At 51.9% G+C, this 242,898-nt stretch overlaps 53 protein-coding genes and 9 pseudogenes across 53 annotated transcripts; 35 read left to right on the forward strand and 27 right to left on the reverse strand.

Annotated features, from left to right (window-relative positions):
* Window positions 1-2,568: 2,568 nt before the first annotated feature.
* SAPIO_CDS5875 (cAMP phosphodiesterase class-II) lies at window positions 2,569-4,290 on the forward strand (the record flags this gene model as incomplete). The annotated part of the gene is made up of 2 exons (XM_016788111.1): window positions 2,569-2,592; window positions 2,656-4,290. 2 exons carry the CDS (start codon window positions 2,569-2,571, stop codon window positions 4,288-4,290), a joined length of 1,659 nt encoding a protein of 552 aa, XP_016642427.1.
* Window positions 4,291-4,696: 406 nt separating this feature from the next.
* On the reverse strand, window positions 4,697-5,748 carry SAPIO_CDS5876 (Uncharacterized protein; the record flags this gene model as incomplete). The annotated part of the gene is made up of 2 exons (XM_016788112.1): window positions 4,697-4,852; window positions 4,930-5,748. The coding sequence occupies 2 exons, from the start codon at window positions 5,746-5,748 to the stop codon at window positions 4,697-4,699; spliced, it is 975 nt and encodes a 324-aa protein (XP_016642428.1).
* A 771-nt stretch (window positions 5,749-6,519) lies between these two features.
* On the forward strand, window positions 6,520-9,336 carry SAPIO_CDS5877 (annotated as a pseudogene; the record flags this gene model as incomplete).
* Window positions 9,337-10,060: 724 nt separating this feature from the next.
* Window positions 10,061-11,479, forward strand: SAPIO_CDS5878 (annotated as a pseudogene; the record flags this gene model as incomplete).
* A 1,711-nt stretch (window positions 11,480-13,190) lies between these two features.
* Window positions 13,191-13,661, forward strand: SAPIO_CDS5879 (annotated as a pseudogene; the record flags this gene model as incomplete).
* Window positions 13,662-15,659: 1,998 nt separating this feature from the next.
* Window positions 15,660-17,223, forward strand: SAPIO_CDS5880 (uncharacterized protein; the record flags this gene model as incomplete). The annotated part of the gene is made up of 2 exons (XM_016788113.1): window positions 15,660-16,047; window positions 16,148-17,223. The coding sequence occupies 2 exons, from the start codon at window positions 15,660-15,662 to the stop codon at window positions 17,221-17,223; spliced, it is 1,464 nt and encodes a 487-aa protein (XP_016642429.1).
* Window positions 17,224-17,680: 457 nt separating this feature from the next.
* SAPIO_CDS5881 lies at window positions 17,681-18,865 on the reverse strand (annotated as a pseudogene; the record flags this gene model as incomplete).
* A 3,144-nt stretch (window positions 18,866-22,009) lies between these two features.
* On the forward strand, window positions 22,010-22,387 carry SAPIO_CDS5882 (uncharacterized protein; the record flags this gene model as incomplete). Its single annotated transcript, XM_016788114.1, has 2 exons — window positions 22,010-22,054; window positions 22,142-22,387. 2 exons carry the CDS (start codon window positions 22,010-22,012, stop codon window positions 22,385-22,387), a joined length of 291 nt encoding a protein of 96 aa, XP_016642430.1.
* A 4,470-nt stretch (window positions 22,388-26,857) lies between these two features.
* On the forward strand, window positions 26,858-27,743 carry SAPIO_CDS5883 (uncharacterized protein; the record flags this gene model as incomplete). Its single annotated transcript, XM_016788115.1, has 2 exons — window positions 26,858-26,996; window positions 27,079-27,743. The coding sequence occupies 2 exons, from the start codon at window positions 26,858-26,860 to the stop codon at window positions 27,741-27,743; spliced, it is 804 nt and encodes a 267-aa protein (XP_016642431.1).
* Window positions 27,744-28,524: 781 nt separating this feature from the next.
* SAPIO_CDS5884 (uncharacterized protein) lies at window positions 28,525-29,966 on the reverse strand (the record flags this gene model as incomplete). Its single annotated transcript, XM_016788116.1, has 2 exons — window positions 28,525-29,369; window positions 29,522-29,966. 2 exons carry the CDS (start codon window positions 29,964-29,966, stop codon window positions 28,525-28,527), a joined length of 1,290 nt encoding a protein of 429 aa, XP_016642432.1.
* Window positions 29,967-31,107: 1,141 nt separating this feature from the next.
* Window positions 31,108-33,158, forward strand: SAPIO_CDS5885 (uncharacterized protein; the record flags this gene model as incomplete). The annotated part of the gene is made up of 7 exons (XM_016788117.1): window positions 31,108-31,179; window positions 31,263-31,466; window positions 31,539-31,870; window positions 31,929-31,969; window positions 32,029-32,103; window positions 32,162-32,404; window positions 32,461-33,158. 7 exons carry the CDS (start codon window positions 31,108-31,110, stop codon window positions 33,156-33,158), a joined length of 1,665 nt encoding a protein of 554 aa, XP_016642433.1.
* Window positions 33,159-33,713: 555 nt separating this feature from the next.
* Window positions 33,714-35,396, reverse strand: SAPIO_CDS5886 (uncharacterized protein; the record flags this gene model as incomplete). The annotated part of the gene is made up of 3 exons (XM_016788118.1): window positions 33,714-34,570; window positions 34,628-34,829; window positions 34,932-35,396. The coding sequence occupies 3 exons, from the start codon at window positions 35,394-35,396 to the stop codon at window positions 33,714-33,716; spliced, it is 1,524 nt and encodes a 507-aa protein (XP_016642434.1).
* A 598-nt stretch (window positions 35,397-35,994) lies between these two features.
* On the forward strand, window positions 35,995-37,823 carry SAPIO_CDS5887 (Peptidyl-prolyl cis-trans isomerase-like 2; the record flags this gene model as incomplete). Its single annotated transcript, XM_016788119.1, has 2 exons — window positions 35,995-36,004; window positions 36,091-37,823. The coding sequence occupies 2 exons, from the start codon at window positions 35,995-35,997 to the stop codon at window positions 37,821-37,823; spliced, it is 1,743 nt and encodes a 580-aa protein (XP_016642435.1).
* Window positions 37,824-38,247: 424 nt separating this feature from the next.
* Window positions 38,248-40,215, reverse strand: SAPIO_CDS5888 (annotated as a pseudogene; the record flags this gene model as incomplete).
* Window positions 40,216-44,574: 4,359 nt separating this feature from the next.
* Window positions 44,575-46,895, reverse strand: SAPIO_CDS5889 (uncharacterized protein; the record flags this gene model as incomplete). The annotated part of the gene is made up of 4 exons (XM_016788120.1): window positions 44,575-45,744; window positions 45,857-46,058; window positions 46,132-46,524; window positions 46,687-46,895. The coding sequence occupies 4 exons, from the start codon at window positions 46,893-46,895 to the stop codon at window positions 44,575-44,577; spliced, it is 1,974 nt and encodes a 657-aa protein (XP_016642436.1).
* A 1,154-nt stretch (window positions 46,896-48,049) lies between these two features.
* On the reverse strand, window positions 48,050-48,782 carry SAPIO_CDS5890 (uncharacterized protein; the record flags this gene model as incomplete). The annotated part of the gene is made up of 2 exons (XM_016788121.1): window positions 48,050-48,581; window positions 48,649-48,782. The coding sequence occupies 2 exons, from the start codon at window positions 48,780-48,782 to the stop codon at window positions 48,050-48,052; spliced, it is 666 nt and encodes a 221-aa protein (XP_016642437.1).
* Window positions 48,783-49,555: 773 nt separating this feature from the next.
* SAPIO_CDS5891 lies at window positions 49,556-50,902 on the reverse strand (annotated as a pseudogene; the record flags this gene model as incomplete).
* Window positions 50,903-52,578: 1,676 nt separating this feature from the next.
* SAPIO_CDS5892 (uncharacterized protein) lies at window positions 52,579-53,515 on the reverse strand (the record flags this gene model as incomplete). The annotated part of the gene is made up of 4 exons (XM_016788122.1): window positions 52,579-52,736; window positions 52,794-52,866; window positions 52,959-53,173; window positions 53,275-53,515. The coding sequence occupies 4 exons, from the start codon at window positions 53,513-53,515 to the stop codon at window positions 52,579-52,581; spliced, it is 687 nt and encodes a 228-aa protein (XP_016642438.1).
* A 1,589-nt stretch (window positions 53,516-55,104) lies between these two features.
* On the forward strand, window positions 55,105-56,935 carry SAPIO_CDS5893 (uncharacterized protein; the record flags this gene model as incomplete). The annotated part of the gene is made up of 3 exons (XM_016788123.1): window positions 55,105-55,177; window positions 55,420-56,502; window positions 56,664-56,935. 3 exons carry the CDS (start codon window positions 55,105-55,107, stop codon window positions 56,933-56,935), a joined length of 1,428 nt encoding a protein of 475 aa, XP_016642439.1.
* Window positions 56,936-61,153: 4,218 nt separating this feature from the next.
* Window positions 61,154-62,325, reverse strand: SAPIO_CDS5894 (uncharacterized protein; the record flags this gene model as incomplete). Its single annotated transcript, XM_016788124.1, has 3 exons — window positions 61,154-61,221; window positions 61,298-61,903; window positions 62,052-62,325. 3 exons carry the CDS (start codon window positions 62,323-62,325, stop codon window positions 61,154-61,156), a joined length of 948 nt encoding a protein of 315 aa, XP_016642440.1.
* Window positions 62,326-71,937: 9,612 nt separating this feature from the next.
* SAPIO_CDS5895 (uncharacterized protein) lies at window positions 71,938-73,216 on the reverse strand (the record flags this gene model as incomplete). Its single annotated transcript, XM_016788125.1, has 3 exons — window positions 71,938-72,046; window positions 72,188-73,053; window positions 73,181-73,216. The coding sequence occupies 3 exons, from the start codon at window positions 73,214-73,216 to the stop codon at window positions 71,938-71,940; spliced, it is 1,011 nt and encodes a 336-aa protein (XP_016642441.1).
* Window positions 73,217-74,104: 888 nt separating this feature from the next.
* SAPIO_CDS5896 (Stress activated MAP kinase interacting protein Sin1) lies at window positions 74,105-76,902 on the forward strand (the record flags this gene model as incomplete). The annotated part of the gene is made up of 3 exons (XM_016788126.1): window positions 74,105-74,127; window positions 74,208-76,584; window positions 76,783-76,902. The coding sequence occupies 3 exons, from the start codon at window positions 74,105-74,107 to the stop codon at window positions 76,900-76,902; spliced, it is 2,520 nt and encodes an 839-aa protein (XP_016642442.1).
* A 4,705-nt stretch (window positions 76,903-81,607) lies between these two features.
* On the forward strand, window positions 81,608-82,113 carry SAPIO_CDS5897 (uncharacterized protein; the record flags this gene model as incomplete). Its single annotated transcript, XM_016788127.1, has 2 exons — window positions 81,608-81,655; window positions 81,763-82,113. 2 exons carry the CDS (start codon window positions 81,608-81,610, stop codon window positions 82,111-82,113), a joined length of 399 nt encoding a protein of 132 aa, XP_016642443.1.
* A 426-nt stretch (window positions 82,114-82,539) lies between these two features.
* On the reverse strand, window positions 82,540-83,559 carry SAPIO_CDS5898 (annotated as a pseudogene; the record flags this gene model as incomplete).
* Window positions 83,560-84,482: 923 nt separating this feature from the next.
* SAPIO_CDS5899 (Zip metal ion) lies at window positions 84,483-85,903 on the forward strand (the record flags this gene model as incomplete). Its single annotated transcript, XM_016788128.1, has 4 exons — window positions 84,483-84,515; window positions 84,582-84,598; window positions 84,660-85,658; window positions 85,732-85,903. 4 exons carry the CDS (start codon window positions 84,483-84,485, stop codon window positions 85,901-85,903), a joined length of 1,221 nt encoding a protein of 406 aa, XP_016642444.1.
* Window positions 85,904-90,177: 4,274 nt separating this feature from the next.
* SAPIO_CDS5900 (Uncharacterized protein) lies at window positions 90,178-92,397 on the forward strand (the record flags this gene model as incomplete). Its single annotated transcript, XM_016788129.1, has 5 exons — window positions 90,178-90,486; window positions 90,596-91,230; window positions 91,313-91,675; window positions 91,741-92,089; window positions 92,161-92,397. The coding sequence occupies 5 exons, from the start codon at window positions 90,178-90,180 to the stop codon at window positions 92,395-92,397; spliced, it is 1,893 nt and encodes a 630-aa protein (XP_016642445.1).
* A 1,165-nt stretch (window positions 92,398-93,562) lies between these two features.
* SAPIO_CDS5901 (Pyruvate dehydrogenase (acetyl-transferring)) lies at window positions 93,563-95,119 on the forward strand (the record flags this gene model as incomplete). The annotated part of the gene is made up of 4 exons (XM_016788130.1): window positions 93,563-93,697; window positions 93,862-93,995; window positions 94,085-94,539; window positions 94,608-95,119. 4 exons carry the CDS (start codon window positions 93,563-93,565, stop codon window positions 95,117-95,119), a joined length of 1,236 nt encoding a protein of 411 aa, XP_016642446.1.
* A 1,429-nt stretch (window positions 95,120-96,548) lies between these two features.
* SAPIO_CDS5902 (DNA ligase) lies at window positions 96,549-99,592 on the forward strand (the record flags this gene model as incomplete). The annotated part of the gene is made up of 5 exons (XM_016788131.1): window positions 96,549-96,604; window positions 96,764-96,909; window positions 96,985-98,152; window positions 98,215-98,983; window positions 99,056-99,592. The coding sequence occupies 5 exons, from the start codon at window positions 96,549-96,551 to the stop codon at window positions 99,590-99,592; spliced, it is 2,676 nt and encodes an 891-aa protein (XP_016642447.1).
* Window positions 99,593-99,928: 336 nt separating this feature from the next.
* SAPIO_CDS5903 (Voltage gated chloride channel) lies at window positions 99,929-102,874 on the reverse strand (the record flags this gene model as incomplete). Its single annotated transcript, XM_016788132.1, has 5 exons — window positions 99,929-101,419; window positions 101,480-101,571; window positions 101,641-101,755; window positions 101,820-101,972; window positions 102,035-102,874. 5 exons carry the CDS (start codon window positions 102,872-102,874, stop codon window positions 99,929-99,931), a joined length of 2,691 nt encoding a protein of 896 aa, XP_016642448.1.
* Window positions 102,875-103,320: 446 nt separating this feature from the next.
* On the forward strand, window positions 103,321-105,367 carry SAPIO_CDS5904 (uncharacterized protein; the record flags this gene model as incomplete). The annotated part of the gene is made up of 4 exons (XM_016788133.1): window positions 103,321-103,715; window positions 103,781-104,087; window positions 104,153-104,175; window positions 104,470-105,367. 4 exons carry the CDS (start codon window positions 103,321-103,323, stop codon window positions 105,365-105,367), a joined length of 1,623 nt encoding a protein of 540 aa, XP_016642449.1.
* Window positions 105,368-106,211: 844 nt separating this feature from the next.
* Window positions 106,212-106,841, reverse strand: SAPIO_CDS5905 (annotated as a pseudogene; the record flags this gene model as incomplete).
* Window positions 106,842-110,992: 4,151 nt separating this feature from the next.
* On the forward strand, window positions 110,993-111,949 carry SAPIO_CDS5906 (uncharacterized protein; the record flags this gene model as incomplete). The annotated part of the gene is made up of 4 exons (XM_016788134.1): window positions 110,993-111,063; window positions 111,136-111,255; window positions 111,414-111,792; window positions 111,884-111,949. The coding sequence occupies 4 exons, from the start codon at window positions 110,993-110,995 to the stop codon at window positions 111,947-111,949; spliced, it is 636 nt and encodes a 211-aa protein (XP_016642450.1).
* Window positions 111,950-113,651: 1,702 nt separating this feature from the next.
* Window positions 113,652-115,513, forward strand: SAPIO_CDS5907 (Asparagine--tRNA ligase, cytoplasmic; the record flags this gene model as incomplete). Its single annotated transcript, XM_016788135.1, has 2 exons — window positions 113,652-115,282; window positions 115,387-115,513. The coding sequence occupies 2 exons, from the start codon at window positions 113,652-113,654 to the stop codon at window positions 115,511-115,513; spliced, it is 1,758 nt and encodes a 585-aa protein (XP_016642451.1).
* A 5,280-nt stretch (window positions 115,514-120,793) lies between these two features.
* SAPIO_CDS5908 lies at window positions 120,794-123,172 on the forward strand (annotated as a pseudogene; the record flags this gene model as incomplete).
* Window positions 123,173-124,654: 1,482 nt separating this feature from the next.
* On the reverse strand, window positions 124,655-126,221 carry SAPIO_CDS5909 (Histidine acid phosphatase; the record flags this gene model as incomplete). The annotated part of the gene is made up of 2 exons (XM_016788136.1): window positions 124,655-124,768; window positions 124,836-126,221. The coding sequence occupies 2 exons, from the start codon at window positions 126,219-126,221 to the stop codon at window positions 124,655-124,657; spliced, it is 1,500 nt and encodes a 499-aa protein (XP_016642452.1).
* A 2,259-nt stretch (window positions 126,222-128,480) lies between these two features.
* SAPIO_CDS5910 (uncharacterized protein) lies at window positions 128,481-129,303 on the reverse strand (the record flags this gene model as incomplete). The annotated part of the gene is made up of 2 exons (XM_016788137.1): window positions 128,481-129,200; window positions 129,262-129,303. 2 exons carry the CDS (start codon window positions 129,301-129,303, stop codon window positions 128,481-128,483), a joined length of 762 nt encoding a protein of 253 aa, XP_016642453.1.
* Window positions 129,304-135,482: 6,179 nt separating this feature from the next.
* SAPIO_CDS5911 (uncharacterized protein) lies at window positions 135,483-136,251 on the forward strand (the record flags this gene model as incomplete). The annotated part of the gene is made up of 2 exons (XM_016788138.1): window positions 135,483-135,809; window positions 135,907-136,251. The coding sequence occupies 2 exons, from the start codon at window positions 135,483-135,485 to the stop codon at window positions 136,249-136,251; spliced, it is 672 nt and encodes a 223-aa protein (XP_016642454.1).
* Window positions 136,252-138,803: 2,552 nt separating this feature from the next.
* Window positions 138,804-140,025, forward strand: SAPIO_CDS5912 (uncharacterized protein; the record flags this gene model as incomplete). Its single annotated transcript, XM_016788139.1, has 3 exons — window positions 138,804-138,823; window positions 138,978-139,079; window positions 139,167-140,025. 3 exons carry the CDS (start codon window positions 138,804-138,806, stop codon window positions 140,023-140,025), a joined length of 981 nt encoding a protein of 326 aa, XP_016642455.1.
* A 17-nt stretch (window positions 140,026-140,042) lies between these two features.
* Window positions 140,043-143,076, reverse strand: SAPIO_CDS5913 (uncharacterized protein; the record flags this gene model as incomplete). The annotated part of the gene is made up of 8 exons (XM_016788140.1): window positions 140,043-140,090; window positions 140,386-140,597; window positions 140,663-140,812; window positions 140,882-140,939; window positions 141,000-141,701; window positions 141,769-142,348; window positions 142,409-142,712; window positions 142,842-143,076. 8 exons carry the CDS (start codon window positions 143,074-143,076, stop codon window positions 140,043-140,045), a joined length of 2,289 nt encoding a protein of 762 aa, XP_016642456.1.
* A 572-nt stretch (window positions 143,077-143,648) lies between these two features.
* SAPIO_CDS5914 (putative Coatomer subunit delta) lies at window positions 143,649-145,421 on the reverse strand (the record flags this gene model as incomplete). The annotated part of the gene is made up of 5 exons (XM_016788141.1): window positions 143,649-143,738; window positions 143,800-144,604; window positions 144,653-144,849; window positions 144,911-145,354; window positions 145,419-145,421. The coding sequence occupies 5 exons, from the start codon at window positions 145,419-145,421 to the stop codon at window positions 143,649-143,651; spliced, it is 1,539 nt and encodes a 512-aa protein (XP_016642457.1).
* Window positions 145,422-146,111: 690 nt separating this feature from the next.
* Window positions 146,112-148,373, forward strand: SAPIO_CDS5915 (uncharacterized protein; the record flags this gene model as incomplete). The annotated part of the gene is made up of 4 exons (XM_016788142.1): window positions 146,112-147,056; window positions 147,123-147,750; window positions 147,907-148,293; window positions 148,351-148,373. 4 exons carry the CDS (start codon window positions 146,112-146,114, stop codon window positions 148,371-148,373), a joined length of 1,983 nt encoding a protein of 660 aa, XP_016642458.1.
* Window positions 148,374-151,559: 3,186 nt separating this feature from the next.
* SAPIO_CDS5916 (uncharacterized protein) lies at window positions 151,560-153,234 on the forward strand (the record flags this gene model as incomplete). Its single annotated transcript, XM_016788143.1, has 7 exons — window positions 151,560-151,576; window positions 151,680-151,723; window positions 151,779-151,804; window positions 151,900-151,990; window positions 152,064-152,315; window positions 152,395-152,686; window positions 152,748-153,234. The coding sequence occupies 7 exons, from the start codon at window positions 151,560-151,562 to the stop codon at window positions 153,232-153,234; spliced, it is 1,209 nt and encodes a 402-aa protein (XP_016642459.1).
* Window positions 153,235-154,972: 1,738 nt separating this feature from the next.
* SAPIO_CDS5917 (uncharacterized protein) lies at window positions 154,973-155,962 on the reverse strand (the record flags this gene model as incomplete). The annotated part of the gene is made up of 2 exons (XM_016788144.1): window positions 154,973-155,726; window positions 155,937-155,962. 2 exons carry the CDS (start codon window positions 155,960-155,962, stop codon window positions 154,973-154,975), a joined length of 780 nt encoding a protein of 259 aa, XP_016642460.1.
* Window positions 155,963-156,849: 887 nt separating this feature from the next.
* On the forward strand, window positions 156,850-159,488 carry SAPIO_CDS5918 (Phosphatidylinositol-3-phosphatase; the record flags this gene model as incomplete). Its single annotated transcript, XM_016788145.1, has 3 exons — window positions 156,850-156,864; window positions 156,945-159,235; window positions 159,305-159,488. The coding sequence occupies 3 exons, from the start codon at window positions 156,850-156,852 to the stop codon at window positions 159,486-159,488; spliced, it is 2,490 nt and encodes an 829-aa protein (XP_016642461.1).
* Window positions 159,489-160,041: 553 nt separating this feature from the next.
* Window positions 160,042-162,081, reverse strand: SAPIO_CDS5919 (Phenylalanine--tRNA ligase beta subunit; the record flags this gene model as incomplete). The annotated part of the gene is made up of 3 exons (XM_016788146.1): window positions 160,042-160,087; window positions 160,172-161,905; window positions 162,029-162,081. 3 exons carry the CDS (start codon window positions 162,079-162,081, stop codon window positions 160,042-160,044), a joined length of 1,833 nt encoding a protein of 610 aa, XP_016642462.1.
* Window positions 162,082-163,659: 1,578 nt separating this feature from the next.
* On the forward strand, window positions 163,660-166,283 carry SAPIO_CDS5920 (uncharacterized protein; the record flags this gene model as incomplete). The annotated part of the gene is made up of 8 exons (XM_016788147.1): window positions 163,660-163,725; window positions 163,914-164,019; window positions 164,135-164,286; window positions 164,396-164,887; window positions 164,997-165,256; window positions 165,321-165,421; window positions 165,485-165,822; window positions 165,930-166,283. The coding sequence occupies 8 exons, from the start codon at window positions 163,660-163,662 to the stop codon at window positions 166,281-166,283; spliced, it is 1,869 nt and encodes a 622-aa protein (XP_016642463.1).
* A 625-nt stretch (window positions 166,284-166,908) lies between these two features.
* SAPIO_CDS5921 (N-lysine methyltransferase SEE1) lies at window positions 166,909-167,739 on the reverse strand (the record flags this gene model as incomplete). The annotated part of the gene is made up of 2 exons (XM_016788148.1): window positions 166,909-167,584; window positions 167,675-167,739. 2 exons carry the CDS (start codon window positions 167,737-167,739, stop codon window positions 166,909-166,911), a joined length of 741 nt encoding a protein of 246 aa, XP_016642464.1.
* A 909-nt stretch (window positions 167,740-168,648) lies between these two features.
* SAPIO_CDS5922 (uncharacterized protein) lies at window positions 168,649-171,945 on the reverse strand (the record flags this gene model as incomplete). Its single annotated transcript, XM_016788149.1, has 3 exons — window positions 168,649-168,752; window positions 168,837-169,703; window positions 169,860-171,945. The coding sequence occupies 3 exons, from the start codon at window positions 171,943-171,945 to the stop codon at window positions 168,649-168,651; spliced, it is 3,057 nt and encodes a 1,018-aa protein (XP_016642465.1).
* Window positions 171,946-176,587: 4,642 nt separating this feature from the next.
* On the forward strand, window positions 176,588-178,103 carry SAPIO_CDS5923 (uncharacterized protein; the record flags this gene model as incomplete). Its single annotated transcript, XM_016788150.1, has 3 exons — window positions 176,588-177,052; window positions 177,144-177,783; window positions 177,850-178,103. 3 exons carry the CDS (start codon window positions 176,588-176,590, stop codon window positions 178,101-178,103), a joined length of 1,359 nt encoding a protein of 452 aa, XP_016642466.1.
* A 498-nt stretch (window positions 178,104-178,601) lies between these two features.
* SAPIO_CDS5924 (uncharacterized protein) lies at window positions 178,602-181,507 on the reverse strand (the record flags this gene model as incomplete). The annotated part of the gene is made up of 3 exons (XM_016788151.1): window positions 178,602-179,384; window positions 179,513-179,851; window positions 180,044-181,507. 3 exons carry the CDS (start codon window positions 181,505-181,507, stop codon window positions 178,602-178,604), a joined length of 2,586 nt encoding a protein of 861 aa, XP_016642467.1.
* Window positions 181,508-183,660: 2,153 nt separating this feature from the next.
* Window positions 183,661-186,002, forward strand: SAPIO_CDS5925 (uncharacterized protein; the record flags this gene model as incomplete). The annotated part of the gene is made up of 6 exons (XM_016788152.1): window positions 183,661-184,583; window positions 184,675-184,813; window positions 184,894-184,987; window positions 185,166-185,376; window positions 185,459-185,745; window positions 185,812-186,002. The coding sequence occupies 6 exons, from the start codon at window positions 183,661-183,663 to the stop codon at window positions 186,000-186,002; spliced, it is 1,845 nt and encodes a 614-aa protein (XP_016642468.1).
* A 1,629-nt stretch (window positions 186,003-187,631) lies between these two features.
* On the forward strand, window positions 187,632-193,636 carry SAPIO_CDS5926 (uncharacterized protein; the record flags this gene model as incomplete). The annotated part of the gene is made up of 10 exons (XM_016788153.1): window positions 187,632-187,943; window positions 188,067-188,873; window positions 188,951-189,566; window positions 189,645-190,811; window positions 190,889-190,975; window positions 191,047-191,207; window positions 191,274-191,377; window positions 191,530-192,515; window positions 192,737-192,805; window positions 193,311-193,636. 10 exons carry the CDS (start codon window positions 187,632-187,634, stop codon window positions 193,634-193,636), a joined length of 4,635 nt encoding a protein of 1,544 aa, XP_016642469.1.
* Window positions 193,637-208,494: 14,858 nt separating this feature from the next.
* SAPIO_CDS5927 (Uncharacterized protein) lies at window positions 208,495-210,698 on the forward strand (the record flags this gene model as incomplete). Its single annotated transcript, XM_016788154.1, has 5 exons — window positions 208,495-208,629; window positions 208,748-208,931; window positions 209,005-209,475; window positions 209,564-209,800; window positions 209,872-210,698. The coding sequence occupies 5 exons, from the start codon at window positions 208,495-208,497 to the stop codon at window positions 210,696-210,698; spliced, it is 1,854 nt and encodes a 617-aa protein (XP_016642470.1).
* Window positions 210,699-212,764: 2,066 nt separating this feature from the next.
* Window positions 212,765-214,574, forward strand: SAPIO_CDS5928 (Sporulation protein rmd1; the record flags this gene model as incomplete). Its single annotated transcript, XM_016788155.1, has 3 exons — window positions 212,765-214,009; window positions 214,091-214,442; window positions 214,501-214,574. The coding sequence occupies 3 exons, from the start codon at window positions 212,765-212,767 to the stop codon at window positions 214,572-214,574; spliced, it is 1,671 nt and encodes a 556-aa protein (XP_016642471.1).
* Window positions 214,575-215,039: 465 nt separating this feature from the next.
* Window positions 215,040-216,214, reverse strand: SAPIO_CDS5929 (uncharacterized protein; the record flags this gene model as incomplete). Its single annotated transcript, XM_016788156.1, has 2 exons — window positions 215,040-215,795; window positions 215,906-216,214. 2 exons carry the CDS (start codon window positions 216,212-216,214, stop codon window positions 215,040-215,042), a joined length of 1,065 nt encoding a protein of 354 aa, XP_016642472.1.
* A 1,849-nt stretch (window positions 216,215-218,063) lies between these two features.
* SAPIO_CDS5930 (Saccharopine dehydrogenase) lies at window positions 218,064-219,638 on the forward strand (the record flags this gene model as incomplete). The annotated part of the gene is made up of 5 exons (XM_016788157.1): window positions 218,064-218,118; window positions 218,208-218,351; window positions 218,452-218,794; window positions 218,850-219,415; window positions 219,484-219,638. The coding sequence occupies 5 exons, from the start codon at window positions 218,064-218,066 to the stop codon at window positions 219,636-219,638; spliced, it is 1,263 nt and encodes a 420-aa protein (XP_016642473.1).
* Window positions 219,639-220,024: 386 nt separating this feature from the next.
* SAPIO_CDS5931 (putative T-complex protein 1 subunit theta) lies at window positions 220,025-221,873 on the reverse strand (the record flags this gene model as incomplete). The annotated part of the gene is made up of 4 exons (XM_016788158.1): window positions 220,025-220,042; window positions 220,106-220,279; window positions 220,339-221,731; window positions 221,815-221,873. 4 exons carry the CDS (start codon window positions 221,871-221,873, stop codon window positions 220,025-220,027), a joined length of 1,644 nt encoding a protein of 547 aa, XP_016642474.1.
* Window positions 221,874-225,691: 3,818 nt separating this feature from the next.
* SAPIO_CDS5932 (Uncharacterized protein) lies at window positions 225,692-227,759 on the forward strand (the record flags this gene model as incomplete). Its single annotated transcript, XM_016788159.1, has 2 exons — window positions 225,692-225,995; window positions 226,120-227,759. 2 exons carry the CDS (start codon window positions 225,692-225,694, stop codon window positions 227,757-227,759), a joined length of 1,944 nt encoding a protein of 647 aa, XP_016642475.1.
* A 3,065-nt stretch (window positions 227,760-230,824) lies between these two features.
* SAPIO_CDS5933 (uncharacterized protein) lies at window positions 230,825-232,868 on the forward strand (the record flags this gene model as incomplete). The annotated part of the gene is made up of 3 exons (XM_016788160.1): window positions 230,825-231,378; window positions 231,447-231,903; window positions 231,975-232,868. 3 exons carry the CDS (start codon window positions 230,825-230,827, stop codon window positions 232,866-232,868), a joined length of 1,905 nt encoding a protein of 634 aa, XP_016642476.1.
* Window positions 232,869-233,293: 425 nt separating this feature from the next.
* SAPIO_CDS5934 (uncharacterized protein) lies at window positions 233,294-234,525 on the forward strand (the record flags this gene model as incomplete). Its single annotated transcript, XM_016788161.1, has 3 exons — window positions 233,294-233,342; window positions 233,414-234,126; window positions 234,232-234,525. 3 exons carry the CDS (start codon window positions 233,294-233,296, stop codon window positions 234,523-234,525), a joined length of 1,056 nt encoding a protein of 351 aa, XP_016642477.1.
* Window positions 234,526-234,818: 293 nt separating this feature from the next.
* SAPIO_CDS5935 (uncharacterized protein) lies at window positions 234,819-236,809 on the reverse strand (the record flags this gene model as incomplete). Its single annotated transcript, XM_016788162.1, has 7 exons — window positions 234,819-235,024; window positions 235,104-235,598; window positions 235,662-235,713; window positions 235,771-235,944; window positions 236,014-236,113; window positions 236,189-236,456; window positions 236,527-236,809. The coding sequence occupies 7 exons, from the start codon at window positions 236,807-236,809 to the stop codon at window positions 234,819-234,821; spliced, it is 1,578 nt and encodes a 525-aa protein (XP_016642478.1).
* An 838-nt stretch (window positions 236,810-237,647) lies between these two features.
* Window positions 237,648-241,452, reverse strand: SAPIO_CDS5936 (Chromosome segregation protein sudA; the record flags this gene model as incomplete). Its single annotated transcript, XM_016788163.1, has 4 exons — window positions 237,648-237,940; window positions 238,017-238,458; window positions 238,530-241,350; window positions 241,415-241,452. The coding sequence occupies 4 exons, from the start codon at window positions 241,450-241,452 to the stop codon at window positions 237,648-237,650; spliced, it is 3,594 nt and encodes a 1,197-aa protein (XP_016642479.1).
* Window positions 241,453-242,898: the final 1,446 nt, after the last annotated feature.

Raw genomic sequence — 242,898 nt, forward strand, 5'->3', positions numbered from 1 at the left:
TTCCCGTCCGTCATTTGATTAATTGCCTCGAGCCCTGGCCCAATCCACCCCACGGACCCTCTGACCCGGACTTTGGATACACATCAATCAGTGTACGAAGATACTCCGAGGACAATACCAATCTGAGGTTTGGCCCCCAGATGAGCAGGGGGATCAGTGATATACCGACCACAGCCAAAAATCGAAGATATCAATGCCCTATGAGCTCCTCCCTCAGTATAGGTGGAACATCGAAACAAATCAAGATTGATCTGGTCCTGTTGGCCGGCGCCATTGGCGGTTTGATCAAGAACTGGCGACATCACTTACGCTACCTCAAAGTATCAGCCAAGCCATTTGATCAACCATCATTATCGTCCCCCCCCATCCCTTGATCCCTTGATCCCTCCATCCCTTGATCCGCACCGATACGATACGATACCATCTAGAGTGGTTTTTGATAACCAGGAGACCGCCCGGAAGGCAGATGCGATACGACGGACAGTGGCTCGGCGGCGATCAACAGGGCGATCCATCAGACCATCATCTATCAACTCTCCGGCTCGTTGAGTTGCAGTTGAGCATCTGACTCTCAATACGAAGTATATGGAGGGAGGGGAGAGTGCGACCAACTCTAACCCTCCAATTTCGAATTCTCCAAGATTTTGGGGGCTCAACGATATTTCGCGTCATACCTCGGTACCTTATCGAAGCATTGGCTCTACTTGTAGGTTAGCCTAGAGTCCAGACCATACAACCGTTCGATCTACTCATCTCAGCCACTTCTTTCCATTGCCTAGTCTAGCTCTCCCTGCCTTCGTTGATCTAGGTCCACGGCAATATTCACACGGTCAAGCCCAACACCCAACTTTCTTCTCCGGGTTCTCATCCCCAAACATATCCAACCTGGAATAATCCAACCAACTCAGACTCTGTCCGCTTCCACTGACCGAAACACCCCCACCTCGGAATCTAGCTCCAGCCATTGCCGGGTTTCGATTCACCCACGCCGCCGCACTAGCAGCTGAAGGTCGGATTTGGAGCCCGGAGACGACAGTGGAAGCCACCAAGATCGAGGCAACGCGCAAGCAGGAACCCACACGGCCCAACACCCTGGGAACTCCTGGCGAGGTAATAGCCTATCAGGATCTGTTTGGATTGCGACTTTCGGAACCCATTTAGTGTATCGAGCGCACCCAGCAGCCTTGCAGTAGCCACACGAAACGAGCCGCTCAAGTTACATCAAGCCTTCTCCATCACCTTTATCACCTCCCTTTGGTCCTCCCCCAGTCCCAGCCCCAAGATATCCAATCCGGGACAGTGGCAATCGTTGCATGGATCGGGTGTTTACACAACCTTGCATATACATACACATTGCATACTCACGTACATGCTTCAGGGGTAAACTGCTTTCCTTCATCCTATCACACCGAACATTCGAGCCCCAGCCGCACTCATATTCATTCCCCGGACTCGCAATTCACATTACAAGTACTTGGTAGTGTCGCGCGATACGATTTTGATTTTAACCATTTTCTCTCTCTCTCTTTTTTTTTTTTTTTTTTTTTTTTTTTTTTGGTTCTCGAGACTCTTTACCGAAAGCAAAAATCCTCAAGTACATGCGAAATCTCTCGGTTCTAGCCTTGCTTGGGTGAAACTCAATTATCTACCGAGTATCACGCTAAGTAGCGTTTCGCCGTTAACTTCGCACTTGTCTCCAGCCCCGACGCCACGAGCCGACAACTACTTCGTACTTTGTCTTGCGTGGGCTATAGCTCCCGAGACTTATCGATCGCATCAATCCGTTTTTGACCCCGTCATCTCCGTCGGCGAAACAACAACTTCCCTTCTCGTCCTGTTACGTTACACGGAATCTAGAAGCCGCGACCAGCAGCGAAGAGGAAGCTTACTCTGTGTCTTCAATTGGTCATCTCTGCTGCATCCCGGAGAACTCAGTCCGCCTGGTGTAGCGCCAACCGTGTCATCCTGTTGATGATGGGGACAGACAAAGGCGGCACCGCCCCAGAAGGGGTAGCAGCGCCTGCGCTGCAGGTAATTGTATTGGTATGTTTTCCCCGTCGATTATTCTCCACAGCCATCGACGACATAGATGTATCACGCTTGGATTTCTCTTCTCCCTGCCCTTCTCAACCCTAACGGCCTGCCCTTGCTTTTTCGTTGCACTATCATTATTTATCTTAAGATAGATTCCTTCCATCATGCGCTATGCGCCTCCCTTGCTCCGTGTTCAATGATTCCCTCGGAGGCATCGGATAAGGCAGGATGCCGTAAGCATCAATTACACAAGCGTTAGAATGCGCCTGCTTCTCACAAAGCGGCTGCAACTTGCTGCTACCCTTGGGACTTCCTTAAACTTTAAGGGGCCTTTCTTGAACAATGCGAGATGGCGTCAATTCAATTGTTTCATTGTTGTGACTGCGCGAGTGCCAGCCCACGAGATGATTCATTTACTACTTCCGGCCCGACCATTTGCGCTCCCGGATCCCTCCCTGCCCGCCTAGTCAAGGCCCACTGAACTCCATATCGGACCCGCCGCGAGTCTTGCGATTCAGCGCGGCATGTTGCAAAATGCTTTCGTCCCTTTTGCGATCCGTCATTTCTCGTTATCGTTCAATCTCAAATCATTCCGAGTGCAGCGGCTAACCGGGATGGCAGGGATCGGGTGGCGGCCCCATCGAGCACAACACGACCGCTTTCCTCGTACGCTCTCTAGCATCCGGCTGGCATCGAGGCTCCATCATCGCTGTCGATGCCGGCGTCCATCTCGGAGCAATCGCGCGCATCCTCCAATCAACCCAACCGAAACGCTTAGGGACCGACGTACCCCTCCCTCACATCCTAACCACCGGGCCCTTCGCCGGCCTCGAAGTTCATAGCGCCTGTCCCAACACAAACGCTTCCCACATCGCTCAGTCTCTCATCGACACGTATCTCATCACCCATCCCCACCTAGACCATATCAGCGGCTTCGTTGTCAACACCGCCGGCTTCCCTGGCACGAGACCGAAACGATTAGCGGGGCTACCGAGCACGATATCCGCATTCAAGGCGCACATCTTCAACAATATTATCTGGCCCAACTTATCCGACGAAAACAATGGCGCCGGCTTGGTCACGTATATGCGTCTCGTCGAGGGTGGCAGCCCAGCATTGGGCGAGGGTGAGGAAAGGGGCTATCTCGAAATCAGCGACGGCCTCGCCGTGAAGACGTGGAGTGTCTCCCACGGCCACTGTATGGAGAAGCATAGCCATCGCGGGTCGCAAAGTAGTCAGGGAGGCGCCGCAGCACCTGCCTCTCGTTTCGGCAGCGCAGACGCCTCATCCGTTGCATCCCCTCGCCACCTCTCGTGGTCTCACTCCCTGGGTCCCAATTCCTTGTCGACGCTGCCCATGTCTCGCATAGGAAACCTTCTAAACCAACCTTCAGGTGCCGCTGCGGCCGCGCAAGGCGTCTCCGGCATCAGCAGCGACCCCAGCGCCAGGGTATGCGTCTACGACAGCAGCGCCTACTTCATCCGCGACGTCGTTACCGGCAAAGAAATCCTCATCTTCGGCGACGTCGAACCCGACTCCGTATCCCTCTCCCCCCGCAATCTCCGTGTCTGGCGCGAAGCCGCCCCCAAAGTCGCTGCCGGCACGCTTTCGGGCGTCTTCCTCGAGTGCAGCTACGACAACGGGCAGCCCTTAGATAGGCTTTTTGGGCACCTGAAGCCGGCTTTCATCATCGAGGAGCTGAAAGTTCTCGCCGCTGAGGTGGAGGAGGTCAAGCGCGCTACTATGCGGGAATCTAGGAAACGTAAACGGAGCGTTGCGTACCCACCCGCCGGTACCCACGAACGGGACTGCGAGGCGGATTCGGGCGATATCGCTGACGCCGGGCTAGCGGTGAGGAGGAGGATCGCCGAGGAGCCCATCAGTCCCAGGAGTATGAAACCCCTACAGGTCCCGGGTGCCGTGCCGTGCCATAACGACTTTAATCTCGATAATGGGAGCACCTCGACTGCGCCGGGGGCGCAGCGCATGGCGACTCCCAGCTCCGACGTGGATCACCGCGAAGCCTCCAGCCACACCAACAACAACGGTCATGCTGCGGCAGCCCCTGCTGCCGAGTCGTCGGGTTGCGCGCCGCTCACGGGCTTGCGCGTCGTTATCATCCATGTCAAGGACAAGCTTATTGACGGGTTTATCCCTGGTGAGCGGATATTGAGCGAGTTGCAGGAAGAGGAAGCGATTGAAAATCTTGGGTGCGAGTTTATCATGTCGAGCCCGGGACAGAGCCTCTTTTTCTGAATTGGGAGAGAGGTTCGGGACGAGGGACGAGCTACAGGGCGCCCACATTACATTTCTGTTCAGATACGAGAGGGGGACGATTTTGGTTGAAAAAAAATGGGTATTGGCCGGTGAAAGCTTGGTTTGTGTCTATGATGCAGCACGGCGTTCAGGGAGGCGGACATGTCGTGTTCGATGTTTTATTTTTTTTTTCATTATATCACGATATGTTCCTGCAGCGTTCAGGTTTTCTCTCTCGAAGTTGGGCGGGTTTTATGATGACCCTTTCTATTTCTAGTTATAGATACTAGTCTACTTGTATTACTAGGCGTCTATGGAGTTTCATAATCCATGCTTTCTATGAGTTGCTTTTTGTTTATAAAAATGAGTTTCTTGAGCGTCGGTTCGGTTTCGTCACTTCGTTCTCTCACGAGGAAGCATTTTTCACGTCAGCATCCCTCGCAAGCTTCTCATACCCCTCGCTACCCCCAATGTCCTTCTCAAAGTCAGGCCGCGTGATCTCAAAGGCCTCGTTTAACCTTCCGTACATGATGCCTCCGAGACGGCTGACGGGGCGAAGAACCTATTTTGGCGTTGTTAGCAAAGTGGTACTGTTTTCCCCCACCATTGGACCTAGCCCCCCCTTTTCGCGGAACTTACAGCTGGGTCGACAATACTCCTCTCCTCATTAATAGCATCCTCCCTAACCCAAAACCTCGTCCCCTCGATAATAGCCATAACGCTCGACGTCTGACCCGGTCTCGACTTGCTCTCAAACTCCCTCACACTCTCCAACCTTCCCTCAATGGAAAACACAGCCTCCTTGACTCTCGCGCAGCCCACATCCAAACCCTCATAAACGGGCGTCAACCCAGAAATAGCCCACTCGCTCGCCGACGGCGGCGCGTTCACAGAGCAAGCATTCGCAGCCTCTACGAACCCTTCCGAAATGATGTTGATGACGCACTCGCGCGACTCGACAAGGTTGCGAAGCGAGTCCTTAGCCGACTGGAGATCGCACACGAAGCTAACGGCGAAGAGCGGCGGGTCATGGTTGACGAGGCCGAAGTAGCTAAAGGGCGCGAGGTTCGTCTCGCCCGAGGGGGAGCGCGTGGATAGGAAGGCGATAGGGCGGGGGATGACGGAGCTGATGAGGAGCTTGTAGTTGAAGTTGGCGGGGCGGCCCGGTTCGTACGGGTCGATGGAGATGTGTTGGGGTTGTTTGGCTCCTTGCGTCTCGTTGGGGCCGGTGCCGAACTTCCAGGATGGGTCGACAGTTTTGGTTAGGTGGAACTTGGCCTTCGCGTCCCAGTCTTCGCGGGTGGCTTCGACTTTCTTGAAGTCGGGGTGGGGGTTGTGTTTCGTTACGGCGGCGGGGGCCATGGTGGGTTTTTTGCTGAGCGTGGTGAACCGGGAGGAGATGGTGAAGGGGTAGACGAGGGCGCGGATGAGGAAATCGGATCGACGCGACGGAGGCATAGGGGAATTTTTTGGAGAAATTCTGGAGGAATTACTTCCCTTTTTGAAGGTGCGGCCGTTCGGGAGGGTTCCGAATGGCGTCTTTTAGAGAGAGCTTTGGGAGCTCGGATATTCCGCGTTGGGTTTGTAAGTAATATATGACTAAACTGTTTGGGATTGGTCTACGATATAGCTCGGCAAGGCACCCGGGATGTTTTGGAGATAAGATCAACGATAGACTCGGGTAACACGCAAGGAGAGTTCGGAAAGATCAAGATGCAATTGAAAAGTGGATTGCGCGGAGGGGCACTTCCCTCGTTTGGTCCCACGTGTAAGTCACTATGGATCTGGATAAGAGGGGAAGTAGGGATCTGCAAGGGGGCCTAGTCGAATCCTTTTTTGCGCCGCCCAATTGTCCTCATGGGCACTTGGACTTGATCGCACAGTGACGACATTGCTCTCTTCAACGCTTGGAAGGACCTCCGGGTTCCGGGTTCCGACTTCCAGGTTGAATCTTGGAAGGGGCATGAGAAGGGACTGGGAAGGAGGGGCTATTCCGGTGGCGTCAAAGGGTGAAAATGATGCAACTTCAGCGTTGTATTTAATCCAGGTCCGAAGGAGAAGGTACCTACCAGGATGTCTTATCTTCACGTGCCTCCTTGCGATAAGCTAATTTTTTTGTGATGCAACAGCAGTCACCACAGAGACAACGATGAATTACTTCGGCCTCTTGACAAATTTTCGAGGCCATCCACTATGCATCTTTAGTGGAGAGGCCAAAACTCGGGGTCAATGTCCTTCCGGAATTTAACACAAAAGGCTCTCTCAAGGCGACTTCCCCTCACAAACCCGACGCCCAGCAAACCAGTCCGCAAACGACCACCACGCTTAGCGGTTAATGTTTCGAGCTATTCGCCGTCTCCGGTGAAGCTCGTCAAAGTAGACCCAAGCGCCTTCGGAAATAGACGTGTAACCGCCATTGAATTCGCGAAGCCGAGCGCCACATTTCCATATTTTCCCAGCAACACGGTCTTTGTCCTCGGTCTGCCGCGAAGCGAAGAAACCAAGTCTCCGAGAGTGTACGCGACGACCAAAAGTGCAATGACGAGCCACGTCGAGATCCTCACCACGCCCACGGCGGATACGCCCGGCGGCGCCCTATATATCCACTTTGACAAGCGTCGCTACCTCGTCGGTAGAGTCGCCGAAGGCGTCCAGAGGGCTTTCATCCAGCGCAAGCTCCACGCGTCATCCCTGGAGCAGATATTTGTCTCTGGAGAGATCAACTGGGAGACGGTCGGTGGCTTGCCAGGGTTGCTAATAACCGTGTCCGATGTCGTCGCCGCAGCCAAGCAGTCGGCGGCCGAACAGAACAAGGCGCGAAGGTCCAAGGGCTTAACGGAAAATGCGAGGGCTGCCACGGAGCGGTTGCATATTCACGGAGCGGAAAATTTGAGTTATACTTTGGCCACTGCGAGGAACTTTATCTTCCGAACTGGAATGCTGATCAAATCCTATGAAGTGTGCGAGGACCCAAGGTTAGAAGATGGCAACAGCACCGTGGATCCGGACTGGGAGGATGATTGTTTGAGGGTATGGAAGGTCCCGCTTTACAAGCAGTCGCCGACCAAGAGGAGAAGAAGAATGGTAACGAGCGAAGACGACGCTAGCTCCGAAGGTTCCACAGAGCTGCCCCTTCGCAGCAGGCGAAATTCTGAGGATTACCGAGCTCTGTCTGATCTCGTCGAGAGCATGTTTAACTCGACTTGGCGCATGGACGCCCTCGTGCCAGCGAAGCTTCATAGCGTCGTGCTTCCCGCCAAGATATTTGTCCGCGGGGAGCATGGAGATATCCACACATATGCCGGTCCTTTACCTGGGGAAACGAAGGACGTGCCCGATATCGATGTCCTCGTTAGGGAACCCTGGCCGGCCGCTAAAATCCACACTCTTCCGCCAACAAGTCACTCCTCCCAATCTATGTGCTATATCTTCAAGAACCATCCACGGCGTGGAAAGTTCAAGGCTAACGTGGCCAAGGAGCTCGGGGTGAAGCCCGTCGACAACAAGAAGCTCGTGAATGGAGAATCCGTTCCTGGCAAGGACGGAACGATAGTTACGCCCGACATGGTACTTGAGCCAACAGTAAAGGGAAATGGCTTCGTGGTCGTAGATATACCTGACATGGCCTACGTTCCGTCATTTTTGACCCGCCCAGAGTGGACCAATGCCGAACTCATGGATGGTGTTGGTGCCGTCTACTGGATACTGGGCCCGGGTATCATCTCAACACCCGAGGTACAAGAATTCATGAGGGAACGGCCAAATCTGAATCACGTTATTTTGTCCCCTGATACGTGCCCAGATATGATCGCTTTCGAGTCCCACGCCGCTCTATTAGCAAAACTCCAGCGAGTCGACGCAGACAGGTTCCCACCTCTTTGGTACAACAACTCGACCCCCAATCTCGGTACGAGCGTCGTGCCTTACCTCACTGGTCGGACTGGAAAGAGGGTTAAGACGATGCCGCAGCTTCAAGTTGAAGACGTGGGCATTGTCGACTTTTGCAACCTCGCCGAAGCCGCTACCAAAGTCAATGACGACGTCCTCAAACTAGCCACGAAGGCGCACGCCAAGGTTTCGGACTCAAAGTTCCAACTATGGGTGGCGGAGAACGAAAGGGACATTCCCAACAAAGATACGGAGATCACACCTCTCGGAACCGGCTCTGCTGCGCCTTCCAAGTACCGTAACGTGTCGTCCACCCTCATCAGGGTCCCGGGATACGGCAGCTATCTCCTCGACTGCGGGGAAAACACGCTGGGCCAGATGAGGAGAGCGTACGGATACGAGGAGACGGCACAAATCCTGTCCGACCTACGATGCATTTTCATCAGTCACATGCACGCCGACCACCACCTTGGCGTTGCCAGTGTCATCTCGGCCTGGCAGAAGGAGACGCAGGGGAGGTCCGTACTCTCCATCTCATGCACGGAGCAGATGCGTCGATTCATTCAAGAGTACGCCCAAGTTGAACCGATTAACCTCGGCAACCTCCGGTTTTACGGCGACGACCACTCGGACACCGACTACACGCGAGAGTTTGAACCCGGTGACCCGTCGGGCCTGGCTAAGCTTGAGCGCGTTACAGTTGTGCACTGCAAGTCATCCCACGCGGGTATCCTAACGTGGTCGTCCGGCCTCAAGATTGCCTACTCGGGTGACTGCCGCCCTAGCCACCGTTTCGCGCTCAGGGCTCAGGGCGCCACGCTCCTGATCCACGAGGCAACGTTTGAGGATGACAAGGCCGGTGATGCCAAGGCTAAGAAGCATAGTACGATGTCGGAGGCGTTGGGTGTCGCGGAGAAGATGCAGGCGAAGAGGGTCCTCTTGACACACTTCTCGCAGAGGTACGCGAAGCTTGCTACGAACGAGGATAAGGGTACGGTTAAGGAGGGCAGCAGTACTACGGCGGGGGTGGACGGGAAACCCGTCAATGATAGAGTGGTGTTACATGCGTTTGACCAGATGAGGGTCAAGTTGGGTGACTTTAGGAAGGCGGAGGCGTTTTTGCCGGCTCTTTTCAAGCTTTTGGAGGAGGAATCTTGAGACTTTTTTTTTTTTTTGATGTGCGTATCGGCACCTCTTGTACAGTACTACCTGGAACCTTTCTACTATTGTTGTATTAAGACAATCCCGAGAAAAGAATTTAGCCTTCCGTTCCGAGGGCTGGTTGGAATCGACTGAGGTTTCCTCTGATGGCCCTCTCACGTTCCGTGTAGCGTATGCTTCAGTGTGGTGTAAGTCAAGCTGCCCGTTCCTGCTCCTACGAGCTAGAGAGATTGAGGATATGAAACGAGCAAGCATGCAAGGACCCATCAATCCAAGGAGTCTAAATATTGAAGTATGACAAGTGTTCCCAGTCAACGAAGCCGTTGAGTTGGTGCTGCGTTTATGAGTACAACGAGGAGCACCGCTTCTTGAAGTACACTTGTATAACTGCAGTCAACTGCTTAGTCAGGCCAAAGTACGAAGTAGATGTGGTGGCTGTTGTGACTCGAGCTGGACTTTTTTGACTCTTAAAAAGTGCCCCGCACATTTGGCTTTTTATCAGGGCCTTATCATAAAAAATCCATGGAGGGGTAACTTTTTTTCTTTCCATATGCTATTTTCGGTTTCTCGCTTATCCTATCCTTCATTACACGAGAAACCAAGAAACAACGCCGCCCGACTTACAGCATACGAGAGAAACGATTTACGGAAAATATTTCTACGTTATTGTGGACTAGAGATAAAACCAACTGCGAATATCCGAAAACGAAGAGGGGACAAAATGGCCGACGTAGCAACACAGCCCACGCCGGAACCCACGCCGGCACCGGCTCAGGAACAACAGACGCAAGAGCAGCAACCCCAAGGCGGTAACCGTCCGAACGGCGATGACTTGGTACCAGATCTCGAAGGCTTCGCCATCTCGCGACGTGATCAAATCGACAGGTCCATGCAGACGTCAGAGCTCACGCAAAAGGACAAGGCGACGAGAGCCACTAGGCAACAGGTGCTAGACGACCGGACAGACGCCGTCCTGCGAGATCTTATCCGGCTAGAGTACGTTTCGGAGATTCACGGTGTAGTAAGCACGGGCAAGGAGGCAAACGTATACGGCACACTCCTACTGGACCGCCATGGCAGCTCGACCTACCGAGCGCTCAAGATTTACAAGACGAGGATCCTAGTCTTCAAGGATCGAGAGCGGTACATCGAGGGCGAGTTCAGGTTCCAAAAGGGAGGATCGTCGAAGGGCTACGCAATGGTGCAGCTGTGGGCCCAGAAGGAATTCAGAAACCTCTCGCGACTGCACCAGGCCAAGATACCCTGTCCCGAGCCAGTCGTGTTGCGCGGGCACACTATACTTATGGAGTTCCTGGGCCACCGAGGTATTTCGTATCCGAAGCTGAGCGATGCCGTGCTCGAGGGGGATGATGTGGATGAGCAGTGGAGCCGGTTGTACGTGCAGCTTCTCGGTTACATGAGGCGCATGTATCACATCTGCAGGCTAGTACACGCCGATCTCAGCGAGTACAATATTCTCTACAATGATGGCACCCTCTACGTCATTGACGTGTCGCAGAGCGTGGAACACGACCATCCAAAGGCGCTCGAATTCTTACGCATGGACATCAAGAATGTTGGGAACTTCTTCCGACGCCGCGGAGTTGCTACGCTGAGGGATCGGGCGGTGTTTGATTTTATTTTCGCAAAGGACGGTCCGCTTACGGAGCCCGAGCTGACTGAAGAGATTGAGAGGCTTTGCCGTGAGCAGCCCACGGCATCTAAGGAGGAGGGTGATTTTGGGAACGAGGATGTCGACACGGAGGTCTTCAGGAACCAGTATATCCCTAGGAATGTGCATGAGATTTCTGATCTAGGAGATACCATCGACCCCGACGACCCGCTGATCCAGCATCTTATTAAGACCAAGAATGATGGGGCGGAGGCCGACGGAGACGAAGCAGGCGCAAGTTCAGACGATGATTCCGAGGGTGGTGGTGTTTCTCTCGCTTCGGGAGAGGAGGATTCCGATGAGGATGACCGGGGCAAGATGAAGACGCCGAGGGGCCACAAGTTTGAGGACCGGGATGAGAAGAAGGCGAGGAAACAGGCGGTGAAGGAGGCGAATCGCGAGAAGAGGCTGAAGAAGATGCCGAAGCACGTCAAGAAGCAACTTATTTCTCGGTCGTCGAGGAAGTAGTTGTTCTTACAAGGGAAAAAAAAAAAAGGAAAAAAAAGTGACTCTTTGTGGATCAAATAGGTTCAGGCTCAGGGACAGGCCGGAGTTAGAGATGGTTCAGCATATCGTATGGTTTATGTTTCCATGTTTTTAACGAATTGACGTTTTGGTTTTCTAGAGATGGGAAATGGGAATGGAAAACGATTCAGCCTATGACCCCTTCCTCCTGCATCGCGAATTCGTCCGGCCAGCATCTTGGAATATCCTTAAGGGACATCAAAGAGGCCATACTGATGCCGACCCTTTCCCAAGTCCTAGTCAAGGTTCGACGCGGTCCACTAACCAACCCCATTTCGAATGCCCAAGTGAAACAAAGCATAGGCATCAACGGCGCAGAACGGGAAAGCAAGCCATCCGGGCCACCCGGCATCGCATGATTCAAAGTGGCAGAGCAATGGCGAAACACAGAGGCGATGTAGCACAACGAAGAAGACGACATGGGAAACGAACACGAGTCAAGCCCTAACTAACATGACCCGAAGCCAACGCATGCCTCGTTTCCAGCAAAGTGCAACATCGCTACTGCTAACATCTGGTGCAATCAGAAATGGAGCCGTTGTTGAAGTCAGATCCCACAAGGCACGACTTACTTTAACCAGGTCTTGGGAGCTTGCTGGCCCCAACATCGGGGACTGCTGTAGAGCCGCACTCTGGGCTGAATTTTCCTCCGCCGGATTTGTGGAAGAGGGAGAACTGATTGATCTTTCGTTGACCAGTATTATAAGGCTCTCTGGCCCTTCCACGAATCGGCTACTGGTCTGGAATACGTCGACACTCCCTGCGACATCCCGTTTGAAGCCAGGGAAGAGGCGGCAGGTCCGTAGATGGGCCGAGCCGAAGACGCTAATTAAAGGTGGAAGAATAGAAAAGACGCAATATCGGCCTAGCGCATCACGGGCCTGCCTGCTTGTTGATACTACGGAGGTGGCTACGTATGTAGTTGAAGGGAAGTTGCATCTTTCTTCCAGAAGGAAGCCCCGGACTAATCCTCCTTCGCCCGCCTTGCAGTCGGCTTTTCGCTTGTTTATGCTACCGCTTTCTATGCTGTGCGCATGTCCACCGTTTCAGCTCGCCAAGGCTTCGGAGGAAGTCGATATAGATGCCTAGGCAAAGAGGACGGCGATGGGGGAGCAGCGCAGTTGTCTCAACAAACTGCGATGTTGCGCGATGGCCTTCATTTTGTCAAGATGCTTGCATGTCTGTTTGCTCAACGCCGCAGCAACGTTGGATGGACAGACTTCAGGTTACTCATGTTCGCTTTTAAGTTGTGCAGGAAAAGTAGATTTTCTCAGGAAGAGATGGGCGGTTTGTCAATCACTTCTCGCCTTGAGTAGGATGTGTTGAAGTACAAAATGTCGCCGCCTCTCAGATCGATCTCCAAGATGGCCTCTCGACTCACTTTCGCCTTCAAATATCAAGCCCTCAGCTACCTCTGCCTTACCGATTCCACGTCTCCAGACTTCCATTTCCTTTTCCTTTTCTTTCTTCACTCGCTACGAGACTTGAGTACTACTCTCGTTGGTCGCCACGGCCCGAAATCCCCCCAACGCCCGCCTTCAGTATATCATCGAAACTTTTTGTTTCTCCAGTCACGATCCAGTCAAGTTGTTCCACCTGTCTCCTATGGACACGCCCGAGACTTGATCTGAGTTCACCATACATTCAAGAAGCCATGATTTCCCTCATTCTCCTTACCCTCTCGTTGGCCGGAGGCGTCTTCCCCCAGCCAGACGACTACGAAAATACCCCTCCGTTCTTCCAAGGCGAGAACTCCACGCCAACACCGTGGACAGCTCCCATAGCGACATACACGCTAGCCAGCTCACTCGGCTGCGAGCACCCAACGCCGGGCACCTGGCCGGTCGTCAGCACCTTGACATACACTGTCGGGGACGAGTATGGAAACCCCGGGGCCAGCTACAGCTACGCGACGACGGCGTCGTACTTCAACTCGGCTGGGTATCTTTCAGGCCCCGCCGGGTCCACGAGCGTTTCAGCTGCCAGCAACGCCAGCATCGCCAGCTCGACCACGACGACGGCGTCGGTGACTCAGACTGATTCCACTACGGGTGATGCGGCGCAACTTCGATCGGGCGTCTGTGTGGCTATGATTATAGCGGTGGGTGTTGCGGCCCTTTACTAGGCCCTCTGGGGTCTTTTCTGGAGTATCTCCTTTTGGGAGGGGGAGGACAACAGGCCTTCAGCATGGGTTACGACTACGAACGGAGGCGCTGTGTAATTTTGTTAGTGCTAATGCTTGGTGGCTTCTCGAACGGATGAGGTTCGATGTTGGTAGCGATCTGCGCTTGGGGTTGGAACGGACAAAATGACGACGGGGAGGGTAAGAAGAAGAGCAAAAAAAAGACAAGGAAGTTGGATCATTTTATCAATATTTGATCGTATAAGTTCAGCTCCACTTGCTTCACACGTGGATTTTGGCTGGACCAGAAGAGGACTTAGGAAAGAGTTAACAAAGCATTATTATTATTATTGTTATTATTATTATTCGATGCTGCATTGCCACATTTTGGCCAGTCCAAAGTCCACTTCCGGCTCCCCGCGACGTGGGCGGTGCGCGGCTTGCATTGATTGATGTTCACTCCGCAGACTAAGTTGAAAGTGGCGGTCGGTGATGTGAGGGAGCAGGCTTTCGGTGGCTGTGGATGCCTACGCTGGGTTCGCCCTCTTCCCTTTTCCCTTTTCCCTCTTCCCGCCTTTTACACTTGTTAGCGAAGCCGCATATACCCAAATCGGGCAAGGAAGTGCGGCAGGCCAGGCCAGGCCAGGCGAAGTCAAGCCAAAAACCCGGTGCGCAATAGTGCATCCGGTCCCGGCCAGGCAGTTTGCATTTCGGTGAGAGGCCCAGCAGCCTCTTCCGCTCATTGTTCATTGTTTGTCAGGACGCAGAAACCCCGACCGCTCTCTCAGAGTCGATCCACGAGAATCACAGTTCGGGCGCTTCCTCGGTTCATATGTCCTGATTCCCTCTGCGTCTCTCTCCCCCAATGAGTCCATGGAAACGGTGCGTGACTTGGACCGTCCAATACCAACGGATTTTCTGTCGTCATCATGGGTTCGAAATTCGTCGACATTCCATAGGCAGGAGACGCCTCGGCGAATCACGAGGACTCGCCACCCTCCCCGCCCACATTTCGCTGGCATCTTCCACACAGCTTGGACAAGAAAGCGGAGGGGTGGTGCCTGGTCGACCTATTCTTGTACGACAGCCTCGTTTCTAAGATCCTATCTGGCCAACGAGACGAAGGGGAAATGGACAAAGTGCTCCGAGGGGGTTTCATTTTAGGTCCCCCGCCACCACACACCCTCCTTCACATCCTGCTGTAGAAGCGCCCGTCTTGCGTCTTGCATCTGCTGGTTTGCCTCTTTTTTGCGTGCTTGGTTGGCCTGCTCTCAGGAGTGCGCGTCACTTCTGATGCACTGAGGGGCCACTAAGATGGACCGTTCCGGCGAAGCTCTTTCGACTAAGAGGTGTAATGCATAGACTTTGTCGTGTGTCAGGCGTCCTGCGCCAAATATAACCAAAAGAGACGTGGGGAGATTTCTTCCCATTCACGACCTGGATGGTCGGTCTTCGTGGCAATAGGTCCTTGGTCAGGCTCTGCCTTCTCATCTTGGACCTTGCTGAAACTGTTGCAGTTTTCTCTCGCTCCCCAAGAGTTAGAAATTCGCGACCCTTCCCTTTGAAAAGCGTTTGTCGGAGAGGGGAAAGAGGTGAGAAGGATGGCGGAGGAGATGTGTTGTGTTGGGAGTTTGGGGTCCTTTTTGGGACTCGGCCGGGCCTGGCTGTAAGCGCCACTCCGCCTTGCCTTCTTTTTCGGTTTGGGCTCTGGTTGGGCCTGTTGGCTCTAGTTACCGACTGCGGAACTACAAACGGAGTGATAGGTAGGCATCTTGTGATCTCATGGGCGCCTTTTGTCGTTTGAGAGAGAAGCGGCTAGGATACTTATATGCGGGAGGTTAAACGAACAAGGCGTCCCTTCACTTCCCCCTTTCCTTTCTCGACTTCATCTTGTAACATTGCCCGGTTTTCTTTGAATAGAGTATTTTGTCTATTTTTCGGATCTTCAAGTAAAAGTTCACCGAATACTATATATGCATCATATCTCTGCCTCACTCGACGATGTTAGTCCAAAGACCACAATCCGCCCTGGTGACCCGAGATCCTCGCCCCAGACCCCGGCCTCTCTGCTCCTCCCTCCTCAACGGTCTCGAGTGCTACGACGAAACCTGCCCCGCATCCCATGATCCCAAACTCATAAAGAGCAGGCGCTGCAGCTACGGCCACAGATGCTGGTATCTGGAGAGAGGAGAGTGTAGCAAGTTCCACACGGCGACAGAACGTTACCTAGCCGCGCGGAAGATGATGGAGATAGGGTTATCTGGCGGCTTTGTGCTGAACACGGCCCAGAAGGACGGCGTTACGGCCTTTGGCGATTGGTACGGTATCCGGAATACCGAAGTGATTGCGAGCTTCAACTGCTTGAGGGGAGGAGGACTAGCGGTGCCAGGTGAGATTGGCAATCCAACTCCATTTCTCCCCCTCCTCCCCAAGGCATAGACTCTCTTTTAAGAAGGCAACAAGCTAAATAAAACATCCTCGAACAAAAGGTCTACCACCGGCCTTTGTCCGCCCAACAACACCTGTTCGTTTCGACACAAGAGACATGCACCTCCGCAACATATCCCCCTGGCACGCACCAGAAGCCCCCAAATTCCAACCTCTCGCCCAGGCCCTCCGCGTCCGCCGCCCAGACATGAGCCTCCTATCGGGCTTCCACATCGTCACGACAGCCGGCTGCCTCCGCCGCCTCACCAACTTCCTCGACGGCGAAAACCACCGCGTCGGCGAGCGCACGCAGCGTCTCGACATCGAGGTGCGCGAGGACACCGTCTTCATAGGCCGGTGGGAGGACGACGCACGGAATCACATGCACACGGGGTACGGGAAGCAGTTTGAGGAGCTAGCCACGTCGTATGATGCGTTATTACCCGACCTGAGGGATACGTTGAGCAGCCACGTGGCCATGGCCTATGACATGGGCGATTTGAAGTTGGTCGTGCAGGCCGAGGTGGATGCTATTTGCTGCAAGTGCCATACGTCTTCGAAGGGGCCCTGGGGTGCTCCGGAGACGCCTTCGACGCTTCCGAAGCGGCGGTTGTCGAGTGGGCGGTTCGACGTGCTCTCCCTCGATACGGGGAACGGAGAAGGAGAAGAGGAGGAGCATTACGGGGCCGTGACGACCGCCAAGGAGGGCACAAGGATCCTGCACACGGGGAGACAGGTCGAACCATCCTGCTGCATCGAGATCAAGACCCGAACAGAAAAGGCCCTCCACAGACCCTCCTCACCAGATTTCATGGCCCAGCTCTACTTCCAGCGCACGTCCAAAGTCTTCCTCGCTCTCCACAGAAACGGCTGCTTCAGCCCCGAGGAGATGTGGCAGTGGGACGCTGCCAAGGCCGTGAGCAAGTGGGAGGCGGATAACCAAGTACTGCTGGCTAGGCTCGTGAAGCTATTGGAGGACGTGAGGTCAAGAGCTGTTGAGGTGGCCGAGAAGGCGGGGGGTCAGTGTAGGATGGCGCTTGTGCTGGGGCGTGACGCATCGCAGGAGGGGAGGAGGGATTGGAAGGCGACGTTGTATGAGAGGGAAGGGTCGGAATCGATGCTGCCCGAGGATCTGTGAGGGGATCCTGTCTAAACCCTTAAGATTTGGGTCTGTTGTTGTTTTTTGACTGGCTGGGGGTCTTTTGCTTTCTTTTCTGGGAACACGTTGATGTCGTTGTTTCCTACCATTTTCATTTGTTGGTATTGGCGGGTATGGTTTTGGGTTTCGGGCATCACACGAATTTGTATACATAGGCACACTGGTTGTGATCTTCTACACCGGGCGAGGTGATGATATACTGAGACCAAGCAGATAAATGAAATATCCTTTTTTTTTATTCTGAACTAGCCAGAACGAAACAATCCGGTCCAAATGCTTGCAAGAAGAGCGGCCCTGAATGTGGCCCCCGAGGTATCCTAAAGAAAGAAACTCCGTAATATACAGGCCATCAAAACGTATTCTTAGTAGAAAAGGAAATAAGAGAAAGGGAGAAAAGAGAAACTGTTTTAAACTCCAACCATGCATCGCCTCTCTATCATGCGGAGGCCGCAGGCACCTCAAGCACAAACTGGGGACCCAAATCACTTCCCGCCTCAGCAAAGGTCTCCAACCCAGCCACCGCCACCGGAACGGAAATGAGGAAACCAGATGCGTCTCGCTTGTAAGCTACTAGGCCGTTGGGGCCCTTCTGGTTGCCCACGAAGAGGATACTCTGGTCATCGCCACCACCGAGTGAAATCATGCGTGGGAGAACTCCGCCGGAGGGGACCTGCGACTTGAAGGTGAGGCAGCCCTTGCTGGAGGCGCGGAAGTGAGAGATGCTGTCAGTGTCGTTGCCGGTGAGCCGGTTCGACACATACAGGTCTCTCCCGTTGGCGGAGAGGACAACTTCGCCCGCGGCGGCGGTCGTGGCATTCTGGGGAGGGAATGCGTCACCAAAGGTCGAAATGGAGTGAAGATCGGAAAAGTCGATCGATTTCTCAGAGTAGGTGAGCTTGTAGGTTAGAAGCTTGTTGGTGCGTTCGCAAACGACGGTGTAGTGAGTGGCCGCACCGTCCTTGGAACCGCGGAAGACGCCATGGCGGGGACCACAACCGGACTCGACGACGAAATTATTAGCGATATCGAAGGCGTCGTCCTTGGAGTTGATGACGATGAGGCTATCCGTTCCGAGATCATTGACAACAAAGAACTGGCCAGTAGGATCGAGCACAGCCTGGTGTGGATGAGCACCAAGCTGACCAGGACCAAGTGCACCCTCGCTCTTAAGGGTCTTGATCAAGGTCGCGGACCCATCTGTCGCCGAAGTGTCCCAAATGTCAATGGTGCCGTTCCCGTACGCAGAGCCAACCATGCGCGTCTTCTCCTTGTTGAACTCGAGGTGGACGACACCAGAGGAACTAGCCACCTCGCTTAGCTGCTTCAGCTGGTTGGCCTGGGCATCGAAACTGAAGAGGCGCAGCTTGTCGGCGTTTTCGTTGACTGCGTAGAAGAGCTCGGGGCTCTTGAAGAGGAGCCAGCTTGGTCCGGTGCCGGGCTGCTCGTCTTTTCCGACCACGGAAAACTCGATGCCGTTGAATTGGGTTGCGAGGATCTGGCCGGGAGCACCGAGGAGGAGTGTCTTTGCGGAGGGAGTGTCTTGGCGGCGGTGGAGGCGGCTGGGGTGCGACGGCAGAGCCGAAGCAAGCCCAATAGAGAGGAGAATGGGAAGAACCTTCATATTTGCAATGCTGAAAGGACTGAATCTAGAATGTATGTGAATAGGAGAGTGAGAAGCGGAAGTGGAAGTGGATTTATATATGGAAATCAGTCAATTCTATTCAAAGGTTGGAATGTAAAATGCAGAACCGCCAACAATGGAGTGGATATGAAGCAGAAAAGCAATATCAAAAGCACAGCTTCTGATCAATTGATTTTTGAAGACGTTTGAAGACGTAAGAAATCTTGATGTCAGCATGAGGCAGAAGAAGGAAGGAGCGATGGATCAGATGTCTTGTGGTGACGAAGTATAAAGTTATTAGACAGATGAAGTGCAATTTATATAGTTGATGTCCACGTCTTGCCTCGAACAATTTAGGCTTCTCAACCCCAGATCCTACCTTGCCCCTGTGGCCACAGCTGGCCAACACCATTGGGGGACGGTTCCATGGGAATAAATCCAGCCTGGTCATCTCAAAGATGTCGGAATGGCACATTGAATGCCCCATTGGCGCAACCAAGTCGTGAGCTCGGGAGCCGATCTCACGCAGGGGTATTCTCAAGAAAGGTTGGATCAGCGCGAGCCCGACCAGGCTTGGGGGTCATCCACATCGGACCAGTCGCCGAGGCCAATGACGACCGTAAGGCCATTTTAGCTTGTCCGACGGTTTCAGACAAGGTGACCAACGGGTCTGTCGACCAACCGACCTGCTGAAAAGGGCTGGTCGTGCATTGCTCACCACAGGGCTATGCAAGCCGCAGGAGGGCTCGGGCAGCCCAGACCGTGGGGCGGGGAACGAAACTTGTTTGGCACAGCTCGTGGCGAGCGTCAACGATTGGATGAGACGGAGCGCAGCTTCAGCGTTCCGTGAGCAGTGCAGAAGCCTTGCCCGCTCAGCAATGGTACAGTGCCAGTGTTTTCACATTTTAAACCTGGCAGTGCAACAGTCGTGGAAGGACGCAGGGCTTGGCAGGAGCACGATGTGTCCTTCGGTGGAGGAATTGATCAAACAGCAGGATGGCATCTCTTCTCCCCCGTCTCATCTCATCGCTCAGGTATCTTACAGGCTTAGATGCAACCGATTCATTTGAATCCTATTCAAGCCATTCAATGAAACATAAAGAAACTGGCCTCTCGGAATTGGGCATTTTGCAACCGCAACGTTGCGCCGCCGTTGGGAGACCATCAATTCGACCCCACAACTCTATTTCAATATCCCAGGAACAACAGCGGCAACGTGATGTCAACTTAATCGAGGACACCTGGAGACACCTGGACGTCAATGGTCTTATTGCGGACCGGGCCGTGGGGAACATGAACAGTTCAATTGTTCGAGATCGGTTGAATTTCTCTAATTGTGTTGGAATCGTGCATAGTTCCCTCAACCCTGAAGAATCATGGCTACTACATAGGCACTCTCTTCTGGGCTGTAATTCATATTCTTCACCAAAGAAACGCCAGGATTGTCTTACGTTCGATTCCAGCGTTCAGACCTTGAGACTAGATAAGTAGCATTTGGCACCTCATTCATCCCCTATGCCCATCTACGAAGGAGAATATCCTGCCAATCAACATCAATAACACAGAGGTCTCGTTAGCCAATTCCACTCTAAGATGGATGTTCCGGGATATTTGAAGTTTCAAAGTCCCCTTTCTTATAACTAGCTACCTACATCCTTAGGGTTCGAGTGTAAGAAAGGTTAAGCTTGTGAGGTTGACATGATATCCAACCAACGACGGAAGGAGCCCACAAAGCTCCTTCCCTCCTCCCTAGTCGAACACAAGCGCTCTAGCTTTATAGGCAACGATCTAGCAGAAACTTCCAACCGAGTAGCTCAAGCAACATCGTCTGCGACCAATGGCCAAGTGGCCTTGGAGCGCTCAGAAGGCCAGAAAAAACTATTTTTCGTAGCAACGCGGGAAGCGAGGGTTCGAATCCTACGTGGTACCGCGGAGCGAGCTTTTTTGCCTCTCTCTCCCTCCCCCTTTCCTTCTTCTCCTTTTTCCCTTTCTCTGTATTTGTATTTATTTATTTCCGTTTTCCTCGTATTCCTAGCCGATAGTATCCTGAGAGTGTGGAATTAGACATTCTCCTCCCCGACTTTTAGAGAATCTGGGTTTATACTTGGAATGGTATACCAAACTGAAGTATTTAACAACAACCTCTGCTCTTGTTCCCATTTTATACATCCGAGAGAATCTTGAGACTGATCTTCCGTGGGTCTTAAAGCTGCTCCGCCCTCTTGCCTTCTGGAAGTACGAGAACAGAAAGCTCTGCCAGACCCTCCTTTAAAGTAGAGAAGGCTCAACGCATGTTGTCGCTGTCAATCTCCTGGACAACGTTATATCCTTAGCTTGCGGGTTATGAAAGATACCTCCCATATGCCTTTGGGTAAACAAGTCCCTTGGGTTCAGCACCCGAGCGGTCCTAGAATTGACACCATCGGAATATGGATGGGACCCAACCTGGGACTTTGAAGGAAAGTGCTCAACAGAGTATAGTTATGACACATGGCACTAAGTGCAGGATGGCATTATCTCGTAGCGTGGATGATTCGTCTTGGTGTTGCGGCTGTAATGCAGTCCGGACATGCTGCGTGCCAGGATGAGTGATGATTCAAGGCGAGGCTCCTTTGGTTGCCAAAGGTCCGCGGTGTGCTACAAGGTGTTGCAAGAGCGGCGAGTCGCGCCGGGGACATCTTTGTGAGGGAGTGGATGTGGGTATTTCGGGCTGAGCGGCCAACATTCCAGTGTGCCTTTGTCCAGTACCATCCTCCATAAATGGCAACACCGGAATTACATAATCAGCTATGTCTCAATCACCACCACAACACAACAGTGAACCTTCACCATAACTCTGTGACATCAAGCTTAGGAAGAGCTGCCATTCATAGTCAAATTTAGTCCGTTTCATCCATTTCAAACCTGCTCTGAGATCAATTTATCACTACTTCCGCAAAATGGATAGGTCACAGATGGCATATACAAGTCTCCTGGGTATTACATCCCCTTCTATAAATCATTGTCCCTCCGGGTCAACTAACTCGGAAAATTATAGACCAGCACAACAGACTGATCGCCGAGGTGCTCACTCGGTTCCGTGCACTCTGCCACTTCGCTACAGTTCAGGCAGATGCAGAAGGAAAGGATCCTGACCCGACAGCTATGGGTGTCTCTCGTCTGTCGATGCAACTCGAATTCGAAGGTCTAGTATGTCACGCTCGCTTCACCTCGCCCAGAGCCCAGGAGTTCGGAATGCCCCAATACTGGATTGATCGCTAACCCTGTGTATCAAAGAACACGGCCCTTAAAGATCTCTTGGCTCTGAGTCGTCGCATTAAGGAGCTCTGGATTTTTGGGCCTCTCGCCTCCGATCAAGACTCTACGCGTCAGCAGGCCGGTGACCTTGAGCGAGATGTGTTACAGGTTGCTAAGCTCGTCAACGGCTTGGAGGAGAGCACGATGAATGAATTGGCAAGAAAGTACGGCGGTACTTGGAAAGACAAGCCAAAGGAGGCTGGTCAGGGTCGTGGCCAGATCTGATGTTTGGACCAAGATCACCCTTATTTTTTTTTCGCCCCATCCCTCGCTCTGGGATGACGGGTTCTATCCACGTCCCAATTCTCGAAGGCGGCAAATTTGGATTTCCCCAAGTTTCCACGTCCTTCATACAAGCGAACCCTCTTCCGGTGGATAGCAGACTTGGTCGTCAGAACGAAACGCGGCGGTCTGTCTCCCACCCCCGAAAACCGCGAGGATTCCTTACCAACGGCATTATAAGAATGGACAAACGCCATCGGTGTCTGTGACACTGTTCACCCTAATTGACGAATCTTGAAATATCCCGCGGGTCTACAAAGGAGGCGAGCACTGCGCCCAAGGACTGTGTTTAGCAGGTATACCGAACAAACCTGAACCCCGAATACGGCACTCGTTACCTTGCTAGGCGTGGTTCTTGAAGGGGAACTGATCAAGGGGGCGTTTCCGAGTGCCCAGAGTAGGATTCCTGCATCATCGCCAGAGCCACACTGGCGCCCAGAATGCTTCTCGCTTCATATTAGCGGTTTGTTGTGGCGTTATCCGCCTCTTTCTTTGTACCATTCTGGATAACCACCTGGTCCAAGTTCAAATGGTCTTTGTGATGCATCCTAGACCCAGAGGCTCTACCCGTTGCATTCGATGCTGAGGCTTAGTCGGTGATCTAGCTTCGGCAAGGATCTTGCCATGCAACGTGGCAGAAATGCGGGAATATTAATAGCAGATATCTTGCTTCCAGATCCTGGTTGGTTGTGTGCAGCGTTGCATGGCCTCAAGTGGAATGTATTTTAGATACACAATTAACAACCGAAATCATGTATTGTTCATTCTAGTAACGCCACTGTTGGTATATCCAAGGCTTCCGGTTAGCATCTCTTCATGTGAGGTCCAGCCAGGTTGTCATGTGTATACCAGGCATAACTCCGAGTGTTGCATCTTAACGTCTTCACTTTGGGCTTAAAGCTCTCAACGAGGCCTTAATAGCATGTAGCATTCAGATATGGTTCTCGAGTGATTCTTCGAGGGGTGTGGTATGCGTCGTTTCGGGGGACAAGTCGACAGGTTCGTAGATCCGAGATGGGAGCTATTCTTGGGGACCAACCGGATCCATGGCCTGGCCTGGCTTCATTTTCCGTTTTCATTTTTGGGCTACTGCGGGAGTAGCCTCAACCCGTGGCCAAGGGTCTGGATCCCGCCGACTGTGGACACCCTGATGGCGGCATGAGTGAAGATACAACGTGGAGGTCGGCGTAGTGCAAACATGGCCTTTCGATCCCTCAAGAGCCTCACTTGCAGACATTATATACTAGAAACTATGGCTGTTTCCCCAGAATGGAGATAATAGGGGAAACGTTTCCGGTAGCGTCTATACCAGGCATTGGAGACGCCAAGCGATGTCCCACACATGGAGATTCATCCTTTTTTCATCTTGCTCTGGGCCTGGTCCTCCCAAAATATTGAAATCAAACGACGATGAATGGGTATGAGTCGAGTTCTAATGTCATCTCTTCCCAGGGTCGATTTTAAGGTTATGGGTGAAAATGCGCCTCAGAGGATGAGCCCTGCCTCGTTGGGCATCTCAGCTCGTTCTCGTCCCACTGGATTCAGGAATAAAGTAAGCGTTGCACTTTGTTGCGGCTGCGCACATTTTTTCATGTGCTGTCGGAGAATCCATTTGATGTCAGGCTCAGCTCGCAGGCCCCGTTGCAAGGTGCCCCACGTTGCTTCAATATGGTCGCGGACCTGCCGAGTTGGAAAAGAGGAAGACTAGCCCTAGTCCTCGACTTCGGAGCGGCGGGTGTTGATTTCTCGATGTTTTGAACTGACTGAGGGTCGTGGATATTTGAAGTTGTTTCATATTCAGGACTAATGCAGGAGCTGAGGTTCGGATGGACCTCCGAAAAACCCTCATGCTTTTTGATCGGGGGCCAGGAACTCGTTTACAGCGCAGAGGACATGGCGGACCGATTTGTAGATGGTTACAATTGTACTACAGGTACCGGACAGCAGGTGGACAGACTCGGGAATACAGACACCAATGAGACATTCGGGGGTAAACGATCCCGTGATGTATTCGACTCTGGGCGTGAATGTGAAGATGAAAATGGGGGAGGAGAAACGGCAGTTTGAGAGGATGCGGACACGAACCCGGTGGCCTGTGCTGTGAGAAGAAATGGTGCATATGGGCAAATGACCCTGCATCTGCAAGGTTGGCTTCAACAGAATTGACAGCTTTTTCTCGCGGAGAAGGGCATGGCATCTTGCGTAATATTTAGTTCCTGTTTGGCAGCGAGGGCAGAAATGGGAAAGAGCATCAGCATCAACCAGTTGGAGATCAATACAATGAGTTTCCTCCGTAAATTCCTGAAAACCATCCCAGAACGCAAGAATTGTGTTTCTGCCTCAAACCAAACATACGACGTAGCGCCTTCGGATGATTGCAGTATAAAACCCGGAACAAAGGAGATATCGTGCAAAGACCCAGGCGGGATGTCTGAGCATGTTCGGGACGCGGCGATCACGGGAGGGTTTCTCGAGGCTTCTCACGATACGGACCGCCGTTTGGCAACGTGAACCGTCGCGGAGTGGGCGTCTCACGTTTCTCGCGTAAATGCCGGCCGTGTTGACTGAGATGATGAGATTCCCCAAGGCCCCCTTCATCCTCAGCTCTGGTCTACATGACTTCGCACGCTAAACTCCTGCTGGAGCTAAATATTGTCTGGGCACTGTATTTATAGTGCATGTGGAACACGACCTTGGTGGTGCCGAATTGCGTCGTATTCAGAGCCTCTCATCAACGATACTTCGTCATCACTGGTGAACTTGGTGTCTTACGAAGTACCGAAGTGACAATCTTGTGGCCAATGACTTTCCCTAGTGACCAATACGAGGCCACCGGTATAAATACTTACGTAGTGAGTACTCAGTATAATCTCCATACTACGGAGTGGCTGTACGAAGTAAAATAGGTCAAAAGCCGCGATGTTGTGCCAGTCACTCCAATACTGAGTAGGAATGGGCGAGGGAAAAAAAATTGTGGGAGGCGGACGAAAATCCCTTCGTCACAATAATCTTGTGACGAAATAACCAACAGAGAATGAGTGCTTGGCTGGTCGGGCAACTTTCGTCTCAAGGATGCGAAGACAGATTGATCGAATGCAATGTGTGGAATGGGTAAATACGATATCCCCACACCCAATGATCACTGAAGTGACCAGGAATTTTGCCCAGAATCTGGTCGATCAGCCAGGCCATCTCGTGTTCTTTCGGCGGTCTCCAAGGGTGGCGGTAATTGGGTAATTGGGAGTTTATGCCATTCCATGCTGGGCGGCCAAAATAGTATTATTAACGGAAGAAAAACACCGTAAGGGACAAGTACTTCGTGCGTCTTAGCGGCGTGAGCCTCGCAGATGGCAACGGACTTCCCCTTTTCCTGACAGCGTCTAACAAGTCTAGCTCAGGGCCCTCATTAAGTCTAAAATGCTAACAGCATTGGTGGCAACGCCACAAACTTGGTGCTCCATTGTCCATGTCATGCGTTCGCTCTGCATACAAAGGACAAGACCCGTCGAAACTGGCGCTCGTGATAGGTTGCTTTCTTAGACAACATGCAGAAAACCATGGACAGAGACGGTGCGGAGGACCCGTTACGGCTGTCCGGAGTAGTATTTTCTCGTCTCTTACCTTCCATCGAGTGTCCAGATACTTGAGATGTGTTGTTTTCTTGTCTTGGCGCTTTGGTTTTGCAGGCATCTCTCTCTTTTTGCTGCCCTGTGCATGAGCGTGAGCTGGTCTAGGTTAATATTACGGAGTAGTGAGTGTACTTCGTCATGTACTTTTCGTCGTGGTTGCTCGGGAAGACAAGGTTCAATTTAAATGTTTATCGATCGTATCCCGGGTACGTACCAATGCACCAATGCCAACGGGCTGACCCCAGCCAGACCAGGCCGTCCCAGTCCGTCTCCGTTTGGCTTGTCCGTGTATCTCGATCCCTTTTTTTCTCTTTGGCTCAGCCCTGACCTGACTCCTCGCCAACTCGCCAATCCTTTCAACCAACTCTGTCCATCCAGACAATCGTTGCTTCATTGTTTACCTTCGTTTCGTCTCTTCCTTTCCCCTCGTTCACCACACTCGCTTATACACCGTAATCCTTCGGGCGATTTACCGCCTCCGCCATCTTTTTTGCACCTTCATCCGTCTTGGGCGCCCCCTGTCTTCACCGTCCGAGAAGAGAATTGCCCTTCGATCGATCCTACCACGCTCTCAAATACCGACAACGACTCTGACGATATCCTTAACCGTCTAATTTTTCCTCGACTCATATAACCTCAGGGTCGACGAACCATCTTTCCCTGGCATCGATCTTTTCGAACGCGGGAACCGAAATCTTCCCCTTTCAACTTCAGGCCGTATCCCAGGCCTTCACGCACACTCCCTCCCTCTCCTCAACCGACCTGTTACGAAACCGAAATCACAATGAGACCGACCAGGGCTCTCGCTCAGGTGGCTTTCTGCCTCTCCACCATGACCTCGTTGGCTGCGGCTTGGCCAACCTGGTTAGACACTGCCGCCCACGCTATTGTTGCTAGACAAGACGCGGCGGAGACATCTGATGGTAAGATACTTGTTCAAAGTTTGCAGGAGCCCCTTCACCGCATTCGAGCACTATGCTAACGAAACCACTTCGATCGAACTAGCCAAAACCACAAAAGCATCTAGGCCCACCGGCAACCTAAACACCGCTGCCACCCTCGACCCCGATGCGCCGCGAACGACCTCGGGAGCCAAGGGAGGCAGCAGCGGCGACGGGAAGAACAGCACCAAGACCCGCGAGGAGTTCGATGCCACGGCCCCTCCAGGAGGCGCCGTCATGGTTACACCCGACCCGAGGCTAGGCGCCCCCCTCATCAAGGCTGGTGATACCGTCACCTTCACGTGGAACTATACCAACGTCCTCGCCGACCCGACCGCCGTCGACGTGCTGCTCAGCTGCTCCCGTGTCTCCGCCACCTGGACCTTGACCGCGAACATGTCCTACCAGGACCCCGCCACGTATGTTTGGGATTCGAATGTTCAGGCCACCGACCCCTCCCAGCCGCTGCTCACCGAAGAGTTCACCATGATCATTAAGGATTCGGATGCTTCTATTTCGGACTCGGCCCAACCCGGATACCTCTCCAGGACCGACGTTAGGCTCGAAATTTACACTCCGAAGGACTACACCCCTTTGAGCGAATGGAACTGTGCTACCTGCAGTTTTGCCGCGTCCGATCTCGACCAGAAGGCCTTGATGTTTGCTACGTCCATGTGCCTGATAACCATCGCCAGCTTCACCTGGTTCGTGACAGGCCTTAACCTCTGATCATCCACTTTTTTATTTCACTCTTTTTTTTTTTTTTTTGCTGTTGCTTCTGCCACATCTTCACTGGCAATCATAACTTTCCCAACCCATGGATTATGTGGCTGCAACTCAAACCTCACAATCATCACGTTGCTTCGAGAATGATCGGTATCTTTTTTATTTATCCCTCTTAATCTTTCTGCCCTCCTGGGGAGCCGACGAGCTGCTAGTTTAGGAGTGAAACCTGGGAGGGCAGATTTCTCTTGTCTTATTTTCGCGCAATTTTGGAGAAACAAAAACAATCATCGTCTTTTGGAAATGTCGTGGGAACTCAGCACATGGGAGGCGTTCGTTATTAGACTGATTTACTCATTTTATTTATTTATTTTACGGCAAAGGGTATTTATTTTGGGGGGGAGGGGGGAAGGAGATATTCATCCTTTTTTTATTGAAGAACTTTATTTGTATGTAATTTCACTCTTGATGTCTTGACGAGAGGCGTAAGATATAGTTTCAATATACGCTGGCTTGGAAGGAGAACTGCTCTTGATTATGGGGTGTCTAAGTCTGTTTCGTGATGCATCAATGTGACGATGTTATGCAGTTTGCCTTGCTGCAAGGACTCCCTTTTGGCTCAATAGGCCTGCTGCTTCTCTTCTAACCGACCGGCCCCAAAGGCACTGGTAGTCCAGGTTCCATTGCTGGAAGCAAAGTTGCAAAATGCTGGGTATAGCAAACAGTGCTGCCGGGGGAGAGAAGCGTCCATCCCTGAAAATTCTTCAGTAAATTCCGCTGGTATTTCTCAGCCCATGCGTAGTCGGAAACCCGCTCCCTTTGCCTCACCCTCCCGCGAGGCAAAGAGATGCGAGACGTCGACCTCGCCGAGCTCAACCGCGGCTCCTCGGACTGGAGCATGCGGCTCCCTCCGAGGTCGCCTCTCTTGGTTCGCCTTGCTGGGGAACGTAGGAAACAGGACCTCGGCCTTGGGCTTAGGCTTTTCCTGAAAGTACGGATGCTCCAACATCTCGGCCGCCGTCGGCCTTGCATCGGGATTCAACGAGAGCAGGTCCCTCAGAAGCGCGCATCCGGCGCTCGTAAGATCGGGGAACCTTGGTCGGATACGGTCCTCGGTGGCGCTTTGCTTCTTCGTCTTTCGGGGAAGCTTGAGCGACTTGGCATTGGGTAGGCGTCTGAATCCGGGCCAGGTATCATCGGTGGGGACGCCCACGACCTCGAAGATCTTGGAAATCTGCTCGGCTTCGGTATAAGCGCGGAAGAGGGCCTCACGCTCGAGCAGCTCGGCGAAAATGCAGCCGACGCTCCACATGTCGATGGCGGCTGTGTAAGTCTTCGCGCCGAGGAGGAGCTCCGGGGCGCGGTACCAGAGGGTAACGACGAGGGTGGTGAGGTTTGCGGGAGGGGGGTCGCTGGTGCGGCGGGCCATGCCGAAGTCGGCGATCTTGAGCTGGCCCTTGTTGTTGAGGAGGAGGTTGGCAGTCTTGAGGTCGCGGTGGAGGATATAGTTTTCGTGGAGGTAGGAGAGGCCCGAGGTGAGTTGGAGAACGAGTTGTTTGATTTCGGAGGGGAGGAAGGGTTCGGTCATGTCTTCGAGGACGCTGCGGAGGTCATGTTCGACGAATTCGAGAACTAGAGAAACGCTGGGGCGGGAGCAGAGTTAGTAGTTGCTTGTGTATAGGTATCAATGGTGGATGGTAGGTGGGGTCTAGCAAACTTTGGAGGATCAGAGCTGTCAACAACAGTCTCAAGGAGCTTCACCACATTTCGGTGATCGCACATACGCAGGAGTTTGATCTCACGCAAGGCCGTAACGGGCATGCCGTTGCGATCGGCCTCGTCAAGCTTCAGGCGCTTGAGGGCCACGATTCGGCCCGTCGCGACGTCCTTCGCCCGCGAAACGTGCCCATACGTGCCCTCTTCAATATCGTTCAGCTTCTTGTAGTTCTTCGCCGATCGACACGGCGCCCATCCTCGTAGGCTCGCCTTCATCCGGTCTCGAGCGGTCCTATCGGGTGTGACCTTCCGCCGCTTGCTTGGCCGCTCATCATCGTCGTCGGCCTGGTGCGTCTCCTTGGTGGCTCCTGCCTCTTTTGCTTTGCGGTCTTCGAGTCGTCGAGCCTTTTCTGCTTTGAGGCGCTTCTTTTCCTCCTTTTGCCTTTTCTGCTTTGCTTCTAAGGCAGCATCCTCTTCAGTGTCTGCCCATCGAGACTTGGGTTTGCTAGGCATGGTTTTGGCTTGGGTTTGGCTGTGGTTGTGTGTTGATGAGGAAGAAGTGATTTTTGCGTGGAGAGGTCGATTGGTGTAGGAGAAGGGAGAACGAAGAAGAAGAAAAGAGGAATTGGCTTGTTGGTCTATGATAATTGTACGTGAGCCCCATAGGTAGGGCCTACCTGGTGCTGGCTTCTAGTTTGAGAGAGGGTGAAGCTTTGGTCGTAACTGCCGTTTGAGAAGGTCGGTGACTTCATCAGTCTGGTTGTTAGCAGAGCTTGGGGAGTAAAGAGCTGCTCCCACATTCAAGCAGCAGCCAGCATATGGTTCACAGTGCAGTCGGGTTCATTTTCACCTTAGGACTTAGACTTCCCTTACTTCTCAATCTACCACCATTCATGGATGATATTCCTTTTCGACTGTTAAGTGTTATAAAACTCACATCAGGGCCAAGGAGAAGCTTAATCAACTTTTTATTCCCCTTTCCTATATTTATAAATTGAAATGAGAAGGCTTATGCTGCTTCTTTATCTTCGTGGCCTAAGAAGGACAAGCTTAATTGTAGAGAGGCAAGCCTTAGCTAGAATGCTACGAGAGCAATCCAGAAAACAGGTGCAAGATCAGAACATCATAGATTATAAGAGATATCATCTTTTCCTTGGCCTTCTCTCTGAGCCTGGAAGGCACGATTGGTGAAAGAGCCATTTGGGCGATGTACAATCAATCTTGCACTCTGTACAAAGTAAAACTCCACCGATTTGGGAAGCTCCCACCACAGTGACAATATACAAAAAGCACAGTGCAAAGCATAAGGCTTGGGAAGGAAGGATACGTAACACACTCAGGAGATTCATGTGTAGAGTTGGTTTTAAACATCAACATCCCCAACTTCCAACTGCTCCACCCGACCGACTGACTGACGCCTGTGGTGGATAGTTATCTAGGCGCTCCTCGGATAGGGCCCACGTCTTGTTCGATTTTAGCTGATTATCATCGGTTTCCTGGAGTTTGCCTCACCCTTGACCCCTCGGCAGCACGGCGCATCGACGAGCCAAGCTATCCGCGGCCCTGACTTCACTTCCGAGCCGATTCCCACCCGCGCGATCATAGCATCTCGAAATTTCCTTGCTTCCAATATCATCCTCAGACAAGCTCCGAAATGCGATCGTTAATATGGACAGTGGTCTTGGGCATGGTCCTCTGGACCGTCCAGGCCTTCGAAGTTGTGATGGTAGGCTGCGCCCGACTTTTCCGGTCTGCCAAGCCCAAGCCTCGATCTCGATAGCTGACACCTTTGCGTTTCCGCCACGTTAGGACCAATCTGACGACAACAGTCGAAGATGTACTGGAATGTACAGCAAAAACTCCTGGGGCGGCCCGGTTGACCCATATATTCAAGTGGTTTTCGTGAATGATAGCAGTATCAACCCGGATACCGACCCGATTGTCAGCCTTCTCATATTCGAGTGGAAAGATATCGATCTTATTGGAGTCAAGGATCCTAATAGACCCGACGAGGTAATCCCTGCCCTATCTGCGATCGGTTAAACAACTCTTGCGCACCACTCTGGTCTAATACATCCATTTTAGAACATCCCCGAGCTTTGCGGCAACTCCCAGATTCAGGCCGGCCTTTGCCAGGAGAGCCAGAAGGGCGAATTTGTAGTTGCTCCCCCGAACGAACTCGCCGAAAAGTCGAAGAACCTCGTCATGACGCAAGCTGTACACCTGAAAGACCCACATGTCAAGGTCTACCCTATCAAGAAGACGGGATACTATTGCATCCTTACCGAGGCCTTCACAGGGGATGAGTACAAGGCTGTGGCTGTCTTCCGCAACGCCTACGGAGAGCTGCCTGCCACCCAGGTCCCCAAGCTTCCTTTCTATGGTGGAATGACTATCCTCTATGCCCTAATTACTGTGTAGGTCCCCTGAGAGTCAAGGCTGCTTGGGTCATACAGAGACTAACATGAATTCTAGCTTCTGGGCTTTCCTCTACTATCAGCATAGACATGATATCTGTTCGTTTTACCCTATCTAGCCTGATTTCTGTTACGTTCTGCTAACCCTCCCTTCCTAGTGGCGGTACAGAACTACATCACCGCGATTCTCGTCTTCCTTGTGGTCGAGATGCTCATGACCTGGGGCTTCTATGGTAAGCATTTCTAACATCACCTTCTCCGGGATGTTCTGAGAGCTAACTCGGCCGCTAGAATACATGAACAACAATGGTTCAAACCTTGGCGCAAAAGTCCTACTTGTTGTAGTGGCCGTCTTGAACGCGGCGAGAAACTCCTTCTCGTTCTTTCTGCTCCTCATTGTCTGTATGGGCTATGGTGTTGTCAAGCCGACTCTTGGTCGGACAATGATTTACGTGCGATGGCTTGCCGTTGCGCACTTCGTCTTTGGTATCATCTACGCCATCACGAGTTTGTATATTGCGCCTGACACTGCTGGTAAGACATCTCCCCTACCGACGCCTTCGATCTTAGCAGCTGACCTTCACACACAGGCCCCTTCGTTTTGCTCGTCGTACTGCCCCTGGCTGCTACCCTTACTGGCTTCTACGTTTGGACTCTCAACTCTCTCAAGTTCACTCTCAAGGATCTCCAGGACCGCAAGCAACATGCCAAGGCCTCCATGTACAAGAAGCTGTGGTGGTGCATCCTCCTCAGCATTCTCGTCATCTTCGGCTTCTTCTTCCTCAACTCCCTCTCCTTCGCCTCCGTTAACGATCCCGACTATGTCCCCTTCCACTGGAAGACCCGCTGGTTCGTCCTTGACGGCTGGCTCAACCTGGTCTACTTTGCCGACGTCGCCTTCATCGCATACGTCTGGCGACCGACGGCGAACAACCGACGCTTCGCCATGAGTGACGAGATTGCTCAGGACGACGACGGCAACTTTGAGATTGGCGACATTGGCGTCCCCGACGATTCTGATGACGAGGAGGAGAATATCGGCAAGCCTATCAACGGTCAGACGACCGTTCCTGCTACTACCCAGGGAGCCGCTGCCGGCGCATCGTCTACCCCGGCGCCCCAATCGTCTTCTTCTCAGGCGCAGCAACAGCAGAGCAGAGCTGCACCCAGAGACTCCCTTGATGGAGAGACTATCTTCGCTGTTGGTGACGAGGATAAATTCTCTGACGACGAGGATAGCGATGAGGAGAATGCCAAGCTTGTTAAGCCCAAGGACAAGACCCGGTAAACGAGATAACGGTTGTTTGAAGTGTTAGGGGGTGACTCTTCCTAGAATATTGGGACCACTGACGGGCTAGAGTTCTTGCTCGGGTATGGGACAGGGGCTTGAGAGAAGAAGGGCGGGTGATGGGGGGTTTAATCGCGTGTAAGAATAATGGGTATACCTACCAAACAGGCGACTCTGGAAACCTGTTCTGGCTTTTTGGAAGATTTGTTGTTTTGGTTCACTCTTTGGCCTGGACACCGACGGTTTGGAACGGAGTGGCTTTTCTTCTTTTTTATTTTTATGAAAGGATCATAACGAATTGGGGGTATTCCCGGTCTGAATAGAATATGCATTCATACATGTTAAAACTACAGTGGGTTCGAAGAAGACCAAACCGGGAAGGGGAAAAATAAACGATACCCCTATTACGTCCATGTGTCGCAAATACGTCACAATCGAGGGGAATCTGTTTCTTCCTCTCTTTCAGACATCGCTATTGAGTCTCCAAATAGTTCCCAAGTACCAAAACGGTCCCTCCTTTTTTTCCGCACCCTTTTCATTTTACCCATTCCATTTCTAAGCACCAGCAATATCCCCACCAAATCCAACGGGCGCCCTCCGACCACCGTTCTCCGGCAGGATGGCAAGAGCCTTATACAGCTTCCCCATTCCATTCGGTCCCCTATCCACGAGCCTCTTATACGACTTCTCGATATCACGAGCACGTTCAGGATCCGCAGCACGCATAAGCTGCTCAGCCCTCTCGCGAATAGCCATACGCGTCAAAAACTCGGCCTGGTCAACGGGGCCATGAACCTCGACGCCCTCACTCGCACGAATGGCCGAGTCAGCAACGGCGGTAAAGTCCACATCAACGCTAAGATCGACGAGCCCTGGTTCAGAGAAGGGGCTCACGTGGAGATGTTTCCGGATGCCGCGGAGGGAGTTAACGGGGATGGTGTCAGAGGGGCCGTAGTCGAGGATGAGGGCGGCGCCGGAGGGTTCGGGCTTAGGATGTTTGGGGGAGCCGCCTATGCGGGCGGCGAAATCGGCGGCGTAGAGGCCGGCGTCGGGGCAGATTTCTACCACCGCGTTGGGGATGGACTTGAGGTTGCGGAAGCGCGGGTACAGGTCTGGGAGGTGGCGGGAGTGGCGCGTGGCGTGTTTGGCGAGTGACATTTGGAATTCGGGTTCGGGGTTTTCTTGGTCGATTTTGGGTTGGCCGGGGACTGGGGAGACGACCATTTCTCGCCATTGGATGTTGGGTTTGCCGGCGGCGGTTGGTGGAGAGGCGGCAGTGGGAGAAGTGCGTGGAGGACCTGATGATGCATTGGAAGCATCCTGGTTGGGGGGTAGCTCGACGGCCTGGAAGGCGTGAATCGGTAAGGCATCAAAGAACTCATGAGCCACGATGAATGGCATCTTCTTTGGGTCTGGGACCTGTTCGTCAGTATCGCAAAGGTTCCAAATGTGACAGGAGAGAACCATACCTTTTGGGATAGACTCAATCGTCTGCGTCCAAACAATTGGTATCTCGGTATGCTTGCAGACGCTGTGATACCCAACCTTGGACTCAGATACTTGCGCATCAGGCCCACAAAGAAGGTTCTTCTGAACATTGCGTAGGTGGGCGCTAGCCTCGACCATGTAGATGGCATCTATAGCAGGGGCCATAGGATACTTCTTGATGGTCTAGTTCAAAATGGTTAGATAAAATCCGCGTACTCAAAAAAATCATCATAAAAAGCAGTATAAGCCAGCCGAAGAAGAGGTTTAAACAAATCTTCCACTCACTCGAAGGATATCATCCATCAAAGTTCCACGTCCAGGTCCAACCTCAATAAGCTCAACCCCCCGACTCGGCCTCCCCTGTGACAACCACTCCGCAACGAACCAAATCCCAATAAGCTCGCCGAAAATCTGCGATATCTCAGGCGACGTAACGAAGTCCCCCTTGAGCCCGAACTGATCATGGCCCTCCTTGAGATCACCTCTAGTGTAGTAGCCTCCCAAATCGGAAGTCAGACACATGCGCATATATCTCGCAAGAGGCATTGGCTCCGTCGCCTCAATGGCGGTCGCGATCTTCTCAGCGAGCGGCGTGGACCATTTCCGCTCACCTTCGGAGCGCCTCACCGCCGTGTGAGACAGCCACCGATGAGAAGAGTGTAACGGGAGGCTTGTTGTCTGTCTCAGAAGCGTCGGCGCGTCTCGTGCCCGGCGGGAAACCGCACGGAGCGCCAAAGGCGACAGCTTCATCTCAGGCTGGATTGTTGGGAACCCCAGAAAATATAGAGTGGAGTCAAGCTCTCATTTTCCCCAAAAGAGGAAGAAGGGATGGACTGGGAGGGATGCGACGGCTGCTCGGTGTGGGACAGAGAAACCGCTTGATGCCCGTGCTATAATCACTGGCTCTTCATTGGCTCCACCAGCTTGAATGACTGCAGATACTGCATAAAGTTTTCGACATATGCATATACCTTATATTGCATATTTGTCGTTCAGTTTCACCACTGTGAATATCTTCTTCAATTCAATCGTCGAAGTCGTTCCCAGCTTCACCTGCCTCGTGATATCTGTCGTATTGATCCTTTCATAGTATTACAGAGAATCTCGTATAGAGAGTTTTCAAATGATATCTTTCAGAAATGCGGAAAGAATCGTCGAGTCCTGTTTTCCAGCTATCCTGAAACACAGCTCCATTAATTTTGAGATATGCCCCCTACTTGCATAGTCCCTGTTCGCGTGCCCGTCTAAATCGGTGGCGTCGCTAACTTTCAACGACCTTAAACACTCTGCTCTGCTCGACAACACACATCACTCCCCAGGTCCAACCCAGCAGTTCCACATCATCAAGATGGGTAAAGGTACGTCGCAAACACTCCTACTCCTAAAGTATTGCTCCCAAACCTTCCAAAAGTTCCAATACTAACCTCTTTTCCACACACCCCAGGAACCGACAAACTCTACATCACCCACTCAGAATGGTCCTCCTCCGACGCCTACTCCGCCAGCACCGGCTCCTCAGCAGGCGCTAAATCCCGCTCCGGCACCTCCTCCTCCACCTTCCGCCGCCTCCCCTTCAACTTCTGCGCCGCGAGCCTCCAACCCTTCAAGAACCCCGTCTGCACCCCCGACGGCACCATCTTCGACGTCGAGGTCATCGGCGCGTGGCTCGAGAAACGCGGCACGAACCCCGTGACGGGCGAACCACTCAAGAAGAAGGACCTCATCAAGCTCAACTTTACGCGCAATGCCGACGTGGATTCGCGGGGTGCGGGGCTTAGTGACGGGTTGGGGGATTTGGTTGATCCGGTGACGTATAAGGTGTTTACGGATAATACGCACATTGTGGCGATCAGGCATGGGTCGTATGCGAATGTCTTTGCGTGGGATACGGTGGAGAGGATGAATATCAAGGCGAAGATGTGGAGGGATTTGTTGGATGATGAGCCGTTTACGAGGGCAGATATTATTACGTTGCAGGATCCGCAATTTACGCATAGCCGTGACTTGAGCAAGTTTAAACACCTTAGCGATGGCGGAGAGGCCATCTTGACCAAGGAGCAGGAGGAGGAGAGGAAAAGCGGAGGTGTGAACGTGGATGCGCTAGGGAGGATTGGGGACAAGGTGCTCAGGGCAAAGGCTGCGGTCGAGAAGGCGAGAAAGGAGCGCGAGGCGGGCAAGGACGTGAACAAGTCCACAGCCCTAACGAAATCCCCCGGCACTTCGCGACAGTCGACCACCACCGCCGCGTCCGGCGCGAAGGTGATACCCGCCAAAGCAGCCATATACACAACGGGGAAAGCGGCGGCGAGTTTTACCAGCACGGGCCTAACGCCCGAAACGAGCGGGGCACGCGCTATCCTGACTGACGAGGAGTTCATGCTCAAACCGCGCAGGGTCAAGATCAAGGGGTACGCGAGGATAGAGACGAACCTCGGCGACATCAACGTCGAGCTACACACCGACACGGCACCTAAGGCCGTGTGGAACTTTGTCCGCCTGGCACAAAAGGGCTACTACAACGGCGTCGCCTTCCACCGGAACATACCCAACTTTATGATCCAGGGAGGCGACCCGACGGGCACCGGCCGCGGGGGCTCTAGCATATGGGAGAAGAACTTCGACGACGAGTTCGATGGGCCCTACACCCATAGCGCGAGGGGCATCCTCAGCATGGCGAATAAGGGAAAGAATACCAATTCGAGCCAGTTCTTCATCACCTATAAGCCGACGCCGCACCTCGATAGGAAACATACCGTCTTCGGTCGCGTCGTCGATGGCATGGACGTCCTCTCCAAGATGGAAGACGTGCCTACCGATGGCTCTAATCGCCCGCTAAATAAGATTGTTATGAAGAACGTGGTCGTGTACCTCGATCCGTTCGAGGAGTTCCTAAAGCAACGGGGTGAGCAGGAGAAGCTTGAGCAGAAAAAGGAGGCCATCAGAAGGTCTGGTGGCACGGAAGACGACAGGACAACGTGGACGGGGAAGAGGCTACGAGGGGCCGGGTCCCAGGGCGCCGGAGACTCGGCGCCCGATGTGGGCAAGTATCTGAAAGCGTCAACTGGAGGTTCTGCGGCGCAGGATTCCTTAGAGGTCGAGGAAGAGATCGACGCATGGGATGCGCCGGCTAAGAAAAAGGTGAAAGCCGGAGGGTTTGGAAATTTTGATAACTGGTGAAGGCAATACCCGGACCATAAATAAATGCTCTCATGATATACAGATACAGAAGGCGTAACTCGGAGTGGGTTTTCTTTTCCAAAATAGAGACTATTTTGCTTTCATGACTCTCTATCCTCTCTCTAATAGCCAAAAATGTCGTCGATGCAGTAAACGTCATTTTCTGGCTTTCACATAACCAGACGTTTTTTTTCTTTTCCCTTAGAGATGACCTATATATACACACAACGCCTCTCTCAATCCCATATCCCTACGTTTAGGAAAGATACACAAGAATTCATAAACAAGAAAGTGAAGAGAAGAAGAAGAAGAAGAAGAGAGAAAGAGAAATGGAAAGAAAAGGAAAAGAAGAAAAAAAAAGAAAAAGAAAAAAGGAAGAAAAGAGGAAGAAGAAAAAGAAGAAGAAAACGAAAGACAATCCCGTTTACAGTCGTACGGGAGTCGGCTCGCCGGACACGTCGGGTATGCCGTCGATGGGTGCCGAGGAAAGTCGGTCGGGATACAATTCTCTCGCCGCCACGGCATCCGCCACGCTCTTCGCTTGCATGAGGCCGGTTTCCATGTAAACAGCCATAAGCCTCTCAATGACGTACTGCTTAACCTTGGGTGTGCAGGTGGAGGACACACCAACGAGATAGAGCGGCCAGACGATGGGGCTGCGGGATGAGGTGAGGGACATGAAGAGAGAATCGGTATCGGCTAGTTCATCAGAAGGGCCAAGAAGGTCGAGTATGGTGGGAGTGAAATGTCGCGAGCGGCTGGGGAAGGCATCGGGGGACGGAGAGAAGGGGGAGGGTGAAGGCGAAGGCCCCGCAGAAAATGCCGAGGGGGGCGATGAGACGACACGATACGGAGCGTCATTGGCGACGGTGATTGATATGGGCCCAAAATAGGTTGACTCCGGATCAGATCCAGACGATTTGACATCGCGGGAGCTGACTACTCCAAAGTGCTGAGGTATGCTGGCAAGAGTCGCATCTCGGAGTTGATGCAAAAGCCGGCGTGACCGGGCAAATTGGACCTTGTGCTCCATTGGCACCATGCTAAACTTCCGTCCTCCGAAGAATCTGGACAGTTCAGAGAGAATTGTCTCGTGCACGAGCATTCTCATCGAGCGCAAGCCGTTCCATGTCGTTGCGCTCTCAGTAGACGAGTAGACGTGGCAAACAGGGGTAAAGGCGATGGGGTTGGGTGTGGAGAGCTCCACAATGTTGTACTGAGAAGAATCCGGGAGGCAGGCCACCAGTGCAATGTATTCGTCGTCTAAAGCGAGAAGAGCTTGGATAATACTTTGGGTGCTACTCAGTCGGCCGCATTTTATATCGTGTCGTAATTGGAGCATGTTGTACATGGGAGATGCCATCGCAAACTTTGAATTCAAAGGCACCAGGGCGGCCTCGAGCTCGTCCCTAAGCTCGATCAAGCTATCGGGTATAGGTACATCTCGATGCAGGCAACTGAGGGTGATGGATCGGCAGAGCATTAGAAACATGCGAATGCCTACCTTGGTCTTGAACTGATCTGGGCCGCGAAGCTTAGCTAGAGCGGCAGCTCCTTGCATGTGGCCTTGCCATGCGTGCATAGTCTCGGATGCGGAACCCGTAAGCATCTCATAGGTCCCAAGAATGAGTACAGCGAGAAGCGTGCTATCCTTCGTGGCTTCTTCGGGATCTTCGAGTGCGTCGCTAATGAGTCGCAGCGCAGCAACGTAGCTCTGCCGGGCCCAATCCAGTCGTTCGGGAGACCTCGTCAGTGACGACATGGCCGCTAAGCCAACTGCCGTCATGCTCGCGAGGACTGCGTCAACCCGCCGATCCTGCACGCCACGCGACGGCTGCCATACTTCGTAGATGAAATCGTAATTATGGTAGTCCGTAGTCTCCTCAGTGGTGACATATCTGGAGAAGAAGAAGGCGACGCCTTGCTCCTGGAACGACGGAGACAGTGTGTAATCGAGAGCGGACGGCGGCGGTGAAGGCCAAGTATCTTCTTCTGGTGAGGGAAGGAAGAGATCCTCATCGTCACTTGACTCGGCTTCAGTACGGCGATTAAAGTAATCAGCAGGGCCGGCAGTCGAGGGGGTTAATATCGACAACGTTTTGAAGGAGGGCTCCAGCGTCGCATCCGTGGGAGACAACCTGTCCCGGCGCTGTTGAATGAAGCCGATGCTGGGACTCGCAACACTAGGTGAGTCGGTCCTGGGAGAGTCTGAGACGGCACTGGCAAGGCTAGGGGAGACCGAACCTCTGGCGGACCGAGCCCGGCGCTCCTGTCGTTGTGCAGCCTTCTTCTTCTTGGTACCACTAGTCGGAGAGGTAGACTTTGGCCTGGGAGCTCGCGACTTCGATTTGGTGGCCTTCCATATAACATGCTCGCTTTCATCGCGGAACATTAGGTCGACGATGTTCCTGTAGCCAGGACACACCCGGTTGTGCTTTTCGCACATGCGGCATCCTGGCATTCGTTGGTCGCACTGCCATCGAGTAAAGGCGTTAGAGGCGGCCACTGGCAGATACTACGGCGTCACCTAGACAAAGGAAGAAAGAGAAATGTGCGGAGGTGGTCGTATTGTCATTTCTGAAAACATGGATGCACATAAGCAAGAAAAGGGAACGCAAGAAGAGACGAAATAAAAGCTTGATAGAAGAACCAAAAGACGACGCGTTCGGGTCGCGATGCGAGCGATACGAGGGAGCAACGACAATATACGAGGGCGCGATAGGAAAAAAAGAAAGAGATTATTTTTTTAAATAAAAAAAAAAAAAAAAAAAAAAAAAAAAAAAAGAAAGAAAGAAAAAAGAAAAAGAAAAGTAGAACGAGAAGAAAGCTCTTCAGGTAAATTGAAGGGCGGAGACGGCATGAGAGCGTCTGCTCAGAGCCAGAAGATGAAATAACTCGAGACTTACTGCTATCTTCCTCTCGCGACAGTTCTGGCAACCCTTGGAAGGCTTGCCACAATACACCATTTTCTGTATTTGGGCACAGCACCAGGTAATACGGGGACCCTCCGAGCGGGCAGGGACTGGGGATTCGGGAGAGTCGATCTGGAAGTGGACAGAGCGGTGGGGTGAGAGGGAAAGCTTGTTAAAAGAGGAAAGCTGGAGAAGGAAATATATCCGTTTATGGACAAGGCTCGAGGGGGCGAAAAGAGTGTTCGGATCCGAGTGGCCTGCCCGGAATAGGGTCAGGTACTAATGACAATATGGGCTCCAGTCTGATCGAGTCGAATTGGTCTCGGAGCTGGGAAAAAAAGAATTGGGGGTTCCCAGTCAGGGAGAAGAAGCATGCATGCCTGAAGAGAATCGATGGGACTGACTGGGAGACTGAGGAACAGGCGGAAAGGTTAGGACTCCAAGTACTAATATTATTGCGGCGGGTAGAAGGGACGTGATGAGAATGGCGTTGTGTCGTGTCAAGCCTGCGGTGATGGATGGCGGCAGTGAACTATTTCGACATCAAATCAATAAATGTGAGCCGAAGTACTCCCAGACCATCGCAGGTGTGCAAAGGTAGCGTGCATAGGTAGCGGGTAGCAGACGGTAGGGAATGGGGAGTACTTCGCAGGCAATGGGCGGGCAGTGGACAAGGGGGGCTATGTTAAAGAATTGCCGCTTGATACGAAGTAGGCATCATTAACAATCAAACGAGCGTCCAGCATGAGCGTGGGGAAAGACGGGCTGCGGCCATGAGGAAAAAGGAGACACCACCAAGGATCAATGTGGCAGGTGGTGAGTCGGTCGTGCGACATGAGAAGCCGAAGCCAAATGGCGGAAACCAGCCACAGGAGGAGCACGATTTGGAGCAGGAGATGAGGTTGATGTGGATGGGCATGGGGCAAGATCCAATAGGGCAAACATGCTGGGGGTGTCTTGGGGGTCTGGGAGTGGTCGTTATTCAGGGGTGCATACTTTGTGGAGCCCGAGGAGCCAAGAGAGACAGCAGAAGATGTGCAGGCTCGCGTTTTGACCAATAGAAGAGGCGGAAAGCGGGGGATCTCGCCGTTCAAGTCGTGAGGATTGCTGGGCTTGGCGGATAGGATAGGGGGATGGGGGATCGAGACACGGGCAGCGAGTGAATGATGGGAGGGCGGTTCGCGACCTCGACGCGAATCCCTAGAGATGACAGGAAAAGCAGTCGAGACGAAACGATACCGATGAGTCCAGGACCGTGGTTATTGGGTTGTCGCCGCGACTAATCGAGATGATTGGTGCTGGACTAGATATGCTTAATCCAAGCGAGGATTCTTCGTTTCCTTCGCGGGATATGCGGCAGGCATCAGGCGATGAGATCGTTCCGAGGTTTAGTGTGGTCCTTGTTCGCGATTTCCGAAGCGAGAGCCTTGGACTTGCTCGATGCTAGCAAAGTGAGGCAAGCACAACCCATCATATGCTTGTGCGAAGTCTTGTGCTCCAACGCCTCGAGTAACAGAGTGGAAGGAACAAACGGGAGGCAACCAAGATGCTCGAGCTTGGGCCGCACTTTCCCAAGCCCACGAAAATGCACCTTACTTCTCCTGGCGAAGGAAGGAGCATTCAAAGCCCGCTTCAGGGTTTCAATCTCCAAGCGGTAATTAGCGGACGCAACACTAAAGGACGAAAAAGAGACAAAAATAGAACAGACGCGGAATTAACAACGGCTCCCATTTCGGGTTCTCCACCTCGGTCGAGTGCACCATCGGGTTGCTCTTGAAACTCATTACCCCCACGACAGGAGAGGTCCAGTTGTCTTCCGAAGTATTAACCTCTTAATTAGTGCTGGACCCCTATAGGGCTGAGGGCTGAAGCACAGCCATCGTCATGTCCATCACGGTCGCCGATTAGGTCAAGTTTGGATCTTGGATCTGAGTTCTGAAGTGGGGACAGCAGCAGCACAGAGATCTCCAGCTCGTTCATCGAGACAAAAAGGACTGGAGTCTTGCAAGCCACATGTAAGGAGATGCGTCGACTAGAACATTACATGCCAGATTTCTCTTAGTCGGGACAGCCCTACTGCCGGGGATTCCTAATCCGGCCGATAGGGAAGTGAAATGATCAATATTGAGAGCACGCTTCGGACGAGCGTGACGAGCGTGACTACCATCAATCTACACCTTTGTACTAGTCCGAAGTAAGTGCTCGCGAGTTCAAAATTGGCCATTGATTGATATTGGTCAAGACCAAACATGGTTGTCTTGATCCGTTGGAATATTGAACCCAAGTACTTCATAATGTGTGGCAATGCTACCACCACTGCATCAGAGCTGCATGTACGACCATGCAGTCAGACCTTGGATACTGAACCCTCTGCACAAGTGAATGATCAGCAACGGGGATTGGCGGAGATTGGGCTGGGACTGACCAGCCACGCCCAAGCCTTGAGGCCGTTCTGCGCAGTTTTTGATCCAGATTGCTGGCAACGCAACGGAACCTCGGTTGCAAACCCAACCCGACTCACCCCGTGAACTTGGTTGGTCTTATGCACTACTTCATACTGCTGCTTCTCCATGGCCCGATGATAAGATCCTAGAGTAGTCTTAGCAATGCGTTTGTTACATGCAGGCAGTTGCTGGGCACGAGATCCTCTTTCGTAGGCGAGCAGCTCTTGCTGACCACAATCCCCAATGTTGCCCAGTGCAGCCGGGCATGGACCAAGCCCCCCTTCTAGAAGCTCATCCCATGCATCGCCAACGTCTTCCCGAGCCTGCCCAGGCCAAAAAATAGCTCAGCCACCCGCCATCCCAAGATGGGAAAACCATTGATTCAAACAGCAAAACAGCGGCCAAGCCTCAATTTCACATATTGATCCGCCTCGGATCAAATGCATCCACAAAGCAAAAGAAACGAAAAAGGGAAAAGAAGTGGCTGATGAAGGCCGTGTCGCAAGGCGCGAAAACCTCACCCATGTGTCACCGTGACCACGACTTTGTCTCATCTATTTGTTCTCTTCTTGAAAGTAGTGACACATCAAATGACGGGCTTCGTTGCTTCTTCCCCCCACCTCCTCAAGCTGCCAAAAGAAGGAATCGGCCCGGCCCTCACATCCCCGCGTCGATAGTGCAGAGTGTCATCCCCATTCTGCCATCACCTCATAGCTCTTTCGCCGTCCTTTCAGTTTATCTCGAATCGAGTCAAAAGAGGAGAGGTCGATACTTTGTTGTTCGAAGTTCATCCACCAAATGAACAAGAGAACCTAAACAGAACTTAGAGAGACTGCCCGCCCAGTGCCTACAACTGAGCCATGTTGCACGCGAGATCGACAACTCCCTGGCGTGATAATGCCCTGTATTCAGAGTTTACTTCGTAGTTTTCAAGACAGCTACCTATAGGGTCCAAAAACCGCGCAATCGTGATAGACACACCGACTATTGTCTCCTTGGCTCCTTGAGCTGAGTTCGTTCCGTCGGTGTAAATCTCACCCCCGGCCGGCGGGCTCTCACCTTCTCTCGGGCCCGACTTGCAGAGAGAAGCTAGGATGATACACCAAGTTCCAGCTCACTGAGGCGCAGCAGCTAGCTGAGCTACGCCCGAGCACTAGATCGTCGGATATCGGAGGCGCCCGTCTATTTCTTGCTTTTCTAGAAATTCCGTCGCCTATTCTTCATTTCATGGTGAGACAAAGGAAAAGATGGCTAGCAAAATAGAGTCGATCAATTACGAACTAGGTATATCTGAATGTAAGAAAAGATTGCCAACCGCCCAGGCTAGCATCGGAGATATCCAAATCCATCATTGCATGACAATCACAAGCCCAACTTCAATACCGAAAAAAGGGTTCAGAAAAGGTGAAAGATAGCCAAACAAGCAATCAATCCGCCCATCGCAGTTCCGACCCTTCCAGCACCAGCAATCGCCGGTCCGGAGGGCTTCGCAACAGTTCCGATAACGCCGCTTCCCGTGGGACTCACACCACCTATGCGACTGACCGTTGATACCGTCCCATTACCCTTGCCGGAGCCCAAAGAAGCACCCCCAACCGCGGCATCGACGATGACCAAGTCGCTGGCGCCAACAACAACGGGCGTGTTTCCAAGAGCCACAGTAGGCCAGGGCTCCTCAACCTCAACCGTATGCTGCGTCGGCGGCTTCCTCGTCGTAGGCTCAACAAACGAGTTGACAATCGGCGTCTCGCAAGCCGAAAGAACAACTAGGTCCGTAATAACATGTACGTAAGCGACGGGGTTAGACGCGCCTGGCCTGGGAGAAGCCACCTTGGCGGAGGGGGCAGCAGACGGTGGCTCGGCGGGTAAGGTGACCTTTGCGCCGGCGGGGCATACGGTCGTGAAGGCGCTGATGGTGCGGGTGACGATGATTTGCTGTTCCCAGCTGGCGGGGCAGTTGATGACTCCAGCGGCGCAGCTGGTGATGGTGTAGACGGTTGTAGAGTAGACGGTCGAGGTGACGAGACTGGAGTTGTTCGCGCTCGTGATGATCTCGGGGGAGTCGGATTCGACGACGCTGGAAGGCTGAAGGTCGATTATCGAGGCAACCGCGGTGGTGAAGCCAGTAGCTCCAGAAAGTGTCGCCGTGAAGTTCGAGCCGCCAGGGATTTTAACGACGCTAGAAGGTTGATGATCGATGATCGCCTCGACCGCGGTAGTGAGGCCAGTAGAACCAGAAATTGTCGCCGCAAAGGAAGAGCCGCCACAAGAGATTGTGTGGATAAAGGCAGTGCTGAAGGATGATGGCAATGCCTGCGAAGGAGTGGGAAAGATGTCCGATTCCAGACCAGAAGCCGGCAGCGGTAGGAGGACGTCGAGGTTCTTTTCGTCGGGGATGGCGTCGCTCGTCTGGGCTGGGGCACCGCCGAGGAGACATTGCGTCCAAGTGGGCGAGTTGACGAGGGTCGTGGACACGGTGGGGACGGCGCCGATGCGGGTGAAGTCGACGACGACGTCGAAACGGGCGAAGGCACCGACGTTAAGATCGAACCATTCTCGGGCTTGCTATAGTTTTGCGTACAAATGACATGTTAGAGGGATTTTTATTTATTTATTTATTTTATTTTTTTTGATTTCTTGGGGTGAGAGAAGAGAACAAAGCAGAAGGCAAACATACGAGAGCGCAGTTGGGGGTGGAGTCAAGAACGGTGACGAATTCAACAATGTTGGCGTAGATGCCAACGACGGCACCGGCGCCGAGTCCGATCAGGTCGATATCGGCTTCGATTCCGCACTGCACGCGGAGACGGAGACTAGCCTTGAAAGTGCCCGAGCCGGTCTTTACCTCAACCGGGATAGACTTGGTACCGATTCCATCACTATGGAGTAGGGGTTTCTCATAAGCAACAGTAGTCATAGCGAATTTTCACATAAATCTGGGAGATCACTTACAAGACATGATCGACAATGTCCCCGGAGAAGACATCCGTCTCCAAAAACGATCCTGGCGCAACCTTGACGTAGAAACCGCCGGTCAAGTCAACCTCAGCCGCAAGGCTAAACACCAAGTCGAGGTGGAAGACAAGTCCGATATCGAGGCCGGGCAGACTAAGACCAACGGGGGTGCTCGAGCTGAAGAGATCAATGGCATAGGTAGCAGCAGCGCTTGACTTGATGCCGAGGTCGACGTAAGCCTCGACCTCGTCAAACTCGAGGCGCACAACAGGGTCGAAAATATTTTCAGTTGTAAGCCTCGCGGTGACGCTACCTTTGGTCCAGCACTCCTGGCAGATAACCTCGAGGTTGACGTGCTTCGGTTCCAGCTCGTCGACCTCGGTCCACGAGCTGTTTTCGGCCGTTAAATGTCAGTCTGTGTGTGGTGTAGCGGGGTTCGCATCATGTATATTGAATCTGGGGAAATATCCACAAGGCGCTGATCCTCATCTTAGGAGAAGGAAATAGAGGAAGAAGAAGAAATAATCACGTAATAGAAGAATAACAACCTACCCGCCGAACAAGACCTCATTGTTCCACTGCCTATCAAGAGAAAAGTCCGCGGATAATCTCTTCTCAAGATGTCCGTTGCGCAATGCCTCCATGGGATCCCGTGGGGCGAGCTCGTTGAGGACCCTTACGTCGATCGCCGTAGGGCTGGCCGCGCACAGCGAGCCGGCCACGAGGGCCGTGGCGAGGGCCCGAAAAGCATTGATAAACATTATGAATGAGCGACGGCGTTTTCTTTACGAAAACAATCAATCAAAAACGAGAGTGGATCAAGGAGTGGATGCAGCGAAAAGACACGCTGCCGATTATGGTCGCGACCACTTGAATACAAAAAGAACGACTGAAGTGAGTTGTCGAGACGGTTGCCAGACAAGAAGGGATCGCGTCTACAGCATCAGAGCCGGATGGAGCATCCTCTCTATAAATCATATCCCTTCTCCAAGCCCTACGGTTTGCCTTCTTGAGCAATGAACTAATCTGGAGTGTTCGTTGATTCCATTTGCTACGTTCGCATTGAAGCGCAATGTAAAGATCGCGACAAATCAGAACGCAATGCGCGAAGGTTACACTCCTGCTACCCAGCCGGTCCGCTCGGCCGTTTAGAACCTTCACCGGACACGAGAAGCCCACATCGCGCGAGGCTCGAGTGGGTTTGCGCAGTTGGGGGTCTTTTTGTATACACATTGAGCGCCTAGAGACTAAGATCTGATCACATGCGCTTTCCTCAGCTTCCTTCTTGGGTGTGCCTTAATCTGAAACTCCGTCGATCCCCAATCCTCAGCAGGTCCACGAAGAAGGACGGACGAACCTTTGTGGTGGGACGGGGATGGGATGGGAACGAGGCCAAGAAATATTATGGTTGGCCGTCGATGCTGGGGGACAAGGGGCCACGGAGATGTTTCTTGAAGTGGTGATTGGTTTTTCCGGTGATGCTATCAGGGGCTCATCTGCCGAGGCGACGAACCAATCGATGCGCAGAATGTCCACTTTCATCTTGTGAAAGGTTGAAATTGACTAGTGATCTGGGATTCGAAGGAGGTTTTCTCGGACAAGAAATGGAAAAACGGCATTGATTGGCATAAATGGTTGCGAAGTAAATTTAAAAAGAGTGCTTGAGTATTATCAAGTATTATATCTGAGGTAAAAATGGGGGCATCGCAACTGTCTTTTGAGCCATCGCGCCAGCAAATGGCGCTACTTCGTAGACTTTGGGATATTATACAAAGAACAACCTTAGAGAAAGAAAGATAAAGAAAATACGAGAAATGGGGGGAAAGGAGCGAGAGTTCGGAGATGGAAATTACCACGAGTGGTCTATAATGCAAACTAAGAGACGGGCCGGTCGTGGTGGTATGGGCAGGTTAGCCTAAAGGGGGCATAACGCCTCGAGCGCAGCGATTGCCCTAACTTTTTCATCAAAGCCATGCGTCCAAAAGAGTCCAAACAGCCGCGCGACTTCGATTGAGCGCCGGTCCTCTTCCGAAATGTCTCCGATCTCACCGTAAAAAGTCTCCCAGAAACGCTGCCGGATGCTGTAATGACTAGCATGGAGGTGCCAACTAGTCAGGGTCTGAACGCCAAGCACAGTCTCGAGGCCGGCGATAGAAACCCCAAATGGCGCAATGATGGCATCAGCCCAATCGACGATTCCTGTGACCCGGCCTGTGGCCTCATCCACATGGATGTTGTTCTCCAAGAGGTCGTCATGTTGGACAACCACGGGGTAGCCGGGCCTGAAGAGAAGCGGGAGTCCCTGCCGGACCTCGTCTACCTTAGCAAGCAACCGTTCAGACAGAGGCAAACGCTGAGAAACTTGGTCAAGAAACTCGTAATACTCTTCGAGCAAGCCGGGAGGCTGCTCAACGGCTGGCCTATTGTTCCACGCCGAAGCAAAGAACCTAGAGTCTCTAGTTAACGAGAAGCCTCAAGTAGGGGGTTCGTTCAGATGTTCATCCGTAGACGGACCTTGCAAAGTCCTCCACAATGCGATACAAACGCTGCTCCATCCCGACACCAGGGGCGAGGAACTGACGACGGACTCGGCAATACGCGGGCCCTGGTGCCAGACCCAGGACGTAGACATGGACATCCCCTGGCATGGTGCCATGGTGCTTGCAATCAGGGACGAAATCCCCGTAAGACTTTCTTGCAAGCTCAACACGTTCCATATCTAACGGCCTAGACCGAAATTGGATCACTTTAGACGCTTGCTTGGGGTCTCTTGGCGCAGCGGTAGAGCTGCCCCCACCCTGTACGGGGGTTGGGGAGACGGGACATTTTAGAATATCGGCTGCGAGCTGATCACAGCCGTTTTTTGTTGTAGGTCCATGCTTCTCGAAAAACTGGGATATCTGGAAAGCGGACAGTTTGTCAAAGCTGTCTGGCCCTGCTGCGTGCTTGGAGATATCAATATCCATAACGAGGGGTTATGAGTACTTGGATGATAACAATGTTGCTTGTCTGGAACCTGGACATGATTGATGCTTCCTTCAGGGGCAGCCGGAGAACATTGAAACTGGTCCCTCATGGCCCTGAAGATATCAATTCCCCAAATCGGTTCTGCCAATGAGCCTCTATTGCAAACCGGATCTTCTCACGCAAGCGCGAGAATTGCTCTCCTTCGAAAGACATAATCTCCGGGCTATACTTGGTCTGTTTCGTCGTTCGCATCAAACACCTTGGGGAGAGAAGTCATCGTTCATCCATTTCAATCATGCTAGTACAAATGACAGAAGAAGGAAATACAACGCCAGAACATCTCCCAAAGCCGTTGGCAGATCCACCACGAAACCAACTGAAGAAATACATGAATCAAGCGATGAACCTAACATTCCAACCGAGATAGACCAACCAAATATATGAAAACCAACCATCAGAAACCGCCGCCAATCCCCAGAGTAAGCAATTTCGGCTGCGAATGGAACAACGACCCAGACTGATCAATCCCACCCGACGGCCCAACATCATCATATGGAAAAGCATATCCCCTCCCCGCAATGCTCGTCTCATGGCAAATCCTCGAATAATGGTTCGTCACAACCTCCCTATAATACCCATCGACTTTCTCCCCCTCCGGCTGCCTATCGTTTGCCAGGAGCGTCGACCGGTTAAAAGCAGCAGCCAACCTAGCGCCCACATTCCCGCGAAGCTCCGTCCACTCGGGCCCGCGCGCAAACGGACCGCCATCGCAGTTGAAAATATCCGCCGCCGTCGGTTTCACGAACCCGGCGCCAACCCCGCCGTCAAAAGTAAGCAGTCCGTCGTCCGTCACGCGACCGTGGACGTCGCCCCAGTTGCCGTTTTGTGTGTTCACCGTCAGAGTAGCATTCGCGCGGCGGTACTTCTCCCACACGGCGTCGACGTGGGCCGCGTAATAGTCCTTGAAGAGGGAACCGCCCGATGAGATGGTGCCGGAGTTGGGGCTGAGCGCGCGGAGGTTCGAGACGCCGTCGGGCTTGCGCACGACGAGCTTAGACCAGCCAGCGTGATCGCGGGCATCTTGGTCGAGGAGCTTGGCGCAGACGGTGTCGAGGGCGTTCGGGGGCATGCCTTCGACGACCATTTTCTCTCCAGTCTTGGTTTCGAGGGTGAGCGAGACGGGGATGCTGACGAAGTCGACGTAGGAAACGTTGACGTAGAGCTGGAAGTCGTTGTAAGTGAACTCGGCGAAACCCCAGCTCAGATTATAGTTGGGGTCCGTGGGGTTGTGGACAGACGGCTCGACGATGGCCGGGCCTGGGTTGATGAGGAAGGTGAGTGGGCCGTCTTCGCAGTACCAGATGCGCGCGCTTGCGAGGCGCGGAACGGTGACGGTCCTTATGCTGCCCGGCGCGCCGAGCGAGATGGCGCAGTTGATGGGTAAGGGGCTCAGGATCTTGCCGGGAGACTCTGGGTAGTAGGGAGCCACCCCGTCGGACTGGAGGAAGAAGGGCGCATTCCCCTTGTCGAAGGCAAACCCCGTAATGTGAGCATAGAGGTTGGACGAGTGGGTGTTGTTTTTGAGAACGATGTTGATCGTCGGGTCCGTGCCGGATGGAGCCATGCTTTTGAAGACCTGCGGCGCAGGGGACGCCGAAGGACTAGCTGCGAGAAGGGTCCTTTGTTCTTGCAATGGCTGTTTTGCCTGAGGCGTCTGGGTTGGAGCACTTTTGGAGGTGTCCCGGGCAAGAGCTTTGCTCACTTTGCCACGAAGGCGGCTGATGACACTCTTGAACTTCATTGAAATGAGAAGGAGCCTTTATATCTTCTCTAAACTTCGGGTTTGGGGCTGTGGGAATCGGCCGGAGCTTGCTGAGCAAGGGTGTAAGTGCTAGTGAGGATTGAAGATATAACTACATATGGGGAAGCCGAAGAGGATGAAAGTAAATGAGAGTTCTTGGGAGTTACATCATATACTTAATAGATTTCGAGAGCTGTAGAAACCTATTTCATTTTTTTTCTCCATCAACGATGGTGGTCTTCGCGTCTCAAACTGCGACATCCTGCCCGGGTGACCTCTGGTGACCCTGCTGCAACCCTTATGTCTCGAAAAACAAAGTCTAGCGTTTGGAGATGGGAGAGAGGTATTACCCCGCTGGAGTGGGAAACGAACAAGGCAATGGTGGTTGCATGGCCAATTGTACATGGTGGATGAAGGAGAGGTAAAAGAGTCTAACTTTGGGGAAAGATCATGTTCTCTGGACGCTAACCAAAGGGCTCCAATAATAGACGACGCCTCTGCCTGATGGTGGATTCAATAGTCCAACGGACCATTGAGACATCTGTATTAATATGGACAGGGCTGCATCATTTCAGCTCGCCCGATCGGATCCAGGAATCTCGACATTGATCTAAACTGGAATCCCCATGTCGCTTTCAAAGGAAACTACGTGGAGTTTAAAGATAACCTTCTTCATGATGGCACTGGCGCTAACCCTGATCAAGACTGACATGAACATTCCTAGCCAGGCTCTATCGTCGAGTAAAAGAGCCCAGCTGTCAATGTGCTATCAATCGTTTGCTATTATAGCACGACCACCCTCCCAGGAGACAACTCCATCAGGCCATGCCACGCTGGTGGGCAAAATCGTGGTTCACCGCTCCTATTTCTTGATTGGTGTATTGCCAGCTTCTCTGTACCTGTTATTTTTGGGCTTATGCAATATCGTCTCACCTATACCTATTTATCCTACAAGGAGGGCAGTCTTTTTACTACGTATTTATCTATTCGAACAGCGCAGTCTCGTGCCGTTGTGCAGGTTGCTCTTCAACATCTCGGCTCAATTCTGCCGCGAAGGTGCATGGTGACGTCTGAGTCGATGATATGAACAGCCACGAGACCTTGGGTAGCTTCAGGATGTTTTGAAACATCAAGCTCTGATCCACTTGATATGGAAAAAGATTGCCAAGAATAAGGTGCTGCCACGTAAAGGTAAACTGGTTGGTCCAGACAGGGGAATCACTACGGAGTACATTGGGCTCATCGCCCAATGTGAAGTCTACGCATATCTCGCCGCAGTCTGCCGCCGTATGCCTTGACACTTCCTGGAAGAGCTTATTATTACAATGCCATGAACAATATCATATGCTTAGGTATACTTCATGTCGATGGTATTAGCGGAAGAAATAAAAAAAAAAAAAAGACAACAGATTAGTTGAATACCCCGAAATGTAACTCCCATGCCTGGTGTCCGCCCTTGCAACAATCCCGGAATATGAGTCTCCTAAACGCATAACAAAAGCCAGCCTAACCTAGCCCATCATGATTCTGTCGTAATAGCCTATGAATAGTATCGTTACCCACCGAGCGTATTCGTCCCTCGCTTCGGATGGTCCGTCGTGTCCCTTTGTCAAGTTCGCCTCAAGCGCCGATTCCCCAAGTCTCCTTGTCCCATATACCATATAGCGCAAGCTGTCTTACTCTTGCGGAACCCGCCTCCGGCCGAAGAGTCTCCTGAATATGCCGCCGATCCACTCGACAAAGAATGTTCGGATAATCGTCGCAAACCAACTCTTCTTGTTGTCGCCCTTAAGCGGGGGAAGCCCGTCGCTGGTCGGTAGAGTATCCGCCGCTCCTACACGCCGCCTTAGCAACATTCCTGAACTTAGACCTGCAGAAGTTGAAGACGCACGCGCATTTGTGTTATTCTCGGGACCGTCTTGCTCGGCGGTACCAGCAGAAGCAGCAGCGTCGGTAGCCGGAGCCTAAATTGGGCCGTTAGGCTTTGGTTAGTATCTTTCATCCTTGACATACACATCGATCGCCCTAAAAATAAGGTTTACAGGGTCCAACCTACCCCCGGAGCGCTATTCTTGAGGAGGTCGTCTGTAGAACCGTGGTTCGCATGTATATATTCACCGTCGGATACTGGCTCGTGTTCTGTCGGCTCTGTCGTAGCCGTGCCATTTTGATGCCCGTTCGCGATGACATCACTCCTGTCCGTCAACTTTTTCACCTCGACCAAACTGGGAGCTTTCAATACATTGTTCTGGTTCCCAGCCGAGTCGGTAACTGAGTGATTTCGGAGGCTGTGAGTTAGTATTTGGTCAAATCAACAATCCGGCCCAAGAAGAGGCACGGCGACAGCTGTTGAAGGTGTAATAATGGCGTACCGGTCGGAGCATCCTCGTTTAGCGCCCACCAGTTCCCGGTGCCCACGCGAAACTTGTACTGAATCTCGGAACCGGGCTCAACCTTGCACGTGTGGGAAAAAGCGTGCTCGCCGTCCGAACCGATCGTGTACGACATTTCCTGGGCCGTCCATGGTGGTTCTGTAAAAGTGCCCGCAACGAAGAGGGGTGGTTGCGTGCCGGGTTTCCTGTAGCTGAGCGTGATGGGGACCTTGCCCGTCATCTCCAGATTACTGCCGAATTTCGGTTACTCTTCAAAGCACTCCCCGAAGAAAGAAGAAGGCGAGGAATTAGAAAGTTGGGCAGGAAAAAGGGAGAAAATAAACAGAAGAAAAAGGTTCGAGATGGCCAGGCCGAAAAGGGTTTCGCTGGTTCGACAAATCAATGTACAGAGTGGGAGTGGATCAGATGATGTATCGACGACAATTGGAGGCGATGGAACAATGAGAGACAATGGAACTTGGAGCCTGAACCAGGACAATGCACTTTGCACTTTGCACTTGGCGAAATCAGAATGGATCAATGGATACAATGGATAGATTGACTTGGAACGTATCACTGATAAGGGCGGGGTGGGACAATGACGGGATAATATGCTTGGATGAGAGAAACAGCACAGATTTGATGATGGAGAGTAATGAGCAGATGGCACTGTCAACGCAAGGAGATGTCAGGAACAACCTGCAGACCGAGTAGCTAAAAGGCGACAATGGAAGGGTCGAATGCATTGTATAAGACGAGACCAGGAAGAACATGCGGAACATGCAGGACGTTGAACAATAGCTTTAAGAGCTTTGTCTCGGCACGATACGTACTCTTGGAAGTACTGTCCAGAGAAGCAGTGCTGTCCTAAAACCCGAAGGATAGGACCCTGAGAGGGTTTAAGTCGGACGATATTGGATATTGAGGATTAGCTCCATCGCTAGGGCTCGAGTGGTACAAACTTGAAGAAGTCCCTTGCGACAAGGAGCAAGCAAAGGCAAAATCAAGAACGGCGTCAGCGATGAGGAGTAGCGATGAGATGACGCGGAGATCAAGCGTTAGAGGAAGGGTAGCTAGTAGTGTCCAGGTGGCGCTGGACCTAGTCTGGCAATTGCTCGTCATGAAGCTAGCCATCCCCAAGCTCCAAGGACACTAATTTAGATTGATGTAAAACATTGCGGTTCATTCCCTCAACGTGGTTTTAGATCTTAGTTGAGATGGGCCATCAGGCAAACCTGGTCTAGTTGATGGATTTGGCGAGCCAAGGTCGAGGAACTTCAAGCTCTCGAAGTACACGAAAGAACAAGCGGGAATCGGCCGGCTGGGTCCAACTGGCAATTCGTTGCACACCGAGGGGCACTGAAACTATGGATATAAGGATGCAGCAACATTTGTTGCATACCGAGGAAGCACACCGAAAATCATGATTATGTAATAAACAGACCCCACCCTTTACTTCTATCGCCTTCCTGGCTCCACAAAGACTAACATGGCAGGAGTGAATGAGGCATTCTGGGCTTTCTGGGTTAAGAATTCATTTTGGGAGAGGCAAAAAGGTGAATCATTGAACATGATAATCGAGTAATATCAACCCACAACACTGTCATTTTTATCTTCTTCTTTCTTCCTCAACAACCACCAAATCCAAAATTTCCTCCTGGGAGTTTGGACGATTCCCAACCTGACTGTGCCCCGCACACACAACATCAGCATACATTTGCCCTACGCATTTCCCATCTTTGTCCTAAGTTTCTAGACCCAACAACAGTAAGGTCAAGTTCATCTCAATCTAGAATCAGAGCTCCGCGCCTGATCTTGTCTAGAGTAGCCATGTCGGTACCTCCCGAGATCATCCGCGTCAAGCGGAAAAGGGACGATGATAGTATCCCTGTCGCCTTCCTCCGTACGTATCTTCTCATTTCCTTCCACTGTCCCATTTGGCACCCATCTGCATTGCCAACAGCCACGATATTGTCTATTCTTTGCTCTGCAGGTGCCACGAGGCCAACCCCTCGTGCCCAGGCTTGGCCCTCCATCTCTTCACATTGGCATTTATCAGGAAGGGCCGCTTAAATAGGCATTGCCTTTATGTATATTTATATATAGAATATTATTGCGACAAATACTAACTTTAACATACTCTAGAGCTTGATGAGGCAACCAAGAGGCACTGTAGTGGCAATTGGGTCTACCAGAGACGGGTCGTACAGGCAACTTACGACATCCGGCCAGTAATCCATTCCACTAAGCCTGAGGATGTTACTGGAATCGAGAAACAGGATTCCTCTATGGAAGGGGTTCCTGAGGGAGCTGCAGAGCAACGCCAGTTTTTCATGTCCAAGTCGTCGTTCCTTTCAGTCCAAGCAGTGGGGCAGATTTCTGCCAGGAAGAGACGCCAGGGAACAGCGGTGTTTGTTGAACGAGAACCAAAGAAAACCCGCCCAACTTCACTACCAAGCGGTGATGCCCTCATTGGCACAGGTACTACTAGTGGTTCACTACAGCAACCCCTTCCCACAAAGGCAACTGCCTCAATCCTCCCCCAAGAAACTCAACATGTGTTTGCATCAATTCAGCCACAGGCCAGCCAGGAGGAAATGGGTCCAGCCAAGGGAGGCCTCGAGTCTGCCGCAGCCGAGGAGCCAAGGAAATTCAAGCGAGCGGGAAGAATGGTCCGGGATCACCCTCGACCTGCAGGAGGAAGTATAGCCGCTGCGGCACCACTTCCAGAGTACCATGACAATATGGAAAAACTTGCGTCTGAGATGGGGGCATGGACCATGGATGAGATTCAGAGGAACCTCGACAAGTTGGAGGGTAAGAGCAGCCGCGCTCAGCCATCTACCCCCTTGCAGGAGCAGCGTCAAGGGCTGGTCGAAAAGAAAGCTGTTTCGCGCTCAACCCTGAGCTTGAGACCTAAGGTGCCTGCTCAGCGGTACGCGGAGCGCCATCCGGAAGCGATGGCTCCAGTAGGCCCCCCAACCGCTTCCGATGGTGCTGCTGTTGGCAAGAAGATCGACGCCTCCTTGGATACGGAGATGGACGTGGATGGTGATTGGATAGAAGAAATTTACCAACGCGTCCCCGCCTCCAAATTGGACGCCACTGTACCCCGTAGCAATGTTGGCGTCATTGTCTTCGAGGATGAGAAGGAGCAGCAGTTCTTCTACGGATCGGGCGAGGGAGACTCGGACGCCGAGATGTGGCAGGACGAAGAGGATGAGAACGGTACGTTAGCGCTTAAGGGGGGGGGGAAGGAAGAGGGGGAGGGGGGGGAGATACCCACCCACCATCCCTGTCAAGAGCAAACGGGATCCCAACAGACGAGCAAATCAAACAACATGGGGTATAATATTGCACACACATTTACTGACATTCCGTCTCTATAGCTGAGGATTACTATGGTGCCGATTACCCCGAGGACGAAGTCGATCCCGATGATGAGTTCGATCGAAATCCGTACAGGTTCCGAACCGGAAACGCCTCTGACGACGAGGAGTTCGACCTTCACGACTACAACGAGGAAGACGACGAATTTAATGAGTTCGCCGATGATGAGAACGATACTGACGCGCACATCATGGCAGGCGAGGATCCCGCGGTTGCGGCTCGCAAGATTCGGCATTTTTTGAAAAGGCACGGGGACGGTCACCTCTACTGACCTCCTCCCCTCCAGCCTGCATCCCAATCCCTACCTGGGTTTTTCTGGAGGATGGAAGGAGGGGGGTGTGCTAGAAGAACGGGTCTTATGAAGAAGGGGAAAACAAAACCGAGGAATCAAGCTGATTGGGGCCTCGTATTGGGAGGGAAGCAACTCGCATTGGGGTGGTAGACTCTTCTAGACTACTGGAAAGATGATTTGACGGGAGACGCGGGTTACTCGTTATAGATCAAGACAGACACAAAACTGACAGTCCATGGAAGCAAAGGCTCCGCCAGGATCCGACAGTCTGGTTCGGCCGTGTCTTTGTTGCCTATGAATTCATGCAGTGTCTACAGAGAAAGAACCAACACAGATATGGGTTTGCCCGAATCAAAAGCCCGTATTCGATGTGCACGGCCAAGCGCCCGTATCCCCCCGCCCCGGATGAGAGGATGAGTGGATCGCTTTGAGCGGTTGTTATTTCCCGTCGAAAGGCGCAAGCGGTTTTTTTTTGTTTTCCCGCCCTTCCTTCGCTGCGTCCCTCCCTCTCGTCTCTCTGACTCGTTCCCCCCGAGTCGTGTTCCCCAGCCATCCCACACCCCCTTCCTCTTCCTTCTCTCTCTCCCTGAATTAGAAAAAATGACGATCACTCCACATTGTAATAAATCACTTCTCGCATTCCTTCTTATCCCTCGCACACCATTCTATGCAGCCCGTGCAGCTTTGGCGGATATGAGTGGATAAAAACAGGTTCAGTCTCGAGTACATGAAGATGAAATGTACTTGTATGTGTACATTTTTTTTTCTCTCACGCGGAAGATTCAGGAGGTTGGACGAGGAAAATGGATTATTATAGCCAAGCGCGGTCTTGGGTGCGGTCTTGGGTGAGCGAGTCACAACGACGTTCCTGGCTCGAATCACAATGGCCTTGTTGAAGGAAATGTGCACACGCAAGTCAAGAGATGTAATCTGGGGCAAAAAAAATCATTTATTATTAACTGTGATTTGATATTGACATCCATCCCATTTGAGTCGATAACCTTAATCTCATCGAGCGAGTCTCAGGCTGACCTCCAGACACTGGCCGCATACATCTGCAGGTAGGGAACGTCAAATACAATGTCATGCTCCCCTGGTCCTGGATGCCGTAGGAAAAGAAGTCTAAACGGCAATATCAATGGGCCATTTGCGGCATGAAACAATGCTGGGTTTGTGTCGTCTCGAGTGATCCTGATCTCTTGCCGCTTCTCAAGCTGCAGTGATACAGAAGAAGCTCCTGGTGTCGTCATCGCTCCCGGTCGAAGGCTCGGTGGACCTTCTTCCCACGTTTGCACAATGATCTCGTGTCGCCTCTGATCGAATTTCGCTACAATCGCGATTTTGACCTCATGGTTTGAGGCCGAAAACCACCACTTCATGTCAGCCTCCAGCAGCCTTAATGATGCCGTGTGTCCAGGTTCGATGACGAGTGTCGGCCAGGCATCAGGCCTGGAACGAGCCGGGTTCGGCCCTCCAGTGGAATCGCCTTCTCCGCAATCCCCACCAAGATGGCCTTCTGTTCGATATGTCGTTCTCCCTATCGTTTCCCAAGCGTCGTGTAAATCCATGTGGTCCATTTGATGAGAGGCTTCGTAATAAAGCTCAAGATGTAACTTTTCATGGACACGGGCCGCGGGCGAGACGGTGAGGATGTGGCGGCCGGCGTAATAACGTCGAAAGCGGAACCGTCGCCTGCGTCTCTCGCGTGCTTCTAGTAGATCTTCAAAATCCCGAGGAGTAACATCTGAATCCCTTAGTATCAAAAGTTAAGTTGTACTCTATGTATAGGTCAACGTACTCGTGAAAATAAGAACGTCACCAGAAGCACTGTTGATTCGTTGGAAGACATCTTGGACATTCTTGAATCGCACTGAAGTCGTCTCATCCTGTACTGACTGCGATGGTGACCATACTGAAGTAGGCATGGTTGACATCGACCGTGATCTCCGTCATGTAGATGCTGAACATCATGGGCAACGATGGCATCGTGAGAGTTGGTTAGAAATGAGGGAGAGAAAGGGGGAGCATAGAAGAATAGATTGGAGAGGGAGAAGTGAAAGGGCTTGGGCTGGGAGGGAAACCTTGGCGTTTATATATCTTCAATCTGATGAAGCTCGCTGACTCAAATCGTAGAGTTGGCAATGAATAGAGAATGCTAGAATAGAGCCGCTGAATAGAGCAAGTCCAAGTCAGAATGGAGCCAGTGAGTCAGTCGGAATAGAGCAAGAAGATTGGAACACTTGGACAGAGCACTGAGGAAGTCATGGTGGAGTGGGTAGATGAAGTAGATTAGAGCCAGATTGGGTTGAGAGTAGATAGAGCAAGCAACTCGGGATGGACCATTGAGGAAGTTGTGAAGTTATCACGGACTTGGGAGCGGGCACCCTTGATGTCAGATGTCAGATGTCAGAACAGTCTGGAGAGGATCGGGAAGGTGAGGTTCAAGCGTTGGAGTCTGAATGTTAGAATATATCAAGCAAGTCAAAATATATACGAAGCAAGTGAAGCAAGAACTGCAAGCACGAATTGCGTGTTGCATCATTGACTGGTTCATTTAAGTTTGACAGATCTAACAAGTGCTCCCCGTACGAAGTATAATGAGAAACCTCAGCTGAGCAGTGACTGCTTGGGGACATTACGGACGCGGACGCGGACGGAGACTATGACTTTTATTTCCCGATCGACGGAATAGATGAAGGTGTGAATAGGTTAGAGAGGAAGGGGGCACATCTATTGACAGTGTTGGTGCATCTTCCCCCCTCAAAACATGAAAAAGGCTGTTAGTTCGAAGGCACCTCTGGGCACAGGTTGCCGGGCATAGAGAACGTTTCATTTCGTTCTCTTCTATTTATTTATATTTATATTCGTTTATATTAGTTTCTCGCTTCTTGTTCATTTTCAGATATTATAAACCACATGTTAGCCGTAGCATTTCCAATATATAGTTGAGTTCTGTGTCGAGGTGTTCCTGAAATCTTTCAGACAGCAAGAGAGAGAAGCAAAGAGGGAGAAGAGGGAAGGAAACATCCTTTCCTCTATTGATTTCTATTGTAAGCCCGCATTTAGTTATTGTGCTGACCGTAGTCCATATCCGCTCCCATTTTCTTCGGCTTTCGTCGAGAAGAAGAAAGGGAGAAAAAGCAACCAACGTTTCTACGACCAGGGGAATACGCCATGGATAAATCCGCCGAAAATACCAAGGAAGAAAAAAGCAAACTGCAAAAAAAGGAAAGAAGGAAAAGCAGAGAAAGGGGAGAAAACGCGAAGAAATGCAACGAAATGCGGATTCAGTAGTAGTTCCCATCAAGTTCTTGTCTTGTCCGTCCTGAGTGTTTCCCCCCTTTCAGCATCCAAGACAACATTGAAACTAGAAACAAGAAACTATCAATTCATGTCAGAAAAGACCAATTAGGCTAGCAAAGCCTAACATGTCTCTGGCTGCGTCCCGTTAAAACAAAACTCCGATTTGCTTTCTCCACCCCTCAGTCCCTGCTTTCATGCCCTTTCCGTATTACTCGGAGCACAAGAACCCCCATGTTGACAAGTGAGATAATTAGAATGACTAGAAGATTTGTTCGCTGTTTCACAGCAGAAAACAATGGAGAAAACAAGCAAGTACAAGGACCATGTGATATATCGAGAAGGCAACCTTCAGGAGAGAATAAGTCTTGATTTGAATTATCATGTCTTTGACTAAGACATATTTCCCGTTTTGATATGGCAGCGCCCCTTTCCGTGTTCCAGCTGTCCCACTCTCGGTCAGTCTCAGTCAGAGGCACCCGTCCTTCTTGGTATTGTGTGAAGGAGAAAAAAAGAAACGAAGAAGAAAAAGACAAAATTGAGAGAAGGAAGAAACCAAAAAAAAAAAAAGCAGAACATATGGTGATACGCCGATCGTTTCCCTTTGAACCCTTATCCACGCGCCTGTTACTAGCCTGGCCGACCCAAAAGCAGAACTGAGCCCGCCCCAACCAAACAAAGGAAAGAAACGAAAAAAGAGGGAAACGCAGAAACAAGGAGGTCTGTCGTAGAAGACGTCGTAGTCGGTAAATGTTTTCGTGTAGTGTTTCTGGAACAGAAGAATCTATAGAAATCTGGGTTGGACAAGAAGACAGATTCGGTCCTCTGCGATCCTACGTGACCTCGAAGGGCAATCTTCGAGCGACGAGTGAAGTTCGTAGGGTAGAAAGTGCTTGCTCAGGTGAAAGCTTGCCGCCTTTGTTGCCGTAACTTCGCCGCCGCGAGTTGCTGTTGATATCGCTTGCCTAGACTCGAGAATTAGTTACATTTTCATATTTATAAACTCAAAATGAGAAGAAGACGAAGGGGTTGCCAACTTACCCCTGTTCCAAACGCGGGTTTTGTCCTTGTAGTCCACCCAAGGATAATCTATCGCTCGCTCAGGATACCGGTCCAGAAGCCCAATCTTCTTCGGCTGCTCCCTGACCTTCGAGACCTGCACGACCTGCTCGCCGTTCTCATCGAAGACCAGATCCCCATTAACATCGATGACGGGCATGGCCAGGTTCTCTCGGTAAAAGCTGCCCTGCAGACCAGGCGTGGTCCGTCCAGCCTCCTGAGGGAACTGGCGAATGTACGCCGGGGTGACATCCTGCCAGTTCATCTTTCGGTCGACACGAAGGTAGAGAACGAAATCGATCTGCTCCTGCGTGTACTTGCGGTTTGTGCGAGGCAGACCCGTCGGGTTCGTTGGCGGCTTCCGCGTCTTCTTGTGCCCGTGGATGGGATCTGTGAGGGGAGGCATATGCCTGTGTGGCGCTACGGGAATGGTAGGAGGGGGCGGGAGCTGGGGCCGTTGGTGATGACCCTGATGGGTGGGAGGCCAGTTCCAAGATGCTGAGGAGGGTGCTGGGGCTGAAGTAGAGTGTGAGGGGATACCGCCGGCAAACCGGACGATATCATTAAAGCACGGTAACCTCACGACTTCTGGATAGGATTCCGTTAGCAAAAATCATGTTGAGATCTTCCCTCTTTCTTTTATTTCTCGGGGAATCTGCACCAGAGGCTGCTAAACAGGCTCTCCAACCTCTGCTAATCTACGACTTTGGATGGAAATCAAGCCGTGTAAACGTACCTGGACGTGTTTCGGTGCCATTGTCCGAGGGTGTCGATAGACGACTGTGGCGAGGAGAAGACAAAGCCCCGGCGGAGCCCGCCCATGATTCTACGTCTGATTCTCCCCCATCGTTGATCAAGAAAGGGACGTGTGGCAGCTTTTCCTTCGCCTGCGGCGAGAGGGAGACGATGGACGAGAGGGGCGAGCAGGAAGGGGATGGAGTTCCCGTAGAAGAAACTCGGCCCGCCCAACCTACGGTCGTCGACTGAGCGTCGGGCCTTAGCATTGACATTGCCAATGTCCCAACGAGGAACCCGCGCTTTTTAAGATGTCTGCTGAAAAGACGTCGATGGAGACGGTGTCGGCGGTGATGCTACTGACAACGCCTGGAGATTGCGAGTCCCAGTTAGGTTTGGGACCTCTTTTAATTTGGTTGTCTCTCTGGCGAATGGCTCGAGTCCCCTGTCTTAAGGTAGAAAGGGGAGATGGTGATACTTGATCTCAGATTTCCCCTGGGGGTATTAAGGTTAAACAAAGGGCTGACTTGATGTTTGGGTGATGTCCCATAAAGCGTGTGTAGCCAGATGGGGAGGAGTGTAGATTTATACAAGACAGGGTAGGCGGTCGGTCTCTTGAGAGGTGGGAATCTGCGCGGGTGTATACTTCATATATGTCGTTTGACGAGCGGCTAACTTGGCTCTAGCGTCTGTTGGATGCGACGATCTAAAGATCAGATTGCTCCATTGATATGCGCCGGGGCTAAACCAAGGACAGTGGAAGAAGAAGAAAAGAAGGGGAAGGGGAGAATAAGCAACGGGAAAATAGATAGTATGCAACAGACTGTGAGTGTGCGAGCGCGAGTGTGTGTGTACGGGTGTGTCTGTGGTGTGTGTATGTGCGCGAGAGGAGTGTGTATGAGTGTCTGTGGCGTGTAGTTATGGTACTGTACAGCACGGGAGTCGGATAATAGCTGAAGTACTTCACAGTCAGGAATCGGGGGGGCGTGGAAGTTGAGCCAACATGGGGGGGAGGGGATTGTAGGCGCACCCCCAGGACCAGGAGGAGTCTCTCCTCTGGAGTGTACTCCCAGGACGATAGCCGGGCCTGTTGGTCCACACGGGGAAGAAGTGGAGGGCCTAATAATAAGGCTGTATGTTTTAGATGATGTCTAGGTCCTTCTCAGACTGACAACCTTTACAGTTAGTGAGCATCACACTCCGGTCCGCGGCAGGGTCCTTCAGAGGGTTCGAGGGTCCCTATCGCCCAGAAACAGAGTGGAGAAGCCGAAAAAGACCACGGCAGAGCGACAGGAGAGTATCTTTATCGGCGCTGGACAAGCTGGAGAGTACTTTTTCGTGCGTCAAGGGGTGGGGGAGTGACAGCAGAGACAGCCGAATGCGAGAGTCTGATCAGAGACATCGAGAAACAAGTTCTCCAGGCAAGACATGGAAAGTGAGCAGAGCAGGAGAGAGAGCGAGAGGAGGGGAAAGCGACTTGATTAAGGCATCATGGGGGGGAGTAGCATCAATGGCAGAAACAAGGACGGGGCCGAGGAAGGGAAAAGAAAATTTACGGCAAGTACTACAACAACCAACATCCTTCACCCGGAAATCGACTGCGATACGATGTACTGTACAGTCCCCTCAGCGGGCTGGGAAGGCGTGTCAACAAAAAAAAAAAAAAAAAAAAAACTGCAGCTGCGGTATAATATTATCCTTGCTATGGGTCCTGTGAAGAAAAAAGAACGAATCTGGCTCGCTCACACGATTCCTGCCTGTAGCTGAGCGCCATATCCGCTTCATCGGGGCCGAAGGGTACATTGAAAGTCGATTGGGGAAGAAAATAGGAGGATTCCGGTCAGGAAAATAACACAAGTACATGGGGGGCTGCTTCGTAAGTAGACAAGAATGGAACGGATGGCATGGCTGTTGGTTCTTCTGCAATATCTCGTCAAGCATGGTCGGTCTGATTCGATCCGTTTTAGGACAGTTGCAGCACTCTCGCATCTCGTTACCATCCCCTCGGGTCAATATTCATACTGTGAATAAAAAGGATGAGAGAGGGGAAACCGTGAGGGAAAAGTGGAAGAAATGAGGGCGCGGATAGGAGGAAAGCCGAAGCTGGGAGTTGGCATCCAGGCCGTTCGTACGGCGGGCGAGTGGCGTCGATGAGGCGCCACGGCCGATGAGAACGGTCTCGAAGAGCACGAAGAGCACGGGCAGGAAATATGAGGTAGAAAGAGAAGGAGAAGAAGGAGAAGGAGAAGGAGAAGAGGCAGAGCAAGTGGCCTGGCCGCGGCGTGGAACTGTCTTGTCTGCCAGGCCAGGATCGGATGGCCAGCCAGGCTATTCTCTCTCTCCTTTGATGCAAGGGAGACGATATCCACTCCCAGTTGGTTGCTTTTCCACAGTGATGCGCGAGGATGGGGCGCAGAGAGATGATGAGACTCCAGTGGGGATGGCATTAGTGCTGTAGGATCATTTGTAGCGTCCAGTAGTGTCGGGGATTGGGATTTGGTACTACTGTACCTCCAGCGCAGCCTTTTCTGCGCATTCCCCATTGATTTCCTCGTCGTGGAATGAAGCGTCACCTCTCTGCTTTTTTCCGGTGACTCTTCGCATTCGACTCCAATCTTACCTCGCAGCCCACGCTCCACCCCTGTTGGCCGGCCAAGCTCAGTCGAAGAAAAAGACCGAGCCCTTGGCGTGGATCAGATACGATCGATCCATCGTTGGCCTTGATTAGTGTCATGATATTGTCTTGCATTGTATTGGATTGGATGTAGGAGGCATTTCGCGTGAGCAAGCTGGCGAAGAACAGGGCTACTGCAGTTACACAGAAGAGCAAGGATATCGAGGCTGATCAAGCACAACAAGCCAGCCTGCCTGCCTGCTCGCATAGGAGTATCAATACTTCATCGAGTGAAGGTCCGAGATGAACGCAACACAGAAATCCCAGAAAAGCCACCCCCTCAAAACGACGCGCAGACGAATATCAGAAATGAGAATGGAGGAAAAGACCAAGGGAGGAGGCAACATGCAACACGCAACACACAACACGCAATAGAACGAGATGGCAACACAGGAAGGAGCGAGGAGCGTTGCGGGTTGGGTAGGACAGCAGAACACAGTGCTGTGAACACTGTCCAAGCAATGAGGTGGGGAGCGACTTCTATGGGGATCGATGTGACTCGAGCTCCTCTTTGCAACGCAAAGCAAACGTGCACCTTCTTTCACCACGCGGTACGTACCGTTGTCGTATGGACACAGGTACCCACAAGTATACGAGGTACATAGGGACCCATGTATCCACTGGCCGTGGGCATTGTACAAATGTACCTCTGCCTCTCCCACCACACACAATGCTTCGTTACTTCGTACATATCCTCCCTCCGCTGCGTCCAACATCGTAGCACGACAGTACGACGCCATCATCAACGACCAAGGGTTGCGAAGCCACGACGGACAAACATGGCTCACAGGCCAGATTTTTTTGGTTCCGCAGGCGTCAGGAAGAATGCCTTGGTGTTTTTCTTATTGGGTGGGACGCAGCACGAGAAATCAGGGCTCGACTGCATCTCCCGAGGCCAGTCACACTCCGACCCGACAGTCTGGTTCAGGATAATATGAAGCTGATTTAGTTTAATAACGGCCAGAGAGGGCGGCACGAGGATGGATGCTGTTGGTCAAGCGCTCGATCCACCACCGCAAAGCAGGAGTAGAGACTGGGAAGGGTATTGGGGCGTTCCCCCCTTCTCCCTCGAGCGCTTCCGGTCTTCCGCTTCTCCTCTTCTTGCTCGTCTATTTCTAGAGTCAAGGCAAGGGCGATTATGCGCGGCTTCCCATTCTTCCATTCTTCTTCGAGTTTACCCACAACCTACGTGGCCAGGCATGCGGCCGTTGAGAGAAGAGTCGAATCAAGTGATTAATCGCCAGGCGCCGGGCTCCCTTTACCGCCCCCTTGTCTTCACAGCGGTGGTGGTGAGCGTGGCTGGCCTGGCCAAGCTGGCAGAGTCCAGGAAGCACGAGAACAAGTGGTAGTAGTACTTGTGGCCTAGACTGTTGGGTTGATGCCTGTAGCCATTCGGCAATATGGCAGATATTGTTAGATTGTCTCGAGTCTGGGGCCATGTCGGGCCTGATCGGTTGACTGATTTCCATATTTTCGAACCCAACTCGTCTCGTCTTGTCTCATTTCGAGGTTTGACCGAGTCCCGCCGCTGTACCTCAAGAGGAAGCCGTCATACGCCACGAAATAGTGCAATAGTGCAAACACACTACGCTATTATAATGGCTTGATAGCTTAGGTTCCGCTGCGGGGCAGAGACACAGAGACACAACCTGAGAATGACAACCCGAGCTGTGCCTTAGGGCATGGTTATGATGTAAGTGTAGCTAACGGCTGCTGGACATCCGGTCATCGCTGAGATGAATCAAGGGCTCTCGGTGGATGTCGGTGACAATTTTACCGTAGTTATGATTGACGGCACCGGCTCGGCTGGACAATAACGGACAAAACCCCCCCCCCCCCCCCCCCCCCCCCCCCCCCCGGGCGTAAAGTGCTCATCATCGGGCCTGGGGCTTCCCGTACCATATTCGTACTTCCCAGAACCAACAACTGGTCCATGCTTCAGGAGAAAGCCTAGACAATGTATTGGTCAATTGATACCTTCGGACCTTATTGATAGTAATAATAGCAGTCAGCCTACCCGAAACTAGGTGCCCACTCTGGATTTCCTAGTGGATAATAGTACCTGTATACGCACTCAAGTGATGCATCGTGGTCTACTTGTATACTGTGCAGGCGACCTACTTTCAGGCCGTCCATCTATTCATTCCAGACGTGCCCAATCTCCTTCCGCATATTCGTCCAATTTACTATGGGGGTGGTGCTGTACCTTAAAATAAGCCGAAGCTCTCTCGTCGCAGCAGAGCTGCTTAGCCGCCGCCGCTTTCACCCTCTAGCTTGCATCGTCGAGTTGCACAAATAAATTAGTATTGTATAGTGCCCCCCGTTATTCTGGAGAAGATCAATGGTCGATGAAAAGACGGGTCCTGGAGAGAATCCCCGCTCCTCCATTTCAACCATGCACCCAGTCCCCCAGTCCTAATCTCCGCAATTCAATAGTATTCAAGGTAATACTTAGCACATTCCAGTTGAATTTACGGAGTAAGACTGAGAAAAAGAAGGAAACTAAATCGCTGAACCCTGTCCGCATTTAATGCTGCGTGCGGCTGGTTGAGCTCTGGCCTCTTTGTGCTACCACAAGTCCTCGATCTGTTAAGGGAGCAAAGTACTTCGTCGGTGAGAGTTCGAGGGAACATGTCAACCCTGCGAAGGATACAATTTGATGGGGTCCGAGGTAATAATACAGGTTGGGGATGAGGATTGGCAGGTCGGCGTATGGAGTGTATTTCTTGCACCCGTATGGCCTGGCCTGGCCTGGACATGCATCATTATTACCTTTAAAGTACACTACTTCATACGAAGTACAGCTCAACGCTCTGCCTCTTCTAGTAATTCGTACTCCACGATCCTGCTTTTCACCACCGAGTCTCGAACCACGCCACCATTGATGATGTATCTAAGTACCTTTCCTCTCCTTGCTCTGGAGCTACTGGAAGCATCATTGATTTGATGTACGATGTACGAAGTACACCACTGACGAAGTATCAAGCGCGCTTCTTCCGACTGCAGGTTGCAGGGCCAAAACAAGATGCTGACTCGATTCTTGCAAAGGCCGGAAGTGTCGCGAGTCGACGGACTACCCACCGTTTTTGTCATGGAAGCCCTCGATTTGTTCCCTCCACCCTGTCAAAAAGAGGCGCCGTCATGCGGCACAGCTGAGCAGCTTGATAGGTTGGGGACTTGGGGTGCGTGTCGTACCGGGTTCTTCAGGGTCGAGGCCGGGGTTTGGAGAAGACCGGGTTGGGTACTCACATCAATCATCGATCCAATCTCGACCAAGTAAGTAAGGTGCGAATCCGCTAGTCCAAGTTGTGCTCACTCTCATGCAGTAGTTCAGTCGGGGGATTCAGGAAGGGGAAGGTGTGGCAGGGAACGACAGGACCGGTACGCACGGGAGTTACTCCCGCTCAGGGTCACGGTCCATTGATCTTGGATAGTAGCGCAACTACGGGGTACGAAAGCGAGCAGTGGGCTTAGTGCGCTGTCTTCCTGCTCAAATCATATCCCTCCCTTGTCAAGTTGTCCTTATCCGTGGACGGAGCACGAAGTACTTCGTACTTTGTAATTTATCCGTCGTCCGCCCGCTTCTGTTGCTGCTTCTGCTTCTGTGGTGATACGACTCTCGCGAACTTGCTGGCAGTCATGAGCTGGTGGTGGTGCTGGTCGCTGCTGCATTTGTCGTTAGTCCCACGCAAAGCCCTTGTCCTTGAGTTACCGGACCGACATGTACTTTTAGGCACGTGGATGGAATTTTAGGTGTCCTCGGGGCCAGGTAACACGAGTCCATCTCTCCCAGAACCAAACACAGAGGTCAACTACGCGCCCAAGGCAGTTTCAACATCATTTTGGTCTGTAGGTGTCTGCATCTTGGATCTAGATTGTCGAATCTTGATTCGATCTGTCCGTATTCAGATCCTGCCATGGTCAACAGCGACATATATTGCGGTGTAGAGACACCAGGGCTTCATCATGACTGGCCTCCTCTTTGATCCACCCCATGGCCCGCCAGTGGGCTAGCTTGTGCCAAGCGATTTCCTGGCCTTGACAATGAAGCGCGCGTAAGCGATGGAGCCAGAAGTGGGTATGTGCTCAAATCTTCATACGAAGTAAACAATCAGCCATGGATCCATGGACGACGGATCTCAGGAGGTACTCCGACTTCCCTGAGGATTCTTTGTTTAGCGACCGCCGTTACATTCTTGCCAGCACACAGAGCGATTCTCGATTCCTTCGAGGAGGGCCCACGATGATCGCTTGATCAAAAAGGCCTCGAGTTGAGATGAAACCCACCTTGTCCGGGTTTGGCAAGCACCCACTCATCCACCTCCTTCGTAAGGACAGATTCCACCTTGGTCCCCCGGTGGCATTTGAGCAAATAGTCTTGTCCGATACGAGATGGCTGCAGATAGGTAGTGGCCAACTCCAGACACCAACACTTTGCTTCTGCAAATTACGCAACCCTCCACCGCACACCGGAGGGAGAAAAAGTCTCCTGACCCGTCAACTCCAACTACTTCGGACTCTTACACTTTTTTTTTTTTTTTCTTGCGCAGAAGCTGTCGTTGTTACGGGTTTCCTTACTGTTTTAGACATACGAACAGGCGGCTGAGACTAGTATGGATCAACTCCGAGCTATCTGACACTCCTCCACCCGTGCCTGGAGAAAATCCTACTGCCAACCGAACGAGAGCCGAGGGTGATGGGGTGCTTGTCTTGCCTTCTTTGCTTTTGGAATCTCCTTCGTCCGCAATGGGCGAAGGAAACTACAAACTATTTCGAGAACTAACTAATCGCCGAGAACATACCCGTTGATGTACGCACCAACGAAGTACAAATAACTTAGATACTAGAATGGCGATACTCTGGACCGTCTCGAAACGGAGCATTAATGCAATCCTCTTGAGAAGGAAGTACCAAATATCCCATCCCTATCATGCAGATGGCCCTTTCTTGCTGTTTCTTTTTTTCCTTTTTTTCCCAGTTGTGCGACTTTGCTTTTCTTCCAACACAGCACCCCCGGTTCACTTCTATTCATCTCTGTGAACCAACACCTCAAGTGCCATTCGACAATCACGAGGCAAGGGGCGACCCTAGTTCTTGACAATCGTCATCCATACCGATTGCCTAGGGTGCCGGGTTGTTTGTTTGTCCGCATTGTAATTTACCCTTTCCCACCAATTTGATCCAAGGCTGCCTCCTCGTGGCTCTGGCGGCCCCTTCTCTGATTCTCACATGTTCCTAACATGGCCGGCCCCAAGGTCGGGATGGGACGAGCTTGATCTGTAAAGGCAGGAACTTACTGGTACTTCCCTCGCCATCATATCATATACAGAGTGAAAATGCCAGGTGGCTCGCCAAGTTTGGCTGAATGGAATCCTTCATCTACATACATACTACGCCTCATTCATCCACCAACGGATGCATGCGCCGCACCCCGACCAGAGTGGAGACCAGTTACTTGAGCCGGGTCTATTCTAAACTAGTCTTCTGCCTCATTACCTCTTGGGCCATGTTGTGCGGAGTTGGAAACAAGCCAAGCTTCAGTTGTCTAGATACAAGGCAGCGGTCCATCTGCTAATGAAGTACGCTGAGCCACCGGCTCTCGTCTCTAGAACAGCCTGCTTCACTTCTCTACTACTATCACACCTTTCTGACGTCCAGATATCCAAGCAGGACATGCCTCCACCCTACCATGGCATGATGTAAGTCTAAGTGGTTGCTTGTCTTCATCCCACGCCCCATTGCCCTGCGTGAGGCCCGTTAGTACTTCTTCGTACGGGCAGCGGACTCTCCAAAGCGGAGGCGATACACGTCCTGGGTCTTGGAGAGCAGAAGCAAGCAGCCAAACTAGAAAAGGGATCATGAGATGTGCGACTAGTATTGCTTGCATTCAGCCAGATTCTCTCGGCCATACGATAGGGTCGTAGCGTCCCTCCCTTCCGAGATGGCTTGGTGGAGAAAGAACCAACTGCATCTTGTTGCAGAAGATCATGCTTTTCGATGGACTCGAGTAGTAAAGGGGAATCCATCGGTCCTGCGGTAATCCTGTCATCACCCGGCAGCAGTTTACACGAAGAAGCAAGGAAGGCTAGTGCGATTCTCGTTTATGAACGATTCGCACCGACGTGTGGAGTGTAACTGAGGATGAAGCGAACTATTCATCCGTTTCCGGGGAATTTTTCGCGCAAGAAAAAAGCACTTTATCTGTACCAAGCCCGTCATCATCAAAAAGCTGGACCTTTTTAAGATTTTCTGCTGGCCCCTGTCGAATCTATTGTCTGCAAGTCTTAGTGGCCCATCTTGCTATCGATCCCCATCTCTCATTCCTTTTTCCTCTTCTCTGCAACGAGCACTGCCCTGATGATTTCTCGGGCTTTCCTCAGGAACTTTTCTCTCGGTTCCCCTCTCATATCCGTTTCCCCGTACTGCTTTGTACGTCTGGAGTACCTTATCGACATGCAGGATCAAACCTTGATTGTGTGGTGCTGAGGCTGGTGCTTGCTTTTTTCCCTCGTCTTCTCTTTCTCGTTCCTTGATCGACTCGAGTGTTTTACAGCTCGTTGAGGATATGTTTCCACTTCCACGTACAAGATTGGTTTACTAACAACAGACACTGGCACTAGACCTGGGACAACATCCACACCATCGACACATCTCGACTTGGATGGACACGGAAGGGGTCTCTCCAGGTCTCGGTTGAATTAGACATTGTGTTTATTCATTTAAGACTTGTGCACAGAATGGCAGGTGACAAGGGAACTCTTTCAAACTGAGGATACAACATGCAGGGGCATTTTCCTTCCTCGCTCGGACAACGGGTGTTGGTGCCGACCTTGTCTAGGCATCAGGAAGAGAGGCGGGGGTCTCTACGGGCCGCGTGGGTGGCAAAGGAACGATAATGACACGCAAACATGCATCTCTTGCACTTGCCGAGTATTACAAGTATTATAATCTACAATATTTGTCCAAATGGACAAATGGAGCCCAGGAGGTAGGGGGTGACTCGACGAGAAAAGGGGGGGCCTGTTGGGAGGATGGTCATGCACAATCAGTCCCACCGGGACCCGAGAGAGTGGTTCTGGCGCTTGGGCTTGCGATATTATTGCTCATAGCCACAAACTACTGAAATAACTGCATAAACCACGGGACAATCAGAGAGAAGAAGAAGAAGAAGAGATCCTTGTTTTCGTGGCTGTCCAGGACTCTGTGTAGCTCTTTACAATCGCGAGGTATGGAGGGCGGCTATATCGTCTGGAAGACCACTCGCGGCGTCTCCACTGGGAACTGGATCACCGAAGATGAAGGCCTCGTCGCCGGTAAAGTACCTAAAGGACGTGGAGAACAGTTGTTAGTTCGAGGGGAAGGTGTCACGGAAAGTGTACTCATGAGTTTCTTGAACAGGGAGGAGGGAGATGCGGTGAATGCAATGTGACGGGCTTGGGTACATTCTGAATGAAAACACATACCACCCCCGTTCTGGCCCACCACTTAGGAAGCTGCAGTCGCTGTTTGCTTGACAAATCCAATTTCCAACAAGCCTTGTTGGCTTTTGGGCCGTATCTGTGCTGCCCGTGGTACTCGAAGTGACGGGGACAGGCTTGGCTGTGTCGGCAGCCTGGTCGTCAGCCCCGTCTGGGGACTGTACAGAAACATCCAGATCCGCGAGAGTTGATGAATAATTAGAGCTAAGAGTAGTTGGCCGCTTGAAGATGCTTAATCCGCAAGTAAAAGTATCAAAGTCCTGAACGTCTACCCTGTCGGGGATTTGTCCAGTAAGAACCCTCCCTAATGCTATTATCACCGCAGCGTGAGAGCATAGAATGACGGACCGGACACCTTCCGCATCACACCGCTCGATTATCTTCTCAACAGCTGACCGAACGCGATCATACAGGCCCTCGATACTCTCTCCCTTCTTCTCCGCAACGACCCCGGACTCGAACGAATCGTCAAGCACTGGAAACAGTGTCTTCAAGAAAGACATCTGGGCGGGCTTTGGTTGGTCAAAGTGAGCCTGCCCGTAGAATTCTCCTAGGCCTGTTTCGCTACGGATCACCAGTGGAGTAAGCAGTGCTCCGCTCTCTTCCTGAGACTTGGCCGCCTGCTCGTTCCGAAGCGAGATATATGGTGAGATAGTCTGGAGACATCGGTAGTAAGGGCTGGAGTACACGGCATCGATTGGGGGCTCAAGGGACATAAGGTGAGCTCCTAACTGCCGAGCTTGGTCGACGCCGTGAGCTGTCAAAGGCGTGTCTGCGGCGATTTTAGTGGGCGACAGGACCGTCGTTGTGGCTACTCCCGAAACAGGATCAACGAAGTAACTACACCGAAACTAGAGGGGGAAATAGAGCTTAGTGTCCATGATGCCATATCCTCCTTTGTCTCGCGGCTGGTAGGACTCCCGCCTGATCCACCCTTTCCAACGGCTAAGGAGAGAAACGGCGGTGTGGTATTCTTACCCCATGGCGGACGACGTAGATGGTCTCAAGAGACATCTTAAAACGCCAGGAAGAAACCCAGTTTTCTAAGAATAGCTTCCTAAATAGCCGTTAATAGTTGGAAATTTAAAATAGAAACGATTTAACAGCGGTGTTTTACTCACAAAGTGAGGAAGATTGCTCTTCTATCCCAGTCTTCTGGGCTCTTCAGAGTCACACCGGGTGCACTACGACGGACCCAAACGGGGCCTTGTCTCGACACAGGGAACGGGACAGAGTCTCGGTAGAGGGAATGGTCTATCTCAAATTTCAAAGCGAATGCTTCGTAGACATGTCTGAACTACACCTTCGCGTTAGGAAGCTTGATTTCAGACATCCAGGTATCTAGGACCTGCCCTGTAAAATAGCCCGCCACAACGTTCAAGGAGGAAGGCTCTTACATTCAAAAACCCGAACGCTCGAAAGAATACGAAGAGCAATAAATCGACTGCAGAGCTCCAAACAGAGATTCGAACGCGAGCAATGGCGCCGGATATTAGTGTTCTTGTGATGGGATGCCGAGGCATCAGGTCGGGGTTGGCAGCACGATGCCAATAAAGGGGTTAATCCTTAAACCGGGTATGTTACACACATTTAAGCATCTCGGTGTGTTTATTCAATTAGCAGAACAAACCACCTAGCCTCGGTGAACGTCAATTGAAACCTCGGTGTGTGTCCAATCCACCCCTCAGTTTCGAGAAAGGCTGAGGACCTCTTGACACGCTCCTTCCTGGCTCCAAGTTGTTGCAACTCCCAACATTTCCTCCACTCAATTAACACCCATTACCCCCCGTTGTATTTTTGCAGAGGGGAGAATGGACAAAGCTCAGTTCTCCTCATGCTTCTAGGAGCCCTCTATTTTTGTAAATCCGCACGCCCAACAGACTCAGCGGTGAGCTAGCCACTATGTCTGTCCTCCAGACCGAGGAGTATGTGATCTCCCATGGTTTCTCCTCTCAATGTTCTTGGGATATCTCCAACATCCCACGTTAACAACAAACCTCTATAGCCTGGTCTCGTACCAGTTACGAAGCAGTTACCTAGATGATATTGCCGACGGCGTAGGCGAACGTCTCCTCACACTGAACGACGGATTCCTCAATTCCGCCGCATACAAGGCCGCCGGATGGCGAACAAACCATGCCCTTTCGAAGCGAACCCATTCCCCTCCTATACCTACCGCAATCGCGTCCGAGTATTTCCAGGCGCCGCGCTTCGCCCGCCACACCCTCGAAGACGAAGCCGACGATGCTGGGATGCTTACCGTTGGCGGGGACAGCACTCTTGGGCCCGGGATGGCGATCAAGCGAAGACGGCGGCGGGAGCAGATGGAAGAAGATGATAGCAGCGACCTCAGCGACGAGAGCGATGACGAGTCCGATACGCGGCCTGCACAACAAATAAAATTTGCCAAGATGCCGGTCAGGGGGAGGGCGGGTTCATCCCCGCTACAATCTTCGAATCTAAGGCAGATGACGACCGCGTCGTCGCCGCATGCTACCGGCCATGGACTTAGACGGGGATCGCAGTCGGCTCTCGATACGGTTAAGGAGCGGGTGAGGCGAGATACTGTTACCAGCAGCGAAATATCTTCTGAAAATGAATTTGATGCGTCTGGATTCCACCGGCAGCGCGAGCAGGCCCGCTTGGCTGCCCGTATGGCTGCTGCTAAAGCTAGTCGGTCTCGGGCCAAGTCCAACGATGACATCGTTCCGGGGCTTCCACGTCACGACAGCTTACCGTTACCTGAAGAGGAAGAAGAGGAATCCGACGCCTCTGATATATCAGATGCCGCTTTTGCGGAGAGTATCGACTCCGCCTCCATCCTAGACGCCGTCGACAACCCCATTCACGGCTCTCCTACAATCCAGGTCGTTGGGACACCCCCTCGAGCATTTACAAGACAATCAACCATACGGAGGTCGCACGCTCCACAGCCCAGAGTGCTCGAGGCACTCCCTCCGCCTCGGCCAATGAGTACAATTCGGCCGATAAGCATGGTGCAACCGGTCAGCATGCTATCAGAGCTACTGGGGTCGAAGAAGTCTAAGTCAAAACCTACGATGCCTTTCCAAACTTTCGCATCCCTCTCTGGAGAAGGCGATAATAGGAGGCCCATGCTTCTTCGGATATACGTCCCTTTCTCTGAGGATCCCGACGAGCCCTTCGAGGTGCTCATTCGTCGTGACGTCAGTGATGATGCGGGTGGTAACTTCCGCGTCGTCACCGTGGGCGATGCCATCGGCCTCAGTCTTTTACGGTATATTCAAGAGAAGAGGCAACCGCCCCTACCGACGGAGAAACTCAACGTCAATTGGTATAGCTTACGAATTGTCGAGGAAGGCGGCGAGATCGATGACGATTTCCCGCCACTAGAGAGGAAGAAGCCGCTTGCGTCGTTCACCACCGTTAACAACCGCGCCGCGGCATCAAATTTCCAACAAGGCGCGGCAACTAGAGGTGGCGGCAGAAACAGGGCAAATTCCAACAAGGCCCATGATGAGTTTGCCTTGGTTCAGGCGTCGGCATCGGAATACGAGGAAAATAAGAAGATCACGCCGGAATATGAACCCGATGAAGAAGAAATAGATGGAGACGGTGGTGGCGATGACGACAAAGATGCTACGCCGAAGAACACCACACCCCAACCCGACCTGGCCGCCTCCCGCGCTCCATACCAACCCAGGCAGAACCCTGTTCTAACGACTGCGTACCGGCCTGGGGCACTTCTGGACCAACCCCAGGTGGTTACGTCGGTGCCACACGCGAGGGGACAGCAGAAATTGTTACGGGTCAATATACTATCGTCAGATACGGCCCCGGGCCAGTTGGTTACATTGGACGTGACTACCGATACCTATTTAGCCGAAGTACTAGATCTCGTATGCAAGAAGCGGCAACTGGACAAGGTCAACCACGTTCTCAAGATCCCGAACTCAGGGGCGGTGGTCATGGTGGATCGGCCTGTGGCGTCCCTTGGAGCGGTGTCAGAACTAGAACTACACCGCCGGCGTTTCGCCACGGACGGCCCCCTCACAGTAACGGGATCGCCTAGCAGCGCGTCGCCGAAGCTTCCATTCACGGAGGGCGGCCAGCAGAAACGATGGAAGAAGGACAAGTTCATGGGGGTGCACCCGCTAGCGCGGGAGGCGCTGAAGCAGGACGAGCTAAACAACGCCAACTACAAGAAGTATACGGTTTGGCGGAAGCAGCCCATGCGGATCGTGGGGATGAGCGAGAGGATTTTCATCATCGACGGCGAATACATCCACATCATGGCGGCTTCAGGGGCCAAGGGTGTCGATGGGGGCAGGAAGGCCACGACGGTGCATTTTAGCAATGTCGTGGGTTGCAAGGTTATGAGGAAGCATCCGACTACATTCAAGGTACGTCATTTCCACGTCGCATAGTTTCTTTTTTATTTTGTTTTTCCCTCCCCTGCGATGCCGTGTGATCCGGTAAAGCTTTTTTTCTGCTTGCGAGTCTTCCGGTGTTAGAAGAGAAGGAGGAAAATGAATGATTGTCGTCGCATGGGTAAAAAGGGAGTCGAATGCTAACGGGGTTTCCCCTTGTTCGAATTACAGTTAGTCGTGTACAAAGCTACCGAGAGCAAAAGATATGACTTCGAGGCCAAGACGGCGGACGAGGCCAATGAGATCGTCAAGGAGTTGAAGAAAGGGATCTCGCCGTATCGAGACGTTTAAGGAGTTCGGGCGCCGAGAGGGGACTAGGGGCAGTTGCGAGAGCATCATTTATGAAGGGAGTTTGCGGAGGGTTCGGCATCAAGGCGGGAGTTTTGGGGAGTTTGTCTCTACATTCCACCAAGGCTCATCCTTTTTTTTTTTTTTTTTTTTTTTTTTTTTTTTCTTCTTTTCATTTGGAAGTGCCTGATATGCGGACACTAGACCCCGTATGTGGCGTCGTTCAAGCTTAGCTAGAAAAATATTAAGAAAAAACGCTTGCGCGTCTTTCCTCTTGTTGGCGTCGGACATGTAGTAAGCTCTGTGTATCGGGTGAACCTTTTTTGGCGATGGATCGACATTGGGATCGATCCTGAGGAACGGGAAGTATGTTCGCCTTGCATCAAGCGGAGAAGTAAACAGGGAACCAAAGGTAATAAACAAGACTGCAGTCAGGGTGGACAGGGTCAATGTGTTTGGGGCCTAGGCGTGAACCTACAAAGGCTCTATCTAGAATGTATACTTACACTATAGAATTGGGTTGAGTTGGTGGATGGTTGTTGTCGTCGTTGCTATACTTAGAAGCTTGAGGCCTGCGTTCACCGTGGCCAGTCTAGCTACGAGGTATTCAACTAGGATTCGCAAGCAATTCCCATGTTTCAACACATCGCAAAGGCAGAGCAAAAAAAGGCAATCAAAAGGTAAAAAGGGCGTACGTTTCCGCATGTGGGACCTTTGGACAAGGTTAGACGAGAGTGGGAGTAAAAGAATGCTTTGACCAGAAAGATCACCGAGAGCGACGAGGAGAGGGGCCTAGAGGCCAGGCTGGGAAACATCATGCAATGTTGGCGGGGAAATGGACACAAGGTTTTGACGGGGTTTCGACAGAGGCTTTGTAGAACGTTGCATGTTTTGAGCTGAACATCGATGAAAGGGCCCAGGCCGACGACGAGATCAGATTGATGTATACTGTGCATGTAAAGAACCCGTTAATCGATTGCCTTGGTAGAGTGTACAATTCAACGAAAATAGTTGGTCAAAGAGGGAGTGTAGACATTCGATTCGGATGGTGTAATTCTAGAAGTATGTAAGAGGAGAGTAGCCCCGGAGGGCTTGCTTAGGACCGGTTTTTTACTTCGTACGCGCAAGCAGGGGACAGGCTATGCATTGAGATCGGCAAGGAGATACAAAGCCGCATGTTGGGGTCGCAGAGCTGAGAGAATTCAATCTACTTCTCCGAGGCGGTGGGCGGGCGTTGGGAATCGCCGTTGAAGATTGGTGGCCCGGCTGCGACCAGCTCAATGGCATGGTGGTTTACATTCATTCGATGGAACTTGGGAAACAGGCACAGCTCGCATTTGGGAATTTGAAATGGCGGAATGGGACGAGGGCAAACGGGATGGAGAAAGCGGGCCTGTGGCCTGGCTAGCCTCAGAGTAAGAGCTGAGCATTGCGAGGCTCTGCTATGTCGTCTGTTCTCCCATGGCCCCATTACTTCGTAGTTCCCAGCTATTAATAGTTCGAGCCCAGCCCAAGCCTGGGACTTGATCGGATCCATGGATTCCTGCGTTCCCACCACGCTCACGACAGAGGAAAGGCAAGGAAGGATGAAGGCCAGTTTGCGCGAAGTCGCACCTGCAAATGTCGAACTGGGGTCTGTCAGCTCGGGCCTGGTGCACGAGCATCCAAGAGAGAGAGCGACTGCGGGACCGGGGGACGTTTAGCTCTCTCCGTCTCTCTCTTCTCGCAAGGAAAAGAGAGAGCGAGAACTGTAAACCTTACCATCGTCATACCCCAAGTTCAACATCCTAGCAACTGTGACCAAAATGCAGTGTAAACCGTGGAGTGTGTAGTGTAGGGGATAAATTGGGGGAGATACACAGGTACAGTTGTAGAGTACAGGTCGACGACGCCGTCATTGACGGGTTTACGCAACCACCATGACGCAATTGGAGCCAAGGTCTTGCAGGTGCCAGCCAACTCTTGCCATTCTACGAGGGACAGCCCGGAGGTGCCTTGGTCACAGTGGGGAACTTCCCCGTCTTTCGCCCTCATCTCCTACGAAGCATACGAAGTAGTTGATGCCATTGATTTCCTCCAACCAACACACCAGGAGTAGCCTGATCTCTCAATCTATCAATTATTACCGTGAGGGTCCGAACTGAATCTGCAGAGACAGAACAGCGTGTGCTCACTGATGTTAGGACCAGTTGAAGAGTTCCTGGCATGCGCCACGGTGGAACCTGCCGGGTGTCCGCATCCGCATATTGATCCGTGGACCGGAGAACGGAAAGTTTACGAAGTAGCAGTACAAAGTCTTGGCACCCGGGGCAGCGGGACGTGGATCGGGTACCCATCAGCCATCAGCCATCAGCCATCAGCCATCAGCATCAACCCTTTCCGAGCCTTGGTTCCCTTGTAAATCCGCCGGAATGCTGCCCCATTTCTTCATTCCCATATTACCGACGAGAATGCAAAGACTCGTATGTTGGCTACGTACCCGAGGGTGGCGTACGGTGTCTGGCATATTCCGCTTCTCACTCTATGGCTGGCGTACCTGTACACTCCAAACCTGCCTGCTGCTCTTCGGTGCTTCTCCCATAATTTGCCCGCGACGGAACCATGGTTGAGTTAGTTATATTGGACTCTTTTCTTCTCTGGCTCTTTCGGTATTTTTCCAACTCCATTCTTCACTGGTACATGCACTGCATCACTTCTAAGACCCATTAACTAAAAACAAGCTTTCTGTCTAAGAGCTATGTTCGTCTTGCCCCAACTACTAGTCCTCGCACCTCGCCTCGTAGGCCACCAAAAACGATTGATTTTGACGCAGGTTCCCGGACAAGCCGTACCCTCCCTGCCTAACTTCGATGGAATGGTACATAACTCTAATGCGTGCATGAGGCGGCGGAATATGTACATTCGTATCTGCAAGGCTCTTCATATTTTTGTTTTTCTTTTTCTGTGTCTTATTCCGCCCCCGCCGATTTGTAGCACCACATTACAACAAGAAACAGTGGGTTTATGCTGGAACAAGGGCCAGGGATCGGGTCCAAACATGGTGGGACTAGGAAGCTAGAAGCCGTTATTACGAGCTCCGTCTAGTCTGGCCCGCCCTGGTGCCTCAAATCCATTCCTGAGCTCGCTGTGCCAGTCCCTAGTCTGGGGTCAGATCCTTTTTCCCCCAACTAAACAGTGGCTACTCTTCATATACTCCGTAGTCCAGGTACAGGGCGAAGCCATACTTTTCCGGCCGTGTTTGAACACACGCAATTGGGGCGGCGTAGATGCTCCAGACCCGTTCGGAGCTGTCTGCGTAAGATGTGTTTCTAAGCCCTGGGCAGTGGAGTTTGCATTGATCATACTTTCCTACACCTCTTTCGATGAATGCAACAACGCGCCCACTGCCTGGGCCAACTGACATTCCGGTACCTAAGTATTGGAGATTCCGATGCTATCCTGACGTGCTGCGAAGTCTAGCAAGAAAAGCGCCCCCCCCCCCCCCAAAAAAAAAAAAAAAAAAAAAAAAAAAAAAAAAAATGAATGAGTCCATCTTAACATCCTAGAGTCGTGGAGAGAGAGGCTCGTCTGTCGCAACCGAGGATGAACCGCAGATGGGAATAGGAAGAGGAATACCTGAACGTTTAAGGGAACTGGTTCACTTTCGTAATGGTACAAGCGAGACTTGCGACGAAGTCGTGGCTTGTAATTGTGTGGCCCCAACTTAAACCTGCAATTAGCTGCGGTACGTACCCACCCCGGGAAACCCGGCGTGACGTAGCCGGACTGTCATCAACGACCAACGCACCAGAACGATGAACCAGAGACAAAAGCACGGCAGCTGGCATGTACAAGTAGCTCGGAGACGGAAAGGCTCAAAGACTCTCAGAGTCCTTGCAAAGGACTCGAGGACTCAAAAAGCTGTTCAGGATGGCGCGTCAAGTTATTTATAGGAAAGTATAACTACGTATTAGTGGTCTGATACATTCGCAAGCTATTGAACCATGATGCCGACACTCCTCTCATTTCTCTACAAGTATGGTATTTGGAGCCTCTTCCAGGACCGGAGAGACCACGGGTAGATTGGTGTGATACAATGTACTGTCCCAAGTACGATCCCATGGTCGGCCGCCATGAAACTTGGAGCCATCCTGTTAACCGTCATTGATATATCCATAGCAACGTGGAGTTCCAGAGACTTGATACAGTATACCCAAGAGTACTGTATACAGAACTCGATCTCACTCCTCCCACCCCCTAACAGACAAGTTTAGAACAAAGCTTCAACGAATGTTCCATTCCCCTACGAAAAGAAACACAAGGGTTTTCCATGCCCCCCTTCTCCCGCTCCAATTGAAACCCCCACTCCCTTCCATACCCAACATAAGGTAGAGTAAAAAGCTTAGTTTCAGATGGCAGGACGCCGCATGGTTGGTCGGGAGACTTGACGCCATCATCCATCTTCAGCCCTCCCCCCGGAGGCGTAGCGACGGAGAGTCTCTCGGTTCCCACCTCCCCCGATCAGTCCCTCCTATATAAGACCATCCACGCCCCCAAGAGCCAACCCTTCCCAACTCTACCCTCTCTCTTCTTCAACTCCAAAAAAAACACTGTAGTACAATTCCCACCACGAAAACCATTTTTGCTTTCACTTCTTGTCCATCGTTTGACTATAAACAACTCTTTTCCCCCCACGCACGAGACCACCAACGTACAACCACCCGCCAAAATGAGGTTCACCAGTGTCGCTTGCTTGACTCTCGCCGGTTTTGCCGCCGTATGTTCGTCCCCGGGCCATCCGTAGCTATATCCCAGAGGGCCTGGGTTGCTCTTCGTCTTGCAGGAACCATGAGACAACTAACAAAAGCACTTCCATTCAAACAGGCCCAGGACATCTCTTCCATCATTAGCAGCATCGAGAGCGCCGCCACCAGCGTGATCCAGTCCGTCACCAGCGTCATCGGAACCGCGACCGAAACTACCCTTACTGGAACCGGAACCGAAACCACCCTGACCGAAACCGGAACCGAAACTACCCCCACTGGAACCGTCGTCACCGAGACCCCAACCGGCACCACCACTATCAAGACCAGCCCCACTGGCACCGCTGGAGGAGCCGCGACCACCACTACCCGCAGAACCACCACGACCACCTCCAACCCTGGTTCTTACCAGACCGCTGCTGTCGGTCTTGGTGCTCTGTTCGGTGGTGCTGCCATCATGGTTAACCTCTAAAGAAGGGAAGGGATGCTGTGAGCTTTTCCTGTCACAATAGAACTTTGGACATTCCCTTTTTCTTTTCTTTTTTCTGTCCTTTGGTTGTTTGGAATGCAGGGAGGTGATTCCCCCACAAACGCAAAAAAGGGATACACGTTGCCATGCGGGAGGTGTAATACTGGGTAATCGGTGCTTGGGTCGGAACACAAGTCGGCATAATAGTTGAAAATCAAATTAAAGCTGTTCATCAAGTTCTGCTTTTCCCTCGGTTTTCATCGAAACCTCTTCTGTCAATTCGGTGCTCTCGAGCCAAGCAGAACCTTTTCCAGGTTGCTCGGAAATCAAAGTGAGGATATTTCGTATATATATAACGAGTTCATTCCATAACCAAGGCAAACACGTTGAATTCTTCTCGATCTATGCGCTTCGTGGCGGAGGGGCTCGTCACTCCTTCCGCCGGGTATCATTCCATAACCTGTCAATCGTCTGAAAAATAGCCGTAACGTCCTTCATGACGTCCTCGTCGACCTGCCCTCCTAGTTTTTGCTGGATTTTGTCGGGGTGCCACCGTACTCGCTCATCTTTGAGATTCTGGGCGAATTCCCTCTCGTCGGTACTCTCTTGTTTCAGACACCCGAGGAAGAATGACTTGACGGCGTCTTCGCTTACGTCTTTCCTTGATGTTGACTTTACCGGCCAGGGTATGCGGTCAACGGTGCCATCCCATGCCGTCCATCGCTCCAGGTAATCTTGCCATCTCTCGGCCCAAAGCCTCTGGTTCCTCCTCTCCTCGCCCATTAACAGGCTCCTCTCAATCTCCTTTGCCACTCTCCGCCTCTCCTTCTCTTGTTTCTCTCTCGCCTGCCTCGCCTCTTCCCTCTTTTTTCTCTCCTCCAAGAGGCCCTCGTGCGTCTTCTCCCACATTTTCTGCCGCACATATGCAGCATACTCCTCATCCGTCATGCGCTCCAGTTCACCCTGGGGCCCAACCCTCTCATTGGGGTAAACATGAACCGGCTGGCCATAGACGCCTTCCCAATATGCCGCTCCCTCGTCGTCTGCCATAGCATCGAAAAGACTCTCTCGAAAGGCTGCCTCCGGATCGAGGGGTGGCTCCTCATGTGGGTTAGGAGGGGTTGGGGATCGACTCCGCCTTCGGCGCCGTCGGCGTCGACGACCTTCGTCATCTCTGTCATGACGGGAGGATCGGTCGCGAGAGGATCTTCGCCTGGAAGAGGATCTATGTCTGTGGGATCTATGGCTTTTGTGGTCTTTCAGTCTCAAGCGCTTCCTTCTACGTGAGCGATCCTCATCATGCTGTTCAGCAGCTGAGTCTTTGTCGCCTCCCTCGGGGCCGGCGGAAGGGGCATCGCTTGTATCCCGGATTTCCTTGGGAGGCTCCTGGTTAATAGACGCAAGGATGTGTCTCCGCCTCGGCGAGTGACTCCGTCCATGTTCATCCATACTGCAAGTCTCCGAACATTAGTGCGGTCGGGTGAGTGTTGAAACTCGACGCGATGGTCGTCCCCCGATCGCGAGCCTGGGCTCCTGCCGCTATTCGTTTCTGGTCTCCTGTATGGCAATAAGAGGAAAAAGAAGCCAAAGAGCAGTAAAAAGTCTCGAGTATCCAAGAAGTTGGGTTTGTTGTCGTGTGTAGTCGGATTCGAAGGAGGCAAACATGACGTGACGTTGATAATTCGCCCACGGACCAATCAAGTAGGGTCGCCCGAATGAGTGGTGGGCAACGAGAACTCCAAGCTTCAGCGTCGACCGGTCCCAAGCAACTCCATAAACGGTTCTCGGATCTCTAAACACGGCGTCACGATCAGGAAGTTGACGGACCGCAGCGTTCAATCCCCGCCACTATCGCGGATAAGAAAAGCCCAGTGCGTTGAGAATGCCTCGAGATAAAAGTAGTATGACCTCACAAAGGATGGAAAGTTGAGAATTGATATTAGCCGATGATAATCCTTGAGTAGGTACGATTAGCTTGAAACGAACACTAGAGCAAACTAAAGCCAAATCTAGTTTAGTGTCACTGGACCCTGGTCGAGATCGCCTTTGCAAGGGTGTCCTCTCGAGCCGCATTGGCACCAATTCGTATTTGGACCTTGAGATCAATCTTGATATTTGAGCCTTGTCTGTCCTATTTTTTTTTTTTCCTGGGAGCAGACTCCAGAGGAGTGAGAATGGTCGTCGGCGGAACATTCATTCCTTTGCAGACGTACAATCGCTTCCACCTGATCTAGGCATTCCGGTTTTGTTTTCTTCTTATTTCCCTCTTGCCAAGTCGCTCGCTGGCTCACGCAGATCCTGCCGTGGAACTACGAACCGCCCCTATTCGCAACTTGCTTCGAGCTCGCGGTAGGGGAGCCAGCCAACTCAGGATGGGGGGTTTAATACTGCTCCTCACGCTCTGCGTAAGTAGTTTTCCGAAGTCTATATCCTTGCCTGGATCGAGCTATAGCTAACCGTCGTGGTGATAGGTGGTGATGGCGATCGCGTAAGAAGCAACTCCGATTCCGATAGCTCGACGTTGCGAAACTAACACAACCCTCGAATAGCTCATTCCTTGCCGGCGCGGTACCACTATCCATGTCGCTCACCCAGTCACAACTTCGATTCGTCTCGAACATTGGCGTGGGAATACTAGTAGGGACATCAATGATAGTGATTATACCAGAAGGCATCGGCGCCCTCATGCCTCATCCGGGAGCGAGCCACTCCCACAAGGTGAGGTCCGTTGACTCAATATCAGCCATTGCTGCGAGATCTCCTCTTGAAATCGCGATCAGTGGAGATATACCGACAGTAAATTCACACTCGAGACCGCGAGAATCGCTTTCGAGCCGCTCCGAGGACGACGACTTTGATGACCGATTCGACCACTCCCACGATCCCGATCCCGATCCCGAACCCGCGCCCGAGCCTGCGCCCGATCATAGCCATGATGATACCTCGAGTCCGCCGCCGCCTGGACCTCCAATTCGCGAGGAAGTCCATTTCGAGCTCCCGACGTTCGCAATTGGCTTTTCCATGATCCTCGGCTTCATTCTCATGTTCTTGATCGATAGGCTACCCAAACACGCTGCGGGCAACCAACCCGCATCTCTAGCGAGGGACATCCGCCTCGATACACTGTCAATCTCGCCCTCGGGATCGCATAACGATGAATCAGGTCCATTCATTGGGATCATGGGGCCATCCCATGAGCATTCAAAGAGTATGGCGACTACAACTGGTCTGGTGATCCATGCGGCTGCCGACGGTATCGCCATGGGAGCATCGTCTAGCACATCGAATACTCGCCTTGGCTTTATTATATTCATTGCCATCATGGTTCATAAGGCGCCTGCTGCGTTTGGCCTTACATCGGTGTTACTGCGACAGGGTCTCTCTAAGCGGGCGGCTAGGGCTCACCTGCTTGTCTTCAGTCTCGCAGCGCCCGCAGGTGCCATCGCAACATGGTTCCTTATCACTATACTGGGGGGTTCTAACCTAGAGGGCGAGAACGGACAGTGGTGGACGGGTATGCTGCTACTTTTCTCCGCCGGCACATTCCTGTGAGTCCCAGCTGACCCCTCCTTTTCCTGGTTGTTGCCCACCGAACACGGGTTGTTGGCTAACTTTTTACAGATACGTCGCGATCCACGCCATGCAGGATGAAGGCCACTCTCATGATGAGCAGCCTGTCATGAACGGTTACGGTAACACTCCTCAACCTAAGGGACCCGAACTGCGCGACACACTTGCCATAGTGGGTGGCATGTTGCTACCTCTTTTGACTCACATCGGCCATCACCATTGATGTATTGAAACGGTCTATTTCTCGCTATCTTTTTATTTTCCCCCGGGCCTTACCTCGTGGGATAGTGTATTCTAGCCGGCGTTGGGGCGTTTTTCGCATCGGGAGGCTATATATATACCCACCACTATGCATGATTCCGTTCCCTTGTAATAGAGATATCTTGAATTTAAAAGCGATTTCCGGGAAGAGGATGATGGGCGTGAGGTGACTGGGCCGGCGAAGCCCCTACGCCGCAGCAATAAGGTGGTATTTCCAAAATAGTATGGCGATATGTAAATATGCGAATCATTTACACATTGGTTTTCCATGAATCGTAGTGATGGTGGTACAACTGTTGCCATGTCATGTTAAACAAGTCTTCTCACCGGTAATACATTTGATCCGTGCTGTCTTCGGTCAACTTCACTCGATTCAAGTATGATGAACGCATGTCTTTTTGGCTGATATAGTCAACTTTATTTCCAACTACATCAAGGAAATGGAATCCACAACCAAACCTCATAAAATCTAAGCTGCAAGGGGACTCGACCTCATTTACATGAGTCGAAAACCGTTGGAGTCATGTCTCTAGGAGCAAGTAGCAGATAAATTACGAAGGTATTGGTGTCTCGATCGCATGGCCCGCGCTCCCCTCGTCGAGACAAAAGGAGCGTCGATATTCCAGAACCATTACCAGAGCAGTTCTGGACCTTACGTATTATCCAGCCTCTATCTACTCTTAACATCCATCGTCGCGAAGTTAGCAATCGCATTGATGGACGGGCCAAGACCGTCACTGGTATCCCACTGGCAAGTCCACGCAGATGATCTGCGCCAAAACCCAGCACTTCTTCACCCCTTTAACTTTACCCTGAACATCGGTCACTGTTGAACCCCATATATATGTTTTTTTATTTTCCGTATGCACACGGCGATCAAGATTATGCGAGCATACGAAGTAAGGGAGGGAAGAGGGGAGCGGATTTCGTTTACGGGGTGCAGGAGTTTGGCCTATTCCGAAACACTCCCTGCAGATGACTTGGCCGCACGATGGCTGCACGTCACCCCTCGGTCCCGTTTCTAATAGTGGTTATCACGAGGGAGGCAGCTCGTATTTCAAGAATGCGACTTACGCGCGTTGGGATAGGACGGGGATAAAGAATGAACATTTCGAAATTGAAGGTCTGGGAACAGTCTTTGGAGGATTAGAACAATTCGATGCTACTTCGCAGGTGCGTGCAGTGTCGAACCATGTAAATGCACACCGGATTCAGTCGAGAGGGTAAGATCCATAAGACATCATGACCCTTCATTGGAATCGATGGACTCCCCTTCCATCTCAGCGTTTCGCCGTCAAACATGCTGTTTCTATTTTATATCTCGAAAGTCTCACTACGATGAGTTATTCTTAGCATACGTCGGTATTGGTTTTGGATTTGACCGGGGTCGGGGTGGAGATAGGCGGTGGTGAATTTGAACGGTGTCTAATATTATCATATGGAACGCAGCAACTTTAAGATTCTCGCAATGATGCTTCAGCAAGGAAGCTGTTCTTCGAGTGAACTAGCTAGTCTTCGGTCTGAGGCGACGCATTTGTGTGGGGATGAGAGGCACGTTGATCAATCTCACATCCGCCTTCACCATTCTCAACGGCGCTGGCTGGAGAAGAACGGTTAGGGTTTCCGGATCCGGCCAAAAGTTAGGGACGAGTCTGGGGACGCCAAGTAGGTCTCGGTATCATAATGCACATGAAGCCTCCCCTCTTGCGTCCAGCTAGATGTGGGTAGGGCGAACCGAAGGATGGACGTTGTCGTCGCTGCAGCTTCCTCGGCCTTCCCTGCTTGTCTACCTGCTGCGCCGTCGGGTAGGGAGGTTGACGAATGCAGCGGCCCACTGTGGCGAGTCATGATGGAAATGGTTCCATTCCAGAGAAGCCATCTCATAGGTGACGGCGGCGTTCGATGCGTCGAATAACCTACGATCGTGACTTCATCCGCATTCTGCATGCACTAATGCAATTTCCAATGTAAGAGAAAGGAAGGTCCACCAACGTGGAGACCTGAGAGCCACAAACACAGATTATCGGTAATAGCCGTTCTTAACAAAGACAGGTGGGAACACTGGATGTCTTGGTGAGCCAGTCAGTAGTACATCTAACTGCCGCAAAATCTCGGTGGAGGGCAAGGTAGATGAAGAATCAAGTTAGAACTGCCAAATGACCCTTGCGGACACAACACGAACACTCTGCCGCAGTTGTGGATGGACATTGCGCCTGTGCAGGGCTCCGTGGGAGTTATGCTTACCCTATCAGTCTTAGACCTTGCTTCGCTGCCCTGTTCATCGGTCGTGCACTCGGAGCCCTGCACGGAAGAGCGATTGCCTCATCGGCTTATCCCATGCAGGACTGAGAGACGAAAGCGAAGATGCTGAGATGCGAGTACGAGTGACTTGCTGGCTGTACTTGTACCCTAGGTACATCGCGCCTGGATCGAGTGGATGGAATGCGCTTGCCCTTCGAAGGTGGACTGTTGATTGTTGGATTATTCCTTCGGAAAGCACGAAGTTCGTTCTTTGGGTTATTCTCGTAATTTCCATGACTCGATATAATCGATTGATTTCCCCCTTCTTTTGGTCGAGAAGCTTGAGCAAATTTACTTCGTACAATTGTAAGTAAATATGATCGAGACCATCAGACACGGTTCCAAGAGAGAGGGAGCGCCCAAATCTTCCCAAGCCGAACCGGCCCAGCCTCCGACACTATTAACCTTGGAATTGATCTTCGCCACCTCCCTTTTTTGCCTTCTGTTTTACCCAGCGGCTTCCTGCCACACCCCTCCACTCTCGCGAAAATCCCAATGTTCAATGCTCAGTGCTCAATTCAATCATTGATGTTTTCTCTTCTCACCACCAACAGGCTGTGCTCAATACGGTACACATGAATGATCAAATTACATTGATTGCCTTGCACCTTCCTCCTTGGTACACAATATCAGGAAATTCAGCCAACTTGTACCTCAGTATACTTCATACAAGTGAGTGAGAGAGGGAAAGTGCATTCATTCACTTGACCCAGACCCAAACTCATACTGGAGTCGTCGTCCCTGGACCCATTTTGCCCATTTGGTCCAAGTCGGTCCAGTCCAACTTGTACATTTCAGCCCAGCGGCACTCTCCACTTGGAAACCCCCCTTCCTTAGCCACTCTCTCAGTTTCAACCGGTCCGTCCCCAGCCAAACCTGCCCATCCATTGCCCATTGTCCACCCACATCCCACTTCGTGGCCTCCTTAAATGGCTATGCCGCAGCTACAACGCACAAGAATCCGAATGCTCTAGCGGGCCTTTGCGTCATTGCCATAACGAAATCCCTAACGGCCTATTCCCTTTAATTAGCGCCGGTCCGACCAGTCGACTTTCCTCTCGAAACCCGACCGCCTCACGCCGACCATCTTGATCCTTAGTTGCTCTTCCCGCCGCCCTGTTAACCGCCGCCCGCCCTCCCTTCCTTCGGGAATCCCCTCGACGGCCTGCACTGCGAAATAGACCTCGAATATTACTGCTTTGGAATTTCGTCATTCCTTCCCTCAAATTATTTTGCGAGTTCTCCTCGTCGATATATTTGTTTGCCTGCTGGCTTGGCCGCTCTTTCTTCAGCTGGTTCGATTGACGACTCGCCATCCTGCCCACTCCGAAATCTGCATCAGGCCTGTAAGGAAAATTCCGTTTTGCGCAGGCTTCTCGTTTCACATAGTTCGACAACATTCGTCGTCTTTTTTTCTCTCCTCATTTCTTTTTTTTCTTTCTTTTCCCCGCCGTCGCAACCTCTTCCGTTTAATGGGACTGAAGTAGCCCCTTTAATGTTCTGCTCCGACTTGAATGTGCTTTGTCTTCGTGCGAGACCCTGTCGCTAACGGGTTGGTCCGAAAGCAGCCATTCTATGGTCACTGTCACCGTCACCTGAGTCCTTCTCGCCTGCGGCGTCTTCTTTTATTCTCGATATATCTTGCGATACCTCTCTCGACCGGCCGGACTTGACATCATCTCGATTATAGATCTTCGTCCCGATCCTAGGCTCCGCTAGCCGCCTCTGCCACCTTGAGCGAGGCCTCGCTTTCCTCCCTTTATTCATCCTTTGTCCTCGATAACCATGGCTGGCTATCAGCGACCTATAAGTTTTTCCGAGCGCCGGGGAAGCGTTCTGGGTGAGGAGCTAAGTCTAAATACGACCAGCATGGTCTTAAATTCTCGATTAGACAAAGCTCCCCAAAGACAAATGCGAGGGCCTCCTACCCCGAGCATGACCACTCCCGCCCCCGACTTCGACCAACAACTTACGGGTTCTCCTCCTCCTCCTCCCACGCCCGCCGCCTCGCCCGGACCTTCGCATCAGCAGCCCGACTGGAGCGATGCTGCCGATGATGAAGACTTCTTCCTTGCCAAGGTCCGCCAGCATTTCCAGAACTGCTCCGGACCGCAGCGGACGCGTCTTCTGGCCGACCTATTGAATCTCTGTACCAGCCAGCAGCTGAGTTTTGTGCATCAGTTCGTCAGTCCCCTTCTAAAGAAGGACCCCTTTACGAGTCTTCCAGACGAGCTCTGTCTTCGGGTAAGTGATACATAAGCACCCACCCACTCAACACATATACTGCCCTGTCTTTCTCTCAACCTCATCTTTTTACATCGCCGTGGGGCCCTAACACATGCCGACATTACAGATACTTTCCTTCATAGACGACCCCAAAGTCCTTGCGAGAGCATCGCAGGTCTCGCGTCGATGGCGAGATTTGTTAAGTGACGACATGACATGGAAGAACCTCTGCGTAAAGCATGATTACGGTCGTAGGCTCTCCGATGTATACCACCCCACCATCTCCGCCCCATCCCCCACCCGCGTTACCATCAATTCTCTCCTCCTCGCCGACGCCGATCGATCAGCCAGCTGCTTCTCGAATTCGCTCAGCGCATCTTCCGCCACAGTCTCTGCCTCGCATAGCATGGATGCCTCTCACAGCATGGACGGTTCTCAGCTCTCCGCGAGGCCTAAACCCCGGTCCTACAAATCCCATTTCAAGCAAAGATATCTGGTGGAAGCTGCTTGGAGGTCCGGCGGAACGAGCGTCACCTGCAATATCACACAGGAAGGCGGCGTCGTAACAAGTCTGCACTTGTCTCCCAAGTATATCATCGTGGCTCTTGATAATGCGCGGATCCACGTATTTGATACCGATGGGAATTCTCAGCGGGTCCTCCAAGGCCATGTCATGGGAGTTTGGGCAATGGTTCCGTGGGAGGATACTTTGGTGAGCGGCGGCTGCGATCGTGATGTGAGGGTTTGGGACTTGGTTACGGGGTAAGTGTTTGGTTGTTCCGCGAGGGCGCATGCCTCGCATCTAGTAGAGTTGACATGTCCACTAACCGCCACTCCTTTTTAGTGCTTGCCTCTTTACACTTCGCGGCCACACGTCCACAGTCAGGTGTCTCAAGATGTCGGATGCGAATACGGCGATCTCGGGTTCTCGCGATACGACGCTACGAGTATGGGATATCAGGACTGGACTGTGTCGAAATGTTCTGGTCGGCCATCAAGCTAGCGTTCGATGTTTGGAGATCAAGGGAGATATCGTCGTCTCTGGAAGCTACGATACCACCGCCAAGGTTTGGAGTATATCTGAGGGCCGGTGCCTACAGACTCTTCAAGGCCACTTCAGCCAAATTTACGCCATCGCATTCGACGGCCGCCGTGTTGTCACGGGAAGTCTTGACACGCAGGTCCGAATCTGGGATCCTAATACGGCGTAAGTCGGACCAGCACTCGTGGAGACACTATATCCGAATGTGTTCTTACTAATCCATGCTATAGTGAATGTATTGCAATCCTCCAAGGACATACCTCTCTTGTCGGCCAGCTTCAAATGCGGGGTGATACCCTCGTAACCGGAGGCTCAGATGGATCCGTCCGCGTCTGGTCGCTGGAGCGGATGACCCCGATCCATCGGCTCGCAGCCCACGATAACAGTGTGACTAGCTTGCAGTTCGACGATACACGAGTAGTTAGCGGTGGCAGTGATGGGCGAGTGAAGATCTGGGATCTCAAGACGGGCCACTTGGTCCGAGAACTTATTTCTCAAAGCGATGCAGTGTGGAGGGTCGCCTTTGAGGATGAGAAGTGTGTCGCACTCGCCCTAAGGCAGAATCGCACTGTTATGGAGGTAAGCTCTCTCGAAGCACCTGGCGAATTTTTTTCTCTTTTCTCGACAATCAGAACTAATCCTTGCTGTAGGTTTGGAGCTTCTCTCCGCCAGAAGAAATGCTCTATGACCGGCCGCTATCACTGCTCCCTCGCCCTCTCGAGGATGCACCCAATCGCCCGATGAGTGCTTTACCGTTTGATTTTCGAAGATCCCAGGATGGCCTAGCTGGTTCCAGTAGAGATTCCCAGGACGTCGACATGTGTGACGCGGGACCCTCTACAGCGCCACTCCAAGGCGGAAACAAGACTTTCTTCCACGACGACTAAGGTAGATGGTCATGTATATTTGCGGCTCCACTTGAGAAGGGAAGTTCTACCGCCCTTCGTTAATGGCATCCTTACAGGTTTATATACCCTGTTCGATTATATTATCTTTCCCCCCTGATTGGAACAAGGTGCACTGGGTGATGGGTCAACAAACGTGACCGTGTCTCTTCTTCGACAGCGCTTCACCTCGGCGCATCTTGTCGACGCACCTTAGGGACTTTACATACGGGAGGATTAGATTCCATGATACGCTCCTTGACCTCGGTCGGAGCCCGGGTTCCCCTACATACAAGCAAGGGGAAGGACGCGGCGTGGGGTGTTTTGCGCCATAATTTCATCCATTGGGGCTGGTGTATATATGTATTGATTGGGCGTTCGAAGCATTGAACCAGGGATAAAGCATTGGGATGGAGAGATTGGGGCGGCAACAGCAATATATATGTCTTAGCGTTCTCCCACAACTCTTTCGATGTACGTCCAGGCAGGTCATTCATTGCCTTATTACTAGAGAGTAGAGTCAGGATGAGGCGGTGCTTCCGATCAGTATAGCATTGATAATGTTTGTGGCCTCTCCCAGCATAGGAGAGTATTCTAGTGAGGATTCCCTGACTTAGAATCCCTTCGAAACCTTGAATGAGAGGATCCACCGTCGAGCAGAACCAGATCGGAGCATGCTTATCCAAAAACAAAGAAAATGTAAAGAGAAAAAAAACTTGTATTAGATAATGAATATAGATACATATAAGAGCCGCCGCTGTCCAAAATCCCGGCAGTATTTCAGCCTTACTGAACGGATTGTGATACGATGCCCCTGGAGAAATGCGACAACGCCCTGTCTCGATCACCGTTGTTGAGGTCAAGTCGGAGTGTCGGAGAAGCTAAACCGTTAGTTTCCGCCTAAAGCCAGGCTCACGAAGCTGTTGTGTTCACGTGACACTAATTCTACCACGTCTAATCCAGATTAGGACTAGTGTAACAGAGCATTGGAATGGAATGCCTGTCATCCTCAGCAAAATCCCCAACAGGACAAAAAATCGGAGCTCCCAGCCCGTCCAGGTGTTTTGTTTGTTCCTGTGTCCCATCCCTTTCCAAACTTCCACAGGTCTTTTCCAACGAGCTCCCAAATCGCCGGAGACGAAGATTTTTTTCAATCACTACTCGCGATATGTTTTCCAGAGCTCTAAGGACGAGGGCTGTGCCCTCTTGCCTCCGTTCCCGCGGTCCCACTACGTTTGCGGCGACGTCGCGGACGGTGACGACGGATGCAGCTCAATCTAGCCTGGAGCAGCCTCTCCCCAAGGTATGTTTCGATCAACCACTTTCCATCTCAATTGAGGTTTTCTTGTGTGGTATTTGTCTGCCTCGATGGCATTTACTTGATTGAGAGCTTTTTTTTACTATTTGCGTTGCCCCTTGGCCTTTATCATTGGATGGGGAGCTGATATATCCACTTCCGCGTACTAGTCCGACGATGAGCCTTTTAACATCCGCCTCAGCGACGAGTCCTTCGAGACCTACGAGCTCGATCCCCCGCGCTACAGCCTCGAGGTGACCAAGAAGGGACTTAAGCAGATGTACAGCGACATGGTTGTCATCAGGTAAATGCACCCGACACCACCGACTACCCTGCCTGCAACACGGGGGTCGGGATCTTCATAGTACTAACCGTATATACCTCTCAAAACAGGCAGATGGAAATGGCCTCGGATAGGCTATACAAGGAGAAGAAGATTCGGGGTTTCTGCCACTTGTCCACTGGCCAGGAGGCCGTGGCCGTCGGTATCGAGAATGCCATCACCAAAGAGGACTCCGTGATTACCGCCTACCGTTGCCACGGTTTCGCCTACATGCGAGGCGCGACCGTTAGCTCCGTCCTCGGCGAGCTTCTCGGCCGCCGACAGGGTATCGCCTACGGAAAGGGTGGCTCCATGCACATGTTCACCAAGGGCTTCTACGGCGGAAACGGTATCGTCGGAGCTCAGGTTCCCATTGGTGCCGGTCTTGCGTTTGCGCACAAGTACAACGATGACGGCAAGGCCACCATCATTCTCTACGGTGATGGTGCTAGCAACCAGGGTCAGGTGTTTGAGGCTTTCAACATGGCCAAGCTCTGGAAGCTCCCTGCCCTCTTTGGCTGCGAGAGTAAGTCCTGTCGGCCCCACTCTATAGTTTTTCCGTGGTTCCAATCTAACCCGCGCCTCTTCCTCTAGACAACAAATACGGTATGGGTACGTCGGCCGCCCGCTCGTCGGCGCTCACCGATTATTACAAGCGTGGCCAGTACATCCCCGGTCTCAAGGTTAACGGAATGGACGTCCTCGCCGTGAAGGCCGCCGTCCAGTACGGAAAGGAGTGGACCGCGGCCGGAAACGGACCCCTGGTTCTCGAGTACGTCACATACCGATACGGTGGCCACAGTATGTCCGATCCCGGCACCACCTACCGAACCCGCGAGGAGATTCAGCGCATGCGATCCACCAACGATCCCATCGCCGGATTGAAGCACAAGCTTCTCGACTGGGGCGTCCTCAGCGAGGAAGAGCTTAAGAACATCGACAAGGAGGCTAGGGCCCACGTTAACGCCGAGGTTGCTATCGCCGAGTCGATGGCTCCTCCTGAGGCTATTTCTCAGATCCTCTTTGAGGACATCTATGTCAAGGGTACTGAGCCTCCGTTCATCCGTGGCCGTACTGCGGAGGAGCTTCACTACTTTGACAACTAAACGGAGAGATGCAATCGGCTGCTTATTAGTCTCAGGGCTTTCAATACCTTGGGTCATGTATCAACCAACTAGCTAGCGAGAATTTCCTTGGCGTACAGACCTGAGGATTCATGTACCATAATTCCACCGCCTTTCGAGGAGTGGCAACAATACAGGGAGGGGGGAAGAGAAGAAGGGGCGGCGAGGCCAAAAGCGGCAGGCGCAGCGCAAGAAGAGAGCGGTGTTCAGCCGGGTAGCATGCGGGAAGATTTGACGTCGGCATGGCGATTTTTAGGCAAGATAGACCCTATAGATAGGGGTTCTTTTTTTTTTTTTTAGTATTATCAGTTCTTTATTTTGTATGGGGCGCTTTGCAACAGTGTTTGCATGCCCTTGGGATAGGGTATAATTCAAACGTGTCTTCATTTGGGCAATCTTACAAAACCTCTTGCTGCCTTGGTGCCGTAGCGGAATCAAGAAGTCTCCCTGTCTCAGAAAGGGTTCAACAGTGGTCTCTCAGAGAAAAGGATATGAAATAGTAAGCAAATCATTCTCAGACTCCCTCGATATTCTGCGTTGAGATCAGAATTGCTCCTATCATAGGTGTTTTGAGTTCCTGTCCCAAGCTCGAACTGGGGACCTCGTCTTTGGATTATTATCCTCCCAAAGTTCCCTGATGGCCCCATAACCTATCTTTCTCGTCCTGGCTAGTGTTTTTGGAAGGAAATTAGGCCGAATATGGCACCCTTTTTGGGAATGATACCAACACGATCGTGCCTTTTGAGTATATAAGGTCATCTATCCCACATCTGTAATCTTCGATTTATATTGGTGCACTGTACCTGTGTACCTCACTCAATACACTCTCTGTATCCCTAAGACATGCTAGCGAGCAATATCTTCCACGCTCTCTAGAAGCGCAGCATCAATTGATTGATGGATTTGCGCAAAAATCGAGGTCAAATATTGAGCTTAAATCCCAGAGCTTTCCGGTCTGAGCTTGGAGCCTCCAGGCAGGCAGCTCTCAAGCTATTAATTTAAACTAATTCTCGTGTGATGCCAGGCTGTTGGTAGTGGCACGTGCTGAACGCGATCTCGTTGAACCGACTGCGCCGCCAGTTGCCAACCCCACTAAGCCAATTTACGCGATTGTCTGCCTGGAAAGTTCACACACGCGTCAAGCTTCGCTAAGATCAAATCATCCCAATCCTTTTGGAAAATTGGAAACCAACCAGTGTTGCCTCTTTTCTTGGCCCTCGCCTATATCTACCTGCCTGCTGGAGCTCTCTTTGTTCCAAATTCCTTGCATTGTTGCTTTTCCTGTATTTTGTTTTCGGTCTCCCTCCCTCGCAATACGACGGGATATCTCTCCTGCGTGTGAACAGTCGTCACCCTGGCGTCGCGAGTCCTTGTTCGGATCGCAACGCTCTCGGCCGCAAGGTTATTCACCATGGCCCCGAAGCAGGCCACACTTGGGTATGTGAAGCCGGCCCAGACGACGATAGGGTGCGTAGGAAATTTTAGAAGGAGCGAAGACGAAGATGAGAAAGGCTCGAGATGGTTGGGAGTGGGGAATTCTCTTGGTGGACATCATTCGGGATCTCTGAAGGGGCGGAAGAGGGACATTGCCGAGTGGAATGAGTGCTAATAATTACGGGCGTGTAGGAGGTTCTTCGCGCAGGTGGACGGGACAAGACCGAGAGCGGCGCCGAGGCAGACTACGTTATCGTTCTCGACGAAATCTAATGGGCCAGCGGAGAAGAAGGAGGTGAAAGAAGAGATCGATGCTGGCGATGTGTCTCCGCAGAGCGGTATGTCCTCCGTTGCGTACAAGTGAGACCCGAAGATAGCCCCATTTGCTGACGTCTCTGGGAACTTCTCTCTAGATACTAAGAAGAGGTCCCGCGCGAAAAATGAAGAGCTAAATGCGTCTGAAACGGAGTCCGAGACGAAATCTATCAAAGAAGAGGCCGAGGCGCCACCTTCAAAGAGGGCCCGAAGGAATAGAAAGAGGATAGAAGACGACGAGGATGAGGTTATGACCGAGGCATCTGCGCCTTCTCCCAAGCCCAAGAAGGAGAGCCCTGTTAGAAAGCGAAGCCGAAGCCGGAGTCGAAGCCCTACAAGTCCAGTAAAGCCGAAATCTGCTAAGGCGGCAATTGGTAAGGCCAAGGCTTCTAAGATTAAGAAGGAGGAGGAGGAGAAGGAGAAGGATACGGAAGAACGCAGCATTGTTTCGTCATCCGAGGATGAGATGGAGGTGCTGGAGGAAGAGGAGGAAGAACGTCCAGAGATTACCGCGAAAGCGCGAAAGGAGGTACAGACAATAATTGCCTCCAAGGGCAAGGATCCTTATCCTGACTGGAAGGCCGGTGCGCCTGTTCCGTATGCCGCGCTTTGCAAGACCTTCTCGCTCATTGAGCTCACGACGAAGCGGTTGCAAATTATGGAACACTGCTCGCTCTTCCTCCGCCAGGTCCTTCGTCTCACACCCGATGACTTGCTACCGACTGTGCTTCTCATGATTAACAAGCTCGCCCCCGACTATGCGGGTATCGAGCTTGGCATTGGCGAGTCACTCATTATGAAAGCCATTGGGGAGAGTACAGGACGGAGTCTGCAAATCATCAAGCAGGACCAAAAGGAAATCGGCGACCTTGGTCTCGTGGCCGTGAAGAGCAGGTCGACCCAGCCGACCATGTTCAAGCCCAAGCCTCTAACCGTCAGGGGAGTGCATCAAGGACTCATGAGCATCGCTACTGTCAGTGGCAGCGGTGCGCAGCAGCGCAAGGTCGATCTCATCAAAAAGCTACTCTCGGCCTCTGATCAGAACTCCACCGGAAAGGTCGACATCACAAAGGATAAGGGAGGCCCAAGCGAGGCCAAGTTTCTCATTCGATTCCTGGAAGGAAAGCTTAGATTGGGTCTGGCCGAGCGCACAGTTATAGTGTCACTTGCGCAGGCTGTTGTCGCCCATGAAGCCGAGGTGAAAGGCAAACTGCCCAGCACGAGCGACATGGAGAAGGGCGAGAGCATTCTCAAGCAAGTGTACAGGTTCGTCGGCCCTCTTGATTCCAACCCCTCATGACCTTTGAAACTAATATAACGATAAACAGCGAGCTGCCGAGCTACGATGTTATCATTCCCGCCATGCTCGAACACGGCATCATGAAGCTACGGGATAACTGCAAGCTGAAACCGGGTGTGCCTTTGAAGCCCATGCTAGCTAAACCCACGAAGGCTATCACCGAAGTCCTAGATCGTTTCGAGGGCCAAACTTTCACTTGCGAATACAAGTATGATGGCGAGCGAGCCCAGATTCACTACTTGGCCAAGGATGCCCCCAAGGGTGAAGCCGAAGATCTCAAGAACGCGACTCATCTCAAAGCGGACGGCGTAGCCGCCATTTTCTCTCGCAACTCGGAAGACTTGTCCAGGAAATACCCCGATATCCTCGCCAAGCTTCATGCCTGGGTCAAGACCGACACGAAAAGCTTCGTGCTTGACTGCGAGACGGTCGCCTGGGACGTCAGCGAGAAGAAGGTGCTGCCGTTCCAGCAGCTCATGACGCGCAAGAAGAAGGACGTCAAGATCGAGGACGTCAAGGTCAAGGTCTGCGTGTTCGCTTTCGATTTGCTCTATCTCAACGGTAACCCCGTCGTGGAAAAGCCTCTGCGCGAGAGGCGAGAGCTGCTCACGCAGTCCTTTGTCCCGGTTGAGGGAGAGTTTGCGTTTGCAACGCACATGGACAGTCAGGAGCTCGAGGATATCCAGACTTTCCTTGATGAGAGTGTGAAGGCATCTTGTGAAGGTTTGATGGTGAAGATGCTGGACGGCGGTGAAAGCGGATACGAGCCCAGCAAGCGAAGTCGCAACTGGTTAAAGGTAAGAAGAAAGTCTTCAAAGTTTTCTTCCCAAGCCGTTACGCGTTCTTGATTCTCTAACCCCGCCTTATAGATCAAGAAGGACTACCTCTCAGGCGTAGGCGACTCTCTCGATCTCGTCGTTCTAGGAGCGTACTACGGCAAGGGCAAGCGCACATCAGTCTACGGTGCCTTCCTCCTCGCCTGCTACAACCCCTTCTCCGACACCTACGAAACAGTTTGCAACATCGGCACCGGCTTCTCCGAGCAGGTCCTCGAGGACCTCCACTCCCAACTCTCTGAAATCGTTATCGAGCGTCCCAAACCCTTCTATTCCCACTCCTCGGGAACGCAGCACCAGCCCGACGTCTGGTTCGAGCCCCGCTACGTCTGGGAGGTCAAAACGGCTGACCTAACCCTCAGCCCGCGCTACAAGGCCGGTTGCAGAGAGGGCGTCGACCCCTCGGGTGAGAAGGGTATTAGTTTGCGATTCCCGCGCTTCATCCGCGTGAGGGATGATAAGAAGGCTGTGGATGCTACGTCGAGTAGGCAAGTTGCTGAGATGTATAGGCGGCAGGAGAGTGTGACGAAGAATAAGGCGCCGGCTGTGGACGACGATTTTGAGTATTGAGGGGCGGAAGGGGGACGTAAAAAAAATTTGCATAGTCTTCACTCTGCCTGGGGCTGGCTTGGCTTCATCCTCGTGTATTATACTGTTTTGTTACGACGAATTCTCGTAATGATTCTTGTCAAGGAACTTTTGGGGAGTAGAATCCCATGACGCATTTGTATTTATCGCTACTATCAGTCTCCCCCTGCGTGTGTATATATATATATATCGCTCGATAATGGTACAAAAAGTAAAAAAAAAAAAAAAAAAAAAAAAAAAAAAAAAAGTTCAGACCCTATGCCAAGAGACCCAGCACCAAATGATAGAGAAAATCCAGAACCCAAACCCGGAAAGAAATTAAAACATGCTCTCATCATCACCCTCTCCGGGACTGATTGACCCATCCACGCCCGCCAACAACCCCACCTCCTCGGCACCACTATCCCCAGCATCCTCCCCATGCGACTCCCCACGTCCGTCCATCCTACTCGATCGGCGCGTTTCCTCCGCGCCGTTGAGGACGTACCAGACGTCCTTCTTCGTCAGGAGACCCTGCAAGACGCCCTGGTCACAGAAAAGCACGTATCGCAAACCAAGCTTGCGGAAGTACGTGACGGCGAGATGCAGGCTCGCCCTCGAGGGTAACGTAAGCGGAGTCTGGTCCATCCAGGGCCGGAGGTCCAGCGTGGTGCGGGGATCTGCGAGCGCCTGATGTGAGAAGAAGACCTCCGTCTCGGGAGGTAAGGAACGAGGCGCCTGCGTGGAGGTGTGCAGGTTATAGGCGAGTTCGGTGCGGGAGATGTAGCCGAGGAGGATGGCGTCGCGGGGATCAGAGATGACCGGAAAGCCGCGGTAAGGGTGTGCGTCGAGGATGGTTTTGAGACTGGCGATGGTGTGGCCCGTGGCAGTGAGGACGACGAGGTCTTCGATGCGGGTCATGATTTGCGAGGCGGGGACGTCAGGGACGATGATCTCGTCGCTGTTGTCGAGGAAGGGGTACTCGTTGAAGTGGATCCAGGATTCGTAAATGTCTTTGCGGGAGAAGGCGTCGCCGACCCATTTGGCTATCATGACGGCTACCATAATGGGGAGGACGTAGGTTAACGCTCCGGTGAGCTCGAACATGATGACGACAATGGATACGGTGAGCCGCGTGACGCCGGCCAGGGCCGCCGCGGCTCCGATGAGGGCGTAGGTTCCTGGCGTGATGCAGGGGATGTCGGGCTCGCATGAGTCCCAGAGAATAAAGCCTCGGGTGCTGTTGACCAAGATTTCCATGATGATCCCAATCGCTCTTCCTACCAACGCACCGATGGCCATCGACGGCAGGATGATACCCGCAGGAATCTGGAGACCAAAGGTGATGGCTGCGAGGCCGAAGCCGAGAATGGCTGCAAATATCAGGAGTACAACAGTACCCGCGGAAGCCGCACCAGTCTTGCAGAGACCAATTTCGTCCTCGAGAAGCTTAGTACAATCTGTAAATAGATTGGACACCAACTCCGACGTCTGAAGCTTCATGTAAACATTGGGGTAGTTGACCAAGGCTGTAAAGAAGGCCACCATAATGACCTGAGTAATCGCGGACGGTAACCACGGCGTGGACTTCTTCCACCTCGCGACGAACATGTTTGCTTTGATGAAGAGCCCTCCATAGATACCACCCAATACACCCAGGATAACGTAAGGGACAAGCTCAAAGCCATGCCAGCCCACGTTATATTTCACCTGGAAGAGCACGAGCTTCCCGGACCTGAGAGGGTCAAGCGCTTGGAGAACGACAGCAGCCGTCATGGCGCACACGAAGCTCTGCCACATGGTCTTGTCAGGGAAGTAGTAGGAAAGTTGCTGCATGAAAAAGTTAGTAACCATGCTCTGCCTCCCGATCTAAGGAGGAGCTTGTCTCACCTCGAGGCTGAAGAGCACACCTCCTATGGGTGAGCCGAAAGCGACTGAAATGCCTGCGGCGGCTGCAGCAGACAAGACCTCACGCTTACGCGCTACGAAAACAGACGCGGTTAGTATAAATAACGATCTTACAAGTCAAGTGGGAAGCAGGGTGAGGCTACCTTCGTTTTCACTAATATTCCTGAAGGGTCTAGTGAATAGGTTGGCAACGCAGCATGCTACATGCACGAAGGGTCCCTCTTTTCCCAGCCACATCCCTGAGCCAACAGCGAGACACTGTAACTCGAGAGTTAGCATGAGGCGCAGCGCAGCATCCTCTAATTGATTGAAGCAGACTTACCAGGCCAATCGATTTTGTGATCAACGTCCACAATCCTAGGAATTTGCGAATGACAAAGCCCCCCAAGATCGTTTTCATCTCAGGTATACCGCTGTGCTTGGCGTATATCGCATACTCCTTGACCAAAGCCGATGCAAAGTATGCAAGAATAACCTGCAAAACCAATGTTAGCCGGCTGGGAGGGTCGGAAGTCTTGGAACGAAAGACAACCATACTGAAAATATAATGAAGAAAAGATATTCTATAAACCATTTACCGCCACCGGAGTGAATACCAAACGCCTCGCCCCATGAAGTCCACCCCAGGCACTTCGAGCCTTGATCGTACCCCAAGCAACATGATGCCTTGCTCAGATAGAATGCTCCACCATCCGGACCACCGGAGCAGAAGCCAGTCTTAAGATCACCTAGCCAGCTTGTCGTCACCTGAATACCGGCAGCGATGGCTCCAGTAGCGATTCCCGTGAGAATGAGAATGACCCAAACCTGGCTCGCATCCAGAAGCTGCTGTATGTACCCGAGTAGACCGCTTGCGCTAGACCTCAAGACACGTAACCGCTGTCTCTCTTTCGTATACTCGAAAATCCAATCGATGGCCGTCAAGTTTTCGTATGCGACACGTCTTCCTGGGCCCTCCACGTACCAATCCAGCGGAGGCTCCTCCTTTGGGTGGTAGCCGCCTCTGAGCCCGTCCTGGTCCAAGCCCTGGACTCCTATCCCTCGTAAGATTCCATCGCCGTCGGCTGAGTTCAGAGAGGGTGACGGCGGCTCGTCGTGGTGGCGGGAAGCCCCGCCAGCGTTGGTAAAGGCAGAGAAGAATCGCGCCGTCGACGAGAGCATGTTGCGCTTCTGTTTTCGCTTAAAGGTAATTGGTTCATTTCGAGTCTCATTCAGGGGGTCCTCGGCAAGGACTCCCGTATCTGGTTCGTCAACCCAGAATGGCTCGATTCCATCGTCTCGTTCGTCGGAACTGTCGGCGGGCGTCTGGATGGGAATCGGCGATCGGGACGATGATGGTGTGGAAGAGTCAACGTTCGGTATGAAATGTCCCGACATGATTATGGTATGGAGGCGGCCGAGCTTCCCATCTTTATCAATCGCTGAGAAGCTGGGAATTCGAGCTGGTATACTTCGTATTTCGTAGGTGCAGATGTGGTCGCGGGAGTGAGGACGAGTTGTTGTAAACCCAGCCTCTTCGTTCGAATAACAAGGCAGCGCAATAGGCCAGATGCTAGATGACGAAAGCGCAATGCTCTGAGCCTTATGTTAGCACTTGTTGACATCTGTCTTGAGTTTGGACATGCAACGTCTTGTATACAGTGCTATTACTCCGTAGGAACAGTATTCTCATCACATCCTCGACGTCGATTTCTCGCATCATCGCTCACTTCAAGGACCTTCAAACGTAACTTAAGAGAAGTGGAGTTTTCCGAAACAAAATCGTCTTGTTAGTCCAGATATACTCGCATACAGATATCAAGCCTCCTTATCGAACTACTATCATGGCTGAAGCCGAACCCGGGCAAGGCCCCAGCGCCGAGCCCAGAAAAGCGCCCACCATCTCGATCTCCCAAGTTCAAAACTTGCTAAATTCGAAAGATGACACCTCCAGGTTTACCGGCCTAGCGGTTCTCAAAGCTGTTCTTGATGATTCGCCTAAGTTGAGAGAGGACCAGGAGATTATAACACAGCTGTGGAACTCGATATCACCCAAGTTCCTAGATCGACTTATACGCACAGGCTCTAAGAGCTCAGGAACCGGCAAGGACACGAGGGAGATGTTGAATCTTGCCGTGTCTATTATACATACCTTCACTACCCTCCTTCCTGCGGATGAAAAACAAAATCCAAGGCTAGTCCAGAGGATACCATCCTTGATGAGTGCCATTCTCTGCAGGTTTGTCTCAACTCACCCACAACGTGCGGAAACTCTTCCCTTCATCATGTGCTGACCCGCTGAAGCTCTAAAGAAACAACTCAGTTGACACTCCAGGCGATGGCTACTATTACAAGTTTCCCGGCCGGGGGGAATGAGTTTATGGCCCTTGATGACATTACCCCCCTTGTAGAGGTTGCTCCAGCACACCCTGAAGCTCTCCAGATTTTAAGTTTCGCGTGGTTCAATACCATGAACGGTCCTGAGGGCCCGGGACAGGTCAGAGATAAGATTGACGGAACTATCCGGAAGCTCGTGTCGTCCTTCAAAGGTACAGACGGCGTCACGCTTCTTGAATTCCTGAGCTTCTACTTGCATTACGCGGACCCTGAGGTGAGCATCCTCAACCTCATAGTATACTGCCATCAACTGGGTTTAGCTAATGCTGCATTATATAGGCGATACCACAGAATCCTCAGTGGTTAGAATCCATTGTAGGATTTATAAAAAGGCTTGTTGCGAGCCGGCCAACGCCAGAGGCTAGGTCGGCTTACACAAACGCGGCGGCCTCCTTATTACAGGCGTATCCAACCGATGCGCCGAAACTCCTATTCGCCTCGCAACCTAAAGAGGAGAAGTCCCTTCCATATCTCCTCACGAATCTTGTCTTAATTGACATCCGATCCTCCTGTCCAACATTGCTAGAGAAGCTAAATAGCCCCCAGTACATCAAGATATCTCGAAGGTTAGCTTCGGGATATGACATTCTCTCTAGCTTTATTGGCTACCTCGTCAGAAGTCTCGAAAACGATTTTGATGACGAGAGTTGTACTTTAGTCATGGATCCCAACCTGTTGCTGAAGCTACGAAAGTCCCTATCGGAGACGATGTCTGTGACCATTGAATACCTCCGCGACCGGTGGGATGCCTCAGTCGCCGGCGCCATGGGCCTACATCCCGAAGCCAGGGTCGGGAAGGCGACGACAGGGACAGGATCTCATTTGACTCTGGCATGGGATTCAGCAAACGATAGTGCTGGCGATGACCCAATGATACTAGCAGCTGTGAGGGCGCTAGCAATCTGGCTTCGGGAAGATGAGAGCAGCATGCTTCGGAAGGAAGCGTCGGGTCTCCTTGACATGTTCTTCGATTTGTACAAATCCAGCGGTCCAACGAAAAACGACTTTAGATCGGCCGTCCTTGTTGCCTTGGAAGGCATGTTGGAAGTCGCGAGGGGGAAGGAAGCTTTCTTCGAGAATGATGGATGGGCTATTCTTGTCAAGGACCTGCTCGACGTGTTCCATAGGACATCAAAGGAGAGTAACGAGTCGGACGCCTATAGGGGGATCAATATCGTCCACACACTCATACGCATTGCCGAGGAGGAGGATACGGGCACTCGAGAAGCATGGATGGATACCGTCACTAGCGTCGCCGCGTGGAGCCCTCCTGACGTTGAGCAACCGTCTCTTGTGCGAGAATTCCAATTTGCCGTGCTGCAGCTGTGTGCCGTCCTCCTGGCCCGTGCCAGTCCTGGATTGAGGAAGAGATACCTGCACTCGACGAGCGCCATCGTTGGGATAGTGAATCAACTTCGGCAGCATATAGGAGACAACCGGATACTCCAAGAGCAACTTCAGGACGTGCAGGAGACTCTGGAAAGCCTTCGGTAGGGATTCCGAATTTCCAGTTTCCTGCCCTTGCGCTGGTGCACGAACAATTTATAGTGGGTATATCAACTCCCATCATCCCCCTCCAAGGAGTTCCGCTTCAGGCGATTGCATGAATCACTAAAGTAGGAGGAGCGGGGGAGAAAGCGCGATTATCGTGAGAAGAAAAAACCTCATATGAATCAAAAAGAATCGGCGATTGTATCTGCTCCTCCCACGATTTTATCTCACTTTATGTAACCTGTAAACAAGAATTCGGTGCCGCCAAGCTACTCCGCTTGTGTTCAGGACGGTAGAATACACAGCAATAACATATTTCCATTTCTGGAGGTGTAAAAGCATCTAGCTCTATAAACCGAGATAGATTTCCTTGGAGATCAATTTAGCTTTTATAGTGCCTGCACACCATGGAATGGTGTGGCGGAATAAACGAATGCCGCCGCATCCAAAGCTTCTAAATGTGAGAGGCCAAGCTTGATGCCTAGATTCGTGGTAGGTTGTACCATGTGCAATCATCCAACCGAAGATGATAGGAACAGCGAAGGCGCCATTGGATTTAGGGATGAGGTCCTTGTACAATTGCACCATTCGATCTCAAGGTATTTGCCTGCTGGAGAGAAAGGACGCGGCTTATGGAGAAGTATTTCCGTCAGCAACCGCACCCTCGACAAAGGCCGGAAACGGCAAACCCTCCAATTTCTACCGGCGTCGGTTGATCCAGACTCGGTAACATCTAAAAGCCACTGGAAAGGAGCGGGGAGGAAGTTGGAGTACGTAGGTAACACCACAGCCGCTGGAAAGAAAAAAGAAACATGGAATAAATTTCCGCGGAGGCAAACTGAGAAGATCAGGCTGCCTCAACCCGGACGGACGACGATTGGCTCGCCTCCGCATTCCTCTTCGCAGCCTCAATTTCGGCCTTGGCCCTCTTCTTCCGAGCTCTCCTCACTTCAATCTCGATGTTCAGCATCTCCGCATTGACAGTAGCGAGGCGCGGGACGACGTTTTCGATGATCTGAACGGCTTGGTCCTGCGCAAGTCGTAGCGGCATGGGTGTGACCAACCCGAACCAGCGGAGCGGGTTTCGGTTTGCTTCCTTCTTCGACTTTTCATCCTGTTTGCCCTCGTTTCGCTGCTCCGGCGTGTCCCCGATTAGGTCTGCCTTCTCGCCATGCTCCTCCTTCTCTGCTGTGTTGCCCTGTTCTGGGATCAATGTGCTTTGATCGACGACGGAAAAAGCCGGCACGCTTTCACTGTTGCCGCCCAAGACTTCGACCTTTACCTTGCGAGAGGCCTGCATCCTATCGTCGTAGAAGTCCTGGCCGTACCTGATGCCACGCTCGGCGGAGAAATTGGCACGAGCGATGTTTTGGTACATGGCTCCTTGGAGGCTACTTAGAGATGAGCGAAGCGTTGTGTACTCATCGAGTAGGAGGAGATAGCGCTCCAGCAGGCGATCAATGTGGTCGGCCTCCATGGTGACGGTCATCTCAAGACTCAACTTCTCTCTTCGTAGGCTCCAGTCGAAGCTCAGAAGGCGTTAAAAGCTGGAGGGCGGTGGTATATTGTCCCTTTCACGCTGTCGACTTTGAAGATACTGAGTACGTACGAAGTGCTTGTTGCCAGTTAATATAGTGCGATTCGTCACATCAACACTTCTGTCAGTGGGCGGCACCTGCCAGGCCCCCAGGCTGCCACCCATGTGAAAAATCCCGAATTCACATCACACAGTACATAGTAAAATAAAATAATACGCACGGTGGAAAAGGTGATACAACCAGCAGTACAGCACAGTCTGAGTTCGCTCATCAATTGATCCGCCCTGAAAAAGCACTTGTTGAGACCTCGAGTGCTCTGAACGCGCTGGCTGGCGGCCAGCACAGGTCTAGCTCGGCCCCCACTAATCTGTCAGCACTGAGCACGCAGATCCCTGATGTAACATTAAACACTCCCTTCGAGAACAGCCCCTGGAAATGCAGTTCACGAGACCCCAGGCGTTCTGGAACACTAGCGCCCTCTGGTCTCCTGTTCGTCCGGTCAAGGAGAACCAAAACGGGGCGTTATCTCACCCTGAGGAGAGCGAGTGCGACAGTGCGGTAAATGATGATCCGAAGGGACGCGGTCCTGAATATTAAGAATAGATACTCTGAGGTGTTTAGTGACGTGATTGAGTCGAGGGAAGTTGCGTGAAGCTGAACCTTGGGAGAAGGGGATTTCTTTTCAGCACGCAATCTGCGGGCATGGTGGGTACCACCCTTCCAAGGGTTCCCTTCAACGCTTGCCAGCTTGGGATAGTATCCTGTTTCAGCTTTAGGCCTTGATTTTTTGGCGCTGTCACACTCTTTTGGACCCCAAAAAAGGAGAGAGGGCATTTGCAGCCTCTCTCATATGCACTCCCTGCGTCAACGAGCGAGGAGAAACACGAAATGTTGGCCTCGGATCCAGTGAACAGGGCAGTGCTCGAAGGGAACGGGAACTTTTTTGTTTCCTTGTGAAATAGACTCCTTGCGACAGATCACACACTGGCCCACCTGTGAACATGTGCAGCGTTCCATCTACCGTCCGTTTTGTGGCAGAAACGTGGAAGCGGGAGGAAACGCTACGGAGTACCTCAGTACTTAGTCGATCTCCCATTACAGGTCGTGCAGGTGCTGCCTAAACGCCACTTCAGCTTCGCGGGCCGGGAAAGAAGGCCTCTGGATTCCATTTTTAGGCCTTCAAGGAGCTTTACACGGGTCGAGCCTTAGAGGAGGCTCCGACTCCTATGCTCCATGTTGTACAGGCATCTGCCGAGGGCCACGTCGTAATCCACCGGGAATATCTTCGTATAGTGGTATCGATCGGGTGCCCACAGCCACCCATGAGATCATTTAGCGAGGCGGTCGCTGAGTGAGGGATGTTGGCCCGTTGCGGTAGAAGCAGGTTCGACCCGTGTTCCATGCGCATGGCTGGTAACCCACCTCGGCATACTGGACTGCTTGTAAGTGCATGGCGTGCAAACGGATCAAGAGGACGAAAATCGAGGGTGGCCAACCACTCTAGCAAGTATGCAGGAGACTGATAGAAATAGAAACTCGGCGGCTTTCCCATTTGCCACATGAAGGAGGGTGGGTGCTGCCGCTGTGGCGGTGGTGCATGCGAAAAGGCCCAGGTACTCGCTAGTGTCTTCGACGTCTTGAATCAAACTCCTTCTAAGATCGGCGAGAGCGTTAAGACGATGACGGTAGTTTGGAGTGGGAGGGAGCTAGGGCCAGTCCGATAAGCCGGATCGACAAGTGATGAAGACGGTCAACCTCTGGGGTCGACTGTCTACGTAATAGGCGCCTTTCTCACTGGTAGGTGATTGCTAGAAAAAAGAGCGCACGGCCAATCGCTCAGAAATGCTGCATCCCTCTCTCAACGCTCGACTCCGACTCGTTGACCATGTCTAAGGGGACCAAAGAAAAGGAGTGATCACACTCGAGAGTCGAGAGTGTGGGGTTCCTTGGCTAGGATCGGTGCCGGGGATAGGAGTCGTCGAGGCCTGGTTTGTTTCGGAACAGTCAAATGCCAGGATCTCTTTTATGCCTCCGCCATCCGGAAGCTCTCGACATTTGGGTGGTCCAAATGTCTCTAGTACTCAATCGGTCTCGACTTCTCCCTTTGTCCTATCCCTGTCCTCGATGCCAGGCAATGCTGGGTTTTTTGGCCTAGCCAGTCATGGACACGAAGTGCAGGATCGAGCATAATACGAAGGACGACGACGCCCCTTTCCTGTTGGTTATGAAGGAAGAGTCTTCAAATAATACATTGTGATGGTCTTCGGGTGTCCTCGATTCGGAGATGTTTCACTATCACTTGTCAACTTCACCGCTCTCGCCCCAAAAACTAGTCTGAAGGAAAAGCCCTTGAACCACCACATTCCCTCTTTCAGCCACCGTTTTCCACATCAACCCTGGTCAAAAAGTTGGTGGATGATTGAAGCTCTCCTTTTCAACTCTCAACGCTGAAGACGGTGATAAAAACGCCACTGGCTGTAGATTAATGGCCTGGTTAAGGGGAAGGGCTGTGGAGGAGCGAGAAGAAAGAGTAAACTTAGCGACCATAAATTGACCTCCGAGGCAGCAGCCCATTGCAAGTATGAGTTTGTTGACGACTCGCAGTCTTAACTTGAAGAAACAGAAAAAATTACGAAGCTTTATCTTTTTAATCAACAAGCGAAGATAATATCACTGTTGCACTGCGAGACGCAACTCTGGCGCCCAGCAGGTTTGGGACCGTAAGATACTACTAGTAAGTCACTGTCAGCACCTTCTCGACCTGCGGCAGGCACCAGTCAATCGATTAAGGTAACGGGGAATGCACGCCCCATTGATCCTGCTCTGCCCTCTCCCCTCAGTGCTCCCTGCTCTCTATGTACTCCAGCCCACTGTTACCAGTATCCAGGCTGACGAGACTGACGAGATCCATCATTGTTTGATTGATCAAAACATGAGTCTCTCGAGGAACAAATACACTAGAACACCACGACACTTGATGCTTCGGTCGAGTTTGCTAGCTCAAGGTGCTCCCAATCCCACTCTCACTCCCACCAAGGCCCTCAAAGTGCTCAATTACAAGTACATTCGGGCCCCTTTGACTACTCCATCCTAAAGTACAAGTACGAAGTACCTTGGGTGTAGTTTGGTACTAGTCGAGGCTAGTTTACGTTCCACAGTGCCATTGGCATGCTGGATTTCATACTGGTGCGTTCACTGCATTGATTGTGATTGTTCACCTTTGTACACAGGTACTCTCAAGGACCAATACTAATAATCAGAGTCCTGAATCTTTTCAATGTTCCTTTTCCTTTTAAATCCTCTCCAGAGAGACCCTGGACTACTTGACCACTTTGGACTGGACCACTTTGGACCTTTGGACCAGCCTGGGCCTTGGTGCTCTCAAATTCTTCGTGCCTTCCCATCCTCCATCATTTTACCGTTGTGCTTCACAACGCTATCGTCTTCATTCCGCCGTCCTATTAATTTCCCTCCCCTTCCACCTCCCTTTCCCCACACCTCCACCGTCACTTTGCGTCTGTCGCCCGTCTCTGCCTCTTGCACTCTCGAACTCACTTCAACTTTCCATAAATTTAGACTTACACTTCCTCTTACAAACAAAAAAACAATCAATCCGCCCTCTGACTCGTCGCCGAGAATCCAGTTTCGACCTGGAGGTGGCCTTTCGAGAGAATTGGCGAAAGTCGCAGCTCCCCTCTTTTTTTCCCCGACCTCCCCCATCCAACCTGCAGATTGTCGTCGACCGGTCCCCGGGAAAATACGTATCGCTATCCCCATCCCTCTGTCCACCGACCTCCGCCTTCAGCCTGCGCTCACGATAAGGCAAGGGCATCACCAAACAGTCGGTCAACCCCGAACCCGCTCTATCTGCTCCCACAAAGGAGCACAGCTGGCTCTGAACAATGGTGGTCGCCACGATCAAGTATGTAATCCCACTTCCATTCCAAATCCGTCGCTTTATTTGCATCATTCCACTCGCACTCCTCTGGTCTCCCTATCCGACACACTTTTGCCGTCCTCGCTGCGCCAGCCACTACCAACCTTGCGATCATTGTTGGTCTCGAGCAAACTCTCCAGATACGCCGCCGACATGGTGTTAGGCCCCGGGGAGCAACATAGTAACAAGACGTGTGCCACGCTCGCCGACAAATTCGAGCCCCTGTTTTAACGGTTCCTGTTATGCACCGACTCGTCTTGGACTGAACATGGTGCTAACCAACCTCTTCTTCTTAGGTGTGTAGTTGTTGGTGATGGTGCTGTCGGAAAGACGTGTCTTCTCATCAGCTATACGACGAACAAGTTCCCTTCAGAATATGTACCTACGGTCTTCGACAACTATGCTGTCACTGTGATGTGAGTTGCTACGCATCCTAGTCTACGGTCCATCAGAACCATGGCCCTGCCTTCTTCCGTGGGCACTGCGTATCTTCGGGGATAGAGGTTCCAATACTGCACGGTGCCGCTACCTCTCTAGTCATGTTCTCCATTCGCTAACCTGCCTATCCGGATAGGATTGGCGACGAGCCATATACGCTGGGCCTCTTCGATACTGCTGGGCAGGAAGATTACGATAGATTGCGGCCTCTTTCCTACCCCCAGACCGACGTCTTCCTTGTCTGCTTCAGCGTCACATCTCCCGCGTCCTTCGAAAACGTCAGAGAAAAATGGTTCCCCGAGGTACATCACCACTGCCCCGGTGTCCCCTGCCTGATCGTTGGCACCCAGGTAGATCTTCGGGACGACCCAAGTGTGCGCGAAAAGCTTGCGAAGCAAAAGATGCAGCCCGTTAGGAGGGAGGATGGAGAGAGGATGGCGAAAGACCTCGGCGCTGTTAAGTACGTGGAATGCAGTGCTCTGACGCAGTATAAACTAAAGGACGTATTCGACGAGGTATGTTTTCTGTGCCCTGCTAGTCCCACCTCCATCCACCAGTACAAATGTAGTAGATCCCATACTGACACAAGATTTCTCTACTTCGTAGGCGATCGTCGCTGCCTTGGAGCCTCCCGCGCACAAGAAGAAAAAGAGCCGTTGCGTCCTCCTCTAAACACACCACCACGAATCATGCATCACCTCGATCTCCCATACTCCCCAGCCTCTTACCCCTGAATTCCAGTGTCTATTGCCAGTACCAATAAGACTATACTACGTATGGATTGATCCTTTTTTTAGGACCAGGGTGCGCTTTTTTTTTCGAGAACGGCAACGACCATGGGCTGGGGCGACATTGGGATGGATAACGAGGTGGAATAGACCGAACTAGGCTCTTAATTACACGGCCTTCAGACAATGGGATTGCGATGGGCGTCCTGCGCTTTACGGGAGCGATTTTGCTTTGAGAGGATGGAATGGGTCTTTGGTCGGGGTTGGAGCGGAGGAGGGGAATGGGCACCCGAGGGATCAATAGATCTATCGCCTGGAAGCAGGCTGTGGTCCCTAAAATCCACCCACCTGGAATGACGAAGCCCGTGGCCTCAGGAATTCTACAGCTGGCTTGAGACTCGGTTCGTTGCATCTAGCGTTCTAGGAAATTCTTCTTTTTTTACCTATTTTATTTAGTACCGGTGTTGACTATGTTCTTCCTTTTGCTACATTTTCAGGGTGGGCAAATTCATAAATGCAGGCAGGAAACACCTTTCAACAGGACAGTTTGGCGATTGGAGTGAATTAAAATTTTGGGGGCGTTTCCACAATTTTGACTTTCTACAATTGTTCTAGGATTTCTTTTGTTTTGCTTCTTTTCCCAAGCCCAACCCGGCCTTGAGGCCGTGCTCACCTCGCAAGCCTGCTAGTCGGATTGGAATGCTTCGAGTGCAGATAAGGAGGCAACATCGCGGTCATCGAAGAACGTGATGGGTGGCGGCGACCGTTGAGCGAAGAAGCCGGCCACCCTGGTCTCCGGCTGGACACCGCACATCTTGGGGCATCTGGTGGCTTTGCCCATGGCGTCACCTAGATCCGCTCTGTCATTGCTTTTCCAGAACCTGGGAGAACCTGGCTTGTAGAAACTGATATCTGGTGATATATCTATTGGTCTCGTCGCGTAGATAGCAGTCGAGCGAACAAAGCAAAGGGTCCAAGGAGGGGAGGTGGTAGGAGACTCGACATCCCTCAACAATCGGGGAACCATACGGACATGGTGATGCCTACCAGTTCTATCGCCGATAGGTCGTCAAAGTACCCGGAAATGTCGGGTCGATGTAAAAGCTAGAGTGGTGGGATGGAGGTAGTTGCGCCCTTCTCACATCCTCGATTCAATGTCTAGAGTACATTTCAATCGGGCCCACAGTCTTGAAGACAAAATCCAAAATATTGCTATGCAACGCCCCTGAAGATCATTGATAGATGGCTAGGCTGTGCTCACTTATAGTGAGACGTGTCGGATTGTTCAGCAGCCGATGACTCGAAGCTTGGAGCTGATAACGACTGTGGTGACTCAACCTGAATTGAGTTGCGCCTGCTCCAGAAAAAAATATCAATTCCCCTCCCCGCCTTCCCGCCGTCCATTCTGCCCAATTCGCATTGCCCCGCCATCCTACACACCAGAAATAATATTGTCCCTCCATTACGTCCTTATCTAGAACAAACACCAAACACCAGACCTTGTATCAGTTTCGCATAGTTTCCGCCAGCGTCGTACTTTTCCTTTCCCCTAAAAGAATAGACGACAAGTTTGTCTCTTGAGCCCCCTCGGCTTTAGAATTCATTTTTTCTTGGGCTAAGCGTCCCAATTAACCGAACAGACCCTCATGGCTGCCCCGCAAGAACTCGCAGACCGCACCAAGATGGAGGACAAGAAGGTCTACGTCGACACCGATGCCGGTGCGGACGACGAAACCGCCGACGGCTCTGAACAGAAGCCCTATAAGTCCCTGGCCTACGCGTACATCCAGAACTTCGAGAAGCCCGCCCCCGCGTACCTCACGCGCGCGTCCGTAACCGGCCCCGGTGAGGACGAGACAGCCCGCCTTGCCTGGAAGGATCCCCCGAAGAGTGCCGTGAAGAAGGCCCAAGGTGCCCTCGATTCGCATAAGAAGAAGGTTGCGAAGCAGCGACAGCTTGCGGCTGCGGAGGAAGAGAAGAAAAAGCATAAACTCCAGGCGCTGGAGGACGCGAAGAAGATTGTCTTGAAGGAGGACGAGACCCTCCCTAAGGCTATTAAGATCAACATTGGCAACCAGGATGTTGAGCTTGGTGATACTGAGAAGAAGGGAACCCGGGTCAAGGTCTACGGCAGGATTCACAGGTTGCGACCGCAGAAGCACGCGACTTTTATTACTCTCATCGATGGCCATGGACATCTCCAGTGCATTCTCCCTGCTGGTGATCTGACCAAGAACTACGATGCTCTGCAGTTCGCCCAGGGAACATCACTCCTACTCTTTGGTGAGCTGAAGAAGGTGCCCGAGGGCCAGTCCGCGCCGGACGGTCGTGAGCTTCACGTTGATTACTATGAGGTGATCGGCTCGGCGCCCTCCGAGGAGGATGCCATTACCAACAAGGTTTCCTCGTCCCAGAACCAGTGGGACGCCCAAATGCTTGACAACAGGCACCTCGTGCTCCGTGGCGACAACGCGTCGGCGATCATGAAGATCAGGGCGGCGACCGAATGGGCGTTTGCCAAGGTTTACAAGGACATGAAGTTTGTCAAGGTTTCTCCCCCCGCACTTGTGCAGACCCAATGCGAGGGCGGAGCTACCCTCTTCAGCCTTCCCTACTACGACGAGACCTCCTACCTCACTCAATCCTCGCAGCTCTATCTCGAGACCGTCCTCCCTAGCCTCGGCAACGTGTACTGTATCGAGAAGTCGTTCCGTGCTGAGAAGAGCTTGACCCGTCGCCATCTCTCCGAGTATACCCACATCGAGGCGGAGCTGGATTTTATCCACTTTGACGACCTCCTAGACCACATCGAGGATATCATCTGCCGTGTCATCGACAACGTTCTTGAAGACCCCACCATTGCCCCTCTCATCAAGGAGCTCAACCCCGACTTCAAGAAGCCCGAGAGGCCATTCATGCGCATGAAGTATAGCGACGCCATCGACTGGCTCAACGCCCAAGACCCACCCATCCCCAACGAAGACGGAAACCCCCACGTGTTCGGCGACGACATCGCCGAGGCCGCCGAGCGGAGGATGACGGACATCATCAACAAGCCCATTCTCCTCACCCATTTCCCCGTCGAGATCAAGGCGTTTTACATGAAGAAGGACCCGAGCGACTTGAGGGTCACTGAGAGTGTTGATGTGCTCATGCCTGGTGTCGGAGAGATTGTTGGTGGCTCGATGAGGATGGAGGGGTATGAGGAGCTTTTGGAGGCGTATAAGAAGCAGGGTATTCCTGCTGAGGATTACTACTGGTACACCGACCAGCGAAAGTGAGTTTTGATATTCCAGACCTTTCTTTCCGGGAGGGAAACCCGTTCCCCCCAAACAATGCGGGGAAACATAGTAAGTTGCATGCTAACCGCCGTATTCTTAGGTACGGCACTTCCCCCCATGGTGGTTACGGATTAGGTCTGGAGCGATTCTTGGCCTGGATGGCTAACCAGCACACCGTCCGCACGACATGTTTGTATCCCCGCTACATGGGTCGCTGCAAGCCTTAAACGACTATTTTTAGGGCAAGGAAGGCGTTCGGGACGGTGGGAGGGTGACGTAGAGACGAATTATGGAACAGGGTGATGTTAGAAAAGACGGGAGGAAGCGGTAGAGATAAGGGTATCTTTAGGGTGAGGTCTGTAGGGCCCTTGGGCAGATGTACATAGCCTTCTGTTCTCGCTCATGGATCTCGTTTTGATGACTGAAGTTCTTCTCTCCTGCCTCTTGGGGCGTGATTATGATCATTAACGATTGATATGTATCGGGGTTCGGGGGGTTTTGCGATCGTTTCGATAGGCCCGAACGGTTATTCATCACCACATCAGCCACTTGGTGGTGGCCCTGATGGGGAGGAAGCGCCACCACTTGCCCATCTTGGGTGCATTATTAGGTCTTCCGGACGCTGAGGGGGGTAAAATTTTATTACTGCCTTACACTTCTTCATCCGGAGAGTTACCCGAGATAAACTCTTCGAGTTTGCCCCGCCTCTGATGTAAGATGCCGTTTTCCTCTTAGCCCCGAATCCCTGTTCGCTCAAGGGAAACCATGAAGAAGAAGAAGGCGGAAAGAGCAGGATATGAACGGGAGAGATTCTGTTGAAGCTATCGTGACCCCACACTGCCTCAGCTGGAAGTAGAGGGAACTCTCGCATTCCTTTACCAACGAATTTAACAAGTATACCTCGGATTCTGAAGAGAAGCCCCCCCAAAAGATGTCCCCACGGCTTAAATGCATGGGTATAGAGGCCGAAGAACGAAGGAGCTTAATATCAAGACACGGCATATATAGTGGTTCACATTGATGTCACATGCGGGGTCGAATATTGATGGAAGGAGATGAAGATTTTCTGCATTGGTGTCTCAGTTTCTCGATGAGTCAATTGAGCTCCAAGGGTCAATAAGGTTTATCCCCCGGGTTTGTCTCGACATCGGGCATCGAAATGCTTGGTCCAGAAGGGAGGCAAAAAAAGAGGAAAGCGGACGCGATTCCATCGAACATCATCAACTTGAGCCGATGGTCGTCAGATCGCCTTTGAGATGAGCATGATCACATAAAGGCCGTGACAATGCAATAATCAGACTCAGCAACTATACCCGATGCAGGGCGAGCAGGATATGGCGTGTTGGATGTTTCGTTAGAGATCGCTCGCCCGACGTTCGTCTCGTCCATCTCTTGTCGATCAAGGATAGCATCAGTAACAATGAACGCCTACTTTTGGGTCATTGAACCATGTTGAATTCCTGGGGTAAGCGTTCTTAGACGGACACAAACTCCCTTCCATGCAGGAAGAGAAGTCCTGCTCATTGGCCCAGCTGCACGCCCTAGGTACCTGAGACAGCCTAGGGGGATAAAGGGCGGTTAAGGGAGCGTTTGAGAATCGAGTCAACTGGCAGCCTCGATGGCCTGAGCCACTGGCCATTGTAACAAGCGCAGGGTCCCACGAATGCATGAAAAGGGGCTGAATCGTATCTCAAGGAGGAAGGTTTGAACCGCTTGGATAAGAAATCTACGACGGCGGTCCAAACATTTCGCCAGCTCTCGAGACAAGTGGGCAGGTTAGAGTACGACTTTCATTATTTACGGCTTGACGAGATGGATCCCCCCTTTTTTGGCATCGGTGGGAGAACCAACATGGTGTGTGGTACTGCACAAGATTAAATATAGAACGCCGCAAGTTGACCTCCCCTTCTCGAAATAACGCGGGCTTCCCTTGGGATCTCCTGTGTGGCGAGGATCACAGCAGGGCGAAGACAGTAAGGGTAGGGGTGTCCCCTGCTTTGAAGGGAGGGTTGGCAATCATGCTTGACCCAGCCGCCCGGAAAACGGAGAAGGGAGACGGACAGGGGGTGGCACCTAAAGGGATGAAATATCAAGACCCAGGAATGCGCACGATTGTTATTACTAGGAGGCCCAGGGAATGTCGTTCGTAGAAGTTGCCATTTTTGTTCATAATGGTATTGCGAAACCGAAGGTTATTTCTTCCTTCGTACAGGTCATCCAAACATTCCAAACACGCACGGGACAAATGCCAATACTAATAAAGATTTTCGGTTCTTAATGTTGATGGATTAGATCCTAAAGGATCAAGGTTTGGCATCAACTGAGCGGACGATACAAAGTATGAAGATGGCCCGTCTCACGCCTCCCTTCTCCAGGCTGCCAGAAAATTAGGTAAATTGGAGGTGGTATACGAGGACTCCACATGAAGCCATTGGCAACGGCGGTGATCGTTTGAGGTACGATACAGCCTAGGGTCTGGAAAATAACATTGCAATTGTGAGTCTTGGTATGGAGCATTGAGCATTGAAGAGCCCCTCGATTGTGTTCAATGTTCTTCGCCAGTGCTGTTGCTGTACGTAATCCCGAACAATACACCAATACGACGACTTGGACGGGGAGGTACGAAGTACACGGCGAAGTACTCGCGGGCACAAGCGCTGGACTGGACGAGAAAAGTACGAAAGTGGGCACTGCATCTCAATGGGTGGGCTGGACAGCATCCACGTTGAGCAGGCTCGCTCGTCCATCGTCCACGTCGGATACCCTCACCCTCACCTTCGCCCTCATCTTCACGGCTGTGCGCTGTATGAAGTCCGGTCCTCTCTGTTGTCCTGATCCTCACTGAAGTGGTGGGTCGGTTTGGAGCCGAAGCTTCAAATTCGAGGCGCTTGGAAGAGAGTGAGTGGATACAGTACTCTCCACTCCTTCGTAGGAGGAATCAATACGACCTCGATCAATTGATGCGTATCCCATAGTGTACTCCGCAGGATGCGAATTATTCCTGCATTCCATTTATAGGGAGGGAGCCGCTCCTCTGTTGGCTGTGAAGTCGACTCCAACTCCTGCGCACTAACCAGAGTTGGGGCAGGGCGCTAGTACTTTGTACCTTAGTGATTGATCTCTGATTCTCAAGTAACAAAATGCGAGCAGCAAGGAGATGAATTTCTGTGCGAACCTGGCCTCGCCTGCCTGTCGAATATTCCCCGTGTCCTAGTGCAGGCCGGTACTGCAGACGTTGTTGACCTACAGAAGACGCCAACACGCACCAACGGCGACCGCCAAGTCAGGGGAAATTGGCGTCAAATTGCGAGAGGCGATAGAGTTTGGGGGCGTGAGAGAACAATTAATCCGAATTTGCAGAAATATCAATTGATCGCACCTGGATTTTCTGTTCCCCTTTAAATGCCTCCATGTCGCCTACCTGCTAGCCGGAGCCGAGTTGGGACCGACGAATTGGTATGGATCAACTCCTCTATTGATGTGCTGCGGCGTACTTTGCACAAGCATCAATAAACTTGTCACATCCACCTCCAGAGAAGTGCTCGTGCTCACGCTCATGCTCGCGTCTGCGGCTTGTGATAATTGTGATAAGGCTTGCTCTCAAATTTCCCAGTCGTTTTTCCTCGGTATGCCATCAATATTCGTGCAGTCCACCTTCTCCGCACTCTGCTCTCTTGGCGAGACGAAGCCCCTCCAACATCGGCAGCGTGCTCCTAATGACACTTGTATAAAGAGAGTCTTAGCCAGCGATCCTGAGACTCGTTGGGGACATTGATGAATTTCAGTTTGTTCTCCACCTATTCTCCAAGCTATCCTCATGGCCTCGTGCTCATGGAAGACATTCCCGGACGATATTAGTGTGGAGGATTATGAGTAGCTTCTCTTGATCCAAGTACACTAGTATGTAGTCCATCATTGTCCATGCCTCTCGACTCTGACGAGGCCAGCAATTTTCTAAGACCATAAAGATCAAGCCATCAATACAATACAATATGGCTCTGTATTACTTCTATGCTCATACCGCTTTCGGGAGTGTACATGCCCCGTACATTCACAACCTCGCACCCATAATCTGCTCTGGAGTTTATATACAACATTGAAGTATCCATTACTTATTACACTACATGGAGACATCTCTTTTCGTCCTCTTTAAAATTGCTGGGTTTTATTGGAGGGCATCTTTATGGGTACTCTCACAGGCCCAATCAAGCCGGTGCAACACAGTGTACATTTATTGAATCTTACCCAGATTGTACATCTCCATTACTTGGCAAGCCGCAAATTTATGAGGCAGAGTCTTGAATATAAAGGTACAAGGACAGTAAAAACTTTGCAATAGCCACAGTACGGTACCTGCATTCCCAGCTTACCCAGGTACTCTCGCATCCCCTGACTGGCTCATTAAACTAGAACAGCCATTTACACCTTCCTCCACCCTTTTTGGGTAGGCACACTGAGGTACAACCGCGAAGTAGTGTACAAAGTAGCGGCGGAAGTAGCGACCCCCCAGAACGAGGAAGCCTCTTCTCACCCCTTTCCCCCGTCCGCTCGACCAGACCCTGTTCGTCACCTTACTTGTACATCCTCACTTTCTCATCTTTGCTCTCCATTTTTATCCTTACCTTACCTTTCCATTCATTCTCTCGCTCGTTTTGTTCACTCTCTTCTGGAGCCATACTCCTACTTCTCTCCTCAGAGTAGTCTTTTTTTCTTCTATTCTCCGTCTTTTTCTTCTCCTTCTGTATTTCTTATCCGACATCCACCCCAATCCTCATCTTCGATATTCTTATTTCGTTCTCCTTTCTCTTTTTTCGTCGAACCATCTCGGCGCGTACCTCCGTCGACATTAGCCCTCATCTCCGACTCTCCACCTGCCCCGGCATCCGTGAAGCAGTCTTTTTTAACCCCCTTGCTCCGCGATAAAAGTTCCGTCGACCGCTCCGCGACTACCATCGAGCCCGACGCCTTGACATAGCAAGCTCGCTGCGACTTTCTCGCTTCTCAGTTAGCTCTTTCTTTCATATACAGCTTTTAATATCTCGAGACACGCGACACCGCCGACCCAGGCAGCCGCTGTGCTCTTTGTGCTTAGTTCGAACGACCTCGGATCTTTCCAAGAAAGCGGCTCATTGTGCCTCGAAACTTGCGTTCCTGTCCACACCCGATCGAGTCCGATTCCATATAGATAACGGCCGGTTGTTTTTTTAATAACCAGCCCACATCGCTTGTCTCGGCAGGTATACGATATACACGCAGCTTCCTATCTCGTGTGCATATTTCGTCGGGTTTCGAGAATACCTTTTGGAGTACTCTGATCCAGCACCCAAGCTACTGGCTCGTATATACCCTGTTGCTTCTGTCAGTTGCACAAGACAAAAGACAACAGCACCGCGCTCTCCGTTTCGCCTTACTTCGTGCCTCTCACAAGGCACGCTTAATTAGTCAAAACGGCGGTCCTACCTCAAATCGGTCGGGACTCACTCGTCCCCCCGCATCTTCTCGCCGGGATGCAAGACCTCTCTGGCCCCGTGGGCGCCGGCCCTAGCTCCGCGCCTGGCGGCCGCTTCCCTGGCCACGCCTCGAAGCCCTCGAACAGCGATACTGGTTTCTCCCACGGTGCATTCACGTCCAACATCCAGGGGTTCGGTGACAGACACCCTCGCCGTGCTAATGTTCCGTCCATCAATACTCAATCCTTGTCCGCCCAACCCCAGGTTCCTGCTGGCGCTGCTGATCTGACTACCCCAGGCACTGCTTTCGACATGCAGTTCACTCCTCTCCTCCCCTCCCAGTTGCTTTTGGGCTCGCCTTTCCAGCCCGGAACCCCCGCCGCCTTTGCTAGCCCGCAGTTCCAGAACCATCCTGCCTTCCAGCAGAACCAGCAACCTAACAACCAGCAGCAGAACGGAGTAGGCAGCCCTCAGAGCGTCTCCCCCCAGGCCTACCAGGCTATCGTCTCGCCTTCGACTTACGGCGCCCCCCAGTTCTACAGCCCCCAGTCCCCCAGCGGCTCTTACAGCAACCTCCAGATGCAGATGCAGCCCACCTCCCCCGTCGCCATGACGCCCGGCCTCGTGACCGGCACCAGTCGCACCGTGTATCTAGGCAACATTCCACCAGATACCCCTGCCGAGGAGCTCCTGAGCCACGTCAGGAGTGGTCAGATTGAGTCTGTCCGTCTCCTTCCCGACAAGAACTGCGCTTTCATCTCCTTCCTCGATGCTAGCTCCGCCACCCACTTCCACTCCGATGCCATCTTGAAAAAGCTCTGCATCAAGGGCCAGGACATTAAGGTCGGTTGGGGTAAGCCTTCGCAGGTGCCGACCTCAGTTGCTCTTGCTGTTCAGCAATCGGGTGCGTCTCGGAACGTGTACCTCGGTAACCTTCCTGAAGACGTCACCGATGAGGAGATCCGCGAGGACCTTGGCAAGTTCGGCCCCATTGACACTGTCAAGCTGGTAAAGGAGAAGAACATTGCTTTCGTCCATTTCCTCTCCATCTCGAATGCCATCAAGGCCGTCTCGCAGCTCCCCCAGGAGCAGAAGTGGCAGGCACCTCGGCGCGTGTACTACGGCAAGGATCGGTGTGCCTACGTTTCCAAGACTCAGCAGCAAAACGCTGCCCAATACCTCGGAATTGCCCCCGGCCATGCCCACATGTTGACCGGTGCCGACCGTGAGATGATTTCGAACGCCCTCGCCCAACAGTCCGTTGCTGCTGCGGCTGTCGCTACTGCTGCTGGCGGTATCAACAACTTGGGCAACCGCACCATTTATCTCGGAAACATTCACCCCGAGACCACCATCGAGGAGATTTGCAATGTCGTCCGAGGAGGCCTTCTACACCACATCCGGTACATCCCCGACAAGCACATTTGCTTCGTTACTTTCATCGATCCCACTGCCGCTGCGTCCTTCTACGCTCTCAGCAACCTCCAGGGTCTTATGATTCACAACCGGCGACTTAAGATTGGCTGGGGAAAGCACTCTGGGGCTCTGCCTCCGGCTATTGCTCTCGCTGTTAGCGGTGGTGCGTCTCGAAACGTATACATCGGTAACTTGGACGAGACTTGGACCGAGGAACGTCTCCGACAGGACTTCACTGAGTACGGCGAGATTGAGCTCGTGAACACGTTGAGGGAGAAGAGCTGCGCTTTTGTCAACTTCACGAACATCGCCAACGCTATTAAGGCTATCGAGGCTATCCGAAGCAAGGAAGAATACCGCAAGTTCAAGGTGAACTTCGGCAAGGACCGCTGCGGTAACCCGCCTAGGCAGCTCCAGCAGCAGCAGCAGGCCCAGTCTCCCCGGGGCGACGGTGTCCCCTCCCCTCCCGCGGCTAGCTCGCAGAATGGGGGATCCCCCACAAATGCGACGACTCCCCAGCCCGCTCTTTTCAACTCCGCTTCCAACCCCTTGACGATGTACCTAAACCACATTGCTCAACAGGCTCAGCACCAGCAGAGTCAACAGCAGCAGGTTCTAGCTGCCCAGCAAGCCGCGCTCTTCGGAACCGCACAGTCCTCGCCCAATGAGGTGTCGATCGAGGTTCCTCAGCAAGTTCCCGTGTCCGGCCACCAGCAGTCTGCAAGCGTCTCCAATGGTTACGCTTCGAACGGTATCGGGCCTGGAGGCTCGACCACCATTGGCGGCCTCTTGGCCCCTGGACCCCGTGGCCAACACAATAGGGCCGTGAGCCTACCCGTTCTTGCGCCCGACTTCCAGAATGGTGGCACTAGCCCCAACAGCGTCCCCAGTGCCAACGGCACTGAAGGTGAGCGACGCGGCCACCAGTACCAGGCGAGTTACGGAGGCATGGGTTCCGGCTTCGGTCTTGCTATCCAGGGAGGATTGAACGGTTGGGTCGAGGAAGAGGTCGCGCACTAAGGACTTCGGAGAGAGCAGAGGGAAGATGGGAGGTGTCGCTGTGTTGATTTTTTTTTTTTTTTTTTGGAAAGCATTTAAGGGGGAAAATACATCTTGACGAGAAAGATTGCCTAATTGTTGTAATTGTTACGGTCCACTCCTTCTTTATTCCACTACCAACCTCTTCTCTCGTCTTGCCTCTTATTTCCCCCGTTTCATCAGCACAAACTGGATTTTATCTTTTTCCTATTTCATTCTCTTGTAAACTTTGTTGATTTATATTCCTTTTGTAGTTTTCCACAACATATTTTGCATTTGTTTTTCCTTGTCATTTCCTCGGAACTTTCTGTGTATTGTCTGTGCTTTTGAGGGCTTTCAACTCACTCTCCTTCATTTTTCTTTGAGTGTTATTTTCTTCCTGATTTCTTTTTAATTTGCTGGAATTTAGGAACAACGCAACCACAAATTGGATAATCCCCTTGCAATATGTGCCGGCCCAAAGAATCAGACCAGGGTTCTGTATTCGAGGAGAGGGTTCGAGCCGAACAGTAGGGCCTGTTTGATGAGAGAGATCAGGCCTAGAACCGAGGGGTGTCGAGGAGGAACAGGAAGGGAAAAGCCCAAGGGAAGGTAAATAGAGCCGAGAGAAGTGATGCTCCTGGGGAGATGTTGTGGGGTTTGATGTATACCACGTATATACAGGAGTCAATTTTCCTTTTTTTTACTGGATTTTCGATACTTGCGCTTTCTGTGATGTCGGGTTCGTGGGCATGGTTTGACCTTTTACTTCGAGCAGGTCGTAGACAGCCGGGAAAGCACAGGATGGATGGTAGACTAGGGCGTCACACTTCCCTTCATCAAGGCCAAACGATCTTGGGCTTTGCTCCCATGTCACTGTCGTAGCTGTCCCTTGGGCCTTCCTATCTATCTAATTCGAGAGTGTATGGCCAATCCAATTTGATATCCAGCAAGTAAGGCACCAGGACCGAGCAGAAGGCTCGCACGATCTATCTTTCCCCATCCTTCAGTACACTTAGATTCCATCAACGAGAAAGAGGAGAAAGTTTCCTCTCAATCCACGTTGAAACCGGAGAGAAGCGAAGCCACTGCCTCTGGGGAGTGCTCTTATTCGGCACGCTAGTTGGAATCAGATGCGTATGTTTTCGAGAGGGATTTCTTCAAGTTTCAATATTTACGTTTCTCCTGTGTCTTTTCTCGTGCTGCAAGAGTGATTTGACATATTATCCCATTGTCAGCTGGAAAAGGGGCAGTGCAGAATATATCTATCGCTAGTAAAATATGCAAGGCTGCGCAGTTTGTCCTGTTCTTCCCTACAACCCCGTCTTTCCGTTTTAACACCCAATCTATCTACATATCAGATACATCTCCTTTCCAACCGCAATTCCCCATGATGCTATCCAAGTCATGCTCAAAAAAAGAAGAAGAAAAAAAAGATGATGATGCAGGGCAGCGCTATCATAGAAAGTACACCTTATTGTTCCTTCAGTATCCCGCCGGTTCAGGTTTCTCTGGGAAGGCTGGCGCATCGATGTTGGCTCTACAGTCGCGGCGCCAATTCGTCGGCGTGAACTTGTCGACGATGGATTTGAAGGCGGACTAAGAGTTATAAGATCAGTTTTAATCCTCCGGGAAATGAGGAGTAAAAGAACGCGCAACAACTCACCAAAGTACAGAAGCTCACATCTCCATCAAGATGGTTCCCGGGTTTCCTACATCCAGGAAGGATAAGCGGCTCATCATTATACCTCACACGCACAAACCACCCATCCAACGCCTTCTCCTCCTTCTCTCCCCACCGCTCCTTATTCGACAAGAACGCCCTCGCCGTATCATTCCTAACCAACTCGTCGCTGACGACCCCATCCGTTCGCGGGGGGTCACCACTATTACGCGAAAACAGCTCAAAGGCAATATGGCTCGTAAACGGCGGCCACTTCTTCAAGGCCGAACGGTCACCTAGGCTTGTGAGAGTAGCGGCAAGCGTCGTGTCGTGACATCCGCTCATTGCGAACTTGATGGGCCGTTGGGGATCGGCGTACGAGTGTTGGTGCTGCCGCAGCGGGGGCTCGTCCTTGGGGTCCTGGGCCGAGGAGATGACCATGCGCTGGACTACGTCGCCCAGGAGAGATCCGATGCCTAGCTTTCGGTACTCGTTGGATTCGGCGTAGCCGGCGAACCATTCCTCGATGGCGAGCTTCTCTCCGATTTCCAAGAGCAGAGGATCGTAGAATTCAGCAGGGAGATGAGTCGAAGGACCATGAGCGAGCGTGGCGTTGACGGTGTCGAGGACACCAACGAGGCTCGGCTTAGAATCGATGGCGACACGTCTATTGGCGGGCATCCATTTGCCGATCCTGTTGTTGATGTACCGGAGCTCGGGGGATTCGTTCCAGCGCTCGGCGGCGCGTTTGGAGAACTGGCGGGCGAGGTGTGCAAGGCGACGGCAGTGGAGATCGTTAGGGTATAGTGTTTCCTGGGCGGGGTTACGGGAGATGATAGCCGGCGCGGGCATGCCCGGGGACCGGTCCTCTTCCGGGTAGAGACCGAGGAAGACCTGTTGAAGGGATTCGCGGGCGCGAGGAATCGGGGTGGCGCGCAGATACATCCAGTCCGTCGAATTGATGGTCTTGGGCAAGAAGCCCAGCTGATCAACGTACAGATCCCTCAGCCTAATGCCCAGGGCATGGGTAGTCTGCCGGCCCTGATCCGTCAAGGTGCCATTGTCGCAGATACCATCGACGTCGCCGTGCGGGCCCCACACGAGCTTGGGCGAGTCGTCCGAGTCAGAGGCAAAGGTCTCGAGGTGGCGCTTCCACTCGAAGCTGGTGAAGCCGTTGGTGCGGCCGTTGAGGAGGGCGGAGCGGAGAGTGGTCACGTCGCGGCAGTAAGGCCAGAAGGCGGGGAGGCCGGTGTTTTCGAAGCGCGAGGTGATGGGGGTGCGTTCGCCGTGGCGGAGGAGGATCTGGACTTGGCGGAGGGCGAGGGTGGAGGGGTAGAGAGCTTGGAGCTCGGCGGGCGAGTAGGGGTCTCGCGGTTTGAGGGATGTCATGGCTGCGGACCGGAGGGAGGGAGGAAGGGGCGGTCAATGGAGGTTCAAGATGAGAGCGACGCCGCGGATGGGCTCTATGAAGCAGAGGCGTATTGTTCGAGGTCTTGAGACATGCCACGGGATAGAGCTACAAGGGAAGCAAGCAATTGACACGATCTAACTCTATTTCTCTGACTCAAAAGGGAGGGGGGAAAGAGCTGAAGCCACCGGTAATTGTTAGGGTAAGCAAACTAGGAACTAGGAACAGGAAGAGTGACGTTGGAGCTCCGGAAATGTACCTAGGATGTTTGGTCAATCGCTCTCGCTCCTCTCGGTCCTTGCAAGCTGCAACGTGCCCGGGTCGTGCTTGTCCAAATCCAGCGTAGCACGCGGGGCCAAACCTGCAACAGTTCCTCCGGTTTTACGTGGAGTTTGACTCATAAATCCTCGGCCGAGAGACAACCATTGACGGATGTTCAATGAATACGACAAAGTACGTAATTCTGATGCCCACTCGCCGAGCTGGAGAACAATATTGAACTTGCGGCTTTTCAATCCCTCTTCCGGTGGGTGCCCTGCTATGGGGTGCAATTGGCTGTCTCGAAGCTGGAACCGATGGGTCGGAGCTGGGGACATTCACAGAGAGTGGCGATTCGGAGTATTAGGCTTGTGTACATCGTATAGATGTTCACAATATTGTATTGGTACGGGTTTCAGTGCTATGAACCTCTGGTGGAAGAGCTTGCGTAACAACTTTGCGTAACAAGTCGAGTAAGTATGCCTTCTTCTGCCAGTCATTTCCTCGTCATCCCAGATACGGAGGCATCCACACTGCGGAAAAAAAAAGACAAGATGAACCCCAAAGAACCCTTGAACGGGAAGAAGGGGAGGGTGGGGGGGGTTGAGAGCGATTAGCTAGCAACCTTAATTGGGGCGCTTGATGCTCACAGTTCGGCATAGTTCTACACAGCCACGCTCTTTTCTGTGTAAAGAAAATTATACCCTTGGCCTGGCCTTGGGTCCTCTGATGTCATCAAACTCAAACTCGGAGCGACTTCACCGGATTTGACAACTGGAACAAGGTTCAAGCTTGGCATCTGCTTCCCCAACTCCCAAGAGTTTGGGTACTGGATCCTGGAGGCACGGCTGGATGTTCGGCACCCAGACCCTTTCACCTACGGAGTTACCTTCCGAGCGTGACTGGCTTTCAACGTTTAAAGAGGGTACTAAAATTTTGTTTCACTTCCCAAAAGGGTTGGGGCTCGGGGTCGCCGGCGCCGTTGAACACCCCTTGGAATACTTCGTAGGTACCGGCCCCGGCTTCTCCTCCACCGGTCCGGCCGTCGGTCCTTTTTTTTTCCCCTAGGAAGAGCAGGGTAGTGCAACCTGTACCTCAATTGCCCGTTACGATTCGTCCCCAGTTTACGAAACCGTTGTTGAAGCCTGCAGCGCTAACAGATATAGTTTTCGACCAGTGAGCAGGTGAGCGTTGGGAGTAGTGTACTTCACGGAGCAAACAATGCATTGATAGCATCACCCTTGCCGGTCACTTGAAGTATTCTGCGAACGGGTAAGATGCCGATGGCTAGTGGCCTGGCTGTCTCTCATCCGGTGGTCCTGGATATGGTCATGGTGATGCAAACGTAGCAGAGCCAAAGTGCTCGGGTCGACGGGCAACAGACGAGAGCTTCGTTCGTCTGTTGTGGCTCGGCCACTGTGTTATTTTCCTATTTCGTAGTTTCAACTAATACCGGATCGCTTGGCCTTCTCAACGGCCGTCCGCCCGTTTGGCCCATTAAGCTCGTTCCTTCATGTTCCTCTCGTGATAAAAAAACACCATCATTATTTGCTTTTTTTTTTCGCTTTTCCCAATCCATAAGAAACCACCTTCCATAGAGCGCCGCCATTGAATACATTCTATTGTACACACCCAATCGTCTGCTGCTTCAAGAGCGCCGGGTCCCGTAGCACTAGATCATCATCATCGCATGGCAAAAAGATGGGAGATGCAGCAGCCCGACAACGCCAGTAGCCCCGAGTTCTCGCTCGCAAGTCTGAAACCAGGCCAGGATGCATCGCGAGACAACAGAAGTAAGAAAAAGAAAAATATGCCGTCAAACTTCGTTTTGCTTTTGGGGGTGTTCCGTTTGCTCGTTCATAGGAGCCAGTTCGGTGAGTCGTCATCATCAGCCCGTTCGTCTCGAGCTTCTTCCGAAATGGCATCACGGGTGCCTGTCGATGGGAGTAACATCACGGACTGGCCCCGCAGCGTGGGGTTTCTCAAGAATTTTTCTTCCGCTTTGAAGACCTGACCATTGCCATGATTCGGCACTTTGGTTTCTTCCAATCAGGGTACCTTTCGCAAAAGTCACGAAGGGCCATTTTGACTTGTCGTGACATTTCGATCGTTTCTTTGGTCCCTCCGATGTCGATTAGCACCAAGTCGGCGTCATAGCCCGAGTAGGCAACGTCCTCTGCCTCGACCGCCCCTGCCGGAACAAACACGAGCTCCTCAAGGGCCGGCATGCGTGACCGCACAAGTGCCAGCACGTCCGCAGCCAGTGAGTGTACGTACTTACAACCGACCTTGAAGACAGCCTCGTTAATCGCAAGTTGGCGTACACTGCCCAAGTCTTCGGGCGAGCAGAGGGACATGGCAGTACGGAAGTGTGCTTCGGAAGCCCCGAAGCCCTCGTGAGACCCGAAGTAGAGGATGTCAGAGTCTGGGTTAAAGAAGATCCTTCCCGGCTGTCGGTACATGCCGAAAGATAGACGGTGGAACTTCAAGGCTTCTCTGCGCGCCTCGTGGCAGACGTGGAGGTTTGCGGGCGCCGGGCATGGAGAGACACATTGAGGGATGGCTAATAGACTAGGAAACGGTTCGCTCCCCGTTTCCGAAGGGGACTGGGCGTCGATGTGCAGGGGCACTATACGGGGACGATGGAGGTTGAGATTCCAAATCGCCAAGCGCAACTCGGTGGGAAGTTCTGAGAAGTGGTGCTATAACCGAGTTAGTCTGTTAGTGTGAAGAAAATGGCCAGAACAATCCGGCACCTCCAACCTCAACGTGATGAAGGTGGACGAGCGGCCCCCGCAAGCTCATGACAAATGTGTGGGGAGGAAGGGGGAAATGGGCTTTAGATAGTGATCAATGTAGCACAAGAACCCGCTAATGCTGGGGTGCCGGATTGTTGGCAGATAAATGTGACTGTGCGAGGCTTCGAAGAAGACCGCCAGCAAAGGAGTTGGAGGATTTATACTTACGAAAGATCTCGCAGGCTGTGCCATTCTCCCAAGACAAGTGACCGCCGCTCCAGTGTCACACAGGATCCTTCTTTCCTCCCCAGAACGGTGTCGGTCGCGTTCGAAGATCGGTCACGTTGCCAAACCAGAAACCCTCAAGTGACAATATCGACGGGGATCGACCGCGGGTCGGAGGGTGGCTGCCAGGCGGTCGAGAGTGGGATGCGCCAAAGGCCCGAAGCGGAGCAGAGCTACCTATACTGTAGTGGTAGTTTCCGACAGGAGCTTCCAGATAGCGTACGCAGTAATGAAAGCCACGGATCCTCGAAGCACAAAGAAAGACCGACTCGGGCGAGAGGAGGATGAGGAGAAGGAGGAGGAGGAGGAGAAGAAGAAGAAGAAGGAAGAGCGGAAGAGGGGGAAGGATACCCAAGGAATGATGGTAAACCAGAACGAGATAGTAGTGCAAAGAAGTTGGGCAGCCCTTTCGCAGGAAAGGTGCCCTTGGAGCGACGATATATATGTCCAAGTAGTAAAGTACCCAGGTAGATGCCACTCTTATAGTGGAGCGCTGCGTTCGAAGTAGCGTAGCGTTGTGTAAAACACAGCGCCTCGGTTTTGATAGGTCGAAGGCGCCATGCACAGGATCAAACCCGGTGCCAAGTGAATGTGGGGATGGAGGCTTTGCAATATATATATATACAGCAAGACGGACAAAACTCCTCTCGGGTACCCACCGGATCAACACCAAGAAATCTCTAGGGGAGGAACTGTAGTAGAGGGACAGGCTACTCTTAGCCTGGCCCTATGGATGAACAATAATACCGACGGTGACTATGCCCGCCCTCGCCGACAAGGGCGGTGTTCTATGGCAGGCATGAAAGGAGAAAAAGCAAAAAGAAAGTATGTTCGAAACAGAATTCAAGGCACAAAGAAAAGAAAACAACCCTACACCACTTCCAAGCGATGTCCATTACCTCTTAGTCCGTCCAGGGTGTACCTTCCTATGCTCCAAATCACACTCCCCCCCCCTCTTTCCGTCCATCAGTGTTCCTTCCCCCTTCACACCCCTCCCATCCAATGTCCCTTCTCTTCTGAGCTAGCTTTGATGACGCAGCGGAAGGAGAAAAAAAAAGACAGGAAAAAAAAAAAAGAAGTCTCCACCCCCGTACTTCCACGCTATCACGTACACTACGCATCAAATTGCACCTGCTGCTACTTACGAAAGGTACAGAAGTACGTAGTGACCTACCACTAGGTCCTGCTGTCTCGGAGTATACGGACTTAGAGTAACAGTCCTGCTTCAGGGTTTGGCCAGGACTACCCTTAAATGACTACCCTGACCCAACCCTGACATCCCTTGACTAGCTCACTAGGTTCACACTAGGCTGTGACGGCCATGCCAATCAAGACCCACTAACGCTTGTCTCCAGGGTAGGAGCGTCGGCGTGGGCGCCCCATGTGAGCTGAATTCGGCCGCAAGGCGGAGACGGTTCCGTCAACCAAGAACACCGAGTATCGTTTAATCATTGCCACCGTGAGCTTAAACAAGAAACCCATCCAGCCATTACGTCTGCTGTTCGGGGAGTGCGCCATTACGAAGTGACGGGCATGTAGATGTAGCAGAAGGTAGAGAGAGAGAGAGAGAATGTGGAATAGTATAGGAGGGTAGTCAAACGGTAAAGGAGAAAGGGGAGGACCCCGCGGGTGTTCTTGAAGACTTGTTATGCGGAGAGGGGCATTTCCAAACGGAACGTATCCGAGCAGAAACGGGGGATTAGAGCTATCAGTTCTCGACGGCAGGACGGTACGGGAGAGGGCATGTGGCGGATCCCAGAATCCAAGTTCCTGGGAAAAAGGACGTACGAAAAAAGCAAGCAGTAAACGAAGGGTTGGGCAAGGGGCCTTGTTGCAAGAAGCTTAGCTCGGAGATGGAATCTCGTGGGAGCCTGGTCAACCTGGGCTCTTTTCGGCGCATTATGAGTACGCGTATGATAGGTAAGAGCGCATTCTCTGTAACATGGTAAAACCTGCAGCTACAGCTTCATCAGCGGAGGATCTACGACATCCATGCTGAAGCAAAGACTACGGCAAGACAGGATTCTCAGGACGCTAAGCTCGGCTAGACGACCTCGTCCTACCTTGAGGACGAAAGCTCAAATCAGAGGTTAGGTTACATGTGAGAGGTGCAGCGTAGGGTAAGGGCTAGAAAGGGGCGAATCGTAATAAGCATCTCACATGCCCTGCATTAAGGGGGGGTTGTACTAGTAAAACGGCTTTGCAGAGCGCGAGACATACTTGGAGGATGCTGAAATGTAGGGTGGTTGTGCTTGGGAAGAACGTATTGGTCCCACGCAGCTTTACACAGGGTAATGTATAAGAGCTCACAAAGCGTAGGCTAGGGTAGTAGTGCCGGCCACAAGGTGAAATGGACACGAACCCAGGGCGAATGGAGCGGCCAGATTTTCAACTTGGGATGATCCAACCGTACTCTAACAGATCAAAGCTGAAGTTTCAGGCCAAATGGAAGCTGGTGAACAAACGGTGCACTACGGGGGTCAAGTCGAGAAGTATCAGACTGGCAATAACATTATCCGTGGATACTTCCTTCGGAAATTGTTTACGGGGATTTAAAGACGCTGCGTTGTACCTGGTGTCTTGATTTCCTTTTTTTTTTTTTTTTTTTTTTTTTTTTCCGTTGGCGGGGTGGGGGGAAAGGGAGGGGGGAAGGGCTTTACGAAGTAGGCCGAGCCCCTGTTAACTGGGTTGTTGGATCACAAAGCTGGAGGCTTGCTCAGTTAAGGAGAGCATGATAACACGAAAAGCTGAAGCCACGCAATTCGGGTCACTGGTTGGGCGGAGATGGCGAACAGCGAAGCTGGAATACCACAAAGTAGAGGCGAATTCGAAAGGTGAAGATGCAGGTTAATCCCTGCAGGAACGCAGAAATCCGGGTTTGACGAGCCCACTTTGTCACAGACGACGGCATCTAGAGTCAAGTTTGAACTAGATTTCCTTCCTCTGACATGTGTTTGCTGCAAGACCCGGACAGGCCTGGCTGTGGACTCCAGAGTGTCCTTCGTGCTTGCAGAAGTGCTTCGTACGCTTACGCCGACTCAAGTGGTACCCACACCACGTCGCACTGACCACTGGGGATCGCCGTGTCCCTGGCACTGCCGCCCGCCCCGGGGAGCCCGCGACCTCAGCGTTGGTAAGCTCAACTCAACGCTTCCTAACCTTCCGGTAATATCCAGAACATCGCAAAGGCCAGGGAAGACAAGGGATGGAGAACCCGGCGGGGAGGGAAGAAGACGAAAGAAGAGAAGGGAAAGGGAGGAAAAAAAAAATTCTCCTCGACTACGAAGTAAACTACCTGCCCACGTGGACATGGATTTTCAGGTTCGCGTGTCAAATGAAAAATCAAAATTAGTCTGAGACGAACGATAATCAAATCAACATCAATGTTGGTGCGCGGGCATCCAGGGTCCAGTTTTGTTGACCCCAAAATTTGGTTATATGCCTTCGGAGGTCTTGCTTTTTTTTTTTTATTACCCTTTGAGCCTTTTTCTCCCTTTCCACCCCTCCATCAAATCCGCGAAACCTACGGGATGCTACAGCTCGCTTATTTAGACACTCAGACAAGAAAAAAAAAGTGAACCCGGGATGGAGATGACGCCCAATGGACTGGCGCCGGAAATAGAAAAGGGGGTGTTCGTCCGGTTTCCAATCCCAGGACGTGCACGCACAGGCGGAAGGGGGGTCGGCTGTGGATTGAGGGAGAAACGAAGCAATGTTCATCCTTTGTCTCATCCATACGTACGTACATACAAAGTACGTCCGCATCCGAAGTGCGGTCTCGCATTGCAGCCTGGCTTTCACGGATGACTGAACCTTCGATACGCTCCAGCTCGTACTGATCACGGCTGGGTGGACTGCTCACGATCCAGGTCGGCCTGGCTCTCGTTCGTCAGATTCCGACGATGTGCCAGCCTCTATCCAAAGACAGTAGTGTTAAGCAAAACGGAGCCACCAAGAAGATAAAGCCATCGGATTCATTTGCTGTTTGACGGATTGAAATTGGGCTCATACCTGGCTCCGAAGGCTTACTCTAGCCCGCCCGTGTTTCCCACTAGCCCGTGGGCCTACGAAATAGAGGTAATATTAAAACCGTCCCGTTCGTGCTTCAGCAAGGTGGAGAACCCTCGAACCGAGCTTGAGCTTTTGGTGAGGACCGGGATAAGGACACAGAACGACCACAGTTCTGGTGTCACCATGCTGGTGGAGGCGTATGCATTGTGGTCCTAGCCATACCTGCTGGATGAGTTTCCCCCACTCCTGTCAAAATGGCGTCGGATCTCCATGCCTTCGTTCTGCTGAAGCATTTGAAATGTACGAAGTAATGCACCTCAAAAGCCCGAGGTTGAGTTGCTGAGCCATATCCGAGCTGCGCAACACTCGGGGTATTCATCCTCCTGTTATGCATCGACCACCATCGGTCAGAGGTACCACGGACCCGTGTGGGACTAGGGTAGGTTTGTTATCAATCTTTGATGAGGGCTGCCATTGGGCTACTCTTGGACCGTGGTCTTGTGCATATTGATCTCAGTAGGCATCCTGGACGGGATAGTGCCCGCGCTGCCTGGCTGCCTAGCTGACGATGGAAGGTGAAACCCTTTCCTTCGTACACTACAATCTCCCGCCGATCTCACTACCTCGCCAACTAGAGGCCTGCTGAGTGATGTCTCGCGATCCTCTTGGACAGTCCTTTTGAAATGTCAAGCTATGGACAGATGATGGCACATGTCGACATCCGACTTTCTCAAACACAGAAACCATCAAGTACTTCGTGATTATCCATGACGGCAATCATTTCTGTCATAAATCAAAAAATTTTTAAGCAACCTTGCGGGAAGCGGCCCAGGGTCACTAGCCTGGCCTGGCCTTATCCACGGACCACCATAGCCGAGAGCTCAGTGACATACCTGTATGTACACTACGAAGTCGGTGACGACTCCCGGCGAGTTAAAACTTCGATGTTCCTGGACGCGCCCTCAAGACTCGGGTAAACTAAGACGGCTTTAATTACCGAGGTTACGGCGAGAGAAAGAAGCTTCAGAGGCTTCAAATGTTGCTAAACGCCAGCTTCTTCACAGCATGCAGGACTAGTCCGCCCTCCCTGCAGATTTCCAAGAGCCTATCACCAATTCGCCATGGAGGAGGGTCGAGACCTCCAGGCGGACCTCAAGCTGCATTTTCCGTGGGGGAGACAAGAAGTCCAGGCAAATGAGAGGTGAGGATGTTTCCGAGAGCCGGCCTCTATTTCTGGTCGGCGGGATTCGACCATTGCTTCCCATGATTGGAGAGAGCCCTGTGGTTGGGGAGTGGTTAAGCGCTCGCGTCACCTACTTTCTGCAGGTCAGACAGGGTCGGCGAGCCAATCCGGAACAGTCGTTTGCTCACCTCCACAATCTCGAGCAGGAATGCGCGGCTATAACGTCGCTCTTTTGCCTTTTTTAGAATCCTGATGCTGGGGGCCATACATGTTGCTTGAGATGATTTTGCTATATTTAAACTACACATGGACTAGCATGGTGGAGATTGTTCGTCATTTTTAGATGAAGGGTCGCTCCTGGGCGGCTATTCTGTGCATGAGTGAAGCTTATTTTAGGTGTCCCAAACTTGGGGTTTGGCTTTCTGGGGAGATGTCCGCAGTATTTCAAGTGGTTTAGTCCCCCCCTAGATCTCCGATATTCTTCATGCTCTCTGGTGCTCCTGGATATCTTCGTTTTCTGAACTGTGTTCTCGGTTCCCTTTTTCTTTCCTTTCTTTGGCAGTACTCTAGTTGGCCGCGTTGACCCGGTGACTCCTTTCAATTCTCCCTAGATACCCGTGCTGCTGGCCTTGATATCTACGACGTTCCTTTGCTTTAGATATTTGCCTATATACGAGCGGCCCTTTCCTAGCCGTCCCTAGCCTACCAATCTCCTGCGTTCCCATCCTCCTCTGTCAACTCTCGTCTCATACCCAACTGCCGACACAATGTCCGAGTCCAAGCGTCAGATGAACTCCTCCGAGTTCGAAGTCGACTCCCACGATCCCCCGATCCAGTCCAAGGTCAAGACCCTCGGGCTCCTCGACAACGTCCGCACAGCCCTCACCGCCCTTACTCTACTCTCCGCCCTTACCATTCTCGCCGTTTCCGCAGATGCCTTGTCCGTCTATCAGGCAACTCACCTCCCCGACGACTTCCTTCTCCCTCTCTGGCCCGCAAACTTCAATATCCGACCTACCACTGCTCTGGTCATTTGCAGTGCCATCGTTGTGGTGACCAGTAGTGTGTCTCTTGGCTTTGGGCGGATCAAGTTTGTGAGTCTTACCACATCCCACCTCGATAACAACTCTTCATCAAACTGGGACGCTTCTTTCCGACGTTTTCGACACCATTCGCTAACAGGACTTACAGCTCAATGACCAGGCTGTCCTCAATGCCATCTTCGTTCTCGTGCCGGCGGTCACCTCCCTCATTGCTGCCATAATCGCGATTTCCTTCTTCTACACTGTGAACGCGTCCACGGAGGTCGACACCGTCCAGAGCTGGAGCTGCCAGTGGCGAGACGTGGCCATGACGATGCGACCGCACTTTGGGACTCTTTGCAGGCAGAGCCAGGCTGGTATCGGGCTCGCTGTGGCGCTCGTGCCCATCCAGGTCATCATCTTGGGCGTCGCTGCTGGAGAGTTGGTTGTTCTGAAGGCCGTTAATGCTGTTGGCGTTCCTTCCAGGAAGACGGCGAGCCCTCATACGTTCTAAGAGGAGGTCGTGTGCTTGGATAATCGAGCGTATCGAAAGATATTGCCCCTCGAGGAGTTGGGTCGGCCAGGACTGGGTGCAGGCATCGTCTGAATGGTCTAGGTGCTTGCTTTCGCTTTTGTTGCAGGCTGGGGACTGATATGGTCGTGTAGTTAATGGACTATTGGAGTTATGGATGGGAATGGTTTTAATTGGCAAATAATATATTTTCTTCTGGGAAATCGAGCCTCCACCGGACGAATGTGGTCACTTCAATATATTCTCCACGCCCTTCCAACGATGGGAGGATTCCTCTGAGCGGAAAGAGTGTCGCAGGCAGTAGAGATGGGGACAAAAAACGACGATTGCGCTGGCTTATCTCATGTCTCTCGCTGCCTTCTTCCGCCAGCCTTTCCTTGATTCCTGCTCCGCATCTGATGAAATCCCTGAGGTCAAGGTAACTGCTAGTTTCACCATCGATGGGCTTCAGTCTGCTTGACAGCCCCGCCTGAGGAACCGAATTATCGGCACCAGAGTCCTACTTGTCGACGTCAATCGGTACCGTCCTACCTGGACACGGAAATAAAATCGAGCCAAAAAGATATTGATTGCCTTTTCCCAGAATTGGAATCAAGTGCATGTGCTTGATTCATTGTCTACAGAGCTGGGGCGGATCAGGCTGTTTTAGCGCCAACCCCCGCACTGACCACTGACCATCAACTGCCACGCCGTCTACAACCCACTGTAACCACAAGTCACCACTGCCCAGCGTACTCGACCGATACCACAAAGCCTGGCCAGATCTGCAAAGTGCGCATGTGGGTTCCCTCCTGATTCTAGCTTGGAGGATACACCATACTTCGTACTTGTACATGGATGATTGATGTTGGAATAATCTCTGGCTCCTTCCGACCGCGTTATCGTGAGAGTTCCCACTTCCAACAAATGTTGGTCCAAGTCCTAAACCGACTGGACGATTAAGCCGTATTCCTGCCACCACACTCCCTCGTCGCAAAGCACGGCGTCCTCAAGCCTGCTCGATCCTCGCATTCGACACCAAGCACGAAATATCTCCTCGCTAATTCCTCCGGGGCTGTGTCCACAATCCCTATTGCCCTACTTCGTACCTGCCACCCATTCCTATACCTTCCCAACTCCTATCTCATATCTCATCGATCACTATCGCAGCCTCATCGGTCTGCAGCCATTCAGACAGTCCGCCGCTAGTCTTCCATCAGCAAAGCTCATATTGCAGCGACCCAGCTCGCGTGACGCGAGTCTCCGGGCCCCAAAAATGGAGGTAAGCCAAGAATAGCTCTTCCTTCTCTCTGGTGGACGCATGCTTTTTTTTCATCGCTGGTCGCCTCGTCTGTCAGCCTCATCATTCCTTTCGGCGCTTCTTGCATTCCCTCTGTTTCCCAGCACCCTTACCCCTTGCTCAACCACGCCCCCACCCCGCCCATGTTCCCTTTCCTACGAAGTACACCGGGATGATCGTGTTTTTGGCCAATTGGTTTGGATTTCCCTCTGCACTATCAAATCGTCGTGAGCTTGCTAGCGCCGCCAGCCGTGAGGTGGAACTTCGCATCTGAGCCAGTGGTTACTCGATTTTGCTGGTCTGCAAGGCACCAGTCGTCAGCTCTTGATTTATTGGCAGGGATCTGCTGTGCTGAAATCCCAATCACAATTCAACCATGTCGCCCCAGAGCTCCCATACGACGACGATATGGGCCCAAACCACTTCTTCCGCTCTCATCCGTAGATGCCTGGAGATGGCTTTCTTCACCCATGACCCCGGCATAGCAACATTGGCCGGCGTTGCCTAATTTCGACACATGGTCTGAACAGGCTTATTCGTGCGATATACAGCCAGCTTGCTGCTCTTCACTACGACACCCATGCAAGTGTCCGGCTCCACGGCACCGGTGCTCCTTCGCTCGAAGCCATGAAGTGTTAGTGCACTTTAATCCTGAGGGTTAGATGCGTTACGGGTTGCAGTTGGCACTATTTTCCCTTTTCGCCGACGGCAATATTCGATACGAGCTCTGTCCCGAAAGCCGCTCGCCGACTCGCATGGCGCCTTGCTGGCCGTCATGATAACCCAATCGTTGCGAGATCCCACACGCTTGGGGCTCGATAACCATAGTTACCGGCTGGTGGCCCAGATCGACAAACTCGACCAGTCATAGACTCCATCATTTGCCTTTCCCTTTGATGTAACTATGTGCTCCCTATTTTGCGCCCATGCCCGGTCAGCAAGGCAGGCTATGCCCAGGGAGACACAAGTTCTTCAGCTCTGGCTATGATTAGTATCAACACCCCGGCCAATACCTTCAATGTATATAGACGTCGCATCCTTACAATTACATGTTCTTGATTTCCTTGTTTTACATTTTTCTGTCATGGATCTCATTCCCAGGGAGCCTCTGATATCTCCGACCCAAGTGGGATGGCCTCCCCTTCGTCCTCTCTGAGCTGTCGCTCAGCTGTTCTTACAGATGACCGAGAGAGTCTAGCAAAACTAAACCTTCAACGTGTCTACGAGCAGAGCCGCACCGCGCCACCAAAACAAGATGGGAACAAACAACAAGGGGTACCTCAAGGGCCCTCGTCAACCACAAAAGGCCGGCCTCGTCTGTTATTGATGGGTCAGAGTAGGTACGATAAACTGCTTTTATCCTCGAGCTAGGACCTCCTTCCTGCCGTACCTTTGCTTAAGAACCCTCTGATTGACATTTTATAACCAGGAGCGGGAAGTCCTCGATATCAAGCGTAGTCTTTCAAAAACTGCCGCCCAACGAGACGTTATATCTTGAATCAACTGCTAGGATTCAGAAAGATCAAATGGCGTATGTACCTCTCTTATCTTGCTGGACCGCTCACTCGTATGGTGTTATTACTTTGGCAAGAAAGCTCACTTAGCTATCGGTATGCAGATCATTTATGGATTTCCAAGTTTGGGACTTTCCTGGTCAGATAGATTTTTTCGAAAACCCAAACTTCGACATCGATGCTATCTTCAGCGAAGTCGGCGCGCTTATATGGGTTATCGACGCTCAAGATGACTATCTCGAGGCTGTCGCCCGCTTAAACGCCACTATTCTTTACCTCCAGCGCAACTATTCCAATCTTAACATTGAGGTCTTCATCCACAAGGTTGATGGCCTATCAGACGACTACAAACTCGATATTCAGCGAGATATCACCATCCGCATCCAGGACGAACTATCCGATCACGGCATTGAGAACGCACCTGTAACATTCCATCTCACCTCCATCTACAACCACTCCATCTTCGAAGCCTTCAGCAAAGTCATCCAAAAACTAATTCCCCGCCTCGGTATTCTCGAAGGTATCCTGACCAATCTCTGCCGGACCTGCCGCTTCGAGAAGGCCTATCTCTTCGACGTCCTCAGCAAGATCTACATTGCAACCGACTCTGCACCCGCAGACATGGCCTCGTACGAGATTTGCTCCGACTACATTGACGTCATCATCGACATTACCGAAGTCTATGGCTCGTGGCCCCGCAACAGCGAGCAGAGGAAGAAGCTCGAGGGCGAGCCGTGGAACATGAAGCTCGAAGACCAGGTCGCCTGTCCCTGCGCCGAGAGTTGTATGATGCTTCACGACGGGAACAGGCCGATTATGCTGCGCGAGGTCGACCGGTACCTTGCCTTGGTTGCCATTATGAAGGAGGATTCCTACGATAAGATGCCCTTGGTGAATATGAATGTCGAGGCGGTTGTGCAGGGTCTCAAGGAGTTCTTCGAGATTACGAAGCCGAGGAAATGAGAGTGTGAGGACAGAAACTATGGCACTTCGGATAACCTGTTTCTGTTGGCGACGTTTTCATATGCCTAGCGGATTGAACGGGTGCGTCTGAGCGAGATTACGTACGGGACTTGAGTTATAGCAAGCAAGGCGAGTGCGTGATAGATTTTACATACCGAAGGCTCAGAGAAGTGAGCAAGATGAATTGTCGTGAATCTATTTGTGAACCTTTCTTTTCGGTACCATCCGTTGTCCCCGCCATTGCTATTATCTATATATTTTCCGAAAAACTCATTGGAATGGAACCGCCTTTTTCCCTCATGAATCAAATTTCAACTCGAACACCCGATACGTGCACCGATCTTGCCCAAGTAGACATACCCTTGCTGGCATGGGACCCCTCACGTCACTTTTGTCGTGGATATCCATCTGCACAGGGATGAAGTCGCCGTCTTTTCCCAGCGGAATCTGAGTAGTTGCTACGGAACTAGGTTCGAGCTCGCGTGGAGGAGGAAGTGGTGTCGAGGGGGTGTAAGAGGTCCATGGGAGGGTCGCGGTCTTGAGAGGTAGGGAGGTGAGGGAAGGAGGCGCGCCTGTTCTTGGGTTAGATTATAGGGTTCTGGCAAAAGGGGGTCGGGGAAGGGGGGAAATGACGGACCTGTTTGAGAGCCTAGGATGAGAAGGAGAGTAGGTGTTAGGAATTTGACGTCGATGACTTTTTTGGGAGCGATGGAGATGGTGCAGCAGCCTGTTTCGACGGTCCCGCTTATGCCGTTGACAATCGGCATGGAGGTTCGGAGGAGGAGAACTAAATATCGGTCAGTGACGTGTAAACTGAGATGAAAGAGTGATGCTGCTGAATCGACTGTGAACTCACTCTCGCTATCCCGCTCTTTAGTAGCCACGGCTGTATACGTCAGCCCGTCGAGGAGGTCCTGTTCTCGAATGTTAGTAGCGCGTCTTGGCATAGGGAGGAAACCTCTACGTCCACATACCCCGGATCCGTGGACTGCATCCATGCAGATATCGACTCCCGTAATCTCCTGGTCCAACGAAATTGTTGTCGCCTGCCCAAACCGAACGCTCCTCTTCTGAGCCTGTGCAATATCACTGAACACCCCGCTCGCCTTGTCATCCAAATGGCCTAGAAGCCAATGCACCTTCGGCAAGAATTCGGCGAACTGCTGTCCATTCTCATGCTTCTTCAGTTGAGCGTCGAGAGTCTCGAGGAGAGACGCCCCCTTGGCGATCTCTTCCCAGTCACCACCCGTTTCATCGTCCACCAGAAAGATGGACAACGGACTCCGAAGGAGATATTTCTTAATGTAAGCTAGTATATGTCCATTATTCATCGTCGCCTCCTTCTCCATGAGTTCGTCGCTGCCGGAGCTTGTCGCAAGACGATCGATCTGAAACCTCAGCCACAAGGAGAAGGACGTGAAGAGCTCGAGCTCCTCCATCACTACGAGGAGCATTCGGTGGCCGACGAGGGTAAGGCATGCGACGGTGTCCATGAGGCGGGAGATCTGGATAGCTGATAGGCCGGTGTCGTCACGGGATTCGTAGAATTGGGCGAGGCCTTTGAGACGGCTGAGGATGACGCCGCAGCGGCTAAGGGCGGGGAGGAAGTTTTCGTGGATGATGCTTCGGAGATTTTCGAGACCGGATACTACGGCTCTGTCCCATCTTTTATGGCCCTACATCCAGAGTTAGATAAAATCAGATCCAATTCGCGTGAAAATAGATGTGGGCCAAGTCACCTACTCTTTCTGCAAGGCTGTCTACTAGCCATTCCTTCACGATCTCATATGTGTGTCCCGTGACGAGCGTATGATAGAGTGCGGAGACAATGTCCCTGGGCCCCATTTCGGCACCCTCTAGGTCCTCCTGAACGTTTGCTAGGAACCGTGATGGCAGGTCCCTAGTGTTCTTGTACTCTACTTGCATGTGGAGGAATGCTTGCCTTAGATATCTTAATAGCTTCTGAAGGGTGGTCAACTTAGAAGCCAAGAGAGATAGGTTAATAGGTGAGGACACGATGAATGAGAGGTCCATTGGGACAATGTCGAGCGTGTAACGAGATTCGCCTGTGGACTTAAAGACGAGAGAATGTGTGGAGAGATCGTGGTGCGAAGTATGATGGATTAGGCGCACGTCGGCGTGGGCGTCTTTGGGAGATGGATAGTTGAACGTTCCGACTGTAAAGGAATCGTAGATGCTGAGATGGACGTTGCCCTTATCGGTACCCACAATCATGACGGATATTTCCTCGCTATCTTCGGGTTTGAAAGGCTGGAAGAGAAAGTCGATTCCAGTCCTCAATGTGAAGACCGTTGAGTCCTCTCTGCGTAGGTTGTCAGTACTGACTCTGTCATGTCATTCCCAAAAAGAGACGTAGACCTACCCATTCCCAGCGCTCCCACTTGGTAAGGGGCTGATCTTAGGCAACGCCGTATCTACCTCCAAGAAGGTAAGTTCACGAGGTAGATCGGCGGCGGGAACGTCCTTCCCCAACACGCCTAGCCACGTAGACGATGCTGTACTTGTGCGTCTCTCTGACTTCTTGGTGACGCTGTTGCTCGTCCACCCAATGTGCGAAATCTTGGCCTCCCCGGCCTCAGTGACTTTGATATTATGTGCTGCTTTGTTGTTCTCGAGACCCATCAAGCGGACGTATCCATCATCCCACGCGACGGCTACAAACTGGCCTATGGTTCATGTGAGCAAAACCCTTCTTCTCTCAAGTCCCTCCTCCATCTTTTGTAGTCCCTTCTTACTTGAACGCTCCTAGTCCGAAACCTATTGAGAGCGAAGTGAAGAAAAAGGACAAAACATACCATCTGGCTTCCATTTCACAGCCGTGACCGTTGACGGTTCTCCCCTTCGGCCCTTCGCTCCCTGATGGATCTTCGATACAACCTCATTCTTCGGCCGGTATATGAAAACGTTGCCGGCTGCGCTATCCCAAGTAACCGACAGATCAACTATCGGCGAGCTCACGGGCAGTCCAGGCTGTGTCGCATGGTCGTACTTTGTCTCACTAAATGCAGAGAGGGCAATTTGGGCCACCATTTTGTTCTCTACTGCATGCAGCTCGTGGGCTTGGTCCAACTTGAATACACTTCAACTTGCGCTTTTCCACATTGGCACCGGGCAGAGTAGTGGCGACGCACGGTAGCTAGAACGAAAAAAGAATAACCAGATCTCTCAGAAAGAAGAAAAATGAAAAGGAAATACCATGGCTGGGCCCTAGGCCGACCGCAGACTAGGTTCTGTGAAAGTGGGCGGGCAAAATGTAGTTTGGGTGAGGTTGAGCGTGTCTTCTATAAGCAACGCGGCTCGCACTGTACGTTTGCCGCAAAACCTTCCTTGGAATTACACAATATACACAGTGTAAATTACACATCCGAAAGTCTTCACACCCAACTGAACAAAACATCGTCGAAGTCGATCAATCGTCATCCATCTATTTAGATATATAGTTGACCTTCTCCCGTTATGAATCAAGCACTCTGTGGCGCCAGACGCTCGTCGTTAGTCCTGCCAACCATTTTTTTTTTTCAATCCCCTAAAAGACGCACGTCATACCATAAACAAGTCCCCAACTCATCGAGCAATCCCGGAAATCAATGCTCTCCTTCAGTCTATTCAATTACGTAGTTCTCTGCCGTAGACTTGACGTCCTTCGAGAAAGTGATCTCTTCATCCATATCAACAAGCGAGACGGAAGTTACCTAAATACGTGAGTTAGCAAGAGAGGTGGTTCAGAGGGAGAAGGGAAGAGCTAGAACATACATCAACATCGACATAGGGCGACGTCTTCTGGAACCGGACCGTCATAGGGAAGAAGTCGTTTTCATCGTTGGCTTCTGCCTCAAATTCGAAAGATCCGCTTCCGTTATCCTCGTCAATCGACCCAATGGTCCACTCGAGCATGTCGCCCATAATATCATATGTAGCATCAAAGCTTGATACAATGGGCTCAGAAGCCTGGTACGGGATCAAGACGCTGACGTCCTTCAAAGAGTCTCCACCAGTGAGTTCGTACTCGACGGTAATGTTATACTTGTCCGAGTCCTTGTTTATCCAGACAGTGAAAGTGATGGGGCAGGCACTGGAGTCGTCCGTCTTGGGGGCGGCCCGCCACCGAAGTACGCCGACAGAGTTATTCACGGGGAATCCTTGAGCTACGTTGGCCATTTGAATGATCTTGGACTTATTGAAGGTGTTGCGGTCCACCTTGGGGTGCGTTCGGAATTGGACACCGTGGGATGAATTTGCGGTCAGTCCAAGCTGGATCCTGGTCAAGCTGGGATCGGAAATGCGTAGCGTAAGGTCGCCATTGACCGAGATCGAGTTGACGGCGCCCTCCCTGGAGAGGTTCGCGGTGATCGATTCTGAAATGATGACGTGAATAGCGTCACGATCCATGGTCGTCGAGGCACGAGGCGAGACTACTTGGGCGGCGGGAGCCGCAGTGGGAGCGACGAGCGGGCTGTCATCAATCTCTGCACCCATCTCTCCGCGAACACGCTCAAACATGTCTGTCGTCTTGGACTTCTTGCCCAGTTGCATGCCCTTACCCCTAAGCGCAACCGGCCTACACTCTGTTAGCAAAGGCATTGACGGTCGGGCGCAGGAAACGTACTTATTGAAAGTCTTGTTCTTCTCAGCCTCGTACGAGTCGTATGATTCTTGGGGGGCCGCCGGCCGGGATGGTGGGGTATATGTGGGATAGACTGGCGTTCGAGGGACTCCGCGCATTCCCCTCGCAGATTCCTTGCGTTGCATTTCGAGTTGCTTGGCTTTGCGCTTCCTCTCCTCGGTGGCCTCGAGTTCCTTGTTCTATTCTGGGTGTTAGCACTACCCAGGAATGATATGTTAAGATATTATGTATGCTCCATACCCTGGCGATAATCTCCTGGATACGCTCTTCGTGGCTCTCCATCTCGAGGAATGTCTTGATCTGGCTGATGGTCAAGTTCTCGCGATATCCGAGAGTTACCAGCTCATCGAAGGCACTCAGAAGGTCGTAGGCATGTCGAAGAATTTCTCGTTCATCCAGGCTCTTGCATGTGCTGGTGACGACTTGGGCGAAGAGGTGGAGCGAATCTATGTCTTGGAGAATGTTGGACTGCTTGTTGGTGATGAGGACCATGTATAGCTCGTCAAGAGGCTGGTACACGAAGCGGACATTATCCTGCTCAACCGTCGTATGTTGCGTACCGCTGTCAGCTAGCTTAGGGAACGAGGCGAGTAGAGCTTCTATTCTCGATCGGGGCATCTCGCGGAACTGCCTGGAGAGGACGGCCTTGCCCCCGCGGGTGCAAATGGAGGCGGCGAGGACAACCTAGACCACGATTAGCATTGGGCACCGCATAATCCGAAAATGGCTCCAAAACTGGCAATCATACCATGTTGAAGTGTATACAGAGGTTAGCAGACTTAATGCTTGGTTCCTGAGATAGGGATGCAGTCAAAGCCGGCCAAATAATGCCAGGTGGGATGTCCCAAGGTGTCCACTGCTCCTTGATTAGGGAGAGACCGCTAATGAACAGCAGTGTCCGCAAGGTCCCCTCGAACTCGATAGATGGATACCCTCTTTTACTAGGATAATCCCACATCTGGTGCAAGGACAATGGAGCCAAGGAATGTGGGCGCAAGCACATGATAGTTGGCTGGCCCGTGCATGCTCCCAGTCGCTCCTCCCCGCCTAGTCCCATAATTAACCGCGCTTTTTCCAAGCTTCACCTTGGTAAAACGCGCTGGTCATTCATACCCATTCCTGCCTGCTGTCATTTTCCGTCAACCCTTCTCCTTTACCATCTTTTTATCAGGTTCGAGAGGAAGCCATCTATAATCGACGCTGGGATAATCTTATCGCGATTTCATAAGACTTGGACTTTATCCCTGGCCAGAAACGCAATATCGGCTCAATAGGTGAAGCTTGGCGAAGTTGGCCACACGCTACCTAAGAATAGACATTTGACCTTCACGGACCTCGCAACCTTCGCACGATCGGTTGCCCTTCCCCCCCTCAAATTAACCCTCCTATCTTCAGCTTTGAGCGATCCCCCATCGAATGCAAATATCACGAAAGGTTTACTATGGCAGCTGAAGTCTCACAAGCGCCCTTGGAGGGCCAGCTCGATACAGACCTCACATTTGGTGGTGATCTAGGTCGCGACACGGGACTCGAACTACCTGAATCGAATGAAAGCGCTGTAGGCATCACGGAGGCCGAGCGGTTCTCTGCCGACCCTGCTTCTAAAGCGACCGATAGTTTGAACGAGATAGACTGGGAGGAACATCCCCAGCCCAACAACAATGACGAGTCTCCAGCAGAGCTCGAGTTGAACGATACTACCAATGGTAGTGCTCCTCACTCTTCGTTTGATGTTCATATGGACGAGTCCGAATTTAAACTCGATGCATCGGCGGATGCTGTCGTCAACGCAGGTGGCGAGCAAGAGGAGGGTGAAGCCGAGAATGGCGGTTTTGATGATGATGGTGGTGGTGATGCTTCCAATCTGAACGATAATTCTGTGGGCGAGGAGGTCGTGGAGCATGAAATCAATTACGACGAAGAAGAGGACGATGAGAAATTGGATGCTGATATTGAAGTTGAAGACGTTTCACTTGAGTATCCACCCACTCCTGACCAGGGAGCAGAGAGCCATGTCCATTCGGACGCGGAGGATGTTTCCGAGGAAATTAGCCATGATGTGGAAGAGGAGAAAGACGAGGATGAGGACCAATCTGAGCAAGTAGCAGCTCCTGACGATCACTCTACAGACGAATCCGAGGACGACCAGGGGGAGCTGCCTACATCGTGTCCTGACATTTCTGTTACCTATCGGAGCCAGGAGTACCCTCTCATCCACGGTCAGAATAACGCCGACGTTCAAATGGGTTTCTTTGAAGACGTTGCCGTGCTTGACTTGACCGTGGACAACCTCCTTTCTAGGTTTCGGCAGGAACTCGTCGACGATCTTGGCGAGCAAGATGAACTGGTTCTCCAAGTCGACGAGCTTGGTTTGGAATATGCCGAGGTGCGTTGTGATTAATCTCCTTTCCTCTTTTTCTATATTTACGATTGTACTAACTTTTTTGAATAGTCCACCCAACGTGATCACCTCTCGGGTGTTACGCTCAGGCAGCTCCACGAGATATTTGATCAGCTGGTGAAGAATCAGGATCCCGATGCATCGCGCCCCCTGTACACCAACCTTATTGTCCGCCCGCACCCTGCTAAGCGCTTGGAGCTGCTTATCGATGAGGCTTTCAATGGCAAAGGCCTTGATGAGATTATCTATTGGTTCCAGCCTAACGTCCATGGCCAAGCAGGTCACACTGAGAGTAATGTGGATATGAACGCCGACGTTAGTAGTGATGGCGACGGCGCAGATGAATATATTTCCGGTGACGCAGAGGAGGAGGAAGTGTCCGCTAACGACGACCTGGTTTCGGAGCAAGATGATGAGGAGATTAGCGAGAATGAGCCGGAGCCCTCGGGCGATGACCGAGATGACGATATTACAGAAGATCAGTACTACGATAACGGTAGTAGAGATCTCGATGAGGTTGAGGACACAGCCGATCATCAATATGCCGATGAAGTCGGAATGAATGAGCTCACGGAGGAGCAAACCGAACTGCTGGAATCTGCACAAGATAACGAAGCTCTCATCAACGATCTGGTCGCAGCAGATGTGACTGAAGTGGAGGAAGTGGCAACATCAAATGGTAGTAGCCAACTTCTCCTTCGTCGACTCCCCAAACAGTGTCTCTGTGTATTCTGTGTCTTCGGTCCCGTCATAGATTGGGAGACAGAAGCGGAATTAAAGAGGCTTAAAGCGGATTGGCATGAGGAAGCGGCCACTGACTTACGTGTAATGCCAGACAAAGTACACGACGACCTTACGACAGAACAACCCGCCGACGAAGTGTTAGATGAAGGCTTCGACCTCATTGAGATGATTGACGACGACGACAACGACGGTGCCCTTGAACTTGGCCAAGCCGATGCTGCAGATAGTAGCGCCACAGCGACGCTCGACGGCCACGCCGATAATGAAATCGACTACGACGACCATAATGTAAACGGTGATGCGATCCCGGATATTGGCGAGTCCGCGATTGCTGGTGAACCTCTGGAAGAGATAGACTGGCGCGATTTCCCTGATGAAAACGATGCTAGTAACGAGAAGGAGACATTGAGTGTTTCGGGAAAACGCCCTCACTCCGAGATAAATGACGGAGAAGAGTTTGACTTGGACAATGAGAATGGTATGTCCTCACCCACATAACTAACCTGTGAGCCGCACCCACTAACTAATCTTGTAGACGTCAAGCGTCGTCGTTCTTAGCAACCCCGCCAATAACTATCCCATCCCCTAACCAGTATCCCTTTCAAATCAACAGCCCCCCCTTCCGCCTTTTCCTTTTCCTTCCCTATTCACGCATGGTACCCCATGGCGCAATCTCCATGATGGCGAAGTATATCCCGCCGAGAGGTTTCTGGCCTCGATGGTGGCATTTTACTTCACAGGCAATTATCCTCACCACCAGTCCCCCCTGACGGATTGGTAAAGCACCAGCGGCCCAGTAAGCCCAAGCACACCCAATTTTGAGGAATAACTGGAGATATATTCTCCTAAGGTAGGTGGCAATCGTTGATGAACATACTAATCTTACCCCCCCGGTGTCCTGGTCGGTCAACACCTGGCGAGTTCGAAAATGAACCATGACCTTTTATGACCCTATGCAGACTTTGTTTCGATAGTGGTTCTAGGACAGGTTTGGGGTGGCGACAACAGCATTAAGAGACAGTCAAAAGCCTTTTGAGCTCGACGGTCAATCGGAGGATACCCCCTCATGACGCGATCCACCGTTTAATTTCGATATTTTATTGTTGATGAGGCGTTTCTTCTCCTCCTCCACCTCATCCTCCTCCTTCTTCTTTTATCTTTATCACGGCGTTATGGAAAGGGTGGCCCCTACTTGATTGATACCAGCAAGGTGGCGTAGCTCTACCTGTCTCGATGTTTCGAGTTTTAGTAGGAAGGCCGATTGGAGTTCGGTTATTTTCATGTCGTCTTTTCGTTTCGGGAAGGAAAACGTCTAGTATAGAAGCAAAATTGGGTTGGCGAATTCTCGGGTTTCGCCGTGGAGTCTGGTCACTGATTGGTTTTGCAGTGCTCAGTCGGTAGTTAGCACTTCTTTGATTTTTCACTTTTCACTGCTTATATCCCGCTCATTCCGTTCCCTCGTGAAGTCTGAGATGCTCGCATCGTTCATAAATCTCTGCACAACAAGCTGTGCAGCATCCGGATGATCGGGATCCTGTCTAACCCGAATCACAGAAGTCGCGCGCAGTTCCGTGCTTCCGGGAGGTTGGTGATTGTGGAGTTGTTGCTTTTCTGACAACATCAAGTACTCCGTACTACACTCCATCTAGCGTATTTCTCGATGCGGCTTACTTAGATCGGGAGCCAACCCGCCCCTGTCCCCTGCAGGACCCATTCCATTCCGTGGACTCAGATTGCGTGTCCTCTATTATCGATCCTGCTTTGGACAACGCTACGCTACTTCGTAGCTTGGTAGCACCCATCTTTGACATGCTGGAGGTGAGCAGGCGTCGACGGCTAGTGCAAGAAATGTTTTGAAACATTTCACAGTTGGCCCAAGCATGGATCCTCCGCACTACTAATATTAGATCCAGCTTGGTGGTTGAGATGTAACGACTCTTGAGTGGTCAAGGTATATTGAAGGACACTTGGCGTTGGGAAGCCAGCAGGCCACAAGATAATTGAGCCCATTTCGGGACCAGGATTCCAAGCTTGATCTCAATTGAATTTTACGAAGTACTTTCCACAGGTGCTGAAAAGATTGATACGATAAATTTATGGCGCCACATGAAGCGGATAATAGCATTGTTTCCTCGATTAACCATGGCAAAAGACTGGCGCCGTGGGGATCGACGTCGCAAGGGCTTCAGGGCAGGGGGCATCCCGAGGGAGCTAGGACTGGATAATGGGATCGAGAGTGGACCGGGCAAGTCACCAGTCGTCGGCACTGGACATGATACAACTCCATTCCTCGTCTTCTTGGAGCAATAGAGACTTTCGTTTCGAAAATGGGGATGCCACTGAACCCCACTTAAGCCCTTGTTCGGTTGTGGCTATGTTTCGCGGGGGGATCCAACTGTGGAAACCGTTGCTCTTAGAAGACATCGCCAGTCTGAGTCCTGGAAGGCCAGAAACATCAATAAAACCCAACGTTCAGTGTTGTACAACTGGCTTCAACTGGCTTCAAGGAGCCTCTTCTGTGTAATCGTCACTGGGAAAAAAAATTATTCAATACCAAGTTTCTCTGGGGAAGGAGTCATGGATTTGATGCAGGAATCAATACGATATCCTTCGTACCAATACTAACGGAGTCACCGGGCTGGGAAACGGACTTCTACAGCCGGATGTGTCCGCCCTCAATACAAACATTAGCGTTTGATACTGAGTTTAGTCGCCGATTTCGTGTTCCTGGTGTCTGAATCCACTAAATTTAGAGCCAAAATAGAACCTGCTGCGCTGAAAAGGTACAATCGGACAGCCTAGACAAGTACTTGAGGGAGGCTCCCGAGTACCCTAACCTCAATCTCCTTCCAAACGCTTCAGAAATTGTACTTCCCCCAGCATGGGCCTGACTCTGAAACTCGAAGTATCAAAGGCTTCGTAATCATATTGGAGGGTACATTCGTCCCAGCAGAAGCCGTCGAGAAAGATGAACTCCAGTTCAAGACACATGCTCCCCAATAATTGTTAGTATCTGAAAAGGCAGGTAACACAGGAGGGTACCAATAACATTGTGCTTAGAGGAGAGTCTTGCTTGCGACGCAGAGCGCACTATTCGCACACACTACACACATACTTGCCCCTTATGTCCTAGTTATGCAGGGTGACAGGTCCAGACATGCAATAATACGGTGGGATGGTACACAACTATGTACACAACTATGTACACATCAAAAGCAACTGTGCAGGGACCCTTAAGTACCCTCCCCTTTCCTGTAAGTATTTGTGTACCTTGTTTCTAGTTATCCAGTTACCTGACCGTAACTGACCCTTTTTATCCACGAAACAGAGACCCTGCCACTCCCCTTCGCAAAATCGCCAGCGCACCTCGTCCTTCGTTCTCCAAAGGCCACATCCAAATCTCGAGTCCCCTCGCTAAACAGCACAACGCTCTTTCCACGCCCTCCGAATAGACCGCGATTCTCTACAGACGGTCCCCAAACCCAGAGGAATCAATCCGATGCATTAACATTAGCAGGCAATCCTGTCTAGCGACCCCTCCCTCCTCTCTACTTCCTCCATCCTCCGCCCAGTCGCCTCGCCCGGCGCGAGCCTGCCCAACTCCTCTCTCCACCGATTTGTGCGCAAGCCATATAGATCAATTTTTTCCTTGAAAGATCTTATATCGACCTCGCCCTAAAGGCTACTACGGTCTTCCATCCGTCGTTTTGAACTCTCGATTGCAGCGCCGCCGGTTCGCCCAAGATGATGCTCGAGGAGAAGTATGTAGCCTCGATCGATGCGGTTTCCCGGATGGACACCCTCTTTTTCGCACTGCTGAGTCTGTCCTGGATGGGCGTTTGCTGATTGGCATCTTGAATACAGATATATCGGCCTCGGGTTGGCCATGACCTCGAGTCTGGCGATTGGTATGTATGCCCCATTCCTTATGCTGCTGCCTGCGCTAATCCTGGTCCCACCTAGGCACGAGCTTTGTTATCACGAAAAAGGTACACACACAACACCACCCGCACGAATATGATATAGCTCTGCGATTCCCTGCGTCCTCGCAATGCGGTTTTCGATATTAACATGATTATTATAGGGTTTACAAGATGCCGAGAAGCGACATGGATTTGAAGGCGAAGGCTTCGTATACCTTCGAAGCCCCATCTGGTGGGCGGGCATTGGAACTTGTGAGTGCTTGCGATATCGTTTTGTTTGGTTACCGCTAGGTAGCCTGCTGACCGTCCCTCTCTCCTCCTCTAGTGGGTATTGGTGAAGTGTGCAACTTCGCCGCCTATGCCTTTGCGCCGGCCATCCTCGTCACACCTCTAGGTGCCCTGAGTGTCCTCATCGGGGCTGTTCTTGGTTCTTACTTCTTGAAGGAAGAGCTTGGTATTCTGGGCAAACTCGGCAGCGCAATATGTCTCATTGGCACCGTTATCATTGTTCTCCATGCCCCTCCAGATGAAGAAATCGAAACCATCGACCAGATCCTGCATTACGCTATCCAACCAGGTATGCACGTCCTAAGTGTCTTTGGTGCTTCCTAGCTACTCCTTTGCTGGGTGGAAGCTAACGCTGCGCTCGCCCCTAGGGTTCCTACTTTATGCGATTGCCGTGGCCGTATACTCGATCGTCATGATATACAAGGTTGCCCCCGTCCATGGAAAGAAGAACGCGCTCATTTTCCTGTCCATCTGCTCCACGGTTGGCTCTGTCTCGGTCATGGCTGTCAAGGCTTTCGGCATTGCCCTGAAGCTCACGCTTGCCGGAAACAACCAATTCTCGCATCCGTCCACTTATGTTTTCTTGCTCTTGACCATTGTTTGCATCGTCACCCAGATGAACTACTTCAACAAGGCCCTAGCCTGCTTCCCCGCCAATATGTATGTGTCTCTGCCATCTAGCTAGCGATAGCCCCGAATTCTAACCCCCATCCGAATCTAGCGTCAACCCTCTCTACTATGTCACGTTCACCACCGCTACGCTCTGCGCGTCATTCATCCTCTTCGGCGGCTTCAACACGACCGACACCGTGACTATCATATCGCTTCTCAGCGGGTTCCTCGTCACCTTCGCCGGTGTCTACCTATTGAATCTCTCTCGCGGCGACCCCAATGGCCACAAGCTAATCTCCGGGCGTCCTAGCATGGACGTCTCCGGTACTGATATGATCTCGAGCATCCAGACTCGCCTGAGTATGCAATCTAGGAGAAGCCTCGACCCCCACCGCCGCCTCAGTGTGAGCAGTCAGCATGGTGACCGAGAAGGTCTCATGAGGGGTTATGACGAGGAATCTGGTGCCTTCGGCCTCACCGACCTAGCGGAAGAGAGCGATGACGACGGCATCGGCAGGCCTAACGGATCCACAAATGGCAACAAGAGGACATACGGTGACTCGATAGAGCTGCAAGAACGCAAGTCCGACTCATAACATCTGCTGGATGTTCTCCCACCGTGTACGAAATATCTTAACGCATCTTGTACAATTTCTTTTGGAGCGACGATTTCTTTTTCTCTCTTTACCCGTCAGACCTTTTCTCGGTTTCGCACGGACAGGCTTGGGAGTTCCCATTTCTCCCTTGAACTTGATCCTAGCTCCCCTCGATTTATGCACCACCTTCCAGCAACAGTGGTTACCAACCTATTTTTCTTTCTGACGAAACGTATTCGAGATGACATGTCTACCGATGCCGGCATACCGAAAGCACGAATGAGGTCCTTTCTGTTTTTCTTTCTTCTCTCTTTGCACTTTTGGGATGGGTTTGGCGACGGAGGTAATTTGGGCGGCATACAAGGATACCAGGGGAGGGAAGCCTTTGTTTCCCCTTGGCTATACGCAATGGCAGCATGAGAACCGGAGACATGGCATATCCGACCTCTCCTCTCAGCCTTCGTATCTTCCCCAAAGACTCAGGGGACGATGACAGTAGAGGTCATGCGCAAGCCACGGCATCTATATATACATATCACGGCACCAAACATTATGGCTTGACAGGCGAACTTGGGGGGGTTGGCGGTTGGCATTTGGCGTTTAAAGGAGCTAAGATACAGGGAAAGCAGCTACGGGGAAGGGATGCCCTGCTTAGAGTGGATGGCCTTCCCTGGTTTTTTGGTCATTTTCTTCTCCTTTTCTTTTTGATATTTCCTGATTCTTGCGTGCAAAAGGAAGCGTTTTTCTTATTACTACCCTGCCTTTTGGAGTTTGGTTCTCGCTGGGGTTTCGTATGATCCCCCTTCTCCTGCACTGAGTCTGCATCTGTTGTGTACACTAGCGTTTGTGGTTCTCAAACCGTTTGGGTTCAAGATGGATTGTGTAGGATTAGCAAACAAGTAGGGCAGGGCGAGGATTGAGGTTGGAAGAGAGGCAAGCTAAACTCCGCACGAATTGGTAAAGTTTTGCAGGCTGCTGCATTTCGTGTTCCGCATTCAAGTCGTGGAATACCTCAGTACGCCCGTTCGCACATCAAATATCGCGAAGGGGGCCGAGCAGGTGATACATCCCAACGCCCTATTTTCCCGTAACGCCTCAACGCATAGCATGGCAATGATTCGACGAAACACATATACCGGGAATCACTTTTTGTTCAAGCCGAGAAGCTCAGCTTTTCTTTGCTATCTCGAGTGTATGGTTTTTTTTTTTTTTGTGTCTCATTACACACCAAAGAAAAACGTTCCATTTCCCCTTCCTTCTCCGAGATGCAATGATGGTGGACGTGTAAATAAAAAAAGAACAATGTCACTTGAGACGCCGTTGTACGAAAGCACCAAAGTAGACCGGGTCTGGCAATTTCTTTTTCCGAACCCAACCCTTTTTCCATTCAGTTCTTGGTCATCAAATCAATACCATCTTAAAACCAGCCGTCAAACAAACTTTACCAACCTCCTCCCAAGCCCCACTCATCATCAGCGGGATTAGGTTGCTCGTAGTTGGGCTGCTCGCCATAGCCGAGCTGCTGGCCGTAGTGGTGGAGCTGCTCACCGTAGCCAGGCTGCTCGCCATAGTTGGCACCGTCAGGAACAAACATGACGTACTGCTGCTGATTGTAGTAATCAACAGGAACAGGCTGCTGATAATAAGCACCGCCCTCGACAATAGGAAGGGCAACGGGAGGAGCGCTGAGAGCAGGTTCGGCGGTGGCCGGGGGATGGCTCTCCTCAGCTGGGCCATTCTATTGCTCAGCCGCAGGAGCCTCCTCAGCCTCCTCCGCCGCCCTCTGCGCCTCCTGGGCAGCCGCGAGCTGGGCAGCCTTCGCGCCGTAGTCGATGGACGCGGGCTGAAGGATAGGCTGCTCCTCCTTGGGGTCGATGATGGTGACGGTATCAGGAAGAGTCTTCTGGGGGCCGCTCTTGCCCTCGGGATCGGAGCCCCTCATGATCTTGACCTTAATACCAAGGACACCCTGTCGGAGAAGGACGTGGCGGGTAGCGCTGTCAATGAAGTCGAGCGCGGGCTGACCGGAGTGGATCATGAAGCCGTCGGTGAACTTCATGGACTTGGCACGAGCAGCGCGGAGCTTACCCGAGACGACAACCTCACAACCCTTGGCACCAGACTCCATGATGAAGCGGAGGACACCATAGCAGGCACGGCGGACGGCGAGACCGTTGAGAAGCTTGTATCGGAGGGACTCGCACTGAGCGACGGCGGAAAGACCACGGTTCTGGACCTTGGCGGCGTAGAGGGAGACGGAGTTCTCGGGGAACTTGAATCGCTTCTGGATGAGGGAGGTGAGCTCGCGGATGCGGCGGCCCTGCTCACCGAGAACCTCCTGAGTGTGGGTAGCTCGGATGATGATGTCGGTGACGGTGGGTGTGACGCGGACTTCGACGCCGGAGTAGCCCTCCTCGGCAAGCTCACGCTGGAAGAACTCGTTGAGCTCGGCGTAGAAGACGCCGTCAGCGACGAACTTCCTGCGCTTGGAACTGTAATACGGAAAAACATCCACAGTCAGTAAATGCCATAAATGTGAACAAACCATAATTGAAGGGCTAGGCTCTCGAGAAGACCAGAGGGACCCAAAATTCTGGCCTTCCCGTCCTCCCAATTCGCGCAATGGCCTCGGTCGGGATCGATCGTGAAGTATATATCCGCGGTGAGGGGATGGAGGGGTAGAGAGCAGGAGAATCACTCACATTTGCGTTCCTGGGACGGGAGACATCTTGGGCTGTATGAGGTGTCGGCGTCTCGCTTGGTATGCGTGGACTGTGGGATGGAGGGAGGAGGATTGTCGAAGAGAAAAATCTGGGAATTGGAGAGATACCAGCACAAGATGTCAGTGGTTGATTTTCGGCGGCGTCTGGAATAGTGGACTGGGGGCTCTTGCAGACCGTCGCTTCAAAGGTGACCTCCAATTTCTGGTGTGGGCGGAAAATCAGTGAAAGCCCTAACACTGAATTTTTGAGAGGTTGTGGTCTGTGCACTCGCGTCGAGTACGTACCTCAATACTTCTGTCCAAAACTGGACCTTGGGACTGTGGGGTGAGAAAGGGGTTGTTTAAGCGAGAATACCCCGAAAGGAGGTTTGTCACATGTCATCTGATTGGGCGCTCCTTCCAAAGCTTGGGAGAAGGAGCAGGACAAGGCAAGAGGGGCATCCATCTTCGGAAGGACCTCCCGGATCGTGGGGCTCTCTTACTGGGAGAGAACATGACAACAGTCACAATCTGCTGGAGCTGCTAGACTCACCTCTCCTTGGCTGCGCAACAGGACAAACTCTAGCTTCTTGCATCAGGTCTTGTTCCAGTGATAATGAAATCACTTTAGCCCTTATGGTTACTTATTTTCTTCATGCCTGACCTCACCTTAAATAATCCTCTCTCCTACAACATCTTCCTCCTGTGACCACCAGCAACGTCGACATCATCTCCCCTCTTCCCTTCCACATACCTCCCTCCCCCTTGGCTCCAACACAATTCATTCTCTCGATTCCTTTGATCAGCCACTTATCTCTGACAACATCACCACTAACGACGAATGACATATACTCTATGAATGTAGAGCCTCTATTATATTCTTCCTAACCAAACACAGTAGCCTCATCTCCACAATGGAAGTGAGGAAGGTGAGAATAGCAGCCCGAAGATCTTTTCTGTACCTTGTATTCAGTAATCCACCAGATCTCTAACCTCCCAAATTGTTTAGGTGTTTGACAATGTCCAAGGCATCAATGGCGGCCTCACATCCACTGGAACCCTACGCCTAACCGATTTCCACCTTGTTTTCTGTTCTCCTGCTCCGAATAGCCAGCAATCGAAAGATGGCGCGCCGCCCAAGATTCGCGAGTCCTGGATTACCTATCCTATGCTCTGCTATTGCGCCTTCCGTCCGACCCCTCCGTCGTCTGGCATCCCATCGTCGATCAGGATAAGGTGCCGCGACTTCACCTTTGTCACATTCAACTTCCAGGACGATAAGTTGGCGCGGGCGGCTTTCGACTTTATACGTGCCCGCACATGCAGGCTCGGCACTGTCGAGAAGCTCTACGCTTTTAGCCATATGCCCCTGAAGCCTGAGCTGGGCATTAATGGTTGGGAATTGTACGATGCTAGGGCCGAGTTTCGGCGCCAGGGAATTAGCGAGAAGTCGACGGACAAAGGCTGGAGAATCTCAACGATCAATCAGGATTACAAGTTTTGCGATACCTATCCAGGCTTGCTTGTAGTGCCTTCCTCGATATCGGATCTTACTCTGAAGTATGCCAAGGATTTCCGGTCGAGGAATCGCATCCCAGCGTTGTCCTATCTACACCCCGTAAACGGCTGCACCATTCTTCGAAGCTCCCAGCCCCAAGCTGGCATAACCCGCAAAACCAACCCCCAGGACGAGAAGCTAGTATGCGCCGCATTTTCTTCCAACATGCGAAGCGGTATGATCGGCGACCTTGCGCGACCTAAGCTGGCTAGCGAGCCGAGCAGCCAGTCCGAGACCCCTCCAGACTCCAGCGTCTCCGATGTTAGCTTACAGTCCGACATCCCGGAGATGTATGATTCCAAGGGGAAGCGTCTGATTTACGGTGCACAGCAGAGTAATTTAATTGTCGACGCACGACCTACAATTAACGCCATATTCAACCAAATGCAGGGTTATGGCTCTGAGAACATGGAAGGATACAAGAATACCCAAAAGGTATTTCTTAATATTGATAACATTCATGTCATGAGGTCCTCTCTCAACCAAGTCATCGAGGCAATCAAAGACGCCGACATCTCAGCGCTTCCACCTAACCGAGATCTCCTCGCGAAGAGCGGGTGGATCAAACACATCTTCCATGTCTTGTCAGGAGCTATACAAGTAGCCAAGCAGGTCGGAATCAACCATTCGCACGTTTTGATCCACTGTTCCGATGGATGGGATCGCACAAGCCAACTGAGCGCTCTGGCCCAAATTATGCTTGATCCTTACTACCGCACCCTCGAGGGCTTCATGGTCCTTGTCGAGAAGGACTGGTTGTCGTTCGGTCATATGTTTAGACTTCGTTCTGGACATCTAAACCATGACGACTGGTTTGTGGTGCAGAAGGACGCGCTAGCTGGGTCGACCGTGCAGCCAGGCGAAAGCGATGGCAGAGGCGATGCTCTACAGAACGCCTTGGACGGCGCTCGGCGGCTATTTGGGCAGGCTAAGACCGACCCGCAGCTAGAAGCCATGACCGAGACTGCCCCAGGAGAGGTAGTTGAGAGCGAGATTACAACTAAGAAGATGGTGAGCCCGGTTTTCCACCAGTTCCTGGATTGCGCGTACCAGATGCAGCGACAATTCCCCGATCGATTCGAGTTCAACGAACGGTTCTTGAGACGACTCCTTTACCACCTCTATTCATGTCAGTATGGAACATTCCTCTATAACTCAGAGAAGCAGCGACATGACGCCAAGGTATTCACGAGAACGTCATCCGTTTGGGACTACTTTTTGTCCCGTAGGGTTGAATTTATCAATCCCAACTTCGAACCTGTTATCGACGACCATGTCAAGGGACGTGAGCGTTTGCTATTCCCAGATATCAAAGAAATTCGATGGTGGCATCAAGTCTTCAACCGCAGCGATGAGGAGATGAATGCCTCATTGGATGCCATGGCAGCAATGGAGAGCGGCCGTGAGACAATGATGGCCGGCCTTGAGGTGCCCACCTCCACGATTCAAAGCAATAGCCAGCCGACGACCCCGCTGAGGTCTCTGAGCCCCATGCCGCCCACTACCTTGACCACCAGCCAATCCGCCCTTGACTCCGTCGATCCGGCTAAAGATTCTCTCACCCCCGAAGCGGCCGTGCCTGCACTTCACCGGAGTGCCAGTGCGGATGCTAATTCGGGTGCCTTTTCTACTATTCGCGATGGCCTAGCCGGCCTCAGACTCCTTAATCCATTGGGAAGAGCCGGCGAGGCGTCCAACGCCGCAGCCTCTGTTCATCGAGAGCAAGAAATGCGAGAGATGACGTAGGGGGTCATGTTTCCAAATGAGGCGCCATATGAATATTTCGAGACGGAGAGAACGGTCCGTCCCAGGTCGCGCGACGATGAGTTGAGCTTTAACGATGCCGTAGTTATCGATCCTTCCGAAGTCCCAGATGACGCTTGTCCGGATGAGGATCTATCGTACTGGATTTTGGATCTGAGCACCTGTACCATCATCGGAAGCAGTGATGAGAAAGTGCCCAGCCATAGCGTCGCATGCACGCCCCTGGTTTGACCAGATCCCGAGAGAACGGAGAGATCTTTCGCTCGAGACACGAGTGGAGTTGCGAGAGAGGGATAGCCGGTGTGTTTCTGTTTTCCATTTTGCATAGCGAGCGGTCTGGAAGCGGTCAAGGAGCATACACATACCTTTCTTTTTATTAGCAAACCGGTTATCAGCGTAACCGGTCTTCTTGTTTTCAAGGGGGGAACATAAGGGCACCCTCCTCGATCAAAGGGGGATTTGCGTACACGTCGAAGGAAAGGGGTTGTTTTACAAGGGAAAAGGAGAGCGTTCATGTATTGAGCGAGACCACGGATTACGCATTTTAGAATGCAAGGTCACCCTCGGTTTTTGTCGTTTTCTGCTGCGCAAATAAAATGTATCACTTTTTTCCTCCAAGTTCTTTTTTGCTCTTCTCAGCAAGTGAATCAAGCAGGAAGGAGTCTACGCTCGCAGTTCATCTATCTCGCTTTTTGACTATGTGTATCCATATCCCCCTTGTTTTCGCCTCCCTAATAAACAACGCCCACTCCCCAGATCATTTCCATCACGATCATGGCTCTGATTACAAGAACTCCTCAAGGTTGATTTCGAGAGTGCTGACAGGGTATCTAAATAGGTTCGTTAGTATACGGCAATGTGACCGACCAGACGTGTGGTTGGAAAAGGGGGAGAGAGAAAATGGATGATCTCACCTTAGCTCAAACTTCTCTAGTACCGTAGGGTGAAGAATGCCCAACTCGCCAATTCGCTTCACGACGCCATCGACGCGAAGGAAGACAGCCGCACCGCGACCAGGGAAGAAAGTATCGTCATGGATCTCCTCAATCCAGTATCCATCAGGCTTCCCGGAACCGCTAGCGGCCTGGAGACTGGAGCCAACCTTGCTGGTGAGTCCCTCCTCGTGGGTGACGAAGGCGGTCCTGAGCATGGAGAGGACGCGGTCGAGGAGTCCGTGGACCATTTCGAAACCGCTCGTCTTTCCGTACCACGCGGCGGCGAAGTGACGCTCGTTCCGGGCCTTACGCTCAAGAGCCTCATCCTTGAAGACGACGTCAGCGACCTCGAAGACCTTGAGGGGCACGGCGTGGGCCGTGTTCTCACGGATAGTCTTGAGGATGCCGGGGAGGAGGGAAGTGCGGACGACCTGGTACTCGGCGGATTTGGGGTTCGCGAGGCGGACAGCTGTGTTTCCGTCGTCCTTGCGGTTGAGCCAGGCGAAGTTCTCGTCGTGGCTACAGAGGATGAGGGGCATGACCTCGCTCCAGCCGGCCATGGCGGCTTCGTTGCGGATAATGTCGCTGAGCTTGTTGATCATGAGGGGAGCACCGATGGTGGCGCTCTTGTTGGGGCTGGAGCGTGGGAGGTTGTTATAACCGTAGCAGATGGCGAGATCTTCCATGACATCGCAGGCGTGCAGTACGTCGGTTCGCGTCGGAGGGATAGAGACCTCGATGAGGTTCTTGTCCTTGGGGGAGGGCTTCGAGACGTAGGCCATCTTGTCAAGGAGCTTGCAGAGGCGCTCGGGGGACTCGCCGAGGCCGGTGCAGCCGTTGAGGTAGTCGACCTCGACTTCTGTTGTGCGGTGGTCGAGGTTAGGCGTCACGCGCGTTTGGCCGTTGTGGTCCGATACGATCTTGACGGGGGAGACGGTGAAGCGGTCGCCGCAGTATATGGAGAACATGGTAACCATGGTCTTGATTACAATATCGAGCTTCGTGGCGTCTGTGGCGGTGACTTCTATCAAGACATTCTTGGTATCGAGGGTGATCTTGGAGTGGTCACTGTTGATGATGGGAGGAAGAGAGAGGACGGTTCGGCTGGCGTCGTAGATGACTGGATATACGGGCGAATCGCGAATAATGTGAAGATAGCGACCAAGGTGCTTGTCCTTGTCGTAGAACTCCATCAACTCCCTTCCGTTCATCTTCTTAGTCTGATTAAGGGGCACGAAGTTGATCTCCTCCGGCGCGAGGGCCTCGTAGGTGAAGGGACCTTGTACGGTGTCGAGATCGTGGGTACCGATAGATACCAGAGTCCTCTGCCGCGCCAGGTTCTGGTGAAGTTTATCTTGTAGAGAAATGAACGAGTTGTATCGGTCTTGGTCGAAGGTGACGTTGCGCAGAATAGCAGCAGCGACTAGCGGCCTTATCTTGGTGGTATCTTGAGCGACCGTGATGGTCTCGACCTTCTCATTACTGAATTCCAGCACCCTGAAATCCGGAGGAGGCATGGTGCCACGGAAGATGTTGAGCATGAGGGCAATGCCCTCGAAGCAGAGCATGTCATAGCGGTTGGCGGGGATCTCGATCTTCAGCTCGGGCGGGACCTGCTTGCCGTCCACGATGGGGCGGTCGGAGTCTTCGGTATCTTCGTCGAGCTCGATACCGAATTCGAAGCAGAGGTCCTCGAATTCCTCGGTCGTGAATCTAGACGTGGCGCGGAGAGCGCGTAGAGGTCAGTTTTTTTTTCTGCCGGAGGGCCTTACATGGTGGGATGGAGGGGCTATGGAAGGAGGGGGAATTCTCCAAGACTGCGCCCAACGAACGCACTTTTGACCAAGGGCTTCGTAAAGCTTGTATTTGTCTACCGTGATGGTCGGCATGTTGTCTAGAATTATCGATATCAAGAAGTGTTTTTGCAAAGGTTCTCGAGGTGCAATGGGGCGCTATCGTCAAGAGCGCTGGGTGTTTCCCTCTTGATAATCGACAATCGCTGAGTCAAGGTGCTTTCTGAAGCAACGTTTTGGGACAATAAGTCAGAGTCACAGAATTCTGTACCTGGTCAATGCGCGGCCGGAGCGTCAAGGTGAAACTCGAAACCCTTGCCGGCTGGCAGCCTTGGCAACACCCCGCGGCAGCTCCTGTGGTTCTGATCTGCCCCTCGCCTCATGTTGGGTCTCGCAGTCCTCTCTATAATTCCACGTCTAAAACATAATTAACCCAACGTCAAGCAAATGCGAATCTATTGCCAACCAGGTCTTCGAAGAGAGTGTAAGGGCCAAAGAAATCTCCAAAGGAGGCCCTCAGCTACATCAACCTGTTTGGTATTCAACCCATCGAAACAGCGATCCAGTGTTGGCAGCAGCCTGGGCTCATGAGCTCATTGTGATAGAACAATTAGAGTTTGTAATACTACTGGCCTGAAAACCAATTGGCACTCTTCCAGCACTTCGTATCGACATTTTCTGATGTTAGTGAAGACGCGGCTCCGACTCCAGTGGTATGACGAAGAGCTGGGCCGGTGCTAGTTGTTCAGGTCTCTTGGCCTGTGTTACTACATGTTACTGGGTGTTACTGAGTAAAAGGGCAAGCTTCAATGGCCCGAGGTGCCGTTCTACGCCCTAATCTAATTAGGCATTGGGTGGTGTTTCAATAGGTCAATACAGGCGAGCTCCCATGCGAAGTACAAATTAGGTCCTCACAGGCCATTTCAGGTACTTCGAGAAGTGGCCCGGTACCTCAGCTAGTGAGCGACTTCTTGAGCTCAAAGCTAGCTGACCTTGATTTGCTGATTGGTACAAGCAGAAAGGGTTTGTAGAAATGTAGAGTATTATTGGGTAGCACCTGACGTAACGAATAGTACAAGCACATTGAAATTAATGGTGACATATACATGCAACCGTAGTGAATTGTAGTGTACTGCCTCACTGGGGACACCGACCCGTTGATCAGATTGTTGATTGATCCCAGCCCAGCCCGGTCCAGCCCAGCCCAGGAGGAACAGGAGCAAGACCAAACCAGGCCCTGCATCGTCCTTGGATTATAGTCTAATCAAATCAATCTCTTCACAACAGCAATACATTCCCACTTCCCCTTTCATCCAAAGTGACAACAACCATCCTGACGATCTGCATCCACGCTGCCAGCTTTAAAATTCCACCGCCAGCAACCAAACAGAATAACCCCTCCTTCCTGGACAGCCGACTCAGTTTGGCGGCATTCTATATAGTCATCTCCAATCCTGTTCCTGTTTGCCGCGTGAACCCCACCCCAAAACAAAGGGTTAAGCCCAACTGGTCGTCTGGTCCTGAGCAGGTCGTCGGCACGCGATAGACGGCTAACCCACCAAGCCTTCCCACCTCCCACCTCCTGTCTTCCGCCTACCTACCTTGTACCTGCAAACTCCCCACCGCACCCCGTCGAATCGACCACTAGACGCGCATCGACAAGCCGAGCTCGCCATGGCGGACGCGCAGAATCCCAACGACGAGCTTTACCCCATCGCGGTGTTGATGGATGAGTTGAAGGTACCGCCCGCCAATTGCAATTCTTCGTCTCCTCGCAAGGCAGCCTCACTAGCCTTCTCTGTCTCGCCCCTCACTCTCCCAACCCCGCCTAACCTCGTGTTTCTCTCCCCTCTGCTCGCCGACCTCGAACGATCTGGATGTGAGAGTGCGCGCAGCGAAAGCCCTTGGCTAACAGTTTAATTCTTCAGCATGACGACGTCCTGCTTCGACTCAACGCCATCCACCGCCTCTCCACCATCGCCCTTGCCCTCGGGCCCGAACGTACTCGCGAGGAGCTCATTCCATTCCTTGACGGTTAGTCGCGATTGTCCTCATCGGATATATCCCTCTCTTTTCCACTTCACGCAGCTGCCATTTCTGCTCGGCATGTGTTACGGACTTCTCCTCTAACGCTGCCTTAATTTTCTAGAATCTGTCGACGATGAGGACGAAGTCCTAGTTGCTCTGAGCGAGGAGCTCGGCGGATTTATCGAATACGTTGGAGGACCTCAGTACGGCCATGTCCTTCTGTCTCCCTTAGAAAATCTTGCTTCTATCGAGGAACCCGTCGTCCGAGACAAGGTACGAGTTTCCCCTTTTCCTTGCAACCATGCACATCAATTCCGTTATTCGCTTGTGAATCTCCTCTCTCTGTTCTTAGGTAGCTCATTAAATTTATTTGTAAATCTAGGCCGTCGAGTCACTCAACAAGATCTGCAATGATCTTTCCTCCGAACAGATCGAGGAATACTTCATTCCCCTCACCATCCGACTGTCAAAAGCCGACTGGTTCACCTCAAAGGTGTCCGGTTGCGGCCTTTACGCCGCGCCCTACAAAAAGGTCTCGCCGCCCGTCCAAGAGCAACTTCACCAGCAGTTTGGCCATCTAGTCCACGACGAAACCCCAATGGTCCGCCGTCAAGCCGCGACGAACCTTGCCAAGTTCGTAAAGGAGATGCCTGCGTCTGTGGTTGTCGAAGAAATGATACCCTTGTTCCAACACCTTGCCCAAGACGAGCAGGATAGCGTCCGGCTATTGACTGTTGAAGTCCTCATTTCCATTGCCGAAGTCGTGCCCAAGGAGCAACAGGCGAGCCACGGCGTGTTGCTCACATCTCTACGAAATCTGATAGAAGATAAGGCTTGGCGCGTTCGGTATATGGTTGCAGATAGATTCGAGAAGGTAGGTTTCACGTCCGGCCCCTGCAAACCCCCTCTACGCACTACTCTCGCTCGCAGCCACCTCCGCACATTTTGGCCATGTTGATCTGTAGACTGACTGTATCGAATAGATTGCAAAGGCGGTTGATGAGGAGGTCGTCGCCAGGGATCTCGTCCCGGCCTTTGTGAAGCTGCTCAAGGATAATGAAGCGGAAGTGCGGACAGCTATCGCGGGCCAGATCCCTGGTTTCTGCGCCTTGGTCGATCGTTCGGTTCTCCTCGATACCATTATGGGTAGCATCGAGGGCCTTGTTAGCGATACCTCACAACATGTCAGGGCCGCCCTCGGCACGCAGATCAGCGGTTTGGCGCCGATTCTGGGCAAGGACGCGTAAGGCTACATCATACCTTTACTTCTTATCTAACTAGGCCGTATGCTGATTGTCTCTTTTTAGAACTATTGAGCACCTCCTGCCCATGTTCCTTTCCATGCTCAAGGACGAGTTCCCCGACGTCCGGCTTCACATCATCTCTAAGCTTGAGTTGGTCAACCAAGGTATAAACAGAGCACACAAGAGTTGGCGGGAAACACTGGCGCGCTAACAGTTTTATTTCATAGTCATCGGCATTGACCTCCTCTCGCAATCTCTACTCCCCGCTATTGTGCAATTGGCCGAGGACAAGCAATGGCGAGTGAGACTTGCCATCATCGAATATATTCCCTTGTTGGCAAGCCAACTCGGCGTCAACTTCTTTAACGAGAAGTTGAGCAACCTTTGCATGAGCTGGCTGGGCGATACCGTGTTCTCTATTCGTGAAGCTGCTACTGTCAACCTGAGGAAGCTTACGGAGGTCTTCGGCGTGGACTGGGCAAACGAGGCTATCATTCCCAAGGTGATGGCTATGGGCAATCACCCCAACTACCTCTATCGCATGACGACTTGCTTCGCGATATCGGTAAGTAGAGCAGACCCAGCATGATGCGCGCCACATCTTATGCCTATGGAGGCTTTTTTTTTTCCCTCCCCCTTCTTGTCTTGCTGACGTCAATTTCAATTTCATAGACCCTATCGCCTGTTGTCACCATGGATGTCATTGCTAAGTCCATTCTGCCCATGCTTGACAAACTCGCCGAGGACGAGATTCCCAACATTCGCTTCAATGTCGCCAAGACATACGGCACCATCAGCGACATCCTACGCCGCCTACCCGACCAGGGTACCATCTACAGCTTGGAGAAGGCTGGAGCGAGCTTCCAGCCCTCGCCTCGCGGTCTGGAACTCATTCAACAACGCATTCTGCCCAATCTTGAAAAACTTCAAAAGGATAACGATGTAGATGTCTGCTACTTTGCGGTCACGGCAGCCCAGCGTGCGACGGGCCAGGGAGAGGGGGATCCGATGAATACGTCGCCATAGATGATGAAGACATGTTAATGAAGCAAAATCCCGAATCAAATATTCTCTATTTTTGTTTGTTCCTCCAACCTCTCTCTCTTGGAACTCGGCCCGCTTGGTCCTATATCGCCGTGTTAACATCCCCACCTACTATTCATTTTTATCTTTCTTGTTTTTGTTGCCTTCGTCTAGAACGTTGACTTGGTGCCGGCCATTGAATGCGACTTGATGTTATGTGTCTTGCGATAGCTAGGTTCATTGCTGTTGAGTTGAAGTGTTGCGTAACGGCGTGGGAAAGTTCTAGAAGATATAAGGCGGTTCCGAGCAGCATTATGAGGACGGTTTCGGGGGACGAGAGGAGAGAAAGATCACGACCGAGGATAAAATGGATGAGGAAAGAGAAAAGGGGGGCAAAAAAAGCAAGGTAGCGAGGTGCTGTAGCAAGGAGGGAATGGCGGTTGGGAGTGTCGTTTGAGCTAGGTAGGGTTCGTATAATGCGAAAAGCGAAAGGCTCGAGCTGGGATCCCGGAGCCACCCTCGTGTTGATGGAGCATGGCCGCCTTGTTTCCGTGTCCCTTTTGAGAATCAACTTTTTTTGTTTTATATTTTGGTTTTACTTTTTGTTTTTTATCCTCATTAAGAGGAACTACCCCCTCCTAAAGCACAAGGTACTAATCGTCTGCCCCTTCGCTCCCCCAAACACAAAAGCCCTATACTCAACCCTCCCCCACTCTTCAAACTCGCCCCCCGTCCCCTCGACGAACCAAGCCCTCAGCTCCCCCTCGGTCCAATTACAGCTTGTTACGATAAACAAGCCTCCGTGGGGCTTCACGAGCGCGGCTATCCTATCCTTGTACCCCTCGCAAATACGCCTCCCCTGCTCATCCTTCTCATCCGAGAGACAAATAGCATCGAAAGTACCCTTATCCAAAACGACGTCCCAACCCCCCCTCTGCTCCCCCGATAAAACGTCCTCCAGGTCCCCGCGGAGAAGATCCCACGTCTGGAACCGCGTAGCAGGTCCCCCTCCCTCCGCTCTTTCGGCCTCCTCGATGCGCCGCGCGAGAGAGATGCTGTTGGCGGAGTAATCGATCCCCAGCGCGGGACCGGACCACCCTTCCCTTCGGAGGGCGAAGAGAAGGCTTCCGTTGCCGCAGCCTAGGTCGAGAAGGGAGGTTGTTTCGGGGGAAAGGGCAGGGGAGATTGTGGGGAGGAAGTCGAGGAGTTTTTGCTCGGCGTCGGAGTCGTCGAACCAGACTGTGCCGGTGTCGGAGGGGTTGAGGGCGTGGTTGGTTAGTTCGGTGGAGTAGAGGGCGTCCCAGCTTTGAGTTCGTATGGGAGGAGTTAGTTGGTGAACGATGGCCTGTCTTTTTTTTTTTCTTCTGGGAAGGGGGGGAGGTAGGGATTTTTACTATTCTTTTGTGCCGAGCTTGGAGGGCTCGAGATGAGCGGGGTGAGAGGGCGGGTGGTCGGCCATTTGTAAGGGGAGGATTAGGGTCACTGCTGAGCTTGAAGGGGATTTGATATGGGACAGGGTATTTGGTTTGTCGAGGACGTTGAGTGTTGGAGGAGGGGCGGCTTCCGACTTCTCTCAGCCTCGTTCCTCTGTTCAGCCTTGGAGAATCTTTTGGTGGGATGTTTTGGCGGGGTAATATACTGTATTATTTCCTAGATAACACTGTGGCGTGAAACTCTCCAGCAAACCGTACCTTCCTTCGATGATTATCGTAGCTTTTCATTCCCCCAGAAGCTTCATTTCAAAAAGAGATCAAAGACAATGCCGCCTCAATCCTAATAATAACAATTAAGTTCGTTGGTATCATTCCTCCATCGCTTCTATCTTCCGGTTTGACCCTGGCAAGTCATTCGACTACCGCACAGCACCAGTTTCGACCTCAATCTACCTCAGGATCCGTATGCGCTTCACAAGCAACCCCGCCAATTGACATGTCATTAAGCCCAGCTACCCCTCATCGGGGAAAAAAAAGGTCTCACACAAACTGCCCCCACTCTTATCTAAATGTAGACAGGTGTGAACCCAGAAACCCCTGAGACCACACCAGCAGGAAACACAATACCGACTCCTTGCCCCCTCGATTAAACAAGTATGAAACAACAACTAGTTCAACGGCGGTGTTTCGTTGCATCCACTGCCTTCATTTCATTTTCATACCAAAGAGACGTTATCAGATTGCCTACAGCTGGGGCCAAACAGAAATATCACATCCTCGCCCCCCCTCTCTTTCCACCTATGTCCTCCCAAACCCCGAACTACTCTTTTGTTTCCCAAAGTACTTCATAAAGTCGAGACCTAAAACGGTCTACCGTAGTCAAGGTTATCCAAAGATACCCATCGTCGTAGATGTTATAAGCTGCTTCGAAGTCTTTAACCGAGAGTCCAGACGGGAGCTTTGATAAGCACCTGTCTGCCCCTGACTTCCAAGGCGACGAACCCTGCAAGCCGGACTCTGTTCGCATCCTTGGAGGGTCCTGTAGAGAGAAAGTAAAACAAGTCAGTTGCACGTTGTGGCGTATAGAAGGGATCCCCGTTGGCTGTGCCTGCAGAATACGTACCCGTTCGGCTCCTGTCCGCGTGACGATCCTTCGACGAAGGCTTCTCATTGGGATCACCACTATCGTCATCGTCCTCATCATCCCCAGCTTCTAGACCCTCCAGAGAAGGTAGGCCTTGCTTTTCGACCTCCATGAACGAAGGATCCAAGGGATCTCCAGGCAGCGGGTATCGAATAACCACATCACGGCTCTCCAGGGGAAGGTTCGCGGCGATGCCCACGGCCAACTCCATAATCATCGACGCGCTTCCATCGACGCCGGCCGGCGGCGGATCATTGAGGTACTGCATGAGCGTGCTCAGCAAGGTCGACGTGACCCTCCGGGTGAACTCGGCGCGGTGCTCGGCGCTATCCGACGAGTTGAGCTCCCTCGCGAGTCCATCCAGCGTAGCCATCCTCCAGCTGACGACCTTGGCCGTCAGCGCATCGTACTCCTCTTGGCTGTTCAGCGTGTACGAGTTGCGCCTGATATTCAGCTCGATCTCCTTCAGCTGCCGGCTCAGCACGGGATCCAAGCCGGGATGGAAACACCTGTTGAACACCTCCTCGACGATCCATCGCGTAATGACCGCTCTGCCCACCGCTGTCATTTCCTGCTTGCCAGTCTGGAGGGCATCCTGGCTGACGTAGCGGTCAAGCCAGCGAGGAACCATTTGCCAATCTTTGCGGATGTTGAAGGAAAGGTTGTTGATCGCGCCATTGAGCCTGTTGAATCGTGTCGCGTACTCGCTGTCGTCGAGGGCGGTTCGGGATTGAGATATCCTTTGGTTGGCGATGGCGTTCTGCAAGTGCTCGATCTGGCCCGTCATTTGCTCTATTTGCGCCTTGTTGTCGAAGTACAGCCGCTTGACATTCTTGTACTTGACCACTATGATAAGAATTTTGTTAGTCGAGAGGCGGGATCGATTACACAAGAGTTTACAGTAGCAGGGAAAGCAGCCGAACCGTCATTAGAGGTGACGGAGGGATATCAAAATCATAGGAAAAAAATTTCGCAAAAGGATTGTAGGTCTAGTCAACGTACACAATTCTCTAAACGCCTTTTCGGGGTCTTCACGCTCGGGCTGGGGGCTATTGCGGCCCTGGTCGCCGGTAGAACCGTCGTAAGGCATTCTGTCTTGTCCGCCCGCACCTCTAAACGGCTGGTTTTGCTGTGCTCCCGCAGGTGGGGGAGGCATTACCTGGGCGTGTCTGTACGAGGGCGGAGGAGCACCAGGCTGCCCTCTGTCGACTTCTTGCGAACGGCGTGGTTGCTGCGCTCCGGAAGGGGGCGGTGCCATAGATTGGTCGTGGGCACCGTCTTGCTGGGTTTCGGCTACCAGGGGCGGAAGGGGACTTTCCTGACCAGATTGGGAAGCGAAAGTGGCAGCTGGTGAGATCTGGGAAGACTGGAAGTGAGAAGAGGCCGGGGCTGTTTCGGCAATAGGAGACTCTCGCGACACCTGGGAACAGGTTTCGGGATTATGCTGAAGAGGGTTCGGAAGATGGCCGGTTTGCAGCTGGGGCAAGCCAGGCTGATACTGGACCTGGGGCGAAGAAGGATAAGAAAACTGCTGTTGCGGCTGCTGATGTTGGAGAGGGTCAATATTGCCCTGGACGTGCTGCTGGTTAGGATCCTGCTGCAGCTGGAACTGGGGAATAATGCCGGGGTGCTGGTGCGGCGGCAGCGAATGCTGTTGCTGAGGGTGGTGGTGGTGTTGCTGTGATTGCAACTGGAATTCCTCGCCCGGATAGGGTGAGTGCGCTTCGAGGTCGGGATGGACCTGGCGAATAGTGGTGTTGAGGGGATTTGAAAGAGTCTTGATATGATGAGGGTGAATATCAGGACCACGAGCGACAAACTCCTCGTCGAGTTCCCCGACGCCAGCAAGAGGGGGAGGGGCCTGGCCGTGAAGGGGATGCGGCGAGTGGTGTTGTTGCTGCCAATCGGTTGGCTGGTGCGGGTCTTGGTCGATAGAGAGCTGCGACACCTGCTGCGTCAGAGAGTAGCGGTAATTTGGCGTATTGCTAACCCGTTTCGACGGTCGGCGAGCAAGGCCAGAGGTGTTATCGTAGTGGCCGGCCTGCTGCTGCTGTTGTTGTTGTTGTTGTTGTTGTTGTTGTTGTTGTTGCTGCTGCTGTTGATTATGATTTTCCTTGCTGGAGGAGCTAGTAAAAATCCCCTTGATAATCTTACGCGCCGAGCGTTTCTGTTCGGGCTGCGGCGGCGGAGGTTGCTGCTGCTGGTTGCTTTGAAGGGGTGCAACGGGCGGTTGCTGTGAGAAAGGGTGGGGTAAGGCGGGGTGGTTGTGGTGAGAAGAGTGCTTCTGGTGCCGACCGAGTCCAAGACCATGGGCTGGCAATTGAGCCTGTGCCTGAGCTTGAGCCTGAGCTTGGGCTTGGGCGTGGACGTGGGCAGCAGCAGCAGCGGGGGATGCAATTTGCTGCTGGAGATCGTCCACCGAGTCGGAAAATGTAGAACGATGTTGTAGCGGTGGAGGGTAATGATGGGCTTGGGAAGGGTGTGTGACGGGGGCAGATAAGTCGTGACCACTCAGGCGAGGATCAAAAGGGGCACTTTGACCACCAGCACCAGCCCCAGCCGCACTTTGATTGTGCAGAGTGGGAGGCGGAGGGAGTTTGGTAATTTTATTGGCAGGCTTAAAATGGTGAGGCGGAGGCGGAGGCGGGTGCTGGTCGTCCTCGTCCTGGTCCTGGCCCCGGTGAGGAGATTGAGGGTTTTGCGCGAGTTCTTCCTGCTGCCGGGCGTGCGGCTGCGGCTGCGATGGGGGACGTTGACCCTGTTGCGTTTGTTGCGCCTGTTGCCGTTGCTGTTGCTGGTGCTGCAGATCTAAAGACTCACTCGAACCGAAGCCAGTGGGCGAGGCTGGGTGAGGGGGATTGGCAGTTGCAGGAGCATTTGAGAGACCAGGGGCGACGGCCGACGCAGCAGATGCAGCAGCGCTAGAAGGAGCACCAGCACCAGAGGAGCCAGAGCCAGAGCCGGGGCGGTTGCTTACTTCCTGGAAGTCCTTTGCTGCTCCGCTAGTCGATGCCGACCCCGACGGCTCCAGGATGGGGAGAGCGTGCTGCGACCGGTTGCCGTGCTTTCCTAGACGACCAAAAGGCATGCTTATGCTTGGCGGTTTCTTCGAGCGAGACGGGGATGATTGGACTGGGTAGTCCTTTGGGATGTGCTGGTCCGTCACGCGTGGGTTTGGGATGAAGAAAGGGACATGAAGGGGAGTTTATTCCTGGCACAATGGAGCGACACGACAACGATGGCCTGGTGGGTGGGACTGGGACTGGGACGGACTTGACGGCAACGTCGGGCGAGACGGGCGACGGGGGTCAGACGGGGAAACAAATGCACCTTCTTTCGTCTTTCGCTGGAGTTCGAATTTAGTGAGTGGCCTAAAGGGCAGCCTTGGAGTGTGAAGTAGAAGTTCCCAGCGCCGTCGGCAGAGTAGATGCGAGTAGATGCGCAGCGATCAGTGATCAATCAAATTGAATTTGAATCAATTGATCCATTCGATCAACCAGGCCATCAGCCATCAAATCCGCTCAGCCATCCATGCCATGGATGACTCGTCGCTGACCAGGTGTGCTAATAATAATACTCCGCAAGTTGATACTACCATCAATGTTGCAGAGTGAGCGCCACAGCCCTAGAACGGGATGAAAGCCCCCCCTGAACATCCAGCAATAAGGCCGATTTACGAAGCACTGGGCTGAAGATAAGAACGTGGATAAGCTGGCAGCGGGGGGATGTGGCCCATGCTTCAATGTTCCCTCCTCAAGGCCGAAGAGCAGAAGAGACAAGGACCCATGCTTGTCAGCGGGACAAAATACATCGACGATGTACTTTACCCTCGTCCACATCGAATATCAAGAGCTTCATTGTTGAGGCTTCACGTTGCGATATATCCGGGGTTCATCAATATTTCGTATGCACGGGTCACACCCGCTCCAAGTAAACGACTGCGAAGCTCATGCACTGGTGCTGCGTTTCTGCTACGAGGATGCCTGAGATGGAGATCCTGTTTGCTATTAGTTATTTCCTTGCAAGCGACGGATTCAGCCATCAGCGACCCTCTCTCTCTTGTTACGAGAGACTATTACGAAGGTTTATGGAGGGGCTGCTGAAGCTGCCTGGGACGGACGCAGCAAGCCCAGGGTACTATTGGGCCGGGCTGAAGACACGATTCCCGTTTGGGGAGTCTCTTGGGGGCTGTGCCTGGCAGCGGAAATTGGGTCCAAAAAAAGATCTATTTCCAGCTCTGGAGAGAAACATGCATACAACCTCTCAGACGCTCTCAGTCGTGCTTCCCAATTGCTCGCCTGTCAACTCGCGCCATCGCCGTCTCCTCGAGGGACCCAGCTCCCCCTCTCACTTCTCCCCATGTCGTTATGCTGTTGATTCTGTCGATCCAACCCTCCGCCATCTGAGTGGTACGAGTACTCGTACAAATGAAATCCGAACTGAGAAGAAGGCGGCGACGGGATCTCCTGCCATCGCGAAGTACACGAGGAATTGGCTGAGGGCGCAGTCAATTCATCCATCGTGAGTTCAGGCAAACATCGATGCGGACGGGCACCGAACGGACTTCACGCGAATCTGTTTTCTGCTGCTCGAGGATCTACGGCTTCCACGACGACAAGTGCAAGTGCATGCCATCGTGCCGATTGCTGCTGTTGTAGTACATGGAACCGCTGTTCCTCCCCAACCTTGATTTCAGCAGGGCTATGGCTATTGTTTGACAACGGGCACTTCTTTTCCATGCCTGTCGTCCTGTCCTTCTCCAGAGGGCTAGTTAATACGCCGACTCTCATCGCGAAGTTGTAGGCGTGAACACATAAACAGGGAAAAAAAAAAGGTGGGAAAAATGAGACCCCTCATTCGAACGAACAACCTCCCGGGCCCTTTTCCATAATTTCTAAGTACCTTTTCTCGCCAGTTGTCCTCCACATAAGTACCCCACACAAGGCTGCGCAACTTCGCGCGACTATCACAGCCTCGCCGACCAAGCCCATTTCCACACCACAACATTGAATTAAATAAAATTAAATTAAATTAATACTATCAACTAGCAAAAAAGAGTTCGGCCCCCGTCGGTTGGGCCTACATCTCTTGTCGTTCGGGTCGTATCGCTCGATTCGCTTCGTCGTCGGTTCGCTCGATTCGTTACGCTCGTGTCGATTCGGTACGTCGTCGTCGGATATGTCGAGAGATTGCGAGTCATCGCGGCTTTGTCCTGACTGTAACCAGCGCCCACCGCTCGTCGCCGATGACCAAGAGGCAATTTGCTCCCTATAAGGTATACTCAGTCGCCCGTCAGCATTTTCGACCGCCGGCCCATTTCAGGTGCCCTGGCGGGTGTTGATTCTGAACACCTTTTTCAATTTAGATTCCAGTACAATTTTGATCGTATTTCGGCAATCCTGACCCCCGACCTACGATCCCATCAGTTGCTTGTCAAATCCAGCATACTTGGTAGGGGCCAAGTGTCGATTTATACTTGCGGAACACCGTCGCTAGTCACTAGTCAGCTCGTGTCTAGATGGTGCAGACCTTGGGTTCCCCAATATATTTCTCGCAGATGCTTCAATGACGGCCTCACTCGACCGAGTACATCCGCGCCGCCTCCGTATGAGCGTAGACATCAGCTCGTGATGATGCCAGAGGCTCTGCTGCCAGAGGCATTCGAATCCGCCCGGGAGGTTGTGCCATTATCACCAGAACAGGAAGAATCCGGGTTCGTATCATCCCCAACCGGAGGTGCGTAGGTTGGCGGCCGACTTTCCAGCAAGCACCGAGTTCTCTTGTTCCTAGCTCAAGCATATCCTTCTTCTCAACCAATGCATCTAAACCGGGCCACGTTTCAATCTCAACGGAATTGAACTAGCAGCCTTAGTTTTGTAGAACAAACTCTAGTGGTTATCACAAGCAAGAAATCACTCTGATCACTTTGCTAACTATTTTACCTTGCATTCATCGTAGGCAGGTTCTCTCCGTAGAAACTCAGTAGAGGATAAGATAAGGCTGCCTTGTTTCCCATAGCACCGTTATCAACGAGGAGGCTACTTGAAATACCTCGTCTCCTGCCTTTACCGCCATGAAGTTTGCCGTCCACCAGTGTTGATTTTATTTACTTAGTCAATCCCAAAACCCTACCGACGGCCCAAGAATTGGGCGCGGAAAGCAACCTCCTCTCTAGGCATGTCAAGCTATTTCGCCGATTGTCTCGGCCAGCTCCTGACGGAGCTTATCCTTAGGACAATCATCTATGCCGCCTTCATAGTCATCGAGACGCAAGTCATCCAACGACGGGATTCGATTATACAATGGGGTCGCCAGGCTCAGAACCGGCTCCATATACCAGAATGCATGCGCATCTTCACCGAGAAGGATCCCGGGATGCAGGTAGAAGACATGCGAATGGCCGCTGAAATACTCGGCTTCGCCTGCTTGCTCGCCTTCTTCGGGCAAATAGGAGCACTTGCGATAGGAACAGTTTGGGATCCCTGGGTGTTTGGTCTAGTTTTTGTTGGTCCGGGTTGTCTTCTTGGCCTCCTTTGGCTGATACTAGCTCTTTCGAAACGACGGCTGTCGAGGGTGCCGATGCTCGTGGGGGAAGAGGGTCATTGCGAGTCGGATATTCTTTTGAGCAAGGAAAAAGCCGACCGACAACATGGCCAAAGGATACTAGACAGAATGAGCAACAGGAACTGGACGGGGTAGTCCTCGGAACGTGGACAGACCGCTTGTAGACATCGGCGACGGGGAAGATGGGAATGCACGTCTGTCAAACCTCCATACAGAATGTGGCAGTGGCATCAACTCTCATACCACATCTTCCACTTCGTCGCCTCTACATCTAGGCTTTTGCATAGAGCCGAGACTCAACCCTACGTCGTTCAGCGCAATAGAGCCTCAAGAACAGGGGTGCTGCCAGGCTTCCCAACCAGAAACACCCGCAGAACGGGGCCGTATCCTCACCAAGTCCAACCAATCACTAAGAAATCAATTGATCAAATAGGTGCACAGACTGTAGGCATTGCAGAAGGCATGATACCTTGCCCGGTCATCGAGCCCTTGGGACTTAGCTTGATAGATTTTGCTAGAAAACTGAAGGGATTCCGAGGACTTGAGAGAATGTGCATAACGTCGTCCTTTCAACATTCATTCATTTACATCTAACCCCCCAAGTTGGACAAGCTGCAGCGGCGATATTGCGAAAAGTTCAAATGGGACACTCCTCATCTTAACACAGAATCGAATCTGGAGCTTCAGATGTGTTTTCTGTTATTCGGAGAGTACTTCGAGGCTGAGCGATTCCACCGAGATATTGCTCGTTATACCTGTGTGCCCAAGATGGAATTTTATCGCCCTGCGTAGATTAATTCTGTGAAGTTCAAAGGTTAGAATCGAGAGTCGAGATTCAATAGCCAAAAGTCGAGTCATGGCAGGGGTCAACCCAACTCAGGGAATTTTAGCAGGCGACCTTTTGAGGACTGATTTTCGTGTGTCCCACCTTCTCTTTCATAAGTCGACGTGAAACAGCGAAACATCGGCTCACAAACACCGTGGGCCAGGCCTGGTCATGACCATGATACCCATACCCAGGCGGTAAGGTTTAAGTTGGGCACCAGAAATATCCACCGCACTAAATCCATCGCTGCCAGCATCGTCCACGGCCTTGGGATCGTCAAAGACACAGTGCAAAGCCAGACTTCACTGATCCATCATTCATCCCGAGTTGCGCAAAAACCATGGCAAGCCAACCACAGGCAAAGAAGGCAAATCCCAAATCCAAGCTAAACCAGCGATCGACGACGCCCCTGCACATCTACGTCGCCGGCGGCTCGGACATTCGCGAAACCGGCCTAGGCGGCGAGTTCCGAGACGTAGAACCGGACGTCGTCACCACCGAAGGCGCCGTCTCCGTTCCCGTACGCCAACCCCGTCTTAACCTCGAGGATAATGCCATCGTGCAGATTTCCGTGGGCCAGAAGCACACCGCCGCTCTCACGCAAAAGGGCACCGTGCTGACGTGGGGATCAAATGATTTCTATGCCCTTGGAAGGGATACGCCGTCGGTGGGACACGAAGGGTGGCCCGAAGCCGTGCAGGCCCTTGTGAATTTGAAGCTGGAGATTGTGCAGGTTGCTGCCACCGATCATGCTACTTTTGCACTTACTTCGAATGGACGGGTTTACGGATGGGGGACATTCATGGTAGGCTAACCCCTAATCTCAAATGAGAGCTACACACTCGATTTGGTGTCTGCTTCATCCAAGGGCAATCCCCTCTAACACGATTCATTAGAGCGACGATGGGGTAATAGGATTCCTCAAGGACCTCATCGAACATAAGACCAAAGTCGACCCAGATGAACTCATAGCCAAAATCCCCACTCCCATCCCCGGCCTCAAGGACATCAAAGAACTCGCCACCGGGTCAAACCACATCCTAGCGCTAACACGCACCGGCAACGTCTACGCCTGGGGGTCCGGTCACCACGGCGAACTCGGCCGCCGTCTCGTCTACCGCCACCAGTTCGAATCCCTGACTCCCCGTACCATCTCCTTGCCCAAAAACCAGATCGTTCGCATCTTCGCGGGCTTCTACCACAACTTCGCCGTCGATAAGAAGGGCCGTGTTTGGGCTTGGGGCTTGAACAACTTCTGTCAGGCCGGCGTTCCGGCGGAGGTGGAGGAGGGTGGCACCGATAACCTCCATATTAGCCACCCGGTGCAGGTGCAGACGCTAGAAGGTGTCCAAATTAGACACATGGCTGGGGGCTTGCATCATAGCATTGCTTGCGCCGAGGATGGGAGGATCTTGGTCTGGGGACGGTGCGATGATAGCCAGATGGGTGCTTCGCTGGAGAGAGTGAAAGACAACTTCCTTTTGAAAGACGAGAGAGGTGTCCCACGGATATTGATGATGCCGTTGGAAATACCAGGTACGTATCTCCCATCCTATACCTATTGGCTTGAGTTGGCTCGTCTTTTAACATTCACGTCTCTAGGTCTCAAAGCCCAATTTGTTGCAGCGGGCACAGACAACTGCTTTGCCGTCGACCCGGATGGAAAGATATACGCCTGGGGCTTCTCTGACAACTTCCGTACTGGCCTCGGCACGGAGGACTCGGTCAAGGAGCCGACACTGGTTTCGACCGAAGGCTTGTCCAAACTCTCTGCCAAATTGGTGGTTACCCGAGGGCCGTTTACCTTCTTTGCTGGAGTGCCAGCGGAGGTGGATGTAGCCTCGGAAGATGATTAGACCTCCACGTGTGGGAATATTGAAATTAAACCCGTCGGAGCGTGTTTCTACACTTACCTTTCTTTTGTTTTTGGGAATTGTCTCTCTGATTGATAGCATGAAGTCCTTATACTGCCAGATACCATGGTTTGAGTTTGTTCATGTCAAGAGAATCCATAGCTGGCCAAAGAAGCACGTATCTGATACTCAGCACAATATACCCTTGAGAATAACAAAACATGCAAAGAGCGTAAGATAAGACCTATACAAGTACAAAAAAGGAAATGGGACCTCGAACTTGAAGCTATCTCAACCTTGAGCTCATCCGAGCCTGGCCGCACCTAAGTTTCCGGCGCTTTTCAACGGATCTTGTCCAGCGTCCTCCCTCCCGCCCACCCAAATTAACCACTTCACTCGTTTCACTGCTCAGCCATTGACACTCATTCTTTTGCCGTCTCATGCCCTGCCCCTCCCCGACCTTTCCGTCTACCAGTTCGAGCTCCGCGGCCTGGGGCCCCGCTACAAGAACCTCAATCCGATTCCGCTGCCTCTTCCCTCAGATGGAGTGACCTCAAGATCTATTTTGATTTTGGTAGGTGTCTCCTCTTCTTGTTTTACAGGAGTCTCCTTTTCTTCTTTGACAGGAGTCACCTCTTCTTGTTTGATGGTAATCTCCTTTTCTTGGTCGATAGGAATCTCATGCCTATCGCCAGCTTGTATCGCTATCATGCTATATGTCTCACCAGCACCAGCCCAAACGGGCCTAACTTCTCTCCGTATGTCCCGCATCATGTCTGGGTTGTTCTTGTCGGGACAAAAGATGGGGATGCTTTGAGGAAGGGTACGGTCCCTCGTGCTGCGGCCTCCTAGGCGGTAATTGGCGCCTACCCCGGCACTCTTTATCACGCCAGGCTCACCTATGAAGACGGTATGGTGTGGTCCGCAAGCGACGGCCGTGGCCCAGCGTTCCTGTCCGTTGCCGGTTTCGGGAATTATTATTGGCGTCCAGCCGCCCACCTTGACCGTACCAGCATCCTCCGCGACCGAGATGTTGGGCGCGACGTATTTCTTTCCGATCCAAAGGTGTCTTGCCGAGAACAGGAACCCTAGGCGTCCGTTGTCATCGAGGCCCCAGGTGTAGTGACGGCCGTTTGTGGTCACCACTGCAGAGTGGTAGCGACCTCCGGCGGCTTGTTTGACGTCATTGATGGGGCAAGGGTCGAAAAGGATCTGTTGAGGTGCATCGACGTATCTGCTCTGGATCACGGCGCTTCCTGCCTGTCCATACTTGCTCTCACCCCACTGGTAGATTTCAGGGCACGGTAAACGTCAGCTAGGAGGCTGGAATCTCTCACAATGAAGGCAAGCGAAAGGGCAAACCTCAAAAAAGGGGAGGGTTAGGGAGTTGTGCAGGATAGGCAAGGACTTACCGCCCACAGTCCCTCGTCTGTGCAAAAGGCCATAGAATGGTTATACCCGGCGCCAACCCCCACCACATCGTCGGGAAGCCTCGGTACGATGGCAGGCCGAAACGCCCTATTATTATCCATGGGATCATCTAAGTGCCTCCCGAGTCGGTAGCCGGTTCCATGGCCCCAGCTCCAGACCTTGTGCTTCTTGTCGAGGGCGAGAGCGTGCTTTTCGGCACAGGCAATATCGACAATACCCCTGAGTCGCGGGAGTTTTACTGGTTCGGTCTGGACATCGATGAGCTTGCCGCCACGCATGTAAAAGCCTTTATTCTCGCCGCCTTTCATCTTATCCTGGTCCTAGAGTGGGAATGCAAATCAGTATAGTGAAGGTCGATAACCCTGAGGATTTAGAATAGATTTATATCTCATCGCATTGACAACTGCTTGAGATGGCACGTCGTGGATTCCCCAGGGCTAAGCCCACAGGAAGCCTTGGTGTTTCCTTGAAAAAAAAGAAAAGAAAAACAGTCCGTCAACTTTGAAACTTACAATGAAAGTGCCCCAGGCATATATGTCACCGGTAGTAGTGAGAGCCAAGCTGTAGGATCCTCCAGCAGCAACCTTGCAGAACAGGACACCCTCGGGGATATGTTTGTGGTCGATCTTGCCGGGTTTGTATCTAGTACTGCTACCTGGACCAGCCTCGGTATCTCGACCGAGTTGGCCGTTATTATTCGAGCCCCACGAGTACACATCACCATCGGCCGTCAGGGCCAAGGCGTGCATCGGGCCACACGCGGCGCCAACAATGACTTCCTTGAAGATCTTAATGGGGGTGGGCACCTCACAAACCAGGCACTTATCCCCGTGCCCCAGCTCGCCCTCTTTTCCGGTTCCAAAGGTAAAGAGGGCCATCTCAGTCCGCGGTATGGGGTTCTCAGCTGGCCCTATATCAACGGCGGTTTCAGGTGGTGGCGTTTCTTCTGTCTGGCCTGTCGACGCCGTACCCTTTCCACCGCCTTTTTGCTTCTTGGGAGGGTTTCCAGTATTACTCCCCGGGTCGTTCAGAGGGCGTTTATTCATCCCCTTCGCTTTGTCTTCCGAGGCTTTCTTGTTGGCTGCCGTACCGGTGGCTTCCTTGCCGGTAGCTTTCTTGTTATTGGACTTGGCTGGTGTTCCTTTGCCATCATCCGCCTTCGCGGCCGGTTTAGCCTGTTGGCCTCCCTTTGCCGGCTGGGTGGCCGCGGGAGGGTCAGGAGCCGCTTTAGGTTTCCTGCCTCGCTTTGCTGGTTGGGAGGTTGCGGAAGTGGCAGCAGCCGCTTTAGGTTTCCTGCCTCTGGTTGCTGTTTGGGGGTTTGCGGACGTGGCCGCAGCTGGTTTGGTCTTCCTGCCCCCCTTTGCCGGTTGAGAGGTTGCAGCTGGCGCCGCAGCTGCCCGAGCTTTACCGCCGCTCGTTGCTGGCTTGGGGGTGGTCTTGGGTGTTGGCTGGGGGCTTGGTCGGGGCGCCGCAGTTGCTTTAGCTCTGCCGCCTCTCGTTGCTGGTTTCTTCCCAGTTTGGGATCTAGTCACTCGCTTGGGTACCACGACTTCCTCTTCCTCCTCCTCTTCCTCCTCCCTCTCTTCCTCCTTCTCTTCCTCCTTCTCTTGTTCCTTCTCTTGTTCCTTCTCTTGTTCCTTCTCTCTCCCCTCCTTCACTCCCCCCTCCTTCTCTCCCCCCTCTTCCTCTTCCTCATTCTCTTCCTCTTCCTCTTCCTTTTCCTCTGTCTTTTCCTCCTCTTCCTCCTCGGAGGACTCTTCATCTTTCGTTGCGGCGATGGCCTTTTTCTGGGTCTTTCCGGTATCCTTTTTGGGTGCGGCAAGCGTAATAGTTGCGAAGGGCGCATCATCCATCTCGCTATCGGAGTCGTAAGAAGGTGTGCTTGGTCCCCAGCTAAGAGGACTCCCCTCCGTCTCAGACTCAAGGCCTTCCATGGGAGAATCCCACTGAGGGTCTTGAGAAGGGTCGGAACTCATAGTTGACCAGGAGCTTGAACAAAAGTTGATGGGAAAAAAGAGTGAGTGCCTTGCCCCAAATTTCTGGGAGGTTTAGTGAGAAAGAACCCGAGCTTTTGAACGACTAAGGCACGGCAGCTTGTGGAACTAAAGATTCAGGACCTGGGGACACTGAATGGAATGAACAGAATCGCAAGCCGTTCCCCTTTTCGGGAAATATCTGGATTCTAAATCAAGCGTCGTGAAGGCTTGCAGCTAGTCATCGTGTAGGAAGGCCTGACGTTCTCCGACGTCCATTTCCAGATGTAGAACAATCCAGAAGGTCCAGCCAACTGGCATGAGGCCCCGTTTGGAGGTAGCAAGTTGTCCATACTCTTCCAGCATTTAGCTACTTGGCCTCTGTCGTCTTTGTTGTTGTCATACGGAATTCAAGATGATAAGCTGGATATAGACCTTGCGTACCAACAGCTCGAGGTCAATAGAACCATAATTGGTAAGGAGAAACTCGAATTCCATCCATATGTCATACTCGGATACCAGGTGATATTTACTGCGTCTACATCTTTATGGGCAGCCTCGGAGATGCCTGCAACCGGTCGATTACACCGCGAGCGGTATAGAGAGGCCGGAAAGGGGCTTTCTCGTGAATTCCACTTTACTTTTTCGGTCAACGGTTCCAGGAAATCCCTGGATTGGAATTTGAGCTAACTTTTTTCTGGTATGGAAAATGCGTGTGGAGGTGCGCTTCCACGACAAGCATTCCTGTCCCAACAAAGGGGTGCTGTAAAGCGAGAGTCGGTGTCTGGCTGGTGTACTGTGCTCAAGGAGGGCAATAAGGCGCATTGTCATTAAAACTAAATCTTAGAAAGGTGCCTATGAATACTTCGTAGTAAGATCTCTAGGACGCTGATCAGAGATGCAGATCCTAGCCTTCCATGTTCTGCCAGAGTCTGCATGCTTCAATGTGTCCATAGCTGAAAATAACAACACTAAGAGGAACTCGTAAAGCACGTAAATCAGATTAATCACATCTGTAGCTTAATGCATCGGGGTGCTTCATAGAATCCTAGTCTTGCAGTCTTGCTTAGACGCGGTAGATCTGTTGATATGGATAGCATCGCAATGTGCTCAGGAGCCATATTCCTGAGCCCAGCCGCGACCGAAAACCCGCATCTATTTCTAGAATATATTCGTCCAACTTACTTCTTAGTCCGTGTTGGGAGGCAATTGAGTCCAAGTTCATGCGACCGAAGACGGATCGCCTCGGCCGCTCGGGTGGTGCTTTCATTTATCCCATGCGCCCAAACCGAGAGTGTAAAAATGTGTAAATGCAAACCGCCACGGCAATTCTCCCGTCGAGTTCGGGATTAATTGGTGAATGAGTGGGAGGCTCGCACCGACATGCAGAAGTAAGACTTCGTACTTCCCCGGTGATCTTAATAGGAGTACATGTACGCGAGGAGATGTGACGAAGTCAGCTTGAGAGCTGTCAATAGCAATTCGTAGCGGTCTCGTGAAATCCCACCCGACTCCCATAAGACTCTAAAACTGATTGCTGTTCAACTGGAATTATCCCTATGGGTCATGCAGAGGCCCCATAGAGAAGAAGATCATCACAGTGATCGTCAAGGTAAGATTAGCCGCTTGAACCTAGATCCAGGGGCGATCTTGGGTCAAAGGCATTCCTGGTTCTTGCCCATCTACCATTTTATTAGTTGTCTCATAAGCCGTGCGGCTTAGATTGACTGCCAAATGAAGTATCCAAGGATCTTGATTGCCCACGGCAGGCGGATAGCCGTGTGGAGCGCAGGTATTGAGGCAGCCTCTTTTGCCTTATAAGAAAGACATGATGTCCCTAGCTTCCCCTCTGTCTGCGTAGCGGTGAAGTGCGAAACCTGGCCTCGTGTCTAGAGAGATCGCAATTCGCCTTGTTGCGTCTATAGATTCGGTTGCTCACAGGCACATGTCACACATGTGTTGGAGTCGTCTGTTTGCTTGAATTTTATAAATTAGAGTCGCTTGTCTTCTCTGCTCAGTGAGTCGGTTGAACGTGGGCATATGTCGTCGGTTGCTTTTAGCGACTACTTTTCTTACGTCCTCGTCCGCGGTTACAGTAGTCGCACACCATTCCCTTCTGCACTTCGATCCGCCTCAGTTCAGATTCTACCGAAACGATGGCTTCGGGACGGCGCCTCAAGTATGGAGGACTGCTGGTTACGGCTTGCGGGGTCGCGAACGCCGCCATAGTATCGCGAGCCGCTCATCTTCCTTCCTCCATTCAGATGCTCTCGGTCCCCTCAGAAGATACACCAATCGCTCTCGAAATTGGGCTCAGAATGCAAAACATCGAAAAGCTAGAGGGCATGCTTCGCGATGTCTCCGAACCCAAGAGCGCCAACTACGGCCGGTATCTGAGCATGTCGGAAGTACACGAGGTCTTTCGCCCCTCAGCGGACTCGAGTACCGCTGTCACGGCGTGGTTGGAGAGCAACGGAATCACTGACATCGTGGACAATGGCTTCTATATCAACTTTGCAACTACCATCTCAAAAGCCAATAGCTTGCTCAACTCATCCTTTTCGTACTTTGATGTGCAGGGCACGAAGAAACTGCGAACGCGGGAGTACTCCATCTCGGACGACATGGCCCGCCATATTGAACTCGTTACGCCGACGACGTACTTCGGAACAACCAAGTCACACCGTCCCGTGAAAATGCCCGGTCCGGAGGCATATGGGTCGCGGCTTCTGGCAAGGCAGGAGGGTAACTCAACCGAACGATCGCCGTGCTCTCGACTTCTTACCCCGTCGTGTTTGAAAGAGATGTATGGTTTTGGTGACTACGAAGTTGACCCGGAATCCAGTAGCCGCGTTGCCTTTGCTAGTTTCCTAAACCAGTCGGCAGTTCCAAATGATTTGGATGTCTTTACGGAGACCTTCGACTTGCCCAAGACGAGCTGGGAATCCGTTATTATTAACGACGGTGATGACCACCAGGACCCTCGAGGAAACGTGGGCGAGGCCAATCTAGATTCGCAGATGCTTGCTCTCTCGGGACAGACTCTTCCCATGATACACTACGTCACCGGCGGAAGCCCGTAAGTACTAGCCCCCCCGGTTGGGATGCCAGTCCTTCCGTGTAAGGACAGGAGTGATGAACGTGGAGCAATGGCACTAACGGGACCGTAGGCCGTTCGTCCCGAATCTTAGACTCGATGCCGACTCGAACACGAACGAACCATACCTGGAGTTTTACCAACACTTAATGGACCTGGAGAATCACGAGGTTGCGCAAGTGATATCAATCTCTTACGGCGATGACGAACAGGTGAGGCGACTCTCTACATGACTTCTCGTACAGTACAGGATGGAGGTTGGGATGCTGATCTCTCCTTGAAAACAACCTAGACCGTGCCAAGGGACTATGCTATTCGCACGTGTAATCTGATGGGCATGATGGGCCTTCGTGGAGTGTCAATCATCGAGTCTTCTGGAGATGGAGGTTAGTCCCGCCCCCCAAATTTTTCGTGCTGCCTAGTGTCACGGGTGAAGAAGGGTTAACCAGGCATCCTCTTCTGTTTTTTCAGGTGTTGGAGCACCCTGCCGCGCAAACGACGGATCGGATAAGATAGAGTTTACACCACAGTTTCCACCCAGTTGTCCATACATCACGACCATAGGGGGCACGCAGGGATACGATCCCGAAATCGCGTGGGTTGGTAGTTCGGGGGGCTTCAGCAACTACTTCGAACGTGCCTGGTACCAGGAAGCAGCGATCGAGAGATACTTGGACGAAGTGCTGGATCCAGATCTTAAGGAGGAATACGAGCAGTATGCCAACTACGGCGGGAGGGGGTTCCCGGACATCTCGGCTCATAGCTCTAGTCCCTCGTAAGTCAGCACCCTCTCCTCCCAGAGATAGGTTTCTCAGTGCACTTGCATAGATGAGTTTAACCGCCATATTCCCTCCTAGGTACCACATTATCATCGGAGGCTCTGCCTCATTCTCGGGCGGAACATCGGCGGCTGCACCGCTGATCGCGGGCATGATTGGCTTATTAAACGACGCGCGGTTGAAGGCGGGAAAGCCTACGATGGGGTTCCTTAACCCATGGCTCTATAGCGAGGGATACCAGGCCCTCACTGACGTTGTCGGCGGTTACTCAAAGGGCTGCGACGGATGGGATACCCAATCCGGCCGAGAGGTTCCGGGTGCCGGTGTTATTGGAGAGAGGGGCGCGTACTGGAATGGGACTGAAGGTGGGTTACGCGTAGAATTAGAGAACATCTTTCACCATGGTAAGGAGCTAACAGATTTGATGCTAGGTTGGGATCCTGCTACGGGATTGGGCATGCCGAACTTCAAGCAGTTGCTTAAGTTGGCTATGGGAGATAATGTCGACGTGGGAGATGATGGTCAAGAAGGTTTTGATGAACGGGGCTCAGACAATGATACCAAAGATGGTTCCAAACATATGTCCGCGGAGAAGGGCGTTGAGGGGGGCGTAGTTAGATGAAGGGGAATGAGGTGAGAACTCAGATCAATAGCTCGAGCTTCTGGGAAGGGTGGCAAGAGGCCAGGCGACTAGAGGGATCAATACATGTACATAGATATGTAGATGAGGCGTGAGATACCCGCAACTATGAATGATTATCGATTGATGATGACAAATAGAGCAATTGTAATTTGAAGATCTTGTCATTCATGACCTGTCGAGACCGATCTTTAGCTCCAGGATAATCTACAATGGGTATCTGGATCGAGGCGGGTAAGCCCGGGCAGTTACTGATCGGTGATGATTACAATTGAACTCGGTGATTACTTACGGGAGTGTGCGATCAAGGGTCCTTGGGGACCAAGAGGGACGTGGGGATGGATCACTTTGATGCTGTTGATCCTTCGATCCTTTTCGATTTCGACGGACCAGATTTCCGATTCAGGGCCTCTTATCAAAACTCTATGCAGTGCTGCACATGATCAAGCAGAAACAGGCGGTTGATGCAGTGTTGCCAGGCTCCCCCGCAATACATCAATCAATGATGATATCGATTCTTCCCGAATAACACGCAAGTTTGGTTGCGTCAATTCCTCCAGCTTGCCGGCGATCGGAGACTCTAGCTCGCATCATGTCCCTCTGAACTTGCGTATATTTTTGTCAATTGATGCCATCGGACTTCCGGCAATCGGACTTTTAATATTCGGATGGCACCGGGCAGAGCGGCGAGCACTAAGGGCTTCCCACTAGCAAAGTACCACCTCACTCAGAGTTACTATTCATACTAGACAATCCTTGAGCAACATTGAGCTTTTGGGAGGGTTTGTTAAGCGAGATGCCAGGCTCCTTCTGGCTTCGCATGAAGTACTGAGTATTTAACGAGGTATACGAAGTACGAAGCGCTGCCTGGCTTCTGGTGGGGGCGATGGGAGATCTTACATTGTAAAGTACCACTGTACTTCGACTCCAGCACCGTGCTAAAAACGAACACCATGACTAAATTCTGGAGTACTTCTACGCTGGCATTAGTGCGTAGCCGTCGTTAAGTACCGACTTCCAGCACAGGCCAACTTCGCAACCTTGCGCACCGCAGTGCAGCCTAACTCAGCGTACTTCGTTACCTACAAAAATTCCATCTTGTCAAGGTCAATTGATCTGGGATTTTTTACGTTTTTACCGCGACCGATTATTAATTCGACTGTGCCTGTTGCAATTCTGTTCCGCTCACACCTCGCCGGTCCCTTAAAACTCTGTTTAGACCTTTCCTGCTTCGTCGGTCTCCCTGGATTTTGTATCCAGCTTTCTGACGTAGAGGAGCAAACGTTGAACTTATAGATTGGATCCTAATCTCTGCTGGCTTGCTCTCAATTGCTGTGTAGAGTTGATAGACAACGCGCCTGGGCATCTTCAGTCCTAAACCCCGCTATTCCCGACGGTACAGCTCGCTGTGGGCCTCTTTTTTTGTAAGAGCTTTGACGCCGACTGACCTCAGGTCTTCGTCAATTGTTCGCTCAATCCACGCGGTCCCCTCCATCGCCACCACTGTCCGAAATTCCCACATCCTTCGACCTCCCGGCTCCGAAAAAGAACGACATGCTTTGCCTAAACCGATCATTCTCCCGGTAGTAGGAATTTTCGATCCCATTTACGATGCGAGTCTTCGAAGATCAGGATCAATTCCGCTTCGAGACCGGGTCGTTTACCGGCTTCCGGCCTCTACGCCAGCTCGGCAGCGGCTATCTCACCTCACCGGGCCATTTCAAGCAGCCGCTGTGTGGCAACGAAGAAGGATGGGGCCCCTTGAGCCCTCACCGATATGACTTTACTCCTTGCTTTATCGACGTGTGGGTTGCCACGGTGGCCGCCTTCGGTATTGTTATCGGCGGCATTGCCGTCGCGTGGCTAGTAAAGCGCTGCACGCCTGTCGATATCTCAAAGAACTGGCATTTCTGGTTGAAACAGGTAGGTTAATGGTGCCGCCTCCGTTACTGTGTGCGAAAGCATATGGGACCAATTGATGTGTTCCTGGACACGTCCTTTTCCCCTGACGTGGTATGCTAATACGGCGCTTCTTGTTCATGATAGTCCCTTCTGGCTGCCGTTATCGCCGATTTCGTCTTGCAACTTGCCATTCAGATTATTAGCTACCCAGGCATCTGGTTCGGCGATTTTCGAGTCTGGACTACCGCCGCGACCATCGCGTCCCTCGCTGTCATCTTCTCCATCCAATGGCTCGAGTATACGCGCCTCCGCAATCCCAACGGTGTCGCTCTTTTCTACTGGCTGTTCCTCCTGATCGCCCTCGCTGTCAAGCTCCGATCTCTCATCTCCCAACAACTCTACCATTCCGACCTGTGGTATTTCACCATCTACGCTGTCGGATGCGGCCTTTCCGTTGCCGCCTTCCTGGCCGAGTGGATTTGGCCCAAGTCGGATAGCCGATACGAGGCCCTTGAAGAGTTCGAGGAGGAATGTCCTCTCGAGACGGCCACCGTCTTCTCTCGTTTGACCTTCTCGTGGATGACGCCCTTGATGCGCTACGGCTATAAACAGTACCTCACCGAAGACGACCTGTGGGCTCTTGCGCACACCGACAACACCAAGACCACCGGTGACGCTTTCGATAACGCGTGGCAACATGAGTTGGAGCATCGGAAGGAGAAACCCTCCCTCTGGTGGGCAATGGGTCGCGCCTATGGTGGCCCTTACGCGCTCGCTGCTATCTTTAAAATTGGCAACGACATCTCTCAATACGTGCAGCCTCAGCTTTTGAGGATCCTGATCGGCTGGGTTGATTCGTATCGACCCGGCAAGGAGCCCGAGCCCGTCATCAAGGGAGCTGCTATTGCCCTGGGCATGTTCTCCTGTGCCGTTTTCCAGACTGCCATGGTCGTAAGTCATTTTTCTCTCTCTTCAAATATGCCAGCTTTTCTAGCTATGTCGAATATATGCTGACTCTGGCCACGCAGCACCAATACTTCCAAACTACCTTCGTTACGGGCATGCGGATCAAGGGTGGTTTAGCCTCGGCCATCTACCGAAAGTCCCTCCGACTCTCCAACGAAGGTCGGTCACACAAGACGACCGGTGACATCGTCAACTATATGGCCGTCGATGCTCAGCGCCTGCAGGATCTCGCCCAGTTCCTACACCAGATCTGGTCCTCGCCCTTCCAAATCATCCTCTGCATGGTTTCTCTCTACCACCTGGTTGGATGGTCTATGCTTGCAGGTATCGGAGTCATGATTATCATGATGCCATTAAACGGCTGGATTTCCAAGGTGATGAGGAACCTGCAGAAGAAGCAGATGAAGAACAAGGATGCCAGGAGCAGGCTAGTGACCGAAATCATCAATAACATGAAGAGCATCAAGCTCTATGCCTGGAGCGCCGCCTTCATGAACAAACTTAACTATGTTCGAAACGAGCAAGAATTGAAGAACCTGCGAAAAATCGGAGCAACCCAAGCCCTTGCCAACTTTGCCTGGAACACTGCCCCCTTCTTCGTGTCTTGCTCGACATTTGCTGTCTTTGTCCTCACTCAGGATAAACCCCTTAGCACGGACATTGTCTTCCCTGCTCTAGGTACGTAGGAGCACCGAGTACCCCCTCCTTCAAACTCTTTATGTTGCTATTCAGTCTTAAACTAATTGTCGATTCTAGCCCTCTTCAACCTTCTTACATTCCCTCTTGCTGTCTTGCCTATGGTCATTACCGCCATGGTTGAAGCCGGCGTTGCTGTCCGCCGGTTGTCTGATTTCCTTGCCGCTGAGGAGATTCAGCCCGATGCCGTTGCCATCAAGCCTTCTCCTGACGCTATCGGCGAGGAGTCCGTTGTCATCCGCAACGCGACTTTCTCATGGAACCGCCATGAGTCGAAGACTGCTCTCAGGGACATCGACTTTACCGCCTATAAGGGCCAGCTGTCCTGCATCGTCGGCAGGGTCGGCGCCGGCAAGTCTTCCTTCCTTCAGTCTATTTTGGGAGATCTATGGAAGGTCGAGGGTAAAGTCGAAGTCCACGGTACCGTTGCGTATGTCGCTCAGCAGCCCTGGATTCTGAACGCTACGGTTAAGGAGAACATCATTTTCGGGTACCGTTATGATTCCCACTTCTACGAGCTCACTGTCAAGGCCTGTGCGCTCTTAGACGACTTTGTCCAGCTCCCCGATGGCGACGAAACCGTGGTCGGTGAGCGCGGTATTTCTCTCAGCGGTGGTCAGAAGGCTCGCGTTGCTTTGGCCCGTGCCGTCTATGCTCGAGCTGATATCTATCTCCTCGACGATGTACTTTCTGCCGTGGATTCGCACGTCGGCCGACACATCATCGAGAACGTTCTCGGTCCTCGGGGTCTCCTCCACACTAGGACCCGAGTCCTTGCCACTAACTCTATCTCGGTTCTCCAGGAGGCCAGCCACATCACTCTCCTCAAGGATGGCGAGATTGCTGAAAAGGGTGCTTTCCAGGAGCTCATGCTTCAGAAGGGTCTAGTTGCCGAGCTCGTTAAGACCGCGAAGCAGGATCAGAATGGTGGTTCTTCGTCCGACTCATCCTCGAGCATCTCCAGCAGCGAATCCGCCACTGTCCACGAGGCCGACCTCAAGGACTCCGATAGGGATGCTTTGGATGAAGCTGGGGAGCCCATTCCCGAAGCGCAGCATGGCGGTGAAACCGACGGCAAGAAGAGGGCTATGAGCATCGCAACTCTCCGTCGACCAAGCGCCGCGAGCTTTAGAGGAGCTCGGGGCAAGCTTGCGGACGAGGAGGGCAATAATAGTAGGACCAAGCAGAAAAAGGAGCACTCTGAGCAGGGCTCGGTCAAATGGGATGGTGAGTCGCAATTATCTACTGCTTTCCACACCCGTTAGGTCGGCCAGCAGCGTACATACTGACCTCTAGGGCAATAGTCTATACTCAGTACGCAAAGGACAACAACTTGGGCGCTGTTGCTATCTATTTGTTCGCCCTAGTCGCCGCCCAGTGCGTTAGCGTTGGTGAGTTTCTCTCTTTCTCTCCATCTCTCTTTGTACCTCTACGAGAAACATATATCTAACTCTTTCTTTAGCTGGTTCCGTTTGGCTGAAGCGGTGGTCCGAGACAAACCAGGAGTCCGGGTATAACCCAGATATCGGCAAATTCATCAGCATCTACTTTGCCTTTGGTGTGGGGGCTGCTGCTCTCACCGTCGGGCAAACCCTCATACTCTGGATCTTCTGCTCTATCGAGGTAAGGCATGCTAAGTGCTTATTGCTTTAAGCTAATCATACTAATGTCTTTTTCTCCCCTCCCTAGGCCTCGCGAAAACTGCACGAGAGAATGGCGAACGCTATTTTCCGATCGCCAATGTCGTTCTTCGATACAACTCCGACTGGCCGTATCCTTAATCGATTCTCAAGGTGAGTGCATTTCCTTGAACCCAACCACCTACCCACCGCTGCACGACGATGCGTAGCATGTCCACGCCTTGTGGATGGTGTGACCGAGCACGAGGGGGTGGACGTTTGTTTCTTCGTTGATAGCGAATGTGGTACTAACATGGTTGTACTAGTGACATCTACCGTGTCGATGAGGTCCTTGCCCGGACCTTCAACATGCTATTCGTCAATCTCTCCAGGTCCGGCTTCACGTTGATGATCATCTCAGTTTCCACGCCCATTTTCACCGCCCTTATTATCCCGCTCGGCTTCATGTATAGGTGGATCCAAAAGTACTACCTGCGCACGTCGCGAGAGCTCAAGAGACTGGATAGCGTCAGCCGAAGCCCCATCTACGCTCACTTCCAAGAAACGCTGGGTGGTGTTTCGACTATTAGGGCGTACCGCCAGCAGGACCGATTCGGGCTCGAGAACGAGTGGCGCATCGACCAAAACCTCCAGGCCTACTTCCCATCTATCAGCGCGAATCGATGGCTTGCCATCCGTCTCGAGTTCATCGGTGCCATTGTCATTCTCTCGGCTGCCGGATTTTCTATCATGTATGTGGCGGGCGGTAGTGGTCTAACGTCGGGTATGGTCGGTCTGGCCATGTCATATGCCCTACAGATTGTCACATCGCTCAATTGGATTGTCCGCCAAACGGTCGAGGTAGAGACGAACATCGTGTCGGTCGAGCGTGTGCTCGAGTATACCCACCTGCCCAGCGAGGCACCTGAAATCATCCCCGGCAACCGCCCACCGGTTTCATGGCCGTCCAAGGGTGCCGTCTCGTTCAACAACTACAGCACCCGTTATCGAGAAGGTCTCGACCTCGTGCTCAAGAACATCAACCTCGACATCAAGTCGCACGAGAAGATCGGTGTGGTGGGGCGTACGGGGGCGGGCAAGTCGTCGCTCACCCTCGCACTGTTCCGGATCATCGAGCCGGTGTCGGGTAACATCACCATCGACGGCATCAACACGTCGACGATTGGGCTGCTGGATCTGAGGCGACGCCTTGCTATCATTCCGCAGGACGCAGCTCTTTTCGAGGGCACGGTTCGCGACAATCTTGATCCTGGACATGTGCACGATGACACTGAGTTGTGGAGCGTATTAGGTATGTTTTTGTTTTCTCTTTTGCGCATTGTGACACATATTGTACGCGTGCTTGAGGTCATACCTAGTCACGGCATGGGATCATGTCGGAGGCCGTATTCTTGGAAGGCTACAGTCGAATTGGTTTGGATGTACTCGAGCTTCACAAGGAAGAGAAATTGAACGTGGGGGGGTTGGTTGGTAACTCGATCACGAAGCTAACCGTGGATCTTTTTTTAACAGAGCACGCGCGTCTAAAGGACCATGTCTCATCCATGGATGGTGGCCTCGAAGCCAAGATCAACGAAGGAGGTAAGCAACACAGTTTTCTTTTCTAGTATTTTTACTCTACTTCTTAGTCTGGACCCCTTTCATTCCGGATTCTCGCCGCTTTCCTTCGGCCTTGGAGGGCATATGATGGTCCTGATGGACCTTTTTGCTCCTGAGTTTGCGTCGTACGGCCGTCAGCTGTGGCGAGGCGCATATCAGAGATTTCTGGTTTCATTTGGCCTTGCAGCGCGAAGTGCTGCACAGGGAGGCGAATGTTTGGGAACTTTCACCCACACACGTCAGCAGAGAGGGCACGGGCGCCACCTCCATACTGGCGTTTCCGTGGTCTCTAAGGGGGAAAGAAAAAGTAAAAGGAATCGTGCCATTTTTTTGGGCCTAAGAACTTATCATCGCCGACTTGGACAGCAGGGTCCAGGGGTGCGGGCACATCCGCGAAGTCGCCTGATGTATACTGGAGGGACAAAAAGAAAAAGGAAAGAAAAAAATCAGAAGCAGACAGCAGCTAACCCAAGACTGCGAAAAACAGGATCCAACCTCTCACAGGGCCAGCGCCAGCTCGTATCCCTGGCGCGAGCTATGCTCACGCCGTCCAACATCCTGGTTCTCGACGAGGCCACGGCTGCCGTCGACGTGCAGACGGACGTGCTGCTGCAGGCGACGCTGCGGAGTCCGCTGTTCGCGAACCGGACCATCATCACGGTGGCGCACCGCATCAACACGATCATGGACAGCGACCGGGTGGTGGTGCTGGACAAGGGCGAGGTGGTGGAGTTCGATACGCCGCAGGAGCTGATTAAGAAGCAGGGTGTGTTTTATGGGTTGGTTAAGCAGGCTGGCATTGAGACGGATTGAAGATAGAGTGCTTTTCTTTTTTAGCCTTGCGCTTTCGTTTGCCTTGCCTTAGTCCCTTTCAGGTGAGAGCGGGGGAACGTTAGCGGGAGGGAGAACGTTAGCTGAAACACGGCGGAGGAGGACCTAGCAGTTGGGGGTTTGGTAGAGCTGCGAGAGGCCCTCCCGCTAGCACTCTGCAGGATGGGTTTCGAGTGGGAAGAAGCATGGACGATAGAAAGAGGGATCCATGATATGATGCCACGCCGGTTCTCGGGCGGGTGTGAAAAGATGGAACAAGAAAGGACGACAGGGAAAACCCCGAGGATGTTTTGGGTACCAACCACCAGCATTGCATTGGACGGAAGAGGGCATTGGCTATGCACCGGGGTTGAGTCCAAAAAGAAGAAAAACAAAAGAACGTGGGGGAAATAAAGGAAGCGTCCATTCTGTAGCTAGTATACATTTTTTTTCTCATCATCTCTATACATGCAAAAGAACAAGAGCTGATATGCCCTAGTCCATTCGTCTCACCGTTCCCGCAGCACTGGTGATGGATGAGAGCCAAGGACCCGGCCTATGCAGTCTGCAGTCTTTTTGCCTGCCGGAGAGGCTGTGCTGATCTTCCTTTTGAAGCTAACTAACACGATTACGAGCCGTGATCGTCTTCGTTCTGTTGTTTTCCGCACCAACACCGGAGGGCAAGAAGACGAAGCGGGAAGAAAAGAAAAGAAGAGAAGAAGGAAGAGAAGAAGAAAAAGAGAAAGAAGAGGAGAATAGCATCGTTCCTCCTGCCGGCATATGGCAGAACTTGGCGCATTAACTCACCTACACAAAGTTCCATCTCGTCCAGGTGCAGGTCGACGTTGGTCTTACTTCCCGCAGGAGCTCGTTCCTTACCACTCTTCCCAATCATCCTCTCGGTCCCGAGATTTTGCGTCGTTTTACGCCCGGTGAGAAGGAGGAGCGGAGACCCGGGCCCATCCGGCGCAGTGGGTGATTTTTTTTTTCCCTTTTTGTCGTTTCTGTTTGTCTCACCTCTTTCTCTCCCTCCCTCGGTCAACATCCGGGGAATCATCTCGGCGACGGAGAGTATTTCTCCAAGAGGAGCGGGTTCCGCGTTTGCATATGTAGATCCCTCCCTCCTCTGCCTTCATAGGCATTATAGAATCATAAACATACATGCATACACATGTACGGGGCGGATTTTTTTTCTGAGGAGTCCTATTTAAAAGAAGCAACTTGCTGGGAAAAGCAAGTGTGTTATCCACTTGGAAGTGCGCGCAGGAGAAGTGTGTGCCGTGGATGTCTACGCTGTATCGGAACCGTAGACTGGGGCATGAATTTTTCTCCCTCTTAATTTTATCAGATTCTTTATGCATTTGATCTATTCCTTTTGTTTTTCTTCAGTTCTCTTTTTATTATTATTATTATTATTATTTTTATTTTTTTATTTTTTTTAGTCTTTTCTTCGCCGGCTGTGGTGTCTTGCCAGTCGAATATTTGGGGAGTCGTTTGCTACGCATCCGCTCTGTTGATCCCTCCTCAACCAGGACTCAAGACGCAGAAAATAAGCAGCTGGGTTTTTCTGGAAAGGAATACAGATCAAGGTGGCTAGACCTTCTCCATCCGTGAAACGTCTTGCACCTCGTACACAGGTGGAGAGGAAGAGGGCCGACGCGACGATTCCATCCAAAGTCGCGCGGATGGATACTCGTCGTGGTCATATACCCGTGCCCACCCACCATGCGGGTTATGCTTCACCCTGCAGATAGAAAAAAAAAAAAAAAAAGGAAAAGAAAAAAATAATGGTATTATTTAGATGTGCGCCGGAGATATGTACAATATCAATGTTCCGGCTACGGATCCCCGAAGTTTGTGGAGGTTTGCGGAGGTTTGCTCTGCGATTGTTGCTCTCCTCCTTCCCTCACTCTTCCTTTTCCTATATTTTTGGCGCCTCTTTTATTTATCTATTTATCTATTTATTTGGTTATTTATTTCACTTTCTTTTGGTAATTAAATCCTCCGCAAATAGGATTGTAGACGGCGGATAAGAAACAACCACAGCTGCTTTTTGTCGTGGGAACCGGCCCGAGGAGGGAGGGGACGATGAGGAGGATGAAGACGGTGAGGGGGGAGGGAGGAGATGATGGGAGGAGATGAGGGGAGAAGTGTGAGAGGAGATGCTAGACCGAAACCAGGCCAGCTGAAGTGTGGGACTAGTGCACAAACGATGTCTCGAGAATTGCTTTTTCTATTCCCTTTGAGAGATTCGCGCCTGGTTGATTCCACGTTTCCTAGTTTGGAGGAGGTGTGGTTAGAGAGGCACTGGTTTTGGTTTGGACGCTAAGGTTAAAAAAAACATGTCATGGTCAGGGATTTGATACTTGGGTTTCTTTGCTTTTCATCAACACTTGGGGACTTCCATTGGATCTGCGTGTCTTGTTTTGGTGGAAGGGGTCTACTAGGAAGCACACGAAAGAAAAGGGCCGTGGGTGGCATCTCTATACAAGTGGAGTTGATCACAGACTCACCAACCTGTGCTCCAACCACGAAACTGGTTTATGATGGAAATGCAGTGCTGGGCGGGATTAAGAGAGAGAGAGAGTGTGTGTGAGGGCATCACCAGCCTGGCTCTCACTCCTCTTTCGTACGCTGCCCTCCAAAAACCCCAAGGGCAAGGCCTTTCCCGATGAGGACGTCTTAACGAGACGTAGTGTACTCGTACACCACAAAGCTGGCATTGAGAATGTCAACAACAGATGTCATTTCTCATTGACGCCTCTCTGTGAGGCTGGGACGCTGGGACGCTGGGACGCTGGGACGCTGCAGTGGGTGGGGTTAGACTAGTGGTCTGTGAATGTATGGAGTCTGAAGCAGTGCACACTAGTGTCGTGTGCGTCGTGCGGTATGATGTTATTCGTAGCACGCACCACTCGCCTCCGCCCAATTCGACGCAAGTCTCATTTGCATCTCTTGCGGACGTCAGCTAGCGGCCAGTCGGGAGAGAGCCGGCGCGTACCGAGCAAGGAGGCCCACAGACCACATCCCTGTACGGAGTAGGCTTATCACTCGACATTTGACCCAGGCCGTGCCTTTGCGTCGGGAATGTTGGTGATGCCGATCGTGGAGAGTTGTGAGGGTGGAGACGATACGATATTATACGGCGGCAGTTAGCAGGAGTGTCGAGTATTGTGAAGTAGATAACTTTTCCTCTGGGTATGCTTGGCACCAAGCGATCGAATGCCGGTCCATCTCCGAATTCAGTGCTGCTTGCGAGAATGGATGGACCTGCTCAACAGTGGCTGGCGTATCTTCTTCGCCTGTTCGAAACCATACCTGTGCCTGTCATTTAGTTTCACCATTCAGAAGAAAGAACGCCACCAGCGCCATTCACTAGGCCTGGCCTAAATGGCCTTTAGAAGGTCCGAGTGTGCTCGCTCGTTCCCTCCCATACGACACGCCTGTCGCATACCTCCTACACCCTTGTGCCCCCCCTTCCGTGGTGTGTTCAGCCCGGCGGGATATCGAACGTTGACCGGCGCCTTGCGTTTCTAATCCCAGCAGACCACCCATAGACAACACCATTCTAGCAAGAGGGAAAAAGCAAAGAAGTAGAAATGAAAGCAGGATTTTTGTCGATTAGGTCCTCCCGAAATGCGAGATCTCGTTGCTGTTCCATGGCCTCGGGAAACCGGTGTGCTGGGATGCCCTCACCGGCCGGCCGCACCCTCTGGAGATCGCTGAGAACTAGCTAGCATCAACCTCATGCCACTGGTCTACTGGTAGTATAGAACCGCATTGCCACTCTCGGGTATGCCCTGTTCTCGTACCCCCGTCTGCCTTTCTAGCATCACAAGCCGCAGAGGGGTCTACTAATGCCGAATATCTGGATCTGTGTCGAGATGGTGCACCGGGTCCTGCCGCTGCTCGACTTCGCTTTTCGAGTTCACAAACTAATTCCCGGATGCTGCTGCCACGGATTGTATACCACCATCCGGTTCCTGGTCGAAATTCCCTTCCCCGATGCCCCCTTCTGTGTAGTGAAAGCAGCCGATTGCTCCTTGTGCTACATCTTAGCTAGGCGATTCGCTCTTGGCAAGATCGATTGTTCCAGCACCACCACTAAATCCCTCGCCCGGCTAGCAAGATCTGATCTAGTATCACCATCCATATCCGTAGTAGAGCCACGCTACAAAGAGTGCTCTCCGCTTCGCCCTATTCTTAAGGGGAGGGTGGAAAAGAAATCCCTGCTCTACTTCGTAATCTATCTCTCCCCCCCGCACGCCACGAAGAAGCCTATTTGCTTCGCTATTGGGCAGCATAGAGAGGCGTAGCAACCAGGCCGTAGGCCTGGTGCTATGGCGCTTTTCATTTCGAGTAAGACCGTTCTGTTACCTCTGTTGATAGACTCGCTGCTCTGCTCCACACATCCACACATGAGGTTTGGGTCATCAGTCATATGATGGATGCAACCCACAACACCTCATCGCATATTATCGCAGCCAAGAACCGAAAAAGCAAGTTCAGTTCTAGGCGATGACGATGTAAAACGCTCCGTCGCTTTGCGGAAGACAGCCGTAATGAGACGGTTGGCTTGAAACTGACCGATTCTAAGATTGCAGGATCCTCTCGCGGCAATTTGATAACAGACTTCCACGAAGAAGAACCGGGTATCGTCTTGTAAAAGGGGAAAAGCCAAATAGCTGTTGCGGGTTTAGCGATTTGAAGATGGCCCACGTGTAAGTACATAGAGGCTCCTGGCCCTGGGCCACTTAGACGCCAGGCGGTTCCTGGCACTAACTAAACCCATTGACAAGTTTAAAACCAGGGAGCTTCTGGGGTTCCCCCACATGGTGGTGTGTTGTGTCACTTGGTGTCAGGAGTATTCGTCTTATGTGGCATGCCTGGGATGTTTACTTTGTAGCTATCACTTTACCATCGATACTGGAGGGCGGCGAATATCGGGCGGGTTTCAGTGTTTGGGGAATGAGCTAAGCAGACACTAGTCAATGGGTGTTCTTTGCATTGGAGATGCCAGAATAACGAGAACTAAACGTAGATGTTAGCAAATTCATTCCGAAGAAGGAAAAGCTCCGCGGAGATACGGTGGCGTTTCGTTCCGAGGACTCAGCGAAACTGCTGTTGGACGATGGTGGTGAACTCCACAAGCAAGAGATTGATCATTGTGTTCGTGGCAGGTTGTTCCTCTGCGGATGACACGCGGGAAGTCCGGGCTTTTGGATTTGATGATGTGCTTGGTAGGAACTCGCTACACTGTAAAGCGAATTCACAGAGCATTGTAGAGGGTGTTTTTTCCACCAAACCACATCAATCTTTTCCTCAAGCCCGCCTAGGAAGAACTAATGGCACCCTGCTCCATACACGTGTGATGGGCCATACAGCTCCGTCTTGGAGAGAGGTCTTACTTGTAGGATCTTGATGCAGCCTTGGTTGCTCGTTCTCCACGCTTGGATGAAATGGTTGGTGACCTCATTGATGAACGCACCTCGCAGGCTGGCTTGATGCAGGGAAGACGGAGGAGATGCATGATGCATCTATGTGAGTGCTTATTTACAGAATTCGCTTGCCCTGCCAATCACCACTTCTATACGCGTACACTAGGTACTTCGTAGTTGAGTCATATTTTATAAACCCGCCTTGGACATGGATTGGCTTTGCTTCGGTCACTTCGGTGAGGAGACTCGTGCATTTTCCCAGATGAGCTGCATCCGCCATGAGGGGACACCCTCCAGCCGCAGTCAAGGGCTTAATCCAATCGCCTCCCACCCACACTGGTCGGGCGACTGTGACTGGCACTCTTCGACAAATGCAACACCACCATTTTGTCCACATCCTCGTACGGGGTGCAGAACACCAAGCTCTTAGTGGACTAGTCGGCGCGTGGCCGCAGTGTTGGAGGTGAATAACTCGCGCCGGTTGGAGAAGCCCTTTTTTTGCGAGGTGGGTTAGGTTGAGCTGCGTCTCGCGGCGAGGACATCAATGATGAGACGGGTTTACTCCATACTTCGCAGTACTATAGTAGTGTGGTACTGACTAGCTTGGCCATTCCTTGATGAAGCTAGGTTACCTCGGACGGCCAAGTTGGGGATGGGTTTTTGCCGAATTGGTGCACGTGCAGTAATATTGGAGCCAGCTGGAGATCAAAGGGCAATAGGCTCTTGATGGAGATGCTGCTTAGAGAGAGCTCGGGGAATTGATCAACTCCTGTTTCGATAATTAGTCCGAACTCGACCGGTTAAAAAGACTTGAGGCTTTGATAAATTTAGTTGTACGAAGTAGTGTTAGTTGCCTCAAGCTCCTCGGCTGGCACTTGGGGAAGAATGCTGAACTGCTTCATCTTCGACCGCATGTGGTCCTCACATACTTCGTACTTGTATGGATTGGCATGCAAAGCACCAAGGGGCCCTGGCCGAAACGCAATGAGTACTTTCGATATCATATCGATGGATCTTGATGCTATCGATATTGATTGATTTTAGAGGCCCTCCCCCACCCCACCCCCAAACCAATATGGCGGGTTAGGGGCGGGTTAGGGGCGGGTTAGGCTTGGAATGATATTACCGTACTGGCACCAAGCGAAGTACAAACGCGAAGTACACAACAACCTGGTCCGGCTGAATCTTGGTCGACACTCGCGCCGTCCCAGAATCCGATTCAATACCTCCCACGTGCCCCGAAAGAAGGCGCGAGGACTTCCGAAGTCAGGCCAGGACGCAACGGCCTTAAGGAGACGGTCCTTCATGATTGTGAGCGAGCTCACTGGGTGCGTCCCGCTAAGTTGCGGCCTCAGAGCGAGGAGCATTTGCTGGACTGCCGCGCTGATGTCATTGTTGCCATTGAATCGACGAAGTCGGCATCATCGCCTTAAAATTAGCACGAGGAGCACGTTCTGTTGCCATTCCTTCGGGACGCTCGCTGTTGATGTACATCAGCGTTGAAGGATTTGAATGACGTGACGAGCTCGGCTTTGCACTGTTTCGCCTGTACTTCGTACACTACACTACATCCGTCAAGGTACAAGTGGGTACCCCACTCTCCCCTCTCTAGAGTGGTAATTGTATTTGATGTACGAAGCAGTGTACCTCGGTATTTCGTGGTGATGTGCACCTATTAATACATGTACTTCGTACACTATGTAATACCTCTCATGCCAGGCGGCTCGCTGGGCACTGCACTACTAAGTACACTATTCCTGCCCCAAATGACGACGGCCCTGGCGTCTTTGATTCGCGGCGCTATCATCGGCTCGTCTCGCTCGGTCCGGAGCCGCGACGCATTGAGTGGTTTGCTAAGGTGTGATAGTCTCGAAATTCAATATTGGATTTTTCGCCTAGGGCCCACATCCCGAACCGCAGCACTTGCCAGGAGAGGCAATAGTACTATTCCCCTTCTGCTTTCTTGCGCAGTAGCTGGTGGATCACTGGATCTTGGCTCGTCGAACGCTAAAGTCTGAAGGCTGTGCTGCGGTGGTTGTAATAATACTCGATCCGTTTTCCATTTTAGCGGCAGGGCCATTCAACAGAGACCGCGAAGTAATTAATTTGTTTGCTTGATCTGCGGGCGTGGCCTTTTCTAAATACTAATACTTTTTTTTCTCTTATAGACGAAACATCTACATACACTTTACAGCTTTACGGAGTAACTATGCTCGTGGGGGGCCAACTGTACCATCCTCGGCATCGATTGATTTCTGCTCCCTGTCACGAAGGCAACGCGGTTCGACTCCACAGTGATAGTGCATTTCTTTAACTACCGTGTGACAATATGCTGATCCTGATTGATCTCGACGCCAGTAAATCACTCTGGCTCCGTCTTGTCGGATTGGTGGTAAAACGAAACGGGAGAGGGGGGAGAAAAAAAAAGGTACCTGAGGGTAGCTATAACGACCTGATTCGTAGCCTAGCACGTAAACTTGTGAGGAACGAAGCAATAGTGGACGATTGCTCGCATATCAGGATTAACGACTCAGCAAGCGACTGCCTTCTTTGTAGGAAATCGGTGTTTCATCCACTCGAGCAACGCTGCGGCGGTACAAATTGTACGAAGTAGTCTGATACCTCAGATTAATGATCCCGTTTCCAAAGAGCCCCCTGGCAGATGCAAAAAAAGACGCCCGAAGAAAAAAAGGAAGAAAGAAAGAGGGCACCGCGCTGTCGGGACCTGACAGAACAGGGGTTGGCAGCCACCAAGCGGAACCGTTCAGGGACATGGTCTCAATCAATTTTAGATTACCTGGTGCCGGTGATCACGGTCTGGCAACCCCCACCTATCCCAAAGAATGGCTAGTAATAATAATCTCAGGATTATTTTGAACACGGCGAAACAGCGAAGAGCGAGCGAGGCCCTGGCTGGGGAGACGCGTTCCTTCTTCCCAGTGGTGCTATCCCCACCGCCCATTGATTTGATCGGCAGAAGATTCCCCTTTTCTGTTCTGTCCTCATCCCCTTCCCCTTCGCGATGTTACCCCAGGTTTAAATCTACGAAGTAAGCTAGTGTAGTGCCCTTGCTCCGGAATGACAAGCCAGGCCATGATGGTAGCATTCGCATGCCAAATTCCTTTACGAGCATCACTAAGTTTGGATCGTGGTAATTAGCGCCTGCCTGCCTGCTAATGCGTGCAAGCTAACCCCTATTCAGGATGAAAACTCGGGGGGACTGGGGCAGTTAGTTTGTCAATGGCATTGTGTTGTCCGTCCTGACCTCGAGATGAGATGAAGCGGATTCGCCAGATGTGTGCCATAGTCTGCAGAGGCGCCTCTGCAAGAGCGGATTGTCGAACATTGCAGGACGGCCCAGGAACTTGCGGGATTCCCAATTTCTAAATACTATACAGCTCTATTGGACAATTCTTTCTGGTAAACTGGTTGATAGAAGGAAGAACGGCTTGCCAGATTAACCCCCGACACATCCAAGTACATGCAACTCTAAGGGTGCATCAGCGCGGGGGTTGTTGATCGAGGTCATTATATGCTTGGTGGTTTGTTCACGTCGACGCAGCCAAACCCCACCCCCAACCTTCACTTCGGCGGGATACATCGTACGTATCCCGTCTCCATTCTTATGCGAGGGATAGATCATGCAGAATATGGTTGTAACGTCTCCATAATGGCACATGGACGGCGGGCCAAAGCGATATCTGCCGACAGGTAACTTGATCGATGAGATCTTACGATGAGTAGGAAAAAAGAAAACGAAAAATGAAATTTGGAAATTGACACGACTCCATCCAGCAATGAGGTAGGGTTGTAATGATCTCTCGCCAGTGTTGCCGATGTTTCCGGGAGTTTGTGCGACACGGGTATGCTTTGATGCGAAGTCTCCCCGCACGATGTAATCGTGAAGACCATGTCGGGGTTAAGCCGAGTCAGAAGGCAAGAAAATATTTTCCGAGTGCTGTCGAGTTCCTCCACGTTTCCTCTAACGTGAACGTAGCCCTGTCAATACTCTGGAGCGTTTTATTTTGTGCAAGCTGATGTATTTCTCCATGATGAGAAGCTTATGGCGTCCATTCTCACTCTACGGGCAAATAATTCTACCCGAATTCCTTCACATACCAGTCCTTACTACTTCGGATGGTCGGTTGTAGATGGGCTAAGACCGTGCCGTGGCGTCGACTTCCAGGATCGGATGCCAGTTCCGGCGTTGGGTTACCGCATTGGGGGGCACACGTCAATGGCTTCCTTGAGGGGAGTACCTTCATTTACACCATGCCTCAAGTGTTGTGCTTCCACGTTTTCGCTGGAACGGATGGATGGTTAGAGGTCTTTCAGCAGGGAGGATGCGGCTTCCAAGGACGAAGTGGTAGATTGGGTGGCTACAATAACGGCACGAGGGAGAAGGCAATTTGAACTACCCATCGCCAAAGAAACGACACTCTTTGCATCAAACTGTTCACCATCGCCAACTCGAGTTCATACTCATAGGCATCCTGTGCTTCGCAACATGTTTTAGGAGCTTGATGTGCTCGACTGATGATGGTTCTGGTTGCTCTGTTGTCGAACGAGGAGGAAGGTTGTTTCCGAAACGAGTCAACCCCCCTTTCTGGAGAACGACGAGGTCCTTGAATCCTGGGATGAAGCAAGGATAATATCCCGGGCTCTCAAGGGTTTCGTAGCATGGAGGTGTCCACACCATTGCCGTTGATCCATCCATTATCGTGTGTGCGAAGCGAGGTACCGCCATTCTGGGATCCCTCAGCGACTATCACCCAGACTTTCATCAATACACGGGAGGATTACACCCGGAGCAACCCACAACTTAATCCCGAAGTACCATCCCCCCATCGAATCAAGAACGAGCAAGGAAGGGGTGGGATCGATTAAAAAGAGGATGGGACATGCCATGCTCCTGCCTCAGAAACTTGCAAGATCCTAGCAGTATACTACCCCAATCCCTTCACTGATAGCGAGCCCTCTCACGTCGACCAGGGGCAACATGCTTGAATGGTGTGGTTGTGTCGACTTCCTCGTGTCTGACGAATGCGACCCAACGGAGGGAACATGCGCCCGCCCCCAACGAAGTACTTCATACGCTGTATTCCGGTGGGGGATTCTTCCATCCCGCCACCTGCATCTGATGTTCTGTGAACTTCAGAATCCCAACCATGTTCTCTCACATTTAGCATTATATCAATATTATATCCGTGCCCCATCGTTATGAACAGGGCTAGATCCCCTGAGAAATACCAGAAATACTCGGTGACTTTGATGCCAAGCCTTCTCAAGTACGCAATTGCCGTGATCTTGGAGAAGTGGCTATCCGCCTCCGAAATATGCTTTGTTTTGACTCCCACCCGACATGGCGGAGCCGGTGCTGATGGGAGAATTACGTCTCTCACTTAGCTTCCTTCTCTTTAGGATGAACGAGACACAACAAGTGAGCCTCTATCCAAGATTGTCTTTTCTATGGGCCGGATGAACCCGTTCGATATCATTGCAGCCCTAGCTGTTGAATGCTTCGCGGCAAACAAGCAGAGCAGCCCAAAAGATGGTTCTTTATTTCATTAAAACACGCTAGTTGAGGTAGAAACTAACACTGACCGTGTATTCGGTGCAGAAAGAGCTTGGAAGTTTAATTGACGCAATTTTGGGGGTCTGCGAGCCCACATACCTCCGTACTCTCCGTCTCTGTCTCATTGCAGACAATGATGTTTGGTGACAGGAGGGTTCCTGACAGGCGTGGACGTGGACAGAGGGACCATGCACCCCGACCTTGTCACAAGACTGAGGTGAGTATTATACGTGTCCCTTGTATAGGTTACTGCAAAGGTTTACTTGCGGTTTACTTGCGACATGTAAGAAACTAGATTGAACTAGACTGAAAGTTTTCTATATCAGTTCTGTTCGCGTTTGAGGCACCTACTGTCTGCCGCCATTGAACGCCTGCCGAGTTCGAGATTCGGAGAACACTGACCGTGGTAAATGTGCTGCTTCACTCGATTTTATTTCCCCAGGGGAGGCATGCCTGCCCCACAGCTCCTGCCTGGCTAAACTTCAACGGAGGTTGCTGGTATCTCCTTGCCCACTACTTCGTACAAAGGGGACTCCAAGCACCTAAGTGTACATTGATCCCTCATACTTCATGCCGGGGCTAGCCTGTCTGCCAGGAGCTGCTTTTGGGATGCTCTTCCCTATATGATTCGTTGGTATCCGTGGACATAAACTTTCGAGGGCCAGCACACTCACACTTTCTAGTCGAGCTTTGTGATGTACTTCGTACCCTCCTTCGTACTTCCACATCACACCCCCATCAGCCTGGCTCGCCGCACTAGCAGGCTCCACTAGGGCACCCCCTAGCGTCCCCGTCCTTACACACTAGACTAGGGCCAGGGACCCCGGAGCCCGCCTGACAGGCCACTGATCCTAGGGGCTCAGGAGTGGGTGTCCTGTTCGACGGCCTCTCGCGCCCTGTCGTTTTTACGAAGTTTGGAGTACGAAGTTGCTAACTCCACTAGTCTGGGAGCTCTTGCCAGTTTGGTTGATCCTAGACCTGCCCCACCTTCTTATCATCATCAGGAGCACCGAAGCCAGGTCATCCCAAGCAGCCCCGGAGTCCGCCCCGGGGACCAAGACTGGGGACTTGGTCTGATAGTGTACTTCGTACTAACTGGTACTGGCAACACCACAGCTTTACCTAACCGTTCCCCTGGGCTTCGGAGACTTGGAAGCTCGCAGGGGGTAGAAATACTTCCCCATCGATCGCGTCTTCAAAGCCACCGGGTCGTTCTTGCATATTTCCAATTTGTATTTGAGCTGGGCGGTGCATGTGCCATAAGCTTGCCGGACGGATTTGGATGGGCACTTCCTCTTCCAACCAGACTGTACCGTCCGCTGCCTGACATGACCGATAACCAGGAGCAACTCGTAATACTCATTGGTCGAATCATTGATCGCCCTTTCGCAGCACTGGTTTTCCTTCCCCAACTCCTCCCTCTCACGCATTCTCGATCGAGTCTACGCTTTTTTGTGCACTCACCTCCAGCTTCTTGGCTTCAATTTTCTAGTGCCGAAGTGCTCCTTTAATATCATTGATCTTTCGACTGCACTCCACAACTGTATAAATTTTTACATCCCCCCCCGCCGCGCTGCAGATAAACCCGTCCCGAACCCGATAACCCCAGCAAGACGTCTTGTCTTGTTCTGGTATCTATTAGCCGAGCCCTTTCTACACTACAAGGATCAGTTCGAGAAAGTATCAATTTACAGGGTACACAGCTAGATTCGTACCTGCTTGCACCACACTCCACCACCATCGCCATTTTTCTTTTTTTATTTTATTTTTATTTTCTTTTTCTTTTTCTTTTCTCGCTTTTGGCTTTCTCTTTTTCTGCTCTGCCCTCTCACTTTCTCTCGGGACCTTGTCTCTCGCACTCCTCTTACACTGCTACTTCGTACATACACTCCCGTCCCACCAGGGTATATACATCAATACATATACACTACACTTCGCTTTTCACTCCTCCCCTGCCAAATCACCACCCCTTCCCTGTCGTCCGGACCGACGACGGCGCTCATCATTTCTGCCGAACGAGCTCCCAGGACCACTCGTCCACGCACAATCCATTGTTGTTGTTATACCCCAGCGTTGCCCCCATCCTTACAAAATTCGCAAAAAGGCGTCGAGCCGTCGTTTTAATGACTTGAGGTCGCACCCTCTTCTTGCACGCGCTGAACCCCGCCTCTGAAGCTCCTTGCGATCGACATCAGTAGGACGAACTGCAAGTATTAGATACCCAACATTGGGGTTGCATAAGATCGCTCCCCACCGAATACGGAGACCTAACAAAGTACTATTGCCTTGTGCCGTCCCATCCATCAACTGCCTTCTAATCGACTCCAGCGATTGGATTCCAAATCACCATCCTCCGAGCCCATATCATCGGCAAGTTTCTCAACGTCGCTGTCTATCCTCCTAGCTCCCGCCCCCTCCCAAGGGTTCCGCGGTCTCCATTTGGCCTTGTGTTATTTTCTCTTGCTTCGCTGTTTTCCGAATTTTCGGCCTGAGCAATTCACGAACCCTTCGCCATCTCACTTCTTCGACTGGACGCCGCTTATCTCGACCAACTACAATCGAGGCCGTGTTGGCTGATATTTTTACCCTCGCGGCCCAGTCGCACTTGTTCTTTTACCTAAGGCTTTTCGGAAGCGCATTACAGCTCGCGATAGCGACAGTCACCTCCTAGATAGAACCCGGCGTTCTGCTGCCGTGGACGCCACAGTCATCCTAGGCGTCCCTCTACCTCGTGGTCCTCACCTTGGTGTCAAAGTTGATTGTCGTTGCTGACGTCTTCGGTCATTCCAAGACACTGGCAAAGAGCTGGGCCGTGGGCGACGAAGAACCATTCGGGAGATCTCCAATGTCTCAAGTGATAAACTCGAGAGACAAAGCGCACTCTGGGCTCGCCGGCCTCTAAGTTCATCATCTTGGCCGACATTTTGCTGCGTCGAGAGATATCTAGTCTTTTCTTCCAGGAGATCTACTAATTCCTATCCGCCACCTCCCGGCTCTTTTTTTCACTCCCTACTCCGTCGGCCCTTGGGAGCATCTTCAGTCTGATTGCGAGCGACTGGGTCTCCCCGACAAGTCGTCACAGTTCCCAGAAGTGTCTCTTCCTGCCCGGGTCTACAGGTCTTCGCTGTCCCCTCTTACACACAGTAACCTGCCGTCACGTCCTTGCCTAGGAATTGATGAGTACTTCATAAGCAAGGTCCCTCTCATTGACGACTTCGGCCGAGCTTGGGTATCTGCTAGTACAGGAAACATTTATCGCAATAACTATCAGTCCGTCGACGCCGATTTGCGCGAGCACGGACAACGACCAGTTCCCGACATCTCTGCTTGATCGTGTTAGGCCAACCCTCTCACAGGAACGTGTGTATATATTTTTCCGATACCCCGCCACCGCAACTCCCGAAGCTCTTACGGCATGTGCTAGTCTTACTTACCTCCGAACATCTTGCCTGCATTCTTCATCTTTTACGGAAGACCGCCATCTTCAGTTCCATCCAACAACTTGGCGACCTTCAACCCTTTCCGTATCGTCCCTAATCAGCTCAGAGATCGCCGACATTACTTCCTTATCTCGGCATTCGAGGCTGTACCCTCATCCAAGGAAGAGAGGAGGAGTGTCCCACAGGCGCTAGTACATCAATTTTTTGGTCTTAGCTGAGGATTCCTCGGGCTGTGAGGAAGAGCTTTGGTTCCTCCCAAGACTGCCTAGAATCGGACAGCACACATCTCCGCTACCAAGAGCACCTGCGGAATTTTACGGTCAATCGTTTTCGTTTTCGATTGACTGATACTCTTCCGTCTTAACGTCTATCTCGAGCCGCATGTCACGAACATTCCCGCCTCCGACCATGGGGCGAGAATGGTCAAGGGATCACCAGTATCCCAGGCAGCCAATTTCCTGGCAGCGGGAGGGATTTCCAAATGAGCAACCACAGGACGATGCTCGCTATTCAGAGCCGCAAGAACTTCGACGGCCACCCGTGGTTAGTTTTCCTTTCTTAATGACATGTCCTCTCTGTTCCATCCATACTTCTTGGCCCATTACAAAAATACCACCCAGAGGACTTCTCCCAAAATAACCTAACAGACTCGTCGGCATAGGGCATTGATAAGGCCTTGCGGGAAAACTGCAATATTCCTGTGAAGGCCTATTTCGTCGCAGCCATCCTCGACGATGGCAGCTCAGCAACATTTTCAGGGCCGGGAGCCCTGTCAATAAACCAGATCAAACAGTTCTTCCACATGGAGACATTTAGGAACTATACACAACAGGCACTTACTGGAGGTGGGTTGTGCAGCGTTCATCAATTGTTTATCGATCGTGTTGGGAGCTTACTTATCATATCTTCCGCCTCTAGCTCCTTACGATGATTCCGACTACGGAGGTGAGAACAGTGGATTTCGGTCAGGATTTGGGCGAGATTTCTCGAGCCGCAGAATGACGGAACGCCGCAGAACTTCGGCTCTGGATGCCATGGACAGTGACGCGGCATATAAAGCCCGAAAGCGCCCTCGTAGCCACTCCTCACGACAGCTTCTCAACGATGACAGAGACATCCCCTTAACGATAGCTGCGACCAAGAAACCGATCCGGATCGGCGATACCGATGTTGTGTGGAGCTTTTACCAGCAACGGTTCAAGAATTGTCAGCAGACGGCTTGTAAGCTCATCGCCAAGGCATGGGTCAAGGCCGTGGAGCCGAAGAAGCAGTCACATCACCCTTATACCGGCAAGGACGAGAAGGCGCCGGAGTGGTGGCCAAAACCATGGGGTCCCATGAAAGATGAGCGAGTTCGTCACAAAGAGCCCGATCATCTTTACAAGAAGGGTTTGTTGCTCGCTCAACCTTTTTTTTTTCTTTTTCTCTTCATTTAGCCCCGGCGTACTGCTTGCTAACGTCATGCGACGTCAAACAGAGCGAGTGCATTTGCTAGCCCATATTCTCCGGTTGATTGTGGAGCCCAGTCACAAGCAGCATCCGGATGTCCAGAAATCATGCTTGAATGTGAAGAAACTGGAAGAGGTGACGGCGGAAGCACTCTCTAGCTTTTTCTCAGATCCCGAGAACCCTGGGAATAGTAAAAAGCGTCCGTACCTGACCGAAATATTCAAGATCGCGAAGTACGAGGAGAGGTATAAGAATGGCGAAATTGGTAGGTCGCGGTCATCTTGACAGCACGAGATTTTGGATGGTGGGACGAGCTAACTAACCCTCATCGATTAGATGGCGACACGGAGGTGTTTGTGATGGCCGATGACAAGATACCCGAGTTTTACCAAAATGAATCCGACGGTTCTCTCAAGACGGGCCGAGAGAAGCACGATGACCAAGATGCGCCCATCGGACATCGGGGCCTGTCCCCGCCGAAACCTGTCGCCCCGCATCCGATGATACCGACAAACGCCGCCACTGGTGCTACGAATACTGCAGGCAACATCTCGGCGCCACAGTTCCTGTCAGAGCTGCCTGTGCGTGGAGGGTCGCATTTGCCTACGCAACTGGTTCAGCCAGAGATGGGCTCGGAGCAGCAAGCCTCGTACGTGGAAAGTGCTGGGATTGGCGGAGTTGCCAATACATCGATTCATCACACCGCTCCTAGCTTGCCCATGTCAGAGATTTTGGCAAGCCCCCACGATACCACCGACCGACGGCATTCCCTTGTATTTAATTCGCCAACGGACTTTTCGGCCTCGGGGAATACGGCGATGTACTCGCAACAGTGGCAGCCGGCATCTACTGCGCCCGCGACGTCTCCGATGTACTCCTTTCCACATCAGCAAACGCCTGCGCCCCAAGCTAACTACGGCGCGCAACCAAACATGAGCCTGCAACAGGGGCAGCAGCAGTATCTTCCTCAGCAATATGAAGGACTCCAGCGAGCGGCAGCACCGTTTGACCCAAACCATCCACATTTATACCGGCAGGGGCCGGTGACTCAACCGAATGTTGGCCATACGCAAGGGTATCCGAACTATCTATCGTCAGATAATAGGGGGTTGCCTGGGTCTAGCATCAAACCGGAATCTCTCCCGCGGTCCCACATGCACTGATGGGCGAGCTATTCTTTTTATTCTCGGATTATTCGACTCACGATTGTTCTCGAGCCGACAATGCATCCACCTATTGCATAGGACTTGGCGCAGCATAGAACATTGAACGAGTCTAGTGGTTGTTCTTTGATGCCCTTTTTTTTCGTTTGGAAGCAGGTATCGTCTAAGGCGTGCATTTAGCGAGTGAAGGAGCTCAGAATTTTGGGGAATTTCATTGGGGGCGATGCAAGGGGCGGCGCTTGATGATAATGATATGGAATCGTTCCAATTTCGCTTATTCTGGGAAAGACGCTGTTTTTTTTTTTTTTATCTTTCTTTATCCTGTTTGTTTTAACAATGCTTGCACGGATGCCTGGAAGCGTGCGCCGGGAGTTTCATGTATTTTTTTCTTTTTCTTCCTCATCCATCTATTTCTCTCTTGTTCCTTTTTACGTCGACAGTTCGGAAAGGTTTTTGATCTCAGCTGCCACAATTTTGGTACTCCGGAATCCCATCCTTTAATGCGTTTGATCGAATGGCGAAAGACACGTCACGGCGTGCCGGGCAAATGATATTGCGCAGACTTAACCCCAGATATATAGGGCTAGTTACAGTCAGGGTCATGCTTCAACAAGATATGGAGGCTTATTGCACCGAAGTACTTTTTTCTTTCCTTTTTTCTTTTCTCCGGCTCTTACATTCTTCTATTCGTGTGGCACTGAAATATCCATTGCCTTCAGCCTTGCCGATTACAAGGAAGTTTCATGTTGCCTACAATATTCTTGCTTCGCAGAAAGAGCTTTGCGGTCCGTCCCGGTCCATTGTCCGACATCTCAGTGTGTAGAGAGGTCTAGCCGAGGAGACCAATACTCTGCAGGTTCCAGTGAGAAATTTTAACATTTAGTATCTTCGGAAGTCGCGCATTGTCAATAGGCACCGAGGTATGATAATGTATGATATCGGCTCGGGCTGCAAGGAGGTGTTACTTGGCATGTCAAAGCACACGGGTAGGGCGATGACGCAGAGGATAACTAAACATATGTACGTAGAGCCCGACTGGATGGTTACCAAGACTCGTAGAGAAGGGGAAAAGTGACAGGTCGGAATGATAGAGAAGGATATGAGCAGTCGAGATGGGAGGGGGGTGAGAGGAGGGGGTCAGGGATATGGGTTCTGCATCTACCTTGGGTGCAATCTCTATGCGGTTACCCACCCATAAATCTGAAAGGATTCGGGCGTTTAGATTAGAGACGGCGTGATGTGAGGGAGTTCTTTATTCGCAGGCGTGTGCTTCCGGTTCGACTTGGCTTCCTTTTGCTAGGATGAAGTTGCAGTCTGGTTGATGGACCGGATTACATAAGCCGGCAACTCTCTCGACCACGACCATTGGAATGTTCAGCAACGGCTGGACAAAATCAGACATCGACCCGCGAAAGTAGTAGTGTACTTTGTACCTGTGCACAAAGGTAATATCATGAAGTTCGATCAATGTCTGTCCCCATGCCATTGCACTAAGGTAAAACACCGACTTGGTACTTTTTAGCTGTTCTTTTCTCAAATACTGTGCTGTAATATTTGCACTAATTTGGCGAGTTCAATTGGTGTTTCTAAACTGCAAAAAGAGGAGTTCTAGTACGTTAGCAAACCAAAATTTGGAGCTGGCGCCATCAAACGCTCCGGATCGGGTGACCTTGACCACTGAGAACCTTGAAATTTCGTACTCCAAGTGCAGTGGCTCGATCAAGGACTCAAGCCAATTATATTAAGACCCGAAGCACGGTTTCGGATTGTCCCCCCGTTTGCAGGACGTCATAACTTAACCTCTTTTTTATTTTCAATTGATCCCCGACTCGGCCCTCAACAACCCCAACCATAAACGTTTTGCGCTCGCCATTGCGTCAACGCGTCGGCATCAATTAGCATTAGCAGCTCGATTGATTTGCTTTCTTACGCCTACGAGCATTTCCATCCTGGCAATTGAAGCTTTTGCACCATTCAATTTCTGCCGTCCTTCCCGTTTCAACAGCTAGCTCCCTTGCATCAAGCACGACGAGAATAGCTTCAACCCTGGGCAAAGGACAGAAAAGATGGACGACCAGACCGATTCGGCGACTGCCACGGCAGAAACAACGCCTCTCCTAGACCCCTCGCAAGCAAAGGCCCCCCGATCCGTCTCCTTCAACCCAAACCCCGTCACCCGCACCATCGATCCCCTCCCCATCCGCCGCCCTTCCTCCCGCCAACCACGAACGTCACAAGCCCGCCTCACATCCGGATCCTACCCAGCCTTCTCGACCGGCTCGGCGCCCACACCCCCCGTCCTCGCAGCCTTCAACAGCCGTCTCCGCCGACGAAACAGCGGAGGATCCCTCCCGACCATCTCTGCCGGCGCGGCGGCAGCAGCGGCAGGAATGGGTGGCGTGGGCCAGCCGAAGATCGGACCGCAACGAAGCTCCAAGACGGCGCAGAAGCTCAAGTTGCTCCCGGAACCGGATCCGTGGGACGAGGTGGACGAGGAGAGCGGGCGAGACGTGTACTCGCAGTTTACGCGGATCAAGGACCCGACGGCCAGACGGGATGCGGCGAGGTTGGGGAAGGCGGATCGGGAGAAGTTGCCGAGGGTGACGGCGTATTGTACGGCGGATCGGTATGATTTGGATTTGTTGATGCGGTATATGAAGGGGAAGGGGAAGAAGAGGGGCGCGAATCCGAAGTTGATTGATGAGTGTATTTATACGCCGTATAGCTATGACTTGGAGGGGGATGTTGCAAGGAGGCAGGATAGCGGATTGGGACTAGGGCTACGGGAGACTACTTCTGTGCCGAGCTACGAGAGGAGGCATTCTGCCGACGATGTGGGTGCAGTATCGAGAGGCTATGGGCCCGACGTCGCGGCTGCGAGTGAGCCCGAAGAAGCAGCGCCCGGCGATGCATACGGTGGTGCTAATACCACCATGCGAGTATCAGACGGCGACCTACACTCAGCCGCCCCGGAACGAACCTCGACGACTACGACGACAGCAGGAACCCTCATACCAGAGAATACGCCCGACTTCGACACGCAGGTCCACACGCCTGAGATCTTCCTATTTGACTACGGCGTTGTCGTGATATGGGGCATGTCCGTCGCCGAAGAGCAGCGCCTCCTCAAGGAGATTGGCCGCTTCGAGCTCGAGGGGTTGCCGGCCGACGTGATCGAGACGGAGGAGTTCAACTTTTACTATACGCGGGAGTATCAGCCGCGGATATATAATGATTTTATTACGCTGAGGGATAAGCATAACTACATGACGAAACTGGCCATTTCGCATGCCCTAGCCCAGAGCGTCAAGGTAAACTAACCCCTCTAACCCCCCAAAAATATCAAGTGTAGATAATGACCACAAGCGCTAACCAACACGATTTTACACCAGACCTCCCTCTTCGAAGAGCTCATAACAACCACAATCGAAACCTGCAAAGAAATCCCCAACCAAATCGCCCTCTCGGGCAAAGTCGCCCTCACCCGCTCCCAGATCAACATGCAGATCGGCGAGCTCTTCACCCTACGCATCAACATCCACCTCAACGGCTCCGTCCTCGACACCCCCGAGGTCTTCTGGGTCGAGCCCCAGCTCGAACCCGTGTACCAGGCCGTCAGGAGCTACCTCGAGATGGACCAGCGCGTCGGCTTGCTGAATGATAGGCTCGACGTCATTGCCGATCTGTTGGCTGTTTTGAAGGATTTGTTGAGTCATCGCCATGGCGAGAAGTTGGAGTGGATTGGTGAGTGGCTTTCGGACTTCTCTTCTGAGTTGATATGCTAACGCGGAAAACGTAATAGTCATCATCCTAATTGCGGCGGAAATCTTTGTGGCCATCATCAATATCATTATCGACGTGTACGTGGGCATCTAAGGGCCCTGGAAGCGAGTGAGTTGGTAGAGCGAGTCCTGTTGGAGAAATTGAGGAATGAAGCGAACGCGAGCGCGGAGGGAACATGAGCTTTAATACGCACTTCTAAGTGTCCGTGTACGCATAATCATCTCATAGACCATTAGCAAATGCTTCACAGCAGTTTTCTTTTTTTCCACTGGATAAGAGCCTTGTATATCTCAAATCATTGCTAGATCATTGCCTAAGTCAACGCGTAGATGAGCCGAGATTGAACTCTTGTTGGGAGACAGCTAGTTCTAACCCCAAACTAACTGACACAAGGAAGATACCACTGAGGCGATGAATACAATCGGTGATTAAGAGCATTCCAGGCCATTTCTATAACACACTTTCCCGAAAAGAAAAAGAAAGGAAAAGGGCAAAGCACTACCTAGTGTGGTAATACATATAAACACCCTATGATACAGCCGTTTCCCCCCTACCCAGTTACTTCTTCTCATCAGGGTGGTCGACCATCTCGACATCATCGTCCTGGGAACCCGAGTCCTGGGGCTGCTTGCCCTCCTCAGCCGTCTCCTCCTCGGCATCCTTGGCCTTGGCCTTCTCGTCATCGCCTTGGGCCTCCTCCATCTCCTCGTCATGGTCGACTGGTGGCGTCTTCTCCGCGCTCTTCTTTCCCGCCGCATCCTTGTCGGCAGACGGAGTCTCCTTGTCACCGCCCTCTTCCGCTGCAGCCTCCTTGGCATCCATATCAACGTCGTGATCTCGATCACCCTCGGGTTCCGTATCAGCCCCTTGGGTATCGGCATCACCACTCTTCTTAGCCGCCTTTTCCTTCTCCTTCTCCTTCTCCTCCTTCTCCTTCTTCTTCGTATACGCCTCCATGTCCTTCTGATATTGCTCGAGGGCATCCTCGTACTTGGCTTGGAACTCCTCCTTATCCTTCTCGGGCAGGTCCTTCCAGCCACGCGCGAGCTCTGCCTCGAGGTTGAAGTCCTCCTTGTCCTGATTCTTCTCCTTGAACTCGTCGGTCTTATCGCTGCAGTAAATCTCAAAGGCGTTGCTGGGTTTCTTGGGCTTTGCAATGCCGTTTACTTTATCCTGGGAGAAGTTCTCGGAGCTAGGTGATAGGTTCTGGCCCTGGGAGAGTGGCGTGCTGCCGGCAGGCTTCGATAAATCGAGATCGGGAATCAAAGAGGGCTTCCTGTGGCCCCGCTTTGTCCGTAGGGGTTTCTCCTTGGGCTAAAGAGTGCGTACGCGCAACGCGCCTCGAGTCAGTAAAGAACTTTGTCACGGGTGAAGAGAAACCATGCAGCCTCAAGGTGGCATCAATTCAATTCTTGCAAACATACCGTAGGTGGCGGGCTCGGGCTTCCATCTGAGTCCTCGACATTCATGCTAGTTCTCTTGGAGATTTGCTCAAGAAGGAAAGCCCTCTCGACGCGCAGCTTATCGAGCTGGCGACGCAGCCTATGCAGGCGCAGCCTTGCGGCGTCATTGTGTTCTTCGATTTGGTTGTAGCGATGCCTCAGCTGGCAGCATTTCCGGCGGTAGGCTTCTTCGACGGAGGGAGGGAGAGGTTGAGGGATGGCGTTGGCTGGGGGCACGAAAGGAGGTTTCGCGTTAGCTTGTGTAGATTTTCTAGAGGCCTTGGGAGCCATGGCGGATGGAAGAAGTTGTCGGTCGAGTCGAGAGAATGAAAGGTATCGGAGGAATGGGGTTTAATTTGATGATGATGTTGGGGGGGAAATGCGATGGCGAAAATGACGAGGGGCGCGAATGGAATGTATTGGAGGCAGAAAAAAAAAATCAATCGAGGATGGGAAAAGGGTGAGTGATGGTTTGGCAATGAGAAACAGGCTGAGATGCGGTGGTGGGTAGCAAAGTATCCATTCCTTTAGCTGATGAGCTCGATTGCCTTGTTGGATGGATCAATGTACTATCGTACCGCACCGCGTATCGAGCCAGGTAAGGGGGTAATAAGGCGCCATTGGTATGTTGTGGTGGTGGGTTTGGGTCTGGAGCGTTGTGTCGTGGGCATGGGCGGGATGTGAGATCTGGAGCAACCTGCTCAACTGGGCCAAGCGCTTTGCGACAAAACCTGTGCCACCAAACCAAAAGAAAACAGTCTCAAAAGAGAGCAGTTTCCAAATCCACGGGTCATAACAGACAAAGGGAGGAAGGCCTCTCTAGAGCAGACTTACAGCTTGATGATTTCTTGGTTTCTTGAGGTCGCATGGCACCTTCCGAGTCGTTTCCTTAATAATTGGAAGATATCCAAAAGAAAAATGAAATAAAAATTAAGCAAGTGGAATTAGGATGCTGAAGCTAAGGAGGCAACTTGTGTGTAAGTCGAGATGGTATTCCTGGAGATGTACGCTTGATGGTTGATGATGATATCGTGGGGAAATGATGGTGAAGATGAATTGTATCGATGGATCGATGGATACAATTTGATGGAGAGAAGTTGGGAATAGTAAGCTGCATTATAACCAAACATGGGATGCACCTGCTCTTTGATTTTTATTATTATTATTTTTTTTTCCGGAAGGCGCGACACCATTCGCAACTTGCCTCCTCCACCGCTCCGTCAAACAGCGTCTCGGCGCTGCTTCTCTTGATGCGGAACCATCAACAAACAATGCACTTCGCACTGTATTTAGGATTAACATGGCTGATCTTCGGATAATAATATCTGACTAATTGAAATATGTTTGTGCGACCGCATGGATTTATGAAGCAAGTGACAAATCGGTCCTAAATTGCATTGTTCACGATAACTCGATCCAACATTGAACACACTTACAAGTCCACTGGATACCAACAGCTCATAATACCAATGTACCAGTCGGGCTGTCGACCCAGATGACGCAGCTGGCAGACGTGGGCGCTCGAAGGATTCATGACGCCTGCCACATCTCCATCACACCATTCCTCACTCACGTTTTCACTTCGTTCGTCCCAATTCGTGAATCCCTGACTTGGCTAGCTACCAAATGAGTTAAGGGGAGCCTTCAGGCATCTGTCTCCTGGCAGAAGTGCCACTACGTCAACATTGAATGTGCTGTCTTCCTAAGTTGAGAGTTGAGCTTTTGCCACTGAGCATCCATCCGTAGAGATCATTTATACTATTCGGAGTTCTCCCAGTGAACGACTCTTGGCGTTAGGAGTTATGTTCCGATATAATCTACAGCATACGACTTAGCTCCCTCCGTATCTCGCTTTTTTGAACATTTGATGCTGATCAGATGCCCCAAAGATGCCACAAAAGATTGATTCAATGTCACGCCAACCAGCCGCACCGGTATTCTCCTCGGGGCATTTAAAGGCCGCCGGAGCTCAGGCTCCCGAAAGCCTCCGTAGTAAATAGCTTTCTCTGTAGTTCGTAAATATTGATATATATTGAGCAATTGTATTCCAACTTTATATTCTAGTTCTTCTCTCCGAATTTATATTCTAGTTCTTCTCTCCGACCCAATATTCTAGTTCTTCTTTCCCAATATCGCCAAAATGCCTTTGAAGGATCATAGTCGTAAATACGACATCGTGGTATTTGGAGCTACTGGTCCGTATCATGAGAGCCTGGCCTCAACCGCCAACAGCTCGGAAAATAGAACCAAAAGAGATCAGTTGGATCTAACCACTGAAGAACAGGCTACACCGGTCATCGTGTCGCCCAGCACATTGCCTCACAATTCCCTATAAATCTAAGATGGGCCATCGCCGGACGCTCAGAGGCGAAGCTCCACGAGATCGCCCAGGAGTGTGAGAAGATAAATCCCGACAGGACTCAGCCTCGTACGTGTTATTCCAAGAAGCTCTCTTTAAGGATCCTCCATCTACGCGTATCTATCGTGGCTAACTTGGAGCAATCTTATTTTTGTTCGGAAACCGGTAGAGATCGAAATATGCAATCTCAACCAGGAGGAGGTAGACTCATTGGCAAAGACATCATTCGTCCTCATCACTTGTGTCGGACCCTTCGCCAAGCATGGAGAGTTCGCCTACAAGGCCTGCGCCAACCATGGCACTCACTACCTTGACACCACAGGAGAAGCGCCCTTCACAAAGTCCATGATCCAAAAGTACGAAAACGCAGCCAAGACCTCTGGCGCCATCATGCTCTCGCAGGTGGCCGTGCAGTCCGCACCCGCCGACATCATCACCTGGACACTAGCAAAGAACCTCAAAGAGAAGCTCGACGCAGATACCGGTAAAGTTACCGTCGTCACATCCATAGAGTGAGTCCAACCGTTCCCCATTTTCTAATCCAAGTCCTTTAACACACTCCTACAGCTCCGCACCCTCAGGCGGCACCATCGCCAGCGCCCTCTCCTTATTCGAAACCTTCAGCCTCTCCCAAATCCGCAACGCCTTCAAACCCTACAACTTCTCCCCCGTCGCAAACCCCACCCGCCGCCCCCGCGACCCCTCCAACTTCCTCACCCCTCTCACAGGCCTGCGCACTCTCCCCGACCTAGGCCGCGTCACCACCTCCATCGCCAACCGCGTCGACGGCAACATCGTCGAGCGCTCCTGGGGCCTCCACCAGACCCTGCCCTCTCTGAGGGCCCGCGTCGCTTACGGCCCGCACTTCTCCTGGGCCGAGTATGCTTCTGCTCCGAGTGCATTGCAGGGCGCGGCTGGACACCTCGGTCTCATGGTCGGTGGAGCGGTTCTTACTCTTCTGCCGCCCGTGAGGTGGCTTGTTAAGAAGTTCGTGTTTGCTCCTGGTTCGGGTCCGAGCGTTGAGGCGGCGAAGAATGATTCGGTTGTGTTTAGGGCTGTTGCCGAGCCTGATCCCCCGAAGGAGGGGAAGAGGGCTTTTGGTCAGGCTGAGTACCATGGAAGCATGTATACTTGTAAGTTCGGATCCATTCTGACTTCCTCCTAGACGCTATGTCCTTGTTTTTCTGACATCCTTTGGTAGTTACGGCCGTGCTGAACTCGCAGGCGGCACTTACGATCTTGGAGGACAAGCTTGACTTGGAAGGCGGGTGTTATACACCTGCATGTCTGGGCCAAGGGTACATTGATAGGCTGGCTAAGCAGGGATTTGCCATCAAATCCGAGATTCGAGAATAGATTGGAAAATAGGAGCCTGTTATGAGGTAAGGGCGAGGCTGGGCCCATATATGGAGGTTCTTGCCGGTTGTTTGATAATATTTGGTCATGCAAAGTGTGGATATGGAGGGAGTAGTTATTCGCAAACCGGGCAATCTTGAATCCTATCCAAGACGGCCCCTGTTCATAATAAGGTTGGGAAATTTGGCTGTGGTGACTACCAAAGCACAGCATGGGTATATACTGTCTTGAGTTTCCTATCTAAGATTTTTCGTCTACCTGTTAAAGCCCAAAACAACCATTTAGAGCGGCCGTGGAGAGACAAACTTCTTCAGTACTTGGAACTTTTCCCTTGAAATTACTCCTCATGTTCTCGACAAAGGTACACCCAAACTCCTCATCATAACTTAATCCTCGTCCCAGTTCTGCAGGGATGAGATGGTTAGCATGAGTTTGTTTGCTCAAGAGGTATAGGAAGAATCACGTACAGGGTTAGGACCAGGTGGCTTCGGTCCACCAGCTTGCCTGGCCACAATGATTTGGTCAACCGACAGCACAGTCCGCGCGGCCTCGGAAGCGAGCTTGATGGCCCACTGCTTCGAAATGAGAAGGTCAAGGATGCCTTCCTTCTCGGTGTCTAGAGTGCCAGTGCGATTCTCGTTCTAAAATTAGTGAGCAATACGTCCGACTTGGAGGTCTTGAAAGAATAGATTCATCTTACCTCAATATCGACTCCAGTATCCCAGTCTTCTTGGTTGTGATGCGCAGCATACAGTCGGCTGAGCACCTCGGTAGCATCAAGACCGGCACTTTCAGCCAGAGTACGAGGAATAACTTCAAAGGCCTCTCCGTACTTCTTGATAGCATACTGGGGAAGGTTGGGAGTCTTCTCGCCGATAGCCGTGATCCTGGAGGCGAGCTGAATCTCTGTTGCGCCAGCTCCGGGCACCAACCGGGGATCCTTCGTGATCGCTTTTACAACGTTCACACCATCATCTACCGCTCGCTCGACATCGTCAAGGTGGTTTTGCGTAGCGCCTCGAAGGATAATCGTCGCTGTCCTCGTGGCTTCCTCCTCTTGCCTGAAAACTGTGACGCGGTCTCCTCCGATCTCGAGAGTCTCGACGACGTCGATCGTACCCATCTCGTCGGGCATGGGGGCACCTAGCCTAGGTAAGGGAGTGGCACCGACCACACGGCAGACTCTCCTGAGCTCGAACTTGCTGAGAATCTTGATGACGAGGATTCCGTAACGATTGAGGTAGTGAAGAGCGAGATCACCAACTTGCGCACCGGCCACAACCACCCTCAAGCCAACATCGTGAAGCTCCTTGATGGCGGCCTCCAGTTGCTTCTCCTCGCCCTTGGAGAAGTCGAGCATCTCCTTGGCGTTCTTGAGCAGAACGGTTCCCTTCGTCTCCGTTTGGCCAATGTCGATGGGACACGTGAACACACCAACCTTGGCTCGCTTCGCCTTCTTAACCGAGCCGTTAGGCTCCTTGGGGAATACCATACCCCTGACCAGTCGGCTCTGTTCTAGACTTCCACCCATAATCTTCACGACTCGGATATTGTCAACGTTAAAGTTCGCTGGGTTCTTTGGTAGCACGGCGAGAATAGCGTGGGAGACTAGATCGGCAAGAATGTCTTCGCTCCCGCTCTGCTTGCTCGCAATGACTGTCCTGATAGCCTTAGCAAGCTCTTCTTCCGAGCGGATGTCCTCGACCTTGTCAACCACAAGCTCCTCTAGCGCTTCGAGGGCATGCTTCTGCGCCTGCTCGTAACCGCTTACGATATCCGCAGTCTTGAGACCCATGCGTAGGAGCTCTTCGGCCTTCTTCAGAAGTTCACCGGCAAACACCATGACGAAATTCGTAGCGTCTCCCATCTCTGCTTCTTGTTGCTGGCTGGCCATGACAAGGAGCTTGGCGCAGGGGTGGACGACATCGAGCTCGCGGAGGATGGTGGCGGCGTCGGAGGTTAGGATCATCTTCTGGAGATGGTTGACGACGATCTTATTCCGGCCATATGGGCCAAGAGAGGTCTGGACGGTGGAGGATATGGCGCGGCAAGCGTCGATGTTGCGGAGGACGGCTCCATCTTCGGAATCGTAGCTGTCCCAACATGAGATTAGCTTCACATTGTGATGGTGGGGAAATGCATCTCCAAAATGGTAGCATGAACTGGCAGAGCATACTTGTTATAACCGCCCTTGAAGAGGCCCGCATTGGGGGCATCGGGCACGTTGAGAGACATCGCGAGATCGGCTTTATTACGAGATTTTACCAACAATTCAACACCCTTGATTGCTGGTGGTTGTTCTGATCTGGGCTTCTGAAGGCTTCCAAATTTTCTAGCAAAGGGGGTGGGATGGATGAAGCTGCCCGCCATTAGTGTGCAGACTGTGCAGGCAACCCCGCCAAAATTGTGCCGGGGTTTAACCAGCGTGGCGACAAGTCGAACCCATCAGAAGCTTCGGTCTTAGTCTCAGCGAAGACGACGACATCAATTCATTTATTCATTGATCATTGATCATTGATCTCAACGAAACTCTCGCTCTCGCCCCTTTGTAATTTCAAAACTGCACGCTCGCACCAGCCCTGTCGTAACATCCGCCGTTGAAAGCAACTCTGAGATGAACTGGGCATATTCATTTCGGCCTGCGTACTGTGTCTGGTATGTTTACGGGAAAAAGCCTACGAAGTAGCTGTCGCCTACTGGGGTGGCGGATACCAGAATCTTTTGTCCCTGAACAATGAGAAGCTGAGCTTTCGACCGGCCTGGCCTTATTACTTTCTACCCAGTGTTCCCAATATGTAATAGTTAGGTCCTTCGAAACGGATCGGAGAACCGTATTGTGGACTCGGCCAGATCTCCACCCATTTCGTAGGGCATCATCGCGGTGCCCGCAACGTCCAATGACCGGGTGCTACGTCAGCTGGTTTTAAGAGTCATCAAGCAGATGCCAGACGGATATCCTTCGGCAACTCACGATGAGACAGTTGCGACCATTTAACACACCAAGGAGCTCAGGCTTATGACGAGTTCTTGTCTGCCTATCACGTCGAAACCGAGTAGCTCTGCACATGGTCCCTGGGATGCGGAGATATGATAGCTTCCCTCTTCGATTGTACCTGCGTGAATGAGCCATTGCCCATTAGGCATCTGCACGACGGTCATCTCATCAAGCAAGGCTACAACTCCAGCCCTTTGGTAGCCTAACCTCTTCACCATCATTTGCCGCCTTTGCGTGCATAGTCAAGGATGACTCCTCGAGCTCTGTGAACCGGTACTTCAATGTACAAAAAGCCTCGAAAACACATACAAAGTGTCACACGAAGCCTCGTGATTATTAGCTACGTATGTCGCCCCAGTATCTCATTTATAGTGAGTGTCGCGTAAAGAATTGATCGATCAAGGTGTCTCTTACGCAAGAATAATGACGTAGTTTAAGGCAGCCTCTCCATCGTAGAACTTCGATCTGGGAGGTTGCAATTACACCATTCTGTGAGTGCAGGAACCAGACATTTTAGCGAGTGGAGATCGTCCACCACAAGAGTCATCTCCCTCGAACTTTGTCCACGAATGAGAGTATGATGGGAAATTCATGTTACGTATTCTTTTTAATTGCCCGGAAGGGGCCAACATGAGACTTTTCTTACCAAAATCATCGGAGAAAATAGAACCTTGAGGGCTCTCTTGGTGCAGGTCTGGCCAAGAGTACCTGGTATTATCCATCTCCTGAGCTGCTCCTAAATTAAGAGATAGCCTTTCCGGAGTAAGTCGTGGCTGAACTAGGTCTGGGCCTTGTGTTATTTCAAAGGCTAAGACGGACGGGAAACGGAAACAGCCCTCTATTTTGAGACAGCCAGGTGGAGATAGTGATGTTTCGTGAAACGACGTCGCCCGTTGTCCCTGGCTAATAAATAAACCATGTGGTTGGAGCAGGATCCAAGTTGTGTTGAACACATTCCCAGCACTTCCAAGCACCGTTCATAGTAGTACATATTGATTTAAGGAAAGCATTGGTGGCGGCATTTCCCGGCATATTGACTCCTTCCATAACTTCACTGCGGGCATAGGCATTGGTACATAGTATAATATTATCACTTGATGAGACTAGATGCTCTTCGGCAGGATCGGCGGCTAATACTAGCCGTGGTCTTTCCCAGTTGAGGACTGGGGAGGTGCGCCTGCGTGAAGGTAAGGTTGAAATTACGAGAGGAATTGGACAAATCTACTGTGAATTATTGGCTTAGTGTCCGTTATTGATCAAATGAGCCAAATAGAGACACGAAAAGGGGACTGGTTTAGCTGATCCTCCCCGGTTTCCACCTGTGTATCAGGGCTCGCGAGTGCATTATACTAATCTAGATGGGAGGAGTTAACGTCTTGGCTTAACAGTTGGATCTAGGAACCGGAAGGACGGAACCAGAGAGAATAGTGGTCTTCGAACCATTATTCCATCCACAAGGGCCGAGGGTATGGGAAGTATTGGAACCGGCATGCAAAATGTACTTCCAAATGTTTGGTCACGCACCTCTCGCATCCTCAACTCAACATTCACCTCGTCTTCCACATGGTCGTTTCTGCCCTTCCCGGAATAAGATCAAAGTCCCGCTCCTGCCTCCTGCTTAGCCCCACTTTGGTTCTGCCTGGGATGACCCTTCCTTTCGCAAGGTACTAATAATAATGGTGATCATTTGATTTTGGACGGTACAATTGTACTTTCGTTACGAAGTACGTTTTCGTTCTATTCTTACGTGTACAATACGGCTTGGTTTTCACAGAGAGACTCCGAGTCTTCCATAAAAGGAAGACCATTTCCCTTTGAAGTAGAACTCTGTATTATTAGTGCAGTGGCTGCTTTTATATCTACGTCTTTCAATAGGCCTAGATGGAGGCCAAGAGACCTCCATCGCCCACCAAAGACAGCACCTAGAGGTCGCAATTCAAACCAGCTCAGCATCCTTCGAGTCGGCGAAGAACTGATGAGGGAATGGTCACTTGGCATAGTGCACACACGCAGGACGAGTGCACTCCAGTCTTAATGCTAGATATGCTAAGTTTGGGAAAAGTTTCGGAAATACTACCCACGCTATTCCATGTGGTAAAACACTCTCCGGATTATTGATACAGTGTAACCTACATCTCTAAGGTACGCAACTTTTCCCTCTCAGTGAAGTGTCCTCCTTCCCAACCGCTTTTTTATCAACCGGAACATCTATGCCTAAGAGCCATCTAAACTGGACAATTCTGATCGCCATTATTGCTAGGCCTCTATCCTGCGGTTGGACGCTTCGACCTTGATCCCGGAGCTCTGCTCTCAGGTCGTCTGCAAGTCAGTTGTGCAGGGCATCCTGGACTGATTCATGTCTTCATCCAATAGCCTGCGCTGCTAGGTCACAACACCAAGCACCAACCACGTCACGCACTGTCTGGCGCCCCGGTGTATTGCATAATCCTCTTTAGATCCCTTCCACAGGGGGTGAGCATCCTATGAAAGGTGCAGTACTTGGCACTCGGGTCCTTGTCGTCGAGATTCTCAGTGTGGCGGGGTTCCCAATTCATTATCCGCACTGTACGCCTTGACGCCTAGTCAGCACGCGAGGTTAGCGCAGGGCCAGTCCTTCCCTCCAAAAACCCGGACGGGCCATTCCTTCCCTCAACTTTTCCCCCCCTCACAGTCAGCTCTCATTGCTCCCGCTACCACTCAACGCCCCAATTCTGCAACCGTTCTTCCCTACTTCCCTTCCACCTTTACCCACGGCTCCACTATCCCCAGCAGTCCACTCTAAATCTCCCACCGCACCAAACTACCGCCACCGCCTGTCATTATTACTTTCCAGCACACTGCAGTTGGTTAGTTTTTTGAGAGCGTCTGAGCATTTGAAGCATACCCGAAATCAATCCACCTGCCTCTTCTACACCATTTTTGCCATCGATTCTCATCTCCTTCTGCCTCGATTTTTCAAAATCTGATTGATTTATTCAATCCGTCTTTAATCGGGCTTTCTTCACAGTCATTTTTATGAAGCCATCACGATCCTGTCGCCGTCGCCGAACACCCAAAAATGACTGAACTAGACCAGTGCATCATTTGCCTCGAGCCACTGGTCATTCTGGCCAAGCCCCCCTCTGTCGCTGCTGCCACCCAGCTCGACACGGCACTCGAGGTGCCCACTGATCCACCCGACCCTTCAGCGCTCTTGGGTCAAGATGGTGCAAATTCCGACACTAATAGCAGAATCGCTTCCCTCGACGGCTGCGATCATGTTATTCATGATTCTTGCATCCGATTATGGGCTCAAAAGACAAATACGTGCCCAATTTGCCGTGAGCCTTTTCGTCAACTCCAAGTCTTCGATGGTGTATCTGGTACGTCACATTAGCCCCCCCTCCCACTAACTCCTGCACCTCTTTGGCCCCATATGCCATGGAATAGAAAAAAAAAATGAAAAGAAAATGATGGCTAACTCATGTTTCCGTTCATTCTATATAGGCACCGTTATCGAATGCATAGAAATCGAAGAAAAAAAACAAGTCGCCGAGTTCGATCCGCAGACGTGGCTCGCAGACAATGTGGAAGAGGAGGAAGAAGAACCGGAGCAACCTTGCCCAGTCTGCAACTCCAGCGAAAGGGAAGATGTTTTGCTTCTCTGTGATGGGTGCGATGCGGCGTACCACACATACTGCATTGGCTTGGACTACATTCCTTCCGGCAACTGGTATTGCATTGAGTGTGCCGACGACTTCCAACCTCCAGTTCAGGAAGAAGATGCAGAAGAACAACCAGTGCGCAGAAGGCCTAACAGGCGTCGAACTGTTGGAAGGCCCGCTTCACGTTTCTTCCCACGCACGCGGGAACGAATGCGGCGGGCCAGACGCCAAGCTCGTTCGCTTGCTTGGACTGGACCCTGGGGGCAATTTTCCGGTCGTGTCTATGACGCTCTTCAAATCGATCTTGACAACCATGAGGACGATGATGCTCTTGCAGAGTTCCGCATTTCTCAAATGCTTCGCGAAAGAGAGCAGCGTGAATACCAGAGGTGGCAACAGCGTGTGAGCATCGCAAATCGCCTCGGTGCGGGCGAAGTGTTCACCAACAGCCTCCCTCGGGCAGCACGCCAGCAGCTTGAGCAGCGGCCGCCAACCCAACCTGTACAGGAATCCCGGGACGAAGTTAGGTCATGGGGTGCGTTAGAGCGTGCTCGCGTCGCCGAGCAGTCTGTTAGCTCGAGCCAGGCCGGCCGTAAGCGGCGAGCCCCGTCGGCAACTGCGTCACCAATAGAACCCGCTCAAGAGCCAGAACGGAAGCTCAAACGGCCGAGAACTAGGAGGATTCTCCCCGCGCACTCCGAGGCATCGAGCTCCAAGTCATCGGTACCGCCCGCTGGGCGATCTGCAGAGAACGGCTCAAGCTCACGATCCACTGAACAGGAGGCTCCGTCCTTTCTGTCGGCCTTACTTAAGGAGGTAGAGGTCGGCATGGGCACGGCATCCGATGACGAGAATATCAAGACATTCTTTGGACGAGCACCCACGGACGCGGCTTCCCCTGCCAGCTCGCCAACGGTGTCGGCACACAACAGCCCCCGAGCATTATCTCTCACCCCGCCACCCTTGAGCCTCGGACGTCCAAGCTCGCCGCCGTTGTCGCTCAGCTCTTACGTAGAGCCACGGTATCCGAAGGCGAATTACTCACCGACGCGCCAGCAGGCCAGTCCCCGTGAACAGTCAGACACGGAGACCCGTTCCGAAAAGAACAGTGTACCGAACGGTGTACAAAATGGTGTACAGAATGGTGTACAAAACACGCAAACCCTCGAGATTCGCCAGCCTCGACCGCGGCGGCCTCAAGAAGAGTCTGCTGCTCGGTCCATCGATACATCACCGGTCCGAGATCAGCTATCGCCGGAGGCCAAGGCTAGCATCAACGGCATCGTTCGATCAGCGCTTAAGCCGCACTGGCATGCTCGAGAGCTGACGACGGAACAATATTCCAACATCAATCGAGATGTCTCGAGGAAACTTTACGAAGAAATTAAGGATCCTTCGTTGCTAGATGACGAGGCAATGAAGACTTGGGAGAAGGTCGCCTCAAAGGAGGTGGCTCGCGCCGTTGCGGAATCCAAGGCGTAACGAAGAAAATAACGACACAAACACTCGAGCGGGTTTGCATTTTGGGTTCGGCGCAAGGGACAATGATTTCTAGGACGGGGACCTTCTTTTTTTTCGGACGAAATCTTCCAACCACTGGACGGAATGTACTCATATGGGGGCGTTTTTTGGGAGTACGGGATGCTGGGCTTAGATACCTGGAAGCGTGCTCAAGACGAGAGTCACCGCCGTACTAGACGTGATTATGTTGGGTTTCTTTTTTTTCCCTTTCATGTACTTAGGTCGGGCCAGTCGGCTGGAGCTCGAACTCGATAATTCCCCTATCGCGTGGAGAGCAGTTTAATCGTTTAGCTTTGCACAGTATAACACTTTGTTCTTCAATTCACCCAACTTGCTTGGCCGTAGGAGACTTGAGACATGTACGATTATCACGTAAACGGGCGAAGGAGCCATCGTAGCATAAAGCGGTTCCTAGAATCCAAAAGAGAGAGTTTAGCCCCGGCATTCTGGGATTTAGTTTTTGGAGAGCGAAGGCGATGTCGCAGCTTCCGCACGAAAGCGGCAACCCAAAGACTGGTGGGTTGTTCAACATGCTTGAAAAGCTAGAGGGATCCCTCCTATGTGTGGTCTCTCCGTCAAGGCTCAGATGCCAGGCGGGAACCGTCTTAGTTATTCTGAGACTGGCGAATCGCAGAATCTCGATCGAACCAGGACAGAGGAGAAAATTGTCTTCCTCAAGCTATTTATATTGAGCGGCCTGGGATGTCAAGCTCGTTTGTGGAGGCCGCAAGGGTCGTCTCGACGCGAGGGCGGAACGACCAAGTTTTTTTTTTTTTTTTTTTTTTTAAAGTAACCTAGGGTTTCACGAAAATCGGAGAGAGAGAGTGATGTGATCAGAATCTATCTAACAGGACCCTGTAGTAGGAGTTAGCACGTAGTGGCCAGGAGGTACTGCTAGCGAAAAGACTGTTCGGCAATCTGCCTCGATCTGGGCACTCGTAAACGATCAGGACAGTATGGAGGAATGGACAGGTCTTGATGATAAGGAATGAGCGCCTTAGAATGGTGAAGAGAGGAAGGAAGGGAAAAGACAAGAGGATTGAATTTTTGTGGGATTTATAGAATGTATTAGTAAACTTAGTAAGCGGGCTCGATGGTCCATTTTCTTCTTGGCAGCATTGGACAGTCCGTTACAGTTGCAAGGAATCAATCCAGGGTGGCTGAATGCCGATCCGAGCCTCTAGTGTGTACTTCATACTTCGCAGGTCAAAGGATTAATGCAATAGGAAATGTACACTATACTTCGAACTTTGTAGCGGCTGGAGCGGGTCCTTGGCCCCTTCGGCGCTTTCGACGTCGCCTCTTTGTTCCTGTCGATCTTTGATCGTTCCGAAGCTCGAGCTCTTCATGGCAAAGCGGCTGCTGCTCATCAAGATCGAAGCGAGCGATTCCCTGAGCATCCTCTAGGTCTTGTGTAATTGCGATAGCCGATACTACTGATGCCCGCTTCAGCTCCAAATTCCCCGGGACCTTGTTCCTGGCACTTTCTTTGAACGACCGTCTAACAGAGCCGACGTCTGTTGATCCCGAAGACGTCGTCATCTGGAATGTAGAAGTGGGCCTAGAATCCAATCTTTTGATGTTTTCTAAAAGCAGCGAGACTCGGCAGTCTTTCCTCGGACGCCAGTCTGTTCTGCCAATGTTGAAAGCGACGTCCCTGTGCCGCGGGCTGTATAATGCGGAATGGACGGGAAAAGGGAGTGTTGGACTGCAAACATCAGGCTGACGGCTAGTGTATTGGTATGTTGATAAGTTCTCTAACCCAAGGAATAAAGGTTCAGGCCCCGAATCCACTGAAGCAAAGCATCGTTGATCAATGACATTATCTCACAAGCTCGCTGACCGTGGGGGGTTAGCGTAGCCAGCGGTTGGTCACTCTTCTAAGCGGGAGCTTGGAGGGGGGGGGGGTTTGACGCTTTCGATAATAGCAGAGGCCATACCTTCTCTCTTCTGTGGCTAGGAGGTCGGGGCTTTACCTGGAGTAGGCGGGTCTGTCAGTCGATACTGGGGATCTCGCGGAAACAAAGCATAGAATGCCATTTCCACAGGCCCATTGACTTTCCCTCTTTCCCTCTTCCCCTCTTCCTCTCTTCCTCTCTCAACCGTCGACAGCCTATTTATTCACTACCCTCGTCCGCACATAGAGTCAATTGCTTTTCAAAAACTTTCAAACGAAAAGCCTTGATCAAGACAAACACCCCAGTATGTTAACCCTGATTCCTCTCCATTTCCCGAAATCCTATACCATTTATCCATCTGCGGCTGTTTATGAGAAAGACCCTATCACTTGTTTGTGCACCACTGTCGATCACAGTCTTAACATCAACTCACTGCGCAGCTCATCCCCCCATCATACTTCGATTTACTATTAAGTTCTGGTTTAGATCATGAGCACCCAACTCCCTAATAATGGTGAGAAATGCCAAGTATGCAAGAAACAAAGCGATGAAATAATGTACAACCTTCAGCTGCACTTTCCTGGGTCGGGTGTCACTGGGATTAGTATAATCAGAACGCTTTGTTGTAACAAGCCCTTGTGCACAGGCTGCTTCGCAGTGGCATTTCGCAGGAATACTCAACGTGAATGGTGGTATGACATTAAGTCACCACACTGGCTCCCTTGCCCAGCAGCATGTTGTGCAAATCGCACGACTCCACGAGCTGATCATGAGTTTGCGGCTGTAGAGAAGGACAGGGGAATTCGACGCCTTGAACCACTCAAGGAGCTGTACAGTGCTGCATGTTCTATTCGGCAGTCACTGCTTAAGCTCGCCCCTCGACCAACAACTGAGGAGTGGCAGGTTGCAAGACAGTTGCACAAAGCACTTGCTAGAAAGGGCATGTTGGACACCCTTAGTTATTTCGGAAAGAGTCTTTCTGAGGGCGACATTGACCATATTGTTACGAGGCTTCCCGTAATTTCCAAGGGCGACGGGTCAGTACTGTCAGTGCCTATCTGCACCGGCATGCTTTGGACCGAGGAGAGCAAATGCATCGCATGCTCCCAGCGCGTCCAGAATATCAAAATGGATGACGCGGCGTGGGGGGCATTGAAGGAAGAGTTCCCCGGCGACTGGACCTGGATGATACTATCGCTCGTACCCAGCTGGATGCTCCCTGAATGCGCGGCAAAGCACTCCGTGGGGTACTGTCGTAGCTGCGCAATGAAGCCGGCTACTTCCATGGCCGCGGGTGTCCAGTATAGCTGTCCGACTTCGGGCTGCGGTCACGTCTATACCCCCGATCAGACAAGGCTCCTTGCTCGCTTCGCCTTGAGATTATTGGCGGACAAGCCATCTTTGTTTGAGGTATCAAAGCGCACGTCGAGCAACCAGGGCGAGCAAAGCTTAGGAAATTCAGGTCTCCCGGAGTCTGAAGCCACTCGCCACGAGTCTATTTTCCTCCCCAGAATGTGGCCCCAACCGTACGACGATAAACACAGGGCCCCCGGCGCAATCCTCCTCTACGGGCCTCCAGGCACCGGAAAGAGCGATCTGGTCAAGGCTCTTGCGAAGAAGGTCAACCACACATTTTTGACCATGAGCCAGGTGCCATTGTACCAAGTCCTCGAGCCTGAAGAGTAAGCCCTACCTACGGTTCTCATTCCCTCGTCACTTCTCATTTCATAGCCTCTCTGACACAGACTAGATTCATTCGGGAGCTGTTCGCTAAAGCAAGGGAGAAAAAGCCAGCTATCATCTTTTGCGACAAGATTGATTCTAATTGGGAAGACTTCTATTACGGATATGATGGAAAAGAAAAGGGTTTGCGGATGATAGCGGAGGTTCTGTCCCAGTTGGGCGACATGGATAACACCAACGCGGGGGTGGTAGTTGTCGCGACTGCCACTCTGCCGTGGGAACTTGATCCCGCAGTGCGCACGCGCTTCGACCGGCGGGTGTATATTACCCTTCCCGACCACCAGGCCCGAATGGAGTTAATCAAGGTCCATGCTGGGAAATGGGGGAATATGCTGTCGGAGGCGGACCTCTCTAAGGTCGCTGAGATGACGAACGGATATTCGAAAACAGAAATGTCCCACCTTACCCAGCTTGCGCTGATAGCCTCGACCAAGAAGATGCGCACAGCTGAGTATTTCAGAATGGTAGGCAAACCCCTTTTATTGCCTCTTATAAGGACCATTTGATGGTAAGCGAGCTGACCACTCTTCGGCAGGTAACCGTGTCCGGAATAGCCATGTATGCTCCATGCAAAGCTGAAGATGGCGGCGCGATGCCAATGACGTTGAGGACGCTGCCCATTGGTGCTATGCCACAGCACCCTCCCCTGACTGCCGATGATTTCCTCGAGGTCATGAGGGTAGGGCATGTGAAGCTATCCACCGGCATGAATGACCTCTCCAGGTACGAAACATGGACCAAAGAATTCGGGGTTTGGGAGAATGCATCGGCACCCGGAGATCCGCAAATCCCACAGCCGCCAGGCGTGATCGATCCCAACGAAAGCTTGAGAGACCATACAAGCACCGAAGCATCACAAGCTCCAAGGACAACTCTAGAATCATTTCCGGCACGGCAAGGCGAGCTTGAATCAAGTTATAAATTTGAGCTCACGGACATTACTGTAGACATTGTGGTTAAACGCGTCGAAGAGATCGACAAGGGCATTGCGCTGCTAAGCTCACTTTACACCCATCACAACACAGACATGACCATCATCTTCGTGGGAAGCGAGTTCAGAGCCAACGATCTAGTGGAGTTTCTCGACCGACGCGGAGTTTCGGCCAGGTCCCTAGTCCGCGAACATCTTCTGGATGAGGATAATGTTTGTCGCCTTGTTAATTTGGGTCGTTTGCCCGTTCTCGTCACCGATCATCCCGAGGTGCCGGGTGTCAGTTTATCGGTTAGAAGACACATCATCACGTACGACTTCCCTGCGGACTTCAGTGGATATCTGGATCAGCTTGGCCTTGCGCACAAGGGAAAGTCGACAACATTCGTCAATAAAAGCAGCAAGGGCGTTGTCTCCGGTCCGATAGACAAGTTGAGGGCCATCGGTGTAGAGGCTCCCGATTTCATGGAGGCTATCGCCCGCGAGTCTAATTATTGAAGTGGAAATGGAGGCGGCCGGGGCGGCGGAGGAGGGGACAATCGCGGCGCCTTGTGGAGGCTAGCAAGTACTTCTTCCAACATCGGAGATCCATGTTAGCCGTGGACCCTGCGGAGTAGTTGTTATGTAGTGTATAGTTGGATGCAGACTACTTCGCAAGTAAGGTTATGCACAGATTAATTAGTCAAATGTTGTCAATCGAGGTGCTTATATAATACAGAAGAGGCTCAACATGAAATGATGAATGTTCCGGCCTGAGGCAGGAAGATGGCCTCGAAATGTCAAGCTGTGGATCCCTGGCAGGTACGTACCTCAGAAGAAAAAGTTCCGCGCATCGCGAGACTCTTTTTGCTATTCCCATAAATTGCTTGTGGCCGACAACTGTTGTTTGCTCTAAGATCCCGGAGCAAGCAGACGATTTCAATATGGCGGCATCAAGTAGAGGCCAGAGAGTCTTCCAATTAGCTTCGAGGTGTAAGTCGCCCTTACAATTGGGAGAGCTCCATGGTCCCTTTTCCCTTCGAGCTAACAAAGCACACGATCAGCAACTCCTAGGTTGACGCCGCGATGCTCGATAAGACGTTGCCCCCTTCCAGTACGGTACTACTCAGCCATCAACGCCGAGTCGAGCCCGAGCCAGACCTCACCCTCGCCTCCGCCTCCCACCACAACTCGCCCGCCGCCTCCCGAGCCCGCCTCGATCTCCACAGACAACGCACGCTACCTCATCAAGGCCGGTGTGATCCTCACTCGCCCACCACTCATTACCAAGGAGCAGACTTCGTTCGAGAGCGCCTACTACTTTTACCAAAAGAGGCTCAACGAGCGTCTCGTCCTGCCCTTCAGCCAAAAGGCCTACTTCAAGCATGACACGCCGCCGCAGCTCGACTGGGCCGTGAAGTTGAAGGAGCGCAACGGCGTGGTAGCACGAGAAATCGGCCAATATAATGGCCGCTCGGCAACTGCTTGGGACGATGAATTGAGGGTGGGGGATAAGTTGTCGAGCCCCGAGTCGTTGATGGAGTCGCTGTTGAAGGATGCGGAGGTGAGGGTCAGCGAAGATGCTGAGGAGATTCCTCCCGAGGAGCGGGTGCCCGTCGAGAGGCCGATGCCTCGAGTTACGGAGGCGGATCAGAAGAACGATGTACAGAGGCTGGATAGGCAGTTAGATCGCACTCTGTACTTGGTGGTGAAGACGAGCGAGGGCAAGTGGGAGTTCCCTACGGCCCCCGTCTCGACAGATGAAGCGCTGCACGAGGTGAGAAGGCCACATTTTTCTCCTCTTTCTTCTTTTTTTTTTTCTTTGGCCCTAGGAAGATATGCAAAGATGGGCCCCTGAAACTAACGTTACGAATTTGTCTAGGCTGCCCGTCGTGCTCTCGATGACTCCGCCGGAGTCAACATGAACACCTGGATCGTTGGCCGCGTACCCGTAGCGCACCTCGTCAACAAGCCGGTCACCGACAAGGACGGAAACGAGACGCAGCGCGGCGTCAAGTCGTTCTTCCTCAAGGGCAGGATCATGGCGGGTCAGGCCGATCTCAACGAGAACCGGTTCGGCCTGCAAGACTTCAAGTGGCTTACTAGGGAGGAGCTCAAGGAGACGCTGGCTCCGGAGTACTTCCACGGTGTACGAAATATGATGGCTGAGAGATGATGATGCTGGGTTTTGACGGGATGTATGAGAGGGAGAGAAGAAGTTTGAACCCAGGTCACCTTCATGTACTATATAGCTTATCCATTGTATACCTGCGGCGTCATAGAATTCGATTACTCCGGAATAGAGGCATGAGGGGAAATATGCCACTCTATGTATTCTAGTGTATCTACCCGTTGGAAAACACGCCATAGCTTCTTTGTTCCATGGTCTGCTCCGTGATTGGTATCGTCTTTCGTCTCTAGTCATGATTAAGTCTTTCTGGGATATTTATCCCAGCTTTTTACGGGCGTTCAATGCCGCCCCCAACTCGCTTTTTCGCGAACAAGTTCTCCCATAACCTTGAACTGGCCTCGAAAGGGGTCCCATATCGGGTCTCTCCAGTTCATGATCCGTTCGTTCATCTCCTCCTGAGTAGGGAAGGGAGCGCCTTCATCCCAGCATTTGTTTCTAACGAGGTCTTGTCCAAGCCTCGCGAATGCCTCGACGGTGAGAAAACCTAGAGTCCATTAAACATTAGCCGGATTAGTTTCATCTTGATAGATTGGATGAGCTGTGAATTGAACATAGGTGCTTACTGTCGTACGCGGCATCGTGGGGTTTTCCGTCACCATCGTCATACCCCAGGCCACTTTCCGATTGACATCGCGGCTCCACAGATCGATATTTCAATTGCGCGACGATCTGTGACAGATTCGCCGTCTTAGCTTCCGGCATGCAAGCATCCGTGATGATGCGTGTATCCAAGATGCGTGAGAACAGGCCGTCAACTCTGGGAAGAAACTCCGCAAACGTGTCCTGAAGAGGCTCAAAAAGCGTGCCGATCATGAAGGCAAGATCCCAGCCGAGATTATGGCCGATAAGTATGGGCTGTTGTCTCTTCCAGTGATTGTCGAAGAGCTCTTGGAGCGCCTCGGTACGGGCTTTAAGCTCTGGGTCATTTATGGTATTAATCCTCGCGGGTTGTCCGTTTGCTTGTCTTTCGGCGGCGAGCTGTGCTTTGGCTATGTCTTGTGGTTGAATCTGGGTTCCGATGTCATTCCCAATCAACATGTCGAGGAGGCTTCTGGCTCCTACATGAGCATTGCAATGTTAGCCTGTGGCAAGTATTAGAGAACAGTCCTGGTAACCCTTACCAATGGCCTTTCGAATATCGGCCTCCATATTGTGTTTCCGAGCAAGGTCGTCCTACACCAATGTCAGTAAACTGCCTGAAGACCGCCTCAAGGTGTATTCGGATGCTACCACATTATGGGTGCGTTCAAGCTCAACGAGCTTGACGACGACGACAGGACTAGACCGCCCATTCGTTACCCGACATCTTGGAAAGTCTTGATCCACGACATGGTGGACAAGAGTTTTCCAATCAGCGATGTCCATGTCCGTGTCTTTGGGAGGATCTATAGAAATAGAAAGACCCTATATCCCACGTTAGCGCCCAAGGTCCCCTCCGTCAGTGAAGGAGAAAGCGAGGAGAGCCCGACTTACACGAGAGTTACGACGAGCCCCCATCCGGCTCTCAATTACGGTCCGGATTCTGTCTCGCTCACGGGCCTCCTTTCCCCGCAATTTGTTGACGTCGTTCTCTCTAGATAGTGGTGGAAATATTAGCAACCAACCCTTTACGTTTTACACGGGACTCCATGTCCAAGTTTATCCCTACACATTCCTGTTTCGCTGTCCCCTATCGGATCGGTCGAGAGCTCGCCTCAACTCCGCCTCCTCCGGATGCGTAAGATACGGCAATCCATTCTTGAAGAGACCCTCAAAGTCAAACCCCGAATGGTCCAGAAACTTGGCGGAGTTGGTATTCATGGATACGACCCTTTGGATGGTTTTCCAAAGCTTGACCTTGTTTATCTGACCATCCACCAAGGGGCTGACAAGAAAGCTGTAGGACTCCGTCTTTAGAATCGGGTAGCCTTTTTCGTCTGTATTTTCGATAAGTTAATTCGACCCCGTTACTGCTTAGGCGGGAAAGTGAGAAAGTGCCACTCATACCTTTAGCTGGCCAGGCAAAGGTGATACCTAGCTGGAGAAGCGCAAAACGGCGGACAACCCATCTTAGCTTCTGGTAGGGAGCTTCCATCCCGGGCTTATCCCAAGAGTCTTCCAACAACTTGAACTGCTCCTCGGGTAGGATGCCTCGATATGTTTCGACGGCGAGGTCTTGGTCAAACTTTGTACCCGAGAACTCGCCATCTACGGCGACAATGGAGCACTTGTTATAGGCATTGAGGATCTGGGGAAAGCGGGTCAGGAAGTTGGAAGGTGTGATATCCATCGTCTCCATTGGTAAACCGACGGTGGGAGTGAGATGAGCGAGTGTTAGTAGTGGATACTTCAAAGAAAGGCCATAAACGAAGTAGCACTCTCCTTGATGGTAGGGTCTGTGTTATGGGTATCCTGGACTGGGTTTTCTTTTTGGGGAATGGACGGATGGGATAGTAAAGGGAATCGAATCCTGCTCCAGCTTGCGGCTGCCTCGAAGAAGAAATAAGGAACAGGGACAAGGGGAGGGCCATTCTGGATTTGAGGTGAGCTCATCGCGGTGATCATTGGAGTTTGTGGTGGTGAAGGAGAATGAGGTCTACGAGTGGGTGACTAGAGAGATTTCAAAGATCACAGCAAGTATTTGTGGCTGTGAGGGGAGGCATTAACACTTATTTCCAGTTTTCGCCACAATGATAGACAACCGCCTTGGGCCTTGTGCCTTGTCCTAGATCCTGATGAAAGTTAAGGTGGGCTAGAACATGACAAGCAAAAGGCAAAGAGGGATCAAGATTAAGGACATACTCACGTCGGGGTGGGACAAAACTGAACACTGCGGTCGCAAGCAAACTAGACAGGAATAAATCAAGTCCTTTACAAAGGTGCTAAGCTTGCTGTGACGAGAAGAAGAACAGCCGAACTTTATAAACATTGATATCCTCCGCCGCAGAAAACATTATCATTGCACTCGTACACCTTGCAGTTTAGAAAACACGCCCCAACACCAGCCATCAAATCTCCCAGGATCCTCCGTGTAAATACCCTCGGGCGGAAACAAAAAGAGCCAAGAAAGAAAAGAAAACAGAGAATCAACCTCCCGACGCTTGACCCGCTCCTCCCTTTCGCCGGTATCACCTCTTCTGACCCTCGACGAACTCTAGCGCCTGCTCGGTAGGAACACAATCGATGGAACTTGTCTTGTTGTGGAAAGTCACACCGTAGCACTTGTCAGCAACGTGTACGATCTCCGGTCGGAAGGTGGTGCAGATGAACTGCGTGCCGGCTTCCTTGGAGATGGAGTCAAGGAGCGCCGCAACAGCAGTACGATATTGCGCATCTAGATTAGCATCCACCTCGTCGAAGATGACCATGGGGCTGCTTTCTGTTTGCTGGAGGGCAAAGATGAGACAGAGGGCGCACAAACCTAAGGCACACATGTTAGTGTTAAAGAGTTCTGATCATCGACGCGAGCGCGCACTGCCTGATTGATAGGAACTTACTCTTTTGACCACCACTAAGTTGCTGGATGCGTTGCTGTTCGTCAAATTCCTTGGAGTTGAAGGAGACGCTGATACCGACACCGATATAGTTGTCCACTTTACTGGCCGACTGCTCGTCATCAGCAGATTCCTCAGCTTCGTGGCGGGGATCGGTCCTCCGTTGAATCACAAGTCGGCCATGGCCGGCCGGAACAAGCTTCTCGAAGATGGTAGCAAACTCCTTTGAAACTTGCTTGAATGTCCGTTCGATGGCCTCGTCTTTGCGGAGATCGAGGTGTTCGACGAGCTGCTCGATGGACGCTTGAGACTCCTCGAGCTCACTTCGGCGCTTGAGAAGCTGATCTTGCTGGTTGGTAAAGCTGTTGTACTGCTCGAACGCCTTCTTGTTCACGTGCTTGTACTTTTTCAAAGCTTCGTTGACCTTCTTTAGTCGAGAGGCGATCTGTGGCGGAGTAAGATTGGTTAATGACAGCTGCACTTCACAAACTGAGTTCGGTTTAACAAAGTACTTACTGTCTTGCCTTCCATCCTCTCGTACTTCTCGAACGCCTCTTCCGGAAGAACGCCAAGATCTCGGATCTGCTTGGCGCATTCAGTAGCTTGAGTCGTGAGAAGAGCTTTCCTCTGGAGGTTCTTCTCGATTCTCTTTTGCTGCCTCTCGATCCTGGAGGCGATCTCTTGCTGGGACTGCTCCTGCTCGCTCCTTTGACCCTCTAGCTCGATGATCTGGACCTGCTGGCTCTCTAGTTGAGCCTCGATTTCCCTTAGCTTCTTGTCGATAGAACCCGAAGCCTTCTGTAGACGCCTGAGATCCCTCTCGGCCTCGGAGAGGCTGGTGCCGGCCGAAGCCGAGTTTTCGAACGCCAAGCTGTTGAGCTGGTCGAGCTTGGGCTGAAGGTTGTGACGAAGGTCAACCTCGAGGATCTGCTTCCGCTGCTCCAACTCTCTCCTCTTCTTGCTGAAGTCGATCCACTGCTTGTGGAACTCCTGCACTCTACGGCCGAGCTCCTCGAGCTGGTTCTCCTCGGCTGGCGTCAGTGCCTTCTTAAATTCTGACGCAAGCTCAGCCTCGTGGGCAGAGATGCTCTCGGAGAATGCCTTCATATGCCTATCGATGGTCTCGCGTCGCTTTATCGCCGAGTCAAGCTGTGTCCTCTCGCTCTCCAAGTGTCCCGTTTTCGCACGGAGCTCAGCCTTGAGTGGTTCGAACCCGTCATCAACCTGGCGTAACTTCTGCTCTGCCTTTTGAAGGTCACCCATAGAACGAGTGATCTCCTGGTCCTTCCTCTCAATCTGCCGTCTTATCTCGTCGGATTCCTCGACCTTTTGAGCATACTCATCTCGCCACTTGCTGACAGTCTTTACGGCATCAAGACGCGACTTCCTGGGATCAATGTAGCCACCGGTCATCGCGCCTCGCTTGCTCGATGTGTCACCCTCTGCCGTGATACCATCGACACCATGGCTACGAGCATACTGGCCAGCAACCGTGAGATTGGAACAGAGAACGGTCTTGCCAAATACCTGCTGAAAAGCCTTCTCGTACGTCGAATCGTACTGGATCTTGCTGATAATGGGCACAGCATCGGCGCTTCTGGGAAGGTTAATGGGTCTCGGTCTCAGCTGGGCAAGTGGCATGAAGGTTACCCGTCCGCCCTGTTGCTTGTAAAGGATGTTGGCTAGGTATGTCGCTGTTTTCTCGTCATCGACTACGTAGTGAAACAGACTAGCTCCCGCGACTTGTTCCACAGGTAACTTGTAGGCATCGCTCACTTCGAGAAGCTCTGCTAGCGTTCCGTAGGCGCCAGGGATGTCCCGCTCCTTCTTAAGGCGGCGGATCGTCGCCAAGCCTCTGGCGGTTGAGCCGTCCATGGCTTGAGAGAGATCCCTTTCGGCCTGGTCACGCTCCTGACGCGCATCGGCTATAAGGGAATCAAGCTTATCGTCAGCTCGTCGGAGCATGCGTCGCTCATCGTTTAGCCTATCAAGGGCATCGCGAGCTTTGGTGACGTCGTCCACGAGCGACGAGCGATCTCCACCCCAGGACTCGAGCCGGGACCTTAGTGCCCCAACCTCTTGCTCCAACTGCTTAATTGACGCCTCAACGCGCTTGACTTCTTCATCGGCGTCGATTCGATTGGCCTTCTGATTGCTGAGTGTCATCGTAACCTCATCGATTTCCTTGCGGAGCCAGGCATCTCGTTCGGCTTTGTTTTTGAACTGCGAGCTTCGGGTTGACTTCGTGAAGAGGCGGGCACGATTAGCCTCTGCGGCATCGAGGCTCTGTTTAACCTCATCCTCCTTTAACCTGCGTCGATTGAGATCTGGGATGATAGTGGCAAGTTCTCGTTCTTTGGCGGCGATATCGGCACGGACGGTCTCCAGTTCTGCCGCATGGCTCGCTCTCGCCTGCTCCCGGGCAGATTGCCCGTCCACAAGATTTTTGTACATCATCTCAGCCTTGGCGCGTGCTTTGGCGTTTTCACGGCGATCCTCCTCTAGCTGGCGCTTGTCGATTCCGAGGAGTTCCATCTCCCGCTGAAGTCGGTGGATTTCGGCATCAAGTTTCGCGATCGTCTTCTCCCCGCGCACAAATTCGGCGCGATATTCATCGGTACTATCCTTGCCGCCCTCTCTGACCCTCTCGATTTCATCGAGCGCATCCTGGACTTGAACCTGCTCGCGGTGGTAGAAGGCATATTCGAGACAGCGCCGCTCTCTGTCCTTATCTTGGAAGCCCCGAAGTTCTTCCTTTTCTTCCTCGAGCTCCGCAAGTCGTTCTCTAATATACTGCAAAAGCTCATCAATCTTGGCCTGCTTATCAGCTGTTTCATCCATGATCTTCAAGGACTCTCGGCGACGCGCTTCGTAGACTTGAGTACCGGCAACTTCTTTAAGGAGGTTTAGCCTGTCGGACTCCTTCATGTTCGTGAGCGCGGTAACGCGTCCCTGAGGAACGATGTAGTAGGGGTTTGATCGCGAGAAACCGGCGGCTTCGAGGAGATTCGTGACATCTGACTTGGTGACAACCTTGCGATCCACGGAGTATTCATCCTTCTTGAGACCGATAGTACGGCGCAAAATGACTTCTGAATGACCGGTTGGGAAGCGCTCGTCGGAGTTGTCGAAGATGATCTCTACATACGCCGACATCACAGCGGAGCCTGAGCCTTCGTGGAGAAGAGCCTGGCGCTCCTCGCGGCTCAACTGGGTGTAGGCATCACTGAGGACAAAGCGAATCGCGGCGAAGAAGTTACTCTTGCCCGATCCATTGCGACCGACAATTACGTTCGTTCCCGGGGAGAAGGGTTCCACAACGGTTTGGTCCTTGTAGCTGTTAGATAAGTGTCAGTTACTGCGCGAGCCGACGAAGTCGCATGGGATCGAGATGACCAAACCTTTTGAAGCCTTGAATAATGATTTGCTTGATATGCATTGTGATAGAATTTGCCGCCGCGCGGCAGCGATCGTTTCACGATACCAGTCGATAAAAAAAGAGGGAGCCGAAATATGGTTGCGTGAAATTCACTTCGTTCTGTGCTAAGGTGGGGGTGGCTCGTCTCTACACTTCTGAAGGGTGCTGGCTGACTTTCAAATCTTAGGGTGGGTGTCAGAGCTTGCCTTGCGACGACGCGTCGAAACCCGCGATTCGTGATTCGTGATGGGGCGAAAGACAGATCACGCCTGCGCTTGGATACTTTGGGAGTCAATACCGGATAAACCATTGATCCGAAGAAAACCGGCCAGAAGCAATTCAAGTGGCTTTGTCTGGGGCTGGGATGAGCCGCTTTTGTACTTCGTAGTGGAGCCAGGCCGGGGTTTGATTGGACAAGCATGGTGATCCAGGGGACTAAGGCTCGAAGTACTTCTACTTGGTACTTACACTGAGACTTTTGCTGGCGTTCTCTCGCCTCTTTTTTTTTTTTTTTTTTTTTTTTTTTTTTTCGTTCTCAATTCAATTCAAGAAAAACCTTCCGATACACTAATATGGAATCGGATTTCAGATAGACGCATGAGGACAAATGTGTAGTCTATTGACTGACCGAGGGCGCATGATGTTTACAGGTAGTGGATTTGTTTATGTGAACAAATCATCTCTTGCCTCACCCTGTGTAATTGTTCTCTGGCGAGGGTGGATGATCAGCGCCATCTGTCTCCTTCGTAAGCTCTTGTGTTCCACAATGCTAGAAGACTTAATCAGTGCTATGATGCCGTCTTCCATCGAATCCGGGGATTCATAATAGCCGGTGCACCTGTGTGGAGTACTGGGTCTTAAGGGGCTGCTTCGACTTCATTTTGTCTCAGCAGGTCCCTGAAATTCCAAGACTTTGTGGACCACGTAGGATTTGATTCTCTGTTTTCACGTATTTGCTCTTTGCGGTATGTATTCTTCTTGAATGAAGAACTATCAGTTTACAAGCCTTCCGAAGCAATAGTGGAACTGATGGGCCGATCAACAGAGTTTCGAGATGTTGCCTCTAGACGCTGGGGGCAAACTTTGCTTTTTGGCTGTGTCCATTCAGTGTGGACTACGAAGTAGTACGAGGAAGAATACAGCAAGCTAATTGCTATTTGATGGCTGAGGGCAAACGGAGTTGCGCCTCATCTTTACATCCCGCATCGCCCACCACACTCCGCCTTCGTACCTTTCGTACCTCGTACTTCATACTCCGAAGCTCAGTCGCCCCTTCATCCAGTGTCCAATGCCGATATATCCAGCATGTCAGACGTTGCCTCTTTGGTGCAAGCGCATGCTTCCCCAAATTCCTCAAAGTATGCGTAGACGCAGAGCCCCTCAAAAGAGAGGAGAATCTCGACTGATGGTGCACATATTTGATCAGGAATCTCTGATTGTACACAGTACTTCGATTTATGAAAGGCT

This window comes from Scedosporium apiospermum (assembly GCF_000732125.1).
Source record: "Scedosporium apiospermum strain IHEM 14462 chromosome Unknown SEQ_SAPIO_0099, whole genome shotgun sequence".
NCBI lineage: Eukaryota > Fungi > Ascomycota > Sordariomycetes > Microascales > Microascaceae > Scedosporium > Scedosporium apiospermum.